Source organism: Megalops cyprinoides, chromosome 20, assembly GCF_013368585.1.
Source record: "Megalops cyprinoides isolate fMegCyp1 chromosome 20, fMegCyp1.pri, whole genome shotgun sequence".
Taxonomy (NCBI): domain Eukaryota; kingdom Metazoa; phylum Chordata; class Actinopteri; order Elopiformes; family Megalopidae; genus Megalops; species Megalops cyprinoides.
In genome coordinates, this window is record NC_050602.1 from 4,527,591 (window position 1) to 4,806,284 (window position 278,694).

Consider the following 278,694-nt stretch of genomic DNA (forward strand, 5'->3'; position numbering starts at 1 on the left):
TTAAGCTTTGACAACTTTTTGTATTTGTATTCAGATGTCCGTTTAGTGCATGAGATTATTCATAATGCTGCTCCTTCATCACTGAAGACCTTTGTTCAGCTCTGTTCTGAGCAAATGAGCAGAGCTTCAAGGTCTGCTTCAAGGGGAGATTGTAGCATCCCTAAACGAGGCTCTGCCTATCCACAGTCCGCCTTTTCTACCAAAGCCATTAAAGAACCTGCACAGACTTCCATATTTTCTCTCGTGAAGTTAAAAAATGGATTTTAAGTGACCAGTCTTGTCAGTATTCATTTGACATTCTGATGACCTAATTTTATAACTTTGGATATATGTATGTAATATTTTGATTTCTATATTCTGTTATGTGTTTATTTCTGTGAAGTCTGTGTCTGCCTGCGTTGGTATGAATAGGATGTTGGCCTATTTGTAGTGGTGATGTTAGGCTTTGTTTTATGTTTTATTGTTTCCTTCACCTGCCCAGGGACTGCAGATGGAAATTAGCTTGTAGCTAAATCTGGTACAAAGCATCTTTTCTCTTTTTTGAGATAAATGTATTTTGTACATGGTCCCTGATAAATTTAATAAATAAATAAATAAAAATAAATGTGCACCAGCTCTTTCTTTAAAACTTAGTGGATATAACCTTAAAACCAGGTTAAGACTACTGTTGTATTTCTTCAAAAGGTAGATATAGACAGTTCAGTTATTTTTTTTTATGATGAAGATTTCTTTGTTTCCCTGACACAAAAGGGGGAATAAATAACAACCAAAAAAAAGCATCGGTATCGGCATCGGCTATCAGCCAAATTGTTATTTTAAATATCGGTATCCGTATCAGCCCAGAATTTCACAATCATCCCTAATCACTAATGTAATTATTTTAAAATAAGTTTTAGAACTGCCATCAGTCAGAAGAATTCTGATTTAATCATTCACAGCCCTGTAACTATAATCAGTGATCGCTGCAATTCAGTCATTAAACTGAATGATATTGTTAACTATAAATCAGCAGGATGATGCTGACATCTTTGAAAATAAGAAAAACCAGGTTTCTTAAATCTTGTTCAGTAGTCTATCACAATTCATGAAGTGTCTTTAAGTGCTTGCATACATTTCACATGTCCTGATCTAATTATGACAAGCTGATAATAATCACTGAAAGATAATTTGGGTAGTGTTACAGTCCTCTTGGAAAGCGTGTTTCTCAATGTTAACCATCACTGACTACTCCTAGCTTATCTGGCCTAATGCCTGGAAGCAAACAGGGTTTAAAGGGCACCTAATAATTGTACTAATTGTAGATTGCATGTCTATACTGCCTTTCAATGATCTCGAAGCACTTTACAGTGGAAGGGGCCAGGTGACTCACCTTAACCACTGCAAATGTAAAGTATCCACCCGGGCCGGTTCAGGGCTTTTGTTTGAAGCTATTCAGTAGTTTGCCTTACAGCCATTAATTGAACCTTTAAACTGACATGAACGATGAAAAAATATCAAGTCTGTGATTATGAAACACACAGATAGAGTTTGGTTGGACATACCAGGTTTAAAGGCCCTTCAGTGCTGTTTTACAGCTGTTTGGTTAGGCCAACCAAATGTTTTCTCAGGGTTTGGCCTCCTCTTAGAGATGCCTGTGGTGCCCAAGTAACCACCCTATTGCAGAAAACACACACATAGGGGACTGAACTGTCTTGGGTAAGACCTGGTTCACAGGATTTGGGAGGAAAGGGTTAGTTCCCTCTGCCAGCCGAGGGGTTCTACCTTGGGAGTCTAGGGGGAAAAGGTGTTGGGTTTCTCAATCTCTCAATGTCCAATGAGACGAGGGACAGAGACCAGGAGGAAAGGCATGGGGAGGAGGGGTTTTCCCCCAGAGGGAGGGGAAGTGGAGGGTCCACCATCACGCAAGAAGCATTTAAACCTGCTGTCTGAAACTTTTATTGTTAAACTCAATGTCACAAAAAGCGCTTCCTGTATGATGATTTATCAGAAAATCTAAAATTAATAATTTTATAAGAAAAAACGTGTCACCTAACATGTTAATACCAATTTTTTTAGTGTTTTACAGCATTTATACTTTAACATCTTAATTGTCTTAAATTTCATGACTGTCTATCACTCTATCACTCTGTCAATCCATCTGTCCATCCCTCTGTGTATACATGTGTATGCGTATGTGTTTTTTCCTACCTCAAGCTGCCTTCTCAGTCCTCCTGGCACGAAATGACTGCATCATTCTAACCTGAATGCCAGCAGTTTCTTCATTTCTCATGTGACAACAAGCGAGTGTAAAAAAAAAAATCCAGTTACGGGGACAGTTGCGACGGTCGCAATTTCCTGGTAATCTAAGTATTTTCATTAGACTTTGGAATTGCTCCTCTGTTCTTTGGAAGCTGCTCGCACGAGATTGTTCGAAAATCTTTTAAAATGCCATTTATGCAGCTCTCTCAATTGTTCTGAATCTTATCACTGTATCTAGCTGGCTCTTTCCAGAGCAGTTCATTTCAATTAAATAAATGAAAAAGTTAAATTTAGAATCAGCAGATACTGCACCATATATTCCATATTTAATAGATATGGGATTTGTTGCACAAGTAGTCATATGATGCAGGAGTCACAACCAGAAAGGTTATACATAAACTTTGTAATGAATAGCTGTTGAATAAATCGTAAATCGCATACTATCATAAATCTGGCTCTAGTCGTTTGCATCATAAACAGTGGCATTATCTAGCCTAGCTGCACAAGGAAGCATAACGGTGGGCTGAACGATGAAACTTTAAAGCTGAAACCTTAATGAATCAAGAACAGCTGACGAAAAGAGCCATTTCGCCTTTCCCAAAGAAGGCAGTTAACAGCCCTGCTATTTATTTCACATATTTGCTCTGACACCAACATCTGTGTGCTGTCTCATGGGTGCCATTCAGTGGTCATTTCTGAGTGTGAACAGGGTATGAGAAGTCAGATATAAGATACGAAATTCAAGCATGCGGCCTGGAAGCATTCCAGGCCAGGCCGGAACGAGTGGGATTGTGGGGCAGACCGGCGAGTGGGAAAGACGGCATTCCCAGACATGTGCTGACCATAAAAGGGCATTCGAGTGAGATCATACTGTGAGCCCCTCCACCCCCAGAAGCCCGGGTCCTGTCAGCACAATCCAGCCGGTCACCGGCACCCCCGCAGCGAGAAAAGCTTTAAAAGGGTTTCCATTCCCTTGAGAGGAAAAGTAGGGAGATCGTAAGTTCTCGTTTGAACGAGGGCAGAGTGGAATTTTGCGGACTATTACTTGTTACGTAATAGTTTCCAGAGTATGTTTCTGCCAGATGCGTCTGTAGACCTGAGGGTACAATGCAAGCTGGAAACCTAACGAATAAATTCTTTCCCATAATATGATTAGATTTACTTAAGTTGTGTATTATGTAACTGTAAATAGTGGCGCCACCCCCCCCCCCCCTTCCCAAAAAAGTTTTTAGTTTTCATACATTTCAGCTATGTCCAATTACAGATCATTTTATATATTACATGTACATTGAAATATTTTATTGACTATCATGAATACAGGCAGCCCTGTGAGCGCATATGAGATTGAGTGTGCTGTTTTGGTTTAATGAGAAGATGACAGATGGGAGGGGATATAACAGACGCATACGTTTAGCTAGCCCTACCGCACACCGTATGTAAATCATCGTTTTCCGCCATATCTTTGGCAGATCACAGATTAAATCCCCATGCTGGGATGTAGACTCAGAGTAAAGTCAGTGCTTGCACTCCGTTTCCAGGGAACTTTGGGTTTAAGTTTCCTTGCCTGGAAAAAATTGCGAGTACGGTCAGAAGTCGAGTAACAGAGATTACAGTCACTATTGAGTGACAAAATGAATTTAGCAGCGTTACCATGTGGCTTTTGGTTGCCGGTGAAGTAAACCCAAGTTTCAGTTTTCATGATGGATTTCTTAGTTGTAGGCCATATTATTCCAAAAAAACATGGCCCTAATTGCATCATCGAACCTGTAATGTGAGTTAGGCCTACTCTCACTCTCTCATTTCTTATTTTAAAACTTGTGCAAATATTGTTGTTATAGCGGAGACAAGCTGTCAATCAGTATTAAAACATCTTGCAGGGGCACATTCTGTGTAGACTAAGGTACTGTAATTGACAGCTGGCCTATGTTGAGAAACAGGGTAACAGGGAATATCGATTGTTTTCATGATGAATATGACAGTCACCTTAAAACGGCAGACCTCTCTCCCCTCCATTTTGTCTGCATATTGTTTTTAAAGTTTGTCACTTGCTTCAAGTAAAGCCAGTTATATTGGGTCAGATTCGACAGACATTTTCAACAGCCTGTTCCCAATGCAAAAATACTGTCCCAGTGCAACTTCTTCGATCCTTCGGCCACCTGAGTTTCACATTAGGAGTCAACATGAGCGTGTTCTTCCTCACACTGGCATTTTAATGCAAAATAACTAGCCTAAAGAGATTGACAGCTGTAGTTGTCTGATGCCAAGAAACACAGCCACGATAATACTATATCTCCTAAGTAACCAAAGATTTTCAACATGCTCTATAGAATAGTTGGATTTGCAGACAGCTACATAAAACATCTGTTCAAATTAAGGATGTATCAAAATGACGTCTGGAGAATCTTTTAGTCTGGGAAAGGGAAGTGTGTGTTTGTCCAATGTCTAAATCTCCTTTGCCCAAGAATTTATCGTGTTGCATCTGGCTGGGGTGAAATGGGCTGGATTTCAGATATAAATAAAACCGAAGCACGTAACCTCCTCACCGTGACACGCCATCGAGTCCCTGACTACTGTACCGGCTTACACAGGGGGCAGTGGTCCACAACGGACCTCTCCCAAGACCCAAAGCGGTACCCCACGTTACGGAATCTAATCTGTGCATGCAGTATGTTGGTCCTCATTACCTGAAATGTCAATAGACATGGTTTATTGTGGGCTCTTTAAGTACGTTACCTTTTTTCATCTTGCAGACGCTTTCATCTAGGCGAAGTGACAAGTTAGGGACCATTCAGCCCATTTCATACAGAGCGTAAACATCAACATTAATTCAGGAATATCCCAGCAGTACGTTCGAAGGACTGTTAATACATTTACAGTGCTTCAATGAAGAATCCTAGCCCGTTTCTTAGTGATTGTGGTCTCGTTTGTGGAATTTGATGGACAGGGAGGGCCCGCAGAGGCCCTTGCATTAAATACAGCTGGAAGAGAGCGTGGAACGCACAGTTGGCAATTGATCTTGAATCCTGTTAGAAGGATACCGACGTATGCTGTAAAGGGCACCCGGGCTGTTCTCTGAAAAATCAGCAGCAGTCAACCCACCAGTTATAATTAAATGTGTATAATTAGTTGTGAATGCTTGTAAAGGGTCAAGAAGTGTATGGAAATGGACATGGACGCATGAAAACAGCGATTTGGTTATGCAGTAACAAACACACAAAGAGCCCTGACAATTTGTAATTTGTGTGTCAAAACAAAAATGTTTGCCTGCCTTTTTGTTTTCTACCTGAAGCACTTACGTATCTTTGAATATTCCTGTGTCCTGGAACAACTGCCAAAAGAGTTGTTGCAGGTTGTAACCATCAGCGCATGTAAGCGCTTTTTTAGCACATACCTTATGCACGTGTGTGTACCTGCTCTTGACAGAGTCTGCATTTATGTCAATACAGCAAGGGGTGCTCCAGCCAGCACAGCGCAAATTGTCACTGCCATAGCCTAGGCAGCTTGGCGAACGGCTGGGGTGTGTGTGTTTATTGTGCTGCCTTCAGTGACAGTTGAAAAAAAAGCACAGAGCTCGCCTTCTGTCGTTTATTATCCAGTGAGGAAAACAGGCAGTCAGGCCTGGGCTGAAAATCCTGCTCGGGACACTGACAGCGAAAGCATGTAAGGAATGTTCCAGCCAGGTTTATGAGTAGAGCCCTTGTAAAAGAGGGTTAGAGTGTGAATGCTTTCCTCGCGGGTTGGGGGGCGATTGGGGGGGGGGGGTGTTGTGAGAGTGTTCAGGAAACACTTTAGGAACTTGTCTCTCTGTGTGGATGTTGCATTTTTCCGGTGGAATGTAATGCCGAAAAGAGAATCGGGTGATGCTTGACTAAGATGTCTAGAGTTTTCTGCCCGGTTCCTTGCCGACTTGGGGGGGGGTGACAGTTTTCGTAATGCACACCAGCCTGTTTGTGTTGTGTGTGATAGTCAAATAGAGGAATAAGGAGTTTCACCACAAAAGTGCAAAATTTGGCATTTGGTGTGAGGTGTTACACCTCTAAGTTTTAGAGGTTTACATTTACTTTGAATGTATGGGAACATTAATTCGGAAAAGAGTCTTAGTTTTGTTCTTAATTCTTAATCATGGCATGATCATGGTCCGAGTGCTGATCTGGGTTTCTACTGCCACCCAATCTCTTTTCAAAAGAAGAATACTACGGCATGTTAATATGCATGCTCTGCTCTCCTGACCTTCGTAGTGGATCAGTTATTATAAGTGAATTTTGACGATCTGCTGATTCAAATTAGCACTATCTTGATGGTGGATAGTGGCAGCTTTCCATGTGTCGAGCCTAACTGTGACTACCCTCTGTCTCTCAGAGTACCAACCTTTGGCTATAGCGTCAGATTTTCACTGTTGGTTTACAGTGACCTCATGTTCCAAGTTGGATCTTCACAAATACATGTGGAATAATGATGCCAGGCTAAGATTCTGTGTGTCCAAACAATGAGTCCTGTCTGATTAAATTATTCATCGCCTCTATAGGCATTATGGGAAAAAGAACATATTTAGTCTGCTAGAGAACAGGGGTGCAGCGGGTAAAGTTAATTCCTCCCCTGAGATAAGATATGCTAGCTTTAACTCTCTGTCACTGTGAAAAAAAGGGCTTCACATTGAAGATCGAATTTGAAAGTCCATGAAACTACGTGACCGGAACATTAACAAATGAAATTTCACGTACGCCGGTCGTCATTCCTGAATAAATGTATTTAGCATCCTTCCTGAGAGACCAGAGACTGCACAAGCTAGACATTGTCCAATTAAATGACTCTTTTCTTGTCAGGTGACGAACGCATGAGCTCCACCGTGCCGATTCCTGTCTGTTTCGCTACGCTGCTGAAGTGACAGATATATCAAAAGAAAATGTCTTTTTTTTCCCTGAAACAGAAAGCCACCTTGTTATATACAATAATCGGCGAGACGGTCTCGCAGGTTTTTGCAAAGGCCAGTGCTTCACAGAATAGGCTGTGATGAATTCAGCAGACACTCTGGCCCGCCGCCACTGTCTGCTGGTTTTCCTGTACACCCCCTCCTGAACCTCAAGCCGCTGCGCGGGTTGAGAGGGAAAGGACGGCGTGCATTATTCTGGTGCAGCGATTTATGCGGTATTAATCGCCTTTTTGCTTTCAGCCCCAGAATGCCTTACAGGAAGTGTCACTCCGGACCCTTAAGGATGGGGGTGGAAGGGATGCTGAAAGTCCCTACTGTCTCTGTCCGTGAGTGTTATTTCAGGTGCTACCCAGTGGCCCGGGAAGGAGTCCCTCCCTGTCCCCCTTTGCAGCGACACCCCACTTTAGGGTCGTTGAGGTGAAGAATGCACTCATTGTTTATGTGGATTTTGCTGAGCCAAGATACATACCAATAAAAGGTCTCACGTATCATCATAGGGTCAGATCTGATATGCATATATATGTATTTATATATACACAGTACTGTATAGTGTAACGTATATCAATGATATGCTTCTTTCATATATACAACAGTATTTATATAGTTTGTCCTGCATGTTTTAGATCTCACCCTGCTCCAACACAGCTGATATAAATGATCAGAGCTCATAACGAGTTGATCATTTGAATCAGCTGTGTTGGAGCAGGGAAAGATCTAAAACATCTATCTTCATGCCATTCTTATCAGACTCTCCCTCTGACATTCCATATAAATATTATTATCTATTATATAGCATATGTGTGCATATGCTATATAATAGAAGGCCAAACCACAGGCAATACTCTATTATTTTTTAATTTATTATTGAAAATGATATTCTAAACCAGGAGAGGATTGGGAAACGCTGGTTTAGAATATCATTTTCAATAATAAATTAAAAAATAATAGAATAATGCATGTGGTTTGCCCTTCTATTATATAGCATATGCACACAGTTGTCTGTGGTAGTTGTATTAATACAGAGCAGTATTGATTGATTTGTTTTTATTTATATGGAATGTCAGAGGGACAGTCTGATAAGAATGGCATGAAGATAGATGTTTTGCGTCAACAGTGACCTTTGAGAGAGCGTTAAAAGCAAAAGTGTTAAGAAACTTGGAAAAAGTAAAAATAATCAGCCTGCAATGGCAGTAGTGTTTCTGTGGACCACCACAGCAAAATGAGACAAGCATGCAAACACACACACACACGTCTGCATCACCATTCAATTGAAAATGACAGTCTCCACAGAATATAAATGACCTGTTTAACTTCAAGCCACTACAAGCCATTGTCAGCTATGATAAAGGTGAAGGTCATATGTTACTTTCAATGAAAGTATATAGACTCAAGGCACAGCTGAAAGCAACAGATTTACCCTATTTCATACATTTGTTGATTTTGTGTATTTATCATAAAAAGTGCAAAAAGTGTTTTCAGTTTAGCAATTTTGTCACCAGACCAAAAGAACTGAGCAGGAAAGAAACATAAATTACACAGTTGCTAGATTTTTTTCCCTGACCAATTTATGAAGCTAGCAGTTAATGTGTTTGTCACAACAGAATGTTCAGCAATCAATGAGACATGAGGAAAACACCGTGGCTTGCCTTTGGAAAACCCCAGGCCCTGGACCTGACCACTCCCATCCACATGACCCTCCTGTTTTAAAGGATCTGTTACATCAGGCCAGTGGCTCTCCATTAGGGGGAACTCGGTGGGCTGTAGGGACAAGCTGTTTAGCATAATCTGGGGCACGATCCCTATGGGACATCCCATTGAGCCTGCATGCGACAAACACAATCAACACTCCAAACAGCTGGATTGATTTTTACATTGATTTGTTTGCAGTTGCCTTCTTTCCTTTCTGAACAGCGGACAGAGGTCAATGGCCCCTGGTTCCAAGATGTCCTTTGGTCTCTCAAACTTTATGTAATATGCTGTGCAGCACACTGATGGTTTCAGCCACCTCCACCTCCTCTCTATCATAACTAACACCCCCCCCTCCCAAAAAAAAGATAAAAAACTTGTGGATTTGAATTCACCACTTGGTGAAGGAAATGACTAACAATGAAGCCGTTGTGCATGCATGCCCCACTTCTCTATACACAACATTGCAGTGTACATTTTGCACATGCAGCTCATAAGTGCTAGAGGAATCTTTGGCTGGGTAGATCATGAGTGTGAGGGACAAGACCGACATGCAAGCAAAACAGAGGTATAGATGCCATTTGTACAGCAAGGGAGGAAAATGCGGCCTGGATCTGTACGTTCGGATGGCACGCTGAAAGAATGCAAAAATGACAGAAGTCGAAGTCCCAACAGAAGTTGGAACAGTGGCGATAATTCCAATGGCATTTGACAGGGAATTCTCAATGGAACAATGGCGGACATTATTTGTGAAATGAAAACAACAAAAAAGGCATGAAAAAAGGGCTCTGGCAGCACGAAAGGGGATTTTCACTTCTTTTAAAACTGTTTTTATAATGGGTTTGAAGCATCTTTCTAAAACTTCTCTCTAACCTTATTTGCACTTACATTTTGGCACTTGTAGTGCAGTGCATTTACTAATGTTTCATTGTTGTCATCAAGAGCTCACTGTGACCACATGGCGCGCTATTGAATCCTGTCAATCAAGCACATTTTAGCCAGAGAAACCAACACACACCGCTCAGAGGACTGGCTGTAACTGTGGGAAGGTCGCTGCGACTGCCCCAGTATTGCGGGTTGTTTATGTTTGTTCAGGATGAGCAGTTAACTGGCAATGAGTTTCCATTGTTGAAAGCTTCCTGTGCACGGTCGCTGTAGTCCCTAGATAGAACTGCTTTAAGGACAGGAAACACATGGAATAAGTGGGAAGTGTTTTTTTCTTCTTCTTTGCCTCACGGTGCCAATAAGGAAAAGGGAAAGACAATAAATCCAAATCCTGCGCTCAACCTTCCGTTATTTTTAGCTCTTATAACTCAACCTTGGTGTAAACTCTGCGCTATTTAAAGCTGTTATGCAAGTAAGTGTAACTTAAAATTGCGGAGGAGCTACTTTTTAAATATTTGATTACAAAACAGCGGGATTTCATTTATAATACTTTACATTTATTCATTTAGCAGACACTTTTATCCAAAGCGACTTACATAGGTTACAGTTTTTTTACAATGTTATCCATTTATACAGCTGGATATTTACTGAGGCAATTGTGGGTTAAGTACCTTGCCCAAGGGTACAGCAGCAGTGTCCTAGCGGGGATCGAACCTACAACCTTTCGGTTATGAGTCCTGCTCCTTAACCACTATGCTACACTGCCGCCCTAGATACACTTTATTCAAAACACAACTGTGGGATTACTGTGGGAAGTCATGATCACATCGCTTTCGTTACAGCAATTTAGTTTAAAGTGTTATTAGCCAGATGTGTTTCTGCATTATCAATCGTGTGTGTGATTTTCGTTAAGTTGTCCCTCACACCTTGAGTAGAAATGATCACCCTGCAATGCTCACCCAGCAATCACCTTTTAAGCGGGGAGGGGCTGCAAGCACCTACACACATGGGTCACATAACCCTCGGCACACCACGGTTGAACGCCCTCTAGAAATTCCGTTTTTATCTTTCTTTTTCTTAAAATCAAGAAGCTGCAGACTCTCGGAGCGCTGGTGAAAGTTGGCGCTCCTCGGAGTCAAGTCAACAGGATGGGGCTCGGTAGACGCAGGCTTCGCTGTGGCAGAGCCCTCGTGTGGTCCCCGCGAGCACGGATCTGAACTTGTGCAAGAAGAATGACACGCTAAATCGGCTGTGTCGTGACATCGCCAGCCCCATACGTAGCACTACATGAGAAAAATCTTCTCATCTTCTTTAAAAGTCACAGTCACGGTTTGATGGCATGGTAATCACACATTCCTCCTGAAGGACACCTTAGTGGTTTTCAAAAACAAAAAGGAAACCCAAGAAATGTCTTTGGTTGGACAAAGCAAGTGTTTACGTAGGCCTATCCATCTTGTGATGGAATGTCATATGCTTTCCGTAGGGTTAAGTTTCTAGTACTTTAAAAAATTCAGTCAAACTAAAAATTCAAGCTCCTACAATGTATAAATGTTGCATAATAGCAATTATAGCTACCTATTGATACTTCTAAAGAGTGTTATAGGTGGACTTCAAAGTCAGTAACCGGGGTTTCAAAGACAGGATAGTTTCCTCTAAACGATCCAAAAATGATAAATAAACCGAAGCCTTGTATTCATGTTGTCATCAAATCACTGGAGATGCACTATTAATCTCTAAAAACGAGCATGCTGACCTAAATCCTGGAAGACGACACACTCATCCCTGCATGGCATCTCAGCAGCTGATTGGCTGCCACCCTTTCATATGGCAAGACCCGGGAGGACATGCGGGTCTGATTCTGAAATGTATCCATTTTTCAATATTTATCCACGTTATCACTAGATCCATGAGATCCAGTCAATGAACAAAAAATACTGCAAAAGTATTCTATAACTATGGACACTATTAGAGCAGTGTCATATTTATATTCATTATAATCAGAAACAAATACAATGGAGGAAATTGTTGTCTTTTTCTGGTCGTGTTGTGCTGTTAAATTATTCTGTTTTAATCACTTTTTTTATTTGTCTCTCAATCTGCTTAGGTCTGTAATAATCCCCTGGAGATGGTGGGGATTTGGGGGGTTCAATCATAGAAAAATTCCACCCCCCACTGAATATAGGTTCTGTTCTTATCATAACCCCAGTGTGCACTATAACTGAGACGTTTATAGCATGACGCCAGTGACCTACTGAGATCCAAGACATCCAAAGAACACGCATGTGGTAACCAGTTTTGTATGAATCAGTCAGTCAATCAGTTGGTCTGTCTCTCTCTCTGTACAGTCATGTTTTTTTTTTTTTTCAGCATTTTGTGGTCTTTGTAAAATGTAAAATCTCTTATTATGGGGGAAGGGGCAGAAGACATCTCATCAAATACAACCTCTGTGTTGGTCTGTTTTCCTGTCATGGCTGTCCTCAACAGATCAGCCTTGATATGGCAGAGGTGAGAGATTTCAACACTCTCCATGCATTTTCACCTAAGGAGCACCTACCCGAAGCGACCAAGTAGCATGCGTAACCTCATTAGCAACGATGCTTGACACAATGTCTTGACAACAGTGCTCTTCACTCGACGACAAAATGAACATTCCAACACATAGCCCCCTTCCAGTGTTGTGCCAGCATTGCATGTTCGCTAGGACATGCGTAGTCATTGAATGACCAGTTCACAACTCCCAAGGAGCTGTAGGTCTACCTTAACGTCTGAAACTCTAAGCGAACATTAAAAACACGTGTGATAGCGGTACACCCCTGGTCGCCCAGGAAGAAGATAGCACATATTTCGTTTTCAAAATAAAATGTTGCCCACATACGGTAAAAACTGGTGGGCATTTAGAGAGAAGGGGAGTCACAACGGAACAAGTATCCATGGTGCATGTTGACGACGCAGCAGTCAGTGCTGTGATATCTTAGTTTGGACTTGAACAAGTAAATCTTCCCTCGTTTAGGTGTTAGACAATTCCTAAATTCTAAAAAGGTGGCTAAAAACCCATGTTACTATCTCTTCGTAAAAGTTTTAGTGAAAGTCGGTGGACGTTAAATAAAGAAAAATATGAGCGCACTGTACTACCACGTTTTTCCTCACACTTAAATATATTTTCCTCTGCATCCTCTTCCCAACCGCGTACAATCATTTTCAATACGACCTCCCATTCAACAAAAGCGAGCGCGTATGCAAAAATAACGCCTCTGATTGGCTCGATTGTGTCCGTCAATCGCCTTGCGACATTTTTTTTTTCTGTCGACACAAAAAGACCTATTGAAACCCAGAACTTTCTTCGCAAACGTAGTGAACTCCCCGAAAAGTCTCCGGGACTGGCGAGCAGGAGATTACACGGATTTAGAACGCACGGTTTGCATAAATCAGCTTGGATCATACCCACTGCTTACTTTTTCATACAAAGAAACTAGAGGGACGAATACAGTATAGCTCGATACTGACATTGTTTTCACATCATTAAACAAAGGAAAATGACTCAGTTTAACAAGGGACCAACCTATGGGTTATCCGCAGAGGTGAAAAGCAAGGTACGAAAACAGTATATTTATGCATTATGTACCTGTTACTTTCGTTTGTAATATATGTCGGGGATACCCGTTTGCGTGATACCTACTCTGAATTTATTGATGTGATCTGGGAGAACGTTAGGGTTGATTTTGGGAAAGTAGCTGTCTGCAGCCGACGCGTGACCGCAAGTCGACTTAACACCAATGGATGCGTGCTTATACGGAAAAAAACCTTTTTGTATTTTGGTAATTAATACAGTCTATTGTGAAAATTTCTGAATTGTTGCCAATATGCACGTGTTGTAGTGGTCATTTGCTGAGTCTCTTTGTTTTACCTTTCGTGAAGTACTCTGTCGCGATGAAACGGGACACAATAGTTCGTCTACCTGGTCTGGAATTAACCCCTGAAATACTGTACAATACTGTGTTGTAAATAGAACAGTGAATTTGATTTGCATCCAGTTAAGTGGAACAACGTTTCGTGATTAGTAAAGTGATGGCAACAGCCAGTATATTGCACGTCCGCTAAGTATGATTAGGCCCGCCGAGTCGGTTAAGTTGAAAAAGCTATCTGAATATATTCGTACGCTTACAAAATAACTGGATAGGTTTGTTCCGTAGGATCCTCATTAGGATAGTGGTGTCTATGCCTGGAACTACAAACGGACCTCAAGCTGACGAGATGATTTTTGTTTTGTATTACGTCACGTACTCAGTTTTCTCAGAAGTGTCTTTGTATGTGTAATTTGTTACTATAGAAATTCAGAGTGCACAAAGAATGTTTAACTGTTGACTTTTGATGGTTATCTGTGCAGCTGGGGTGAACATTTCGTGATAAGCGATTCCATAGTGATTGCAGTTTGTGATGCGATTCCTGCAACCAAAGTACAAATCATAAAACAGTATTTGCTAAGCTTCTATCGCTATTCAGATTGCACTCTTTAAATTGATTTAAACAAGGGGGTGGGTTTTTGTGTATCTAAGAGTGTCTAGTTGTTTTTAAACTATTTTTGCAAGGGGGCTTGCTGAGAACTTCATGGATGTCGAGCCACGGTTATTGTTGCTCAGGTTGGAGGGTGGAGCCTCACATGGGCGGTGTAACAAGCCCCCTTTGATGCAAACCTATTTATGAAAACATTTCACCGAAGGAAATGCTGTGTAAACAGAGCGCCGCCGATAAAGTGCTAGAATAAGTAGTGTGACATTCTTTGTTCTTTATGAGTGTCACAATCACATCAATCACACAGCAAACTTTGATTTATTTATTTATTTTTAAACCACTCAGCCAAAACTAGTAATAAAAAACTGAAGTTTTTTGACGTTTTTTATCGTGCAACGTGGAATCGCAGAAAAGATGCGCTGCACTCTTCCCCCAAAAATCTGATATTTGTTTGCATGTTCACTGGACCACGCGACGTCTTGTTGCGAAAAGCACGGGCCCAAAAGCAAACATGTGGGATGTAAATCGTGGTTCCTTGGTCACAATTCCTTGAGCATTACATCACTAGCTATCTCTAGGAAGCAAGATGGATCTGCAAGTCTCAGATTCGTTTGAGCGTCGTTCAAACGCATTGATTAATACCAGGCCTGCTGTTCTTTTGTGGACTGCAGTTCCTCCAACTTTTTGCTAAACAAAAACATATATAGTAACGTTTTTGTGTTTTACTCTGAAAGTTCTACTTGAATATTATTACAGATAACGTCTGGTGCTTGGATTGATGTTTCCTCCCTTCTCACAAAAAGAGTTTTCATTCATTCAAAAAAAAATGCTCGTCATTCTTTAACACTGACAGCTAAAGAAACACAAAGAGGTCGTTGTCAAACCTACAGTAGCGCAAGGTATGCAACACCGCCAGTCGTTTCTGTTTTGATAGGCTATCATTGCCTGACAAGCGGAAAAAACAGTAAAAATCCGTGCTGTGATTAGACCAGAGTCCGTGCGACTGCCCGCTACTTGTGGCAGAACAGGGGGAAAGAGCTATTTGACTGTTAACAGTAAATGCCAGACCTGCCACGTCTCATTTCTTGGAGCATACGTCTGCTGCTATTGCTCAGAAACGGAGAGCTGTTTTCCCCTAAGATGTCAACCCTGTCTGATTCCAAATGGCATTTTTAAAAACTTTAACAAGAATTACTTGCACTGCATGTTAAATAAAACAAGCAAACAAAGAAATAAAAAAGCACAAGAAGCAATCAATTTACTGCTGAAAAGTGCAAGTAGGAAGGGGTCACTGGCGCTCTTTGTTTTCAGCTTTTAATTACTGATGAATGGAATTGCGTTGCGTTGGCTGTATGGAAGCGGCGGTCACGCGGCCGCGCGCGGTTTTGCGGTCACGATCGCCAGAATCTGAGGCACAAGCGCCACTAAATCCTTCCACGGGTGTCTTTGGTTGAATGTGCAGTTTTGTTTGTTTTGTTTTGTGCAGTTTTGTTTCGCCCTCATTCCTGCTCATTTTCTCTCCTTGGGAAGGGAAGAAATTCTCGGAGGCTGAGCATTTATCAGAGCAGAGCTGAAACCTGAAGCGTGGCTCCTTTTGGTTACATAATGGAGCATCGGGGAAAAAAATATGGGTCCATTGTCTGGTTGAAAAAGATGAATGCCTTGCCGTCTTCCTGCCAAGACCTTGACTCCTCTTGCTTCTGCGCAGTTGTGCCTTGGGGTTTGCACACTGTAAGGGGGATGAGGGGGGGGGCATACGGGCCAAAATCCTCCTCATGCTCCGTCAGGTCATACCTTTCTGTGCAGAAGTAAAATTTTTTGTGGTGGTTTTATTTCACTGGTTTCTCTAGCATCTGAACTGCTGATTGAAAAGGATTTTGCATCCTACTCAAGTACAGCAAGGGCTTTGTGGTAAATATCTGCAAACATCTGTGTTAGGGGGAGAGAGTTTATAAGATTTTTCTCCTCTCCGCACTTCCTTTAGTGTTGTTTTGTTTGGGTTTTTTTCCTTCAAGTGGGGCCTAAGGGAAGTATGAAATGGGGTGTTAAATGAAAATGACTTTTTTCTCTAACGCCAGTCAAATTCGGAATATTTTCCATCAGGGCTGCCAGCTGATTCCATTTACTAGAAGGCTGAGTGATACACCAGGCTTTGGTGGTTTGCGACAGCTTGTGGAAAATATAAAGCCACCCGAGTTCAAGTGGAACAGCCAGTGTCCTTTCTGAGATAACCTACAGACCTAGCTACCGCCCTTCACCTTATCATTACTGTGATGTCATTTCTCCCTTTACAAATTGGAGCCTGAATTAGGGGGTTGGAGAGAGGGGGGTGAACGTCAGTATGGCACTAGATAAAAGTTGCTGTTGCTCATTCACGGAGTGGCATTCACAGCGGTTCTCAACATTCTCAACACTCCATCACAGTGCTGAGGATAGTTTTATTTGTCCCATGATGAATTACCGCATGCTGCAAGTAGCAGTTTTTACAGAGTATGCCTAAAAGGATTATCGGGTTAGTCCGGGTCCTTTTTACGGCTAACACAGCTCCTGAGATTGAATTAAAGCAATCGCCTCCCCCCCGAAAGAGCTGGCCACCCTTTGTGCAGTTGATCGGGCCCACCGATACTGAAGTGCATTGGCCGCAGATGCCTCATGGTCTTGCGTGTAGCTATCCAGTTTCCTTCAGGGTATTGTCACAGTTGTTCATGCAAGTGTTGAGTCCCTGAACCTAGATTTCAACTGTGCCCCTTCAAATAAAGGCGTGGGACGGGCGCCTTGTTCTCTGAGCACAGCATGTTTGTAGGACTTGCTTCTGTGATCAGTGCGTTTGATCTTCCCACCTCTAAATCCACTAAGAACTTCATGCAAAAGTCAGTGGGATCTGCCAGCAGTCTTTCTTTCCCCCCTCTCAGCAAGGCCCTCAGATCGTGACCTGCGGGCACAGAGCCGAGGCTTGATCTCGGTATAAAGCTCTTTTTTGATCCAGTAAAACATGAAAGCGATGATTCAGTCATCCAAATGCGCTGCCCTTTGTTAAAGACTTGTGGCTTCCAGCGTCTTTACGCCTTTAAATTACATAACGTACACCCCCTTGCTCTGCTGCAACCCCCCTCTGTTCTTTTTTGGCTGTGGAGATGATGTCCGGAAGCCAAAGTTAGCGTACGGTGGGGTGTAAAATGTACAGTTTTATTATCACTGGAGCTGTTAGCACCCACAAACTCATTATGGCACATGGTTCATGGTACAGCATGGCGCCATCCAGCTGTGTTTGGAGGAAGGTGATGTGTAAGTGGCCATGTAGCAGAGCTGAAAGTAGTAGATTGTGAGTCCTATGTAAAGCTGGTAGGTAGCAGGTAGCAGAGAGCTATCAGTGGTGATGTCACTTCCTGAAAATTTGCTAGCGTTGTTGCCAATGTAGGTAAGGGAAAATTGCCTGCCTTCAGCCTAACTGGAGATTAGAGAGACTCTTTCCGTGAGAACAGAGGGTTAGATCTCACTTGTGGAGGTACGGAGCTCTTTGAAATGCGCTATAATCAGATGTTGGTCCATGGGGGTTTGACATAAGTGGTTCGTTGAGTGATGGCATGGCTGTCCCAACTTCAGTGTTGTCAGTTCCTTAGCCTTTTCTCTTGGAATATTGGATATTGAGGAAAGAGATACAAAGATTAGAATAGCATTTTTGCGCTTTCCTACTAACACCTTGAATTGACCTGTTTTTGGAGAGTTGCAGAACCTTTCAGAATCTCCCCTTGTCCAGCTCCACCAAGCACTAGCCCTGACACAACCATCACTCAGGTTCCATTTCCATTTACATTTACATTTATTTATTTAGCAGACGCTTTTATCCAAAGCAACGTACAAAAGTGCATACAGTAAGTATAGCGACAGTACGGGGACAGGATGTGTACAGTTCCACAATGAGACAGTTGTTCTCAGCTGAGAGCAAGGTCTGTTTGAGGACACAGTACTATCTGATTTGTACAACTACAGCGTATAGGGCAACTAATGCGATACACCTTCAAACTTCAAACAGCAAGCTTCAACAACTTCAGACAGCGCAATGAGTGTCAGTAAGGGCGGCGACAAGAAACAATTCCAAGTTCAGTTCCCCACTCAGAATTACATTAGCCTAAATGGAAATTAGTGACTGAAGGCTCTGCTTTGCCTCCTGCCACCAGTCAAGATTATGTACACTAGATAATGAAGGCTAAATATTATACGGGGCTCACAAAACTTAATGCAAGATGCTGAGCCAAGTAATGAACTGAATCAAAGCAGTTAGTGGAGATTATATCATGGGAATGGTTTTTCAGCCATACATTTTCCCTAGCCACATTATTGCTTTCACAAACACATGAGTGTACTATTCTGATTATGGCATGGACCAGGCATGGATGTGGAAGGTTACAAATTCCAGGATGGCTGTTGCCGTTGTGCCAAATCAGCCAAATCTATATGGTGAATAACCAGCTGTGCAAATGGAAAAACAGCTTAGCTGAGCTACATTGGTTAAGTCGCAGTGGAAAAAGGGACATCTGTAGAACAGATAAAGTAAACGGGTGACCCCCCCCCATCCTCATTTGTCTCCCATCTTCCGCGTGTGCTCTGCGGACCCGGGGGGGGGGGGGGGGTTGGGGCTTGGCCACCGTTTGCCAAGTCGGGGCCACGGCCTGTTTGCGATTGCTCGTGGGTGGGCGGCCACTTGTTTACAGGGAGAGCCACGGCGCAGTGGAGCGCGATCACCGTGCCCCGGCCATCTGTGTCCCTGGAAACTGTAAAAAGAAGACAGTGCATGCGCAGGGAAAACAAGCGACCCGACCTCAAGCGTCAAGAGAGGGGGAACCCGCACCCGACCACTTCAAAGGCATCGTTGGATCGAACACCTGGCCCGAGCGAGGAGGCTTTTGAAGAACAGAGAACAAACATGGATGTTTGCATGACTAACAGGCACCTCCAACTTCCCTCCCCTTCCCCCCCCATAGGTACCTAACTTGACTTTGGGTAAACCATTTAACGTAAACCGCTCAATGAAGTGACAGAGGAAGCCGCAGATGAAGTTGTCTGCGTCACATGCCGGCCTGGTACTCATTTTAGCTGCGGACTTGGGAGTTAATAACTTCCCAGCTGATTCGTTTTTGCAACGTCGCTTTCAGGAACAAAGCAGCCCTTCTGCAGGGGATGTCAGCTGTGCAGTGAGAGCTAATGTGATTAGGGCTACTGTAAGTGTCCAACTCTGAAAAGTGCGGGCGTGGGGGTGAGAATGGCTCCAGAATTCAGTCAAAACGCTAGATGAATTTCCACACAGGGCCATCGCATGTGCAGAAGTGAAACAGAGTTCACGTTGGGGTGCGAATGTTTATGAAAATGTCGCAGCAGAGTGAGTTTCACGTGACAACGTTGGGTAGAAGAAAAAGAGGCGCTGGTTCTCTGGTGCTAACATGATAACTGAAACAGCTGTTTATTTCATTACGTTGTCACCCTTGTGAGACCATTCGTTTTTGCGGTTCCCACATGCCACGTTTCATGTGAAGGCACACGAGGAGCACAAGGTCTTACATGGTGAAATAACACGTGCAGGGGCATTAACCTTAAGGCAACATGTTGGATAAGAATACAGGGAGATTCCATTGCAGTCAGCGGGCCTGTGTTTCTGAATGAAAGGAAGAAACCGTTTCGGGGATGCATCAGTTTCTTTGGTTCTTCACTCAATTCGATGATCTGGATGTGCAGCGCTTGAAAGGTTTGGAACGAACAAGTGATGCAGAAATATGCATTTCTGAATGCTGTGGTTACTCTGGTGTCTGGAAACACTTGCGTCTTTGTCCTTTTTGAGCTATCCTTCGGGGAAACACTTGTCTCTCCCCAGTCTGAATCGGTGCTTCATGACCCTCTGTCTGAATTGGTGCATTGTGATCTCTGCTGGTCGCCTGTTTCTCATGGAAAGGATAGGACATTGAAGCTTCATGGACACCATAATGGGTGGAGCTACTGGTGGTATCAGACTTTTCCCTCTACAACAATACAGTATGATTTGGTTCATGTAAGTGAGTCATTGATAATGCATGATGGCTCTGAGATTTTGAGATTAAAGAAGCCTCCCTCCCATCACATGTGCCAGAGGTCATGCGAACAAAGTGTCATTGAGCCCTTGCTCTGGAGGGGTGGAAAGACAAAGGGGAAGTTAGTTTTTACTAATATTTTCCACTGAGCTAATAAGCTATACATGAATTGGTCAGTTCCTCCAAAGAGAGAACAATTTAATCTAAGCAAATGTAACAGCATCTGGTATTGTACATGTCATTTGTACTCTGCATAATTATTACCTTAATGCTTTTTCCCTTTCACTTTTTAGCTTAATGTATTATCCTGATAAAGGCCTCCTTTGGTGTTTTATCTGTTTCCAGTTAATGTTATTTATATTTTCACTGGAGTAATGTTAATTTGTTAATGGCTTATTTGTTCTGTAATTGTTTTTAAAAGTGACCAGAAGAACTGTGAGAGACAGTGTTCCACAGCTTTCTGCCTTCCAGCTCTGAATCGGTCATGTTTCCCGCTCACGGACAGCGCAAGCCTGTTTGAAACGTGCTGACGGGGGTTTGTCCAGATCAGGTCAGCCTCACACTTAGCTGCCCTGTTCATTGGCGTTTAACCCCATGCTGCCATTCCAGGATGAGCAGGAAACCGCCTTCCTGAAAGAAGTCACTTCTCTGAGTTCATGGGGCCGGATCCAGGAAGTTCTCCGGCAGCGGTTCAAGGTTCTCTGTTGTTTTAGAAATCACTTTTTTTTTCTTTTTTGGTGTGCGCCTCATTCAAAGACATAGAGACACAGTTCTCTAAAGAACTGAAATAGTGTGGTAGAAAGTGAATTAATCTAAGGATACATGAGTAGTTCCATTGAGTTGAAAATTCGGGTAGAAGGTATCACATATAACATGTGAGAAATTCTCCCTTCTTCCAACCAAACCAAACCGTCAGCACTGAGTTTGCAGCTCAGTCACTGTGTCGCCTGGCTTGTAGTGCAGGCTTGAGTGTTTGTGAGTTTGTTAATTGCAGATGAATAGCTGGATAAATGGATTGAGTAGCTCTTCATTTCCAATAGAGTCCAGCTGGCTGGTGCAAGGATCCAAATTAGCAGGCCAGCAAAGGGAAATTGCTCTGATTTAGTCAAAAAGGGACTTATTCCATCCTCCACCCATACTACAGTCATTGTATCTCCATTAATATTTCCGTACACTATACAGTACAGCCCTAAAGGAAACGTGCAAACCGTAGCCTCTTCTGGTTCAATGAGCAAAAACCTTTTATGTGACTGCATCAAACACTATGCAGACAATTCTGTGGACGCTCTTTTTCAGTTGCTGGGATGTCTTTTAAGGGACTTTTTGAAAAATACGTGGCTGTTGCCCGGTGTTTAAAACATGTTTTGTGTGACGTGCATGGGGGCCAAGGTGCACACGTTGACTGTATCCTCTGTAACCACCTCTAGTTCGCCATGTGTGCATTACACGCACAATCTCCCCCCATTGTCTCAGTTTGTTGAGCACATTGCCCGCAATGGGAGGTTAATTATTCATCAGTGCCAGCTGGGCTGATTGTTGAAGCCTTGTTTGGTATTGGGAGTCATATTTTATTTAGCAGGTTGAGAAGCAGCATCGGTAGGAAGAGCCTCAAGTGGATCATGGGTTCCTTTAACATGCCCTGATACGGCGCGAGACCACAGCCTGGTGATCTTGCCTGGCCATATGTTAGTTCCATGTGTAGCCATTGGGAAGTGCTTGGGGGGGGGCTATGCTTTTGGGATATGTGGCCTGATTTTGGCATGGCCTCCATAGCATCCCCTGTTTCTTCATTGATGTATTTATTCACTTTCTTTGTGGATATGATTTTGACAGTTATCTCCTGAAGAGAAATGCTGACCCTTCCTTTCAGTTTAGGAGTACTTGCTGAGTTTGTTATTGTAAAGCTCCCAGCGAGGGAATCGGGGTGGTTATGACCATCGGGCCACCAGAGCTGGGCCCTCCTGTAAGAAGCCCACAGTTAACCTCTCAGAGAGCACGCTCTGGCATTTGGTGTAATGGAGGGTGAAATACAGGCTCACTGTGGACCTTTTTGTGTCGCTCTCTGACCTCGGGCTGCAGGCATCGATTCTGCCCTGGAACACAGCGGCTGCTTTGCCCTTTTTAAAGACTGCTGCTCATTACGGGAGAATGGGCCCTCTCTCTGCGCACTCGCTCTCAGCCATAAAGAGAGGATTGTTTGCCACAGTCCGCAGGCTTTTTCCAAGTGGCAGCTCTCTCGTTGCTGTCTGTCATTTGCGAGTGTGGGGTGTGATGAACTGGATGGCCCAGTAATGGCAGGGCTTGTCCTCTGAAAGGGCGCAAAGGAGTGTGCAGGTTATCGTCCTTGCAGGCTGTGGGTGGCCGAACGCCTTGGTTAATCCCAGGCATTGTGGTGACAGAGCTGGGCCCGCCTTGGCGTGCCCGATGCTGCCTGTTTGTTTTCTGGCGGTTGCCATGTTTGGCTGGCGAAAAACGCCCCCGTGTTGACAAATGAGTGCCCAACGTGTCCGTGTCATGCGAAATCGCAACAATGGGTGGATTTCAGGGGTTAATTGATGCCAGGTGTTTTCCCTCATTTGTTCCCACCCCCCGCCCTTGCCTGCCGTGTCCTAAAGTGCCTCCTCTCTTTGCCACAGTGGTTCCACCACCTGTGTGCGCACTGCTGTTGCTGTTGTTTGAGTGCTGTTGGCTACTGTTCTACATGTAAACCCTAAATTTGGGGATACATTGGACCCTTTAGAACAGAACTTTACCCTCCAGTTATGTACCCATTTACATAAGAATGCATGAGTCTCAGCACTGTAATTCATGGGAGATAAGAAAAGAAAATAATATAATAAATTCATACTGAGGACAATTCATTTTGGAGATTGTGAAGACAGAAAACACTCATGCAGTTTTGACCACTGAATGTTTTGCTGTTACCCACAAACATTGTAATAGATTATATCTTAATAGGCATCTAGGGTTACTTTGACAAATTCCAGTAGTTTAACCTAGTTAACGTGTGAAATTGTAACAGGAAATGTGAAAGAAAAATATTATGGAGGAAAATCCATTCAGCATTTGAGAAACAGCCCTACAAAAAGAACACACAAAATCAAAGAACCTCTCAAAGCTGTGTGAATGTAGCGTTTGTCCAACCAAACAATTTCCCCGAGTTTATTTTTTCCTTCTCTTCAGAGATCCGTGTGGAAAGCAGATGCTCTCAAACGTTTCCTGTTGCGAGTGGAAAAACCTGCTGTATTTCTCTCTTACTTAGGTGCCAAAAATTGAAAGGTTGGGGAGGGCAAGGACATGCACCGTGATCAGTGCCAGGGTTTTTCCCTGTGCCGGAGTTAAAATGTTACGCTCTGGGTTTTTTGGGTCGTGACCACAAGCCGTTTGCTGAGTAACTCAAGATGGTAATTGCTGTCACAAGTAAAGCTCAGCAGCTGGACTGTAGCCTACAAAGAACTCATCTGGACTAATGTCTTCAATTCTATATCCATTTAGTTGGGCCCATGAATACCTTCATAGGGTTGTATTCGTGTTTGTTTTCCTTGGGAAACCATAGACACTTGTTTCTTGATATTTGCATAAGAACCAGGAAGAGCTTAGTTTTAAACCTCTGTAGATAGTTGTTCAGTTTATGTTTCACTAAAGGGGATTTTGGATGTTTTCAGCACAGTTTCCTGCATGTCTTGTTATACTCTTTGCTCCTCTCCATATGTAGGATACTACAGAGCGGTTTTAAAACCGATTCTTCTGTTGATCAGGACTCCTACAGTCCCTCTTTTTTTTTGTTGCTGTTCATTTAATTCAGACTAAAACACAGTCCATGGCTGGTGGAATAGGATGCACCAGTAGGAAGAGTGAAGGCAGAGTTCAGTCTAACCTCATTGCAACATAACATCCTTAACTTCAAGTAACAGTCTGATCTAGTCATATTTTTTGTGAAAGAAACAACATCATGAGCTTGGGGGCTGCTGAGGACTGTAAATAAATTTGTGTGCCTAAAGGAGAAAGTAAACAAACCAATGTTTTTGTTGTTCAGTGCTACAAAGCCACAGTGCGGCTCAGTCGATTTCCGGCCTGAGGTTTCAGTCCCAGCGGCCATGCTTTCCGGTCTGTGTGTCACATTCCTGCGGCATAGCAGGGAAGATGGTCAGTGTGAACAAATCTAGCGTCAACCTAGATGGAACCTGATCATTTTGGCTGTTGAGTCGCCGGTGATTGCTTTAGCTCTGTGACTCAATAGAAGGCGTGTGAAATGATGGTTGCCACTTCGTCTTCAACTGCATTTTACGCTGAGCCCAACCCAGGAAGACTAAGGGCCCTCTAGTAGAGACATGGACAGCACAGGCTTAGTTACGGCTTCTTTGAGTCTTGTCACATGACACGGGAGACTCAACCATCTCCCCTCCCCAACAAAGGCGCAAAACGGCATTACTTTGTTCTACCTCCTTAGCAGGCCCTCAGCCTCTGCAGTGCGATACCATCTCTGGCCGTCAACTTGCCTGGCTCCACTGAAGCATCATGCTCGGGATATGAGCCTGTCTTGGCAGCAGCCAGAGTGGAAGTATAGGATTATCAAAAGCTTTGTTTAATCGTTATGTCACAGTGCATTACTGTACACCAGTACCAACAAACCTCAGTCCTGGTAGATAGCAGGGCCTGCTGTCTTTGTTTTAGCCAGAGACCTGAGCACCTGATTCAGCCAGATTAAACCACTTGGTACTCAAGAGTATTGGTGGCTTAAAAAAATCTGGAAAAGCATGTAATGGATCATGGCCTGACTGGAATTGAGAATCTTTGCCCGGTATTTTACGGTGCTGATCTAACTAACACAGTGTGCATTAATATACTCGGAGAGTTGTTTTCTTTACTGACTTGTTGCTTCTGGTTTGTCAGGTGGAATGGTGAGATATTTTGGTCTCATGAAAAGGAACAAAGGATTGGGGATCCTGTGGCTCACAATTCCACAATTATCGAGGCAACCCACTGGAAGGCATAGCAAAGAAGTGGAAAATTTTTGAAACTATAAGTCTTAACCCTTTCGCACATACGGTCACACCGGTGTGATTACCCCTTTTGTGCATACGGTCAAATCGGTGTGGTTAAAACACTAGGTTGGAAAAATTCTAGCTAACATTAACTTTGAGGAACCAGTGATTTAATGCTACAAAGTATAGCAAATGCAGCAGTGAAAACTATGAGAAGCTTAGTAATGCTAATGAAAACATAATGAACCATGTAACATAACACGGGTGCTACATAGCATAAAATAAGTCACACTCGAAAGGGTTAAGCACAGTTGTGTTAAATGGTTTTAAACAGTTCTTCCATAGACAGCCTCTGTTTCTCTTGAGAGAATCTTCACAGAGTGCTATCCAGAAAGTGAAGAGGCAAATGAACTGTAATCCAAGACTTGGTTTTGTGCCAGACTCTGATCTTAATCAGCATAATTTCCTGCATGATGAATGTAATTGTCTGCTCCTGTAGACACTGTTCTTTTGTCATTCTCTTGCTGACCCAGTAAAAAAACGCTTTGCATATTTCTCAAATGGCGTGAGGTTTAATATGACTGTATCGTGTTCATTCAACAAAAATATTCTGGGGCACCTGGAATGGTTCTCTGGACAACAATAACCAAGACAAAGTGTTTTTTTGGGCATACAGGGCATGTAACTAAGTGGGCTTACAAAGGTGTTTGATTGCTTGATGTGTCCCATGAAATGCTTCCACTGAGTTTAATGTTAACATCCCTGCTGGCTTTCTATAAGAATTAGCATTTATCTCGGGCTCTGTGTATTTGGACTGCCCTCAGTGTGAAATGATGATGGAAGGTCAAGTAAGGAATTTCACTGAGTTTTACAGAGATGGCCTGAAGGGAGTATTATGGGAAGGGGCAGCTGTAGGAGGCAGCTGGAGGGGGAGTGTTTGCACACGCTGACGGAGGTTGTTTCTCTCTGCAGATTGCGCAGAAGTATGACTCCCAGAAGGAGGAGGAGCTGCGCTTCTGGATTGAGGAGGTGACGGGCATGCCCATCGGGGAGAACTTCCAGAAGGGTCTGAAGGATGGGGTCATCCTTTGCGAGTAAGTTCAGTGTGTAAGTGTCTTCATACTGTACGTGTGTGTGTATATGTGTGTGTGTGTGTGTGTGTGTGTATGTATATTCATACTGTACTTGTGTATGTATGTGTCTTCATACTGTGCGTGCATGTCCAGACTAAATGTATGTATGTATGTGTGTGTGTGTGTATGTGTGTGTGTGTGTGGGCACGTGTGCGCATGTGTGTGTGTGTGTGTGTGTGTGTGTGTGTGTGTGTGTGTGTGTGCGCATGTGTGTGTGTGTCTGCGTGCGTGTGTGCGTGCGTGTGTGTGTGTGCGTGTGTGTGCGTGTGCGTGCGTGTGTGCACGTGCGTGCGTGTGTGCGCGTGCGTGCGTGTGTGTGCGTGCGTGTGTGTGTGTGCGTGTGTGTGTGTGCGCACGTCCCCTGCATTTTCCGTGTCTCCTCTCTGCAGCTGCACTCGACCTCACATTGTCATAACATCTCGTGCACTGCAGTGGTGGAGATAACCAAAAAATCTGTTCTGTTTGTCTGCTTCCGCGGGATCTTCCTGTTTCCTCTACACATTACCATCATGCAGATGACCAGCTGAAGCTCGGTCTTGGCATTTCATAGTAACTTAATTCAGCCGTATTAAATTTGAGTGCTCAAAGTCCAGATGTATATTTTGAGAATAACCAGTTCTGACCAGCTTGGCTTCATGGATGATAACCTGACAGATTCAGGTTAATTACACGCACAGATGTACTCCATTAAGTGCTGAGTACAAGACAGTATGTGTTTATGCCTCTTTATTGAACTGAAATGCAAGTTGAAAAGCATGTGTCTGGTACACTTGACCATCAAGCTTTCATTCATGTCAACATCCATTGTCTGCTGTCATTTTTAATGACTAACCAAGATAACATACAAGGGAGATGAACCGCAAAGTCTGCTTTTAAGAATAAGAGGGAGAATGAAGGAACGGTTATTGAGTTCATAGCCCAAATGGGATGCTAATGTATATGAACTTAAACATGTTTATGGATTCTCAAGTCCAGCGAATCCAGCAGGTCTGTCTGCATAGTGAGAGACTACATTGTCTTACTGAAGGGAATGAGAGTTGCCAACAGTGGCAATTTTTATTTTAGCATTTGCAGAGTTGACCATTTATTTGAGTATTAGTGGCATAAAGGCCAATTATTTAGCAGTTGGCAGTAACAGCAGATATTGTTGCTTTATCAATTATTTTTGTTCATGTTATTTGAATAATAATTGGATTAGTAGGATCTTTGGACTTGAGGCACAGCTGGCTGAGTGACGTGAAATGAATTTTTCAGTTTATATCAAGGACTACATTTTGAGTTGATGGTTTGTATCATTAATGCTGAGAAACGTCCAGCTGAGTATTTTAATAAAATTGTAATACTTCACTTTTTTGTAGGTTAATTAACAAACTACAACCTGGCTCCATAAAGAAGATCAACCATTCCAAGCTCAACTGGCACAAAGTAAGATTTTTCTCTGGATTGTCGTCTGGATTTGTAACTGGCAAAAGGTTAGTATGCTTAACAGCATCTTCCTGCTGGCCAATACTGGAGACTGCAGGAGGAAACATTTCCATTGAAATATAACCAGAGTGTTTGACCGCAGCACACTGCCTAAGGGTTAATTTGTCTGTACTGGGTCAACTGCTTTTGCGTCCAATCCCCCACTTCTCCCGCCAAAGTTCCTTTTCTTTGTTGTTCCCCCACCAGCTGGAGAACCTGGGGAACTTCATCAAAGCCATCCTGGCATACGGCCTGAAGCCCAACGACATCTTTGAAGCGAATGACCTCTTTGAAAATGGGAACATGACGCAGGTCCAGACCACCCTCCTCGCCTTGGCCAGCATGGTACGTTCTCCAGTTCCACAAAACTGCCAGAGGCCCTTCACTCTACAAGTGCTTTGTGTAATGTCTGACTTTCCCCCGTGGACAGGCTGGGCTTGGATGGTCAGGTCCTTGACACACACAAGCTTGGCCATGCAGGTAGACCGTTTCCATTGTGACGCTTTAACAGTGGTCTCGTTTCCACTGGCAGGCGAAGACCAAAGGCATGGACACGAAGGTCGACATCGGTGTGAAATATGCGGACAAGCAGATGCGGCACTTCGATGACGAGAAGATGAAGGCCGGCCAGTGTGTCATCGGCCTGCAGGTGAGAAACCTTCACGGCTGTGGGAATCCATGTAATGTGTGTTGCACTGTCATAGCGGTATCCTGCAAGGCTAGTGAAAGTGTTCATCACGGAAAGACTGTTCCAGAAAGATCTTTTTGCAATTTAACAGTATTTACTTTGTAATATTTAGTATAATCAGCAAGCCATCTGCAGTATTAAGCCAAATGTTTAGCATTAATAAGGAGGTGATTAACAGCATGAAGCACAGTCTAAGCTTTGATTGATGTGCACAAATTTTTTGACAGATTCCAGGTCAATATTCAAACTGCGGACAACTGCATGAATTCAGACAGAACTTTTACTGAGGGTTTATTTCAACTTTTGATGACTTGTAGAATTACTTTTTTATTCCAGTTTTCTTTGTTAGAGTGATGTGCAGTTTTATAGTGGACAAGTAGGTACTCAGAGGTTCATTTCAAAGTTTATCAATAAACTTTGGAGAAAATGTACTTTTTATGTTGGTTCCTTTTTCAGCACACAGGCTCATCCTTCAAAACAATGTAAAATATGGACATGGAATTAATTGTGAAACATGGATCAGCTGGCAGCCCTAAGAATGGAGCTTGATCTGATTGATATGAGAGACTGAGTATGCCGTTTCCTGTTGTATGACTGATCTTGTGAGAATGTCCTCTCTCCTGGACAAAAAGATGGGCACAAACAAGTGTGCAAGCCAGGCTGGGATGACGGCCTACGGGACCAGGAGACACCTCTACGACCCAAAGATGCAAACAGATAAACCGTATGACCAGACCACCATCAGTCTGCAGATGGGAACCAACAAAGGGGCTAGCCAGGTATGCCAACCTGTACAGCAGGTTACATTGCTCCTCTGGTTAGACAAGCTGTTCATCTCAATAAACTGTGTCAGGCACCAAGGACCGATCAGTACTTTCTCTGATGAATTGCATTTTTTGTGCGCATCTAATTGGAAGGAGAAGTGAGATTGAGGTTTTTAGGAAGAATGTCAGGGCATTTGAAAATTAAAACCAAAGGAATGGTCAGATGTAACAAGGACAGACCAAGTCCATGAAACCCCGCCCACACCCCATCAGGCCGATTTGTGGATACTTCCAACATCCAGCTAGCCATTCATCCTTGGTTTCATTTTCTCACAGTGTCGCATGCACTGAGAATACTATGTAGATTGTGACACAGGTTGCCTCCATTAACTGCACCTGCGCTTCCCATCCACAGGCTGGCATGGCTGCCCCAGGCACCAGGAGGGACATCTTCGACCAGAAGGTGGCGCTCCAGCCGGTGGACTCCGCCACCATCTCCCTGCAGATGGGCACCAACAAAGTGGCCTCCCAGAAGGGCATGAGCGTGTACGGTCTGGGCCGGCAGGTGTATGACCCCAAGTACTGCGCCACGCCCACGGAGCCCATTGTCCATGCCAACGGCAGCCAGGGCACGGGCACCAATGGCTCAGAGATCAGCGACAGTGACTATCAGGCCGAGTATCCTGAGGAGTACCAGGGAGACTACAATGACGAGTACGGTGGCCATTACAATGACCAGGGCATCGACTACTAGGTAGCCACCGCAAAGTAAGCAGTGTTAGTCAGAGCAGTGTTAAGAAACAAGTACGTTTTTTTCAGTTGGTATTGTTTTTTATTATTTTTTTTAAATCAACAGAGCAAGTGTTTTGCTATTCTCGCGAGCCTTCCTTTTTTGTAACTGATGCCTAAGAGAGAAATAACTGCCTTATTCGCATTCCTCTCTGGTCCTCTCTCTCAAACAGCAGTATTTTTAAGCGATTGTAGAATGTACCATTCCTGGAATCTGTGTACCTTAGGGTGGAGAACAGTGCTCTATGTCCTTGTATTTTTTTAACTTTTGTGAAATACAGAGCACTGTGAAATGGTGATTCCTTTTGATGCATAGGTCTTGTATGCCTCATTAACTTCCTGTTTTCATTTGAGGACTTTATGCAGTCATTCTCTCATCTTAAAGGCAAGGACACTCAAGTTAATTGGGCCCAGGCCCCAGTTGTGACCTAAGAGTAATGACCCTGCCCACCACCTTTAAATGAATACATGGTTGTTTTTATTTTTTTTTTTTTCATTGTTAGTTTTTGAATTGCTTGGTAGGAAGGAGATGTATGGCTAAGTTTGGTCAAGGGATCAGAATCCTGCATGTTTGTTCTTGGTTTGACCCGAAAGCACTGGAAAGTCATCGTTTTTTTTAAACGTATTTTGATTTTTCTTCATTATGACCAAATTCCTGTTCACGTGTTTTAGTGCATTGGTTCATTGTGAGATTAGGCCCCCTCCTCCTCCTTCTCCCGTTTGTTGAATCATACCCACCCCTCTGCCCCCTGTATTTATTTGCCATGTCTCAATATAAACCCCTTGGTTGTATGATTCTTTTGTATGAATACATTTTATGTTATATAAAATCTTTAATTCCTTGGTCTACAGCCTTTGTGTGGATAGATGCAATTACATTTCAAAACTAATCTGCGTTTCTGTCATGCTTCCCTTCTAACAGAAACCCTCAGTACAATTTTACAGTTTTCCTCCTCATAACATTATAATCAAATTATAATATAACTTTAAATTGAGTTATAATGTAACATACATTGGAACCATTTGTTCCTTAAGATGTGGGCAGGAAACTAGCAAGATGAAACAAAGTATTCCTTATATACTGACAAAAGTGACTTTGAACTGCAAACTGACTACTAGACTTTCATAAACCAATATACAAAAACTGCTACACAGCACAAATCTCATTTGCAAGGCAAGGAAACTGTCCGAACCTGAATTCCCAATTTGTTTGGAGTGAGCAGCAGCTTTTGCTGTAAGCATACTCCCTGGACAGAACCCTGATCTGCTCCTGAGCCATTACCCATGATGCATTTCTCTCAGGGTTGGATGCCTGAGGAAGAGGTGGTGCAGTGCAGCATTCATATTTATTTACTTATTTAGGTCTTCATTATGTCTTGGCTGTGGAATGAACAACAAGCCTCTGGGGTCAGGAGACACAGTGGAACCAGAGAGCTGCAGAAGCGGTTAGCCTCGAGACACAGAGATCCTTTAGCATGAATGTCAGCTTTTTGTGTATGCGGAAAGCGTACGCCTTCTCAGAACGAAGCTGGCGTCAGAAAATGTTTGGGAGCAAGTGGCTTTCCCAATGTATGTGCGGTTTCTGGAAACATTTACGTGACCAATTTGAGCAGGAAAACGGTCAGACAAACAGATTCTCTGGTCATTTTTCACAAGGAAAAAAACTCACTTTCACATATTGTGGTTATGTATAGAAGGAGAGCTGAGAATGTAACTGAATAACTGTTAATCTAAACAGATGACCCGTAACATACATACAGGCATGATAAATCTTCGTTTAGCAGCATACATTTACTGTGAAAGATACAAAAAAGCATAATAATATACATACAGGGTTGAGAAATATATGTTTAGCAACATACATTCTACAGTTAGCAACATAGATTTACTGTGGAAGATTAACTGAAGCATTTTGGATGATTATGGACAAAAAAGTTCACAAAGTTGACAAAGGCCTTGCTTAGAAGGGGAATGATCTCACACTCCTACTGCAGCATAATGGAGAAAATGTAAATCCACTCTAATATTTAATCTGCACTTCTTAACTTCACAAGAATGCAAAAGTATGCCCACGATCAGGCAGTCAGATTCACTGCTTGGGTGTTTGGCTGGGAAAGAAATTCCGTTCTTGTTCTCTGATGGAAATGGTCAGTTGGTTGGAGCCCAGTGTCACTGACTTTGGGAGTTGGATGATGCACATGTGCGAAGCTCTCTGGAAAGGTTTACTGATGATCACTTCACTAGATAGATAGTAGTGGTTTTGTGAAGAGTTTTCAGATGAATGTTTTGAGCCTGTCACTTCCTCAGTGTAACTGTAATACACAGTTCCTTAACTTTCACTTTAGTTGTACTTTATCTCTAAAGTTTCATTTTGTTCTGTTTCTTACGCAACATGTTGAGTCAGAAAGTTTCATACATTCCTGCCAGGCCACTCCACTCAGCAACCTTTGGTCATCTGTCTCTGAAAGGGTCCATCTTTTTGGTCATGGCTGTTCTGTATTCCACTCCCTAGTAGTAGAATGAGCTCCCACAACAGCCAGAACTACCAAATCACTGACACTGAAATCACTTCCACTACAGACTGAAAACTCATAAGTTTAGGCTGCATCTTGTCTTCAACTTACAGTGAAGTCTAAACATTCATGCTATATCCTCAAACACATTTGGTACATCATCAGTCTTCCTGTTGCACCTACTATGGCCCTTAACAGAATATTACCCGTTGCATAATGACACCTACTATCAGATTGAGACACCTGCTCTCAGCCTAAACTTCTTATATGTACTTTTGTAAGTCTCTCTGGATAAGAGTGTTTGCTACATGGCTAAATACAAATGTAAACAAACAAAGGAAAGACAATTTACATCTTAAATGTCTTTCTTAAATTTAGTAAAGAGGGTGTTTAGATAAAACAGGCCTAAATACAGGTGAGAAACAACATCTGTAAGGTGAATTTGGTCAAGCTTGTTTCCTCAGGGACTGGAACAGTTGGTTTGTAAAAGAGGACTCTACTCTGTTAAGATGATCCTTCTTAAATAGTGTGCCATGTTTTTGTGGTCTGACCATAGCAAGCTGTGAAGAGGACCTTGCTGATAAGCAAGGAGCCAATCAGGAGCCCAAAAAATATACCTTAAGATGAAAAGAGGCCTTCATGTTCACAATGCAGGATGCTCACAGCTGTGGGCTCATAAATAATACAACCAATTGGGTCAAACGTGTGTGAACATGAGGGCGAACCTAACCAACAACAGGCGTGGAGTGCTCAGAGAGAGAAAAACTAGCTCCAAGGACAGAGACTGATGTACTGGGGGGGGTGTTCGTGAGAAAAGCACCATGGCTCTCGTTCAAGACCAGTTTTTTCCCCTCCCCGAAGTCCGCTGCCTGGGAATAATCACTGCTTTGTGTGGCAGTGGAATCCGGGTCGAAGACACAGCTCTCCATTAGGGGAAGAGAGTCCAGGAAGGCACGGTTGCCCCGGCAACAGCGGAACCTTTCAGAGGAGGCTGAAAAGCGCAGCAAAACACGCACAAACTTTCAGCCGGCGGTCTCCGCGGATACGAGCCCAGGCCAGTAAACTGACACGCAGCAACAAAACAGCAAGGCTAGAAGGGAAAAAAAAAACAAGTCTCTATTGTGCTCTCATTTTTTTTTGCGTTGTTTTGTTTTATTTCCGGTAAAGTCACTTGATCCTGCTTAATAAAACCAAGCAGAGAGGCATTACAGGCTTGTACACGATATTCAATTTAAATGTAAGTCTACTGACTCGCTGAACCTGTGCAAGTCTGTCACATCAATAAATCACTTCATTTGGGGATGCAAAGCTAATAGGTACACCATTTCCCAGTGGTGAAATGTCCAAGACCATTTGCCATTTTAGGAGGTAAGAAATAACTTCCATCATTGTTTAAAGAAAAGGAAAGAAACAGGTTACTTGGGATTTGAACTACATATGGCTGAAAAGTTGCACTCAGCAGTTTTAAAATGATTCTGAAATGCAAAGAAATCTAACTTAGCAGCAAAACACCCTAAAAAGCCTTTGAGGACTTGTAGATTTTTGAATGTTCTCACAATACCATAAGCTTACATTTTTTAGAAGTGGGAAAAGTTAAACCAGTAAACCTGTTGAAAGCTGAAACATTTGTTCAACCATCCATTCTGTTCAAATTGTTCCACTTTATGAAAGGCTTAACTTTGATTCCTATGTGTTCTGCATTCATCTCATCAAAGGCAATCACATGGTCACTGTCTTACAGATATTGATAACCACAGTACAGTTTTAACCCACAGTAAGTGTGTTAATGTTATCTGAAAGAAGGGACGGTACATTCCCTTAAAAAGCAAACTTAACCCCAATGGAAAAGACAGGTAGGAAAGTAAGGTGGAAATATACAGAGGGAGTGAATGCATATATATTACACATGACAAACAGCAGTATAGGACTTACATTATGCAGTTCAGACAAAGGGGTCTGTGAGTTACATTTGTGTGCTAGCAACTTGAGATATGAAAAAAAAAATACTTATTTCACAACTGCTATTAAGTGGTTTTATACAGTATTTGCCTTTCCAAGCTAAACATATTTATGACATATTTTTGTTTCCCAAGGGAAAGAATGATGCTGGTATTGGATATTCCCTCATTTAGAGTGTTCATGAACCCACACAAGCCACAATTAAACCCTAATTAACAAAATTAATTAACAGAAAACACATCTGTTTTGCACCACTTCAGATTCTTAACTCCATAACATCCAAAAGACTAACATCTTGCCTGCAACAAAGTCCATTTAAACTGTAATGTAAACAAATATTTAAATCTACATTATTTCACCATTCTTGTGGGCATTCTCTTCAAAGACCTTCTACATTTTATAGTATAAGTATGATTGCTATGACAGACCACTATTTTGTTTTTTATTAGTCGAAAATTTATATTTTCCTGTATAGTTATATCGTATTGGCTCTCATAATGGAAATTCATATGGTTTCTGTGTACTGCTTCCACAAAATGTGTCTGCCATGCATAAGTCCCTTTAAAAATTATATTACAATACATAATAAGACAGTATGTTTTCATAGCCACTTACACTGCATAATTCTAAGAATAATAGTTTACCACAAAACAGCTTGAATCATGTTCTTCAAATAACACATCTGCTGGCATCTTGGGTGAGATAATTTGAGTACATTTCTTGAGGAGGAACACACTGTTGTGGTTGTCCTTGCTGTAAATAACAGGAGAGTACTGAAGCTTTGCCAGCGTTGCTATCCGAGGGCTTTGTGCTGGGATTTCCATTGATTCCTTGTGTTTAGGAAAGCTGGCCTTGCTCTCCCTGACACTCCACTGACTAATCAGCCCCAAATGTCCAGCCTTGAGCCCTCTTGACCCATGGCTCTGTGTGTGTGTGTGTGTGTGTCCCAGATCAGGGAAGCTCACTCATGCCTTGAGATGCAGAGCGGGGACATGGACTGGGCCACTGTCACTGCAGGCTGGGGCTCCATGAACTCATTGTGCTACCGGTTCACGGCAACCACTCACTATATATGCCACTACAACTGAGAGAAAGAGGCCAGTGCTGTTAAAACAAAGTCAATGAAAACTGTAAGCCAGGCTGTCACCATCTAGAGGAATAGAGGGGTTGCTTAGGGGCATCATTTTTGAGGTATTCTGGAAAGCTTCATGATGTCTATTTTCAATGAAAAATGTGTCTTCATAGCTGCAGAGCTGCAAATTATTAAGTTACTTGTTCCATTTACCTCCAGTATTAAACACCATTTGCAACAAATCCTCAGCCGTCGTATATTTTCACATTTTCACTGAGTGAAAGCCGTAATTGGAAACACAAGGCGCTTAATAAAATGAATTTGGATCGACTTTTTCCACCCCCCGATTAATATTTCCGAGAGCCAAACCATTGTCAGGGACCCCAATAAATTCCCGTTCCCAATTGGACGCCTTACACTTTGAGGACACGAGCTGCAAACGTTGCATAAGCTTTTCCCCTCGTCTGTTCAACCCACGGCACGCCGACGTGGAGCGCGCTCGGTCGAAAGCAAGAAAAAAGGCAAAAAGGAACGCTTCTCCCCCCGGATGGCGCAGAAGCCTATCCGCACGTCGCGAGTCGGGGCTGCGTCCAAAGACAATAGTGCGGGGGAGGCACCGCTGCGTTTTTTTCTGTTATGGTTTCAACGCAGGAATCTGGACAATCATTCGCAGGAATATGTGTGCTGCGAGTTTTTAAGAAGGCTCGTGAAACTGTCAATCACGTCATTGGGGGCGGGGGGGGGTGGGGGGGTGGTTAGGAGAATGTAGGTTCCGACAGGCGCGCGTGAGGTGGCCGATTCAACCAGACAATGCGCAGCTGATTATGGGGAAATATAACCCCAATATTCTTGCAGAGGTTTGCGTTTGAACTACACAGAGTAGTTTGCTGTGACATTGAACAGCCTATGACCAGGACCAAAAGGCAAACAAAACGTATTTTCAAAAAGTTAAATATTATTTTAAATTATCAAAAAAAATGTATAATAATGAGAAAAAAAACAACAAAATGAGATCAAACAGCATGGACAGATCTTCAAAAGAGCCCTGTTTAAGAGATCTTAAGGGTATCTGGAATGTTTTTCTTTATAGTCAAAGCTAGGCTTTCTGGGAAAAGTCAATAAATATTTGAATATGAACCCCAGGGAAAATGCTTTGTTGGACATAGCAAGCAAAGAGGAAGTCAGTGACCCTGAATGGGCAGACGTATGTGTGGTACATCAGACCAAGCACTTCCTCAGTTTTCTTATACAGTATAACAGACAGCTTAATTGGGTGCATTATCCTATGCACAGTCATTGGTTCTCTTCAGCTGAGCTGTAAACCTACAAGGTTGCTGGTCATAGGGAAGGTCCAGCAGTGCAGTGCCTACTGCCCAAGGCTCCCATTTTACATGAGATCCAACAAAATGAAACCCATTCCTCTAAGTGCACCGAGAGTGAAAATTTAAATGCAAGTTTCAGATGAGTTTCAAATGCTTTCCACTTCATTACATTATTTATTTGTTCAGCAGATACCTATATCTAGCTAACCCTTTATTTTTACAGCTGGATTTTTTGCTAGAATGCCAGGGTATAACAGCTGTGCCCCAACTAGCATTTGAACCTGCACCCTCCTGGTAACAAATCCAGTTTCCCATCTTCCCTGCCACACATACTGTATCCAGATAAAGCGACTGTCAACTGTATAAGTGGATTTGAGAATATATAGTATGTCATATTATATCTGATTACCTTTGTGCATAAACACACACACTCACCCACTCACAAGCAGAAACAGATACATTCAGGTTGTGGCTTAGGAAGGCACTCCGGGGGAGAAAGTTTTGATATTCGTCAAGCATTGTGAATACACAAATATCAAGAAGAGAATATTTTGTTGAGATACAGACTCCCCTTCTACTCTTCCTGTTAGAGGAGTTTGAATGTGGTAGTCCAAATATGTTGCCTAACAAAGTATGAAAGTATTTGATCCCAAATTTTGATTCCAGTATTTATGCCAAAAGCTGACTTCACTGTTGGCCTATACAGTAGGTGTGTGTATGCCAATAGATGTTCAAAGTCCGTAGTTGTCAGTAACACATATTTGCACAGATGTCTGTTCACCGAATGTGAATCCTATATGAATGTGAGTTGTGAATCACAGCCCCAAATCAGAGCCCATCCTCAGTTATTGTGCACCTTCACAGCAGGGGAAGCAACACTTGGAGCCAGTTTAGGAATTCAGTCACCCATCCTGCCATCTTCTCACCAACTTCAAAGGCATCTGATGTGATATTTAAATTTTTGGTAATTTTTGCTGTCAAGTGGGAATGCCCCTAGGCATAAGGACACTGCTAATGAAAGGCCAGAGTTTTGGGTTTTGATGTGTAATACTTAGCTCGCCCAGTGCTTATTGGTAAAGTAGCTTGGACTGGTGTCTTCGCTGCCAGCGTAGGGTTCAGATACAAAACTAGGCCCATAGCACTGGCAGTACACCAAGGTTATTTATAATCCTGTAGAAAAAAAAAACAATCGATTTCTGCCAGGTTGCACGGCACACAGTAAAACATGAACAAGGACTAAACTGAATACACTTAGAGAGTTGATCGAGGAAAGCTACGGAAGAATGAATCAAACATCACAGCTTCAGTTCAACTCACCAAAGAATGTATGTGATCTACGAAGAGTGAGATGATGGGTAACATAAACAAAATGCCTTAAAGGTACAGTATCTGGAATAATTGACTGTTACAAATGGTACTTACGTCTGCTCAACAGTGGAAGTCATTTTTATTCCAGGACATCTACTGTGGAATGCAAGAGGGAGGACGTGAAGGCTGAACTTGGAGAGGATAACATTTTACAGTATATTGTATTCAGCTCCGTCCACAGAAACCTCCCTCACTGGCCAGTGAGAAATCTTTTGATTCCACAAGTGATAAGAACCAAATGTGCACATTTATCATCTTTTGAGGGGTCAGGATGAAAAAAGCCAGGCGTTCTAAATCATGCAATATTAGGCAGTTCTGGGGTCACATTAATGTCCCTTTGATTTATACGGGACCATGTGAAAGGAAGTGCTAATCCGTCCACCACTGCACGCGTGACGCCGTTTCTCTGAAATGCTGTCACAGCCAGAGATTTCAGACCAGGAAAACTGCTGTCAGGGTGGAATATGACAGGTGAATTTGCAATATGAAGGAGACTTGCCAAAACTCCATGTCAGACATAATGTTCCCCAAGAGAATATCAGAGCACAGGACAAATATACAGTAGGCTAGTCAGATCCTCTGCATGTGCCGTTCTTCATACAGAGTCTGCCTGGTACTCTGCCAAGCTATGAACAACCCTTAAATTCTTTGCGACTGCTTCTAATGCTGGCAAACCAATCCATACATTTAAAATTCTCTGACTAAAAATACTTAAATCAATGCATACATCAGTGCTATATTTACCTTTGATTATTTTCTACCTCTGTCTTCTTGTTCTGGTGTAATATCTTCAGCAGTCCCCTTCAATTAATTACATAATTTGACACAAAAGATGAATATAAGAACCAAGGAAACCACAAAGTGTGAAGACTTTTCCTCCCTGATTTTATTGTGTGTGTGTGTGTGTGTGTGCGTGTGTGTGTGTGTGTGTGTGTGTGTGTGTGTAGCTCATTGGTTAATTGTTTAACCACATCCCCCAGGTAATTAAAATGACAGATGGACTGTAAGAGGAGAATAGCAAGGACAGAACTAGGAAGGGATTTATTTGTTTTAAGCATTCTAACTCTGTTTAAGTATGCTTATTTTACCAGTTCATGCCTGCCCTACTTTTAATAAATCATGCATTTTGTGTTCATCTCCATTCCTGGATCCCAGAATGTCTGACTCCACAATGGATCCAGCATAGCTTCAAGCAATTAGAACTCTCTGTGGAGAAAAGTGCTGGCTAATGTCCAGGCAAACTGTTGTTGGGCTAATGGCCATTTACAGGCCCTTTCCTGAAGAGGAATGCTGGATGTGTGAAAATTGTGTAATATTCAGTGGTTTGATTATGGAGCTGCAATGAGGTTGAGGAAAGATGTCGGCTGTTTGTCGCCGGGCATCAAAACAGGATGGACAATGCAAATTTGCTCACAGCACCGGCACGTAAACATCTTATGAGGTGAATCACCAATTCCAGAGAAAAAAAAAAACATAGTCTATGTTTAACTGGAATCTCTCTTGTTTGTCTCACGTAGGAATTACTATTCCTACGGGCTGATTATGTTAGCCTTCTATATATAATGCATTTTATTGACTGAACAGTATTTTAAATGCATCCTTACTTCCGCAAATTATTTCTAATCTGAACTGATTTTGGGTCTAAGAATGTAATTACATGAACGTAGTTATTCAGTGGACTTTCCAGTGGAAATTCTCTCCACAGATCACGTTGGGAAGCTACTCGGATCTGCTCAATCAAACTGCGAAACTATCTCCTTAAATTGGAGTAAAAGTTTTTAAAACAAGTATTACGTTTTTACGATTCTTACACAAACTTTTCCACAGATTTGTGTGACTGCTGAGCCCATAATATGGTTTAAGAATCATAAAACGGTAGTACGTGCTCAAGTCTGTGAACACAGCACACGCGTTAGAAGGAACAGAGGCTTCGGTCTCTGTTCGTCGAGATATACTTCAGTAAAGTATTGCGATCATAAGGTGGCAAAATTCTGCACACGTAACTTTTACATGTTTTTATATGGAAATACAAAAATTGTATTAAGTGGATTTTGAAGGCGGGGGGTACTGCAGCGCAGTTATGCCAAGTATATCCATGCTCGCAACATGCCCTCACTGAATGTGTGAATATCAGAATAGTTTCTGCCCAGCTCTTAGGGCGTCGCGCTCCTTTTTATGTGACGGTATCGATCTCCATTCAAACCCCGCTGCATCCGTTCGGACGTCTGCCGCAGGCTGCGTACATGTAGGAGGATACACACCTTTAATGATGCAATAGCTGCTTCAGCAAAGTCCTGAGATACTGTCATTTCCAAAAAACCGCATACTTCCCTCAGCGCACGGAGCACGCCTACGGCGACGCTAAGTTTAGTTTCATTTGACGGTGACTTTGACATAGAACAAGGGACAGTGACTACGGTGATGTTGGCATGGAAGTCTCAGGTAAAGACATTCTCTAAGGAAAAGTGTGGTTGAAAGCACATACTTCTCAGCTATGATGTCTGTGCATTGATTCGAGATGAAAGGCAAAACAGACGAGCAACTCTCAATCATCTGAGTGTAAATATCAATCTAGGGCAAGAGCAGGCAGATTTTTCAAGAGCAGTCCATCGAGAACTTCACAGAGAGGAATACTATGGTCAGGTTGCAGTGCATGTTTACTCATACCTAAATAAACCTACAGGCTCTGAGTGTGTATCTCTCACCGTGAATGTGTCTGGCAGCTCTGTTATGGTGTGGGGTGTAGTCTCCTGGCATTGTATACGTCCACTAAACCCCCCTGAGGGCAAGGTAAATGCCAATAAATTCAAAGCCATTCTGAGTGATCACCATCTTCCTACGGTAATGCATTTCTTTCCAGATGGGAGTGGTCTCTTCCAGGATGACAATGCCCCCATCCGCAGGCCATGGGTGGTCATTGGATGGTTTGATGAGAACGAAAACATGGTAAAACATATGCCATGACTGCCTCAATCACCAGATCTCAACCTAGTTCAACACTTATGTGAGATTCTGGAGCAGTGGTTGAGACAGCAATTTCCACCACCATCAACAAAACACCAAATGATGGAATTTTTCATGGAAAAAGGGTGTCACATCCCTCCCATAGTATTCCAGATACTTGTAGAATCTATGCGAAGGCACATTGAAGCTGTTCTGGAGGCTCATGGTGGCCTTACATCTGAAGACATGATGTTGTTGTTTCCTTTATTTTGGCAGTTAACTGTACTTGTCTGTTGTTGGTGTTGTTGTTGTTGTTTTTGATACCATTGGTAATGTTTTAATTATAAAAGAATTGTGCAATTGTGCTCAAGAGTAAAGAGCTTCACTGTGTTAAATATATAGGTGTTTCTCATCTGAATTACGGGTAGTAATGCCATCTGAGGCTGTCTAAATGCAATTAGTCATAAAGGTGATCACCATTTCTCTATTCCTCACATTCCTCATTTCCAGATTTTCACACAGTATATAGCAGGTTTGCCAGACAAAGGTAGTGAAAATTAATTATAAAGTTTCATTTTATCAGGGGTTCTTTTCACTTGAGGTGCCTTTAAATGGCTATGGATGCACAAATTCTGCTTGATTGGGATGTATTGATTTTCATTTTTAAAATAATTATAGTTTTGTGATGACTTGAAAAGCTGAGCTGACTGTACAATTATTTTTTTATCAAAGCCTTCCGTTGAAATGGGGTGCTGCATTATTATTTCTCTATATCTGTTCTGGGGGTCTGGGGGTGGGGAGCTTCTCACCTCACAGACAGCCTGCGACCTGTGACCTCAACGTCATAAGTCTGTCAATGTAGTATCTTCAGCTAAAAGCATGTCTGTGAATATGATCAGCATGTTCAGATGGGGATATTGAGAAGGAAAGACACGCAAAGTCAAACCCTAACGAAATATCCCTCTCGCTTACTGACTACTGACATCTAGTGGTTATATGTAAAATTACGGTCAATTTGTCACTTGTGAACTGTGGTATGCTACATTATATTATGTTATTGTCATTTGGCAGACGCTCTGATTCAGAGTGACCTACATAGACTAAAAATTTACCCATTTATACAGCTGAACATTTACTGATGCAATTGTGGCTTAAGTACCTTGCCCAAGGATACAACAGCAGTGCCCCAGTGGGGAATCTAATCAGCATGATAGCCTGATAGACTGATGTAGCACAAAAACACTTATTTGGTTGGGTTAACATGGTATAAAGGAGCAGCTCTTGGGTTGTTCAGTATGTCAACTTACTTGTAAGGTTTTGTTAAGTTCATCCACTGAAAATAATCACATTAACTAAGACTCAAATATTGGCACAACAGCACAGACAAACTAAACCAAAAGGGTTATTTGAAGAAAGAGGAATTCAACAGTATTGATAATCTTAATTCCATTGAAATGAAATTTATCAGCACATTCTTATTGTATCACCAGTTCCAACCACACTTCCCACCCCCATGTTACCCCATCACACCCAGTGCGTGACACAAGGCCTGGAACCTATCAACATACGTGTTTAGGTTTGACTTACAATTGACAAATACATTTTTCCAGTACAAACATACTTTTTTGATTAAGTCTGGTGATCGCTGAAATTGTAAAACTGCACATTAGAAGAAAAATGGCTCATTTAAGTGACCTTTGAGTGTGAAAATCAGACAAGCTTTATAAAGTCCATGATGGGTGAAGCCATTACATGCCACCAGTTGTTAGCTGACCTGAACGAATCAAACCATTTTGCACCCTGCAGTGAAACACTGTGTATAGCTCAAATCAGATACTCACTCATGGTTTAATGATATCTCCACCAATTTTGGGAATCCAAGAAGTTTCCTTTTCTACCACCTCTAGAGATCAGTTCCAACTGAGGAGGTAGCGCCTGTGAAGTGATGTGCCTATGGCACAGACTCTATTGAAGTCAAAATTTCGCACTGAGGAGAATGAAAATTGGGTATTATTATATGACACTGCTGTAATTTCTGTGTTACGGCTGGTTGAAAATTTATTATTAATTATTATATTATTAATTATTGTTTTAACTGATGACAAAAAAGAGAGCTTCATAAGTTTGTCAGCTGACAAGAAATGGCTTACTGATCAGTAACTTACCAGTTACATATTCAGTGCTTTATGCTTTTCGTATGTCAGATCTGTGCCCGAGAGAAATATGGCCCTGTGGTTACAGTGTGACGACTTGTACTAAACACTCTCTGATGGCACGCTTCTGGAAGATGCATGCAGCCTTGGCGTACACATGGCGTGTCAGTAGTGAAGCTGCCTTCAGTATGTGTCATGGCTTCTTTGCATGTGGCTGGGGCTGGCTGGCCAGGAATGTTCCCATCGTTATTGAATTCGGAAAAACTTGAGATTAACGGGGCCGATTTATAGTCTGTGTAATTTCTTGGAGGGGAAAGCTCATACAGTGCGCTAATGATCCAGCATACATGTGTCTTATCTGCCTGGTGTAACATTGCCAACCAATTTAACGAGGGTACTGGCTCTCTGAGATAAGCAGCTTCCATTTATTTAGGAAGGCATTGCACAGTGACCACCAGGGGGCAGGCTCAGGCTGGACATGTTGGGCAAGAGCTGGAACCATTTTAGCAGACTTGTAATCAGAGGAGTAGCTTTTGCGTGGTACATCACCAGACGGTAAAACTTTTGCTGATTCACTGTCATATTTTCCAACCTATTGGCTCGCCTTGCAAAAAACGGCAGGAAAGTGGTCTGTGACTAAATTTTTCAGAAATATGAAGAAATACTTTAGGAAACGTACGTTCATTTTTCCAAAAAGTGTGCCGACTCTTCCGAACCACATGCTTGGAGCATTTGGAGGGTCTGGTTGCAGGGCGGAGCCGGACACTATGGCTGGCGCTTTCACTGTAGGCCTCAAGCCACAGGCTGCTACGCTCCGTTCATGGAAGAGGCTTAAAAGACGGCACTGTGGTCAGAGCAGACCGAACCCTGAACCCTGAATGCAAGTGCTTGCCCACTTGACGCCATGCCGACATGGTCTGAACACAGTGATGACGTCCATGAAACCTGTGGACGGAGCAAGCTGTGGGCTGACAGTGTCTCTGCCCCAAACCTCCAGACATAGTCAGGCCATTTGGAATTGATTGGGCACATTTGCAGATTATTACGCTGGGTGTGCTCTGAACTTTTAAAGGCTGAGAAACAAACAGCATAAGATAATAGCTGGCATTTTGACATATTATCTAATGGTGTTCAATCTAGCATGGAATTTCAGGCATTTAAGAGAGCACAGAATGTTTTGTGGCTTTTAGTTGTCAGGGACAATTGATGGCATCATAGCATGTGTCTAATCCCTTTTCAGAAGTTTTTTTTTTTTTGGCTGCTTGTCTTTCACAATATACAGTAGGTTTTCAACAGTTACAGAACATTTCAACAGTACAAAGTTGGCCATGTTATTTACAGTAGATAAATATTTCATGTAATAAAATAAAAAAACACTTACCAAAACTATTTTTCTGTTTATTTTTAGCACAGGTCCAAAGAACATGTCTTTCATATCAATTCCCATCAGTCAGTCCTGCCTCACTTTCAATTAACCTTTGACCTTTACAATGTTTTAAGCCTATCAAGAGCTCTGTCAGTTTAGCTGTATGACAGTGCTACTTATCGAGACTGCTCTGTTTTTTAGTCTTATCATGTTAATTAAAAATGGTAATGGGATTTCCATATCACTGAATCTCTTTATTGATATCTCGGGATACTTCTTTTTTAAACATAACGTGCTTTCCCCCGTGCAAATCAGCACAAAAAATGCAAATCCAGGCATCATCAGTTTGATCCGTGATTAACAGTCCCGAGGTCCAGAGTCCACAATGGTCAAGTAAGTAAGAGAACTACTTCTCTAAGTGTCTCCCAAGGTTGGCAAAATCTTGAATCACAATGCATCTAAACAACGCCATAGCTGGCTTGCAATGAAGCTGAAGTGGTTTCTGGGCTCCGACCGGTGCCAGGTAGCCTGCAAGTCAGTATCTGTGAGGAAAAAAATATTCCAAGCAACATTCCCACAGCAAATGAGAATGAGCATGTCATGCATATGGCAAAGACTGCACACAGACCAAAGAAGTGAGGCATTGTATCATTAGTGCCTGAATACTGCCTTTTCTGTGATGATACAAGAAGTGGACCACTTTATCATAATAAAATAAGTGTGTTTGGACATCTGAAATAACATTTGAGTGTTTCATTAATGTCCCATTCATTTCCAAGTTTTGTTTGGAATGTGCACGTGTTTGCAATGCTGCACATTATGTAATGTTCTTTGAGATTAAATCAGCATTCATGCATGAGGAAAATAAGACATCGCTGGCCTTCTCGTTCTCCTTATGATCATGGAAACCCACTGTCTTTGGGAACTCAGATCATAAAAATGATCAATTACTTCCCAATTCCATGTATTCGAACACACTCTTCAGTGGGATGGCCATATAAGGAATGAGACGTTTAATGGACGATTCCCACCGCTGGAGTGAAGAATGGCCAGTCAAAAATGAGGAAGGCATGTCAAAAGGGAGTAATAACATTTACATGCATGCCTACTATCAAGGCAACTACCACTTGAAGAGTCAGAACCTGTCTCATGCATAAAAGATAGGTTTCATATACATACAACACCCAAGGAAAGTTTGGTTGAATGTACCAGGCCTTGATACATTTGCCCGGTAAGTGAACTGACCCAAACAATTTTCCCCTTGTTTACAGTCAAATATTTATTAGCTTTTTCCAGTAAACATTACACTCAGTTCAAGCTGTAATTACACGCACATGTTGAACGGGAATGGTTAAGCACACAGCTGATGTCTCTCAGAGACCTGCCCTAGGTCTCTTTCAAGGCCTCGTTCCATGCTGTAATGCAGACCGTGGCAAAGACTGCAGAGATAGGTGTGATGTACAGATTTCTGTGTGAGCACAGGATAGCTCAGGGGCGGACGGCATGAACACCCCACTGAGGGAGGGTGATTGTTCAAGCCTTCAATAAAGGCCAACCACGTAAGATGGTACGCCGTGTGGACATAGTGACGCATTTACGCAGCCGTGACAGGGCAGTTCAGAGAAAAGGCTAAAGATGAAGTGTGGATCTCTTCATTCCATCAGCAGGCACCATTAGGTTGTGATACTTTTGCTTTCACTGTTGTAATGAGTCCCTTCCCTGGCATGACAGTGTGTGTTGTGTTGTACGGACACTGCCTGTTATAATGCATGGGCCTTGGCATTTTCCCAACACAACTTCGGTACATGAACGCCATCACTCTAAGGTTAAGTTTTGCTCAGGCAGTACATTGGAAAAAACTCATATACATCCGTGTTTCATGTTTAAAGCTGCATGGCTGCTTTATGGAAGCACCAACAGTGGGGAATTAAACTTGGGTTGGAAAAATTGGTGCTATTTGGTAAAAACCTCTGGAGCTGCAGCCAGCGGAGCCCTTGGAATGGCAGAGCCTCAGCCAGGCCTGTTCAAATGGACCAGAGACATGGGAAATGGCATTCATGTCAGGCTCCACCACAGAACAGATCGCCTCCGATGTCCACCTCATGGGGAGGGCCGTGGTCTGCCTGGCCAGAAATGGAGGACCTCATGCCATCCGCTTCAGGCACGGACCAAACTCCCTGCTTATCACTAACTCGTTTGGCTGATATGTAGCAGACAGGAGGGGTGCGGTGATGGAGCACAGGATGGTGCTCCATGTGGCGTTGAAAGAGGGAGGCAAGAGCTGGCCTTCCCTCTGCCCCTGGGATGGATCCATCCTCAGATCCCAGCTGGCTGAGCTTTCAGGTGACACAGACATCTCTGGAATGCTGATAACATTTTGCTACCCACTCTCCTCCCCACCCAACACAGACCCCTTTTAGAATGTTCATTTCCCTCTTATATAGTCTTAACAGACTGGGCATATTGAAAACAGCATTATTCTGGCATGAGAAATCTGCTGTTTGTCTACCCTTTGAAGTCATTTCCTTATCTGTTGGCAGTTATCCCGAACAGTCTGCACACAGCAGTGAGTTTTTGTGCAGATGGAAGCACCCAAAGAGCACAGCAAGATACCGAGGACGATTGCGCCAATCACCAAGGGCCCTCACCATTCACTTCCTGGCTGCGTCAGCCACAAAGGTTCCTCCTACCTTTTCCACACGTCTATCAACCTTGTCACGGTGTGTGTTTGAGCAGAAGTACACCCTCTCATATCATTATGCAAGAATACCTCTGGGAATTCTCATATCGGCAGTCCACCTTACAACTAACAGGGAACGTATGTACCAACAGACAGCCGGAGCCTGGAAACAATTTCGGGGCTTCTGGGAAAAGCCAGTTATCTAAAGATGTACCTTGGGGAACATTTTGAGCTGCCTGAGCAATGCATGTACCAGATCATTGACCTACCAGGTGGCTATTATATAAAGGCACTGTACATCCAACCAAACATTTTCCCTGGGGTTTTATTTTGTGACAATATAGCCCCTGTGTCTTCTTCCATGGCGGACATATATAATTCCTATATATATATATATATTCCATGTCAGTTGATATAACATTGCATTACTCTGTGAAAATGCAGGTCTGACACAGGCCTAGTGCACTGTTCTTTGTATGTGAGAGCAGGACCCTAAAGAGATTCACAGCTGGTGGATGAGCTGTGGACGCTCCACACATCCTGGAAGCTCCACAGGGATAACTCCTTAGCTTTATTTAGCTTGCTGCATTTTTGTTTTCCCAAATGGGTCAAATGGAATAATGAACTCTGTCCCCTCATCATACTGTAGCTTCCATCTCCACCAAAAAAATGCTTTCAGTATACAGGAATGGCAAGTTACTCACATGCACAAAGTACTTCTTAGAGACTAGTCCATAGAGACAAAGATATAGGCCAGCTAGTACACTTATCGATATTAAAATGAAGCCAACTTGCACTAAACACTAAACACACAACATTCAACATCACACAAATTGAACATCTATCTAATGGTGTTAGTATGGGTATAGTAGGGACCACCTAATGTTCCTTGTTTTTTAACTGATATCACCACAGTGAGGTTAACATTGCACAAAATTCTGATTCACAGGAACTGTAGCAGGTCTCATTTTGAACAGTAAAGTCAAAGGAAATTTCTGTTGAAACCTCATCATAGGTTATCATAGGAATTATAGGCCAACAGAAGGACCCACCCTGATGTCTTTATTGGTTTGTCAACAAAATCTATCAATATTTGAGTCAAAATTATATATACCATGTTTACCAAAGAATGGCTATTTATCCAACAAGGCTGGATTTACAGTGATTGCCTCCCTTGTTACCTAGGAAGGCTATGTTACAATTCCTTTCATCTCATAAATCACACCCCTGCGCTCCTGACAACAAATTTTGCAGTATGTAGCATTTCTGAATGGAAGACCATTCTACACCAGAGGTCATGTTTTTTATATAGAATTTTGGCCACTGACCAAAGATTCTCCCCCTTTTTTTCCCAATTTGGAATGCCCAGTTCAATCATAGAGATGTCGGTCGTCACTGCACCCCCGCCAACCACCAGGCAAGGCACAAAGAAACACATGCTTTCCTCTGAAACACGTGATGCCCAGCATCACTTCTTTTCACACCACAGTCGCCTTCCTAACCCTGCGCTTCCATTGCAGCGAATTTTGCTTTGTTTTCATTCAGGTTGTATGGGGGCGAAATCAGATTGAATTTTGCCCCCATACAACCTGAATGACAGCGAAGCAAAATTCGCTGCAATGGAAGTGTAGGGTAAGCCTGCACAGAAATGAGTCGGAGAAGCACTCTTCATACACAGCTTTATATAGGCAGTATATATATTGACCAATGGGGGTGCTGGTGTGTGATGAGATGGTCTAATCCAGGCCTACCTACCCACCCTTATCCCTGGCGGAACGAAGCTCTGGGCTCCCGGTCATCATCGGGTCTCAGATGACAGCTGGGACTAAACCTGGGCCATAGAGCTCAATTTGTATTCAAAGCCAATGCCTGAGCTACTTGGTAACTCCCAGGATGTTATTTTGGAAATAAAAATTCAGTATCCCAACCCTACTTCAAGATTTTTCCACCACTAAGTATTATCTTGGTGGATGACAAGTACACTATAATTGACCATTTTTAAAAGCACAAAATAGCTGAGTGACATGCCTTCTTTGCTAACAATTTAACAATTTAAATATTAATTCATAGACAAGATATGTTTGTGTATCTGCGTGTGTGCGTGCGTGAGTGTGCATATTTGAATGAGTGTCTGTGGTGTGTGAATGCAAGCGTTTTTGCATTCACAAAATGTTTTGAAACTAAAGTGGTCTATATGTACACATCGACATTAACCAGAATACAACAGACTGATTCCTCTAAATGCCATCCTTGTTCCCCGTTTTAATGGAAAAGTCCCCACAGGTTTTTTTTTTCTTACGAAATAGCGATTGTTATGTCTGAGCGTGGGGATATTTGCGGCACTTTGAAGTGACCAAAAGCACATGGTAACTGATGAGGAAGTGTGGGGTCTCAGGGTGCCACACAATTACAAAACATTTCCACTCCTATGGTTACAAGACCAAAATAGATACATGTAGCTCTGTTGCAGAAGCCAAAGAATATAGAATTCTGGGTGTCTGGAATCCTCAGGTTATTGATGCCATGGAGCTGTGACAGTCTGGTTGATTCCTGCTACCTATGCCTCACCTACACACAACTCAAGAGACAGCTCTTTTCAATTAGGAACACAGGGACATTCTATTTGAAAAAATTAGGCAGCTGCAAAGTGGGCTAATACGCTGCCTCTTTTTTTTCACTCCGATACAACTTGTTGTATCACTCTGACACAATTTCATTTCAGCGTTACTTTGCTCCTTATTTGTGCGCAACTTGCCCCGCACTCCGAGGGAACGAGAAGTAGAATTCAATTAACTGTTGTTACATTACCACATTATCTCTTAACCCTGAGCTAAACATTTAAGAAAGGCCAACAACAACAAATCTTTAACATTTTTTTATAAATACTGTCAGTGCTTTCAACACCCTCCGTCTGTTCCTGTGTGAGAAAGTTGTAAGCCCTGAGAATGTGCAGTGAGGCTCAGGGAGAGAGAGAGGTGTTTACTCTGGCCTGGTGCGCGGGATTGCTCAGGTCTGTGGGGAGAAAAATGATTTGTGCCGCTGCACTTTCTCCTTGGTATAGTCGCATACTCCGACGGTACGTAACCTGCGCCAGTTAACCCCGTATCCGTGGGACTTGCGGGTGGAGAGTGAGTGGAGCGTGTCTCTGGAGGTGTTTGGGGAGCGGGGGTGGTGGTTGGGGTCGACGAGGATTTCTTGTCTGAGAATGTCCCGTGAACCGTGCCTTTTTTCTAACACGGCGCTTGAGCGCGACCCGCAGGAGCTCATGTGGTTTCCGTGCCTGGTCCCTGATCACACGGTTCTACTGTTAGCGCTCATCCGCCGATATGAACATTCATCAGGTGATTCATGTTTCTTAATCACTTGGGCGTCTGTTTGTTGCCTTTGACCTGGCGCCAGAGAACGATCATTTTCTAGAAGTGGGTGAATATCATTACGACCACGTTTCTTATCTCAAGAACAAGTTGATACGGATCTGGAGCTGCATTCAGCTTTTGAAAAAAAGGTAATAGGTCGATTGGGAAACACAATGAACCAACTATTTAGTACTATGACTGTACGCAATGAATCGGCTGAATAAAATCTAAAGCAACACTGATTTGTAATTTGTTCTTGATCTTCATAAGCATCACATTTAAGAAAAACTATTTTTAAAGTATACCGTGTTTGTTAATTATAATAATTATGCATTTGAATTGTGATTAGATGTCCATTGCCTGTAGCACATGAACTGTAACTCTGCAGTACTGATACAGTCTGAGTCCTGAAAATGAACATCATCATACATACACAACCCATTTGTAGTCTTTGCATAGGAAAACTGGGACTTACTACAAAGCTCTGATGGCAGTTAATTTTGGCATATTTGTTGACTTGATGTCTGCTTCTGTGTAAGAAGCCACATACTCTGGGGGAAGTTTTTTTTAACATTTTTTTTTAACATTTTTTTTAACACATTTTCTATGTTATTTGTTGTTTTTTTTTTTCTGAAATGCAGATAGCTGAATCTGAGAGAATGGTGTGTACATTTCGTTTCTTCAATGGAGATGACAATATTAGTCGACTGCATAATGTGTGCTGAAATATTCTGTCTTGTGTGTGTCCTACTTGGCATAAGGTTACAACTGATCAAAGTCAAGGCAGATCTGAATTCAGCCAGTGTTTCTCCATCCACTGCAAGCTAATGCAATTTCACCGCATTTACTTGCTCCTCTGCTTCTAGGAAATAAGAGGAAGTCGTATGCTGATGAAACAGTGTCTTCTGATTCTGCTTTTCTTGATCCCTGCCCCCCTGTCCACCACAGGCATGTACGCGTCTTGTGGTAATGCTGCATTTCAGGAAGGCTGTATAGTATCACTTCTGGCTTAATGGCCACAGGGTAAGACAGCTTCGAAATTCCATTGAATGGAGACATGATGCCCTCCCTCCCTCCACACACACACAAACACACACACACACACACACACACACACATGCGCACTCAACATCTCCTATCGATGTCCAAAAATGGAAAGAAAATTGCAGACTACATCAGCTTGCATAACAATGTTCATTGTTGCCAGTAATTAGAGCCAGACTGTCACTGATTAGCATTCTAGTGGTAGGATGCTAAGTTCAGGAAAGCAACAAAGGAGGCATCTTAGGCGAAAAAAAAATGTTACCCTTCCCTCTGCTGGGATAAATTACAGTTTCAAATTTACCCAAATACTTTGGCAGATGGAACAGCAGAATGCTTTGATGCACCATTTTTGTCCATCAGTGACATATAACCACACACCACAGGAACTGGGAAACTCTTTCCCTATTATAGAGCTACTACTTAGTGCATTAGGAAGAGAAAGGAAAGGTAGACCTGGAGAGATACCACATAACTTAAATGCTGGGTTATTTTAAAAATCTTTTCTGCCCATGTTATTTCACCACTGCAAATCTTATAACTCCAGTTGCTTTTCCTCAAGGCTTTAGGTAGGTTTTCTGCTAGATATCTGGACACAGATACTGTAATGTTCGGCTGTTTTTTCAACAGGTCTCGTTGAATTGGGCCTTGTGCCCTCGGGACAGCTGCTCTGCTTGCATCTGTGTCTAATTAGCCTTACAAAGCATGGCTGTAGGCAGGCTTGTTACTAACACGGATTTTGTCATCATACACAATCACGACACGGCTCAAGGAGGACAACTGCAAGGGCTACTTATTCATCTTCCTAAAAATAGAGTCACAGGATTATTAATATTCTAACCAAGGTTCTCGACAATGTGAGTCAACAGACGAGGTCAAAATGTGAATGCTTGGGTCATGCTGGATTTGGTGGCCTTGTGGCTGCAGTGTATTCCTTGTGCTTGTGAGTTCCAGCCGTGCCCTACTACTAAAAATGGTACCAACTGTCTCTCTTCTTTGGTACGTAGTGCGCCACCTATTCCCGTCCCCGTCGCCCCGGCCCCTTTAGCCCTAAAACTAAAAATGGTGCCAACTGACTCCCTTCTTTGGTGCCCCTTTCTGCTTTATGTATCCCTCTTTTTGTAATAACCATTTGGATATATTAGGTTGTCAAGGAATATTCCTGTGGTGTACCGTGATGACATATGGCAGGCGTTGATGGCACACGTACAGCCCTGGGCTGCCACAATCCGCAACCCCCCCCCCCCCCCCCCCCCCCCCCACCTTCTGAATCCAGCATCCGCTACTTCCTTCCTGTCTGTGAGAACTTGAGTGGCAGTGAAGTGTCTATCACACAGTGGCTTTACGCTATGACAGAAATAGAGGGGAAAGGTGAAATCTTGGGTTTCATTTTGATCATCCGGTTTCTGTTTCACAGGGAAAGCCACTTAGGGAATTTATCTGTAAAACTGGTCACCGAATGGAAAATATTGAAACACAGTTTTTTTTCAGATATGCTCAGTGGCTTTTTTTAATTGGTAGAATAAAGGCGGATCTGTGGACCCCAGAGGCTCATGGGAGCAGCTATTGTAATAAGAGCCTGGATGAAGAGGGATTATGGGAAGAATATGGGAAGAATATCAGAGCTGTTATTTTCACTGAAGAACCTCCTAATCTCAGAATCCCTCTCACAGTGACAGCACAGTCAACATGGCTGTTGGTGTTACTAATGTGCAAAGACAAATATTTTATCATATTTTATTTTAAATAGACCAAAATATTTGCATATCTGGTACATAGCCCACAATGTACAAAAAAATATATATTATGAAAATGTTAAAATTTAATTTAAATGTAATTTAAGCATTAATTGTCATGAAAATAATTGCAGTAATTTATGCACACATACATGAAAGTGTATTACATATTACATATCTCACATGTAATAATGTATGTTGCATATCTTTGATCAAAATTTGTTTTGTTCTTAGTTTCATATTCATGCAAAAACAGCACATTTAACAGAAGAGAAGCGATGAGCTGCACCGTCTGATTTATTTACACTTAAAATAAAACTAATTTAAGATTTGCAACACTTTACCTGTGTGAAGGGAAGCAGGTGAATTTCTGTACAAAAAGGCTTTATATATCACCATATTGTTTGAGAACAAAATGATGGGGGGACTAACAAGCCACGTATACATATATCAATCATATTTATACACATGAATTGAGAGGAACACCATGAGAATTTTTGTCTCCTGCATGTTGTAACGAAAAGCCACATCCTCGAATGAGGCAGATTCACACTGTGCAGGAACGCAAACGCATCACTTCCTCTCTGCATAACTGTTATGAGCAGACTGGCCATGAGAATGGCTTCCTGTAAACCTCCCCACACTGTTGTGTCTACCACTCCTGCCATCCCAGCTTCTCCACTGCTGAAATATGTGTATTGATATTTACTCTTTGTTCAAATGGGAACCTTAATATCCTTAGTGTTTTTGAGTCATTCTGGCATGGGGAGGGTGTCAAGGAATATTCCTGTGGTGTACCGTGATGACGTATGGCAGGCGTTGACGGCACACGTACAGCCCTGGGCCGCCCCAATCCGCACCTCCCCCACCCCAACCCCCCCGAATCTGGCATCCACTTCCTTCCTGTCTGTGAGAACTCGAGTGGCAATGAGTTGTCTGTCACATAGTGGCATTGCGTGATGACGGAAATAGAGCGAAAGGTGAAATCTTGGGTTTCTTTTTGGTCATCCAGTTTCTGTTTCACAGAAAAAGCCATTTATGCAATTTATTTGTAATAACTGGTCATCGAATGGAAAATATTAAACCGCCCTGACAGGACATTTCTGGGAATGATGGCCACCTGCATTTCTTCTTTTTCAAATTCTTTCTGCAAAGTCAATGTATCCAATAAACATTTGTATACACTTTAGTTGCACATGAATCACCTGAACTTAATAGGTGTTTTCTGTATGAGCAAAGATCAGGAGCATCATAAGTACTAAGGGTGTGTTCATTATGACCACTGTGGGGCTTTGTCTTTAACATTGGTGTAGCAAATTCAAGGAAATATAATATGTCTTTGATCTTTTCAGTTTTTTTCTTAATTTCAATGATCATCAATGTTATGGACAAAAATGTTCTGGACCACTTTGTTTGGCTAGTTACTCAAGGTTAAAGACAACGTACCATGGAATCCCCCCCCCCCCCCCCCCCCCCCTCCAATCTGCCCTCTCCTGGCTCCTGACAAACAAACAACGGATGACCTAGATGGATGGCCGACTGAGCCGATGTCTACTCTCCACAAACGCTTACACACAGAGATTTACAAAGGAGAGAAACGGCTCATGTCTTCGGCCAAGTGGCCTGGAATCCTCCAGAAATCCAAGCGACGCGACTGATATTTTGCAGAACGTCAGAAGAAAATTTAGGGCTTCTCAGAAATGGTATCATGGTTTGGACGGGGTGATGCTGTTGTACCTCAAAGAATGTTTGTCTTTTTAACCGTAATTCTCTCAGTAAGAATTTCTGGCTGAGTTGCATAGTGGTTGATCAGTCAATGTCTTGGGTACAATTATAAACCCATAGCCCATGTGATAATGACATGTAATGCTGTGTTTTCTTACAATGATAACTGCAGTTCATTTTATTATATCTTCAGTGCTGACAAGGTATTATTGCAGTATTGCATTATTGAATTGAACATCTGGATATTCACTTTCTTGTCAATGTCAGTCACTGTTTTGAAGGCCCACAGTACATTTACTGCCCACAGTAAATAATTTAAGATCATTTATTTATGCTGGTATAAAAACACTTCACATATGTTCAAAGCACATTGGCTCCATAATCAAAAAAATCAATCAGAAATTTAGGATAGCATATGAGCTTTAGCTCGTATGACCACCACAAAAGAAGTTCCCTTGTTGGAAATATACAGCTTCTACATTGTTCATATTTAAAAACAAATATTAGTGATTGATCAAAGCTTTTGGTTATTAATCTACCAAACAGATTTCATAAATCCCTCATGTTCAGGTATTATTTAACAACTAAAAAAAAAAAAAAAAAAAACTGTGCAATCATGAGAGATGGATTTGCAGAGACTCCAAAATGTAGCAAGCGCACATGATATGGGTTTACTTTTATGTGACTAACTGTCACATTCTAGATTTGTGTCCCAGGACATCCTTAAGGAAACATTCTTGTGCAAGAGTATTTGTTAAGACATGCTAGAAAAGATTAACAATTACCTAGTCATATAGGCTGGTGTTGCTTTAAGTAGAGGAAATGCACAGAAACCATGCATTCTGCGGCAAGTAGAGGCAGAAAACGGTGCTCTACTTAGGTGATGTGGTGTTTTGCAACCCTGAACCAAATTTTCCATTTTGTCCTTCACTCGTCATTACACAAAAGCCACTTCACCTACCCTCGTAGGTAATAACGTAATTTTTATCTACACACGCTTTGAGTTATTTCTTCCCTTTTTGTGTATTTTGCACAGACTGTGATGTTGACCACAAACCTGTTTACACTGACTGTTTACACTAGAAAAAAATTTAAAACTCCAGACTGACAACTGACAACCATAGCAGCTCCAAGGAAATTGGAGGGTCCTTTGGGGAAAAGTACAGGTTACTGTAGGGAAGCATTACAGCGCTACACTCAATAAAACACATGCAAACCAAAGATATGATTCAGGTTGACATATCAGACAGTCCAAGGGAGTCAAAGATCCCCCAAGCTCATTTACACCCCCCTCCCTCTTATCAAGTCCTCCTCCACCTCTAAATCTATTCCTCCCTCCCTTACTAATGCCCACTGCTATCAAATCCACCAAGACAAGAGCTCATTAATGGCTGTTTGTGTTGAGCATAAGGGGCTGACCCACCATTAGCATGACGTATTACTCCAGAGGTGAGGGGATTCACATGGCTGAGATCCACACTGGGCTTGTCTTCATGAGTCTGTGTGTGTGTGTGTGTGTGTGTGTGTGTGTGTGTATTAGGGGTGGGCAGGGGGGCATTGTTCTAATGTTTGCAGAGAGGTTAAGAAGTTTCCCTGACCATACCATATCCCTATGCATATCCCTATGTAAGTAGAAAAACTGTAGCGTAATTTCATATTCTTCAGAGAATATTAATATTCAGTCTACCCGCAATGGTACTCCATCCTTAAATTTCACCAGCACAGCTACAGACTAGAGGGTTATGTTGTTTTTCTGTACTTGCACATCACAAATGTTGCCACCACTCAAATTTGCAAAACAATATTGTGCAAAAAAATTTTTAAAGCAGCATTTTCATCTTATGGTTTCTCAAAGCAAAGAACAAAACACCATAGTGCTTAGATTGAATGTCCTCCCTTGGCCAGCATGGAGTGGCAGGACTTGGTGCTTACTCTGGTAAGATCCCTGTCCTGTAATGCTGTTTGAGTATCTACCTCTTGTTTCAAGTTTGATTTGTGGGGGTGCATCGCAGGTCAGTGCTACCACTCCACAGCTCTCCTCCAATCGTTTTCCCAGAGGAAATGCAGGGATCGGATTGCACTGGCAGTGGTCAGCGACTTTTTCGGCCCACTTAGTATAACTTCATGTGGTGTGAATCACTCTTCAATTCAGAACACACCCCAAAAACGGTTTTGGAGGAAGACTTTCCTTGGAACGTTTCGGACTTCCCCACTTCTGTGTTTCCACTGACTGCAGCAAATTATGGAACACTTTTCTCTCTTTCTCTCTGAGAAACGCTGCATAGATATCCCCAAAGCTTGCTCTGAAATATAAACTGATTATACTGTTGACATTTTGCAAGAGGCCATTTTCAGCGAGGAACTAAGTGTTGGAGAATTTGGTGAAGCAACTGTCCCGAGGGACGTGGGAGAGGCAGTTGTGGACACATTTCGTCTGCCCCAGAGATTTTCAGAAGAGAAGAGAATGTTCTTGGGAAAGTAGTGGGGGAACTCCTCTTTGGATAGATGTTCCAAATGATTCCCACTAATGTGGGTTTCTTTTGTAGTTACTTTTGCAGACGGGTAGGGGCCATTACCTGTCATATTTTGTATAAAGGACACTACAGTGCAGCGGTTTTGGGTCTCTTTATATTCTGACCTCAAAGTCATCTTAAAATAAATACATAAATAAATAAACAGATTTAAGGAGGGGTTACTTTTTTCTTTACGCGACATTTTTAATGAATTTCAGAAAACGCCTAACTCATAAAGCTGTGAAACAAACAATAAAAAGAAAATCTGTGCTTAAACCCTCGCTCAAAGCTGGAGACAACGCACGCTGCAGTTCGAATGAATAGAGCCCTTTGTCTCATACTTCAACTTGGACTAAACCTCAGCCGTTCCCCTGGCAACGGACTCCTCTGGCCAGGGAGAAGGGAAGGGGCACAGAGGCACGAATGGCTTTATCATTATTATGCTGGTATTAATTCAGCGCCAACTGAGTAAATGTGTAAATACAGAACCGCAGACTGGTAAGATTTCAAGCCAGTCAGGGTGTCACGGAGAGGTAGAGAGACCCTCGGCTGAAGGAGCTCCGTTGCCAACCAGACGATTGTAGGTTTGATTAGCAGATCCGTAGGTGCGATAACGCATATAAAATTGAGCTACATTAAGTGAGACACATGGACAAGGGTATATACCAAGAAAATAACAGCAATGTGTATTATGCTTTGCAGTATTTGGGATGTTTGACATTTAATATCTGAAACGATTGATAGATGCTTTGTAGTATGCATTCCTTGGTCCTAGATTAGCCTATTTATTTTAAGTTCGGAGCTTTGTTTTCACATTTGACGGTATGCAGTCATTTTTAAGTGGAAACAGGCTGAGAAAAGATTTCTGAGGAGGGATTGTAAACCGGCATGGATCTGTCTCTTCTCTCCAAATCGAAGAACTGAATGGCAGTTTCAATCACCTGTCACGTTCACCTGAACTTCTCCACAAATAGATTCCATCTCAGACAGATGACGTACAAAAGTACTCGTCTCTGTCTTCGTTAAGACTGACTGCCTATTCTAAAACAGCAAATTAAACATGTTTGAAGATGACGGAGGAAAAGGATCTGACAAACGGGTCCGTTAAGTGTGGGGAATCACTTGAAACAGACCTCCCCGGGAGCGATTTTTTTTCTTTCTTTCGCGTTCTTTTCGCAGGGGAGCTCTGCTTACCAGAGTACTCCTCTCTCTTCGCCATTCTCACATCCTATTGGTATCACCCTAGCAATGTAGCGTCCCTGCATTTCTTGGCTCGACTCCCGCTAACCTCAGGCTGGAGTTTGTCTTCTGTAGTCACGCTGGTGCTCCCAGTCCTGGCGCAGTGCCATGAGGCGCCTTGCGGGGACCCGGGCAGTGCGGTGCAGAACACGGTAAGTTTTACCCAAACACCTCCACCAGGGAGACTCGCCCCACAACACATCTATATTATTCCTGGAGCTGACCTTGCGAAGAGGCAATATATATTAATTCGGGATAAAACAGGAGATCCAAAACAAAAGGAATGCTTTGTAGAATAATCTATGCTAAAATATACAGCGTACACAATTGAAGTGATCGTTTGTCGCTGCTTTTAATATATGCATTGTATATGCACACCTATAGGAGACAGTCAGAATAATGAAAACACCAGACAATATATGAATATTTGTTAACTAATAATGATCTGGGCCATCCTTTTCCTTCAGTGTTGTTCCACAAACTTCTTATGCGACATTCTTCAAGAAGTCTCCTGTTCTTTGAAAGACAAAGGAGGTGGAACTCTATTCTGCACTCTAACAGAACTTCCTATAAATGTTCAGTGGTGTTTAGATCTGGTGATTGAGGAGGCCATGGAAGGTGATCAACCTCATGCTGGTGTTCATAAAACCACTCCCGAATTCCTTTAGCAGTATGTTTGGGGGAGTTGTCTCCATCGAATATGGGAACATCCTAAAGAATCAATGTTTGCACCAAGGGTGCACCTGGTCACCTAAAAGGGCTTTTTTTATTTCTTGGCCTTGCAGAGGAATAATCAGACGCACTGACTCCCATGACATGGCTCTCCATATCATCAGCAGTTACAAGTAGTCTCCAAATGGCAGCTCTACCAAATATCAGCTTTGTGAAGCTGGCAGTGTTCAGTTTTTGTTGAGATGGGGGTCACAGAGATGTAGATTCACTTATGTGGATATTTCTGAGGCTGTTGTTTTGTGTGTTTAGCAAATATCCTGCTAACTGTTCATTTATACCTGTCAGTGAGCTTTGACTTGTGGCCATTGTTCCCCTTTCCTGGTGCAGTTCCCTAGTTTGGCATATGCTGTCATGATTTCCAACACTGACACATGAGAGAATCTTGCCATTTCTGTGACTGACACACCTGCAATTCAGGCACCAACTACTGTATTTGTCCTCTTTCAGAATCTGTTATACCTCTCTTGTTGTTGCAGAAACTCACAAAATAAAGTGATGACTTCAGTATTTCACAGCAGAAACCCATTGGTAATTAGTATTGACATGAATACAAAACACGTTTAGCTTCCTTTTTAATTGCACTTTAGTCACTTTGAAGACAAGTCCTTTTTCATTTGGTGTTTCCATTGCTTACCCAAAATATTGTCCCTGTCCGTGTAAAATAATGTGTTAACATGGCAATAATTAGTAGAATACAGTATTCCCCTTACCGTTATGTAAACGGCTGAACCAGCCTCCTAGCTAAATAGAGTCCAAAATACCCATATCTAGTAACAATGATGTCATTTACAATTCTATTCAGTTTCGGTAAACATTTATGCATGGGGAATACAGTGTCACGCAAGGTTAAAAATAGATTTCATCAGCCATAAAAAAAACCCTCTGTGATGTTACTCATGTGCTCCTCACATCTGAGCTGCGTTTTTGGTCATTCGCAATCCACTCTGACAAATGATGATTTTGTCCTGGACCACAATTTGGCAATAAAACCTCTCAACGAGCCACTCTGCACTCAGTGATGCGCTCTATTCCGTTTTAACAGCGTCAAGCAGCGTGATTTAATTTTGACCCTGAAAACTTTAACAAAGTGTTACATTTTTCATTTCTTATATGCTGTACTGTTCGCAGGAACCGGCAAACTCCTACTATAAAACAGGTGTGAAAAACGTTTTGTTTAGATTCAGCAATAACCGATTTTAAGCGAAATGTGTGGGCAAACGACATTGGAAGTGAGATTGAAGAGACTGGGCATTCATGCCTTGCAAAGCGATATGCTCCCTCCCGCGAAACGACCACTGAGATAATCCGATTTTATGCGTGGTCTACAGTTCAATATTTTCTGTAGTTTGCGCCTCTCCAGCGCGCTTCCAGCTGTTAACACCTGTTTGCAAAAGCGAGCCAGTTTGAGGGTAGACTGAAATTTGATCTGACTTTTCTTCCATCGCCTCGCATCTGCGCCGAACTAAAAACATGTCCCTCAAACATGTCTCCGCTTTACGCGAGATTGCGCTGCGCCTAGTCTACCATGGCCACTGGGGCAAGGACTTTAATTTGTGACAGTTATGTTACAGTTATGTTATCAGCAATGCCGACTGTGTTCTCTGCAGCCTGAAAATAAGTCCCATTCACGTAGCCTTCCTGTTCAATGCTGTGTTTCTAAGAGGTGTGTTTGTCATTATTATAGGTGAAATTTACATTCGGTTCAAATAAATCTACAGCTCTTACAATTGTTCATTTTACCTTTTTTCTGACATATTCTGTAGTCCAGTTTTACCCATAAGGCACGTTGTCATGGTAGTCTAGGCCATGGGTGATAGATAGGGATCACGCTCTTTATTTTGTTATGAACAGAACAGATGTTAGCAATTCATGCATGCTGTTGGATCGGAACAGCATTCACAGCATTCAAAGCATTGGTGGAATTCAGTCCATTTCTCACACAGTAGCACAGTGGCCACCCTACATGTATGCAAGCCAACCTGCCAGTAGCACTGACCAAGGCAAACGTAGTGATGGAATTAAACAGGGAAAGACAGGTTTACATACACACCCATTTGGAAGGAAAGGTCTGTAATGTACTTTGTATGAGAGGTAAGAAACAATTGAAACATCAAAAAAATATGAAATCCAGTTTGGTTTACTGCAAATGGGAAGTTGTGGTTAAAAAGGGGATAAAAATTGCTAAAGCTGTTTTGTCACATGTCACACGTGACAGGATGAGCGTTGAACATGCCTCTGAAGAATTCACTGATGTAAAATGCAATGCACAACATTGATTCAGAGTGCTAATGAAATGGTGGGAATCCAGTTAGAAATGGAGAATGGATTCATTTTAGCCAGGTGCTCAGATCAGCCCCTTGTCCAGTATCAGAACTGGAATTTGACCTGCCAGGCCTTTAAGCATGAAACCTATAATCTGTGTCTGTTTCCACTGACTTCTAGCAATGAGAACATCACACACACTTAACCCAGTCAAAATGATGCAGAATACAGGATCTTACTGTAGTGACAATGTGACTATGCTGGATTGAGAACAACAAGCACACTATCCAGCATCAACACAAAACATAGGGGTTGTAACATTTTGAAACATGTCCTTGGATAGCTAGCAACCAATTGGATTTGGAATGAACATATCACAAGGATCAGACGAAATCCAAGAGAATATGTGCACTTACGAATGTATGTAAAGTTGGTGATGATATATCGCTGTTGGTTAACTATAGTTGTTTAGACAAGCAAGCAGTGGTTATTACATCTTGCTGCTGACAGGATGGCATATTGAAGACAAGCAGTAGTGATCACCACTGATGTCAGCTGAACCTCTCTTATTACCCCCTCCTCACAAGACAAAACACATTCATGAAACGGAAAATACAACATTCTTACTGAATGAGCTAGCAAGATAGCTACACTTGTCACTCAAACCTGCTAAAGCAGTAAAGAACAGATGCACTGCAGTGTGAATAATCCACTTTATTGCATTTGCTTTCATATTGTGAATGGCTCTGATAAAGATCTCTGGCTCTGATGAGAGCATTAATATATGTGGAACAGTATATTTAAAGTTAAGCACAGGCTTCCCACTGTCTGAAACTTGATCCAAAACACATCTTTTATTCATCTCATGGTCGAGAGTACAATTTTAGTCTGTAAGTGCAGTTTTATTTTCATATCTGTGATTGTATTGTGTACTTGACTGAAATGTAACGGTATGTTTTCTTAGTCTGAGGTGGTTTCTCACTGAAAGAGACAGACCTGGAACTTATAAAATGAGAAGTAATTTGGATTTGGCTGTCACACCAATAACATGTTGTATGAAGCCAGATTGTGCAGCCAACAGAAACCACCCGGCCAGAGCCCCAGCTCATAAGGAGCAACCAAACAGCCCAGTGAATGCATTCACAATCATTGGTTCTGTCCAAATTACTTACATGACTCAAATAATCCTGGGATAAATTCAGTTATTTACATACTGCCTCTCTGTTTACTCATTATTCCAATCCCTTTTAAGGCTAATTTTAATCGTTTAACACTGTGTCTGTTTATGGGATAATGGGATAATGAACAGTCACATTTTGATGTATATACAGTGGGGTCCATAAGTCTGAGACCACATTGAAAATCTCTAATATTTTCACATAAAACTGGAAATAATCAAAAAGGCTGAGGATTCAGTAACTTTTAAAAACACAAGAGATTATGTCATGTAAAATGAAGAAGAAAGATTTAAGATTTTTGTGCACTATTTCTAGGTCAGCAATCAAATTTAAGCAAATTTGGGGCATGGACCAACTTAACTCCTTTGTACAAAAGGTCAGATTTCCTTGAGTTGTATCCTTTCCATTGAAGCATGTGTTCAGATGACACTCAATTGTATTTGATCTACTCATCAGAGGCTTGTTCAAGAAACTCAACTTGCAGCCAGTGTTCACCTGTTATAAATATGGCTGTGTCTCAAGTTTCCAGCAGATCATTGCTTACTAGGTAGCATTGTGATAGTGGGAAAATGGCATCAGAACTGAGGGAAAGTGTCAGAAGTCAAATTGTTATTCTAAGCAAAGAGGGGCTTTCTCAGCGTCAAATCATGGCTAAACTAAAGGTTTCTAAGGGAGCAGTGCATGGAACTCTGAAAGGCTTTGCAGAAAGTGAATCAGTTGCATCCAAAGCATGATCAGGTAGGCCAAAAGTAACCACACCATCAGAAGATCAATACATACATCTTAGTTCCCTGAGAGATAGAAAAGCAACTTCATCACAGATACAGAATTTGCTAAATAAAGAACGCAAGACTCCAATCAGCAAAGGTACTGTCAAAAGAAAGCTGTCTTGTAGTGGTCTCAGAGGACAAGTATCAGTTTCTAAACCACTTCTCAGGAGGGGAAACAAGGCCAAACGCTTGGGGTGGGCTAAGAAATAATAGCATTTCACAGTGGATGACTGGAAAAAGTCCTATTTACTGATGAATCCAAATATGAGATTTATGGCAGTAACAGAAGGGTGTATGTAAGGGGACGAACAGGAGTGAGAATGATACCGCAGTGGACCAAACCGACAGTGAAACATGGTGGTGGGAATGTTCAAGTCTGGGGCTGTTTTGCCTACTCTGGAGTGGAACACCTGCACCGAATTGACAACACCCTGACCAAGGAGAAGTACCATTCCATTCTTCAGAGACATGCTATACCCTCTGGTTTGCATCTATGTGGAGAAGGATTCATACTGCAGCAGCATAATGACCCCAAACACACCTCAAAGCTTTGTAAGAACTACTTGAAGACAAAAGAAGACCAAGAAGTCCTGACTATCATGGACTTTCCTCCACAGTCACCTGACCTCAACCCCATTGAACATTTATGGGGGCACTTGAAGACTGAGAAAGCCAAGCATTCTGTGACATCACCAGAAGCTCTTTGGAAAATTGCCAAATCATGCTGGGATAACATGGGTCATCAGGTTTTGCACAAACTTGTGGAGTCCATGCCAGGTCGAGTGCATGCTGTCATTAAAGCAAAAGGGAGATATACCAAATACTAAGATATTCTGAAATTCATGTACATTTTTTCAAAGATTCAACTTTTCACTCAAATTGTTAAGATGATATTATCATTTGAGTGAAAAATAGTATTACATTCGAAACAAATGCAAAATAGAAGTATTTTGACTAGTGGTCTCAGACTTTTGGACCCCACTGTGTGTCTGTGTTTGTGTGTGTGTGTGTGTGTGTGTGTGTGTGTGTGTGTGTGTGTGTGTGTGTGTGTGCGTGTGTGTGTGTGTGTGTGTGTGTGTGTGTTTGTGTGTGTATTGAGTTAATCGATTCAAGCGTTAAATGGAAAATGTTAGCAAAGTATCTAAGAAGCTAAACTAGAAAGATTGGATGCCCGATGCTAATCCCCGGATGAGTGTATGATCTCAATGTCCAAATATTCCTACTGGATTGGTCTCCGGTCCCTATCTATCTATGGGTTATCAACCTGTGGTTGTCGTCATAACACAGTAGCGATAAACTAAAGTCAAAGCGTGACTGGCAAATCCATTCAGCGTTACTAATAAAACCACTGCATTAAGTTAAACGGATGGAGTCAAACGAGCGGGAGAAGTAATCTAACCACAGAGACCACACGTTGTGTTTAGAGAACGGTTTGGAATACTCGAGAAACTATGACATAATATTAACCCCAGATACTTAAATCTACCTCTGTTTAAGAGCTAAGAGTGGGTCAGCGCTAAACAATGTCTAGTACAGCATGCCCACACATAAACGAAGTAGAGCTCTTAATAGCAGAAAAAAGGACTGTCTGGGTGAGCGTGTAATGAGTCACGCCACAAATTTAGATCCAACAGCGTGAAACTATCAAAGGGTACACATTTTAAATTTTGTATGGAAGCGTTGATTCATGTGGGTTTGCCTAGATCGAGTGCAAGTAGTGGTTTTGTAGAAAAATTTAAGGAGTATCTGAAATTCATTGTTTACACAACTCTGGAATAACCAGAACAGCTGCATTTCTTGGAAAGGGAACCGCGCAGCTATCAAGCAAGTTAAGATTATTATTACTTCAGACTTGTGGTAGATATTTAATATTGAATATAACGCGAGTCTGTTTTCTGACAAACTTCGGGTAATTTGATATAACTTTTAACAATGCTTGTTAAATATTCTAAAGTGCGCATGTATTTCCCGTCAAGCAATTTTGTTTGCCCTTCTCCAGACTTTTTCCGCGACAATTGTGTACTCTTAAGGTTTTGTAGCTATAAGTACTTTAACATGCACGGCCACAAGGCGAATATACTGCGCTACCTCCACATTAGTATGAGTGCATGTAGAAATGACTCGTCTGCACTCTAAGTCTGGGGTAGGATGCCAGTGAGGCAAGTACATTGGTATGCCTCAGTTGTTAACGCGACGAAAGGGACAAGTCAGTTTTTCTCTATTAAAGGTGAGCTCACCACAGACACATCTGGATATGGCGACTCAAACCACGTTTCCATGGTTTTTCAAAATACACAGTTTACTCAAACCCTTTTAATTGTGGGGCATATACTAAACATCAAGTCCTTTTTATGCTTCTTTATACAGAATACATGAAATAGGGAAATACGATAAGCATGATGGAACATTTGTTAAAAATCTTGTTTAATATGCCTGAGTAAATGCTTTCCTACAATCGAATGTATTTAATTTCCAGCACATTTGTACATCATACTACTACAGACTGCTACATTGTCTTTTTCCAATGCATGCCACAACGGGAGAAAAACTGTTTCCATAAAGACCCCGATATCCCTCAAGCGAGACCGCAAGCGGCCATCACCGATGCATGCAATAAAACAGCCTACCAATCAAGCAAAAAAAAAAAAAAACCTGTGGAGTCGTAAACTCTGGCTAACCTCAGTGTATGATTTCGTATTTTATCTTATTTTAAAACTCACTCTGTTATTTTTGTATTGACGAAAACTCATTAGCCTGAGCACGTACAGACTTAATGGCTATCTCTCCAACACATCGTTAACCTATAATTTAGCCTATTGATGACAGTAACAGGACTGGCTGCGGGAAGAATAGGCCTATCAGACAGCTCATTTTTAATGCTCACGGGATTATTTCTGTTCAAAGGTATTCGGTCCCATCTGTTACCCACATACTGATAACTTCGATTATTTAAAAATGATATTCTTTAATATCTGTCCCTTCTCCGAGTATCATTTTGTGATAATTCAACCACATCTTCTTTTCATATTTAACCAGCACCATTACGTAGCCTGTTTTCCACAAAGTTCCTACTGCATTCATTCCTACCTGCATTACTAGGCAACGGATCCACGCTTCAGGGAATTCTATTCAGTGCCGAAGCCTGGAAAAACAATGCTACTGAGGTACCGTTGGTCTCGGGGAGAAGTTTGAGAGTTTTATAAAATCAAGCGGCCTGCTTATTAAAGCCATGTGACATTGTAAAGGAACGTTGCATTGTGTTGGTTAATATCCCAGTTTTTGCTTTCACCAACATTATGTTTTCATGTCTCCCAAAATTGTAATTGGCCTAGGCTAAACTGCATGGCACAAATCATTCCCTCTTTGTAACTGGATGTATGAATTATGATTTAAGAATTCTTTGATATATGTGAAGGAACGGAAACACCCAATAGCAGGTCTTCTTTTTTACCTGACAAACGCTCTCATGGTGGATGAATTTAGAAATTAACACAATCTATTTATACAGAAGGATGTGTATCAAAACAATTGAAATTAAATTGGTAATTTAATCTTAATGTCAAACCCGAATCCCTCCGGTTAGAAGTTTAGTTCTGTGGCGACACTGACAGCCATTCTTTTGTTAGCACATGCATCTGCGATCTAGTAATTAAAAATAATTCAGGGCATGTAAGAGGGCCCCCCGGAAAATCTGCAACGTCGTGCTCTGGTGGTTGCGCGCCCCGCGTTTGGGCAACAGAACAAACCCCCTATGGCATTCCTTTCGTCTTGCTCTATGAATTCCCCGCTTTTCAGAGGTGGCGGTCAGCCGCTTTACCCTAAGGCCGGATGACCATATTTGGTCACTTTAATGGGCTGTCAAATTGCACCGCGGCGTGCTTAGCCAGTGAGGAAACATTCTGCCTAAACATGAGAAAGGGGGCCGGAACAATTGCGCTCCGGTGACTCATGTGCGACTGCAAAAAGCCTTGCAGTGAGCGACATTCCGGCTATATAAATGTGCAGCGGTGGCGACTGACTTTAATTACTTGTCAGGGTGGATGAACATTGTCAAGAGAGCATAACAACAAAACTATACGTTTTAATACCGAGCATCTTACAGGGACCGCTTTGTGCTACTGGATATTTTGTGCTACTGTGCTATATTACGAGTTGATCGGAACAATTTGCATTCTTGTGGGTCAAGATCTACTTTTTCTGGATTAAATCAAGTAGGATGGAAATGAAGGCGTTCATTTGTTTTGGATTGTTTTTTTCTTCAGTATTTCTCTCTGAAGAAGTTTCAGGTCAGTAGCTAACATAATCTTTAAACGCGAGCTAATTTTGCTGTTCAGAAACGTTTTCGCTTCTGACGATGTTTCTCACCTGTCGATGGTTAAGTTATCAGTACCGAAGTGACCGTATTGTTGGTTTAAACATTCATGGATGAGTGCATTGCCCAAACTGCTGAATACCTTTCAAGGCATATGCAAGGAGTTATGTCACAAAGCGAAATTTATTATTCTTGAATTATTTTAGCGTAACATTAATAATTTGCACCAGATATTACAGCCGACAAAAAGATGACCTGAAATATTAAACATTGACCAGATAATATGACAGATCTTACATTAGACTTTGAACGGCGTGTTATTTTTTCGTTGACTGCAACATACGCCTGTATGGGGGCAAAGTAATTGGCACAGCATTCTCCCAAGATAAAATGTTGCGAACTGCCTTTGCCCATAAGAAATAGCTCGGTGCTTTGCAAGTGGATATTTAAAAACTTTATTATCAACTTCCTGTTTCATTAAGTTAAACTTATCATGTACCTTTTTGTTTTGTCTCCAGGTAACGCATACTTTCCAAGGGCGCAGGACGTTACCTGGTCGTCCTATAACTTCAAGACATTACTTACATGGGGACCAAAACCCACCAACTACTCTTACACTGTTGAATTCTCTGGGTGAGTAAAATGATGTCGAAGTGGTTGAATTGCTTTGTGTGTTGGTGCATACTTTAGAAATATTCAGCCTGAAAGTAAAATTTCAGATCAAGACAGTATTAAGGGCTTATGCTCTCCAGAACGCGAGTTGAGAATTTATAGTGAAATGGGGAAATGGGTCTTATTTGTACAGTAGTAGATCTCCCCCTTTGACTACAGTCACGTTGTAATCACCTGAGGACCAGCAGCATACTGTGTTTGACAAGTTCCTGGCGAAGCGCCCAAGAAGTCTGTTTATATTTTATAGCTTGCCCCAGTACAGTCGTTAAGAGCTGATAGATGGGAATCGACTAATGACAAGCCAGGCCTCTACATTCAGAAAAAAGATAATCTGAATGAATGCGTCACAATTTTTAATAAATTAATAGAGGACGTTGATGTGGCTGATTATTAGTCCAGAGTTTATATCAATAAACCAACATCTGGAGGAGGAGTTTCCTACATCTGGAACACTCATTAGCTGCTTCAAATTTTGTTTTGTGAAAACTCAGAACCTGCTTTAACTAATTAAATTGCTGTAGAAGTCAAATTCAAAACCTGACCCAAGTCAACAGGAATCGTTATTGCCATTTTAATATATAGGCATGCTGTAATTTGTACCTTGGTGTGCTAAAGTTCTTGCAGGGAGTTAAGTTGTGTTTGATCCGCATAAGCATGAAAAAGTCTGATGAAACGATGGAATCGTGAGGTAACGATGGGATTTTCCGCACTCCAGAGTCGGCACAGACAGACAGAGGAATCCGCATTGCATCAGGAGCAAGGAGACCGAGTGCGATCTGACTCGCATGCTGACAGACCTGAAGGAGACATACATCGCGGATGTCCTCTCAGAACCTGAGCTGGGCAAGACCTCTGACCTGGTGGAGCAGCCCCACACCAGCTCTGGAAGGTTCTGCCCGTACAAAGACAGTAGGTGTCCAATCCCAGCGTTGCCTTGGTCTACTCAGTACAAGACCTCCCCCCAGTCTGTGGTACCAGTTATAACCAGCATGCTAACGATCTCCCTTTTGCTTTCTCATAGCCGTGATAGGACGCCCTGACTTCAAGATGGAGGTAAATGAAGAGAAGGGCAAGATCACACTCTACATCGAGGACCCTCTCTCTGCCATTTACCAAGGGGACACCTTGCTGAGCATGCGTGACATCTTCAAGAATGATCTGAAATACAGAGTCACCTACAGGAAAGCTGGGAGCACTGGAAAAGTGAGTTTTGATTCTTAGGAACAGAATATAACACAAGTCACTCTTATAGAATTACGTCTGTGCAAGTAAACCAGATAATAGTAGTGCTGTGGTGCTTGTGTGTGTGTATACATATATATTACAGACAATAGTAGATGAAAACCACTGAATAGGACATCATAAGACATGAAGTATGTATTAATTGGGCCTAACAACCGCGGTGCTTTGTGTTTTCAGAAGCTGCAGACGACAGACACAAACCAGATTGAGTTGGATGTGGACCGAGGGGAGAGCTACTGCTTCAATGTGCAGGCCTACATCCCGTCCCGGAGCTCGGGCAAGCAACTTGGGGAAATGAGCCGCCCGCAGTGTTCGCCCAAGAAGAACAAGTCCATTTTCGAAGGTACGTCAGGGATTCGGCAGCCAGGCCCTCCTTGCCGTCCATCCGTCCACAGTGCACTCCACCCTTAACCCAGGGTGAGGGTTTTCTACAAGGGTTATTCATTCATCTCCTTAGATGGTGTCCTCCTAATTCAGTAGCCATTCCACTCCTAATGTTGTGAAAGAAAGTACGGAAAAAGGGTAAAGGAAAGGAAAGAAATTGGAACACTTACTCAGATTAGTTGCCTAAATTTGATGACAAAACTACAGTTTGGTAAGAAAGGATTGAGCCTCTGCTCTTGCATAATTTTCCAGACCAGATCACCTACTCTCTGTGAGAAACAGGCAGCACTGTGGGGATGTAGTCAGGGAACTTGGCTCGTAGCTGAGAGGTTGCAGATTCAAACCCTAAGGTGGGGCACAGCTGTTGTATAGAGCTCCTCAAATATATGTAGAATGAGAGTTGTTCTTCATGAGGATTCTTGAGCACAAACACAGTGTGATATACAAAGGGTGTAGCACAGTCAGAGTCAGTGGGCCATAGGGGACTTATTGTGTTCAATGAGAAGCTTCCAGCTGCAGAAATCCCAGTGCTTCCCTGCATGTGAGCGCAACAACCAAACGACCCGCCCCTCGCCGGTTCCCTTGACACACCCTTCGGCCGCTCCTGCTGCCAACCAAATGAGCAGCCCTCGTCTTGTTCTTCTTCCCCCTGTAGAGTACGGGCTGGGCGTGATTGCTGGCGCCGCCCTCGCCATCACGGTCATCGTCACGGTGGCCATCGCGCTGATCGTGGTCTGCTGCAGACGGGGGAGGAAAGTGACTGAGAAGACAGGCAAAGAGGGCCTGTCCCTGAGCACGGTGTAGGAGAGCGACCGGAGGACAGCGACAGGGGGGAGCGGTCCAACCGTGGTCCAACCACATTCTCTGCCCCCGCCCCATCCAAACACTGGAAATCCTTCCTCATTTGGTTTCTGTGAAACCTGAACTTCGTGCTGTGTTTTATACACACACATCTGCCTACCTGTAGTGACTGTGAGGCATTTTTTAATGGTACTTTTACCAGAGAGCTAAAGAACCACTACTTTTGTTACACTATTTTGTTGTAGAAATTGTAATGTGACTGTATTTTATCATTAAGAAAAAAACATGAAAATGTCAAGGGTTTTCAAACACTAAATCTCATTGAATCATAACGTTAACATCCTGTATTTTTGTTTTGTTTAAATATTTAAGGAGTATTTATATAAGAAGATATTTGTATATTAGGTGTTATTTTATGTAGATATTTATTTTTTAAGAGGTTTATGGTATGTCTAGATTTTATTTTGTTGTATGTAATAATAATATTTTACAATCTAAAGGTACTTAATTTTACAAATAAATTCTGATGATTCATACATTTGCTTTGTCTTTCTTGCATTTCCACACACTCCCTTTTAAATATGCAAACAACTAATGTGTGGCAGAAGCACAGAATGTCCTGAGCCATTCCTCCACTCCTGTTAGACTAGTCCCACTCCTTGCAAAGCACCGAAGCCTTGCCCACTCTCAAAGCTTGCCAAAACATCTGTGCTGTTCACAAAGTAATCCAACTCCACTTCCTCTCTAAGTGGGACGCGAAACGTACTAAACTCTTCAAGTTCATTTATGCAGTGTGTGGGCAGGGTGTCTGTGTCACGGTTCTGCTGAGAATAAAACCATGTCCTGTCGCAATATGGTTTACTGGCGCCCTCTGGTGGTTAACTGGAGTAGGATTTGAATTCAAATGGATTTGGACACTCTAGACGCTGAGGCCTTAAAATTCCAATACCAGATTATTGCAGAGGGAGTATTTCTTTACCGCTCCACCAGCGCTGAGGAATGTTTGGGCAGTGGGCAGGGTGTTGAAAGGATGAAGGGTGGGAGGAATGCCAGGTTAACTCCCATTATGTCCCCCAAAAAGTTCCTCACATTCTTTTCGTCTGAAGATGCAATGCAGCCTTCGGGTCCTAAAATAATATTTTTCTTTGAGGCTTCTGTGGCATTTTTCGTGTGTTTAAGACCATTGAGATTGTTTTCTGTAGCTGAGTGGTTCAGTAGTCTCACTGTTGACTCACTTATGATAACAGAGTGAAAACAGAGTGAAAACAGGACATAAATCACACTGTCTTACGACATAATAGCCTGTGATGTTGAGCTCTGTTATGAGCATTTTCATCCCCAGTCTTTGTAAACGTTTATCAGATATTCCTGAAATGAGCTTCTTTTTGTGTCGTATAAAAAACAACTTTTCAAGCTGTTTTCAAAAGCATAGTCATTCAAAGAATGGTTTAACCATGAAAATTATCATTGTGGCCACAAGATGGCATATGTCTCACTTCAATCCAATAAAATCGGAGGGCACTACGGTTACAACAGTTTATTGAGCCACAATGCACTTTGCTACACTGTCGATTCACACAGATAGCCTTTGTGACATAACACCATATCCTCAAACTTAACTTTAACCCTGTGTGTGTGAGTGTGTGTTGCCACTTTAGGTTAATCTTCTGTCTTCATACTAGTGCATCTTTCATCTTTCTAAGCAGAGGAGAAGAGGTTTGGAACTGGCAAGCGTGACAAATAGGAAATCACAGGTTTTGTGACATTAAATCAAAATGAACGGACATGGATATGTTTAGTGGTTGAAAGACAGATAAACTGGTTAGTAATGACATTTTTTACATTTTACATTTACATTTACATTTATTCACTTGGCAGATGCATCTCAGAAACCCACTCCACAAATATGAGCCCAGGTACCACTTGCTTTTAAAGGAATCTTCAAACAAAAGATGAATACACCAAAAATGTATCAAAGACCACTACGTTCATAGTGCATTTCTATTGAAATTGTATAACAAAAGAAAAATGGATTGTATCAAGTCAGCTGTCTTATAATGATAAATAAATGCACATGTTCAGGTTCATAACACATATGCAGATATTTCACACAAAACGGAGGTATTCACCTTTGTGAGAATCTGAAGTAAATGGTAAAAGAGAGGACTGAAAATTTTATATAGTTAATGTTGATCACTACCACCTCAGTGACAAGGTATTATCAATACAGTAACTCATTTACAAGGCCGTGCCAATGACCTCTCGCTTAAGGAGTTGGCGGCGTTTCAAGACAAGGCTGGCTGAAGCGTGACCTTGACAATGCGGAGAACGCACTGCGAATCGGGTCAGGTCAATGACAATGCTAGTCAAATATAGTCATGTAACAATAGGCGCCATTTATGCTGGGGACACTGGGGACATGTACCCACCACTTTTTGTTGTGGCCCATCCCCACCACTTACTGAATGCTCAAAAATATGTTCTCATGAATCTGTTGCATTTGACTATGTTAATGTCATTGAAATCATCACTGAAACTCATGCCAATGGATCTTCTGATTGGCAGATAGTATATATGAAAAAAGGAACGAATAGTCGAATGTTCGTATTGAACAGCCGAATACGATTCGACTGACAAAATTCTGAGTCGGGAACAGCCCTAGATAGGATAGATAGAGAGGAAGGTAGACTACAGATAAAGCTCGAAGAGATGAGTTTTCAGCTTTCTCTTTAACGCACCCAGGAAGTCTGTTCTACGAATCTCAGCAGGAAGCTCATTCCACCAGTGTGGAGCAAGAAGCCTACTGAGAAGAAGCGGGTCCGAGAGATGCTGCTGTTGTATTAGAGACGGTAGGGTAGAAACTCTAAATTAGCCACCGTGTGATTGCAGATAACATAGGCTCGACAAAAGTGATTCCCTGGATCGTAGAAAACAAGTTGGTTTTCCACTTACTAAAATGTAGCCTATCTGGAATATTGAAATCTTTGTATATGGTAATATACAGATGACGCTCCCACAATGCGGCTTCTGTTTTTCGTGGGTCGCGGTCGGGGGGGGGGGGGAGCTGAGTCGCTAACCCCCGCGATGTGGTAGGGTCAACTGTAAAGCAAGGCGAGACAGCATAAATTAATGCCGTTTTGATGTGTGCAGTAGTATGCATATATTGTGCAGCATGCTTTAAATATGGTTTTAATTTCTGTTAATTTTCTGCATATTAAAATACTCCACATATTTTCTATATATAACACTACATTTCTACTAAGGACCAGGTAAATGTTATTATTATAGATGCATACATGCACCAGTTTGTAAGACTAATATGTTAAGAAATGTCATCTTATGGATATATTTCATGTAAAATCAATACAGATTAGCCCATTTGCTAGCATCCTTGAATGCACTCCAGTGTATTAAGAGCAACTTATAGAATGAAAAGATTATAACAAAACCTTTATTAATTGGACCTCCAGTTACAGAGCAAAACATTTTACCATCAAAATGACATGCACATGGTTAAAAACAACTCTTCAAAATGAATTCTCAGTAGACCACGATTTATCTTAAAATAGCATCAGTATGATTCATTTCCTTAAGTGTTTTTTTTTTTTTTATAAGTAACAATTCATCTTACATTTTAAAGATGGAAGTTCTCTTTTTGAATGTCCATCAATCTGTTACACATGGCTGAACATCTTTTTCACAATGAGAACATTTAAGTACATTTTCCTCATACATTCTCAATCTACAATCTTTTCAGGGTGAGAGCGTCTTTCTGTATGCTTTTGTAGTGTACGATACTTTGAGATTACATCCAGTTTAAGCACAGAAAAACCTATCTGAAAGTTTACATCTGGTTTAAGTCCAGCATTGCTTGGATTCCTCTCCATGTGTCTGACAGAGGCTACTCCCCTTATGATCCAAACTCCACCGTGTCCTCAGTGATGGGTTTGAACTCGTAGCTCCCTCTCCCGTCCATGTGCAGGTAGTACTATACAGAAGAAGGCACCATCCATGTTAGATTTACAGTGCACTCTACATTTACTCTTACCCCAATTCATTTTCACTTGTCCCCCTTCACAGTTCAAACAAGTTCATGTCTCCAATTTCCATCAATGCTTCATTTGCTACAACCTCACCATATGTGTTCTTACCTTGTGGTGTTTCCACAGGGACTTCCTGTGAGAAACCGTGAACAAGGTAATGCCGACCTGGAAAGGAGAGCGCAACATCAGATTAGCCCTGCAACAACTGCACAGCTTCATACATCAATCAAAGGCAAATGCACATTCCAGCACTTTAGCCACAGCAGGTGATCTTTCAAAGCACCTTGGGCCGTTCATTGAGAAAATACGGCGGAGTAAAAGTATCTGGTTGGGCATACCAAGTGCTTCTGAGTGAACTTTGCCAGGTAATCTTGGAGAAGTGATTGCACTTGGTCTGGGTTTGGAATGTACCGCTACACATTTAGCCTGGCGTTCATTTTTAACTGCTTAATGACTTTTCCCAGGACTCGTGGCATTCAAGGTCCTGTTAGATATGAACATTAAATGACGATAGTGACATACTTTTCAAATCCTTTCTCAGGGCACAGGCCTACCTCCTCTGTGTCTAGGTTTAGCATTTGGTCTGTAGGGGGCGCTCACCTTCCTGCAGTGGCTGTAGATGTAGTCCTCCACGTCCACGCTCACAGCACTGGTGCACTCGTCCAGGATGGCAAACTGGGGCTTGTGGTAGAACAACCGCGCCATCTAAACACGCAGATCAGATAAAAGTCCCCCATTATACACAGCAAACAGGAATGGTTGTTGTGCTGGTTCTGTTTAAAAGTATCTGCGATGACTGGTTTCGACCAGTTATGGCATTCCTTACATCGCTGCACTATGGTGCTGCTAAAGCTACTTGGCCCAGAGAGAAGAGTGGCCCCTGCTGGCTCACCAGCACCATAAGCCTGGCATCTTTCATCCTGGTAATATCCATGCCTAGTTTCAACCACCAGGCAGGTTGTGTTACAAGTTACAGTATGGTTGTGGGCAAGATATACACAGTGGCGGCTGGTGAGCTGGAAACAGGGGAGGCTGAAACATTACCTTAAAGGTTGAAAGTAATGATAGATTTAATCTTCCTTGATTAACAATAAAACAAATAATTCACAGAATAATTGACACCAATCGCATAAATGGAATAATGGATTATGCTCGCGACACAGCAGACACAGCACGTGAAATTGTTTAATTAACAAGGATGGCATTTATCGATTTAAATTACATTAAATGCTCATCACACATCACAGATTTTGTGAGGTCTGTGTTCTAAACGTTACTGTTCATTGCACTCAACCTAACCTAAAAGTTTATTCTCAGTAATTTAAATCGATCTAACTAAATTTAGCTCCATTTTGTAATTTGAATTTTGTAACACAAGAAAGCTATAATGTGAAACATTTAAGAGAAAGCTTTGGGATTACTTGCCACTTAATTGTTCAAATTTCCATCCTTGTTAATTAAACAACCTCATGCTGTAGCTTTAACAATAGCGCACAAACTACAGACAATCTGCTGTTTTGCGAGCATAATCATTTACTCCATTTACGCACTGGTGTCTATTCTGTGAATTATTTGTTTTATTGTTAATCAAGGAGGATAAAGGGGAACAGGCTGAAAGTAATGATAGCTTTAAAGGTAATGTTTCAGCCTCCCCTGTTTCCAGCTCACCAGCCGCCACTGGATATACAATTCACTGAAGCTCAGCACAGCAGTGCCCCTATCCCAGTTTCATCAAGGTATTCAAACCTACAACCTTCTGGTTATGTGTCTAGTTCCCTGACTGAAACTCCCAGATATAACTTACAGCCATCCTCTGTTTCTCTCCCCCACTGAGTACGTCCATCCAGTCCTGCACGGTGTCCCACGACCCCTCCCTGTCCAGGATATGTCCCAGCTGGACGTTGTCCAGGTACTCCTTCAGCACCTGTTCCAGTGGACAGAAACACCACGTCAGCACACGGCGCTCACCGGCCCCACTGACCGTGGCTCCTGCACTTTTTCAATGGTCGCAACCGGGCAGTGACCTCATATTAGCTTTAGGGAACAGCATTTCAACTCATTTGATATTGGATTATTCTGTTGCTGTGCGCTGTTATCCTCGAACACTAAATGGAGCACCAGTCATTTCTATGCGGATAAGTACAGGCTGCAGAAAGATTCACGCTGCATTCACGCACACTTTCATGAAAGAAAATTAATTCAAACTCTCTGCCACAAGGGGCAGCACACCTCATCAGAGATCCCCTTCCTCTTCTGGTCCTCATGCGTGTCTGGGTAGATCACCTGATCCCTCAAGGATCCAAGGGTCATGTACGGTCTCTGTAATGAGATTTACCACGTTTAACAGATCATCCACCACCTTTTCAACACCACGGTATGGCATTAACACCTCCAGGCAACATAGATATGAGCTAGTTCTCCAATGTTCAAGTCCCTCACGGTCAGATGTTAAACTCAGAACTATTATTAAAATGACAATCGTACAAACATTATTATAGATGCTGCAGTCCAGGTAACAGACTGAAATACAGTCTAAGAAAGTGACCTGGGTTCAGTATGACCACAGTGCAATTTGTCCTCTTCTTTCTATTAAGGACCACTTCTTTAATGCCTTTTCCTCTTTACACGCCCCTCTTTTTCAGAACTGCCAAATGAACACTCATCTCTCACCGTGACGGCTACTATACCAACACAGAAGCGTGGGCGCAGTGAATGCAATCCTCTGATGCACTCACACACTCACACAACCTTTTCACCCTGCACGCTGACACCGCAAATGGGAGAATGGGCGCGGCTTGGCTGACATCATCCACGCGCCCTGCAGGCACCCGATGAATCACAGGGTGTCTGGGAGCTTGAGAAGCTCTCCCTCTTCTTACGGAAGAGCTGCCATTAATAAAAATGACCACTGCGGCTCGCAATATTGTCTAACGAAGAAACATTACCCCTCGCTAACATTCATTATTCAGAGTTTTAAGAATAAACTTGCTTAGGAGCTTTAAATGCGATTAGAGGAGTTTAAGAATAAATGTGACTCCAGGCCATATGTAACCCCACCCTTTTGACCAGCTGAGTGAAGTCTCTCACCTGGGGAACGTAGAACAGCTTCCCCCTCTCTGGCTTGGTGAGGCATCCACCAAACAGGGGCCAGAGCTGATAAAAAGACACATATATCTTCGAGTTCAGACAACATTCCAGCATTTCGCAACAGCTTTCGAACTTTAGCAAACCGCGTGCAGTCATTTACTTTACACAGACACCACAAATAAGAACACCACCCCCCTACACTAAACTGGACATTGAAAAGGACCTGCGTTTGAAGGAATGTGTCTCAACTAAAAGAAGCCATAGGGTTTCCATTTCATTCTGGCTCAGATTAGATTTAACCTAACCGAAAGGCGTTTTGTTGAGTAAGTAATTTAAGTGGGTGTTAGTTTCTTTGTAAATTTCACACAACAATTTCATTATTTCACCACTTCATTCATGATGCAGCTCAAGTATAGAAAAGTATCCCATGTTTAAATTCAAAGACAGAAAAAGTAAATGTGCATTGCAGCTAAACTGAATCTGCCCCTAATCTGGCCTACTTTAAATAGTCATGTGGTCATATTAGAGAACGCCATACTCACCTCTCCGAGGACTCTGAATAGTGAGCTCTTCCCGCAGCCATTAGGGCCACAGACCAAAACATTAGCCCCAGATGTCACCTGAGGGCAGGAAACGCATTCCATTGTCACATGTGGAGGCCTGCACTTTGAACTTAAACAGCATGTCAGCGTTTTGCCTCCAGAACCTACCTGCAGGAGCACATTTCAGCTTTCCAGTAAGAGAAGAGAATGGAGCACCCGAGGCCAGGAGCAAGAGTGTAACAGCGTGCACTGCTCTCATTAACGAGGGTTTGGATAAACACTCACCTCAAAGGACAGGTCCCTGATCAGAATATCTCCATTAGGCGTGGCTAAGGGTGTGTGTTCAAACCTGCAAGGCACATGTATAAATGTATATAAATAAATGTATACAGTAATTGCAAATATGCAAAAGACTTTCATTATTGACAGTTTGGTAGAACTAATAATATCATTAGAACATTTTTATATGCTGAAAAATTTACATATTCATGTACAGAAAACATACAGATATATCTACTGTAATGTATGAATTTATTAAAATTACTTGATTATGTTGTCTGCATTGATGATTTCTCCACTTCCAGGAACCAGGGTAATACTATCTAAGGCTTCCATTTCTATAAAACAAAAAACAATAATTAGTTATTGATTATCAAATAAAATTTATCAATAATCCCCATAATGTAATGAAATAAGACACTATCTTGCCAACACAGACATTAAACACTGCAGTACTTGTAACTGCATTGCGATATCCTTCAACTGCATAAAATGAAAATGAAATTACATTGCATTTGACTAGCGAACGCTCTTATCCAGAGTGATGTGCATTATTTTTACTCATTATCCATTCATACAGCTGAATAACAGTGCACTTGTAACAGAGGTCCACTAATAAGGAAGACTGCTGTGATTACCTTTGTCTTGAGAGACCATCGTTCGCTCGTATTTGCCAGAGTTCAGCTCTGTAAGGACCTTCATTAACTCTGTGATCCGGGCTGTGAACCTGTGTAAAGAAATTCAGACCCAGTTACTTGACTTTAAAACACTTGCAGATCTAGACAGCACTGACCTCTCTTTGTTAACACCTCACCGATCATTTTAAGTTTTAGTACCCCATGGAATTCTTCACAACTTATTGTTTAACCAGGTTGACTTGCCTATCTTGCATTTGGCATATTATCCATTAATAAGCTTTATATCATTTAAATGTTTTACTAAAGTGATTCAGCCTTGCATCAGTGTGCCCCCCAGGCCTGGAACCCGAAACCTCAAACACTCTGGCACACATACAGTCCTACAGTCCCTAACTGACTGACTGACTTAGTGAGTGAGTGACTGACTGACTGACTCACCAAGTCACTTTAATAAATTCCCTTCATTATGTTTACTGACTGACTGCTGGACAGACTTAGCGAGTGAACGACTGAGTGAGTGAACGTGACTCCAGTGAGCTGGAGCCCAGAGGGCCTAGGTCTGAATTTCCCTCACCCTGATAGCCGGGTCATCTCCCTGCCAGCCAGCACGATCCTGCCCAGGGCCTGGGACATGCTCAGCAGCATGCGCCCACTCTGGTAGTAGTCCTGCAGGGGGAGCCAGAGAGCACAGTGTCATTTAAAGCAGTGTTTCCCAATCCGACTCCTGAAGGCACACTGTCCAGCATATCTTCTACTTATCCTTGCTGCTTGATTAAATCAGGTGTGCTCAGCTAATCAAAACTACCACTGATGAGTTCAGTCAGATAGGCAGAGCAAGGACAGATAGAAGATATGTAGGACAGTGTGCCTCCAAGAGTAGGATTGGGAAACACTGATTTAAAGCATGCTTTGGCCTGCTCTGTATAACAGTCTACTGCTTCCCCGATTAACCGCCTATGAAACATATTGTTAGCCCTTGATGTTGTTTTTCAAAATTTCAAGCTATGCATTTTTCAGAAGAAGGGAAAGACAACTCAAGAGAAAACCGCAAAAGAATGTGTAGCTGGGCCAATTAAGCGCATGTCAACTCAAGATGTGAATGCCAGGCTAGTCCAAACAAGCATTACATCTGCGGTTTATTTCCCCACAACATTTCAATCCAATTATCTCTTTGCAAACGCTGCTAATGGTGAATATGGACACAGAGGACAATGGAGTGATTTGTCTCACCTCCAGAAGTTCTGTGTGCGTGCTGTTCAGGTGGCGGGGGTTGGAGAGGTCCAGGAACGGCCGGCTCACGACCAGGTAGCCCACCACAGTGGCAATGTCTGCAGAGACAAAGAGTGTGATCTGCCATTGCGCAGCCTAATAGCCTGCCCATGGAAATATGTCATACATACAGAGTGCACGTATGTGTGTGTGTGTGCATGCATGTGTCTGTGTGTGAGCTCACTCTCCCCAAATCCCTCACAGAGAGGACGACTGTCGTTGCTCTAGATATGACTGGCGATGTCGGAGCGAGGCTTCATGATATCCAAAATGGGTGGAGCTCTCATACAGAGTTTGATTGAGTAGCAGTAATCAACAACATGAAAAAGCTCTGCCTATTACTGGATTCATGAAGCACTGCTTATATATACACACACAAATAATGTGTTTGTGAAAGGCAATATTATAGTTTTATAATAGTATTCATATATGTGTGTGTGTGTGTGTGTGTGTGTGTGTGTGTGTGTGTGTGTGTGTGTGTGTGTGTGTCCAGTTGAAATGAAATGCTCAGTTGTGTTTACAGTGGAAGTTCTTACACTTGGCAATGACACTGTCCACAAAGCCCATGGAGAAGCGGAAGAATATGAATTTGTGCAAATGATCAACCTGCAAAAAACAAAACAAAAAAACAAACACTCTTAAACAGATGCACTGGAGAAATTATACCTGTAACCCTCATGATACATGAATAATTTTACTATCACAAATCATATTCTTTTAGATTTTTTCCACACAATATACTATACATGTCTTTTCTAAAACCATGTCAAACCTAATTCAAGGAATGGTAGACAGGTAGTGAAAACAGCAGCTGGTCTTGAGATTCCAGCAGAGACGCCAAGTTCTCACCAGCTTCTGGAAGGTTGTATGGATCGTCTGCTTCTCTCTCTTGTTCCCATTATAGAAAGCCACCTCTTCGCTGTGTGGGGGGTAAAAAAATCACAGGAGGTTAGAACTGGATGAGACAATCTCAGCCCTGCAGGAGAGCTTCGGAGAGCGTTTCGGGACCCACCTGTTTGTGATGAGACGGGAGTTGACGAACCTATACTCCCCCTCGTACCTCTGCTCCGTCACTGTCATTTTGCCGATGGGCCGACGTAACCTGGTTAGGAACAGCCCTGAGACCAAAAGGTATGCCATCATGGTTGCAGGGCCCTTAGTTCAAAAAGAGTCCACAAAGAAAGTAGGAAGGTGAGAGATTCTATATCAGCTTAATGCAACATTCATCAGCCATTATAAATCTATTCACTGATCCAAATTCTATTCACTGATGCTTCTCATATTTTAAACGATCGTGCTTTTCATCTCGTTAAACAATCTGCTTTCATTGACTTTCCAGCCTCAGAAATGGAGGATTACCCTTGTATGGCTTCAGTAGCAGGGTGATTTAAGGACCAAAAACTGGACAGATCCTAAAAAGCCCTCACCTGAGCACCTATGGCAGTCGTCAGTTTGAAGATGTACAGGCCAATGTCAAGGAGAGGCTGCAAGAAAGAGATGCTTCAGATTATGTAGTTTAATAGTACATTTACACTTTAGCCATTTAGCGGCCACTCTTATGCAGAACAACTTACGAGACACGAGTACATTTATTACAACCATATATCACACTAAATGTTTAACATTGACTGGCTGTTTTCCTTGCTTTTTTTTTTTTTAAATGCCCTGCACCCAAACCCCCTAGGTATGCACCCTTGTTTTGAATCACCAATTGGGCATCATCATTGCTCACCATGGCAACAAAACTCATGCAAAAGCATGGACCTCTGTGAAGGAGAGCCTTCACCACCTCTCCCTAAGGACTAAATGCTCATTGTAAATTAATTGAGACATTCATTGTCAATTGTGTCAATAATTGGTTAATTATTTGCAGTTGTTGGCAATTTGTAAGGGAACCAGCTGATTGGATAATGAGCCACACCTGACTGACTAAATACAGGTGTGGCTAGAGAGCAGGGAGAGGCTCACTTTGTCTCTGCTACTGTTTATACATGGGTTGGTTTCCTTGGTTGATTTTCAAATAAGTTATTGTTTTTGGTAAGTTTTACTCCTTCTGTTAATTTTGTGTATAGCATCAGCCAGCTCTGTCACACTTGGTGTCAGAAATATTTTCACCAAGGTCAATGGGTTAGTCGAGGGCGGGGCTAACACCATTTATGTGCCCGGGTTCCTACATTTGAGGAGAGGGTGTAGGAGAGTATTGACTCTGTAAGCCAGTGTGAGAAGGAGACACTTGGGGAACAACTGCCCTGTGTTGATTAGTCATTATTGTAAATAGTTAGTTTTTTTGTTTGTCATTGTTGTATAGCCAGCTCTGTCACAGCCTCAGTGAATGCAATCCACAAATACATTCACATGCCCAACAATTTTTCCACGCTTCAAATCTACCAGCACACTACAGAGAGCTGAGCACCCTTTGGAAGATGGGCACAGCTTCATTTAAGTCATCCAGGCACCGTACAGGCACCTGGTAGGTCCCATGGAGCAGAGAGACTAGCAGCCCCTGCTGAGATACCCACACCTGTCCCGGCCAGAACAAAGCTGGTTTGCTCCACTGGCTGATGACACAGCTGGGATTGGACCTGGACCCTAGAGCTCAGCATGCACTCACAGCAAGTGCCTTAAACACAGAGTTGCTCTGGAGCAGACAGACTGGTTTTGATGGAGGCATCGCTCTACCTTGCTGAGATTGGAGTACAGGTCCACCACACTGTTGCAGAACCTCTCCACATCCTGTGTGAGCAGCTGGTCAGCATTGGCAATGCGGTTGTCAAGGTTACCCATTTTGTAGTAGGTGTAGCCTCTGTGGGGGGAGCAGGAAGTCCATGGTGTTTATATTGATATAACTTACTCGTTTTACTGGCAGTTTTTTTTTTTTGCCATACAGATGTCACTCAGAATACATTTTGTAGGTTGAAATTTATATCTTGTTTGGGACAACTGGATATCAGGGTGTTTCTATACCTCATGATATGTATGGGGAGTGACAATTATAAGATCATGGAAAAAAACATATCATATCCCTTCATTCAAGCTATAAAAAGCTATTCAAGCTAGGAAAATGTAGATATAGTGAAAATGTTAATTTTCAAAACTTATCAAATCACTGGTGTAGCCCAGGAACCATTTTCAACTGAGATAAACCACGGTTTAGATATTCATAATCCACTGGCCAGCTCATCGTCATAACAGACAAGACTGAGCAGTGGGTGGTTGGAATCTCCCTCAGACTTACTTCAGGTACTCATCATAGAGGTGCTTTGTGAGCCTGACACGGACACAGAGCTTCAGCTCATTCAAACCCAGCTTCAAGAGGTTGTTGATGACCGATATCTGAAATGAAGGAAGTGGAGAGAATGTGAAATGCTCGGTATGAAGACCTTCCAAACACGATGCCAATTCATTTCATGGCTGTGCTTTCCTGTATTGCTTATCCCACTCAGTTTATAACTTACGGCACCCCACAAAAAAAGCACAAGATGGAAGAACTTGTTAGTGGACATAGCAGCCCCTTGATACAGAATGCCTGAAAATGCACATCAACAGTAATGCAAACAATGGGGGAAAATTCAATGTCACAAAATATTTTAATAAGCTACATTAATGGATACTTGCTAATGTACAAGATAGACAAATAACTAGTCATTACTGTCCCAGCTAATGCACTAGTTCAGGATTCAGATTCTCAAGATTAGGGCTCACATCACAGCACACTTAGCTGTCTTTTATAATGCTGAGGAACTGCTAAGATGAATTCTAAAGGAAATGACATAATTATTTCACTGTTTTCAGCACATCTGGCATGCTGCAAAAAACACCATAAAAACTGCAACAGGGGTGTTAAAGGGTAGACTTACAAACGGCATGGCCTTGATGAAGCTGAACAAGAACTTCTTGAAATCTTTTGTGCTGCGACCAATAATTGCACTGCAAAGCACAACATGCACAAACAATTAACATGGTCAACATGCACAGAAGAGCAGGCAAAGCACACATGACATGCATAATATAAGCCTCTGTGTGTGTGTGTGTGTGTGGGTGTGTTGGGGAGTATGTGGAGGGGCAGTGGGTTAATCGACCAGCAAATTGTGTCCTCGGCAAAGACTAACAGACTAGCGTCTATAACCAAATCAACAACTTGTGTGACACTATAAACATAGATTGCATAGTATCTGAAAACCATGCCATCTTTCTGTTCATTGGAATAACAGAAGAACAGAAATATTCAGGATACCATGAGGCATGGAATGAGATGTGTACATTATTACCAATTTTAGAAGCGAATTGAGAATAACCTCAATCTTAAGTGATCACTAACAATATTTACATGACACTCAGGTAAGACAAGTTATCAGAAAGGCAAGGATATTTTATTTAATGTTTTCACCACCACTAATACAAAGGGTAAATGTGAGGCAATTACCCCAGGTACAACACACCTTTAGAGGGCTTCAAGAAGAGGAAGTTTTATGGGAAAATGCACACATTTTCCTTTGCTATATGAATCCTGAGACCCACACAACAAGTCAACATAATCAATTATGGTATCACTTCCTCCATATTTCTGAAAAGGCAGTGATAACACCTTACCCAGATATCACAGACCCCCTGCTTTGTCTTGGTTTCTAAAGGGTGGCTCCCGGTGGTTTGTGCGCCCCGTGGGCCCCTACCTCTCGATCATGGTGCCGTTCTGGATCATCCACACGTCGCAGTAGGTCCGCGCCACAAGCATGGCTGCAATGAGGATCAGGTAACCTGTCTGTGGGGAGACCGAGCAGCATCAGAGATGTGGGGGGCAGAAAAACCATTCGCCTGGGTGGCACTGCTTGAGATGTAGGAGAAGAAACCCCTGTGTTACAGCATGCACGTAGGCCTAGATTCAATCTTGCCACAGTGCAGTTTGTGGTGGCACACAATTACAACCCTATAATTTATACACTACATATTTTATGAAAATTCAAATGCAAGACAAATTCTAATTCTACAATGACAACTCTTACACTTCAAGGACCTCATGATCAGGTGAAAGTACTAGTCTGGACTGTTGCGTTTTCATGACAAATTTAGACAGAACAATCCAAAAACAGATACATTTGTTTTAAATTGATGAAATCACCCAAACTGAAGGACACCATATTGCTCTGAATTCATTCTACTATCTTTTCTGTCCAAAACAGTTGCCTAGCTCTGTCTGCAACTGCTCCCGCCTTGAATGCAAACAGCCAGTACTGGTTATCCAAATTCCCTCGAAATAGACGCATACCACTGAATGCCTCTCTTGCGCAATTATTGGAAGAACACTCAACTACAGAAAATACTGACTTGTGATAAAAACAGACTACAGAAACAAAGACCCAAGATAACATCAAGATATGTGATAAGCATTGTATCAGAATAGAAGCATTGTATCAGAATAGACTAAACAGTGACAAAATTAGCTTCTACACAACATACTTGAGGGTCTTGAGCCTGATTTCTGTCAGACTTACAGTCTCTAACATTAGTTATTTGAGGTTTCCTTAGCTGAAAATATTTAAACTGTGCTTCTGGTTTTCTTAAAAAGACACAAATATTACGTATTTTTGTCTTCAAAATGATGTGCTTTGTAAACACCAAGATTCACTTCATAAAAATTATACAGGACTAAGAAACTGAATAATGTTGGTAGCATCACTAATTTGCTCCAGAGAGAGGATATGACATTGGGCTGCCACATTTAAGAGGATAACTTACTTCCAAATAAGCCTCTAAATTTTCCATGCTCAAATCAAAAGCTGGAACTGATTCATGGATGTCTTAAATGTCTGTTTTAAAAGGCCCCTAGGGTTGTTCTTTAAGGAAAAACAACACCCAGGGAAAGTTTTTGGTAGGATGCACCAAGCACTAATAAATAAGCCTTAAAAACCACCAGCTTGCTCTGGGCTTAGTCTGCCAAAACACTTTCCCTAGGTACATTATCAAAATTTCTATTAAATAATAATGATCAACTATCAATTGCGACAAACTACCTCGGACTTTTCCCAGAACCACCCTGAATGTGCTTAAATGACAGTGCAGACCCACCTCTTTGCAGAAAGCTCGTGGCACCATGATCCGCATGATTCTACAGATCCGTGCGAAGAAGACCCTGTCCACAGCTGCCCGATCTTTCTTTCCATCCTTCTATACACCGAACATAAAGCATTGGAGGTGCACAGGGGCGTCAAACATTCAGGACATACACTTATAATCAAAGCATGTGAGAGGTGTAGGAAGCTAACCCACATCCCTCACCAGCCCTGCCTGGCTAACCTCACTTCCCAGGTGCATGTCAGGCGAGGAACTCGTTGCTAGCAAGCTGGGCCAATATGCTGAATACTATACTACGCAAGAACGTAGTATGACGCAGGTGATAACCCTGCTCTTATCCCCAGTACTCCCTCTTGGGTGATGCAAGGCTAAAGACGAGATTTAAACATTATTCATGGACAGACTAAGCTCGGAAAAGAGTGGAAAATGCCGGCGGGCCGTTTGGACCTAGTTCTTGCAAGTTCCAATTTAAATAGCAGAACTGGGCCAATGCTGCCATTTCACATCATATGACTTCCTGGTCTTAATTACATGGCAGGATTCGTTCATCAGGTGGGACACTCTCACTGATACGGTTAAGTTTAACATGGTGTTGAGTCGACTTTTCAGTTTTAAAAAGCAAACAAGGGCTTACATTATGGTTCCTTTGAGGTTCTGTGAGACCATTCTTGCTGCGAAGAAAAGAGAAAACGTGTTCTGAATTTCTTTAGCTCAACTAAAGTAAAATGGTAGTCTATCAAGTTCAGGGAAGAGCGTCGATAACCAAGAGCACTTTGATATCACACGCTGTATCTAGCTCGCTGTTGCAACTACAAACTTTGCTCCTTTAGTAGTAGCTCATTGACTGTCTTGTCATAGTTGCACTGATACATGCCATTGGAGATCTTAATCATCAATTAACTATATCTTAGTTTTCTCTGGCACAGACAACCGCATAAAACACAAAAATATACTGTATTTACACTTAGTGTCTACCGTACTGACGAACTGAATTGCTCATATTTCGCATGACGTTAACTGTGTCCACAGTCAGAAGTTCAACCATGTGCCCTGAGTTCCACAGTCCAATCATATCGTTGTCTGAAGGTGCAAGTCATTTTCCGTTGTTCACCAATGAAAATAGATCAGTGAACTCGAAATAAGTGCAATCACTATAGAATGGCATTGGGTAACTTAGTAACATGCTCTATGACTTGTGTGAGATAACAGGCCACGACAGATCCACAGATTCATCTGTCTCCCAGTTGGCATGCTACCCATCCCGTCTGCGTAGAAAGTTGGCTAGGTCGTGTGGACAGAATCGCGTCGATTGAGCTGCAAAGGTTACAGCGAGTCCCTAGTTAGTCATTCCTTTCCAAACGTACGTATCTGTTACATACCCGTTTAACTTCTCTGAACGTCGTCTTTGTTTGATGAGGTACAAAAGCAGCAGTACGCCCCCCGCTATGGAAGAGTTCTTGGCCGTCAAGTACTTGCTGACCGCCGCCATGTTTCCAACACTGTTCCTGTCAACTGGTGGTCAACAAGCATCAAGAAGCATGCCGGTGTTTGGAATGACCCATATACGACTTCCTTTATAGCAGCATTTATTAAAATGACCTTCAATTTGGGGACTCACTAAGCCCTGAGGATTCTATGCAGTGGGCGGTCCGTGGGGCGACGGACCGACTTTTCTGCTCGCCTCATTCACTGATCGCTGGACCCGCCTTTTAAAACGTAGCGGGACCGCCCATGAAACGCAGATGTTGTGGTGATTTCGGATAGGTGATGCTTTACGCCAAGACAGTGATTGCGTATTACACGCCAATGTACGATATTCGAGGTTAAACTAATCGCTTGTAACAGTGATATTATCGATGACCAATATCCAGTTGCATTATACACAGTTAGGTAATGTTATTGATCTCTTTATTCTTTTATTCATTCGTATTGGCTTGCACTAAATCAATCAAAAAGCAACTTGGGGGCAACTCTAACTGTTCACATTTCCAAAATGAATTAAATATCATATTTATTATGCATTTAAATGCTTAAATGATGTATTTTATGAAACTATAACTGGGAGCGCACGCTAAGGTAAGTGAAAGAATTTGCGTTAAGAATAATCAAAAACCTGGGGAACTTTTCTCCCAACTTTCTTTCAGCTACGTTTTTTGGATAGCAGCACCATCTAGTGGATAAAAACAGCCAAACCTGCAACACTATGCGTAGAACTTAATTGATTAATATACAGTAATAGCCGTAGAAAGAGAAGGGAATATGTGGAGGAAGACAGAGAACATGGGGAAAGAGAGGAATGAGTGTTCATTAGAACAGAGAAGTAGAGGAATGTGGACAAAAAGGAGAGTGAGAAGGACAGATAGCAAAATGGGACATGTGAGAGGAGAGGCAGAGACAGTCTTGGCACTAGGAGAAAATACAGAGGGGTGCAATTGCAATCCACGGAGGTGCACAAAAAGTCATAAATGCTATGTAGATATAAGGATATAAGGAGACAGCTGGGGATGCACTGAGATGTGTCTGGGGGTGCCAGGCCTGATTCTCATCATCTCCTTACTGCTCTCTACCCAGGCCTGTCACTATGGGGGTGCCTAGGTGTCCATTGCACCCCCAGACAGATCTCAATGCACCCCCAGTTGTCTCCTCCTCCTATATCTCGATGTCTACATAGTATTTATGACTTCTTGTGTACCCAGATGGATTGCAACTGCACCCCTCTGTATTTCCTGGCACCAGGCCTGATGACAATAGAGCAGCAGAAGAAGGAGGAGTAGGTAGAGCTAAAAAAGGAAGACTGGTATCTGCTAGAGAAGGCCAGGGAAGATCCAACAGCGGGTAGTGGTGAGCTGAATTGAGGCAGACTGTTACCTAACCATCTCACTACATCACACATCACACAACAGCAGTGGTGGTAAATGTGAATATTCATATGTGGGGGTTTTATGCAGGAACAATGCAGAGTTACTTATGAAGTAATTTAATTTCAGATAAACAAGAAAACTGCATTTAAATTGCAATTCAGCTTAAGGTTGTTAGTTTATTTATATATATATTATATATATTATATATTATTATATATATATGTATATATAATAAGATAAATTTTAGCTTCTGAAAGCTGCAGTTAGTTTTGTAAATTGATCCAAAAGGTTCTTAATCAGTCATCGCCCGAGATTGTTCTGTGGCCTTGTTATTCTGCACCACCGCATTGTCATTTTATAGATTAACTTTTCATTGAGGTAAGGAAAATGACTGGCTCACAAATTAGCTTTAATTAGGGTCAAATTTAATTTTAGAGGAAAAACACTTTTTCACCCATCACAGCTGTTACAGAAAGTGTTATGTATTTGACCAAACATGGACTCAGCTGGCCATCCCTCAGGGAAGAAATGGCTTGGTATGGAGAATATTGTCCCTAGCAAGATTAACTAGAAAATACAGGTGTATGATCACATCTTTTCAAATGTGCAAAATGTGTGGTTTATTATTTGTTTTCTGAGGAAGATATACTGAAAATACAATGCAATACCCATGTTCACCACTAGATGAGTTAAAGAGCTATGAGCTATAGGTTACTCATTCAGCCCCCACAATACAAGAGTATTCTGCCTGGTAGTGTAGTTGGCTCTGTTACTCTCCCTGGTAGTGGAGCTGTCTCTCTCTCTCTCTGGAAGTGTAGCGGTGTCTCACTCACTCCAGGTAGATCTTTCTCACTCTTCCTGGCAGTATGGCTGTGTCTCTCACTTTTCCTGACAGTGTAGCTGTCTCTTACTCACCCTGGCAATGTAGCTGTTTCTGTCACTCTGTGTGGGAGTATAGATGTTTTTCTCACTCTTCCTGGTAGTTTAGGTACTCATCAAATAGCCTATTTCATTTATAGCAGCTTGTATGGAACAGTATTTATCAAAAGACGGGATATGAGATTTGCTCATTTTGGTAAAATGTATGTTTTACCTTCCAGTCAAAGTAAAGATAATCCGTTTCTATCTATATAGATAGATATCTAGATAGATAGCAGATACTGATAGATAACAGCAGAACTTGAAAAAACATCTAAATTCTTCCACAAACACCAAATAACACATTATTTTACACAATAAAATCGTGTTTAACTGTTTAAATAGGCCTATACATGTTTGGATTGAACTGTGAAAACAACAGTTTCTGAGATTGACAATTAACACATACTGTACCTCTTTGCAACCTTCCTTAAACAATGTTCACGCATGCTACACCTGTTGAATGGATTCATATAGACAGTGCTTGACAACCCTCTTCCTCTGACAACTAATACTATAATGGCATTACAAAAATGAGTTGTCAACAGCCTTCTCCACAAAGTACATGTCACTTTTTTTCTTTCGGAAGGGTGAAACGGAGAGCTGGCTCCTCGACAACAATAAATTTGCTGCACTCTGAGTGGTTTCATTCACAAACCGCACTCAGCTCGTTCCTGACCTATTGCATGACTGCGCCGCGTCAGTTCATCGGTTTGCAAGACATCTTGACATGTTTTCAGGGCATGCTGCGGTTAAGAAAGAAGTCAACGCGTACATTTTTTTACACCTGTTATTAGAGGGTGGGAGGCAGTCCGGCGGCCAGCCAATCAAAAGTTACATTGTGTATCACATGAAAGAGGAGGAGACTAGTGAACGGAGCGGACCGTGGTCCGAAACTTTGGATGCGGATTAAATAGTCTACGAAAGTAGGTAACTGCAGTCACAGGAAGGATTTAAAGTGCGTTTCGCTGTGGGAGTTATCGAGATAACGAATTCTGCTCTCTGCAAAGTGCAATGAAACAAAATTGTAGCTTGGGTGAGTATCTTTATTTTATCTTTGAGGTAAACATGTTTTGATTTAAACCGACTAGGTCCCACGGAGCCGTCGGACAGGACCGAAGAAGAGGATTTCTCGGCATGCGTGTTGCTCTGAGTTTATGTATCTGCTCACAATTTAAAAACACTTGTGGGGTGAAAAGAAAATCTAAGTTATCTGTGGTATGGCATATCTGTGGGATGCATATCTGTTAATACCTTTATTAGTTTACAACTAATTAAAACGAGATATGCAGCCACATAGCGGTCGGTTAAAATACCGTGGCAAAAGTGTTTAATTCATTTCAGATGTTTGCATAGTTATTTTTAGACGTATCGACCGACGTGGTCAACAGTAATGTTCTGACCTCTGTTTCTCGGCTGTGCATTGGATAGAAAAAGTCGGCTGCTTAGATAAGACTAAATGATACGTGTGCGCGTAGTACACTCTGTAGTATCACAACATGACTGTTGGATACCAAACGCATTGAATCAAAAAGGTACTAAAAAGGCCGCAGTACTCGTAGTCACTAGTTAAAAATAATCGTACACAACATGATGTGATCCACATCAGTTGCATTATCTGTCAGTGTATCCGTTGTCATCGAAATTGGGGTGAGATGGATCAGTGAATTGTTGAATAATGTAAAAATGTTAGCTAGCTGTTTACTTTTAAGAAAGACTATTCGCTCGTCCAGTTCAGATGTGTCGCAGCCACGTCTCAGCTTTTTCATGTTCCCGTGGACACGATCGATCAAATCAGTGGCCTAGGAGTAAATTGTGTGGCTGGTTGATAATCCTGTTTTGGTGGTGAACGTGTGATGTGACATGTGGTCCAGCCAAGGCTCCACAAGACCATGTGGATGCATTCCAGAGACAGATGATGCGCTCCCAGATTTCAACATATGGATCGAGGAAAAAAATACTCAAATGGATTTTTTTGGCGTTGTGTTAGCGCACCTATTAGTTGACCTTTATGCAAGGCTGCATAGCCCTTTATGCGAAGGATTTTTTTCACATGGATGACATATCACTAGGTCATTATTTTATGTAGCAAGAGAACGGACGAAAGCAGTCTACCGTTCTTACAAATGTTCAGCTGTGATTTAATGAACAGTTGCATATACGGAAACATGGCCGACGTTTCGTGTGATTTGCAACATTTTGTACAGTTCTCGTGAAGGTTTGCGAACGACCTCGCAACTGTACATTGTTCAATTGAATGTATTACTTCATAATTTCGGCAGATAGACAAAGTACTCTGGACTGTCCCCGAATGCATATTTAGTAAGCTTCTTTCCACAAAATGCTACAATAGGACACAGTGATTAGGCTACCTACCCGCTCGGCAGGTAGTCATATAAACATAAAGTTTGCTGGTTGAAAGCCCAGACGAGGCACTACTGTTTTATCCTTGCACCAGGTACTTACCAGATTTGCTTCTGGAAACGATCAGATGTGCTGATTAATTACGTATAAACTGTCACCTGTGGAAGTCGCTCTAGATCAGGGCATCTGCTATGCAGTTCCATAATAACGGCAATGAATAATTATATTTTATTTTTCATTTGCTTATCTAAGGACAGGACAGTGTCCTCTACTTAACTAGTTGCGGTCTCCCCTATCACCTCATACGCTGGTCTCTCCTTGGTCTCTTAATGGGGAGGATCGTCTGATTAAAAGATAATGGTGTATCTCTGATGTGAACAAAACGAAAAAAAACGTACGGAGGTCAAAAAAGTTGTATGGTATGACATATGCAGCCATGGAGCGATCGGTTAAAATGTCGTGGAAAACTGTTTAACTTGTCTCAGCTGTTTGCATAGTAAACAGCTGAGAGCAGTTCTGACTGCTGTTTTTCAGCTACATTGGATATAAACAGTTGGCTATTAGGTAAGGCTACATGCTAAGCGAGTGCATACTACTTTAAGCAATAAATTATCACAACAACATGGCTATTAGATATGCGATTCAGATATCCAACACCGTGCACAATGCCATCGGTGGGTTCGACACGCAAGATCTGTTGATATGTTTCTGTACAGAGGGGCGGAGGTAAATTAAGCCGCTTTGGTGTTCCGGTCTGATGTTTAGATTGCAGGCTGCCTGTAATCGTGTTCTTCCACTCTGTGTAATACGACCATAGCAGCCACAGCTTCAGATCTATCTCAAAGTATGCGGTGTCCTAAAACTAAAATTACAGACTGTGGTAGCCCCTTGATAGTGAAACTGATTTTTTTCCCCCGCGATATGTGTTAATGTGTCTTTCACATTGTTTAATGTTGATAGAACGTTCACAAAGCTTTGAAGTTAAAAGGATTTCAGAGGGTTTCAGATGCGATATATCAAATAAATCAATGTATTCTGTCATATGTATTATATCTTTACAGACGAGTATAGTACCCTCTCATTCAGAACAAACCACAAATGAATTGTAGAAGTAATGTGGTTATGGGTGGTTGGTATTTCAAATGAGCGTGGAGTGTATCTGTAAACTGACTGCCAGCTTGCATCAAGGTGGTGATGGTTTTAGTTTGGGAAGGTCATATAAACATAAAGTTTGCTGGTTGAAAGCCCAGACGAGGCACTACTGTTTTATCCGTGCACCAGGTACTTACCAGATTTGCTTCTGGAAACGATCAGATGTGCTGATTAATTACGTATAAACTGTCACCTTTGGAAGTCGCTCTAGATCAGGGCATCTGCTATGCAGTTCCATAATAACGGCAATGAATAATTATATTTTATTTTTCATTTGCTTATCTAAGGACAGGACAGTGTAGTGAAGTAATGATTACAGTGAAGTAATGTGGTTATGGGTGGTTGGTATTTCAAATGAGTGTGGAGTGTATCTGTAAACTGACTGCCAGCTTGCATCAAGGTGGTGGTGGTTTTAGTTTGGGAAGGTATGTGTGTTGGAGAGGAGGGGGGTTCTCCTCTCTGCATTTTTGGTGCTCCCCTTTCTGAAGACCCTCTCATTTCAGGGCGGTCGCTTCTCCGCGGGCTGGAAGGGTGCGGGATCCGGGGGTAGCGGGAGGCCACGCTCGCTCCAGAGCCGGGGGGGGTGCCGGCGTGCGCCCCGCCCTCGGCTGGGATGCTGCGGCCGAGCGGCAGCAGCGGAGGGAACAAGCGTGCCCTGGGCGCGGGGCGCCCCTCCTCCAGCTCGCGCCCCTCCCTCGCCCCGTCCGGGGGTGGCTCAGGGACCTGGGGTGCAGGCCGCACTGCCAAGAGGAGCTCAGTGGGCACTTCGGGGACTGGGCCGGGCGTGGCCGGCGCCTCCGGGGCCGACCCCGAATACATCATGCTGCTGGTCAACGACGTGCGGAAGTTCGCCGATGTGCTGCTGCGGCTCAAGGAGGCCTTCAATGCCAAAGGTGGGTCCGCTGCTCTAATCAGGTTTCAGGAGGGAGGAAATTCTCCACAGCCCCGCTGGCTGGCAAGTGGGGGGCAGCTATTGAGGAAGGCCACTCACACAGGCATGTGGCTCTCTCGGTCTCCAGCGTCCCCTTGGTGCCACCTGACTGTGACTGCCCCCCCCATGTCACCTCAGCCTTGAACACTGGTGAGAACCAGCTGCACTCCTGCTCCTCAGCTTGGAGAATCAGCCCCTTATCTCTGCCTGCACTGATAAACGGTGAAGTTATGGCATGCGATTCACTGACCAGTTGCCGAAACATCCCCAAAAGTCACGTCAATGTACATGTATTTTTTTGTTGTGAGTGAACCGGGCTGCATTTGACCCATGGTGGTCGTAGTTGTAGATCTCCCTTTGACAGGAATGCCTTAATTTCCTAGATTCTCACGCAGTCTTTACAGTGGGAAAGGGGTATATTTTGGCAGGGGGGCTTTGTGTTGTGTGCTCTGATGGCTTGCACAGATGTTTGTAGTAAAACTGCAATTGATTCGCATGAATTCCCTCTGTCTCTCCTCACTTCCTTTAAGGAATCGGACATTAGTTATTTGGTATGTCAGTAACGTAGCTCCAAACGGCCTCTTTAATCATTGCTCTCCAAGACCGGAATAGAACGCCGACTCTGGTGGGGCTTGTTTTGACTGGGATTCTGGGAAAATATAGCTCTTTCATCTGTAATTATCTCCACCCCCCACCCCCCGACCCCCCACCCCACACCCCCCTCCCCTCCAATTACTGTAAGCCCTAATGTACACCAGATGCACATGAGTGGTTTCAGCATCATTTCTATTTTGGTCAAAACATGCATTAAAAAAACAGTACAGGGAACAGTAGGTGTTAATTGAATTGGTAATTGACCTTCACTGTTGGCAATGGCTGCCCTTTCAACAGGTTCATGGAATAAGTAACACAGTCCCACTCTGTGGGAAAAATCAAACCCAGGGAAAGTGTTTGTGTGAACAAACCACGCGTTTAGAAAAGCAGCATCGAAAGAGCTGTTGACTTGTGTGAATGCTGCATTCAACTAAACACTTCCTCAGGGGATATTTGGAATTACTTGCCATTTTCCTACTCAAATTTCAGTCTGTGTCTGCTATAAAGAGCTGCCTTCATGTCTGTGAATTTATTAAGACAACCAGTGTGCTCATTCACAAGCCTCTGTTTGTTTCCAGCCCACTGTGTTCCAGGAGTGTTGATCGGACAGTTTTTCCTGGGGTCGGGGAATAATTTTCCACACTTTCCTCAACTGGCTGAGTTCTTTTGTTTTTTTTGACTCGCCCTGTATAGCTGTCTGGGAACAACAGGGAGGTAATGTTGCTGTCTAAAGAACACATTTCTGATCGGATGCTGGGTAAATTGCTTATTTTTCCTGGTGCTCTCTGAGCTACGCTATGGCCGAACCCCGAACTGTTGGAAACTTGGCCCGTCTGAGGGCCCATGGGCGGACCGGAAGTTTGAATTCATGCAGCAGGATTTGATGTGAAAAACGTGGCGTTCTCCCCTTAATGTTTGCAGGAATTCCTCCGGCTCACCACAGCATGTTTCCATATGTTTTTCTACTTGGTGGTTTACTTTTCTGTTATCTCTGTTTTGAACATTGGGGGTGTAGAACTTATGCATGAGTGCCGTGTGTCTGACTGATTTGCTCTGTCTTTGGAGTGCAAAAATGGCCTCTGCACCCTTTCAAATATTTGTGCTTGATTTATGGCAATGTTTCATCGGGAGGTTTTTGTTGTCACGCTGCGGCTCACATTCCAGCATGACCCACTCTGCCACGTGACATGGCTTCCCTGTTGTCACCTTGGGCCACTCTCTGGAAGAGCAGTCCAGAGTTTACTCTGCAAATGAATGCGCTAACATCCACATCTCACTGGAGTTTAAAATGGCTCTTGTGTGTGTTTTTCAAGTTCTGCTTTTCTTACATTTTCTGTAATAATCTGGACTTACAAGTTAACATTATTGGAAGTTTTTAGGAGTCCAAATAAATTTTAGGAAGTGGACACGATGTAAATGACTCATTAACAAATACATGGTATGTTCAGCAAAATGCTTTCCCTTGGTTTTAATTCTTACAGAACAAAGCTAGATAACTCTCAACATCATTCTTTATGTTCTACATATTCTTTACATTCTTTCACTTGGGGGTTATAAGGAGTAAAAAGGATTAGACTGGGAATTCCCCTTCTTCATTTGTCAAAGGGGAGAACTGAATGGTGATACCCAGGTAGGGGATGTCTGAAGAACCTCTTTTGAATCCCTAACAAATGACTATGGGTGACAGCTGCAGGAAGGATCCAGGAAAAAACAGTACTGTGAGAGAGGCTGAAAGTTTTCCTGGAGGAAACTGAGAGCAGAGTGAAGTCTCAGAGTGCAGGTTAAGACTCAGTACCGTCCCAGAATGCACCTCAAAAAACTCATTCACCTTTCCTAGCAGCGCGGGAGGAGAAAGGAAATGCCTCTTGAGGAACTGGTTGTTGAGACTGTTTTTCAATCTGTCATTAAATCAGTGTTTATTTAGCATGTTGCCTTGGACGGTGCTTTCACGGATGCCACAGAGTACTGGGCAGAACATCTCCTAGAGAAATACATGCAGGATAATAAAAGAGGAAATAACTGGTCTATACTGATAATAAGTGATGCTCTTGCTTTGCATCATGGGAATACCAAACATGATAGTGATTGCCATTTTTGAGAACAGAAGAGAAGACTAGCTTTTATTGCAGGTTGAACTGTGGTTCACTTACAGACTGTCACATTGACAGTCCTCATCCTCAGAAAGAAGCCTTTGTTAAATGCCGGATGATCTCTTAAATCAAATTGAGGACTGAGGAGTCAAGGTAATCATTTGGTATTTATAGAATGTAGGGAAGAAACAAACCTCATGATAGTGCTTGCATGCGGGTTAACTACATTACGGACTGATGAACACTTTCTGTACGTAACTTTTGTCAGGTTGAAAGTATATTAAATCCTCTCCAGTGTATGGCTTGCCTTAGACAATTGCAGTTAGGAAAATGTTGACTTCCCTTTCAATTAATCTGAAAAAGGAAAGCAAAGTATTGCTTGACACCCAATGTAACACTGTTCTTGCTGTATTTGAGCACTTAAGTGATGTTTCATTACTGAGCATTACTGTGTCCTGAACATCCTAGCTGTAGCAAATTTGTCCTGTCCCACAGAGAGTATTTTCACATTATTAGCTTTGTGGCACAGAAATCGGGATAAGTTATTACCCTGTGACTTCCTGGCGTGGGCACATCTCCTATGCTGGCTGACTGAATGCTTCCCATCTGAGAAAAGCAGAAACCTTCCCATCATTCCCTGGGGCATGACTGGGCTAGGTCCAAGAGTAGTCCATCATTTTCCCAAGACCATTGTTTAATGATATCTCTCAAAATGTTGACTGTCGGTACTTTGCGTCAATGATTGATTGGGTTTTGATTTGATAGTTTGCACTGTCTGGGGGTCAAGGTGGTTAAAAATAACATGACATCATCAAATGCAAGGTCATGCTTGCATTTTATTTGATTAGTTTTGGGCCTTTCATTACCCCAGATAGTGTGTGGCTGATTGGGGAAGCTGTTCCTTTGAATGAACGAATGGCAGCAGTAGCACAGCGAGGGAGTCAATAAAGTTAGCAAAGGGCTCAGTAAAGCTATAGTACAGTTGACATGAATTGCCTCAGCAGCTGCATGCATGGACAGAAAATATAAGAAGAAAATATAAGCAGTACAGGACACTGCATAGGGATATATGCAAAGCTGTTAGTTATTGTTAATTTCTATAGGGAAGGAACTTTTTGCATGGTTTAATTCAGTTTGACTTTGGTCACAGCAGAGGAGCATCTCTCTCTCTCTGTACCTCTTTCTCTCCCTCACTCCTCCTTCCCTCCCTCCCCACACTGCAACATAGTTCATTCTTTGCAAAGAGCGGCACACAGATGGTTAGCGTGTGTCAGGCCTCATAAAAATGAAAACCAGCCAAAGCACATAAGGGCTCCATCTTGCTGAAAATACAGGGCGCTGCCGGAACACCCTCTCCCCTTTCCTTTTCGGGTAAATCAGTTACCGAAGCGCGGCGACACCCTCTTCGCGCCCCTGTCCCGAACTGTTTTGCCTGTGCGGGGTCCCAGAAGAGGGTCGGATTCCAGTGAAAACCTGTCTTTGTTTCCTGAACCACGGCTGTGGCGGTATCAGCCCAGCCAAGCAACGACCGCCACACACACATGCTCTTTAAGAAGCTCCGCTCTGCTGGAGCTAAATACAGAGAGGTTAAACACAGGAATTTACAGCAGATCTACTGAAATATACAGCATCATATACAACCACCAGCAGACCTGCATTTGTTACTTCCTAGAATTTTGTTTTATTGCTCAGTAATAGTGAGTTCAGTGTTAGTGAATATAAGTGTTTCAGTATTAGGGTTCTTGTTCAGCTGCCATCACTCCTTCTTTGTCACTGGTTTAGTCCATTTGCTTATTTTTTTGTTTATTATTCTGCAGTTATTTTACAAGGTCCAGTCCAACAGCATTGTAAAAGGTGCTATACCAAATAAACGTTAATTGGATGATGAACTGAACCAGAGTCTCAGCCAAGTCCGCCAGAGAGGTTCTCTTTTACATTCCTGTGAAAGGTGAACACCGAAACTGCCTGATGTGTGGGAGACCAAGGCGCTGTATCAGGAACAGAGAGTGTTCTCCGAGTCCGCTAAAAATATGTGACCCTTGTGTAACACTCACAGATGGGCAGCCCCAGGTTTCAGAGGTCTGCCTTGGTCTAAACCCTGGCCTTAACATTTAACTTGCAGATCTTGACATCTGGTCTCTGGGCTGATCTTCCTTATGTTTGGTTTCCTGAGTCCCTTTGCTGAAATTGAGTTTGCGCTGGATTGTACACTGAATTCGGGGTCCGGCTGCACCGTGGTCTGCAGGGGTTGTGTTGGACCCAAGTTGCCCTGCAGAGGCCCATGGTTGGCCCCAGCCGCGCGACGGGTCTCTGCCGTGTCACGCTTCTCACAAGCACAGAGTGCTTGACCTCTGCTCTGTTTTCCCTGCACCCCCACCTCCCTTGCCCTGGAGGAAACCTACATTAATGATCTCTCTTTCTGGCCTTTCTCCCTGTGACAGTCCAGGCCTGCGTGAGTCTCCTGCCCTTGCTGCTCCAGGCCTGTTACTTCTGTGTTTATTTGAGTGGGGTGGTAGGGCGGATTCGTTTTGGTCTCATTTATTTATTCAGCGAGAACTTGAAGGAACATTCGCGATGTTCACGGCACATGAGGTCTCCAAACGCTGCAGTTAGAATGTAGTTCTTTTAATTTGCCTGTTTTTAAAAGCGCAAGATCGTTTTGCACTTTATTCTGTTTACAGCACTTTTGCCTTGGTGAAGCAGCTGTAAAGCGCATTCTGTCTCTCGGCGGAAGGGAAACCTTTTGGAGAATATCTCGGGCGTATTTTTAACCACTGTAACAATATTGACCTGGGGCTATTAACAACACGGCTAATCGTTTTAATCAGGGTGAAAAAAGACACTTGGTTTCCACAGTAGGGTTTTCTCGCTCCCCTCCCCCTCCAGGCATACTCGGCATTCCTTTGGAACAAACGCTCACTTGTTGCTATAGTGCCTCAGATCAGCGGTCGGTAGGTGTGAGACACTTAATAAAACGCTGAACCAAAGATTTGAAAATTTCATTGTTTTTTGAAGAGGTTTTTCTTTTTTCCTCGGGCGAATGGCAGTTCCTTGACCCGAAGATGTTGTTCTGCGGTTTTTGGCACATTGGCTCGGTTTACAAAAAGAGAGGAAAAAAGCAACTCGAGGGGAAAAAAACCTCGCCACAATCGCTGGTCTCGTAAGGGTGGAGCGTTTTCTCTCGGGGGAACCGCAGCCGCCGCGGGTTCGCAGCTACGGTGCGATTTAGCCTAATTTTCGCAGTTTATCCCGGGCTTTGGGGAGCCATTGAAAATAGGTTAGCCAATAAAGCAGTCATGTTCGTGCGTCAGCGACGGGCCGTTTGTTTTTAATTCCGTTCCACGTGCTTTCAGTCTGACTGAAACCTGATGAATACAGGATCAACAGTCAGGGGAGAAGAAAGCGAGGTCCTGAACTTTGTCGTCCGGGTGTAGCCCCCGTTACGTTACGGGAAGAAAGCCCACTCACTCGAGGTCTAAGCCCCATTCCAGCATAAGCTCGTTTTCCGCTACAAAATAAGCGTCTGTGGTCTGATAGATGACTAAGTGTCGCTGCCAACCTGGAAGCAACGATTAGGTTCGGTGGAGTAATCATTCTGTAGGTGGAGAGATGAGTATTCTTTCTGGCCGGCAATGAATAGAAATGGACATAACGAAAACGCGATAATAACTCCTTTCATAATCATTGCGTTTTTAATACATTGTGACATTATAGGTCACATTTTGCAGTGTAAGCATATAAGTAGAAACAAAAGGTGTCGTTAATTGGATTGTTTTATAATATTAGCTATGCACTTTTACAGTAAATATTACAAATATTCTTGTTTGGAATACGCCTTTTGTTGTGATATAATTTACATGTAGACTTACTACTGGATTTTAAGACAATGTTGCAAGTGATGACATCAGCTGATTTAAAAGGAAGTGTTCATGTTCTTTATGAAATTTGATTGATGCTGCATTTAGGTGTAAGTTCTGGTTGTAACAAACTGTGTTTCTTTGAGGGTTCTGGAACACAGTCACATTTACCCTCTACAGCAAAATGCCGCAAATCATTCAAAGACAGGCTTGCACATAACACATGATTTCGTCACTGTATTGGGGTTCACGAATCCTCCCTTTCCCAAGGTGCAAACAGACCGGGCCTCTCCATAAAGTCAGTGTAGGGTCATATCATCCACACATCCTGGGGTGAGATTGATTCATTCCTGGCAAAAAAGGACCACGTACAGTAACAAGCCAGGGTTAAAGAAACATCTTAGAGCAGCTCGCTGAGTCCATGGTTTTAAGTCTGTTTGCTTTGCTCAGAGCTGCAGTGTTGAATAAACAGAGGAGCGAAGCTCAGGACAGCTCTCAGCTCTTGTTCCTGTTTGACTCTGTTGACTTTTATGTTTAGGATCGTAGAGAGTGGTCCTTAATTTGTCTTACTCACAGTGTAGGTGTGGGTAGAGTTTGCTTACTTTCTTCTTCCAGTATGTATTTGTGCTACACCCAGTATCATAGCTCTGTTTCCTGACCCTTTCATGAATATTGCTTATTATATGTGCCTAAGCTGTATGTGTTATGTATATGTTCATTTATTTGTTATAAAGCATTTTAAATAATAAATATTGCACACAATGCATTAATACAGTGACATTGTCTCAGAGTAATAATATACCATGACCTTTTTTAATGCCCCTGAATATATGTAATTGTACATGTAAATGAAAACTGTACATGTAATAACACAAAATGTATACACAATGGAGAAGTATGTGCTCTGTTCATATCATGACTAAAGTGTGTTTTTCACTTCCAGTGGCTTGATAAAAGATTTTCCCATACAACAGGGAGGGAAACAAAGTCTATTTTTTCCCCTTGTACTGTAGTTTTGTGGGAAACTGGTGCAGCCCGCAGTCCTCTGAGAAAACCTAAGAGTAGCATAGCGATTTGCGGTTGAAAATGGTCTTTGCGAGGGGTCTAAAATTAGGTTCCAGCCCTTTCAATGATGTTAAGCCTTTCTGTGTTTGAAGTCACTGTGAACCACTTAAGATGGTCTGAAGCTCCTTCTATAGGGACCTTCTGGGGACCGCCATGAAAAGACACCCTAAACTCTGAAACTGTGGGGTCTGTCAATGCTCGATGTGGTTGAGTTGGCTCACTCTAGATTTTAGAGTGTTTACATGGACTGAATGCCTTGCTCATGTGATGTTTTATGTGTCTAGACAGCCAGTCATGAAGTTATTCAGTTGTCATTGTGACAGCTTTGAAGTGTGAATATCTGTCTCATTTAAATGAATGTCCACTGTAACCGTGTGTCTCTGGTTTATGTAAGGCCCGTACTGGAATATTTGCTTAGTCAACTTGTTTATCTCAGGCGACTTCAGGGTACTCAAGAGTTTTGCAAGTTTTCATGAGACACATCTGAGTTTTGAACTGGGACACAGACGAAAAAAGTGCCTGGCATGAGGTCAAAGTGATAGTGACCTCCTGGCTGAGTTTCAAAACATGGAGCACACCAGAGTGCACTGCCCCGCCAGCGCTGTTACAGTGAAGGATTCAATGGACTTGCTTCAACCTTCAATCAGTAGCCTCCTGATAAGAAGAAACAGGGCCACAATGACAGATGGCCACTGAGAACGCCACCCCCAGTGTCATAAGAAGCTGAGTGCCAAATGAATAGGCTAGCTGAAAGTTTCAGCAGTTGGTTTTAGATGTAGAGGTCTCCTTTGCATTATAGGGAAAAAAAAAAAACTTATAAACAGCTGTTTTCCCCATTTACAAGTCAAACTGACTCTCTGAGCACTTGAGTATGCGAATGCAGTGGGTGGTACTGTTCTGGGGGGCGGGCCCACATCTTATTTGTAGACTTTAATGGCCTGCCACGCTTAGGTCAGAGATTTGTGAGGGTGTGTTTTTTTTTTTCTTCTTCTTCTTCTCGGTTTGCTAAGGATGTTTTTGTACGGCTGTGGTCACCGGAGCCGCCGGAGTGGTAGATTTACGGTTATGGGCCAGGCCGCTGCTTGGAGGATTGCTCAGAGAGTATAGAGAGGAGAGCAGTCCCAGGGCTGGGGAGAGGCGCTTGGTGGCTGGATTGTATGGCTTTGGCAAATTTATAACCGTGGATAAGCGCTGAAAGGCGCGCAGGAGTTGGAGCCAAAGAAACCGAGCCCACCAGAAGTTTATGCTGTTTTTACAGGGTCCAGCTGAGTGAGGAGGCCTATTTGTACCAACAGTGATATAATAGGCTGACATCATAGCTCCAGGCAGGGTGCTGACCCATCAGAATAGCTCATTCTTCAAGATGTTGTGCTTAACAGCTGTGTAGGTGTTATTTTTGTGAATAAAAAGATAACTGGAGTGTCCGATTCAAGCCAAGAGGCTCGTAAGCGGCTTTTCAAAGTCGGCTGGAAATGGTGGTGGCGTTAACTGTGTGGGGAGGGACCGGTCACTGCGTTCAGGTGTGCAGAGTTGGGTTGCCTTGTCGAGTGGCTTTCCCCAGAGTCTAGCCTCGTGCAGCCAGGTGTACCGGGACCCACAGTTCCTTCTCTGCCGCACCAAATGACAGGCAAGATGACCTCACCCTGCAGACACGTGAGACCTCACAAGGAGAGGTGAACGCTCCACTAATCCCTGCCAGTAAACAGTGCTGTTTACTGAGCCTCTGTGGACAAGACGAGGGCCTTTCACATGGAACAGGCCAAAATTCCACCCGCAGTGCTGGGCCCATTTGGTCAAGGGGGGGAATGACAGTTCGGAGGGGAAACTTGTGCAGGCGAAACATTTGCCCACCTGTTGCAGATCCCATTACTACAGTAAAAAAGCATGAAAACCTTCAGCCACAGTTGGGGCCTCTGACAGTTCGTAGATAAGAGTGTGTGACTGTAAACAAAGAAAAAGCAGTGTGCCATGGTGGTAAGAGACAGGTCTTGTAACGCGGTTACCGGTTTGATTCCCAGGTGGGGCACTGCTCTTGTACCCTTGTCCAAGGTTATTAACCCCTACTACTTCAGTAAACAACCACTTGGATGATATATGGATGACATACAAGTTACATATGTCACTTTTGATAAGTGGGTCTGCTAAAAATTGAATAATAATGATAAGTAATGAATTTGCCTCATTTGTTCTGCTGATGCTTAACATGTATAAGGGTGTTTTCAGACCTATAGTCTGATTGCTTTGGTCGGTCCTCAACAGGGAATAAATTGTTACAATGTTGCATAATGACGTAGGTTCGATTCGGTTTCACATGGCATTATTTCTAAACGGACCAAAATTTGTAAAAGAAGAGCAGACTGCTCCCTCTTTGGTAACTTTGGTGTTTATGTTCCGGAAATAGATTAACACGCCACTTTCCAATTTCACAGTGGAGGGACAACTACGCGGGTTGGTTCGGGCTGCTTTCTCACCAGAGTTCGCCAGATGATGTGGGTTGAGCCCACCTCTCTTTGGGGGTCTCGGGCCGATTATTTTGGTGCGGACCTGAGTGCAATTACTGTGTTCTGACCTACGCAAACGAACCGAACCAAAGAGTCAAATGCACTATGGTTCAATTCAAACAGTCTAAAGGCTGCAGGTGTGAAAGCGCCCTAAGACCCATATGGAAAAGGCAGACACGGTCTCCATATTGAGTCAGAGGTGGTTGGAGAAGAAAAATGCATCATGGGAAATGCCTCTGGCAGGAGAGGGCCGCTGTGGGAACTGCGTGTTCCTGGACTTCATCCGCTAACATGGGCAGATAACAAGGCTTTGTGTCTGCTTGCATCACAGAGGGAAAGGAACACACATTTTCAAAAGCGGTCAAATTGGAATGGAGATCCGTGGAGTAACAGAAATTATGTGTGTGTGTGTCTCTGTGTGCATATATTTATATATATATATATATGTAAAAATTAGTATTGTAAAGATTAGTTATAGATTAACAATGTACGTATTTAATGAAAACCACTTGCTTAGTGTTTGTTCATTTTGGTTTGAGGTTAGGGACAGAGCACACAGTTAAAGTTCCGTGTTGGCGCAGTGGAGATTCCTTCACCTGGTGAGCTGCAGTGCACCAAGTCCTGTGACTGCAGATGTGCGATTAGAGTGCAGCAGAGACAGGCTTAGACAGATCAATTAACCGCCCGCCGCTATCAGCGGAGGAAGTGCCAGTGGCCGCTCGTCAAAGCTCTAAATGAGTGCTTTTAAATTATGCACGGAGAATCTTTATCAGCAAAACAAAGGGCTTCACAGTAGGAGCACAGTAGGTTCCACACACCAGCATACACACACACACACACACACACACACACACACACAAACATTGATTTTAACTAGAGGATGTTGTCTGGTTAAGTGTAAATATTTGTGTTGTATTTTTGTCAAACCCGAATTCACCGGGTGATTGCCGTCACTCCTCCCCAGGATTAAAATGATTTGCCAGCAGTCAATGCCATTTGCTCGAGAGTCTGATGGCTGAGAAGAAATTTAGAAAGAAGAAAACAACTGCTTTTCCCATGATGTGGACATAAAAGAAAACGTAAATGTGCAATATGCCTTCTTACTTCAAGTTTTTTCTTTAAATTGTGATTAAATGGAATCTATTGCATAAGAGGAATTTTTATATTAGTAAAGGCACAACTTACACTCTGTTGCAACCTGTCCACTGTGAGTTTGTTTAGAAAGGTAGCTAGCAGAATGTAATTGCAGAGACTAAGTATATGTGTGACTGTATTCCATTGTAAATGAATGTTTAAAAGAAATGGTTAGCTATTTATAGCTTAAACAACCCCAATAGCTACTGCTTTGCTTTGACACTAACAAAAGTTTGAGCTAATTGGAGCCACCTTAAATTCATAAATGTACAGTAACACCTGGTTGCTGGTAACAGTGGGCTGCTAGCTTGCAGTTAGCTCATAGATCGCTAATGACGTTTGCTTCGGATTGCTTGCTTGGACTAGCCATAGCTCAGTCCACCCATGACTCTTTTTATTATTTTAACTTAATGTGTTCTTGTCCTGTACCTGCCATAGCATCATGGGTGTGTGTGTGTGATTACCTCCTCCATTCGCTGTATCAAGACACTCAGTTATTTCTCATCTGTCAATGGTATTGCAGCTTTGTTGGCAGATTCGACCATACTATTGAGTGTTTACAATTATCTCAAATTATCTCCAGCTTTGTAGCATTGGCTAGTTTCAGTACACCATTTATTATTCTCCACCACTGGAATGCTAGATTTGGACTGCACTGATAAAGTTGAGCTGTGTAGGTCTTACTGATTTGGCACTTTGGCACGTTCAATGGTTGGATCCATCCGTGAATATTTGTGAAACAGAGATGAAGTGCTGTTATGACCTTCACGAAGCCATTTCAGAGGAATCATTGGGAAATATGTGCATACTTTTTTAATGATTTGGAGTAAAAAAAATAGTAAAATATAAATTCTGAATTCTGAAATGCTTATACTCTGTGACAGTATTATACAGTGTTTTTTATAAGTTTCTTTAACACCTGTAGCCAGTTGTAACCGTGACCATCTCAGGGTTAGTGTAAATGTGTACACAGGCAGATTAATTACATAATTGGACATGGCTGTGTGGTGTTTACTCTGTGGGGGTCACTGTTTGCAGAGTGAGTCATGTGAAGCTCTCCTCTGCCCTTGGGGTTTTGTAAAAACCACAAGCACCTGTCAGGCCCTGGGGTTTGAGCAAACAGGCATAGAACAGAACGTCTCATCATCCTGAATGAAGGCGGACACGGCTCCTTACTGTCAGCCATCATCAGAGCAAGAGCGGGAGGGTGTTAGTGGGGTGGGGCGGGGCAGACCAGGGCGCTGTGAGTTTCATGCCGGGTAAACTCAAACATGAACAGACCGTCTGCGAAGTGTGGCGGGGGGCGATATAAAATCTGACCCTGGCGGCATGTTTGGGGGGAGGGGTTTGGGGGGAGGGGGTCGGGGGATCCCGTGAAAAAGAGCAGGGGGGAGGAGGGACGAAGGGATGCAGAGGCGGTCATGGGAACGTGTGAGTTGGGTTGGCTACGGAAAATATCAAGCGCGCCCCTTCATCCTATTGTTGTGACAGCTCTGATCTATCACAGGGCTCCAGTGGGCAGTATTTTTAATGGGTTAAATGAACCTGACCCTCTGTGTCCCAGTATGACATGAAGATGCCTTGGCTCTCCTATCTACCCCACACACGTGATAACTACATCCTGTGGTCAGGTAGACAGTGCACGGCCAAGACAAACCAGAGGAGTTTTTCAACCTGATTGCTGTGGTACTTTTCCATATCTGCAGGTTTTCCACCACGAGCTTGTATGTCGCTGCAGCCAACAACACATTTCCGCAAGAGAGTTTAAAGAATGTAATGCTTGCTTGAATTGGTTGCTCAGACATGAGGACAGATTTCTGAATGGTTTTATGAATGGATGAATGGATGCCACCTGAGGTGGGAGATGGTGGTCGTCAAGCGCAGTTGATCTTCCGTTTATTCATTTACCCTTACCTTGTCCGCAGCTGTTCTGTATTGCAGTCGGATATGCTATCTCTGAGATAAAGTCTCTGGTTTGTCTCTGGGCCTGAATGCACCTGTTATCATGGCATTGTTGTTTATTAATGGCTGTCTGTAAAGGACACCTGTTCTGACCTTTTGAGGGGCCTGCAACATGCTGCTGTATGGCAATGGGAAATTGGTGCTATAAATCACCAAGCACATTTTTATTTTTGGACATTGGTATATCAGCCTAATTAACAGCCTGGAATATTGTCATGCAATTCGGCAGCACTGGATTTTGCCATTCTGACTTCACCACCAGCATAAGGTTTTTGGATGAAAACCAGGTACAATAAAATTATGTTATCTTGTATGGTTTTATCTTGTATCATCACACCGTTCTGTTTATTGTGTCATAGGGATGTCTAATTGGAGCTTGAAAGCACGTTTTTCCAAATACTTCTATAGGATCCCCAAGGACAGTGTTCAGAGAGACACACAAGACACACAGTAGGTCAACATCTTATGAATAAAAGCCTACTTTGTCCATTCCACTTTCCCCAGGTTTCCATTTTTACACAGAACCACCTTTGGTGCATCTAAACAGGTTAAGCCCGTGGAAGACCTGTTTGGTGTTTCCCAACACCAAGCCTGGCATACTCCTTCCACTTCCCCCAGGTTCAGGTTAGCAGGTTAGTGTCTGGTGACCCCACTCCCACCCCACCCTCCAGCCTCCAGCCTGCGGAGAGAGAATGCTGGAGGCACTGAGGGGACGTCGCACCAGCCTCTCCCTGGGCGCGGAGGCCGATCCTCACACGCACTGGCTGCTGGCGACCGGCTGGCGCTCCGTGGGAGTTTCGGAGCTCTGCAAGAGGGAGCATACTTGGAATACCAGCTCGCCAGTATTCCATGCAAACAGAGGATCATGGGAGGGAGGCTGGCTGCCACCGCACCCCCCCACCTCTTCACCCTTCCCTCCCTCTGACAGCTGGCTTAGCAGAGGAATAAAGAACAGATTCTTGATTCCACAATCAGCAGCTTATTAACATTTGCGGGCTGAGGGAGGTGTCCATATGTACACATTTTTTGGCTGGGGCCAAGGGTGTTTGTTGCAATCCATAATTTGTAAAGCTCTTAGAACTGTTCTTGGAAGGGGCGGTGGGGGGGATCTGTAGTTTGGTAGTAAAGGCCTGTGGAATCCAAGCTTGGAATGATTCTTTGATATTCCTGACATAAAAGCCAAACTGAAAGCGAACCCCAGGGGCAGAGCTTTTAACTGGACGCACCTCACCAAGCACACAGTGAATCAGTGACCCTCATGAGGCCGATTGTGTAAGTGCTTGGTTCGTCCAAACAAACGCTTTCCTTGACATTTCCTCTTTTTTGTCACAGAACTATTTCAGAGGCCTCCAAGCTGTTTTCTGTTTGGTGTATTCATCTTAAAGGTGTCTTACATATCAGTTCATATTGTTTTAGTCAGCTGTATTTTATTATACTATCTATGATGTATGGCAGGGTGTATGGGTGGATATAACACAGGCTCACAGGCTTCTTGCAAAAACTGATGATGCTTACAACAGTGTGTTCTCTCTGCTGGCGGCCTGGGTTTTGCCATCAGAATCCCACAGGTGCAGAAATGTCTTTTGGTACCGTGTCACAGCTCAAGTGTCCGCTTTTGTCACCCTGCCAGGGGTGAGCTTGTAATTTATCATCCCTGGCAGCGCTTCCCCAGACGTGGCCGTTTCAGCAGCACGTTAAACACAAGGGCTCCTCTGCGTGACAGAGGTGTCAAAAGACGAACAGCAGGCACTGTAAGTAGCGTTTAATTATCCAGTTAGTTTGTGAGCCACTTACTCCGCTGTTTGAAGTTTGGCTTGTAGTAATGGAAATCTGAAGGCCGGTTTAAGAAAAGTGGGGTTGGTCTTTCCACAAGGCACTGCGAGTCTTCTGTTGTCATTGCTGTCCAAGAATTTGGAAGGAGCGATGCTTGTTAGTTTCCTGATGCAAACTGGTAAACTGCATCCCCGCCAATTCCACCCTATCGTGACCTGATAGGTGTGCTGGGCTCGGAAGGTGGCTTTTAATGGTGGCCTATTGTCCCCAGCCATGGGAAAGGACAAAGCTGTGGCAGCAGGGGTGATTTCGTGGGGGTGGGGGGTTGTCCTGTTCCTTCAGGGGGTCGCATGTAATCCCCTAACAGGACTAGGGGCCACGGGTGAGCACCGCCAGGCTTGCCAGAGCTTCTGGATTTGGCCCAGGAGGTTGTTGCGTCAAAACCTGCGTAGGGTTGTTCAGCATTGGAAGCTGATAGTAAGTCTAACTGCAAGCTCTGAAAGAAACTCACTAGCATATAGTGTTAGCTAGTGCTAATTAGCACTAACTAGCATTAGCTAGCATTACATAGCATTAGTTAGGTGAGTCCCACAAGGGCACCACAGAGTAACTAACTTAATGTAATTTCAATGCGCATTCTGCAGCCATAACTCGCATTTTGGCCAGCTGTCTCCACCTTCATTATGATGGGATTGAGTGGGTTTCCAGGGACTGGAGGGGATGTGAAGTCTCATGCATTGTCATGGCTTTACATTCGCTCTGTGCTTCCATGCTTCGCCTCAGCAGACACTTGCAGGATTCGCAGCCCACCATGGCCTGAGCCCTCCCACCTCACTGGCCATAAGGCTGCAATCTATACAGAAAACATCTACTCAGCAATGGAAGAGACACAGCTCCCACATGGGTGGGGAAAGGAATGCATCTTTTGGAGAGGCGGCCGGGTTACTAAAGCATCCCGAGGAAGGGTTCTACCCGGAGTGGGGGTGGGGGTGGACAAACCCAAGAGCGGAGAGGCAGAAGGGTCAGATTAGTCATGCAATGATTGCATGGGGATGGAATGGCTACCTTTTTTTTGCTGACTTTCTCCTTTTCTTTGCTTTCTTTTTTCACCACATTATAAAGGTTAGATTCTCCTCCCTTAGTTTCGTCCAGATTTCTTGGGTGGTTTGCAAGGTTTTTGGGCTGGAATTTTACTGCGTTTTGTTGTGTAAAAACAAAATTGGGCTCCATCCAAATCTAACAGTACACTTGGTTTCTAATTCGGAAGTCAGCTGTTTTGTTTTTTTTTTTAATTTGAAATGCACTGAACTTTGTTGTTATGTCAGATTTTTTGATTATATAGTAGCAAGGCCTGCTTTTTGGCAGTAGGTGAGACCTGGAAGTGAATACCACAAAACGATTGCAGATGTGCTGTTTGTACAGTGATGCGTTGTGTCCCATGATGAAAATGAGATAAGATCTCACAGATAGGACGGATACCATGGTATGTTCGTCAGTGTGGTATTTTATTGCGTTGTTGCGTGAGCAAATGCCTTAGTGCCAGCTTTGGTTTGGTCGGAATTGAAAGGAGCGTGCCAAATCATGCCCTAGTTTTCTCATTTTTGCTTGCATGAATTGTGCACATCACTGATTCATTGATGACATTCGCACCACATCACTGTTTTAGACCAGAGTCCTGCATTATCTCTAAAAAAAGATCAGCTGTTAAAAACAGAGAAATGCAATAACAGTGAAGCATGTAGATTAAAAAGGAGTTTCTTTTTTTCATTTCTGGAGCCATTCAGGGATGTATCTTTTGAGCACTATTGTTCTGAGAGAGGTGAGGCACCCTAGTGCTCTCTAATGGAGGAGAGTGACGGTCCCCAGCCGGGACCACTCAAAGACACATCAGAGCCCAGTGAGAGTGTGGAAAGGAGAGACCCATACCAAGGGTGCTATCTCCACGGCGAATGATCTCACCGCTCCTCTCACATTATGGGCTAGCTCCTCCTTCCACTCCTGCATAGCTGGAGAGAGGGGGACACAGTGCAGGAATGTGGGGTTTCCATGACGCTAACGAGGTTAAGTGTGTGCTTTTAGGCTGGGGGTCCGGGCTCTTTATCTGATGGGCAGGTCTGGGGATCCATGTTGTCCTGGGACGGCTTGATTTTGACAGGGGGGGAGCTGGTGAGAGAGTGGGGTGGGGTGCTGTTACGTCCCTCAGGCTTGTAGCCCAGAACAAAAACCAGGGGGAGGACTCAGAGTAGACGGAATGCAGCCTTCCTCCCAGGGGTCGGACGGCGGAGTACAGGTCTCAGACCTCCAACCTCTCCGCCCCCTCTCTCTCCCTGGCTTCTTGTCTCCTCCTATCTCCCTCTGTCTCTTCTCTCCTTCTTACATGTTTCTCTCCCTCCATTTCTCAATGTCTTCCCTTCACCCTATCCTGTTTTTCATGTACATGTTACACGTAACAGTAAATTATAAATTGAGTAACTTATACAGTAATGCATAATATAAATACACACACAACAAAGGTACTCAATGTCTCACACTTATGGAACTCTCTCTTTCTCTTGCTTGCTGTCTCTCTCTCCCTTTCCCTCTCTGTCTGATTGATCTGTCGTCTCCCCTCTGAAGTGAGTGAAAGCTCTCAGACAACTCAATTCCTTCATTCATTGTTCGAGTGAAGCCCGTTACTTAGATTTGCGAAGGTAAGAGTCACTATTTGCAAAAGCCCCCCCCCCGGCAACAGAAAGGCAAATAACCTTCTGTAGCCAGCTGTCCCGTCCGCATTTTTGGATTGGTGGTCCGTGTGCCCCTCATAGAGCCGTGTGGTTAAGTAGCGACCTGAGGCAGGCAGCGCCGTTCCCCGCTGAGTCAGAAGACGGCTCTTAATGGCTCGCTAATTTGTCTCTTGGAGAGCAGGAACGGCCGCGCAGTCATTAAAAGCCCGAGCGCCGCGAGAGTGATAACGCGCTGAAAGGGCTCATTATTTTCACCTCTGTTCCGCTCGCTGATGATTTAACCGCCGTTGTCCGCGGCTCGTATCGAAAATGAGTCATGCTTTATAAAAGTGCATTACTCCGACGTTTTTTTTTTCCCCTTTAGAGAGCTGTAAATTTTATCAGAACAATGAAGTTATTGCTACAAGGTAATTTTGACTTTACTCCAACCAATATTTTGGATAGTGGTAAAAGTTTAGCTCGCTTTGTGTTTCATGAAAAAAGTTTTCAGGAGTAGAAGTGATTGAACCTTTATACTCTCTCTCTTTTGTCAGTATAATTCCTCTCTCAATTAGAATGAACGCAGAAATAAATGATGCAGAAGCAGAACTTGTTAGCGGAGAGTTAATTTCAGATTCCTCTTTGTTGGTTTTGTTTTTGTTTTTCAATAACACTTCTTTAATAACTGTAGACATCAAATCCTTCTTTTTCTGAGATAGAAGTGGTTTGGGTGTGAGGTGTGACCTGGCTGTAGAGTATGCTTTACCTGGGCTGTCTGGCTACTCAGAGGGCAGGAAGAGGACACACACACACACACACACACACACACACAGAAACATGTAGAAATGCACAAAGCACAGGCCACCCCCCCCCAACAGCCCCTTCCACTCCATTTCCAAGAAACCCCCCCTCTCACCTCTCTCTGCCCTGGAGCTGGTCCTCTCCCTGCTTGTACCATTAGTCTGCTGCTGATGACAAGCAGTGATTCCTGATTTATAGCCTTACTGACCTTCCAAAGCAGTGATCTTTAAACATTCCATACATACATTTACATTAGCTTAGCAGATGATCCAGCTTAAAGTTTTTTCATGCTTTCCATTTGTATAGCTGTATATTTACAGAGGAAATTTGGGTTAAGTACAGCCAAAGCCAAAGGGTACAACAGCAGTGACCCATCAGAGAGTGGAACTGGCAACCTTTGGGTCAGGAGCCCTGCTCCTTCCCACTCCACCACACAGTCACTGTAGTTGCATACCAACTGCATCTAGCAGGTAAGCAGAACACAGGGTGAGGAAGCGTTTGATCCCGTTCAAAGGAAATGCCTGCTGTGATTATTGCAAATGTATTCATAACAGCACCTAACTGTGCTTTTGTAACCTGTGCAGATAGTTTTCATCTAAGGAAGCACAGATTCAATTGCATTTGTGTAGCAGTTAGTTTCCGTGGCTGATAACCTCTAGGTCAGTGTTCAGAGATGGGTTTTGCTCTGAGTGCTGTGTCTGTGGTGCCAAACTGGCAAAAACGGACGGCTGTGACGGACGTGAGGAGAGTAGGGGGAGGAGGAGAGCGGACACAAGCACATTTCAGTCGTGCTTTACCTCACAGGTCAGGAAAATGGAACGATATCATGGTAAATATGTGAATTACATTAAATCGTGGAGTAACAATTGCTCAGAAGTATAAGCTGGTTACCCAGATGTTTGATGCTCATGGCAAGGGCACTGCTGTTGTGCCTTTGGCCAAGGCCTAACTCGGATTGCCTCAGTAAATATCCACCTGTTTAAATTGACAACATGTAAGACGGTGTGATGCATGCTGCTCTGGATAGGGGCATCCACTTGCACTCTGCCACCCTCATCCCGCCCCTTTCCAGGGTCCATCACACAGGCCCTGGGCCAAAGGCGACTGCATGGTTATTTCAGGGGGAACACCGCAGGCTCGGGGAGTAGGCATCTTAAGAGGGGTCCACAGAGTTTGTTACCATGGATACAAGGTTTGTTAACGCGGATACACATACAAGGTGTGTGACGTGGGTCTGGCGAGAGCTACACAGTTGCAGGGTAAGATCATGCTAGACCTTTGCACGGAGATGACGTGGTTTCGGTGGTGGAACTGGAGGCTGAGGTCTGCAGTCTTTTCGTTATTGTCATTGATGACGATCGTGTGGCTTGCTCGTGGGTTTTCCTCTCACATGCTGATCTGAATACACAGAGCTTCTTGAGATCTTGACAGGGGTACACTGCAGCAGAGCTTGGAACCCTTACAAAGGGGGAACCGGTGTGATGTGGAGTCCACAGGTGTGATTGAGGTTTTGTCTGTAATGGGTTACCTAAGCCTCTGGGAGGAATTATTTAATGCTCTCTTACAATAGACTGTTCCACAGTGAAGCCTTAAGCGGTGCCTTTGGGCATGTCTGATCATGCAAAAGAAATTGCTTTCAGTTGCTAATTACAGTTGCTGTACGTCTCGATGGGTCCAATTCATTGTGGCTTATTAGTCCCTTTAATTTAAATGCGTTTCTCATAAAAATGCTGTTTTAAAAGGGACCTTGGTGGCCCCCATAAGACCCTTTGAGGTCATGAGAAGAGCTTGATTGGTCCTGATTGATCCTGGGCCAGCCCTCTCTCTGGGGCTCACATTTACGCTTTTCGACATTTCACGAAAAATGTGAGATTCAGTTTTGGGTTCCCAGAAGACTCTCATTAAAAGGTAATTAAACTAGGAGGTTATCATGTTCTTTGCTGCCATGTCTACTGTTGGATGGAGAGTCCCCACTCTTCACCGGCCGAAGCCACCGTGCCCCCCCCTATCCACCACACTGCTCCTAGACTGAAACTGATGCCTTTGTAATGTCAGTCCGCTGCTAACATTTCCAGTTTTCCAGCAGTCTCTCGACCGCCTTTTCCCAGGGTCAGGGAATAGTTTTCCAGTTTTCTCCCAGTTGGCAGTGGGTTTTCTGGTTTGCTGATTCCCTCGTGGATGGTGAACCAGGCTCTGTGTTCAGCACTTTGTGAGAATTTCCATCATAACAATATGCTATAACAAATAAAACAATTTTATCGTTGAAATATTTTTAATGTAGGGCTTCTGTATTCAAGATGGCAGTCACATCACTTGTTCAGATGCAGTCTGACATTTTCTGTCTGCACTGTTATTCATGTGATAAAGTATTACAGGCACTTTTGGACCTTCACATTGTAAGCTGCTTTGGAATGGAGTGTCAAATAAGTCAGTAAGAGCAACTGTAAAGGAAACAGGGGTATACGTTTTCACACAGGAGTGTCAAAGTGTTGGAATGGAGTGTCAAATAAGTCAGTAAGAGCAACTGTAAAGGAAACAGGGGTATACGTTTTCACACAGCAGCCCTAGGTGTTCTGTTGAGGGTGATATGGGGCGGAGAGAGGGCACCCTGGGCTGACCGCGCCTGCGTTTCTCGTTGGCAGAGCCCCAGGACTGCCTGCAGCAGGCGGTGCAGGAGCGGCTCGGGGAGCTGCTGCGTGTGCTGAAGGCCGTCATCGGGAAGCACCAGACGCTCAACTCCGTGGACATCCTCAGCGCCGCCGGCACCGTCATCGCCAAGGTCAAAGGTCAGGACCCCCTACTGGCTGACGCTTTGCTGTCATCTAACCATCCGCTGTTTATGGTTTGGTCGATTTTTCCTCTACTGTTTGTGTAGTTTTAACCTCCTCAGTTTTTGCACAAATAATTGTTGATCTTTTCAGTATCTTTTCTGGCCCTTGTATTTTGAAATCCCTTTCACTTTGGATAGTGTGTTTCATGCCATTTGTAGTTTCTTGAGTCAACAAGACAACAACAAATCTCATTTGTTGTTATATGGACTGGCGCGTTACCCACATCATTTCAATTTAGTGGATTTCTGAATTGTTGTGAGATAATAATCAAAAATTCAGCAATAATCTGCTTGGGTAAGCAGGATAAATAATGATCTGGCCTTGCACTGTGTAAATAAGATATTTCTGTGGGTCACTGGATTGATTTTTAAGGATTGTTCACCTTGTGCATAGATGGCATTGTAATTGTCCTGTGCTTCTCATCAGCCTTACAGCATTGATTCACTATTGCCCCTGAGGATGATTGTAAACTTTCCAGTCGGACAGTCAGGAGAAAAACTGTGACTGCTTGAGCTGGCTTTGATTGATGGTCCCGTTAACTGTTGCAGTGGGTATCTAAAATGTTCTTTCACAGAGAGCTCACAGTTTTGTCATCATGGCGATTAAAGATTTTCTTACTAGTTCTGATTGTGGAATTGCTGCGCCTGCTACAATTGACATTTGCTTTGAGGTTGCTTATGTTGTGACACATGCTTGATGCTTGTGATGTGCTGATGGTACTTTTCATGCCACTTCAGACATACTTTGCACATCTGTCTGGATGACTGCCTCGGATAAATCAAATTCCAAAAGAAGATTCAGAAGAATTTTTTGACAGCCCCCACACAATCAATAAACCTGTCCCATCCTCAAGTATAAAGAGCCCACTCACCGCTTCCTTTTAATGACAGCTGTTCATAGTATCCCTCCTCCACCTCCCTCTCCTCCTAATTCTACTCCTGTATATAATGATGTTCATTGCCGGCCCTCGGCAAGTTATGACCCCTTCTTCGGACTCTTAAGGCAAAGAACTGTACCTGTATACTCTCATCAACAGCAGTGCTTTCTTACTGAAATGAAAGAAGAAGCAATCCATTGAAATCTATTGAAATGAAAATGTAATATAATGGTTCGGCGTACATAGTGTTAATGGTGTTTATTGTTATAGTTTCTGTGTATTGGTTACAGAGATCTGTGCCTTGCAAATGCCACAGGTTTCCGTTCCGGTTGGTTTCTCTTGCTCTGCATGGCCGCAGAAGGCCTGTTTATCCTCTGATTGGCACACCGTAAGGGCAGGTATTTATCACAGCCGCTCTCTGCGGGTGCTATTTTAGGCGAGGGGTTGGATCGCAGGTGCACGCACGGTGACCGGCACAGCGGGAGAAGAATCCCGACCTGCTGGTTTCCTTGCCAGAAACCTGAGCCGTCGCGCTGCGCCATGGCACGTCCCCAGCCCCCCCCCCCCGGCCTCAGCACAGGAACACCGAGGGCGCCAGTGATGCGTCTTCTGTGCTGATTGGACAGCACTCCCGTGCTGGTGGTGACAGCCTAGTGGTTGCGCACGGTGTTCCCCGTCAGGAATGAGTGTTCTTCAGCCACGCCGATCGCCGATCGCCGCCTACCTCTGACTCTCCAAATTGGACATCTTCTCGGCGGAAAGCCATGGCACTGGCTTGACGACGGGCAGCAGAGTTTCAGCTACCAAGGAAGAAGTCACCAGGCACCACAAGGCCTGCTTTCAGCAATGCCCTCAGGTGGAGATGGACTCAGACAGGTGCAACAGACCTTGGACACCGCTGGCCAGGATGCCATGATGTGGAGGCCTGCATTCAAGACGGACATCATGTGATGTCACTGATGGACCTGAACTCTTGACTGCTGCTGTAGGTTTCCCTGCTGCCTTTGTCTCAGTCCCCGGGGTTCAATATTGACAGACGAGACACTGGTGAAATGTTAAAACCTGTGGTGTGTTTCAGGACAGGTGGAAGGTTCGTGCCTTAAATGGCCCTGCAGGTCAGCCATAAGTGTCGCAGGTTTAATGTTTAAACCCTCTTGCACCTGTCGGCCACAACTTGCACAAGCAGGCTTTGCTGAGGTCGTGGCAGTGGTGAGCGACACCTCTACAAACACCTCTGATAAATATGGCCAGCGCCGCTCCTGTCCACAAGGGGGCCCCCCATCTCTGGGTCAGGCGGAGACACCAATAGGTTCCCAGGCAATTCGGTGACGGCGGCCCAGTCAAAATGGCCTGGGGCGAAAAGGTCAGAGGGAGAGGGAGACCCGACTCCCGCCCCCTGAGCTTGCCCTGCACGGCTGCTTTTGAGGCACCTCTCGTTTAAAAAGCATGTTCCAGTTACCCGTATCTCAGAACTCGTACTCTCACAGCAGCGTGTGACGTTGGTGGTCTGGCTGGTTTCCAGAATCGGGGAAAAAAAAAGGTATTGAAAGCACTTGAGGGAGATAAGATCAACTTAGTGTTTGAGTCAGTGAGCCTGTACCACAGTTCCTCTACAGATAGATGTGATCTGTAGTTATGAATGTACCAGTGTTATTTACAGGCTTTCTGCCTTAGTTATATAATATAGTTGTCTCCCCTTAATTGTTTCAAGACGGCCATTTTTAGTTCTTTGGGGTGGTAAAGCGCTCGTTCCTTTTTTACGAATGGTCCCTGGAGGTTTTTCTGTTCACTGCTGAGGGCAGGGGGGGGAGATGGGGTTGTCACACAGCCATAAAAGTGTCAAGTTTCAGAAGTTATTGAAATTCTTTTCGCCCCTGGCATGTCTCTGGAGGAGTCGCAGGAATTTGACAGGGCTGGCACGTCCCCCGCGCTCGCGTCACTGACTCCGCGGGCACCTGCCGACAGACGAACTGCAGGTCCCGCTCGCGGGTGAGGCGGACCGGCACGGAGCGGAGGGTTTGAAGCGGAACTCGAAGCAGGCGCTTGTGAAGCAAGGCAAAGATGAGTTGGTTGGAATGTAGCTATCTTTCCATGCTGTTTAACACAGAATTGTTTTGAGTGATCTGTTGTCGAAAATAAACATCTTAACGGGGAGGTCGTGGGAAGGCCACACTGAGGGATTGGCCCAAGATTATGAGCGAACCACAATCTGAGAGGGGCCAACATAGCCCGTTCTCGCCATTGTGTCTTTTTGCATTCTTTCCCCTCTTGAATATTCCTCAGGTTATCCTTGCTGTTTATCCTCCCACCCCCTAGTAATTAACCAAAAAAACCTGACTTTTTTGGAAGGGGGTTACATTGTCTCAGGGGTGTGAGGTCGTCCTGTGAAAACAATGCCCATTTTTGCGGGGTGATGTCGTTTCCACGTTTGGAGCGGGAGCAGCCCCCCCTCCCCACCTCCCCGGTTTTTTCAGCATTGTTGTGGGCAGGCATTGTGTTGTCGGCCACAGGATGTCCTGGGGAAGACGTCACCGCTACGGGGAGAGCAGAGAGCTGCAGCTCCCATTCGGAGGTGGGGAGCCGCTCTGCGGGGGAGTCTCACACCTCTCTCCTGCTTTCGTCCCCCCCCCGCCCTCAGAGGTGTCCGACCTGGGGTGCCCCCCATTCCCGAGATGGTCCCTGTTTGGTCGTTTTCGGAGGCCTGTCTCTTGTATTTTCAGTGGACGCATTGAGAACTTCAAAGAAAAAAAAGACCCAGCCGAAGATGTTTTTGAAAGGCAGCCTTCCTGAGACAGGAAAAGTGTGAATGCGCAGAGGCGTCCACGGAGCTGCCTGAGTGGACGGAGCACCCTTCCAGTCCAGACTGTGGATCGCCTTTGTGAGGGAGAGTGCGTACTTCAGGGTGTTTTTGGAGCCGGAAAGGCACAGATTTGGAGCAGGTAAGCTGCTAGCGGGTGGTGTGTGTGTGGGGGCGGGGGGGTGTGGGTTCATCGAATGGCGGTTCTAATTCAAGGCAGTGCACTTCGAGAACATTTCCTGCAACCGTGCAAGATGCAGACAGGAAGCTATTGGTGAAGCCAAGTCTCTCGCTCGTCACAGAGGCGTCCTCGGGCTTGCCTCGCTCATGCGTCTTCGCTGGACTGCTTCCTGTTTGAGAGGGCCGTACACGTGAAAGAGACCAGGGTGGCCTCCCTGAATCCGAACGATTTAAGTCGTCAGAACCCTGCCCCGCCTCGGCTTGGACGACGCAGCGGACCGCTCAGTTTTGCAGCTCTATCAGTCCGAGGAGGGGGATGAAAAAACAAAACCAATAACAAAAGGAGCAAACTTCCTGAAGCCGAAGTTTTAAGTTTCTTTTTCACTTCTCCTTCCCTCTTGGTTACTGGCAGCTCGGCGCTTTTTCAGAGACAGCCTCCATTGTTGTGGAGAGAGGAAAGGGTGAGGATGCAGGCGGCGCGCTGAGAACGGGGGTCTCCAGCCCACAGTCGGCCCATTTCTTCTGCTCCCGCTCCCCCCCCGTCCCAGGTTGTCTGAGCCCGAGAGGATGTTTGCCGAGGATGCACTGATTGGAGCGTTATTTACACCCGGCGTTTCCCCTCTTCAATCTCGCCCATTCGGGTGTTTATGCTGTCGACAGGAAGCACCTTTTTTTTTTCTTTTTTTTTTGTTTTGTTTTAGCGACTCGTAGCTTGAGCTGAAATGCGAGCCTCTCGATGCAGCGGGTCGATTTAAGGTAACACCCAGCTAATCTTGCGCGGCTGCTTTTGAGTAAACAAACCAGTGCTTGCGGTTGAAATTTTGTTTGCGGCAAATGATGGTGATGCAAAAGTGCTGAAAATGCACATCATTCATTAATGAATGCAGATAGAGGCCTGTGATGCAGCCTTCCACGATGGTGCTTTAGAGTTGGTGAATGTACCATGTTTAACGTGTTTGTTTTGCGCTGCTGCTGTTTGAAAAGCGTGCTGTGCAACGCGGACTTGCTGTGAGTGGCTGTCGCCAGCCGCGGCGCAGGGTTCTCATGCGGTTTCTCACCTCCAAACAGGTGTGAACTTCAAAGAGGTCAACGAGGAAAACAGGCGACACATTTTCGGCGAGATACACAGCTCCATCGACACATTGGCATTCACATTTGGCAATGTGTGAGTAAGCTTGATTGGTGTGGCTGTTTCTGATTTTACCGTAGTCATGAGTGTGTTTAACAACCAAGTAAGTCCCCGCTACGGTAGAGATGATGCAAATTCACTACAATAGGCACTTCCTGTTAGGATTGCCTGTAGAACCCCTTGCAGGTGAAGTGTTATGGGAAAAGCTAATTTAAAGGTTTATGTGTTTTAAATGGTCAGTGTTGGTCCCTCTGGTTTAAGGAACATCCGCCATGCAAGCGGCGTATAAGGTTGTGTTTTTTCTGGCTCGTGATGTGTGCAGTGAATGCATTCACAGTTGTCTTTCTCCTCCCACCAGAGTGTCTGACTTCCTTATGGGAGATGTGGACAGTGAAACAGTGTTGGGGCTCCCCCAGACTCGGAGAAGCAGGGTAAGCCGCTGCTTCTTAGAGTGTATTCCAAACCAAAATCCAGCTGTGAGCGTGTGTGCATGTGTGCGTCTGGATGTGTGGATCTGAGGGGGGCAGCAGTGTGGTCTGGTAAAGTGCACGGCTTGTGATTCAAAAGGTTTAATTCCCAGGTGGGCCAGTGCTGTACTGTTGGTACTTAAGCCAGGGAAATAGCCAGCTGTATAAATGGATGATCATGTGAAAATAGTAAGAGATGTGAGTCACTGTGGCTAAAAGTGTCTGTTAAGCAAATGTACTGTAATGTAATGTCAGAACATTCTGGACTGTAATGGAATGTATTGCTCTGTAATATAGTATATTGTCCTGAACTATTGCATCATACCTGCAATGGCGTTTAAAATGTCTCTCTCTCTTCCCTTTCCAAGTCTTTTGAGAACCTCTCGCTGGAGTCCGGAGGGTCGCTCCCAGAGAAAGATGACCTGCCAGGTGATGTCACCAACCCCTCCTTCCCTGGGCCCCCCTCCCCCCTCACAACCCTGCCCCCCCACCCCACCCCTATTTTTCTTTAGCTCATCTTACTCACCAGGTTGCACGCCTTGCCTGTCAGGGTTTTTTTTACTGCACTGTGGCCAGATGTCACAGCTGTGAGAGGTGTGTCACTGCTGCCCCTGCCAACGTTCCAAGTGCATCCCCCTTCATTATAGAATAATTCCACGCCTTACCAGAGGCAGGTTGGCATCCTCAGCTAAAGCCTCCAGCATGCAGCCTCCAATCATTACTTTACACTGATCTGCCCCCGGTAAAATAGGGCATGGCTCAAACTGCAGCGCACCAGGAGTGCTGTCTCCATCCCTGCAGTGTGACTCAGAGAACAGCAGGGGCTGTCCTCTCAGAAGTTATTGCCAGATTGTTTCTCAGCGACTGTTTAACATGCAGACCCAACTGGAGTCCGAATTTAGTTTTCAGGTTTCTGTAGTAAGGAGTCAGTACGCTTTTCAGACCAAAACCCCAGAAGAAAGCGTTTGGTTAGATGTAGGCTGTACGTGGGAAATCGGTCACCATCACAGGTCTAAAACTGCTTGACATATCCAGCCAAGCACTTTCCCTGGGTTTATTTAGTCATAGAGGGTCCTAGGTCCTGTAAAGTGGTGGGGAAAGGGAGGGCGCACATTGCTTCTCTCTCCGTCAGCCCTCCCCCAGCTCACACACTCCCCTCCTTCCACTCCTCAATTCTCGGGGTCGGCTCGTCTGATTCTTTGGGATCCCTGCTCTGTGCCCCCAGGTCCTACGCGGGCCGAGGATGTCGACTGCGCCCTGTTGACCAGCGACCGTGGCGTGGAGTCTGCCCTGCTCTATGCCAAGGCCTGGTCCAAGTACACCAAAGACCTGCTGGCCTGGGTGGAGAAGCGCCTGAGCCTGGGTGAGCAACTGGCAGCTGCACGCACACATCTCCCCCCATTAGCCAGTCCGTGCCTCGGACATGTCCACACAGTTCCCGGTGACCAATAGTGTGGTGGCATTCTGTTGTAACCTGCTGACCCAGGCAGCCTGCTCTATAGAATGGGTGCTGTGAAGCCGGGCCGGGGAGAGACAGATGACTGTTTTTCTTGTGGTTTATCTCACAGGCCCTTTCTTTCCTGTTCCGTCCCTCGATCATTATGTAACCGCCACCTCTGTTTTGCAGATGTTGAATGCGCAAAAAGCTTCGCAAAAATGGCCGAGTCAGCAAAGACTCTCGCAAGTCAACAGGTAAATATTTAAACACAGCGCAAGATTTTCTTATTAAATGTGCCACCTGCCGTTTTATTAGCTGCCAATATGATATTTATGTTGCTGTGAAAGTGAGCTAAGAAAAGCTAAATGTTCTAATCAAGTTTTATTCAAATTCACCAAAAAAGAAAAAATGTATTGTTATGAAGCAGAAAATGTGCATGTGAACATTACAATGCCTCTGATGTCCTCATGACGTTAAAAGACATTTTTCCCTTCTTTGTCTGCCAAACAGGAGTACATGCCCTTCAGGGAGATCTACATCTCTGCCTTCAAAAATGACATTGAGTACAGCCAGGCCCTGCTTCAGACAGCAGCCGCGCTGCAAACTAACAAATTCATGCAGGTAGGACTGATGGAGGTCTCTCCCCCAAACCCCATCGCCTTTACACAAACGCTCACTCCCCGGTCAGACCCAGGTTAAGTTACTGCAGCTCAGGACAAGCATTGCGTAGGTTGGTTTTTTGAAGTGTACTGTCTGATTATGCACAGTGCAGTTGTATCCGACAGGGAAGTGTAAGGGCGTACTCAACACCAGGCCTGGTCGCCGTGTACCGTGCCCAGGCACGATTGTCTCCCCTCCCCACTCCCCCGCTGGCCTGCACTCACATTGTGCTTAAGGTTCCGGGCACGCTTATGTCATCGCGATGCAATTTTTTTGTGTTGAAGAAAAGCGCTCTTGCACAGCACAATGGAGTTCATGATTGTGCTTATTTGCAGCTTATTTGGAGTCGTTTTGGGCGCGGTGACACACGGCCCTCTCACATGCTTTATAGATTTATTGATTATGCAGTGCAGCAATTTTCAGTCAATTGTGCTGCACGTATAAGAAGATTTTTATGGAGGCAGCTGACGTTTCAGTCATTATGCTAAGGGACAGACCAATATTTTGTGTCAGATTTGTGTCAGATTGCAGTAGCTGAACCACAATAACGCTAGCTAATGTTAACCAGCTAGGGCTACTACTTGTGTGTGCGCTACTGTCATCATTACAACAACAAACATCTTTTATTACTACTTGGATAGTATACTTACAATTCATTTGAGAATATTTGGGTTAATAACGGGTCTGGTTCTCACCTTATTGATGAACATGAATTGTAGTCGGCAAGTAAAGCTCCGAATTCCTCCCTCAACGTCAGCTGCCTCCTTAAAAATCTTCATGTATGTGCAGCACGATTAACTGAAAATAGCTGCGTTGCATAATTGATGCTAACTGGCTGGGGAGCTAACGTTAGTTATCTAGTGATAGATTTGACAAGCATAGCTAATTAGCTAACAGGCTACTTATCTGAGCAATTGTTGAAGACTAGCTGCTTAAACAGTTTGGCTGCTTCATTTGTGATACTCCTGACAACCCTGACAACAGCAATGCTTAAATTGCCACATAAAGTATGGTTAGTTTTATATTGCTTGCTAGTAATCAAGCTAATGTGGGGATCCACAGAGTTATTTTTGGATTATAGATCTACAGAACTAACCAATAAAAGATCATTTTGGAAGTAACCAGCTTGTTATATTTAAGGAAGTCAGCTAGCTAATCAAATGATGGTTTAAAGAATTTATTATGACTGGGCGTGTAACTAACAGATATCCAGCTAACTGTTGCTATAACAAATATATTTCTTGAATGGGACAGTCGCATCATTGACGTCTTGTTCGAGTTCCGTGCTCGGGCACGGTTAGTGATCACACTGATGCATACCGTGCCCGAGTCCAACTGAACTGTTCCCGAGCCCACCTCTTCAAGCGGGCACAGTACGGTACGGAGCGATCACACTAGTCAGACGAACTGGACTTTGGGGGTCAAACGTGCTTGGGCACGGAACGGATCTCTGAGTGCGAGTACACTCTTAGAGTAGAGCTGAACCATGCCAGGATGTTGTTTTGTCTGACAGTGCTGCTGTTGCGCTTCGCAACCATACGGTCTGTACGCAAACAGATGAATAGAGAAGGGAAAATAGGAGATGCAAAAGCGGACTTCCATTTTTAGCCTGCTTAGCGACAGCCAACCCGGTCTAGCCATGAGACTGTGGTTTTTATTAGCTTGTGGGAGAGAAGGGCATTCAGCAAAGGTGTGAATCAGCTAAACAGCACGTTTTTTCTGGTCATGGCGAGGCTGTGTGAGGCTCACATTTGTCTCAGACCTTTATGGTGTTGCGTAAGACTGTTAGCGGTTTTTAGAAATGCACACACGCGCATACATTTGCCTGTGGTTGAGCACAATTATTTAAAACAATACTCAACCACAAAGTTGTGTGCACTGAGCCAAAGAGAGCCTTCCCCTGATATTTTCCCACTCTGTGACCTTTTGTGGAAATCTGGTCACTAAGTTTTTTCTGTGATTTGAGGGCCATAAACAGGGGCACTATGGGATAATGTTCATGGAACCAAGCTTGAAACCATTACAGTCGGGGGTCAGTTCCATTTCAATTCAGTCGATGCAAGAAATTTATTAAAATTTACTGGAATTCAATGCATGACCTAACATTCACTGGGTATCTTCTGTGAAGACTTTAAATGGACTGGATTTCATTTCATTTGCTGAATTGACTGAATTGAAACTGCACTGAGCCCAGCTCCGGCACCCAGAAGGTGGTAAGTTTGAATGTCTGATGTTGCAGCGTTGTCTGGCCCAGTGGACACCCAGCTGTACAAACGGGGCGGCGTGTAAAGCGCTCGCTGGAAAATGGAATCCGCTGTATAAATAAAGGATAAAGGGGGTTTGTTTTCGCTTGTGTTCCCCCAGCCCCTGTTGGCTCGCAAGAACGAGCTGGATAAACTGAGGAAGGAAATGAAGGACCAGTGGCAGCGAGAGCAGAAGAAGATGGTTGGTGAATTACTCTTTCAGTTATGTGCACAGTGCGAGCAACATGGGTGGGTGTGTGTGTGTGTGTGTGTGTGTGTGTGTGTGTGTGTGTGTGTGTGTATGGAGGGGGGGTGGGTGGATGTGTGTGTTTGTCTGTCTGTCTGTCTGCATGTGTGCCCTGTGTATGTATGGGTGTGTGTGTGTGTGTGTGTGTCTGTGTGTGCCCTGTGTATGTGTCTGTGTGTGTCCTGTGTATGTATGGGTGTGTGTATGTGTCTGTCTGTGTGTGTGCTCTGTGTGTATCTGTTTTTCTGTCTCTGTGTGTGCCCTGCGAGTATGCCCTGTGTGTGCGTGTGCCCTGCGTGTATGCCCTGTGTGTGTTCGTGTGCCCTGCGTGTATGCCCTGTGCGTGTGTGCATGTGTGTGTGTGTGTGCCCTGCGTGTATGCTGTGTGTGTGCCCTGCCTGTATGCCCTGTGTGTGTGTGTGTGCCCTGTGTGCGTGCATGTGTGTGACAATGCGCACGGTGGCACGGTGCTAGGGGAACAGGAAGCGGAGTCAGTCGTGACTCAGTCTCGATCTAAACGGCGGCCGTGGCATTTCCTGTGGCACAGCAAGAGGCGGACGGGGCGCTGAGGAAGGCCAGGCTGCTGCAGACGCAGCGTCGTGAGGACTACGAGAAGGCGCGCTGCTCCGCCAGCCGCGTGGAGGAGGAGCAGCTGGGCGCCGGCGGCAAGCAGCTGGAGAAGAAGAGGAGGCTCGAGGAGGAGGCGCTGCAGAAGGTGGGTCCTCCCTCCAGTCGTCTCCCTGATCTCCACAGTCTCTTTGTCTCTATTCGGGAAGCCATGGACTGTGAGCCAGGGCACAGCCTCTGTAGTAACACTGTGCAGGTTAAAGCCAGCCAAAGAAGTGGCATGTTATATACACTACATTTACATTACTTATTCAGAACAACATACACGATGACTACATTTAACAATACATTTACATGGCTTACATCAAGCAGAAGCCCTCATCCAGAGTGACTTACAACATGAGTTTAATGTCACATTTACAATGTTGACATTATACCGACGCTCTTATCCAGAGTGACGTACAAGAGGGGCATGCTTAACAGTACGTTTACATTGTTAACATCAGGTAGATGCTCGTCCGCAAGTCACTCCAGAAGCGAAGCACAAAGGGCATGCAGCAACATAACAAAAAGCACAAAACAAACAGGGAAACCACTATCCACACGCGAGCAAGAGCCAGGCTCAAATGCCCAAAAGACCACCATTGCGCATCTGGTCCACCATACAAGTGCAGCATAATATTCCGGAAAACTTTAGAACATACATGTTAAAACATAATCTTCATGAATGTAACAGGAACAGCTTGAACTCCGCATGTCACCCTGCAAACATGAAAAAATCCGAATCTGTTGTTTTAAATAATTGCGCTCAATCACAGGCCACACACAGACATGCTTAATGCGTAGTTTGTGAAACGTACTTTGACCTTACATGTTGTGTTCCTCACTGTGTGTGAATGAACTGGAATATGTGAAGGTGGTGATAACTGATACGTTTTGGCGTGTATGCTGTGTATTTGAGTTTTAATCAGATCGATCACAGATGTTTTGGATTATATTATCATCGTTTTTATTGTTTTATTATTTTTATTAACTTTTTCATTTCTGTTTTATTCACACCTGTTTTGTGACATGAGCTTACAAATGATGACAGTCCACTGGTATCTCAGCTAATTTATGTTAAACGTCTATATGTATGTACATAGCGAGTCATCTTTGAAGAGCATGCTGTGTCCTCTCTGAATGTTTAATGTTTTGCATCATGTGGAGGGTGTATATCTGCATAAGTGGATAAGACCATTTGCTACCTGACTGAGTGTGAAGGTAAATGCGTGCCGCTGCTACCCCTGATTTAGGCAGAGGAGGCTAACGACCAGTTCAAAGCCTGCATCGCTGACGTCGGGGTGAAGCGCGTGGACCTGGCCAACGCCAAAAGCGAGATCCTGACGCAGATCCGCGAGCTGGTCTTCCAGTGCGACCTCACACTCAAGGCTGTGAGTCTCCACATGTCTGACCCGGGCACAGCGACAAAAGTCACGGGACAAGAACAGTCATGAATAAAACATGTCTTTATTCCAGGAAATGAATAGTGTGTTGGCCTGGTGTTGTGCTCCACTCCTCCTTTAAAGGATTTATAAGCTCTCTCCCTACTGAAGAGGGCTGTCTCAGCCTTGCCTTAATTCTACATTCCAGTTCATCCCAAAGATGTTCTGTTGAGTTGGGGCTGGGGCTCTGTGCTGGCCACTGCAATGTTCCACTGTTCATCTTTAAACCACATTAATCACACCCATATTCACACCCATTTTTCTCCAATGGATTTGTAGTGGATTTTCCTCCAAGGATTGTGTAGTAGTGATTGTGATCCTGTGTATGAGGAAATGAAAAGGGAGAGTGTTCGGTTTGACGCCTCACCCTCGGAGGGAGGCGTCAGTGGTTCTCGCTTCTCGCGTCCAACTGAACACTTTCCCTGGGGTTTATTTTCAGACACTTTATTTATAAAACATAAAATTAATGTTTATGAAACAGAATGATAATGATAGTAGACAATATACTGATAATGGAATTAGAATTACATACGGTAGGTGCTGTATATACATTAATTGTAATGTAACTGTTTATGTTCATTATTTTTTTTTTAATTGTGATTATTGTGAGGATAAGACAAGATAGACATCACCAGATGTGCTTTAATAAAATCTGCCAGAGTTGGGATCAATTCCATTTCAGTTAATTCAGGGAATGAATAGAAACTGCAATTACGAATTGATGAATCCTCATAGGAAATGATGGAAATGAATTTTCAGTTCACTGAATTTCAGATTGTTTCTGGAAGTGACTGAATTTGAAAAGGAATTGACCCCAGCTCTGAAGCCCGCTCTCCAAGCAGAAGAGAATGACTGCGCCTGTTCTCTGTCCCGCAGGTGACGGTGAACTGGTTCCAGCTGCAGCAGGCCCAGGCCGTCTCCCTCCCGCTGAACTACCAGGCACTGTGCGAGAGCGCCAAGCTGTATGAGCCTGGCCAGCGCTACTCCGAGTTCGTCCGGAGCCTGCCCAAAGACAGGAATCGGGGGGAGTCCTTCTCCTTCGACCTGCAGACGCCCCAGACCACAGGGTGAGTCTCACCCTCCCAACTACCCCCCCCCCCCAGCCTTGGACCCTTTAGGCCCGGTTTTGATCGTTGAGGATTGTGAACCGGCACCCCGTGGCTGACCTCTAACGATCGATAGTGTCTCCTGCAGTGTTTAGTTAACATGCATATCTCATGGGAACTTGACAAGTAATTAAAGATCATCCCTGAGGATGTAGTGAGGACACATCAAGGCAGCAGGCCTTATAAAAGCAGTTAATAATCCTATCACATCCAGTAATTCTCCCGGATTTCTCGTAGAACAATCCTGGTTTATCCTGGTCCAATGAAACACTTTCCCTTTGACAAATTTTCTACAAATCTACAACTGTATATTTTTTATGCATAGACCAGATGGTCAGCTCATTGTATGACACATTGAAGATCCTGTCTCTGCCATTGGCGACACTGCAAGCATTGAGATTTGCTGGCTGGTCATGAACATGCTTGAAGGGGTGTGGCCCAAAACAGAATATCCATAACAGCAACATAGGAGTGCAGACAGCGCCGGAACCTCTTGTTACCAGCCAGGACCTCCTAGATGGAGGACGGAAGAAACTTGAGCTGAATATGTGATAACACTAGAGGTGGATCACAGACATTCTAATCTGCTAATGCTTGGTCTGTTCAACTCAATACTTTCCCTGGGTTACATTCTCCAACAGAGTAGCTTTAGATGCTTGTCTGCCTCTGTGACAGGTTGTGAGATATGAGACAGATTTTTTTTTATCATTCAGAAACAGGCCCAGTTTTTGGTTCCTGTTTTGTTGATGTTGAATGTGTATCATTCACTACTGAGTAACTTGATGCTGTTGTGTGGGAATAAACAAACTTCCTTGCTCGTTGGTCTTTTGTTGTGACATGACACCATACAGTAGATGCAGAGAAAAAGATCCCAATAACCCCGCAAAGCATTTATGCCAAGATAAGAAAACAAAAGAGTTTGCGTCAGGAAACTTTCCTGCTTCCTACACGTACACGACAGCACTGAGTGATCTGGGGGCTTAGCTGCTGTTGAGGAGGGAGGGAGAGACGGGGGGAGGGGGGGCACAGAGAAAGAAGGTAGAGGGGGAGAGAGAGAGAAAGTGTAGAGGGAAAAAGAAAGATGGGGGGTAGAGGGGGAGAGAGACAGGGGAGAGGGAAGGGAAGTGGGACCGAGAGAGAAGGAACAGGAAAGAGAGAGTGAGACATGGGAGAGGGAGGGAGGATGGGGGCAGGGGAGAAAGAAACAGATGGCGAAAGGGAGAGAGAGATAGGGAAGAGGGAGAGAGAGAAAGACAGGAGAGAGGGAGGGGGGGAAAGGAGCAAGGGTGAAACAATCGAATGCTGACCTGTAGGCCTTCCTGTGGGAGTGTTTTGGTGTTTGCTGTGTGGGATCTCAGAGCTGCTCTCACTGAAACCTGAAAAGCTCGGAGTTTTCCCTCGACAAATAGCATGTTCCCTGATTTTAATTCGAGTGAGAAATCTGTAAATGGGGACTCTCACATTTGAAATTGGCTGTGTCGTTTGCTGGGAGCCCACGTTGGCGGAACCACTTGGCTTCGTTGTGCAGGGCATAGGGACGGGTAGATCAGCCGGGGTCTCTTTGTCTCTTTTATCACCCTGTGATTCTTCAGGCCCATTTGAGCAGCACCCATCCGCCAATGAGCGTCTTCTCCACCGCAGTGCGCCGTGTGATGTGCATTGTGACTTGTTGTGTGCGAGTGCATGTGAAGATTGCATTCTTCTTATCGTATCGTGCATGAATGCAGAGGTTGTAGCGGTGAGATGAGCCTGTTGTGCAGAATGACATTCCAAACAGGGCTGTATGAATGGAAAAGCATTAAAACTCATCAGGATAAAAACCCACGTGTTGTTTTCATGCATCGGTGCATGTTCTTTTAAAGAGGAGTTTGGCCAAATTTAAAACCCTAAATATAAAGATTGTTTTGGGGGGATCTGTGCCGGTTCACTGACCCAGCAGGGGGTGCGCCTGCCTGTTTTTGCTCCAGGTTCCCATTGCCCAAGAGGTCGATAAGCAGCAGCCATTCCTCCTACGGGAACCTGTCCCAGGCGTCCGTCGCCTCAGTTGACTTCCACAGTGCTGACGAGGTGGAGAGCCCAGTCCATGGCCAGCCAGAGAAGGCTGGAGAGCGGCGGTCCAACAGCAGCACGGACAGCCAAGGTATCAGTCTAAACCAAGCAGTGCCGACAAAGACGTGCTGTACCCAGATCAGTAGCAGTGGTTACTGAACTGAAGTCAAATGAATGCAGGGAAATGATGCTGTCACTGGGCTGTGTTGCTTCTGTATATTCATGTTTTAGATAACTTTGAACAATCTTTTGATGGCATCTGTTAGCTTAAACAATCTCTCTGTTCTCTGAATAAAATGAATCAATGTTTTCACTTAATTAGCAAAGCAATGCATTTTGTATGTGTGTGGGTGTGTTTGTGAGAGAGACATTGTAACAGCATACCACCATGAAATTAGCATGCAGCACGTAATGTTTCCAACAAGCAATTAATTATGCATGCCAGTAAATCCCGAATACTAGACCAAGGGACTGGCTTAAGGTTAATAACCGTAGCTTAAACAGATTTCTCCCCATTTCGTTTCAAGAATGCAAATTGTTCTGCACTAATGAGATCTTGATGTATGACCTGGGCCAGGGCGGCATTTGTGGACTCGAAAGACTTGATCTTTCAAGCTGATTGTGTGACCCGTAGCACCGAGTACTACCGTTTAACACCGGCATTAGTGCCTCGTTAGCATTCAGAGGTAGAGAGTTGAGGAGAGGCTACAGGTGACTTTCTCTTAGGCGGAGCAAGATCCCGGGCCCTGTAAATCGGTCATGCGTGCCCCCTGGAAGCTGGCCACGCTGCCGGATTAGGCCATGGCTTCCCCTGACTCCTGTCATTCCGGGGCCAGCTGTCACTATCCCACAATCCAGTGCATGTTCCCGCTCCTGCAAGTCAGAGGCGCGGTGCGCTAGGTTTCCCACAATCCAGTGTACGTTCCCGCTCCTGTGAACCAGAGGCACGGTGCGCTAGGTTTCCCACAATCCAGTGTACGTTCCCGCTCCCGTGAACCAGAGGCGCAGTATGCTAGGTTTCCCACAATCCAGTGTACGTTCCTGCTCCCGCGAGCCAGAGGCGCAGTACGCTAGGTTTCCCACAATCCAGTGCACGTTCCTGCTCCTGCGAGCCAGAGGCGCAGTACACTAGGTTTCCAGGTCGCTAATTCTTGCCCTGACCCAGCGTGCACAGTGTCTCGAAAGCACAGAGAAAAATCACACTGCCGTCATGACTTTTCTAATGTTTCTCATTAATATGCAGGCATGATGTTTCCAATAAGGAAAAATTAAAATCAACCACTTTGGCCAGGCAGTAAAACAGGCAATAAAGACATTTTTTCTGGATGGTAAAATGTTTGCCCCATTCATTTTTCATTTTATTTAATCTTCCTACTTGTTCTTAAACTTTTTCTTAAAGACACTTTGATCAGCTGTTATTTATTCATGAATTTTGTGTTTGTAGATATTTGTAGATATTTGTATTTGTATATTTTGATGGTTTTTTCACTGTGTGCCAGCAGTTCCGTGCAATTAATCTCAGATAAAATTAGGCTCTGGATGTGATCTCCACAGTAAATCACTTAGCAGACATTTAGCCATTATTTATTATAGTGGCAGACATCCAGCACATTCCCAGGATATTAATCAAAACGTGTTTAAGTGTATGATCTGATTATACATGTGGTAATGCAAGAGCTTTACTTATTGCGACTTGTCAGAAGGGGACCCATGAGTTTGAATTATGGCCTTTAAACACAGCCCTTCATCGGAATGGGGAGAAATAAATGTAGCTATGTTTTACCATTATCTTGCAGACTGAGTGATCACAGTTTTATAGATTTCACTATAGCAATGCCACGACGTCCCATTATGACACAGGAATCATTGATCAGGGCCTAGGGACTCCATTTACTTGGAGCATGTTGGTAGTTGGTGTTTTGGACATACTGAGCACGCATGAAGTGGTCCTTATCAAGGAATGTTTTTAAATGGTTAGTAGGTTCAACCGAGGACTTCCCCTAGGTTTTACTTTCTCACAGAGCAGCCCCTGGTGTCTCCCGCAGCTAACTGAGCCGTCTCTGTTCCCCTCTCTCTCCAGCGCAGAGGAGTCGGGGTCCGCTCCGAGCCTGGGGGACAGGCAGCCAGGGAGGGGGGATGTGCAGCGATTCGGAGAGCGCCGGGGGCAGCAGCGAATCGCGCTCCATGGACTCGCCCACCGCCAGCCCAGGTACGGGTCTTCCGTCCGCTTCCTGTCAGCAGCAACCCTGCCTCTCAGTACCCATCCTTTCATTTATCTGGGACAAAGAAATTCCCCGCTTCCTGCAAATCACCAGTTCCAAAAGGCCATGGGGGCCCGTGGAAAAAGATTTATGGCCCGTTCTGACAGGGGTGCTGGTTTGTTCCTAAAAAGAAGGTGGCGAGGTGACGGGGTTTGTTGTCGCCGTGGGGAAAATCCTGTGAGCGCTGCTGCAGTATGCTGCACAAACATGTGAGAAATGCTCAACCTGACTGCTATTTTTTCCCCTAACAGCTGACTTTTCAATTAAACTGCTTCCTCCTCTGATTCTGCAGAACACTTGAGTGTTATGTGCAAGTTCTCAGTTATGGTATAGTTTCTGTGCCACCTCACTGGTTGCCCTTGAGTAAGTGTTACATATAGCATGGGGGCTTTCTGAATGAGAATCATTCACGCTCTTTTTTGAATGTTTATTCAGTCTGTAAGTGCCATGTGTAGGCCTTGCCCTGTAAGATTAAGCTCTCCTCCCTGCAGGGAGAGAGCGGTCTGAACTCTGGGGTGTGTTTGGCTTAGGGCTGGAATGCTGAGGATATGTCTTGCTTACTCCTACCCATTTATTCACAGTACAAATAGAAGACTTAAGTGGTTTCATGGATATGTGGATTACCCATTATGCAATGCAGTGGAGGTATGAGGAGCGTAGGACTCGGGGCAAAAGTTGCCTTTTAAGTGCTTTTCAAGGACCAGATTCCTCAGCAACATTTCTGAAATTAACGATTACAAGCTAAACAGCCAGACCGGTCCCAGATCATTCGTGCAAGTTCTTTCTGTAGTGAGTGGAAGCACCTACCGGTCTCGACCCCTGCGTGACCCCCCCCCCCACCCCATTACACGGGACACAAGTTCATTCCAAAGCAGAAACCGGGATGCAGAGGAACAATCTCCACCTCTTTTTTGCCCAGGTGACTTCAAGAGGAAGCTCCCCAGGACGCCGTCCACGGGCACCATGTCCTCCGCAGACGACCTGGACGAGCGAGAGCCGCCCTCCCCCTTGGACAACGGTGAGCGAAGAGCTGCGGTCAGGCGGGACGTGACGCATGCAGAGCCGCGCAGATGTTTTTGCGCTCAGCCCAGCTGTGCAGGCAGGGCTGCTGCTGTTCTTGGCAGCAGTTCCAGCGGTCCTCACCCCAAACAGCCACCCCCCCCCCCTCCCCCCCAACAAAAACTTTTCAGCTGGCGGTTCCCTTGTTAGTGTATTTTTCCGTCACTGTTATTTTAGGAACTGTCAGGAGAGTTTCGGCTTTATCTGTTAAACCGATTAAATCCGTCAGCTGTGCGCATTCAGGGGTCATGACAGAAATTAATTTACTCATACTCATTGTGTTGAAAATAGGGAATGACTGCAGTGACAAGCAAAGACATATTACGATTTATGAACCTTTTAAATTTTTTATAGCATTATTTATATTTTTATTTTTATTTCAATTTCATGTCACAATTACTCACAATGCTTTAAAAAGTACAGGAGTATGTGTAAGGTGTGTAGAGTGGATGAAGAAGTTGACTTTGACGGTGTTCCAATCCCCCCCCCCCTCTTGGCTGGCAGACCGTCACAGTGATGTGTGGTGTCCCCCTCCCGGTCCCTCAGGCCTGGGTGAGATTGTGACAGAGATGGCCAGCTCCCCCGGGCCCTTCCGGAACACACAGATGTCCAAGGCGGCGCAGACCCACAGGCTGCGGAAGCTGCGAGCCCCGTCAAAGTGCCGGGAGTGCGACGGCCTGGTGGTGTTTCACGGGGCCGAGTGCGAGGAGGTGAGCGCCAAGCCGCCACTGCCGCCGTCGACTTCTTAAAGGGGACACGAAGGCCGCCCTCTGCATCTCGCTATTATTGTTTAATTACCTTTCATTAGACCACATCAGATGTATCCATACAAGAAGGTAACATTTAAATAGTAGTTGTTCGACCGTCTTTTCCCAGCGTCAGGGAATTTTCCCCTTTTTTTCCACAGTTAGCTTGGGTTTTCTGGAAAATGCACTATGTACAGCACTTTGAGACAATCTTCATTGTAAAAATGCCATTTTTACAAATGAAAATTGATTGATTGATTGAAATATGAACTCTAAAATTTGTTTTCATGCAATTCATATTGACAATGTCATATTTTTCCATATAGGTCAAAATACGTTCCTTATGTTTTATTTGTATGGTTATGTGTATTGTCAGAGGGGTATGTTCAGTGAGCTTAAACTTGAAAGTAGACCCTCAAGGTAATCTTGAAACTGTGCCTTTGTTGCTGGGATTTGGAACAAGGCTATTAAAGTGTCGTGGTTATTGATAGTGTTCGTCTGATCTTTCCTCAGTGCTCTCTAGCGTGTCACAAGAAGTGCCTGGAGACGCTGGCGATTCAGTGCGGCCACAAGAAGCTCCAGGGGAAACTGCACCTGTTCGGGATCGACTTCACCCAGGCAGCCAAAAACAGCCCGGACGGAATTCCCTTCATCATCAAAAAGTGCACCTCGGAGATCGAGAACCGGGCCCTGAACATCAAGGTAGCCTCGCGGAACATTCCGGGATGTGCTCTGAGCACTACTGGCTGAGTGTCAGAAATGTTTTCTGAGGAAGTAATTTTTCTGGTGTAATCTGTTTGAATTTTTCTAATGTGATTTTTTGTTGCCACAGCTAGTATAGTATCTATAAAAAAGCAGTGTTTTGTTTGATTTATTTTTATTGGTACAACCAGCATTGTAACTCACAACAAGAATTTTCTTATGTTTGTTTGTTATGTTTGGCTGTTGTTAAAGGGTATCTACCGCGTGAACGGAGCCAAATCCCGAGTGGAGAAGCTATGCCAGGCCTTTGAAAACGGGAAGGACCTGGTGGAGCTGTCGGACCTTTACCCTCACGACATCAGCAACGTGCTCAAGCTGTACCTGCGACAGGTATACTTCCCGTCTTTGCTTTCTAGAAGCAGATAATGACAATTTGACAAAGCAGTCATTTGCGTGTGAATTCCAATTTCACAAAGGACAACATTCTAATATCTGTCAAAATGTATTGTAAAAAAATGTATTTATCATTACCAATCAAATATGTTAGTTTATCCATGCACGATTTGATATATTGTAAAATAATACAAAAAATATGTGGATATAATATTATTCAGCATATACATACATAAAATGATGTAGCAAATTTACATGGTTAATAAATTTGTACTCCATGGATACTTAGTGGTGCATCAAAAATGTGGGTAAAAAAATCAGAATTCAAATACGTTCAGTGTATGTGGCCATTACCTCCATGTATTTCAGGTCTGAGTCTTTTACACTGCTGTTCACACCTGTTCCAGCTCCCCGAGCCGCTCATCCTGTTCCGTTATTACAACGACTTCATCGGGCTGGCAAAGGAGAGCCGTGGCGCCATCGTGGACGAGGTGGACGCGGCGCGCGGGAGCCCCGCCTCCGAGCAGCCGCCCGTCAGCGTGGAGCTCAACCGCGTCATCCTCAAGATCCGGGACCTGCTGAGGCAGCTGCCCGCCGCGCATTACCGGACCATGCAGTTCCTCATAGGCCACCTGTACAGGTGCGCGAAGCTAGCGGACGCAAAGCCCCCAAACTGCATTACATTACTGCCATTTATCAGATGCTCTTCTATCCAGAGCGACTTGCATAAGTTACATTTTTTTTACGTTACCAATTTTACATCTGAAATAATGAATGAACCGGTTGTTGTAAGGATGAACCTAGAAGAACTTCAAAGCTTATGCCTCAAAGGTGCAAACTGATGATCAAAGATGTTCATTTGTGCTGCATTTACATTACATTACTGGCGTTTTACCAGACGCTCTTATCCAGAGCAACTTACATCAGTTGCAGTTTTTTTACAAAGTTATCCATTTGTATAGCTGAATATTTACTGAGGCAATTCTGGGTTTAGTACCTTGCCCTAGGGTGCAACAGCAGTGCCCCAGTGGGGAACCAGCATCCTTTCTGTGACGAGTCCTGCTCCTTACCACTATGCTACACTGCCACTGCTGTTACCACTATGTAACACACCACAACAGAATAAGGTGTGTTATGTAATGACTTCCACTATCGGATTTTGACCTACCCTTTTTGTATGCTTTTATAAATGACTCTGGATAAAAATGTCTGCTAACTGACTATGGGTAAATATCGATGTAGCATGAATTAGCATCTCTGATCATCAGTTTGCATCTTTGTGGCATAAGCTTTAAAGTGCTTCTAGGGTCATCTTCACAAGGACTGATCAGCAATTTGTCAATCCATTATGTCAGATGTATGCCTGATTCAAGTTTGATGTTAATTTTAGGTTTTCTGTAAAACATCAGTTAAGTAATTCATTAAGTAATCAATCAAGTATTTATTAAACTGATTGGATTTACCAAGCCTGTATAAAGTTATTGGCTGTAATGGAAATGATTTTTAAATGCTTAGTTTGCCCAACCAATTACTTTCCCTGGGGTTTTACACTGTAATAGAACTGCCTTAGCACATTAAACTGAAATATTTTCGAGGGGTATTATCCATGTCTAACTATGCAAGCATTTTGTTGTCTTTCCCAACGTTGCCATGGGAATAACCGTTGCTGTTTGACACACCCCATCCCCCAGAGTGACGGAGAAGGCGGACGAGAACAAAATGACGGCGAGCAACCTGGGCATCATTTTTGGGCCAACGCTGATCAAGCCGCGGCAGACGGAGGCGGAGGTGTCACTGTCTTCGCTGGTGGACTACCCCTACCAGGCCCTGATAGTGGAGCTGCTGATCCGCCACTACAGGAGGATCTTTGACGCACCCCTGAGCCCCACCACCACGGTCGCACCCCCCCTGGGTGGGGATGGCTCTCCCCTGCCGCAGAAGGGCGTGATCGCCCGGCTGACCGCCGAGGAGAAGGAACAGCGGCTGAGCAGGCACTCCAAGTCCCTGGGCGACATCAAGGATGTAAGCGGCACCGGCTCCGCCTGCTCCCTCACTGTCGTATGCCGTGACCCCACCCCCGTTTCTCTTATTTGCCGTGATCCTACCCCCCTCCCTGTTCTCATTTGCTGTGACCCCGCCCCCTTCCACCTCTGTCATTCGCTGTGTCCCTGACCCCTTCCTTGCTCTTGTTCACTGTGACCCCATCCGCCTCTCTCAGGTACCCATAAAGATCCACTCTCTCTTTCTCCCCCTCCTTCCTGTCTTACAGCAGAGCACCAAAGTGTACAAGAGGCACTCGTCCGTGATCCCGTCCATGCACTTGCAGAGCGAGGTGAAGGACGCGAAGGCGAAGCCTGATGGGACGGAGTGTCCACCTGGTTAGTACAGTCGAGTAGTGGTTGGCAAGCTCTGCTTGTAAACAGTAGGCCATGGGTTCAGATCCCAAATTCCTCCTTAAAGGTACTTAAAGCTCATTTGTTTAGAGTGATCAGCAGCCCATCGTACATATTTGTTTTTTGCTGTCAGTGGAATTCGAGGTTTTTTTGGGGGGAAAATTTGACATAATAACAGAAAATGTTAAATTGAATGTACCAAGCACATAAGGAGGTAATCATGACTGGAACACACTATGAAGATAATAGCTCCAAGAGGACAGTATCACTTGAATTTAGCTGCTTAAAGAATCACTTTAGGTGCATAATGTTGATTGTTTCAATGAAATATCCAGTTCAGTAAATGGTAGATGTGTCCCCAATGCTGTCTATGTGAGTTGGTATGGTGGTATGAGATGAAAGCAATAACAAAGGTTATAGCAGTATTTAATATTGGTGTCGTATCATGTTTTGTGCTAAATGACCTCCCCTCTGTTTAAAGCAGCGGTTCACAGTTTGGAGAAAGTCAATGGTCTCCCGCCGTCCGGCCAGCCAACGATGCAGAAATCCACGCTGGTGCTGAACCGGCCCTACATCAGCACGACCAAAGTCCAGCTCCGCCCGCCACGGTCCAAGCTCATCTCACGGCCCATCAGCATGCCCGTGGACCGGCTGCTGAGCCCGGCACAGGTGAGCGAGAGGAACTCACGGAACGCGGCTGAGCGGGAGCGAGAGCAGGAGCGCAACCCTGCCATCGAGGAGGCTGCGGAGCCGGAGGGGCCCCCGGCCCGGCCCGGCGGCCAGCACCGCAACACCTACATCGACACGCAGACGCTGCGGCGCACCTGGGACCGGCAGTACAAGCGCTACGATGTCACGCCAAGGACAGCCATGATCGTGGCCAAGGGGGCGGGTGACTCCGTCAAGCTGCCCGCCCCCGCACCTGCAACGACGCCCCGCGGCCAGGCGGGTGGCGCCGTCAGCACCGTCAGTGTGGTGCTCCCCAGCGCCCCCTACACCGTCTCCGTTCGGGCGCTCCGGAGGGAGGACAACGTCAGCGAGTCCAACCCGCTGCCCCCCACCTTCAGGGCCCCCCGGACCCTGCAGCCCCCGCCCGGGACCTTCTACAAGCCCCCCTCGAGTGGCAGGGCGAAGCTCGCCGCAGCCCCGGCGGCAAAGACGTGCGCCTCGGCAGGCAGCACAGAAGCGGACCCGGGGGCAGAGGAGCCGGCCAACGGCGGGCACGCGGACCCTGAGGCCACGCCCACACCCACGTCCTCACTGTCCCCACCCCAGTCCCCCGGCTGCAGCCCGGAGAACCTCAGCCCCACCGAGGCCAAACCCGTGTACCAGCGGCTTCGGCCCCGGCGCATGCAGGAGTTCGAGCACAGGGAAGCACATTTCGTATGACCAATAATCAGACTCGATTGTTGCAAATATTTTTATACGCATATATCTATATATAAAACTCTTGTGCCATATTGTATATTATTAAAAAAAGGAAAACGATGTTTTACTATGCCTTCGGAAAGAAAAAGAACTTTCAAGAGCTGTGAAAAATTAACCACAGAAGTGTTACACATGTCAATGCATTCCTTGTTGTCTGTTGTGTCATGTCACGGTTTGAGCTGGAAGGAGCATTGGTCAACCCAAATTCACCCTGAATGCACTTATCTTAAAGTGTGTATTTATGAGGTATTTAACACTTTAGTCACTGTTTCATTTCTTAAAATCATAAGATCCATGACCCTATAATATAATGAACACGCGTCACATATCACTGTAACAACTCTTGGAAATAAAGAACTTTTTGTAAATCGCTTCACTGTTTTTCTCTTGCTCACAGGGAAATGAGAAATTTCTGGAAAGCAAGTTTGTGGGCTTCCCTTTATAACTGTGCAATTTCTTTTTACTTGGAAAATACAAAAGTGAAAATGAAGCACTCATGCCAGGAAAAAAACAAACGTACTAAAAATGAACTGTTTCTCACATTCCTGCATTTGTATGCTAAAACGGTTTCATGTGTTATATTTGTGTGTGTTTTCTTTTTTCTCATAACTATTACAATGCACCTACAAGGCCTAAATACCAGAATACAGGACTACTTTGAGTTTTGAGAAGAGCAGGATCTTTTCATACATTTACTGATGTGAGATCTTGTGAGCAATCCCTCGTAACTTTGTAGTACAGATGTGGAAGATACAAGCTGAGTCATTGGCTAATGATTTTTGCCTGTGTACATAACCCTGTCTCTGGGTTAAGCTTAAGTAAGTGCATTGGATCATTTATGTAAACATTATATCTCTGTTTACATTTTATAATTTCTAAGCTCCAAGCTGCCTGTGATGAATGAAGTGTCTTCATTCCCATCAGCAAACAGTTCCTAAGAGTACACACCATTAATAACTTGATGAAGGGTATAATTCACAGCTTAGAATAATTCAAAACTGAAAAAGGTCAAAGGTCAGGGGAATTGTTTTTTTTCTAGTACTTTCTGAACAATCAGGAGTTATGCTCATTTTGTTTGTCTGCAAAATTATCTAGCACAAAAAGCTTGATGTCTGGTTCTGACATCAGCAGTTCATCATGCAATTATGATTTAACGTGACTACCCTAAATGAAGATGGAAGGGGAACTGTGTATTTTACGGTAAAAAAAGAAACAAATTTATTAAAATGTGGTAGAACATTTACTTTACATTTACACCAAGTCAGGTGTCCTCACAAGGCTGTTTTTGAAGAGCTAGGTGCTTACAGTCACCCCTCCCCCTCATGTCTCATTGAACCAATCAAAGTGCTTTTTGATTAGAGACATCCACAGGATACCCAATTAAATTAAAGAATGTTAATACAACACGGGTTTACACCATAAGGATAATGGGAACTTATAGGAGTTTTTGAAAATATTACATATGCCAGTCAATTTGTATCTTATATATTAATATTCTTAGATATCTTAATATTCTGTCTGAACAGAAGAGTCTGAACAGTATGATATGTGCATAATCACTTCATTTTCTCACACGTTGCATTCCAGATACCTTGCAATGACTGAATAATGTTTATCTATAACAGGACTTTCATGTGCAGGGCCATTGATTTGATTCTCTGTTCGTACCTGCAAGGGCCCAGACCCTGTTTAACTTTACTACTGTGCACTTTATCCTGCAATTTGAGTGCTCATTTTATCAGCACTTTCACGATGTATCAAGCTTGTGACCTACCTGAAATTTTCAGAAAACCAAACCCAAAAGTGTGCCCTGGTGTCTGCCCCGCCTTGTTCATATTCCAGTGCAGCGTGTATGCCTTCCTTTCTCAGTCATTGGAAATGGTGGTTCGAAGAGGAAGCTTAAGGGAATGTTTGCTCCTGGTTGAGGGCCACAGAGCATGCTTGGACTCATTCTACCTCCACTGTCAATCATTTTATAGAAGTCTCCTGTTTTTTTTTTTTTTTTTCTTGAAGTCACATCACCTGATGTTCCAGGTGTAAATGGTTATATTGTTGAAGGGTAACTAATCTGTATGGGACCTCAAAAACTATAGCTCCCCAATCTCAGTAACTATGCAGTGTAATCTGCTCCAGGAGAGATGCCCTATATCCATATACAATAAATGATTATTGTAAGGCTTTGGTGTTGTTTGGTAAGGGGCCCACAGTAAGGAATGATCTCATGTCAGTTTGAGACTTAAATTTGACTGTGCATCAAGAGCGATGCTGATGATGGACTGTGATTTCACTGGTAATGTTGGTGCATTACCAGAACACAGGTAATAACGTACATGTATTATATTTATGTACCATCGTCTGAATAATGACAAAAAAATAAAATGATTTATTTGAAAGACATGAAAAGAATATACCTGAGTCCCAGTTTGTCCCAAGAACAATTTGAAGTTAAACTGTAAAATGTATAAAATTGTTGATAAACGTTAATCGGTCATAATATGATGATGTGTCTCACAGAACCTCAGACAGAAGTGATGCCACATTAGCAATTTGTTCCACACATGTCTTGTTCCCTTAATGTAAACAAAATGAAAAAAATGACAAATGATGAATATTCCTTTAGTGTCTTTCAGTGCAAATATTGGCATATTATATTGTGGGACAAATGTTTCTTTCCTTTCATACACGTGTACTGTACATACATTGAGTTATGGATGTGGAAAACAAAAACATAACGTTATCTGCACTGGTGAGCTAAAGGTAATGAATGTATATGTGTGTGTGTGTGTGCCCTTGGGTGTCTCAGCATGGGGGTGAGGTTTTCATGTTTTCTTTGGTTGCTGTGCCCAAGTTAAGTCATGAAAAAGGTTATCATTGTGCTGTTTTGTGTTTAGTTACTTTGTTACTACATGCACTACCTATGAACCCAAACCTGCACTCACCTGTTAACCTGAACCTCTGTATGTTGACACATTCCCTCCTCCAGTTTCTAACTTTTTTTGTTGCTAGCCTCCTACACAGGGAGACAAGACAATGCAGGTGTTTTGGGGTTAATCTTTTCATCTGTGAAGAAAGCATACTCAAGTTCAAATTACAAAATCTTCCCTCTCCCCCCTTCAAAAACACAAAAGTTGGCATAGAGCTGTGAGAACAAAACACTGTGTAAATGATGGTTTTGATTTCAGGCAACAATGACATCACAATACACTAAAATGACCCGATGTCATTTCCCAACCATGATTGTGCATTGTGGGGCCATACATACTACTATTTCATAAGTTTACACTTTCAATGCACGCTTTCCTACATGACTCTCATTATTGTAACTCATAAGGACATGGCTGAGAGAACTAGTTTTTTATGTTTTACATAAGTGACTCTGACTGCATATATGAATATGAATATATATGAGTGTAACAAGTATGTATGTTTATTGTTTATCATGTGTTCATTGGCAAGCGTTATCAGGTGGTGAGGACAAGACACCTTAAATGTATATCAGATGAACAAGAAGAACATAGGCTCAGAGCACAGTAAATACATCAAGTAGAAAAAATAAAATCGTGGAAGAGTTATTTTTTAGCATGTAGCGCGTAACAAGTATCCTTAATGAAGGGGCACACCCATGCCTAGGAACATTTGCATACAGGCTATACATGATCTGTTAGCGCTACATTGCTATTTTGTTAAACGGGTTGCCACACTTCATTCACATCACAGCGGCTTTAACGATTATATTCAGCTGTGACAAGACTTATCACAGCCTCAAGGCCTAATTAATTTTGTCAGGTGTACTCCTGCACTGAGCTGCTCAGGGGTGATTCATCTCCACCAGCCGATAATAAAAAAAATAAAATCATATACACATCTAAAGCATTTAAACTGGCATTTGTGAAACAGTACATTTCTCTCCAGATTTTTACCTGGTAGAGGCATTCACTGCTAACTATTATGCGGGTCCTACACAAAATGTATCGGTGTATTTGTTTTAGCTTGTCAAAGTGGAGTAGAGAGGAGATTAAGGCAATCTGATTAGAAGCGCGACCTGGCTCTGGAAGAAGCCACTGCATTTGCACCGACATGTAGGTCCTAGCGCAACATCTTTTAACTATAAATTTAATTTTCCCAGATGTTGTTGAGAGGTACCACTCTGTTCTGAGGTAAGCGATTTTGCTTCTGTCGGTTTCCTCTTTGGTTCTGTTGATATGTATGGAGCTGCACAGAACACCTTTAGCTGCTTAAATTAGCACAGGATTCGGTGTAGTGCAATGTCTTCAGGTCCTCCTGGCTAATGCAATGCTGTTGTAGTGTTTCTTTGGAGATGTAGTGGGACATTACTTTTATGATATCCTTATTATTTCTCTGGAATTATCAGCCTCATCACCAATCTAAATATAATGCTTTAAATGATAATTATGTTTCTTAACATTAAATTTAAAATTTGTGTTAAAATAGAGATGATAATGTTTTATATTTGCATAATACACTGTATACTGAGGGAAACATTCATTTTTATATTGCTGTCTTATAATGTTGTATTTTACTTTATAATCTAATAGAGCTGTGTCTGTGAAATGTAACCTCTATGTAATGTAAATGTAATCTCTGTGTGTATCACATCATTCTTAAGAATATTTATTGTTATTCAAATAATTCAATTAAATGGAAAATATATATTCTAATATTAAATATATTAAATGGAAAATATTTTCTAGCTTCCTGAGACATGGAGAAATCTGTGTAATGTTTTAGGGGCTGCTTCTCTGTTGTATCTAAGGTCTATCTGAGGTCTGTAGGATGGCCTGGAAAATTCTGTTGAATGGATCATGAAAAGCTTGTTTACGCTAATGGCATAACCCTTGGAGGCTATGGTTATTTGCAGTACATGGCCCTGTGTGTTGTGTTTTCAAACCTTTTGAATTAGCAACAAAAAATCATGAATTCTTAGGATTCAAATGCCAGGACGTGGACCACAGACCCTTGGCTTTTACAAAGCGGACAGAGGACCAGTTATTAGCAGCTAGTGACCATTCAGAAGTGATGGAGTCCTCTTGTGTACAGCACTGTAACTCTGTGGGTATTGGCTGGGACAGTGCTGCTGCGAGGGGGTTGGAATCGCTCTCGAGTTTCCCAGCTGTCTCCTTAGAGGGATATTATTCTTCCTATTCAGATGATCCATTTACCTGTCTGTTTTCATTTCCTCACCAAAACTATTGTACGGGGCCTTAAAGGAAAGCCAGGGTCAACCTTTTAAAAAATGACCAAAGTACGATATTGCAATAACACTCAATATACCTATTGAGCAAAATTTGAGATTTTCTTCCAGAGAACACTGGGGGAAAAGACATAATATCTGAAAACGAAACAAAAGGAAAGTTTCAAAAACAAACTAATTAGATATTTCCAGGAAGAAGTTTCCTATAAGTGCTGTCCAAGGGCCAGTTGTTTTTTGTTTAGCTCATAATGGTTGAGATTAGAGTTACAGGAAACTGTTCCTAGATCAGCACTTTTGTGCAACTGCTACCTCAAGCAAGTGCATTACAATTAATGACGCAAATTGATGACTCATTTGTTCATCCAACCAAACACTTTCTCCTCATAGTGACTCTAAGGTAAGGAGCCTTTTTTCCCCTATGTCGAGCAGGACTGATGGACCTTATCGTTTCTGTGCATTTCCAGGTTAGTGACCCACTGGTGACCCCTTCCCAGGGGTTGAGAGAGGAGCCATGGGCACGGTCAGTCAGATCCGACTGCTGCTGTGGAAGAACTGGACCCTCCGCAAGAGGCAGAAGGTAGAGCCTGCCACCTCCACCTCCCTTTACTGTGGACAGATAAAACCTCACCTTTAATCTGTCAGCTTCTGAGAAGCGAGAATTGGCACTTTGTTGTAGGGTGGTGGGGAGTGGGGGTCAGAGGTCAGAGGGCACGGGGGGGGGGGGTCGTAGAGCTCGACGCTGCTGCCCAAGTGAGGGCACGAAAGCGCATGGGGAGGTGATTACTCCTGACGCCCCTCTCTTGCATGAGACCAAGCGAAGGAAGCAGGGGAGAAGCTGAGAGCAGCATCCCCACGGCCCCCTTTCATTGTCAACGGCTAGTCAGCCATCGCTACGGTTCTGAGGAGCTTTGGATGGGGTCCCTTTGAAGTTGATTTGGGATGTGTGCACACACACGCACACATGCACAGGGATCTCTGCCCTGCTCTTCATTAAGTACCTAACTGCACGCTCTCCTCTGCGTTCTTTTGAGGCCTGGGAATGTTTTTTGAGCCATGTTGTTATTCTGGTTCAACTTCTTAAACATCGTGACTCCAGCTCAGAGATCAAGGGGATGTTTCTCTCATTAGAGACAAAAAAACAGGTCAAAGACCAAATACCGTAAGGGTTAACACACCCCAATGACTTATGCCCTTTTTTATAATGAGGAGTCCCATTTCCATGCTACACCAGCCAGAAATGTCACAGCAGCTTAGCATGTCCTTACTTTGTCTTTTTTGAAGTGGTGTTTTTTAACATTATTCTATGTATAGCCCATAGCAATCAGTGGTTTATAACCACACAGTGATCTTTGAGCATGTCTAACCAGGTAGGGGTCTTTTGGGAAAAGGCAGTGATGTAGGCCTTCGAAAATGAACCACAAGAATGCGATCAGTGGTTTGCCTTGCAGTGACCATCGACCATGTGTTTCTAATCGGGGCTTGAGAGACTCTGAGACTTGAGAGACTTGGCAGAGTTTTTTAAGCTTTCTGGGAAGTTGGTTTTTCAGCATAAGCATAAGGCAGAGTATTAAGGTGGATGTGATGAGCGCTCCCAGTTGGTGGCCCTTACAAAGCCATGTCCAGCCAAAAACTTTCCCTGGGCTTCTCATCCTGCCAAACATTTACATTTACATTTATTTATTTAGCAGACGCTTTTACCCAAAGCGATGCACAAAAGTGCATTCAGTAAGTATAGCGACAGTACGGGGATAGGATGTGTACAGTTCCACAATGAGACAGTAGTTCTCAGCTGAGAGCAAGGTCTGTCTGAAGACACAAACTGTTTGAGGACACAAACAACCAAAGAGGCCTTTTAAGCACATCAGGACAGTATAACACAACAATGCAAATTCAAGACTCAGACGCAAATCTATGCTTCCATTTCTGCCTAATTTACCGCGTGTTAATTTGAATGATTTATAAAAATTTAAGCACTGCTGTGTTTTTATCAAGCCATTCACACTGTGGGTTGTATTCAATTGTTTGTTTCTCCTTATCAGATTCGGTTTGTTGTTGAAATTCTGTGGCCTGTTGTGTTATTCATCGGACTGGTGTGGCTGAGGAAAGCCAACCCGCTCTACCGCCAACATGAGTGTAAGTTCTGATTCCAGTCTTCCATTCTCTTCTTTCATTCTTTTTTGACTCTATGTCACGCTTGCAGATAAACTCCCTTAATATCCCTTATCTCAGCCTGCTTGACAAAATGTACCATGTTCTTAAAACCACCTGTGATGGGCCTCAGGTTAAACGAACCCTCATAATAGCACACCCCTTCAATGGCCCGGCTTGACACATAAAAGCATCATTAATTGTTCTCAAATGGTTATTCTTCCCTTTGTGCTGAGATGTACAGAACATCCATTCTCACATCATTCCTTTACACAGGAGTAACAGAGGTTACAGTAGCGGTGCTCCACCTAAGATTCAAACTTGCAAACCCTCTGGCCGCAAGTTTGGTTCCATTTAGTTTTGTTTACAAAACCAGTGGATGGTAATTAAGGCATGGATGTGTTGTTACATTACAGCTGCTTAGCAAATGCTCGTATCCAGAGCATCATATATAGCTTACAGTTTTTATATGCTTTCCATGTTGATAGATATTTATTGAGACCGTTTGAGTTAAGTGCCATGCCCAAGGGTACAACAGCAGTGCCCAACCGGGGAATTGAACTTGCAACCTTTGGGTTATAAGCCCTGCTTCTTAGCCGCTGTTTCCCCATCAGGTCATTTTCCCAGCAAAGCCATGCCCTCGACCGGGATACTACCATGGATCCAGGGGATCTTCTGCAATGCCAACAACCCCTGCTTCCGAAACCCCACTCCTGGCGAGTCCCCGGGCATCGTCTCCAACTACAACAACTCCATGTAAGCCAGCAAATCAGGGCCCACTTTGCTGCACACTAGGCATTCCTGTTGCCTCTCCATGTACTGCTCCCTCTTCCCTAGCTTCAGGATGCTAGTGTTCACTGAGTGAGGGTGGTGGTTCTTGCAGCCATGTGTCTTGTCTGGGTGGGGGTTGAGTAACAGCACATCCCTACCACTGCACGGATGCTGGCAGATGTACGATTGCTGTCACACCTGTGCGGTCATTTCAACCTCCACAAAGTATGTATGTCAATGGGAAGAGTGCTCAGTGTGTTGCATGGTTTTGTTGTCTGGTACCATTCAAATCAGCTTTCCTTCGCTATTTACGTTAATAATTATGGCATGAATTTCCTAATTATCACACATCTGACCACAATACTGGAAAATAAGTGAGAATACATGATTTGGTGTGCGTGTGTGTGTGTGTGTGTGTGTGTATATCCCCAGATTGGCCCGGTTCTACGTGGACATCCAGGAGTTGCTCTTCAATGACACAGAGTTCCAGCAGGTGGGCCGGATGTGGCATGAGCTTAGCGTCATGAGCAACTTCATGGACACCCTCCGGAACAACCCCGCCCAGATCTCAGGTGGACCAATCAAAAACCACACAGTCTGTGTACACATCACAACATGAAACTCAATAACTACTTAAAGTGCACAGTAGAATTGCACAAAAACTACATTTACTGCACATACACCACAACATGAAACCCAAAATGATATTTAAGATGTCATATGCCTAAATATACATAAAATTCATATGTGTGATTATAGTCATGTGGTGCCTTTTTGATTTATTGATACCCCTAATTAAATAGGAGCAAAAAGCATAATATGGCATAAAATTATGGATTTTTAATGTAATTTTTCTGCTTACAGTAAATGTAAATGCTATAATGTAATATGCTAAACTGTAGTAGCATTAAATGGTCATTAAAGTCACATTGCTCACAAAATACATTTTTATTTTACATAATAAATAATTATATTCCAGAGGAATGACATATCCCAGACACTGTATATTGCAAGAGAGAAATGATAAAATCACCTATATTATAAAATGTATTCATGATATGCACAGTGGATTATTCTGAAGAAATGGATTATACAAATGTGATTATAAGCCACATAATATTACATTTATTTCAATGTATTTCTTTGTGTTTTGTGCTTTACATTTCATCATATATGGATGCCACATCACATTTCATGTGGCCAGTTCTCTCTCCATATGCCATATTAGTGCACGCAGCATCACCAGTGGTGCGTGAAACTCAAAGTGAGCACAATGTGAACGGCTTCACCAACAGGGCGCGTGGGAAGGTCATGTCCCATTTTAGATCAAGCACTCTTTGTTTGGAAACTTCTCTGACCCCTGGTCCCCTACTCGGGACAGTGAGTGATAAAGAGATGTTACACAAGTTCCGTTGGCGCTACCAAGCATTTACTTGGTGCCTGCTTGCTTTTCCCTCAATTCTTTTTTATGTGTGTATTGACTTTTTTTTCCAAAAAACTTCAATTTAAAATACAATGTGCATGATAGCTAGTAACTGTGAGTCAAGTTACTTAATTTTTTAATAGAACGACCTTAGTGCCCTTTGACTGTTAACACAAGCTTTAGAAAGGAAGATACCAGTAATCAGAGTGGCGGCTTCCATGTTTCTCCAAATGTACCCCGTCTAGACGATTGAGACAAAGCCAGTATTTACCAGTACTAAAGCCAGTACTGTACTTTTTAGCTTAGTACAGTTATGGTCCTTTTCTTTCAGTTGCATTCTGTGATTTTGTTTTTTGATCAATTTGGATGCACAGTCTATTTGGATAGACAGTCTTTCTTGTAGCCCCCACATATTGGTATTCCAGCTCTTCTCACACAAATGGGGTAGTTAAAAGAGGTCAGTCAGTCTGTCACTCACATCCCTCCTGTTAGTCACTTCCTGTGGCAGTTCTGACTGTTCATGTTTGCCTTCCCACTCGTCTCATTATCCCTGTCCAGGGAGGGGACTGAAAATTGATAGCATTCTGAAGGAGGACGAGACCCTCACCTCATTCCTGTTGCGGGACGCCAGGCTCCCAGACTCCGTCGTCTATCAGCTGATCAACGCCAGAGTGCGCACGGAGCAGGTAGGCCTCGCAAGGCAGGCCCTGGGAGCTAACTGCAGGTCTCACCCAATGGTGCCCCATCTGCACAGCGGTTGGACATCATGAAATAATATGACAAACTTTATGAAAAGTCACACCAACATCCATCATTTCCTTTGACAGTCACGGACAAATTACACAGGAAGCACAGCAGAGACTTTCGGTAAAACACATTGTGTGCGCCACCTGGATGCAATAGTTGCTCCCCCCATCTGAAACATTAACCTGTATTCAGCATAGCTGTAGTGCAATCTCAAAATTTATTCAAGTCTTACTTTTCTGAATGTCTTGAGATGTTGAAATTTTTGCTTGTTGACGCCACCATTTTTCTTAAATTGTGTGTGCTCCTCGTTAGCTTAGAGGAGCTTTTTTTTGGTTTTCTTTTGTTTCTGTCTCAGCAATGTGTTGTACATGAATCACACTGTGGTGGATAGCTTAGAACCGGTTTCTCTGCTAAACCGCACGGTGTGCGGGAAGACAAAGCTGGCAGAGCCCACGGGGCTTTGGAAAGAAAGCCAGCCCCACTATGGAGGAAACGCCAGAATGGGATAAGTATGGGGGTCGGTTCTCAACCTGCTCCGGTATGTGAAACACAACCCTTTTAGGGTACTAGTCCTCGCTTGTGGCCTACTCCAAACCCCCAGCCATGGCCCCCTCAGGGGAATCTGCTGGCTGGATGATTCAGTGGCAGCTAATTGGAGGTGATCTGTGATTCACCATTATTGGTGCACCCCTGCCTGCTCCCTATAAGGAAGAAGGTGCTCAGGGGGGTTGAGTGGGTCGAGGGGCGGGGCGGTGTGCTTGTATGGGATGGGCCTGGAATGCTAACGGTCCCCGCGCAGCGCATTCAAGTGCATCCCCCACGCACGACAGCCCCAGGAGGGGGGCACGTACGAGGACTTGGAATGCAGGGGCGGGGTCCCAATCTTCCAGGGGTTTTCGCCGGCTCATAGCTTTTTGTGTTGAAACAATTTCATTGTTCTTTGTTTTTTTGTTTTGGTTTGGAATCGAGCCAGGCAGCAGACTCACAAGCAAGCCCTGCGGATTAGCGGTCTGGGGTGCCAAGAGGGAGGTGGTCAAGGCTTAGCCGGAAATCACAAACACTGTCTCCCACAATTGATTTTTCTCTTGAATGATGAGTGCACTCATTACAGACTGAGAGTGAATGGAGAGATTTACAGAGAGGCCTGTCACGTTTTACAGCTATTACTGTTACTACTGCTACTGCAACTAGTAATACTAATACTGATATTAATAAATCCTCTCTCCAATTATGAGTAGTACTTGGAGAGAAAGAGCTTTATCATTATGAGATGTCATTTCTATCTTACAGACTGTGAACCTGTCTGGTGCACACCTACAGTGTGTCAATACCCTTAGTGGTAAACACACAGAGAAATTTCAGTTTGCCAGGCAGTTGCTCTGGTAAAATCATCTGCCCTGTGATTGGCAGATTATTAGTGAGCTTGGCTGTCAGACACAGTCATTGGCCCATGCCAAGGAGCAATCTGATTTTTGACACCAAAGCTCATCGTTGTTGTACACAAACTAACAAATCTCAGTGTTGTGGGTGAATCGGGTAGCTGCTAAGCAAGTGACCTGAAGATGTCTTCAGAAAAGGTTTTGTGAGAGGGTTAGTGACTGCTGATGAGGTTATGTTTCTGTCGTTGTCCATGAACAGCATGTTGGTGATCAAGGTTAGCTCTCCGAGAGAAGTCAAGCCCTTCAAACAGTCCACTAGGCGCTTTGTGGTTAACTTTAGAGAGGAGATGAAAAACTCCAAGTGGACAGGCCATTTTTCACAGCAGTAAGAGGCCCTGGATGGGATAGCTTCTGTTGATGTTGTTATTTTCATTTTGAAATTCTGATCGCTGTGCCCCCTGTTCCCCTTGTGTCGCTCCCAGTTTGCATACGGCGTGCCCGACCTCGCGCTGAAGGACATCGCCTGCAGCCAGGCTCTGCTGGAACGCTTCATCATCTTCCCGAGCCGCCGCGGCCTGTACGCTGTCCGCAACGCCATGTGCGCTCTGTCGCAGGACAAGCTGCAAAAGATCGAGGACAAGCTCTACGCCAATGTGGACTTCTTCAAGCTCTTCCGCCTGGTCAGTCCACCTCTCAAGGGTGCTGTTTGGTTGGGGTGGGGGCAGTAGGATGGTAGATGGAGGCAGACCTGGGTCGAGAGGGTGTAGCGCTCATTGAGCTCAAACCTAAATTTAGCAACCCAAATATAAAGCCCCTTACAGGTGATGAGATGTTGCATTATGTTTAAATAGTCCCATGTGCATTCCTATTTAAATCCCTTGTTGGGTGATTTGTGGTTGGGACCCACATTCACTTACAAACAGGGACCCCCCTTTAACAGATGATCCTCTGCTCTCATTCCATACCCTCCAACACCAGCAAGGCCAACAAACTGGTGGACATGTATTTGTGTGAGTGTGTGTCGTCAACACGTATTATTTTTAAAGGGGTGGGTTTCGCATGACTATATCCAGCGTAGGCAGCAGTGAAACCTCCTAGATGTGCACAGTCTTCTCAAGCATGTTCCTTTTACACATACCGTAACCTAAACTAAAGGTAACCCCATTGGCAGTGACAGCGAAATGGAACCCGTCTGCACGTTCCCTTACCTGTCACTCTGTTTGTCATCACGTTGTGACAGTGCCAAGTGCCTGTGGCTTGGCTTCGCTGCCAATGGCTGCTTTTGAAGAGGACACTTGCGTAACCCAGTCACAGACAAGAGGAGACACTTTACCGGTTGTTGAATGTAATTAAGAGGCTGTTTCCTTGTATTATGTGTGTATGTGTGTGTGTGTATGCACACATAATACAAGGAAAGCACACACACTTAAGCACACTATATATGTATATAGTAGTAGCAGTATCTATGTCTATGTTTACATTACATTGCATTATTGTCATTTAACAGGCACTCTTATCCGGAGGAACTTACATAGGTTACAGTTTTATCAATTTATACAACTGGATATTTAGTGAGGCAATTGTGGGTTTATTACCTTGCCCAAGGATACAGCAGCAGTGTCCCATCAGGGAATCGAACCAGCAACCTTTAGGTTATCAGTTCTGCTCTTTACCACTCTTCACCACCCTGTTGGCCCACAGTATTTATAAAAGCCACATGGATTTTATACATAAATATGTGAACTCTATATATACATATAATAGAGCAGTCAGGGCCAACAGACTTTACCCGTCACCCTGTTCTGAGGCTCTGGGCAGAGAGCCAGTTTGGACGGAGTTCACCCCAGGAGAGTGGGGTGACCAGCTCAGGGCGTTAGCCGCTGAGGCCCGCTCGTCCTATTTTCCTAACGAGATTACAGAAGACACGCCTCCCTGGCCGGGCTAAGACATAAGGAAGCTTCCCATAATAGCCGCTGGTGTCACTGCGAGTAAGACCTCACACTGGGCTGCATTCACAGGCCTCAGCACTGCAGAGCGCCGCGGGTGAGATCAGGAGCGCGGGGTCGACAGGAGGGCTGCGTACGTCATGGAGGGCATACTATAATTACTTTGAAAAAAAGGATTGTTTTCTGCTTGGTGTTTCCTTTATGCCTTGGTGGTTGGATGAGGTGCAGTTGTACGCAGGCAAAATAGGATGTATCGAAGGGCAAAGGACATTTTAAGAATGCATAATGTGAATATCCATTACTCATTAAATGCTCTGTAAAATCATGAAGTGTTTCAGCTAGGGAAAACTGACTTGCTTGACTGCAACTTGGAACGGTTGTGGCAGAAAGAAACATAGCTGGAAGGAGTAGCACCTGCACACTAGAATATGCCCCAAGCGACACCTGGCACTTATTTCAAACCTGCTATTTGTTGTGTCAAATATATATGTCAAAAATAAATGTTGCCTCACAGACAAAGAAATAAAAAAAATCTGAACAAGAAATAGGAAAATCATACCAAAAAACCATTTTCAACTGGCGCTAAGCCCCCCCCCGGACCTAACAATGGTGCATTCCGGCCTCCTTCCCGCTCTTTTGAGACAATCCAATCAACTAAGAGGGAGAGGAATGTCATAGGAAGGATGTGTGCTTTCTGTGCTAGCGTTAGCGCATAGCGTTTCCCCGAGTGCTGCCCATTGTGTTTTGAGGCGGTCGGAAGATTCCGGCTAGTGTGATACAAGTTTACTGAAATTAATAAACGCAAGCATGAAATGATGCAAACCCTCACCAAAAAAAAGGGATCAAGTAACTTGCATTGTAATTGGGTTAACTGTAAGGCTTTCCAGAGAAATGTATGTGAATAGCACCTCCAACTAGATGCTCCAAACAGAGACACTCAAGGTGCTCATTTTCAGGTTGGGGAAAGGGCAGGGTGTTGGTGGCCTTGATATTCATCACCTTGTATGTGTTCTTCAAGCACTGTGTTAATGGTTCTCTAGAGTTGGTTTAAGCTGTGATTTATTCCATCTAGCTGCATCGGACCCTCTCCAGCAACAGTGAGGAATTTGCACAAATGCAGTACCTCTCACTTTGACATTGTCTCACACCCATAGTTATGATTGTTTTTGCCCGTAGGCCCAAGCTTAGATATAGTTCCTTGCGTTTCGTCAAGTATCTGGTAAAATGCTAGATGATCCTGTCGGATGGTGAGCACTGTGACTCTCTGCATGTGCGACGGGCTGTTGCCGTGGTGACCTCCCCCCCTCCCTCATATCCCTTGCGTTCTCTCTCCTCACAGCTGCCGACGGTCTTGGACAACCACTCCACTGGTATCGATCTGCAGTTTTGGGGCCACGTGATCTCTGCCCTGTCAGAGAAGCTGCAAGAGGTACGCCCAAACCCCCAACCCCCCCCCAAACCCCCTCCACCCTACCCCTCGTGTGCACGCCCCGCACCCCAAGCCAGAGTTCCCAGCCCTTTATTTATAGTGTCCAGGAAGCTGTGGCTTCCTCTTCTGCTTTGTGTAAACATAAACTGGGAATAGGGGTCTCGCTGGTGTCTGTTTAGGGGGAAATGAAGCCAGCTCTTTGTGTTCACAAACTCCTGACCCCCCTTGCCTCCCCCCAAAAGCCCCCGTCCCCCTACCAACAAATGATTTGCTGGTTTTTTGGGGCAGGGGGGGTGGGGTGGCTGTACACCCGATGTCAGAGGGCACCGGTGCCTGGCTGTACACCACGTCCCAAGGGAAAGATACTCTTTGGTCGCCCCTTGGGATCGTTTCTGCAGAGGTGATGTCCTAAGGGCGGGGTTCGGAATTCTCGTCTGTCGCCTGGTCAACCGACAAGAAAAAACAGCAAAACATATTGAAGCCGCCTGTTATTTTTGATGAGCAACGGGGGACAGTGTCGAGGACTCATTTCCCAAAAATCCACTTCTGCTATTTTCAGATCACCTCTGTCTCTTGTCTGTCTGGGATGCTGCCAGTCGTACTTGAGAACTGAATACAGGTTGAATGCAAGCTCTCACTGTGCAAAGGGAATGCTTTCCTTATGGAACATACTGCTGTTCAGAACACCATCGACCTATATTTTCATTCTGAGGGTGCCTTCCTCCGTACGCAGTGGCGTGTAAATACTGTACTTATGACGCAGTTAGTTAACCCGACAGGATTTCCCCCCTCACACAGACAAACTGTGCAAAGAGTTCAATGGACCAAGTGTTAGACAGGGGCTGGGCCTGATGGGAAGTGAAGTCCAGAGCTTGTGTAAAGGCATGCCACAACCCCATCATGGACTTGGTGCCAGTGTAAAATACACTGGTGTGGTGAAGATGAGACACACAAATGGCTCCCATCCGCATTCTGGGGACTTTGAGACAAGTAAATTTACAGGTAGACTTTCTCTTACTCATCTGAGTGAGAGGTGGCCCTAATAAAGAAGGGAAACACCCTGAAGAGGAAAACAGGGAGGGAGGGGGCTTTGAAGTTTTTGTTGACAGGATTCAAGAGGCTTCAGTCATTTTTTTGTATATTATACCTTGTAATTTTTTTTACATCCCCTGAAATATAGCCCTTTAAGTCTTAAGGAGCTAAAGCCAGATTATAAAGCTTTTTCTACCAAACACTCTCCCTGGGTTTTTCAAGGTGTTTTATACCTTGAATGTTTTTAAATCCCTTGAAATATAACCCCTTAATCTTTAAAGAGCCTAGGGCAGACCAACCAAGCACTCTCTCTGGGTTTTCTTTACTTAACAAACCTAGGTACCCTTTAGTTGCTCACAAATATCCTGCCCCTGTTTATATTTATTTGTAAAGCTTTGTTGACAGGCTGAGCAGAGTTAGCTCACAGCAAATCATAAGTCTGAAACTCATTGACACAACTTGTGTTTGTACATGTCAGGAAGGACAGCTGTGAATTAAAATCTCAGTAACTGTGATGGCCTGTAACTAAGGAAAAGTGCGAAGGGAAATTCTCCCACAACTGTTGTTTATAGAGATTGCCATGATATCTGTGAAGATGACCCTGAGTCAGGTCTGTAGTGTCTCTGTATTTGGGCATTTGGGTTTTTATTTGGACCAGAAAGAAGTATGCCCCCTCCTGTTCAGATATCCAGGAGCAACCTGGCTTTGGTAGGCCCCCCATCCTTCCAATGGCCTGGTCCAGCTCTAATTCTCTCCTGTCATCTGCTGAAAAGGACTATAAGGCAGCATGGCTGTTAGCATACAATGGGAAATATCTCATTCAGTTACTTTCACTGCAGCCTTGCAGTTTCAGGTGTGGTTTCATCTTGAGTGCTTCCATTCATGAGTGCACACTAAGAATAACACGGACCGACCCCACAAATTCTCTAAGAATTCTCAGAGTGACTCATGCCATTGTGATGTCATGTCAATGGAGTGTCACCCTCCTTGTGGGGTCACGTATCCTGGTCACGCCCTCTGTCTGTTCTGGACTCCAAATGGTGGAAGCTTCTCACAGTGGTCAGGACATCCGAGTCCCTGGCCAACACAGACAGAAGACCCCGCTCCTTAGTCACCACCTTAACTAAGACTTACTTTTAGTTCCCCAGCCAATTACTGTCACACTTAAGTTTTGCTTCCTTGCATGGCAGTTTGTGGTGTCGTAGCATCAATTTCTCCTTTGACACTTCAGCTAACATCATTTGAATTTTGATTGTTGTAACGTTAGCAATAGTCCATATTTCAGTTATGCCCCTGGTTATTATGGTACTGTGTAGCAGGTTTAAGGAGGTAAGTTAACTGAAAACCACTTCTCATAATATGCAATGACCTGGACAAGGTTGGCAAAAGAAATAGAAACACATCAGGCAACAGGTTGATACAGGTGCACACTGCAGATCAACAGGTACAAATAATGGTCAAATATCAGAGCTTTGAATTTATGCCTAAAAACAGGAAGCAATATAAAATGACATATTAATCTGTCTCCGTTGAAGCTCTTTGCAGTAATTGGCTGCTGGGAAGTGGTGCTGGATGTTATGTTTTCTGTAAATGCTGTTCATGTGGCCCTGTCACACTGACGTACCTTTGCTTTGTAAGTGGCCTTGGATAAGAGGCAAATGCTACGTTCAGATTGCAGGCTTTAAAGCATAATTCCAAATTGTTGCTCAGGTCTCTTTTTTTGTCTGACTTTTCATACTCATTTTTGAAAGTGGCCTACATCTGATCAGTGTAAATGGGCCTCCGTCCAGAAATGACCCTCATGCACAAATCGACAACAACAACAGGTGTCACATCTGTCTAGCCAAGCAGAATTACAACAATGAGGGTAAACTGTCACATGCAGGGTGACATGAAAATCACTTGGGCCACGTTAAACATCCTCAGTTCTGATTTGTGTGTCTACACACTCGTTGCATGCAGGTTGTGTGTTTATTTCCACATATTCATGTGGCCCAAATCAGAATTGAAAAGAAGCCACTTCTTGTGTTTTTTCACTGTTCGCGCTGTTCTAAAAACATCTGGTTCACATATGAGGGAAAAATCATAACTGTGCCGCTTATAGCTGCAGTCTAAACGTAGCCTAAAAAGCTAACAGTGAATGTAAATGTGACCCACCCTCCTCTCCCACACAGCTGGCAGAAAGGAGCAGCTCCAAAGACCTCCTTGAGGTGCTGTACCCCATCTTCCAGTCCGGGGGACCCTCCTCCTTCAGCCAGCTGCTGGACACAGTCTCAGGGCTCTTCTGCGGGCACCCCGAAGGCGGAGGCACACGGGTCTTCTCCTTCAACTGGTATGAGGACAACAACTACAAGGTCTTCCTGGGCATCAATGGCACCAAGGGGCGGAGTGACTACGTCTATGATGAGAGCACCAGTGAGTGTGGGCCAGGGGCGCGCCCCCAGGGGAACGTGATTTGGGTAGTTTGGACGATAGTGCTGGTATACTTTATCCCCAGGTTCAGTCACACCACAATGCACTTTGTCAGTATGTTATAGTATTCTGGAATTTACAAAAGATGTTTTTTTCTGCGAGTTATTAACCAGTGGTTCCATATGAAAATGGCATGTATTGTAACATAATGAGAAATATATTATTAAACCCAAGAATATATTATAAATACATTTAAGATATGTTAATGCAAAGCGGAAATATACTGCAATACACCAAAAAGGCAATAATTTACATGTTTTCAATGTATTTATTGAGCTAAAAATATGAAGACAAACCAAATTGCAGAAGCAATTTAAAAAGCAGCCTCCTAACCAGAATAACGAGAGCTTTGAGGGTTGAGTGTTTGCAGACTGGCTTCTATGCTAAGCGCAGAAATGACCGCTCAGCGAGGTCAGCTGCAGTGATGAAAAGCAGATGCTTACCTGTCACTCTCCTCCTCCCTGCGCCAGCCCCCTTCTGCAACGCCCTCATGCAGAACCTGGAGTCCAACCCCGTCACCAAGATCGTGTGGAATTCGGTTAAGCCCCTGCTGATGGGGAAGGTCCTGTATGCGCCAGACTCCCCCGCCGTGAGGCAGATCCTGAGGAAGGTAAGAGCACGCTTGCCGCCGGGTCAACCCTGCCAAAACTATGTTACAGCTTGTATTAGCTTAGCAGACACCCTCATCAGAGGAGGTTACAGTGTCTGTGTCTGGAATGCTCTTTTATGTTGTTATGATTCCTGCTGGAGCCGATGACATACAGCAACCACAGGGGACTTGAACATGTGATCCCCAATGTGTGATCCCCACAACACACCCATCGTCCCACTTACTGTACTGGAGCTTTAGCCTGGGGTTTCCTGCTGAAATGAATCTCTGGGCATTGCAAACTATAACCTTTTCAGACTGGATAGAGTTCCCTGCCTGGAATTTATGTCTTTGGTCATAAAAAGAAACATATTTATTCTCTGCTTTTTATTGACTGCTGGGGTTGCCTGTGGCAACAAACAGTTTGATATGTGCATTACCTTCAAACGTAACTCAGGCCCATTTTAGTGCAGTTTCTGAATTCTTAGTTATTTACACTGATGTAAAACTGATTTTAAGATTATTCATACAAAGTATCTGTCTTCTCCTAACTCACAAATCATTTTGTGTTCCATGAGTGTTAAATTTCTCTAATGGAAGGACTGAGGTCTACGTATACTCTGATAACCAAACGACAGTAGCTTTTCTGAAACCATCCCACAATCTGCTGAATCAGTGGAACGTTTTGCTTTATGGGTAATCCAGCCAGCCATACATCAGGTTACCCATCCCTGTTGCACATCTAAGATCAGGTTTTTTCAGCACATCCCCTTATCTTCTATCTTCCATAGCTTTCATTGGCTATTTATTATTATTATTATTATATTGGCCATGTAGGTAGCACAGTGGGTGTTAAATGGGGCAGTTCAGATGAAGTAAATCGCTAAAGGGAAAAACAGCAGGTCCCCTGTCTGGGGCTTTAAGTGCCGCCCTGTCCTTCATTAAATTATCTTAAAAATAGAGGAGCCTCGGTTATATCCTGACACAGCATTTTAGTCATGGATGGCTGTGGACGTTTTGGGGGAGGTGTGAATGTGCCCAGGGTCAATGGACTCCTTCCGGGATAGGGCACTGTACAGGTTTTCTTGCCATTTACCCATGATTCCCATAGCCTAGGTCATTATGGCCCCAAACCCTTTTCTGGGAAAGATGGGCATGCTCCCCAAGGGGAGCTGGCCTCTGGCTCTTAGTGAAGGCTTAATGATGGCAGCTCAGTGGTGTTATCTTGTTTGGAGCTTTTCTCTGAGATGGATGTTTGGTACAAATAGTTTGGTACTATTTTATGCCTATGTAATCTGTTTGTTTCATTTGTGTTTCACCAATTGTGAATTTGCGATGGCGCCAGCTGGCGCCGCTATGCGTGAAGGATTGGCATACACGGTGCAGCCTAATCATTTTTGCTATGCACCACTGTCCGCATGACTTTTGTGGCCTTGTTCTGTCAGTCCGCAAAAGTGACAAAACATGCCCGCATCTCTCCTTCAGGCAAACACCACCTTCGAGGAGCTGGAGAGGCTGAGGGACATGGGGAAGGCCTGGGAGGAGGTGGGGCCTCAGGTCTGGGACTTCTTTCAGAGCGGAGTCCAGATGAACATGATCCGGGTAAGCCCGTCAGGTCACGCCTAACACCTTGAGCCCCGTATCTGGAGGTACTCCAAAAACTCACTATATTGTTCTGTTCCTTATGTGAGATCAAGATGGACATGCTCTTTTAATGTTGGTGACCTGCCCAAGGGTCAATGACCCTAGGAAAGTTTGCATCAGTGCATTGGTGCATCAGTTTCCTCTGCCTCTTATTTTACATTTATTTTTAGGGTGACCGTAACTGTATATTTACAGTGCACAGTGTTGGGGAAGCTACTTTGAAAGCATAGCTTTGCAAGCTACCAATTACTTCACACTAGGAGAAGTTGAACTACAGCAAAGCTACCCTAGGGAGAAATCTAGTTTGGTTAACTAAAGCTACTTAGAAAAAGTAGTTGAAACTACTTTGTAAAAAAAATGATCACATTGACAACATGCATGTGATTTGAAATTATAACAAAATATAATACAAGCAAAATATAATGAAAGGAAAAAAATGCCACTCAACTGAGTTTATTGCAAAACATGCCTACTTGTTTACTTGTTCACAGGTCATACATAAACCAAATATATACCCCACTATTCATGGGAAAGTGCAAGGAATGTCAGCTTTGGTTTTATATACAATGTCCATCAGTCAGACACCTGCCTTCCAGAAACTAGAGTCCAGGTGGAGGTATTGTACCAAGCAGGATTACTCAGTTAGCCAGGTAACTTCTAAAATAGCATGCAACAACTTCTCTGAACATTTGTTAATAAATAGCAATAATCAATACTTATTGACTAATTGACACCTAATACACTATGTGGACAAAAGTATTCGGATGCCTGACCATTACATTGTAATGACATTGTATTCAAATACATATACTTTAATATGGAGTTGGTCCCCCTTTTGCAGCTATAACAGCTTCCACTCTTCTTGGAAAGCTTTCCACAAGATGTTGGGAGTGTTTCTGTGGGAATTTGTGCCCATTCATTCTGTAGAGCATTTATGAGGTCAGGCACTGATGTTGGACCAGAAGGCCTGGCTTGCAATCTCTGTTCCAGTTCATCCCAAAGGTGCTTGATGGGGTTGAGGTCAGGGCTCTGTGCGGGCCAGTCAAGTTCTTCCACACCGAACTCATCAAACCATGTCTTTATAGTCCTTGCTTTGTGCACTGGGGCACAGTCATGTTGGAATAGAAAAGGGCCTTCCCCAAGTTGGAAGCATAGCATTGTCCAAAATGTCTTGGTATGCTGAAGCAGTAAGATTGCCCTTCACTGGAGATAAGGGGCCTAGCCCAAACCCTGAAAAACAGGTGTGGCAAAATACTTTTGTCCATAAAGTGTATATTCAAGTTTACTTTTACAAATTCAGATTCAAAACATTAAAAACTATAGCAAAATATTTTTCACAGCTGACAATCCAGCTTCCTGGAATACCCCTGAGACCTAAACCTGTTCTAAGCAAAACAGGATGAAAGAAAAAGGGGGCAGAGCTGATCAAAGGGGGTTCAATTACAGTACAGAAGCAATGGTAAAATAAAAATAAAAAATCATTCCTTTCCTTTTTATGCCCCAAAATTGTTTGCAGTTTCAGTAACTACACAAAAATGGCAAAAAAAGTAATTTAACTACTTGAATCACTATGCAAATATGAATGTAGTTGAACTACCAGCAAGCTACTGCAAAGTGTAGTTAAACTACTAGTTTAATTACATGTAGTTCACTACTCACCAACATTGTCAGTACATATGGGAGATGGACAGTCCACATAACCAAAATACGTTTGCAGCTGTAATTTTCACTATATTTTTGATTTCCGAACATATTTTTAAAATAAACTTGAGATTGAGTTGGTTTATTAAATTCCCTGTCGTGGAGTAATGTACAGTATGTTCTTTCAGATCAAAAACAAACTTTAAATTCTTCCCTTCCAGGAGACCATCAAAAACCCCACAGTGAAGGATTTCATCGACCGACGCTTTGAGGACATGGAAATCTCATCCAAGGACATCCTAAACTTCCTTTACAATGGACCGGAAGAGGACCGTGAAAAGGACATGCCCAGCTTTGATTGGAGGAACATCTTCAACCTCACTGACCAGCTCATTCGCATGTTCAACCTGTATGGGGAGGTGAGTGTGTGCAAAGGGCATTACTTTACTTTGGCCCTATTGTTTTAAGAATAGTGGTCATTCCTACACCTTTAACTTTACAACCTATACCTACACATTTTAAATATTGTGGCATTCTTGTCTCATTCGTTCTTTTTGACCCAATCAGTCCTCAAGACCTTTCAGTTATCTGTTGTTCATAATCATTAAAAGGGACATGACTAACGCAACAAAATAAGATAACAGCACATAGTAGCAGTCTTACACATAAACCAGACATGCAAGAGTACCCTAGTTAAGATAATTGTATCCAATAATATGAAAACTCTGTTTTTAGTAACCTTAAATCTAGCTCCAGAAAAGAAACTTTAAAGTGAGTCTAAAGGTCACCTGGTGCCATTTTCGAAGCTGTTGTGAGTACAACCATGCGTCGCTTCACGTCCACGATACGTTCTCTGAAATAGGACGTTAAGTGATTCGGACGTTGTGCGAACACCATACTATATACAGTATACGGTATACTATGTACTGTACCGTACGCCTGGCTGCGCAATCGCTTTATTTCCATGAGACATAAGATACATCGTACACGTGTTGCGTGTGGGAAGCGTTGCATTCACTACGTCCGGTTATGTCCGCTACGTCCTGTTCTGCGATTAGGATTTTTAAACTTTATTAAAACCTTATGGGACGTATATGCGATCGGACGTTGTCCGAATGGACGTTAAGTGGCACATGACTGTAGTTTATCTGACAACTATCTCTGAACATATCTGTCCAATTGGAGCTTGAAGCAGTTTTTACAAATAGGTCAGTAAGTAAAAGAAAATAAAACTCAGCTCAGGGAAAATATGCAGTTGGATACAGAAAGAGCATGCAAACATTATTCAGTTTAACACATTTCTTAAGCTTTATTTTCTTGCCACTTTAGGCACTTTTAATACCCTGGAAGCACCATTATCCTTCAACTGACGTGACAATAAGCAGATTTGTCTTTATCACGACTACATATCTCCACAAAGAGATTGATGTTTATCATGGCTGTTTATCACCCCAGTGGGATTGTTAGAGTGCTTGTCGCGGCTAATTAAACTTTAACCCTTTCGCGCCTACGTTATGGTCACACCGGTGTGCCGTTTAGCGCGTATGCAAAAACCGGTGCGATTAGAACACTAGATTGGAAAAATTCTAGCTATTTTTAGGTTTGAGTAAACAGCGATTTAACGTTAAAATATATAACAAATGCTAACTGAAAACTAAAAGAAGCTTATGCTGGCCCCACACTAGAGGATAATTGGACCGATTCGCCCCTCCCGACAATCGCGGGGGGTTCCCGACTCGAGGCTGGTCTGAACCAATTAACTGCCCAAATTATCCTGTAGTGTGAGGGGTTTACAGACATAATCTTAATGTAACCGACTTGATCACCAACATGTTTAATATTTACGGCTTGAAATCCTGTAGCGTGAAAGGAACAGCGATGGAATATTGACCACAAACCCGCAATAGCCAAAGAGGTCGAGCTGACCGGGTAGCGCCACCAACCCAGCAATTGAGTTAATCTTCGTACAAGCCCAGAGCACAGTAATATTAATATGAAACGGCATCTCCATGGCAGTGGAATGTCAGAGAATATAAAATGACTATATTTCTAATGATCACATGTTTCATTCTCCCCTCCACCTGTGTACAAATAACAATAACGTTAGCTTGTAGCAGTAGCTTGCCCTAGCCCCGTTTGAGTATAAACAATAAAACTTTATTTCCAACTCAACTCGACTTTTTTTCTCCTATTTTTTTCGGCGCAAAACATAGCACGTACAGGTGCGACAACTTGAAGACGACGGTCCGCCTCCATGTTTGTTTTGCTCTGAAGTCACGTTTGATCGCGAGTTTCTGTGAGATCCCCAGTCCCTGGAATCGCCACGAAATCGTTTAACGCCAAGTGTGTGGTCCTGCGTCTTGACTGAATCGTCTGGTGTGTGCATTCTTACCCTACAGTCACACGGACGACACAGGAGCCCTTGTCGCTTATGGGCGTTTCTGGCTTGTGATTACTGGGTTACAGAACTAACCGAAATGTTGCATCATTTGTTTCAGCAACGTGTGTCACGCTGCCTTCACTCCCATTGGTAGTCGCCGTGTCGCATCGCCCAGTATTTGCATAAAATAGACCTCTAGTCTAATTTTAGTCCCGCCTAGTTGGCTATGCAACGGCCGTTTGTCTCTTGTCGCTGTAAATCGCCACTTCTCATTGAAAATGAATGGTAGCCGGTCGCTTTGTCTCCCTCCTGTGTCGTCCGTGTGACTGTAGGGTTACAATTAAAATATTAAAAATCGGTTACGCTTTTAAAATCGGTTAAGATCTGAAAATCCTCTAGCGTGCACCAGGTATTAACATGTAACGTAACATAGCATAAAAAAAAAAAAAAAAACAAAGTGTCGCCAAACATATAATTTGTAGCAATTCGGTGGAACGTATAGCTCTTCCTCCTCCATGATAATCTGTGACACACCCAGACACGCCTCCAATTTGCCCAAGACTTGGCCGAGAGACTTGATGAGAATTTGCCACTGACAGCAGTGGAGATGAGAGAGCACGCTTGAGAAACAGATTAGAGAGAAGGAATCAATCTAAATATAAATTTATTGTTCACATTTCTAAATAATAAAGGCATAGGGCCTCTACTAATAATTATATGTAAATGAATAGGATTTTACCGATGCAAAGATGTTAGAAATAATGCATCCCGAGTTCATCCCAAATTGTATCCTGTGCACCCTTTTTTAATTGGAGCAATTGCATCGTGAGCTTTAATGCGAATCAGTGAATCATACCATCCCTATTATATTTGTAATTACACCTGTGTCCAGGGCAACTTACAGTTTACACCTGTTGCATTTCTATAGATGCATTTACTTGAACCAGATGAGCTTCTCAAAGTGCATCCAAAAGGTTCTCAAAACATCCTGGTTAGAAGTTAATTTCCAAAATGTCTACTCCAGACTGTTGTTTTAATGGTTACATTACATTACATTACATTACATTACAGGCATTTAGCAGACACTCTTATCCAGAGCAAATTACATCAGTTACAGTTTTTTTTAACAGTGTTACCCATTTATACTGCTGGATATTTACTGAGGCGATTGTGGGTTAAGTACCCTGCCCAAGGGTACAGCAGTCTTTTTGGCAACCTTTCTGTTATGCTCCTTAACCACTATACTACACTGCCGCCCTAAAACTTAACTGAAGTGTATTGATGAAAAGTGGCACTGGGGGGGATTCGAGCCTTGGCCTCCATGAACACTGTGACTTATTTAATACAGTGTGTTAGAGCGCTCGGCCACGCTAGCGTGCTTTGTTAATGTAATGGTTGGTTGCGTGTTTTAACGTGACGGTTGGTGTTCTCCGCAGTGTGTAAACCTGGACAAGTTTGTTGGCCTCTTGGATGAAGAGCAGATGACCCATCAGGCCCTGTACCTGTTGGAGGAGAACAAGTTCTGGGCCGGGCTCGTCTTCCTGGACATGTATCCCTGGACCAACAAGCTGCCAACTCACGTCAAGTTCAAGATCCGCATGGACATCGATGCTGTGGAGCGCACCAATAAGATCAAAGACAGGTGTGTTAGAGCCAGGCTAACGCTGCTCACAGATGATCAGGAGAGGTCCAGGGTAGGGGAGTGGGAAGGCAATTTCACAAAATTTGTTGTTTTTGTGTTGTTTTTTTTTTTAATAACTTGTCTGTTGTTATGTGGGTGTCACTGTAATAGCCATGCTCAGTTCATTGAGTCTTAATCAAAGCATCTTCACCTCATCATTACCATGCACACTTCATTATCTTTCCTCTGTTCCCTCAAATCAACTGAACTGAATTAACAATTGACAGAGATAATTTAAATGCAGCGAGAGGGAACTGTGTCAAACTCTAGTCTTGAATAATGGGATTGCAGGGGAGCGGAGGGAGGAGGGGGTGGCTTGTCTGAGGTGTTTATCTCCTTAGCAGGTAATAATCCACTCATAGGTGGAAGGTGTTTGTTCTCTCAAGGGCAGTAAGAGGAACGTCTGTGGATACACAAACTGCTTCCTCTTCCTTGTTCCTCACCACTGGGGGAAGGAAGTAAGTTCAGCAGCAGGCTTGGTTCCCTGTTTTGAAAGGCTGCAGGGTGATTTGAATGGAAAGCCCTTAACAGTATTTAAGTGGATTCCTAAACTGAAATGAGAAGAATGCAGCTGGACGTGATCTCATTTTAGACCACCTGTCAACTCATGCTGCCTGAAGGTCTGGCCCAGTGGATGTTCACGGTGTCCATCACCAAAGCTTTGAATTCAGCAAAAACATTCCAACGTCATCCTTGTATATGAAATATCATAATGTCAGTGTTGTATTGGCAGCCTGTCAAACTGGTCTCACTGAGGTTGGCAAATCTGATGAGGCAGAAAAAACAATGGAAGCAGCGCTCTCCCTTTTACAAATAGACTCATCCTGTGTAAATAGGCTGAACTGGGCACTTTCCGTTTGAAGGGGACCATTCATGACCACCCTCCCACACACACCCACACACACACACACACATCTGTAACCCTGCTGTCCCTCCCCAGGTACTGGGACCCCGGGCCCCGGGCTGACCCCATGGAGGACCACCGCTACATATGGGGAGGCTTCGCCTACCTGCAGGACATGGTGGAGCACGGCTTCATCAGGGCGCAGACGGGCGTGGACTGGCCGATGGGCGTATACGTGCAGCAGATGCCTTACCCCTGTTATGTGGATGACCTGTGAGTGACACCCAGGCTAATGCAGCTAATGTGTTTTTAATGTGGTTTAAACATGTTGCTAATGTCTTATTAAAGATATTGCTAATGTGTTTTAATGGGGAACCCATCTGTAATAATGACTCTGCACCTCATACATCATCCTTCAGTAATGACGTGTGCTCGCCATTTGTATCTATTACCATACTGACAATATACAAGGCAGCTTGTACATTCTAGGACTAGGTGTCAGTTGAATAGAAGAGTCTGAATGATTTTGTGTTGGTATCTTAATCAGTCACTTGGACGGATGTTAAACTGGATGTTTAACAATACACTGGATGTTACAGTCACACAGACTGTTCAATCTATGAATTCCATGTTCTGTATCTGTACAATCAGTTTCAACCTCGATTGAACATAATTGGGGTTAAAAAAGTAGTATGTAGTATGATTATTATTATGTACTTAAACCAGGGGTGTCCAAACCTCTTCTGGAGGGCCACTTGTCCTGCATGTTTTAGATCTCTCCCTGCTCCAACACAGCTGATTCAAATGATCAACTCGTTATGAAATCCTGAAGCTGCTGAATAACAAACTGATCATTTGAATCAGCTGTGTTGGAGCAGGGAGAGATCTAAAACATGCAGGACAAGTGGCCCTCCAGGAGAGGTTTGGACACCCCTGACTTAAACAAATGCACCCACATTTCAAATTGGGAGAGTTGACCTTCGCCACTCATCTGTACTTTATTCAGCAGAAAACACAGACACAAATAGTCCATAAACCTCAGTTATGTGCCTTTATGTGCCTGTATGTGCCAGCAGATCAAAGCCAGTTTCATCTGAAGCCAGTTCCTCTTTTTCATCACCTGACCCTGCTCTGAGCTGCTTTGGTCTCTGCCCTCCTCTCTCACTTCTCCCTCCCTGACTCACTCTGCCCCTGGGAGGACTCTGAGACCACATTGCAGGGCTAAAAGTCAGAAAATAAATCTGCCAGCACTTCCCTATAAAAGCCTAGCTCCATAGCCTTATATGGCTCAGCCAGCTGAGTAGCTAACCACCTATAGGGCACACAGGGTAATTTTGTAACAAATCAACAGATTTAACAGTCACGAACCTGGTGAGGACTGTTTTGGGATGTAGATTTTCAGTCACATATAAAGCATGTTGGGTTGTTTTTTGCTCCGTGCAAAGACCACAATGGCATCTGTTAAGTCCAGCTATTCTATATGTCATGTCTGAGGCAATCAGAGGCAAGCCCATTTGGGAAGAGAACAGCAATTCCCCTGAGGTTTTGATGTAAGATTCAGTTTTTAATCAGATCTCAAGTTCAGATTTTTAAGCACTATGGGCTACTGTTTCCATAAAAATTGTCAGACTAAGCTGTTCTTTATTTGCAAATGAATATATTTACAAAGTGAAACATGAAAATCTAAACAAAATCGAATCACAAGACTTCTGGCACTATAAGTCAAAATTGTGTAAACAAATGATATAAGATGTTTAAATCCTCTCAGTCAGATTCAACATCTAGAGAATCAAAAGTTTTTTCTCATGAGAATGAAAGTAATTTATGCAGCCTGAGAATCTGGGTCACATTCCACCACATTGGATCTGTACCAAGTCGGTGCATATCTTCCGATCTACATGATACGTGGATGGGCTAAAGGGCTAATAATGAGGAATCATTGAATAGGATGAACGGAGGGGTTAGCGGATCAGTGGTATCCGGACAGATTTCTCTCTAAAAGCTGTAGCTGGCCTTTGACCCCTGACCTCTGCCCTCCTGTGTCTCTCTCTCGAGCACAGCTTTATGATCACGCTGAACCGCTGCTTCCCCATCTTCATGGTGCTGGCCTGGGTGTACTCGGTCTCCATGACGGTGAAGAGCATCGTGCTGGAGAAGGAGATGAGGCTGAAGGAGACCCTGAAGGCTATGGGCGTAGCCAACGGCGTCATCTGGTACACCTGGTTCATCGACAGCTTCCTGATGATGACTGCCAGCACTGCGCTGCTCACCACCATCATCATGGTAAACGGCTGCCTCGGAGGGGTGCTGCAGGGGGTCTCTCATGTCTCATCGGAGACACACTGAAATTTCACTGTCTCACTATGGTACACAAACATTGTCTACTGTTTTTATCAGGACACACTGAAACTCCATTCTCCCACTATGACACACAAACAATATCTACTGTCTAATTGCAGTATACTGAAACTACAGTGTCCAATCGCAGTGCATGAACAATGTCTACTGTCCAGCTGGAATAAACTGAAACACCACTGTAAAGTCACAGCACACAAACAGTATCTAGTCTCCAATCAGAATACACTGAAACTTGTCTCATGGCAGAACACAAACAATATCTACTAAGTGGAACATACTGATGCTCCGTTGTCCAATCACAGCCCACAAACAGTAACTTCTGTCCAATCAGGACACTGAAAATCTACCGCCTTGTGTTGGTCCACCAACAGTCTCTGTTGTCTTGAAGGAACACACTGAAACTCTACCGTTCTATCCGTGTATGTGGTGTGGTGTAGTGGTAAGAGCTCATAAGAGCTCATAACCCAAAAGTTGCTGGCTCGACCCCCCTGATGGGGCACTGCTGTCATACCCTTGGGGAATGTACTTAATCCAAATTGCCTCAGTAACTACCCAGCCCTGTAATTGGATAACACGTAAAAATGTAATCCATGTAAATCGCTCTGGATTAGAACCCCTGCTAAGAAACTGTAATGAGTGAATGATACTGATCAAGGTATGCTAATACTCCACTGTCTCACAAACACTTTGCCATCTCATTACAGAACAATGTGTTATACACACTGTGATACAATAACTCTGATACCTCACAGGAACACTTTCACATTCTCTAACAACACACTGCAAACACTCAAAGTGACCCCTTGTGGATATTAATGGGACTTTTTTAAGATACACACTCACACCGGATGTCTTCACCAGCATAGTTTTTCAAAGTGTTATTTCTTACAGATACATACCCATACAGATAATTATTTCCATTAATCACAATGAATATCCCCGTTTTTTCAGCTTCTGTCTTCTGAAAATGAACTGGACATTAATCGCACAGATCTAGTCTCCAAACACAGCAAAATCCACCTGACCTGGAAACATCAATCACGGTGAATTAATGACAGTTAATTTCTCTGTGGTTGCTTTTCAGTCAGGGAAGGTGCTGAACTACAGTGATCCCATGATCCTCTTCCTGTTCCTGATGACATTCACCGTGGCAACCATCATGCAGTGCTTCCTGATGAGTGTGTTTTTCAACAAGGCCAACCTGGCAGCTGCCTGCAGTGGGATCATCTACTTCACTCTGTACCTGCCACACATCCTCTGCTTTGCTTGGCAGGAGCGCATCACCAAGAACATGAAGATCGCGGCAGTACGTCACCCTACACCTTCCCCAGGGAAACAGCTCCAAGGGATATGGTTCCATTTATGCAGATGGGCCTCCGAGTACAGTGTTTGAGTTGTAAAAGTTTATAAAAAATGACTGATTTCTAATTGATGCAGACTGAGATAAGGGGAAGGGTGTCTCACCCATGTGCAAGGTGTTTTTAGTAGTTTTAGGATTGTGCTCTGTGATGACTTCCTGTTGTTGTTGTTGTTGCAGAGCCTGCTGTCCCCGGTGGCTTTTGGCTTTGGGACGGAGTACCTGTCAAGGTATGAGGAGCAGGGCCTGGGACTCCAGTGGGACAACATCAGGACCAGCCCCCTGGAGGGGGACCAGTACTCCTTCTTCATGTCCATTCGCATGATGGCATTAGACAGCGTCCTCTACGCCGTCCTTGCATGGTACCTCGACAATGTATTCCCAGGTGGGACACCTTCAAAATCCTTCATATAATTCCATTTTGAATCTTTGCATGGGCACCTAGTGCTGTTCTGGTTGTTGTAATGTAGGCAATGTAAGTGGAACTTAAAATTCATCTGAACATTTGTGAACTTCTATATGTTGAAAATATACCCCAAGGAAATAATTTATTGGACACTTATTGAACTGATTGTTTGACAAGTATGTAATATAGTACAAGACTCACTGACGAATGTTGCATCCAACCAAGCACCCTCCCTGGGTTTTAATGTGTCCAGAGATGCACTCTCACTGTGCTTGAAAGGGCTCCACAGCTCAAGCTATGAAAACATGCAGGCCTTGTCTGCAGTCTGTTACCTCAGGATTTTACACTGATATTTATGATGTGCTGTAAGAATGTTATCAGTCTGACCACTTTACTGCCTCTCTCTCCCATGCTCCCCACAGGCCAATACGGCATTGGTCGACCATTCTACTTCCCCCTCCAGCCCTCTTACTGGCGTGGACCGGAGCCCTCGGCAACACAACCGGCTGGTACGGGTCAGCACTTACATTAGACTGATACTTTTATACTATTTCTGAACTCTGGAAATGTCCATTCTTATAACTATAAGGTTGTGGGTTCAAATCTCACATGGGGCACTGATGTTGCATGCAAAGTGCTTGAACTGAGATGCCTTCAGAACTGAGTATCTTCATTAAGCCTCTGATTGTGAAAGTGGATGGAGTATACACTGGAGAGTATGACAGATCAGCCTGGATTTTATTCATGACCACACACACTAATGTGAAGTATGTAAAATAAGTAAGCTGTAAGTTTAAGTGGATATGACAGCTATCTGGTGAATCGGCCATGTCCTTTGTGCCTTATAGTATGTGTCTGTTTTTCACAAAGCCCCAGAAAAACCAGATGCCACAAACCCAGAGAAGCAGGAGGATGCTCAGAGCATGAAGCCGCCAGAGACGCCCGAGACGAAGGAGTCCAATGAGTCGGACAAGAAGGCTTGCAAGCACCAGGACAGGCGGGAGAAAAAGGAGAAGGAGAAGGAGGAGCAGCTGAAGAAGATGGAGGAAGGAACTAAGAACCAGGAAGAGACAGGACTGCCAGCACGTAAGCCAAGGCTGGAAAAAAAAAAGAATCTAGCCATCAAAATGGCACAATAAAAGCGCTTCTCACTGAATTGTCCAAGTACCACTGCCCCTTGTTACAAATTTGTTTGTCAAATGAGAACAGAGGTGGAATTTCAGATAACGTTTTTTTTTTTCCCAAATGTAAGTTGAAAATTAACGTTGGAAGGAAGCAGTGGCATTTGTCTGAGTGCACCGCCCACTGGCCTCCAAGCACCCTGGGAACTTTCTGTCCTTGAGTGTGTTTGCAATGCCACTTTTAGCTCCGTCTGCTCTAGCTCACTCTGTTCTTTGTGTTAGTTAATATGTGTTGAAAGCGCTCGGTCCGTTGTGAAAAAGCAGCATTCCTGTCCACTGATTTAATGCAGCACAGCTGCTGGCCTTATTCTGTGTTTAAAAATGCAGAAGTTGCTAGCTGTGCATTATTAGAAAACATCTTCTTCTGTCAGGGTTGGTCCTAATACTACAGGATTATTCCTGTAGTGTGTTCAGTCTGAACCATATCTCTGCTGTTACCTATTGGTTCTTGATCTTCTCATTCTCTATTCCCTCTATTCCCTTAATGTGTTTGGCACTATCTTGGTCTGTTTTATGTGTTCATATATTTATTTAACTCTTATTTAACTAACTCTTGAGGTAAAAAAAAAAAAAAAAAATCTTTTTTTCAAGGGAGCCCTGTCCAAGACAGCATCTTTACAGTGAGCACAAAAAGTGAAAACAAAAATTAACAATACAGCAATATGCCAATATACACACTCACACATACAGACAGAGCCAAATTAATCAAGCGATTACACAAGAAATCAAAGCTACAGTCAAAATTACACTCTTCTACAATGTTTTTGACGAAGGATTTAAAGTTCCTCTGTTTGTATTGTGTGTTGTTATTTAGGTCTGTTTACTGTTATATCTGCTACATGGGATGGTGAGCATGGCCAGCACTGACAGAATGTGTGTGAGTGTGACCCTAAATGTGACGCTGTGTGTCAGTGTCAGTATTTTTGTACTAACAGTGTGTTTATGTGTGTGTGTAACTCCAGGCGGCCTCCTCTTGGAACCCGAGCCAGAAGGGCTGACCCCAGGTGTGGCCGTGAAGGACCTGGTGAAGATATTCAAGAGTGGCTCCCGCCCGGCTGTGGATGGCCTGACCATCACCTTCTACGAGGGGCAGATCACCTCTTTCCTGGGACACAACGGAGCTGGAAAGACCACCACCATGTTCGTCACGCTCCCTCGCAACCGCTCCCACCCTCACCCCCATCCACTCACACACTCGCCAATCCCACCACTGTGTACAGTGCTGGGTGTTTATGTCAGTGAGTTCCCACAATGCCATGCTCTCTTTCCAGGTCCATCCTCACAGGGCTGTTCCCGCCCACCTCAGGCACTGCCCACATCTATGGGAAGGACATCCTGACAGAGATGGACTCCATCCGCCAGTCTCTGGGCATGTGTCCCCAGCACAACATCCTGTTCCAACAGTGAGTACTGGCCCAGCCCACCACAGGGTCTGAGAGCTAATAATAACCTTAGTAATTATCGTTGTCATCATCATCACCATCACCATCATCATCTTCATCATTCAGAAGCAAAAGCCTAATGATAATTGTGATCACTCATAATCACAAGTGGTATCATAACCATAAACTTTCATAGGGGTGTTTTAGTCTTTATCTCTTGATAATGGGTGGATGAATGATTATGGATGGATTATTTTGTGATTGCCATATGGTGTAGTCAAGGTGCTGCTTTACCATTTTTTATAGACTAAGTACACACTAATAGAAACTGATCTGCTGAGTGAGCGGCTAATGCAGTCATAATATTTCACCACTAGAGGTCACCATCGCGAAATGATGCTTGTCTTTTTTTGTGTTTTAATTTATTAGTCTATATTAAAGTTGTGTGCTGTGATGCCCTGGAGATGTATTCCTGCCAATAGATGCCGCTGCTACTGCTGCTGAGTAAACACATATCTGCATATGGATCGATAAGTTTATTTTCACACTCAGTATACCTGTACACCCTATAGATTCAACTAAATCAGTTTTCTGACTTGCTGATTGGATCAAGATAGCTGAAGGCAAAACAACAGTCTCAGAGGTCTGGTTACACACGTGGGACATTACTTGTTTTGAACCAGACCGTTTGGTTAATGACTTTCTCGACTTTACCGACTTTCTCCCCGAATCTCGGCACACTTTAACATCAGCCTCCTCCCTGCAGCCTAACCGTGGAGGAGCACATCCTGTTCTACTCCCTGCTGAAGGGGAGGTCCCAGGCCGAAGCCCTGCAGGAGGTTGAGGACATGCTGGAGGACCTGGGCCTGCCGCACAAAAGGCGCGAGGAGTCGCAGAACTTGTCGGGTGAGTCCTCTACCGGTCGCCGCCGGGCAAATCACCCCGTCTGTCTGCGGCCTAAAAATAGATCAGAAACGCACTTTTGTAAATATGTCAATAGTGGGTCTGCTTGATTCATCCCCTTTTGTGATTTTGTTTGTTTTAAAGGTTGGAAGTGAGGAAGGTTAAATCACCCACATTAGGGGCACTCAATGCTTGGTTTGTCTGACTGAACATTTTCCCTGGGGTTCATAGCCGAATAAATTCCAGATATTAATGAATACAAGCTCATTTTAGCTGTACCTGTTAAACTGGTTCTCTGATTTCAGGGAAGGTCCTTTTAAGAGAACAGCCTGAGGTGTCATATAATTTATTTTGACAAGCTTGTTCTGAACCTACTACTCTCAATGTTCAGGGGGCATGCAGAGGAAGCTGTCTGTTGCCATGGCATTTGTGGGTGGCGCAAAAGTGGTCATCCTGGACGAGCCTACCTCTGGGGTTGATCCCTATTCCAGGCGCTCGATCTGGGACCTGCTGCTGAAATATCGCTCAGGTGAGCTCAACCCCACCTGCTGGGGACTGTGGAGCATTGAAAGAAAAGGCAAAACATTTTCTTGCACCCTAAATCCAAAAATCTGTCTCTTGATCACTTCACAATTAATATTGTTACAATATTGAAGAAATTTGCTTTAGGCACACTGCAGTTTTATAAGGGTAAAATCAAACTATGACAGGACATAGACAGTCCAGCATGTCCAGCAGTCTTTTGGCGGTCAAAGCTGGAGAGGACATGCTTTCAGGACATCAGACCTGCAGCATTCTATTTGTAATGGAAAAAAAACACACAACAGTTACCTCCTTAAACTTTCTGGGCCAGTGGCAAAAGTACATGAAACATTGTGGGAGTATTTGATCTATTTGCCCTCTGCTGTGTATTGCACCACTGTATCTTGTGGTTTGCATTTGTACCACATTGTATGTTTACATGCATTATGGTGAAAGTGTCCCTAAGGGGATGACAAAGCCTATATTGTTACAACCCCTCAGGGTTGGGTAATGCTGAGACCTCAGCCCTCTGTCTCCCTCCTTCCTCTCTCCTTTAGGCCGGACAGTCATCCTCTCCACGCACCACATGGACGAGGCCGACCTCCTGGGCGACCGCGTGGCCATCATCTCCAAAGGCCGGCTGCACTGCTGCGGCTCGCCCCTCTTCCTGAAGACCTGCTTCGGCGCCGGCTTCTACCTGACGCTCGTGCGCCGCATGAGGGAGTTGCGGCCGCGCCAGAGGAAGGAGGTGACCCGTCTGATCGTCCTCTGGCACACCCCCCAGCGTGTCCCCTCCCTGCCCCCTGAGTCCCTTTCGAAAAGTAGCTCTGCACCAGGGCTGCTCTACTGGGGTACACCCTGCTCCAGGGCAGGCTTTCATTCCATCCAGGGACCAACCCACCTGATTCACAGTGGGCGGGTCAAATGTATTCTGTCAATCACAGACTGGCCTGAACCAATCAAAACACTGTGCCCTCAGCAGTAAAAACATTCATGAGACAGATGCTGCAATGCCTTACACTGACCTGTCTGAAAGTTTGCAAACACTACTGGGAAAAAGAACAAGTAGTTTGGCTTCAATATGTTAAATGTTGCTTTGAGGAAAATTAGCGACATCTGAGGTGGCTTTCATTCCAAATTTCAGTCAGTCATAAAAGCTCAAGGTTCTTTGATAGCCTGTTACAGCTCTGCCTTTTGAAGACTCGCTCTTCCATCACTAATGACATGGCTAATCCTCATGGCTAAAAGAGCTTTGCTTCTCTGTCCACCTCCGAGGGCACTAAGAGTGCAAAGAGGACCTCCAGGACCACATCCCAGCAGACATCACCTCTGCTAGCTCTGAGGCATCCCTCTGTGTGTCTAATTGCAAACTCAGACCTAGATCAGCTGTGAATAGCATGTGCTGTGTTTTGCTCCAGCCTATTCCCTAGGCTTAACTAGTCCAAATGAAAAAAATTATCCAACTGCCTTCACACCTGCAAATTCCCAAGTGTGCACTGAAGTAAAGTACATTTTGTTTTAGTGGAAAAGCGTAATCATTGAGTTGTGATGCATCCGACATTTCTACATTGAAAAACAGATTACTAAACAAATGACTGGGCTAATTAAGAGTGTGTACATATACTGTTAGAGGCTGACCAGTCAAGGCTCCATGCAAACATGTATAAGTGAACATGGCTTTGGTAATTAAAGAGTGGAGACAAAAGTAAACAAAACGATACTTACAGACACACACACACACACACACCTCAGTGTGTCATTACCTGTGTTTTCTATCCTAGGCCTCAGCTTAAGGGCATATTTCCACTGGTGGATTGCATTACTTTTAGTTATTTAGCAGATATCCAGAGACACTTATAAAACACATACAAAAAGATTAGATGAAAGCAGATACCAAATCATCAGCACTTCTAAATCCTGTGTAACCAGAGCCACAGTAAGCTATTAACAAAATGCAGTGTAACTGCAGGGCAGTTGTATTATTGTGCCACTACACAATTGTAGCTTATCTTTTACAAACTAACAAACTACGCCACTCCAATTTGAAGGGTGGGAGATCCCAAAGGCTTCACAAGGTTAACTCCCCTCTCAGGGTATTCAATCAAATGAAGGACACAGAGGCTGGGGTACAAAATATAACGTTCTATCTTTATTATATAAAATGACTTAGATTCAAAATTATCCTAAGCACGGTTGACAGGATAATCATAGGCAGTCAGAGGTGGTGCAGGATGGACCCATTACACCTGGTGGTCTCCCATAGATCAGGGCAGATTTAACTTAAGATGAAAACGACTCAAAGTAGTCTAGGCTCTGGGGTGGTGCAACACTACACGCAATAATAAGGTTCACACACCACACAGTAAGGCCAATTACCAAAAAAAAAAGGTCTCATATGTACCACCAATTAGAAGAGATAAGCACAGCACATATCAGATCACTCCACTCCAAACCATAGAGGGAAGCAACACCCCAGCAGTATCAGAACCACTTAAGTCACTGAAACCCTCCACAACGGGGCCAACTCAATGCCTGAGTATGGGGTAGGCAAAGGCAAAAAAAGAAAACACACACACACAATAAACTAGTACACCAATAATCTTTACATACCTCAGCAGCCTTAGATTCCACCTTTCCTAAGAGCAGGATAATCATGCTACTATCGGATGCCCTTAAAAACACACATAAGATACCTGTAAATCCTAAAGTCCATTGCACAATATGACATGCTACTAGAACTATCATTTTAAAACTATCTATATATATATATATATATATATATATATATGTTTAAATACCTCGTCTTAGTAGGCAAGCCCTGGTGTTTAACATGAGAGGCCCAACTCTTAGTTTAAGAAGCTCTCTACGACAGGACCACACAATAAATACACTAACTCCCGTCTGAATACGCTACAAGCTAGAATAACTACATAGAATCTACCTGTGTGATGTTGGTCCAGGCATGATATGGACTATTATTGTTTGTGCTGCAGGCTACGCTGTCACAGGACACACTGCTAAAATACACACAATGTGTTAAATTCCTAGAATGTGCTGTAATATAATACTGACTAGAGATCGTATGAAGTGGCTTCAAGTTACCTTTTTTCTGGAGTTCACAGTAAGATTCTACATAACAAAAAATTACAATAAATATCCAAATCATCTAACTGAGCATTAAAACCCTGCAATAACTGAAAGTTCCCTGCGCTGTTATTCCCCAGGCATTAAATCATAGACATCAATACCAAGGTCATAACAGCTGTTACAATAACAGATATTAAATTAGGATTCTGGTCTGACCATTATACAAGAAACACAAAAAAGGAAAAATGTCTTAAATACCGTCAGTCTGAGTTCATCCGACACGCCAGCAGAAGGAAAACGGGAACAAAAGATAACTCCAGGTGTTCTCACGAGACTCTCATTCTTACCTGTTACCTGAGAGGGAATAGCCCCGCCCCCTACTACCAGCTCGGACCCATCACATTATGATACATAGCTTTTGAATTGGATGAATAAAACACCATAGCCATTAAACACACCATTCACCTTTTGCCATTTCAACCCCCTGCAAAATTAGTCTTTATTAGCACACTTCTATTTCCAAATTATGAATGGCATTTTATATATAATGATGCACTTAGCCGGCAATCCGCTTTGACTCCCATGATCCCTTTAAAGAGTTTGGGCTACATGCTAATTTTGTATGCCTATTTTCATACAAAAATAGGCATACAAATTTTTTTTTTTTGATGAACATCATGGGCTCCTCTCTGTTGGCTCAAACTGAGATACAATAAGTCACCTTTTCGCAAGCTACTGTGTGATGTTGTTATCACCTGTGGGTTGGTGTGTCATAGCCTTTCGAGGACACGTCTTTCTGAAGACCATGTTCTTGTTTCTGGGGTCCCCCTGCAGAATGAGTGTGACTGTGCGTCAGAGTGCTCCTGTAACTGCTCCACTTGCACCCGGCACAAAGAGGAGAGCCTGAACCCTCCCCAGCCTGTGGAGCGTGCCATAGACGGTAAGACAGAGAAAGGCCTCTGATGCATCAGTCATAGGCCACGCCTCTGAAAGGACACAGGTCATCAGCAGACATGCAGCTGTATCTTATTGGAGTTTGACAGATGTTCAAAGTTTTCTGGAACTGACAGTGAATTTTCCGTGAACCCCAGGGAAAGCGTTCAATTGGGCAACCCCAATACACTGTTTTATAAGTGGCTCGGCCAACTAAGTGCTTTCCCAGGGTTTTACTTCCAGCATTGAACGAGTAGCTAAAAAATGCACATATGAAGCCATCAGTATTTTTAATTTTTAGAGCAGGTGGATTTCCTGGATACCTGGATTAGAGCAGGTGGATTACCTGGATACCTGGATTCAGCACCATTGAGATGTGGTCCCTCCCAAAAGCATGCCCAGTGTAAACAGTTTGATATTGTTCAATATTGTTTTTGGAAACAATCTTGGAGTGTTCTTTTGAGGCCTCATAACATTGTGCAGTGACACAATTCCGTATATGGTGTGGGTCAGCTATTGAGGTCAAAGGTGAGGTGCTCACTGACTCCCCACCCCCCTTTCTAGGCGATTTGGAGAACATCACCAACTTGATCCACCACCACGTGCCAGAGGCCAGGCTCCTAGAGATGATTGGCCAGGAGGTGACCTACCTGCTGCCCAACAAGGACTTCAAGTTCCGTGCCTATGCCAGCCTGTTCAGGGAGCTGGAGGAGACACTGGGAGACCTGGGCCTCAGCAGCTTTGGGGTTTCGGACACCTCCCTGGAAGAGGTATGGGGACAAGGCCTACTATGACGTCATTACCCAGGAGAGCCAATGGGATTCTGTTCCATGCCCTGTAGTTCCAGAGCTTTACCGTATTTCACTTGAAGTTCTATGACTTATGAAAGAGGCAGAATTTTACCCAAAAGAAAGAACAGTGGTCTGTTGATCTTTGGGTTGCAGCTTCAGATCTACCATGGGCCATCATTATAATCTTTCACAAGACTTTAAGAAATACCTTAATTCCTGCAGTAGAATCCCAAAGGCCTGAATAGGTAGAGAATGTGCAAGATACTAAACTAATCCTTTTGTGTAGCTCTGGGCGTGAAAATGAATCAGTCCAAAAATGCATTCATTTTGATGAGGACGTTCAGCAGTGAATCCCAATACTCAGTGTACTCTTCTCACAGACTATTGTTGTGTAACTACAGAATTTACTTTCTGTGACATGCACCTCATTCTTTTTCACTGGTCTTTGCTGTGCTTGGCTAACACCGGAGGCCTGCCCAGAAAGCAGTGTGTCCTTTTCTTTTCTAAAGCTGTATTTAGAGTGAGTAGGTTTCATGAACAGGACTGTGTGTCTAGGCCCCTCTGAAAGCTGAGGAAATGAGGGAACTCTCTGTCTCCTCAGATCTTTCTGAAGGTTACAGCTGAAGGAGAGGCTGAAGTGAATGGAAACGCCATCATAGGTGAGCACCAACCTCCCCCTCTGACACCCACCCAAAGTTTCCCCCTTTTTCCTGCTCAGGGGTCTTAATCCCAGTGCACAAACTTGTCTTTTTTTGTAAATCTTTCTCAGATTTTTAGACAGACTTCTGCCTGTGTCTCATAATTTTGACTGTTTAGCTCATGTACGTCGTTCATATGCTTTTTTTCATCCCGTTGTCATACGTTTGATGTTTCAAGCTCTCTCGTGTTCATCTCCCTTGTGTTGCGCTCCTCTGTGTATTATGCTTTGCAATGCTGACAGCGCTGCGTGGTGCATGGGACAGCATCAATGTACACACCTGCTGCCCCTGTGGTTAGCATGTTGCTCCATGCCTGACCTTGCCACGTTTGCCGTGTTTCCTGTGCAACGTGCTCTCCCCCTTTCTGTTGTTTCTGACTGACCCGCTGTCCCCTCCCTGCTGCTTCTGACTCACCTGCGCCTGTCTGTGTCAGTTGTGCTGTGTCTCGTCAACCCCACCATTTAGAGCAGAGGACGCTGACACAGAGGAGAGCTCATAACTGTTCGATAGGAGAGAACAATACCACAGATAATACTGAAGTACCTGCATGTGAAGAGGAACAGAATGTTACTATGCCTAAGGTTTTATAATAATAATAGCAAAAATAGCTGCGAGGAAATCTGGTAGATTGATTAGGCCAACAGCTAACTGAGCCAAAAGGGAATGAGATTTGCTCGTTTACACGTTAATGGTAAACTAGTTTTGATTGGCGTGTGGCAGCCATATTGTTTCAGCCAATCTCCTTAAAAAACTGCTTTCAAAGTTTCCAGCAAAAGGCCTCATCCTTGAACTATGAAACTATAGGAAAAGCCATATCCAATAACTATGACAATTTCCATTAAATTGTTTTTTGTATGGAAACATTTTGCCTTCTGCACCGATGTCTATATCTGACAGCGGTGTGGAGCACTGATTAGAGCAACAGACTCTCAGCCAAATGGTAAATGTAGAAGCACTCAACATCATACCGCTTAATGACTGGGCAGAGATAACAGCATAAGAATTATGGTAAACAAATGTAATATTAGAATGAGGACATAGGTTTGCAGCTGTCAGTTTCTGAGAGACAAATAAAGTGTTATTCTGAAGGAATTTCCTTAACATGATTTCAAACCCTAATGGAAGGGTTACAGTAGAGTCCCATTACAGTAGAGTACAATTACAGTTCAGTCAGTTAAGATGCACATGTGAATTACCTTTAAAAATGACTAATGACATGCATTTGCCATGTAAGCGAAGTTATTCTACCATAATATCCAGAGCCTGGATACCATGTGCTTTCCTCTTATTCTGGCTTGTGCCTCTCCCGATCCAAAGATATCTTGAGACTTCTGCATTCTCACTTGTTTGCCTTCCTCCGCCCAGTGGTTCAACTTGGTACTGCAGGCTGGCCAGATCTTTCTTGCACGACTTTAGTGGCGTATATCGCTGAGGTTTGATTGGCTCAGCAGCTTTGCTGCTTTTATGGGCCTTCAGTTCCTTGCTGTATCTTGAAGTGTGCCTGTTTCTCTGTGGCTGCCACACAGAGAGCAACGGGATCAAGCAGGCCAATGGTCAGGGGAACCCCGCGGGCTTAGACAGCGGCGCTGGGAGAGGGTCCAGACAGGTGAAGGGCACGAGCCTGGTCTTCAAGCAGTTCTTCGCCCTGCTGATCAAGAGGTTTCACCATGCCACACGCAGCCACAAAGACTTCCTTGCTCAGGTACGCAGCGGAAGCGAAGTTGTGGTCAACGATGTGGGATTCCAAACACGGTGCTGTTAGTTTGAATCCCGGCCTGGGGAACTGCTTTTGTACCCCTGAGCAAATCATTTAACCTAAGCTACTCCAGTAGGTGTCCAGCATAAAGTGATTATACATAAAAATGTAAGCTACATTAGATAAATCAGTGAAAAAAATAGCCAATGTACCATGTTTACAGGGGTCCACAAAGGGGTTCTTGTATCCCAAACAATGCATTTAATCCAAGATGCTCTAGTAAGTATCCAGCATAAAAATGTACTAAGCAAAAATATAAGAAGATTCATTCACCAAGCCAAGAAAAAATGCAGGACAATTCTGATCAAGGAAGGTGAACAGCAATTACCTGCCGACATCTGAACGGTCATGCTGGTCTTGTATTACTCCTCTCCCTGAAGAGCTGGCAGTGTTGTAATGAGCAGTATCCCGTCTCCTCCTACATCTCCGCTGGGATCAAAGCCCCCTCTCAACAGTCCCACTGTGTACCCCTAGATCGTCCTGCCGGCCATGTTTGTCCTGGTGGCCCTGTTCTTCACCCTGATCGTGCCGCCCTTCGGCGAGTACCCCAGCCTCACCCTCAGCCCCTGGATGTATGGCCAGCAGTTCACCTTCTTCAGGTGAGGGAAGCTGACAGCACGGTGCAGGTCCCACATAGGAGGGATTTGGCCCCTGTGGCGTTTGGCTGGGGTTTTAGGCAGCTTAAATGAGTCCTGGGGCCTAGCCTCCGATGGCTTGAGAGTCCCTCGTGTGTTTGTGCCATTGGTAAGAGGCAGAATTGCAGGGCCTGTTTAAAAAGTAGTTGTAATAAGCATTGTTTCAATTGCAAATTCTCCCTCTATGTGTCTGCAATTTTCTCTGTAATGTCTAAATATTTTTTTATGTCTGAAGTTTGTTTTGGTTTTTTTTCCACAATGGCTTTCAGCAATGAGCGACCGTCCCATGAGGATATGAACCATTTCGCAGATGTTCTTCTGAACAGGCCTGGGTTTGGAACACGATGTATGCTGGATCAGCCTCTGGAGTGAGTGGTGTCGGGGGAACGTGTGAGGGGTGGGGTAACAGGCATGCATCTCTAAATAGCACTAGTATTTTCAGAAAGAACACAGGACCCTTGAGTCATAAACAGGTTCGATATTTACTCTGTGTTTTTAGCTGTATACTTCTTGAATATTATCCTCGAGAGCCTAGCTGTGTTTTACTTTTAACATTTTGGAATGCACTTGTCTCTGTCATAATGTTACCATCAGATCTTAACCCTGGGTCCACAAAACATTCATATTTTGATACCTGTTATATGCATTTGTTTTTGTCATGGGTTTCTAAACTGTTTTCGTGAAATACTTTGTCACTGAGGACAATAAATCTGAGCAGCGTCTGCAGCCAGCCAGTGCACCTAAACACTTTGTTAGAATGAGAGGCTATCCCGCAATCCACTAGGGTGTGACTGACATTGTGGTTGTCCTGTGGTCGCCACAGGAACCTCCCCTGCCACAACATCACCACGGACTGGGGGGTGCCACCTGTGCCCCGTGTGGTGCAGAACATCCTTTTGAGTCCTGAGTGGACCCCTCAGAGCCCGTCTCCCAGGTGCCAGTGTAGCACAGAGAAGAGGCTGACCATGCTCCCCGTCTGCCCCCTGGGAGCCGGAGGCCTGCCCCCACCGCAGGTTAGCACCCTGGCCCCCGTCCTAGCCTGCCTGCCTGTCTGTCCACTCGCTTCTGTCTGTCCATGCGCTTGCCCATTCATTCATTCATCTGTCTGTTCACCTGTCTGTCCACCAAACAGCCTGTCTGTCTGACTGTCCACCTCTGTCTGTCTCTCTCTGTGACTGTTTCTGTCTGCCTGTCTTCCTTCCATAGGTCTGTCCTTCCATCACTGTCTTCCTTTCCTTCCAGCTGTCTGTCCTACCACTGCCTCTCTGTCTCTCTGACCATCTGTCTGTCCAACTGAGTGTTTGTTTGTCTGTCCAGCCTTGTACTGTTTCCTGGTTAACTCTGCCTGCTGCTAGACCTGCATATGTGGTTTACACAGTTGTTACTGTTATTGGTTTCCATTTTAGTTTGGATGTTGGGGTTAAATGTACTGCAGTAGATAACTGCAATGGCTTTCTATGCTGTGCCGGGGGAGGTTGCTTTATGTGAATGTGTGTGTGTATGTCTCCCTAGTGGACATTTATAGCCAGATGGCTTTGTAGTGATTGTAGGTTGAAGAAGGAATTTGAGATTGTTTGAGTGTATGGTACAAGTAAGATCTATGACCTATGACATCGTAAGAAATGGCCGGCACTCTTCCACGTGACTGGAATTTTATTTATTTAATAATTTACCCCAAAGATATTTAAAAACTCTTGCTGTAACTGTGCAGAACATGACTGTTGTAAGTGTTTTTGGTGTGTATGTGTGTTCTGCAGAGGATTCAGCCCACAGGGGATGTGATTTTGGACCTTAGCGGCCGGAACATATCAGATTACTTGGTCAAAACCTACCCCAGTCTCATCAGGACCAGGTAAGTCCACCCTAAGCCCTGCCCCTTTCCAGCAGTGGCCCCTCCTACAAGTCGTGGCGTAAACAAGCATTCATGCACATGTATTTCAGATTAATCATCAGACACGCTATCTCTATGACACACAATTCAATGAATAATTCAATTAATTAATTTAAAAAAACAAATTGAATCTAGACCTGAATTTGAAACTGAAACACTTACTCCCATTTAGTTAACATCATCCTACAATTGTGTGCTTTCAGCTAATTTATTATAAAATGGATGATAATGTTTATTGTTTAAGCTTTTTATCTCACATTGTAATTTTTTTTTTTTTTCCAGCTTAAAGAGCAAGTACTGGGTGAATGAACAAAGGTACATTTTTCCTTTTTTGGTATGATTTGTGCTGCTGTGTAATGGTTATCAATAAATACTGCATGATCAATTGTGTGAGTAACTTAATTAGAATATATGCACTGCATGTATTGTAACTAAAAATACATTTTAGAGTTCAATTTCATATAATTAACATAAAGAGGTAGAAATTATGCATGTGGGAGTTCCCCTTCAATCTATGTATAGCTGCCCTCTAGCGGCCATTTATTGACAGTGTTCTTCAAATTGATTTTCCTTGAGACATTTGCATTGAATACCCGTGTCTTTTCCAGGTATGGGGGTATCTCTGTTGGAGGGCAGCTTCCAGTCCTCGACGTGGACCCTAAAACCATCCAGGATGTCCTCACCCAGCTGGGACGCATGTTGAATGTCACAGGGGTATGTGTCCAACACCATTCTGTTACAGGGATTGCCTGGAACATTCTATTGGGTGTCACTTCACAAAGGCAGACCAGAAAGATTCCATGAGAGCACACATATATAGCTGACTTTGCATGTATTTTCAGTGGAGTTCATGTAAGGTTATCATGTAAGGCCAACTAGCAATCACTTTTCAGATAATAGCTACGCCAGTTCCCTTAAATCTGGCGATAAGTTTAATGTATGAACACATATTTAAATGCCATGCAGTAGGTATACGGAGATAGTTATTGTTGGTTAGTCTCAGTGAAACCACTTACAAGAAACAACACTTCATGGAACACTTTCTTTTTTTTCCATGATCAGCAACCATGTGGTCTATGTGCATTACCAGTGTGTACTAGTGTGGAAGACTAATGGTGTCTCTTATGTCCTTACAGTGAACTTACTCTAGTGCATTATTAATTAATTTCAGTAATAACATCTTGGATCCCTATCACATAGCCACACGTTCTTCCTTTTTTATTTTTTTTGGTCCATAAACATTACAATCCTCTCTTCTTTTTCCAGGGTAGTTATTCTAAGCTTGCTCTCAGGGAAATAGGAACGTTTTTGAAATACATGGAAAGTGAATATAATGTCAAGGTAAGCGCTAATGCTCATTGTCACCTTCTATTTTAAGGGCCTGCTTGGCCTGATAAAAAACACCTAATGCAATACTGGGTATTATATTTGATTTGCTTAGAAGACTACTAAATAGAGACGCAGCAGGTAAACATGTAAGGACTGAGATATTAATCATATAATGAAAAAGGTTTTTGTTCTTTTGAAAAAAGATGTGTTCTGAATTCATGTTATGTTTTAGCATTACTTTTAAACTGAAGTACTGTTTAGGCAAATGATACAAAAGCAAAGTGTTGTATATTTACTACCTGCCTGCTAGATATGTATTATTTTCTGACAGTTTAAATAAGGCCATAGGATTAAGTGTGATCATGTACCTTATAGCTACTTATTGAGTTTCGGTTCTCTGGACCAGTTTACATTTTTGCATGTCTGTGTGGCCATCAACCTGACATAGGAAATGACCCATACAGGAAGTGACCTATTGCACTCTCCGCACCCCACCTCTCCCTTTCAGGTGTGGTACAACAACAAGGGCTGGCACGCCATGGTGTCCTTCCTGAACGTGGCCAACAACGCAATCCTCAGGGCCAACCTGCCGGCCCACGCTGACCCGGCCGCGTACGGCATCACCGCCATCAACCACCCCCTCAACCTGACCAAGGAGCAGCTCTCGGAGGTCACCGTGTGAGTGTGCAAACCCTCCACATTTCCTTAGAGCACACCTTTATGGGCCTAAAATCATTCCAGACTTTGGTTTGGAAACACTAACATTGGCATCATGTCATAACTACGCTTTCTTATTTTCTGTGATTTTTGTGGAAACTACAAACTTAAATATTTTGCTGAGTTCATTTCTCGGTTTAAAATGATAAGTCAATCTTCTGTCACTATCATTTCACTGCATATGACAGGTGTTTGACTACACTTATTTTTACAATGTCTGCTGTCAGAACACAAAACAAGTGTCACCCCCAGTTGTGAATCTAAATTTCATATGGAAAAAGGATGTTGTATTTTAGATCACAATAGCCAACAATATTACTGTTATTTCCATTCTTTAACGTCAATTTCTGGGAGTGCAGTCTACCCATTTCTATTGCAGGAAATCATACGCTGTACAGAATGTCTTCACGTATCTTTAGCAGGACCAGATTTAAAAAAAAAATCATAGCTCAGTCAGTTATACATTTAATGGAAGTATAACCATAAACGACAGCTGCAAAAACATGGAAGAAAAACATTTCAGACTGATTTTTATAGTATTCTATTTATCTTGCAGTAATGAGTTTGGGTACTGAGAGTAGAATAGAGTGATAGACTCTACTCTATGATTATGCAGTAAGTATATAACTTCCAATTGGTGGTTGTTTCCCTCTGCTGTCTGTCCATGCATATTTCATTAAATCTCATGGCTGCACTTTCTCCAACTCATTATCTGCAGTTTACCTCATAATTAGTTAATACATATATTCTGGGGCTTCAGATTTGCTTCAAAAGTGAGAAAGTCCTTTATGAGTCTTTTGATGGTCATGTCCCTGACCACGTCAGTGAACATGTTCATGCATCCGAATACTTTTACAAAATGCACCTCTCTCTTCCCCGTCCCCCAGGCTGACCACGTCGGTGGACGCAGTGGTGGCTATCTGCGTGATCTTCGCCATGTCCTTCATCCCCGCCAGCTTTGTGCTCTACCTGATCCAGGAGAGGGTCACAAAGGCCAAGCATTTGCAGTTCGTCAGCGGCGTCAGCCCCCTGGTCTATTGGGTCACCAACTTCTTCTGGGATATGGTCAGCGCCCCTCACCCTGTACCCCCTCCACTCCTTGCTTGCCGGACCTGTGTTCCCTGCTTCTGACGCTGTTGCTTACATGTTCCTCTCCCTCTCTGTCCCTTCAGCTGAACTACTCTATCAGCACAGCCATGGTCGTGGGGATCTTCATGGGCTTCGATAAGAAGTGCTACACGTCGCCCACCAACCTCCCTGCTCTCATCGCCCTGCTGCTGCTGTATGGGTGAGCCACCGCAACGCTGGGGTCCCTGTGCACTTCGTTTGTTAATTTAGGACTTTAATTTAGGCACGCAGATGTTGGGCGAGGTTAGATGTGCAGGGTGCTGTCTGCAGAAAGTACAGATCCGATATATCAAGCTTCTACGTTTTCAAATCCACAATCATCTATGTAAGTTTGTCAGTGCATAAGAGGTTTATATGTTTGACATTTCAAGCTTCAAAGTTTTCCAATGCCCCATCAATGGCTTAAGTTTTAAATTGTTTTTTTTAAAAAGTCAATTCAGACATTTATCGTATATAGTAGGCTCTAGGCGGAAGTCATTTTAAGGGCTGATCTAGGAGCAGTTTAGCCTATAATGGTTAAAGTTGGTGTTGTGGTTAAGGAATCTAGACTGTTCACTATAAAGAGTGTTTTTATGTTACCACCTCATAAAAATGTTCAATTGAATGCTAAGCTCTTGATTGCACTAACTATTTAAAGGGCACCTTAGGCTGTTCTATGGAAAGTAATCTCCCATCTCTTAATATGTTTTTTGCTGGAACTTATGGAGACGAATTCAAGGAAAAGTTAGTTGCTGGAAATGAACTTCAGGCACAAGCAGTTCCACCAAGCATTGCACTCTATCTGGGACAGGCTCCCAGTAAAAGCGCTGAGCTTTCTCGCTGCTGTGCTAAGGTGTAAGGTGCATTTTGGGCAGTGTGTACCCTGAGCTGTCACACTCTGTCACTGTCAGCACAGGGGCATGGCGTTATCGTATTTACAGCGTGTGACCCCTGGTAGCCCTGCTGCAGGAAAACTGGAGGAACTCACCATCACTTGTCAAAGACCTTCGTTTAGAACATTCTTTAAAGAGCAGCTATGGGCTCTCGCCTCAGATGCAGGCTGTACTGCATGGCGTGTGGGTTTGATCGCAGCTGTGTCATCGGGTGGGAATGGCTTCGTTCTGCCAGGAGCAGAGGTGGGAATGTCGGCAGGGGTTGCTCCTCTCAGCACTTTCAAGCAGGCTGTGATAAGTCAGGCAACTATGAGCTGCTTAGATGACGTAGGCATGATGCCAGTGAGCGCTGTATTGCGTTGTGTGACATGTAATGTTAAAACAGTCCCAGGCTGAGTGCGAGTGTATTGGAGGACTGCATTTTTCTAGCCTCAGCACTCCTGCCTGTGTGCACAGGTTGTCCTGGTGAGATGAGCCTAATGCACAATTGGCAATTCCGAAATAAGGTTGTATAATAGGGAAAAAAAAGAGCACCCGGGACTCTTCTCTGAAATGAATGAAACTCTGGGAAAATGTGTGGTTGGACGTACCACACACTTATCAGTTGGTCCTAGAAAGCCCATTTGCCAAGTACTTTGTGCTTCCAACTAAATCCTTTCTCTGGGGTTTTCACATACTTATGAAGTTTGTATCAGAAAACTGCAATCAGATTATGCATGTTAAATGATGATGTTACAGCAGACAACTGATATATTTTTGACAATGGCCCAAGGCATAGCCCAGAATAGGCACAGTTGATCTTTTAAAGAGGTGCCCAAGGATTGGATACCTGCCTCTGTTGCAAACGGCTCATGGGTCACGGGTGGGCAAGGGTAAAGGAATGTCCTTTTCGGCTGTTGGCAGGTGGTCAGTGACGCCCATGATGTACCCAATGTCCTACATCTTCAGCGTCCCCAGCACGGCCTACGTGTCCCTGTCCTGCATCAACCTGTTCATCGGCATCAACAGCAGCGCCATCACCTTCATCCTTGAGCTCTTTGAAAACAACCGAGTAAGGGAGGCATCTTGCCCAGCGCAGATTTTTCATCAGAATTGTTAGCCCTCTGCTTAGCAGATGCTAAGGGCAATCCAGATGCTACGTCCACAGAGTACAGATGCTATCCATCAGCAAATAAATTAAGTATCTGCTTAACATTTACTTAAGAAACTGAGGACAAATGCATTGCCACAAAGTGTAAGGGCAATGCCCAGCCCAGGATTCAAAGCGTCAAGCATCTGACAGTACACTGCTGCATAATAATCTTTAGCTTTATCTGTTGCTTTAATGCTTAAGAACATGCTTGTAATGTAATCTGCAGGATCAAGGTAGCTTTTGTCACATATGGTTAGTAAGAGGAATTTGACAATAAATTGGACAGATTTCACAAAGCCAAAATGCTTCACATTTGTCAAAATGCGTTGACTCAGATTACATTGTGAAAATATGGGGTTGATTTTGGTTGCATTGATTTCTCTGTTATTTTCCTTGAATCCTGCTCTTTGGTGTTTCAGGCTCTCCTCAGGTTTAACGAGGTGCTGAAGAAAATGCTACTGGTATTTCCTCATTTCTGCTTGGGGCGCGGGTTGATCGACATGGCCATGAACCAGGCAGTGACAGATGTCTATGCCCGATTTGGTGAGCACTGACCTCCACAGAAAAGACTTGTGATTGGCTGAAAGCAACCCTGGCCTTCCTTTTGGAGGCGCATTTTGCTGACCACTGCACTGTCCACAGTTGAGAACACTTCATAATTGCTGCATAAGTTGTGTTCTAAAACGGTTCCTGTTGTCTTTTAGGGGAACAGCACAGCATGGATCCCTTTAAATGGGACTTTGTGGGGAAGAACATTGTTTTCATGGCCGTTGAAGGCTTTGTGTATTTTATTTTGACCATCCTGATCCAGTACCGCTTTTTCCTCAATCACTGGTGAGTGACATGACCCAATCAGTCATTTTAACTGGTCCAAGAGGATTCCGTTTAGAAACATGACATTTACCAAGTGAGGGAAAAGGGAGGCCTCATAAATCCAAAAATGCAAGGTGTTATCTTGTGCTATCGATAGCTTACAGATTTGACCCACTCAGAATGTATTGTTCATTCATTGGAGAAAGTGAGTGACAGCACTAGGCAACAGGGTTCACAAAACCTCACTCTGTCATGTCGTATGTTTATTGTAGTGAGCAGCTGCCTGAATGTACCACTCGCGTATGTTGACACAGTACACAGCACCATGGTGACCATTCCTGGAGATTAACACTCCTGAGAGTCTTAGGGATGCCGTTGGACCAGCAATATACTGGTCCCTGGAAACAAGAAATTTCCATTCAATCAGTGGCACCAATTAAATAATTAAGAGCTGAATTGGAGTGAAGGTTGTCATCCACTACTGGCAGCACAGCACCTGTGCACAGGCAAGAACACAAAACAAATTTTTCCTTTTCATTTCTTTTCTTTCTCCAGGGTAGGGGATCCCCCGAGGACGGACTTGAAAGACGAGGACGAGGATGTCGCTCAGGAGAGGGAGCGGATGTATAACGGAGGAAGCAAAGACGACATCCTGCAGATCCGGGACCTGTCAAAGGTGAGGCCCACTGCCTCCTATTCACTGTTCCTTCTGAGAGATATTGGCGGTTGCCTCACGCTTATGTCTCTCTCTCTCTCTCTCTCTCTCTCTCTCTCTCTCCTTTCCCTGGACAGACGTACGTGGGCAAGAAGCGGCCGGCGGTGGACAGGATATGTGTGGGCGTGCCGGCAGGGGAAGTATGTGCAAACCTGCTTTAGGGACGTGCAGTTTGGATGATCTGACACTCCAATATGACAAGAAACTCAATCCAATAATCAATTAGACAAAAGTTCTCACAACGCCAAGCAACGTAACATCACAGACTGCTTGTTGGCTCTTTTAACCAAACATTTTTCAACAGAATTACATTGGATTACATTGTTGAATATCCTAAATGGAACTTGAAAAACATTCACTGTAACAGTAATCACCGTACTCTTGTAACAGAGGTAGGCCAGCAGCAGCTTTTGCAGATCTCTCTGCATTTCTGCCACACAACTTGGTAATATACAATCGGCTCACCTAGCGAAAGACAAAGGGAACCGATCATACCCGTGTTGCACTAGGGAACCATGTCACCTTCTGTAGAGGATGCTCATGTATGCACTCAAGCTACTGAGCATCGCTGGCCTCTGATTTCTCACCCGACACCACTGCCCACTGGAGTGTGTCCCAGGTGCTGACCATCTCTCTCCTGACAGTGCTTCGGCCTCCTGGGAGTGAACGGTGCCGGAAAGACGACCACCTTCAAGATGCTGACTGGAGACACAGATGTCACCTCAGGGGAGGCCTCTGTCGCCGGTTACAGGTACACGACCACGAATGCGGATGACAATCACCATGTCTGCTAGATTTTCAGAATGCAAACCTGTGAACCACATGTAATAATGTTGCTGTTTGATCAAATGTGTTCTGTTATCTGGTGTATTTCTATATGATATGCAGTCCAGTTCAGAGTTCTCAGGATCTTGCTTAACTGGCAGTGGAATGTTGCACACATTGTGTATCATAATATTTGTGTAGCTGGGCCTGAAATCCACAGGTTGCAAGATCGATTTTGGGGTGGCCACTATGGTCATACTGTTAAACAGGGTATTTGACCTGAATTGCTTCAGTGAATATCCAGCTGTTTAAATTGATAATATTTCTAAATCATTTTATTCTATTAATGGTGTCTGCTAAAAAGATAATAACTATATTTTATGAGTATACTTCTGAATTTTAATTCATTAGTAAATTTGACCTTGTATATGGTTTTATATTGCATAGCATTTTTGTAGCAGTTGGAATTGGGGTAATCCCATCACTTTTCTTACAATGTCACCTCCCCTCCAGCATTCTCACCAACATCCTGGATGTGCATCAGAATATGGGGTACTGCCCCCAGTTTGACGCCATTGATGACTTGCTGACTGGCCGTGAGCACCTCCACCTCTACGCCCGCCTCCGCGGGGTTCCTGAATCGGAGATCAGCAGGGTGAGTGGGACACCCTGGGGCATGCCGACACTGCATGTAAAGCATGCACTCTGTGCTGTATGTGGTTAAAAAGAATCCCCTCACAGCACAGTTATGACCTCACCGTCTGCTGCTGGACAGAAGACCCTAACTTCCACTTGCTTTTATCCCTTTAAAGGGGACCACAGGCTGAAATCTAAAATTATCAGCAGTTCTTCTAATCATTTAGTTAATAAGCATGTCTAATTGAAACTTACAGGAATTTTCTAAAAAACCTAAAATAATTCATCAAGTATTTAAAAAAAAACACCAGTGAAGGTATTCTGTTCACCATATGTGTGAATGACCTTTGTATGACTCCATTATTAACATCTGGTATTCTACATGAAAACAAACCTTTTACAACTCAGTGTCTCATTCTAAGCGCTGTCCACGTGATCATTTAGAGTAATCAATTACTACTGATTAATACTAAATGCTTATAATTAATGCTATTACTAATAATGCAATAAGGTGATATTTCAATGAATTGCCACTAGGGGGAGCATGAGTTCGAGATGCTTTGTCCGTCCCGCTGACAGACTGCGCTGCTCCTCTGTGTCCACTAGGTGGCAGAGTGGGGCATTCAGAAACTGGGCCTATCCGAGTACGCCGAGCGCTGCGCTGGGACTTACAGCGGTGGCAACAAGCGGAAGCTCTCCACAGCCATCGCCATGATAGGCTGCCCAGCTCTCGTTTTGCTGGTAGGTGGCGCCGTCACAGCGCTATATGTTTGTTTTGTAACCCTTGCTTTCAATGGCACAGGAATTGGCCAGCGGTCGCTGGCTCCAGATGGGTTAGCGTATGGAATCTGTCAGCCTTTCTGTGGGTTATTTTTTTGGGTCGTTTTAACCGAAGCCGCTCTTGGCAGGAAATGGCAGCATTCCTCTTGGCAGCTTCCTGAGAAATTGCGCCAATGAAGAACACGCTTAAAACAGCCAAGTCTTAATTGCGCTGTGTCTACTGACTGCCTAATTCTTTCGAAAGCTGCATGAGTTCACCCAAAAGTTCAATGACAACACGGAACTTCTAAAGTCAACCGTGTGTGCTTGCATTCGAGTGAATGAGGGCTTGTGGGTGGACGTGCATGTGTTTTTTGTTGGTGTATATGCCTTGGCTGTGTGTTTATATATAGTATGTGCATGTGCTCATGCATGAGTACATGCGTGTCTGTATGCATGTGTACGCATATGCATGTGTATACATTTCTTTACATGCTTGTGTACACTTGTGTATGTGTGCCACCTCTTAGGATGAGCCCACCACCGGCATGGACCCGCACTCCCGGCGTTTCCTGTGGAATGCCATCATGAGTGTCATTCAGGATGGGAGGGCTGTGGTTCTGACCTCACACAGGTGTGTCCCATACATCAGCCCCCCCCCCCCCCCCACCCAATTTATTTGTCAATAATCATTAATGGTTATTAATCCGGTAGTGTATGAGTAGTATAAGTTCAAACATTTTGCAGTCACCTCACAAAAGCAGTGGACGCTTTGTCTGAGGGAAAAAAAACAAAAACATTTCTTTGTTTTAAAGATGTAAATACCTTTTGATATGTTTTGTAATAAATACTTTACGTTTTTTGGTTGCACAGTTTTTACCATATGTCTGTTTGGGAGAAATAACACATATTATACATGTACAACAATGAAAAATGCTGCTGGGTGATTTCATCAGTGCTTGATAAGTGGACGTCAGTTTGAGATATTTTGGACAAGTGAGATACCTGCAAGCATGTTAATTCAGAGGATGCAGTCTGGGTGTGTGCATGTGCATGTGTGTGTCTGTGTGTGTGTGTGCACACGTGTGTGTATGTGTGTGTGTGTGTGTGTGTGTGTGTGTGTGTGTGTGTATGTGTGCACACATGTGTATGTGTATGTGTGTGTGTGTGTCCCTGTGCCATTCTAAACATGTTCTCCCTGGTGCCTGCCTCTTTCCAGCATGGAGGAGTGTGAGGCACTCTGTACCCGCCTGGTCATCATGGTCAATGGAACCTTCAAATGTTTGGGAACCATCCAGCACCTGAAATACAAGTAGGTTCACGTTTCCAAACAGAAGGGGATCCGTGTCTGTCAGTCATGAGCTGCGAGACATCACTGCACAGGATTTTCACTGAATTGAAGACCTTGTTGTGGGGGTCTGAAGGAGATGATGTACTGATGTAATTTTCCTGTGTGAAAATACTGTTTGAGCTAATGTTCCAGCTTTGGGTGCTGTAAATGGTACCTAAGTCCCAATTTCACATTTACCAGTCAAGGACTCTCAGGTCTCAGGTTTCAATACTGAAGGCCCTCTCGACTTTTGAGGAGCTTGCGGCCCACATCATGACAATCTGAGCCCTCTGAGTGTAATTGGACTTGGACGTTAACTCAGTGCAATTCATGCTGCTCAATCCATTGTTTGTTGTTAATTTTGAATAACAAATTCAATGAAGTCTTACATTTTTAGTTTCCTACACAGTATTACTAGTGAACCTGTGTGAACCCTGAAATGGGTGGAGCCAGTGACACCCACTTGAGCCAATCGCATTGTGTTAACATGGAGGGCACAACCTCTTGCTCGGCTCATGCAAGCCGGTGGTTGGCAGCGGTGCCCACCTCAGGTCTCGCTCAGCCTCGCTCCCCTGTCTCCCCGCCCCCTGACCACTCCATGTTCTGCTGGTCCGCAGGTTCGGCGACGGCTACGTGGTCACCATGAAGGTCAAGCCGGCTAAGCCTGGCGCAGCCCCGGACCTGAATCCGGCCGAGGCGTTCATGGAAAGCAGCTTCCCTGGCTGCGTGCAGCGGGAGAAGCATTACAACACGCTGCAGTACGAGATCGCCTCCTCCTCGCTTGCACGCATCTTCCAGCTGCTGGTGGCCAACAAGGAGAGGCTCAACATCGAGGACTACTCCGTCACCCAGACTACGCTCGACCAGGTAACAAACAGTCTGCCACGCATTGTATCAGAGCGAGCTGTGGGCACACATATGAGATAAATCCCCTGTAAAATATTGATATACACCAAAATGTAGATACTCTTAATGTTACATGCTACTGCTGCAGTTGTTTTCACACTTTCGTGTATATATTAAATTATATATACATTTACATCTTATCTTTCATCCGCAGTGCATCTGTGTGAGTCTGTGTGTATTTATGTGTATGCATTTTATATTGTTATTGCTATTGTTAGTGCTATTTGTCATAGTGTACAATTGCAAATATATCCAGATGTAGTATAAATATATTCCACAGTATAAGTTTAAAACTGTCACTGGAAAGTGATGTATTTTGAAGTATGTTGTTAATTTTGAAACAAATGTATATTTCTGCATCAGTATGTATTTGTGATCATATGATACTGGGACATATTTTCTGTTGCAGTCGCTTAGGAATTTGTTTTAGTAAGCAGGAGGTCCCACTGACGCACCGTAAGGATTCACAGCTTGTAACTCGCCTCTCTGTCCGTTACCCAGGTGTTTGTGAACTTCGCCAAGCAGCAGTCGGGAGAGGACGACGACTTGGTGCTGCACCCCCGGGCGGCGGGGGCACGGAGAGAATTGAAGGTCGTACCGCTGGAAGATAAAAAGAAAAAACCCTAAACTGACCGCTGGTGAAAAAAATCTAAACTGTTGCCAACGGACAAGGGGACTAAATCGACCGCTGGTGACATGGTCGATTTGTGCCGTAAACGTGTGGGGACAAAACCGCAAAATTACGTCAGCAGTCGATTCAGAACATGATACAGGTGGAGGTACTGTATAACTGCAGTGTGCTTTGTCCTGCATGATTTTCGGTGCATATCCAACAAACTTACGATGTGTAAGCAACTTCAAAAGTAACGCTTGCTGAAATTCATTTTTACCACAAAGGATGAAGCATATTACCCCAGTTTCTTTAAAAAAGGCTTTTACTTCACATACTGAGGATGGTGATCTCCAGGATGTTCCCCCTTTTATCAGAAACCAAAATTACATTTATCAATAAACCCAGATGACCATCTCATTGTCTGCTATATTGGAATTGAGATATTTAATGGTCTTGTTTATCTATCACCCTATCATAGAAATATACAGTATGTGCATGGTACTGAAATGTGTGATTAGAAATGATGGGCACTTTAGTGGGTTATTAATGGCATGGCTGATTGTCTCTACCACAAGATGGTGACCTTTAACTATACCTGAAAGGGAGAAAAAAGCAATGAGTTTAAGACAGATGTTCTCTTTGTCCGAATGTGCACGTTTTGCTGATACAAAAATACATGTGCAGACAAAAAGTACCTTTGCCTTAAATTCATGTGAGGTTTTTGTTTACTTTCTTTTTATGTCAGGCTTAACATGCTGGAAGGTAAAATCTGTCCGTAAGGCAGTTTGTGAATGTGTGAAACATGGACAATTTATCGCTTTGTGTATGTATGCAAGCATTATGTATGTATATTATTTTTTAGGTGTTTGCTGGAGTCTTATGTGTTTTTCATATTACATTCATTTTCATACCACCTTTTCTTATAATACAATTCAACAATCCATGATGTATTGCTATGCTCCTCTGAATTCTGGGAAGATAAGCAAGCTGAATGTGCTACTCTGCTTTCATTAGACGTGTGAAGTGAGGAAAACTATGTGCAATATAACTGGTGTTGTTGCTCTCCTTTGAAGTCTATGCCACAAAGCGCACATTTCAGAAACAGAGTATTACAGTGTTACTGGACATTCATTGCACCTGCTATATGTTCAAGAGCAATAAAGCTATACATTCAGCCAAATAAACTGTGGTGTGGTGGTTTCAAAGGTACTTAAAGCATTTTCTCCATTATGGCTTCATGTGGTGTGACAGGCAAAGCTGCTCTCACTAGCTATGGTTCTCTGTACAGAGAAGTTACTGTTTCAGTATATGTGTGACGGAGTGCCGCTACAATATGCTTGTTCATCATGCAACTCATCTCACTCATGGAAATGTTTTACAACATGACATCAGAAATGATCAAGAAATTGAGAGTTCTTAGCCTAACTTTCTTGCACAGCTTATTTCGACTGTGAGGTCATTGGTTTTAATGTATCTGCTCTCTTTACTCAGATGTTTGGAGAGGAGGTGAAACCATCAGTCTCTCCAAGTCTGGATCAGTTACGACTCTGAAAATCTGTGGGAGATGGACCACCCAGAAGAGTGAGAAGGCTAACAAATTGCGTGGAAGGAACATACAGTAACCCTGCACTGTAGCGTTGTAACATGCGGAGAAGCATTTGGAGCTCTCTACTTTTGTGACTACTATCTTAAATGCATGTTGGCACAAACCCTTTCATCATTTTAAAAACTGTTTTTAGCATTCTGTGCGTAGCATTGAAAATATGTATACAACACAGTACTCAGCCTTCATCTTGCAGCAGAGGGCTTTGAATACACTGTCTGCAGCTCTGAGAGGCTCAGACATCAAGTATAGCACATTAGGGGTGGAGCCGATGGCTCATTTCAGAGGGGGCGAGGACCTGTAGTGGGCCCTTATAAAGCCTATTATAGGCTGTATGGGGATGAAATTTATGGAGACGGGAGGGCGGAGCGGAGAGAAATTCGGATTACAATGAGGAGTGCTATTTCAGCACACACCTCACCTCAGCACACACCCATTTTTAAATTCCGCAGCTCTGTCAGCAGTGGCGGTGATGGGAAATAAAACAAGACAGCCGGCGATCGCCTAGTTTCTACTTTGGGACTCGAACAGAGGGCGTAATTTTTCTGTTTGTACACTTACACAAGGATACTGGACAGCGAATAAAGTTCTCTGTTGTACTATTGTACCTCTGCTCATTCAAAATAAATATCGCGGTGAGAAACTTAGCTAGGGTCGGTCAAAACCATTACGCCTGTTTTATTTTTTGTGGCAATCAAGACACAGAAACAAACTTTATTCAAAATATTAAACTAAACAACAAAAATGCATGTTCAGTCAGGCAGATTGGGCCCAAGGTGGGTAGCCGCACCCTCTCCCCACCCCCCCAACCCCCCCCGGTCGCTCCGCTACTGTAGCACATGCATGAAAGGTTTTCACCCGCACTGGGGCATATGAAGTCTGGTGCATTATGTTCCTGCCTATATCTTTCCTGAGGCGGCACATGAGCAGGTAGAAACTATTTCAGCTCCTGTGTCTGATTTCTGAAGATGATTAAAGCTTCATGTCTCTGTAAAATCCTCTGCTTCAAAACAAAGCTTGCTTTATTCTTATGTTTGATCCCAATGCCTCTCACAGTACATTTGCAGCACACAACATAATGTGTTGCTACACGTTATCAAATGATGTATGGCCCTTAAAAACATGTTAGCAGATTATTTTGAAAATTTTCTGGGGGTTTATTCTGAGAATGTTCTATATATTTCATAATAAGTAGTTAATAAACAAGGAGTTAATATTTACAGGACGGTTATTTGGTACCCCAGTGGAAATGAATATGCTAATAGTATCCTTTGATTGTGCTTACCATCAGTTTGTTCACAGTTATAAACAGTTCACAAGGCTCTTGTGAAGAATTATTGCATTTTTCTTTTCTAGATAAGTAAATGCTTTTACAGTTCATTGTTAGAATTTTCTTTAGTTTTTTTCCCATTATAAGTAACAAGTTTAAGCGCAAACTATCACACTGAAAAAGAACGCTGGGAATTTTTCATTATTTACCGAGTAAATGGTCTATTTACTGAATAGGTAAAGGCAATTTAATTTTTCTGTAACATTTTACCATATCAGTTTAAACTATATAGTGCCAAAGGCATTGAAAACTTGCTGTATTTTCAAAGCTGACATCACACAAACCAGGGGATTCCCAAATTTTGAATACTGCACTAAAATGTTCAAAAGCCACTTTTAGTGTGTTAGTTAGACATTTAAAAATGCAATTGCTAAGGACAATACACATCACTAGCATTAGCAGTGCATGGTTTACAATGCAAATATCTAATGCACTTGAATAAAAAAAATAAAATACTTAACTACAAGGCAGTAAAATAAATCATAAGTGCGCATTCTGCACAGATCACAAAAGCACATTTATGTGGTGGTGTGTATCAGCCGTTGGAACAGTCAGCTTGCCACACAGCAGCTCAAACAAACAGTTATGGGATGCAGGCAGAGAAATCTGTTTAATCACATGGTCCGATGGAGCCTGCCCTTGCTATCATCAGAGTCAATGACGCACTGTGCTTACTCTGCCAGCTTGCAGTTCATACAACACGCTCATGGATGAGTGTGACGCGGTGTGTAGGAAGGGAGTATGGTGGCTACAATGCTGTGGAGTGGAATCCCAGGTGAGAAGCTGCCATTGTACCTTTGAGCATGGCACTTCACCAGAATAGCTTTGGGGAAAAAACACCACATAAATCATGTAAGATATATAAATTTCCCCAGGTAATGGTGCCCACTATGCAAATATTTGCAGCGAGGCATGATTTCTGCAGGGTCCTGGCACATCTTTAGAGCAGACTCATAACCAAGCACTTCTGATGTCGGCACCATCTGGTTTAACACAACCTGAGTTTAAATTTTAATTTTGGTCCCGTAGAAAAGCCCAGGAGGAGCATAGCAGACAGGGGTTGCCAGCAAAGGGGGTTGCCAGGTTGAACTCCCCTCCAACCCCCCCAATTTGCAGCCCATCTGCCAACTCAGAAGCTCAGTGAAGGGGATCCTGTCAGCCTCAAAATCCTCTGATTAAACAGCGGTTCCATGGCAACCCATGATCAGAGGTGGAGCAAGGTCAGAGCCCGCCATGTGTCTGCAGACAGATATGAGCCAAAGCAGGAAAACTTATCTGGCTTTCTGACAGTGATGGGTAAGGATCTCAATGTTTTTTCTCTTTTACGCAGATCTTCCCTGGTAATTATATGCATATCCTTTATTTTTTACCCAGCTTTACATAGTAATTATGTACACAATACCGGTCAAAACTTTGGACACACCAACTCATAGAAGAGGTTTTCTTTATTTTTACTATTTTCCACATTTTAGAATAACAGTAAAGACATAAAAACTAGCTTCAGTTTCAATGGTGGCACTGGCCTCATTTGTGTGCCTAGACACATGGCTCAGGGTAGTCCAATTATTTTGGACACACAGAAATGTACCTTATCTTATCAATTATCATTTATTACGTTGATTGTATATATTACCAATTTTATATTAATTAAGTGGCAGAATTGCTTATCGTTTCAGATGTAAGATTAGGCTCACTGCTGTCTACCTTAATTGAGGACCAAGCTTTGAAGTGGTCCTAATAAGCGGATTTTCAAATATTTCATCATCTCTCATGGCTTTTATCTCTGAAAGGGAATACACTAGACAATTAAAAACTGAGTTTAATAATTTATGCTGAAACTATTAATGGGAAAAACCCAAGCACAACGTCTACTGGAATTAATAAAATGTAAAACACTCTTCAAAAAATGTTCAGCTACACTGAACTTGACAGATGGATTGTAAAATGCATATATGTAAAATAATGAGTGTGCTTTTTTGCACTCTGATCTACCAGTGTTTATGGCAGTGGCACAGGCAGAATAAATTACTAAAATCGAGTATAAACACAGGGCACCGACAGCTGAATGGGCTGTTACCATGGGAGCCTGTTAGATCACAGCCATCAGAGCTATTGGTAAGATAGAATTGTGTTTCATTGTGGACAGTGAGATATCGCTGTCCAGCAGTTCATTTTGTGAACTACCTTCTCCTTGCTCTGCTGTATATAAAGTGAATGAGCAGTAGCTATATTACAGTTGTTTTCCAGTGTGTCAATACTAATGAAATCATTGGCTTTCTTGATCAGTTTTTTTTTGCTTTATTTGCTACTCAGCTGGGTTTGTTGTTAGTGTTTAATAGAGCATTCGGTATATGCCCCCAGGTCAGTGATTTTTAAATCGTATACTAACCATGCCCATCCAGGGCTAGCCTATGCCGATGCGCAGAAAAGCACACATTTGGTGGACAGAGTTTACACTCAATCGAAATCAGTCAGCCCCTGTACATGAGCTGAGCAACCCGCTTAGAACTGACATCAAACCTGGCAAAAACAAACACAAAAACAAGACACACATGCCCAAGACAACCAAAGCAGCTGTGTTGGACAAGGACATTTTAGTATGTTTTTACTGATTGGTTTAACATTGGCTCCTTCACTAACAACAGTGTGTTCAGTGGAAGCTGCAATTACATTTACATACTCCAAGAATTACCAAAAACAATTTAAAGCAAAAAAAAGTGTACTTTTATCTTCACAAATGTGTACATTTTTTCAGTTATATCTGCTTTTTATTTATTTATTCTTTTAATAAATCTGTATTCCTTAGCAGCCCACCAATGGTCTACGGATTACGCTTTGAGAACTGCGCGTCTCAACCAATCAGCTGCAGTGAGAACTCTGGAGCCAAAGCTTTCCAGACGGCACTGACACAAAATGCTACTTTCATTGTATAAATCAACATTTTACGCATGAAAAATGCTGCCTAGGGTTAGGCTTACACATCTGCCGAAAAGACTGGCAACAAACATTCATTGCTCTGAAGTGTTACACCTCAGCTGAGTATTGGTAAACTCAATTTGTACGTTCTGTGAGGAGAGTGGCAAGGAAGCTAAAATTTGGCAGATGTTTCGGGCTTCAGGTTGTTGGCAGCACTTTGGCTAACTTCATTCTTGACTTAAAAATTTCCTCTGATTGGAACGATGTTAACATTGTACACTTTATCCAGTGAATGTAACTGGGTTTAAATTCATTACTCAAAGTGAAAGACGGGCTATGCTATGGAACGATTGATTGATCTATCAGAATGGGATATGTTTAGGCATAGAAGTCTATAATGAAAGGCATCATTCACAATGAAAGGTGGAATCACCAGTGGCACAGCTTGGCTCAACCAGCTTTTTGGCTTTCGTGCCAGCAATCTAGTGCTACCTTAAATCCACCCTGGCATCCTGCCTTCATCCAAACCCCCATCACCAGTAAGTAAAGACCCATCGCCTTCAATCTAGAGACAGTGAAACTCTTCAGAATGAGTGCTCTTCAGCCAAATTAGCTTACTGTGAACCCCTTCGACAGGAAAATGAAGTTGGCCTTGCTTTAACCCCGGGTGCGGATGGCATACAACAGAATAATGTCAGAAAGATAACAAGTGAAAACTTGTGAGTAGAAACATATCATTCACATGAATTCTCAATCACCCTTGCAGTGCAACAGCATATATATCAAAACTGGAAATGATGAATTCACCTCCAATGTTTGAAACAGGTATTTAGACACTTCACAAATGACACTCAGTAAGGGTCTATGATTATGTTTTAAGTTATGTCACTCCAAACTCCTGTCATTGGTCCAAATGAAACTGAAAACAAGATGTGACACTGAAACCTTTCTGTTCTTAAGAAAATGTATGTTTGTAAAAGTAAAGAAAAAAATGAATTTTAGATTAAAAAAACACACTTGTAGTTGAAAAAATTGTGCATCTTAATATGAATAATCTTCTTTGTACTTTTCGCAGAAAAAAACCTGTGTATTGCCAACAGGCAAAATTAATAATTCAAATTGTGATATATGTGGTGTATGATGATGATGATGATGATTATTATTATTATTATTATTATTAGTGGTAGTAGTAGTAGTAGTATTAGTATTATTATATACCACCTCTCTTTGTATCACCTATCTTTCCTTAAAGATAACCTTTCTGTTCAGTGATGAGCCTTGTGTCTGTTGCTTTGCCTCTTTTTAATTACAGTTGACAGCAGACAAACTGTCACAGTTTATGGGACGACTGCAAGACATAATGCAGGCAGCTGTTCCAAATGCATGCACAGACACACACACACACACACACACACAGGTCAGTCTTTTTCTGGCAGCTTTATAAAGTAATGGTTCAGCAGCCATCATTAATGGGTACTAATCAACAGTATTTTGATGAATGTGTAATAAAGCTGTAGCAGACTGACATTTTCCTAACAGCCCATCTCACGTCCTGAGATGTTTTATACTTCCAGCCCTGCTGAGAGCAGTTCACTGGCCTTTGGTTCCTTCTGGCCACAGAAGGGTTCACAGTGCTGAGAAGGCTTTATAATCTGAGCCCTGACACCAGCAAAGCACAACGCATTCATCATCATTGCACCGATACAGACAGCAAACACGGGCCAGATGTGATGTTAGCTGGATGCGAAACAAGCAAGGCTGGCTCTGGCTTCAGGGTAATGCTGCTTACTTCCTGCTCATGCTACAGTTGTGGTGTCGCTGAGCAAGTTATTCAGCATCTGCCACAGACCTTTGCTCACTGAGTTTGTGCGGCTGCATGGTTACTCTTAATCATCATTACTTCTTTTGGCAACTGCAAAGTTTATATGTAAATCCTTTCCTTTGGTGTCACACATTTGAAAATGGCAGTTGACTTCCTCTGAAAGTTTCACAACTAACTGAACAATTAAAGGAATGCTCTTACGTTACATGAGTGATAATACAATACAACTACAAACAATTTCTTCTACTGACCACTGCACATACTTATCACACTGCATTGTTCATTTTTATGCATTCATTTGTATCAATTCTGATGGATGCAGCTTTTAGAAGTTGTAAATTTATTTACCTAGGAATCTACCAAAGCAATTCAGGTTAAGAATGTTGCTTGAGGTGCAACTGCCTTGAATTCAAACCTGAAACCCTGGGCACAATTCACTAACCGTTACAGCAAGCCTCACTCACAAACGATCTTTAAACACCTCTGTGTCAATTAGAACTGTCAGGAGTTTCTCCGTCACGGCACGGTTGCCTTGATGAGTTGGAGAGCTCCGACCCTGCGAAAGTGCATGCCTGGGAGGTGGATCCCCCGGTTGAGAGGGAGGTGACACCATGAAACGGCAACTGTGTGCACAAGTCCCTGGCACGAGGTGGAGAGGGAAGTGGGCGGACCGGCTGCCGAACCGTTTCCCTCAACGAGACCCCGTAGAGCTGGCCTCACGGAGTGACGCGGAGGGCTTGTCTTTTTGGGTTCTGTTTTTTTTTATTATTATTTTGGGATGCAGACGAGGCCCGGCATGGTGGCGCGGGCCGAGCTACGTCCCCCTCTTATATTTCCTTTTTGTTCTGTGTGTGTGGAGCCTCTCCCGCGGCGGTAGGACTTCCCCCTGGTGTGGAAAAGAGTAGACCTCTCTCTCCCTGTGCCTGGGTGGGGAGGGCGCCAGATCACGGAGTGTACTGCAGTGGGGCAGAACACTATTGTGTGGTGCGTGGGGTTGTTGTGTGTGGTTGCGTACCTGCTCACTTGGGTCCCGGGAGGGGAGGACGAGAGAGGATAGCAGGGTGGGGGGAGAACAGCTGTGGGTGGAAACATAATAGCATCTTTTTGCTTTTATGAATTTTGTGTGCACCTTTTTCTTTCCCATTATTTGCAAAATAAACATGTTATCCTACTCACCTTGTCCTGGTGTTCTTGTGGTGGGTGGATCCCCAGGAGGGAATGAACCGGTTGGGGCGGGGCTGGGCATTCTCTCCACTCCCGACAGAACCTCTTAACCAAACAGGCCTCACTCAGAAACAGTAGGAGTCAAGATGTACATCCTCTTAGCATCTTCCTGTATACTGCACAAACATTCATTTTGTCCCATAATTGGACAATTGCAGGTGATCGATATCCATGTAGGCTTTCCCCCGAGCTGCTCTGCTGGGGTATTCATTGGAATTAGCCCTAGCTTTGATCTGCAATCGGCCTCTTGCACAGGGGCCGTAGGCCATAATCTGCCTGGAAAGCTCTCATACCTGCAGAGCTCAGCAGAACTGTCCCCGCCTGAGTGGCCCCCTTTTTACTAGACAGCGTAATAACCTCCTAATGCACTCCTGAGATTTGCTGAACACACAACAATACACCCATACACAAACACGTGCCCGTGCAGATATTTATTATTTTGAGAAGCTTCTTCGCAAGAAGTAAACATTGTGTGTTTGTGAAAAATGGGGGCACCATGAGTATAGTTTTAATAAGATGAAAAATATAAACGTGTACTGAATCATGGACATTCTTGATGTAAGAAATTTCTCATGAGACAATTTTTGGCAGAAAAAAGTACATCATTGTGAAGGATATGTATTCTATGGGACATATTTTGTATGATCTGCATTATAAATGTACTTTATGCTCAGCACACTCATTTTTCAAAATTGCCTTCAGATGATTATGAATTGGTATAATAACTTTGGCAGGGAATTGGACAGTTGTAGAGAGTTTCCTACCTCAACTCTTATTATCAAGACTAATGATACTTCTGTGATTACAATGGTTACAGTGGCTCGAGGGTAACATTTTATCCTGCATGAATAGGCATTCTAAACCAACCGACAGAGTTTAGAACTGGAACTTCTACGTTAAAAGGACTTCGGAGATCCAGAGACTACTGTATATGGCTTATCACAGCACTGTATCTACTGCAGTGCTGACTACAATAAAAGCTCTATGGAGTTTTGCTTGTTTTAATTGTTAGCTTGTTGTTAGGTCTGACCTCGTGAAAAAAAAAAATCAGTTTTGGGGGCAGACGTTGCTCATGAATTGAAAAAGGCTGAAATGTGTACTCGTTCTGATAATAGGATAAAGGCCTTTGTAAAGACAGCAAAAAACTGAGAGACAAAGCTGAAAAAAGTGACAAACACCTTGACTGGTTAGTCAGTCAGTGGTTGCACTGTCCAACCCTTCCAGATATTCAAGAATATTGAGCACATTATTTGTATTGTGGGTCATTTAAAAATGTGCCTTGAAACAGGTGTCTTGAAACATTTCCTTTTCATTAGTAAGTACAGCAAGTACCTAAATAACGTACAAAATCTAAAACGGATTGCACTTCATGTGTTTTGACAACCTCCAATATTTCAACAATGTTTCAGCAACCATTTTCTTCAGTTAGCCTCAGGCTAACGTTTAGTGTCATGAGCAGCAATTGCTAAACTGACAGTGACCTGTTATTTTGACAGGAACGTATAACATTCAATAAGGAGTGAGTCATAACTCATTTCATCGGCGTATACAAACTGATGAATCGCATCAGTGAGCTCCTGACTTTGCCTCAAAGAAAGCTGATCTGCTCATGGTTTTGAGTGACTTCTCTCCTCCGCTTGCTTGAATTCTGTCACGAATTTCCCTCAGTGAATGAGAGCCAGTCTCCTCTACGCTGTAACGGCATTAACGGGCCCTGCTCGCTCAGAGAGGTTCAGCATGGGGTGAGCGATGGGACGGAGCCAGTGGAGCTCCCAGCACGAGAACTGAGCCCGCCCATTGTAGGCTGTGGTCCAAATTATGTATAGGGATTTGCTGCAGGCTGCTGAGGAAAGTGATGTGAGCGAAACGGCAGCACTTAGCTCCAATTATCAGCGTTCCTTTGGAGGGCTGCCATTATGGTGTCAGAAAAGTGCCAGAAGTATTCCTTCTGATGATAGCTGTGTCATTAACCCTTTTTTGTCATTGTCAACACATTACCTTCATTGAAGTTTGTCTCAGGGGACGATGGATTCCTTGAAACTGAAGACAAATAAAACATCTGCTGTATAAAATGGCCATAGATAATTGAACATAATTTTAGACAGAACTGATTTGGTAAGTGTATAATTAATAACATTTTACTTATATATAATCTCATAGTCAAATGTGAATAGGCACACCAAGTGTGCTGCCAAGTAAAATATGTGACAAGCATTTTTTTTTTTTTTGCGTGCACTGTTATATTCCATTATCTTAATTTAGATCTTACGTAAAATGATGAGGTAAGGAAGGACACACTAATTAGCCCTCCCAAAAATTAGTCCTTGGAGTTCCAGATTCTCAGGGGTCAAGTCCCAACTGAGATTACAAGAGAATGCACACGTACGAAAAAAAAAAAAAAAAATCAATTCAGTCTGTAGCTGCCCCGTTTCTTAGTGCTTTGACCTTGTATTTCTCTAATTACGTGATCTGTGTAGTAAGTTGCATTTGACTTGTTCTAGGTGGCCTTGATAAACATACAACCACCGTGAACTTCTCTCATCTCATTTTTTTCATCCACTGTTTCCTTTGCCTGTGCAGAGAAATTTTAACCACAGTGGTGTTGACACACCCCTTTCGTTATGACAAGCCCCCTCATTTTTGACACACCCCCTAGCTCTGCCCTGCATAACCAGATACTTGTCCACAATGGCATCGGTCCTGCTTCTAGTGAACATCAAGGGATTCCTGTCGTGCATTATTTTCCCTATAAGGGAAGAAAGGTCCGGTACAACTTGACACACAAGTCCCAACACAGGTGTGGCTAGAGCACCCCCTCCTGGAGGTGGGAGAGGAGGGTATGGGAGGCTCCAGAGGCCGACACTGGCCTTTAAAAAGATTAAGTCATGAACACTGAAAGCTTAAATGTGGAGATCCTTCTCTGGGTTACAGGGATCCAGTGAGGTGAAAGGGAAAGTACTGCAAGCTACATCATCTATAAGAACATTCCATATAAACATAGTACAGCAATGCTAGTTTCTGCATACCCAACTGGTTCTGTATTATGTGTATCTTGGCTTCCCTTAGTTTATAGGCTATCTAGTCAGAGTAGCACAACTTAACTTAGGGTAGACTTAGGCAGGGCTTGAAAAGTGTTATGCTCACACTCACTGGTTTGGGAGTGTTGTTAGCCTGGTCTGACACAGTTGCTCATTCAACTTGAATGGATACATTCTGTTCTTTTGTGCTGGAAGTCACTCTGGATAAAAGCATGTTCTAAATGAATGTAATGTAATGTAATCTTTGTGGGAAATATTGTATTTAATGTGAGCTGAAGAGTGGTATTATCTGTATGTGAATTGATCCGTGGTCTGTGCAGTTGTGCCTACTGTGTGTGAGGTCCAAGTACTTGGTGTTCTATGATAAACATAAAGCAAGAATGGTTAGAGTTTTACTCTGTGAAAGCATCCAATTGTGTGGAGCAAGAGATAGATGTTGGAGCACAGTATGGCAAACCATCTGAAAGGATAGAACATACCTTGTAATTGGCTTGGTTTAAAAAGTTTTTTTTTTTTAATAATTAGTGCTGAATACATGCAAGTTTTCCCGTAACATCTTGCACTTGGTTGTTTTTTTCTGGTTATTTTGTTACCTTATTCCCCTGTTTACATCCTTGTGATATTAATTTTGAGGAGGGCATCATATCTAGATGTAAATACACAGTGGCTGTGATCCCTTTGGGAGACCAAAATGAATAGAATAAATGAAGACAAAGAAACTTTGTCCATTCCACTCTCCCAATGCCCTCCGTTCGAGTCCCGAAGCACGAGCTCGGCGACACAGCTAGCAACCTCCCAGAGTGAGAAACGTAGCTATATTTAACCCCCCTCCTCACATCACTGGTGCTTTACAAGCATTGCAAATAGCAGTTTTGTTATCTGTTTGTTATCTGTTTCAGATCTGTTTCGAAATACTTCCATACAGCTGACATGTTGAAGCTTGTTTGCTGGCGCTCATAATCAGAGGTGGACACCCCGGCTTCAGAAAGTAAAAGTCTTGCCACATAGTTCTAGCCATTCATTACACCAGCTGAATTTAATTAGCACAACTCTTCAGCCAGGTAGAGGAGCTAATTAGTGAAATCACCTTGTTTAGTGAATGGCTAGAACAAATGTGTGGCAGGACTTTTACCTTCTGAAGCCGGGGTGTCCACCTCTGCTCATAATAAACATTTAGAGTCATCGCGTGCGCATAGTTAACGCCTCACCTTATCAGCCAGGCACACCGGCAGAAATTTTCATATCTGCCAATGCTGATAATTAACTTCTTAATTTTTTTATCGGCCAACACCGATGTTGTGCCGATATCATCGTGCATTCCTACCCTCAAACCTTTGTCTTAAACTATAATGAGTACATTGAAAGTTAGTCCTGTTTAACTGGAATGTGTATGATTAGGCCCATGTCTGTCATTCTTTAGGCAAATAATGGCATCACTCACATACAATAAAATCTCAACAGCACGCAAGCCTGAGGGTGTCTCATGCCCCTCTGACAAGGCGTATTGATCTGATTACGGCCAAGGTCCCCTTTAATCAAAATATTAAGCTGCTGTAGGAGCACAGAGATTGTTCCTGAACTCCCAGAGAGTTTGGCGGGCTCTATTGACTTTCCTATCGGGTGATATGGTCTCTGCAGCTCGGAGGATGGCAAAGAATTGCAATCTAAAGGTCTTCACCTTCTCCTAAAAATCTATAACTGCCTGGGCCCAAAGTGGGAGTGTACCGATGGGGTATCTGGATGAAGAACAGGAGCAGCCCCCCTATCTCCTGAGGCAATCTGGGGAACGCGGAGGGAGCAAATGACATGGCCGTCGTCAGAAAGTTCTGTGTCTGGTAACACAGCAGTGCTCATGAAATTCTTTGAACTTCAGCTTCGCCACAGCTCACTGAGTTGACATGGCTGCTAAACAACCAATCTGCATTTTTTACAAAGATGTCTGCCATTTTTTAATGCTCTTTAAAAAAAGTCAAACCAAAAGCACTCTGATCCACATATACGCTCAAACAATCCATGCTGGTATCACCATTTTAGATTAATTAATCTTATGTATGAAATAAATGGTTACGTCAATCAAAACATTCAGCCAACCCCTGGAAGACTCACATAATAGTGAAATATAGAAAAACCTTGTTAATATCCCCTCTGTTCATGTACCAAAATTATTTATATTGTGTTTTTTATATAATTTTTTAAAATATCCAGTTAAACAGCCTATTGCAACACTTTGCAAGAATCCACATTGAATATTTTATTTGACATATTTTGATTGATTTGAAAAGGCCAGTTGCTCTGTGTGCACTTTTGACTCACAATGGATATGAGGTCTTAACATCACTAGGAAGATATCACAGGCAATGAATAATATGTGTGAAACAATCAAAAACATCTTCATGACATGTGATTCATTTAAAGGGGAGTACTAATAACATAATAACTTGTGAAGCTTTCCTTCCTGTTATCTGCTAAACACTGTTTTCACAAATTTCACAGACCTTTTAAGGAAAACTCTTCATCAGAATTAATTTCAAGCTGCAGTTAAGTTCTCAATAATGATCAAATAATAACGCAAAGGCCTCACAATTTTTAAAATGACTGGTATTTTTCCAGTAAAAAGCACTAGGTTTGCCTTAATATCTTCAGTTGGTGCTTGAAGAGACGTGGACAGTCATAATGTTCAGCTGTCCTGGCTTTTGGCCACAAGGGGGCAATAGCATCACCTGACGTTCCACAGTAATAATACAGCATGAGAAAGGAGAGCATAATCTGGTCAAATGCACCGTGTTCAAGTGGGTTGCAATTCAGAGATAAAAATGATCAATTATCAAATTGCTTTTGTCAAACCATCCGGCTAATTATACGACCATTGCAGTCTCCAAAGTACATCGTGATGCAACAAAAAAAACAAAATGTAACACAAAAACTGCATAAACATATGTACACACATGTGCATGCACATACATATCCTCAGAGAGAGTAAAACATACATATACACTGATGAGCCAAAACATTATGACTACTCACAGGTGATCCAAATAACATTGATCATCTCCAAACAAGGGCACATGTCAATGTCTGGGTAGATTAGATGGTAAGCAAACAATCAGTTCTCATAGTCAACTTGTTGGATGCAGGAGAAATGGGCAGGAGTAAAGACCTGAGCGACTTTGACAAGGTCCAAATTGTTATGACCAGACGGCTGGGTCAGAGCATCTCTGAAACGGCAAGGATCCCATTCAGCAGTAATGAGTACCTACTGACAGTGGACTGAGGAGGGACAAAGCCCAAACTGGCGACAGGGTGTTGGGCGCCTAAGGTTCATTGATGCACGAGGGCAACGAAGGCTATCCCATCTAGTCCAAACCGACAGAAGGCCTACTGTGGCACAAGTCACAGAAAATTTTAATGATGGCTACGGGAGGAATGTGTCACAACACACAGTGCATAGCACCCTGCTGCGTATGGGGCCGTGTAGTCGCAGACTGGTCAGAGTACTCATGATGACCCCTGTCCACCTTTGAATGCGCCTGCAATGGGCACGCAAGCGTCAGAACTGGACCTTGGAGCAATGGAAGAAGGTTGCCTGGTCTGATGAGTCCCATTTTCTTTTAAATCATGTGGATGGCCATATACGTGTGCTCTGTTTACCTGGGGAACTGATGGCACCAGGATGCACTGTGGGAAGAAGACAAGCCAGTGGAGGGAGTGTGATGCTCTGGGCAATGTTCTGCTGGGAAACCCTGGGTCCGGCCATTCATGTGGACGTCAATTTGACACATGCCAACTACCTGAACATCGTTGCAGACCAGGTATACCCCTTCATGGCAATGGTATTCCCTGATGGCAGTGGCCTCTTTCAGCAGGATAATGTGCCCTGCCACACTGCACACATTGTTTGGGAATGGTTTGAGGAACATGAAGAAGTGTTCAAGGTGTTATCCTGGCCTCCAAATTCTTCAGATCTCAATCCAATTGAGTATCTGTGGGATGTGCTGGAATGACAAGTCTGATCCACGGCATCTCCACCTCGCAACTTACAGGACTTGAAGGATCTGCTGCTAATGTTTTGGTGCCAGATACCACAGGACGCCTTCAGGGGTCCTGTAAAGTCTGTGCCTCAGGGGGTTGGCGCTGTTTTGGTGGCACACAGAGGACCAACAGAATATTAGGCAGGTGGTCATAATGTTTTGGGTCATCAGTGTATGCACGTAGATAGATAGATAGATAGAGAGAGAGAGAGAGAGAGAGAGAGAGAGAAACAGAGAGATGGGGGGGGGGAGAAAGAGAGAGAGAGCATTTAACTATCAAACGTTTAACTACCAATTACCAATGCCTAACGTAACAACCAAATACCAATCAGTACACATACTAATGTGATGACCATGGTTTGTTTGGATTGAAAAAGACTACAATTTGTGACCCTTTTAATCCTGTTTCTTGTGCAGGTTCATCAAGCGCATCCGACTGCATTCTCCAAACAGAGGGGAAATTCATGTTCTTAGTTACCTGACGCCTGTCCAAAGGAGGTGGCAGAAGAGGCTGCCAATTGATTCAGTCCACACCACAAAAAAAAAGCAGAGCTTTACATGGCAGCAGTTCAAGCAGGGAAATCAAAGGCGTCCTTCTCCTTCCCGTCCAGAATTTCAAGGGGCCACACGAGGGATCTCTTCAGAGCAACAGAGGCGTGATACATGGTTCCTTTCGCGACATATTGATCAAAGTTGCGGCGCTGTCGTTATCTCTTGATCTATTCTTGGCTCCGTAGTACTCAGCCGCCATCATTTACTTTTTACGAGTGCGCTGGAGGTGCTTTGAAATTTTAACGAACTTCTCCTGCTGGAGTACTTTGTATTTAGCCTCCTTGAAAGCCAGCAGTTCAAGTGGGCTCTGAGGACAGTTTGTGGGGGTGGGGAGTATTGTGGAAACCGAGCTACATTTTTACGAGCTGTTGCCGATGTTTATTACCTCCTTCTGATGCCTCCACCGAAAAACACAAACAGGAAGTGCTGACATTGAAAGACTTAGCGCTTCCAGAACTTCCCTCAATGCCACAACAAATGAAATCATTTAATATCTTAATCAATGTTAATGGACTTGCGCTCGCGTTGTTACAAACTGCTGTGTTCTCTTCCTGCGGGAGAGCCCAACTGGCTAATTACAGCTGAGTTTATACCACTGAGCTCAACGTCTGAACTGGAATGGCAAGATTTAAACCCTCGCTGAGGTCAATGCAGTCGGCCCTACCTAACTATTTGTTTCTGAGCAGCACAGAGAAACACTGCCATTTTAAAGCCAAAAACGCACTCAATGTAATAAAACGTGACAGTTTTTCTTCTCTCCCCCTCTCTCTCTCTATAATCCAGTCCACAGCTGACGGCAAAGAAGTTATAGAGGTACAAAAAAGTGGCCTCAGATGTATTTGTAGTGGTGTGTCCATGGGGTGTCGGTTTGCATCAGTTTATTTTTTCTCTGTTTGCATCAGCACTAGTGTTGAGGCCTCAGGGGGCTGCATACACAAGGTAGACGTTTCTTACAGTGAAGATGTCTGTCCAGAACCTCATGTCAACACAAACGAGTTAGCATGCTAATGTGACATCTATAGGCCCTGTTGGAAACATTTCATTTCATTTCTGGCTTTGTTTGGGTAATAGTTTGTCACTATTCCTCAAATAAATTAAATGAATATATGGAGACAAAGGTATATAGGTGCCTAACACATGCAATGCTTTTAAAAAGACAGCTATCAGCTTCATATCAACACCAGAAGGAATCAAACTACAACATCCAACAAAGCAGCATCTTAATTTTTGCAATATTGCAAACATATATGTTCTGCTATCAGTGCAAAACATTAGCAATAAAGAGCTATTCTTATATGAGTCACATCTGGTATTCAGCACTCACAGCTGCCATATATCACATCTCAGTGTGCTTGAATGACAAGCCTATGATGCCGACCGTGTCGTATTTTAGTGTGCCTGCATTAATTTGTTAACACTATAGCCATGCCTCTGTGAGACCAGTCAATGCTTTTATGTAAAGTACAGTAGCAATATGTTGACCTGCTGGCCTTATCTATTGACTGGGTATTGACCTGTGGATGGTCTGTTTTGCTGAGTAATGGAAGTGCCTGTATACTGTATGTTTCCTGGCAAATACATCAGCGCCTGAATGACAGAGATTAGCGTGCTCTGCCTCTGTGCAGGGACAGACGCAGAGTTCTGTGACAGCCCAGAAACGTGCCCCTTGATTCATCGACTGAGTCGTGATAACACAGCGCCGGGCAGCAGGAGGTTTTTCCCCCAAAAGCCTGCAGCTATAAACATGCTTCGAAAGCGGAGGAAACGTCCGGACGTGCTGGCAGAGTGTTTATTCTCAATGTCCTGTATTCAAAGATAAAAGGGGGAAAAAATACAACGTACTCCCACCAGTGAAAGCGATATCTTTATGGAATGCTTGCACATGTGTGAATGAAGCCAAGGAAATGAAATATGAGATGCTTCCCACAGGCAGCTGAATGCTGAATAAACATTAAACAAACACATATCAAATGTATGATGCATAAATATACAGCAAAAAAGATAAAGGTATTATTCATTGTGAATCCTGACATTCATAAGCCCAGCGAGACTGCAGTGTAGAGTGTAGTCACGGTAAGGCAGTGATCATATTATGCATGGGAGGGATAGCTGAAGTGTGATTCCCAGGCCTGCACACATGGTCTTGTGTAAGGTGTATTTTGTTATGTAATCTTTTATAGCAGCAAAACTAGGCAGTTTTAAAAAGATGGCTTCAACTAGATTTTATCCCTTAAAGAAAATGAACTTGGGCTGGTGTTTCAGTTTGACCCCTGTCACCAAATGAAGACTGACTCCCATTGTGAAGTAACTACAGCACAGTTAAAAAGGAGTCTACATATGTGTTTAATATTAATGTCAGTACTAATGAACAGATTGTATTTTCTATGAAGGAAAATTTAAAGTCAAAAAACAAATTTAAAGTTTTAACATGGGAGTTTGTAAAGCCAATACAAGACATCTAACAGATCTTGAAAGAGATCAAATAGTTGTTGCCTCAGTTGCAGGTGTGTCGGTTACAGAAATTGTAAGGACATTTAATGTGTCGGGGGAACAGAATCAAAAATAATAATGGATAAAATGCATCAAGAAAATCAAAGCTGATTTCAAATCAAAGCTCACTGAGAGGCATAAGTGGACACTTAACAGGATAATTATGAAAAACAGAAAACAACTGTTAATTATGGTGGTGGATCTGTTGTAGTATGGACAGCCATCTTGCACGAGTCATGGGGTCCAATTATTAAAGTGCTGGGTAGAATTACAGCCAAGAAATACAAAGCCATTTTAGGTGACCAGGTACACCCTGTGGTGCAAACACTTTTTCTTCAAGATGTTCCCTTATTCAGAGATAATGCCCCCCAGCTTGGAAGGTGGTGTTTGCCTTATTTTCATGTTTTGTCTCCTAACTTAGTGGATTTTCAGAAGACATTTTTGGCCTGATGTCTCTTTCTTAAGGGGATGAAGAAACAGACTTGATGTCTGTTTTCAGCAGGTAAACATTGGCCTGAAAATAGGAAATGATCTGCTTTTTAATGCAGAGGTCCCATTGAAAAACAGTGAATCCCGGTGTAACTGAAATTTTTTGAAAAAGCCAAGTGTGGACGTCCCTTTAAAGCTAGTGTTCCTGAAGTTAAGCAGAGTAAGGATAAGCCTTGAGGCACCATGGAGACTGAACTCCTCCCCTAAGGCTGCTTCAGACCAGAGCAATGACACGCTCTTTGAACTGACCTTTACAATTTTCCTACATTTTCAGCTCAAAAAACAGTGCAGCTGCTGTGTCAACACAAAAAACTTTGCGATTAATCTCTGGCGAATCATAATTTAGTGGAACAATGCAGACATTTCCCCCGTAGCACACAGACCGCTCATGCTAAGGACAAGCAGACAGTAATAACTATGCAGGGAGGGATGAAATGTTTTCAGGCGGAAGGTATCAGGTTATGAATGCAATTACAGTGGGAAATGGCGGCAGTGTGAATTTTAGTCAGACACAGTTTTTATTTCAGTGCAGGTAATTTGTAGATGGTTCTAAGAATTGGACTGCAGTGTGTGTGGAAAAGGGAAAAAATGTTGCCAATGAGCTTGTCAGACTTATAGTGAAGTTGGTGATAAGAATGTAGACACAGGGTTCCCATGGTCCTTGAAAAACCTTGAAGATATTTTCATCTTGGAAAATCGAGGAACAAACAGTTAAATTCCGCTGTCCTTGAAAGGTCACTGAAAATAACCCAAGTCCCCCTCCCTTCCAAAGGGACATCCTTACTTTTTTGTGACAGTGAGCAAAATGTGTCAGTGTGCTGATACCGCAGACTATCAGTCCCTCTGTCTTGTACAGTAAGCCTTCTACCAAAAGTCAGCAGTGACAGATATTCATTGCCAGGAGCAACGGCGAATTCATGTCTGCGCAGACACAAAGCACTTTAAAAGCAGCGCGTCTCAGGAAAAGAAAAATCAAAGTAACCCAATTTCAAAGGCATTGGAGCAATAAAAAATGAATCCTTGAAAATTTTATGCTGATCCTTAAAAGTCAGCTGATTTTGGTGGGAGCTCTGCGCAAGTTAAATTACATGCAGAGAGTTAAACGACTGTGAAATGTGAAGAGTGACCTTGTGCCATGTTGACCTTATACATGTTGTGACAGAGTACCCCTTGTAAAGATGTGGGCCAGCTGCAATTATTATACAACCAAGGAGCTCTGGCTGACCACAGCCTTTCTCCTGGAGTGGTATGAACAAGTATGATCAATTTGAAGAGAGACTCTTACATCTGTTTCTGTGGTAGGGATGGGCATTTCTGTTAATCTGACATTCACGTATTCTGAGGCTCCCAAGACTGAATATTTAAATGTATTAAACCCATTGATTCTGCTTCTCCAAGCACTGCATACAGTCCCTGACAGTAGAGAGATTTATACTTGCTTTTGTCTCTTCACTTTTAAAAATGTCAATGTGTAATATCAATTGTTGTTTTATGCAGGGTTCCTAGGTCCTCTTTCTTGGATATTACAAAGAAAGGCTGAAACCAAATTTTCATTGGTTTTTGTGATTCTTCAATTGTTTTAATAATCACCCAAGCTATTGATTGATGACCCCGTGGCCAGCGTTCAAATCATGGGATATTCGGCCTCATCCTCGATTGTCTGGTGAAGTCTCCCACTTCAGGTCATGCCAGGCGCTGTAAGCCAGGATGAGTGACGCGGCAGAATCGATGGTTTCCTGGCGCAGGTGTGGTGGAAAGAGACCCGGTGCCTGGATTGTATTGTAACTCGATCCAATAGGGAAGCAGCTACACAGCAACATCGGGGCCTCCCTTGCGAGCCGACCTTGGCGTCACCCTGATCTGGTATTCGCGAGACAGAATCACTGCCCGAGCCGCAAGAACATGGCCCCCCATTGTTTGGAAGCATATGCCGTGGTGGTGTACGGGGGGGGGTGTTACGGGGAGCAGCTGAGAGACGGCCTGTTTCATTATTCATCAATGAGTAGTTAAACATTAAACACTGGGGGGAGTTATCGCCACAGAAGTGTGGCATAGCAGCTGCGGTCCAATTACAGCGATTGCGAGAAGGGCCTGGCCTGTGAGGGAAGGGGAAGGTTAAGGGGAACGAACTTCCATCATCAGCCAGAAGCCACGGGACAGGACCGAGGCATCGTCCTCTGTCCCATTTCCATGGCGTTCTCTCCCAGGGAGGGAGAGGAAGTCACCTAGCCATGTTCAGGCAGCCTAACCCTGACAACCCATCATTGGCCACCAACCGCACAGAAAAGTGGTGTGGTGCTGAAAAAGGCCAGAATGCACCCTTTTCACCTTGAATCCCAGCAGGCAGCCCGATCCCCAGCAGGTAGAAATTAGTGCACAGTAGACCCTTTCCAAAGGCTTGGATGGGGCCTTTTAGCACAGCTCAACTTTCCACAGTGATATCTGCTTTTATGTTCTTTGTGACAAGTGGCGACCAGACTTCTGTTAACCATTTGTGTTGTGGTTCTGAAAAAGCAGATCAATAATGTATATTGTCTATTTATGGTTAGCCTACTATATTGAATAACTACGATCACTAGCTCAACAGATGTGCATATTGTGGTTTTGTGCAGTAGAAGTAACTCAACTGTGCATTTTCTTCAGCATTTACAGGAAAATAACTATGAATAATTACACTGCATTAACAGCTGTTAAATAAAGTTGAGAAAACAGGATATAAACCCTGGGAAACATTTGGAGATTTAATTTGACAGATAAAATGTTAGATTACACCGAAACAATGCATAATATGAAGCAGAGCTGAATAAGTGTAAACACATTTTTCAAGTAATGTGGCATGAAGCCATTTTCATTTTGCCCTGCTTAATGTATTGCCATATGACTGGGGGGAACCCAAGAAACTTTCTGCCGAGGCAAAGCTAATATTTCTCACCACCTCTGCGATTTTCCCTGAAAAAACAGAGTCATGAAGAGCAAAAGGAGTTGCCGGGGGTCAGAGACATGAAAACAGTCTCATACACACACACATACGCGCACATACACACACACACACACACACACACACACACACACACACACACCACACACACACCACACTCCACACACACACACAAATACGCGCACCACACACACACACATACACACACACACACACACACACACACACATACACGCACACACACAGACTGCATCCTCCATCCATGCTGCATCAGTGGAGGGAATAAACAACACTAATCATCTCCAGATACTGCCAGCCTAGCATTCTCCTCCTCATTGTCCTTCTCGACGCTGAGGAAAAAAAGAAAAAAAAAATTAGCAAGTTTTATTTTCAATTTTTTCCCCACCTCACAAAGAAAAACTACCTGGGAAGCATCTCAGCTCTATCCTGTGGCATTGATGAGGAGGAAAAAAGCTGAAGAACACCACAGCTGTTGTCAGTCAGCTCCAGAGCCGCGTCAAGGAGGTGCCCAGTGCGCGCTACAATATGCCTCAGCGCCGTCATTCAATTTGGGCTTTGCCTCGGCGGGCACCTGTCCTGTCGGTGATGGCAGGTGACGGTGTACCAGCCCCCCTGCCTGGGAGCTGTCACTCACCGCGCCCGCCAGAAGCTCGCCCCCCGCTGCCCCGCGAGGTCCTCGGCAGGCAGGGCACTGTGCGAGGCCAGGCTAATCAATGTCAAGTCACATCGGGCAAGGTCCAATAACAAGCTCGTTTGCATGCATATCCAGCGGCTTAATGAGGGCTAAACCATTAAAAAAAAAAAAAAAAACAGAACGAGGCCTTAGTCAAAAACAAGGCGTCAGTTCCAGACATCTATCTCTCACCTTTTCATCTTTAAACTTCACTTTCAAACCACAGTATAGATTATGTACATCACACCAACACAGGGGTTGGAGATTGTAATTGCTGTGATATGCTGGTATATAATGATAATATGTTGTAATGGTATGTTACACTTAATTGACTTAGAATTAAGAAACACTTGGAGGTCACAGGTTTGCTGTGGATTAGTAGAGGGGGCTAATGTCACATGTTCAGCTAAAAATGGAATAGTTCTTCTCAGCTATGGGCTCAGCGTGAAATTGACAGGCAGTACTCATGTGGTGGAAAACCGGAGCAGAAAAGAAAATGTGATTTATCAAGATGATTGGCACACAGTGGAGCTGAATCATTTGGTTCAGTTACCTCTGTAGTAGTTCGTATCAGCTAATTAGCCAAGCTACTGACATATTTTAAAGTTAAAGTTTTTAAGCATGTTCTACCCTACTACAGCCAGTCTGGCCACAAAACAGCCTTAAAATAACAAACAATGTAAAACAAAACATTGAATGCTTTGGTTAACTAACAATTTACATAAGACATCGCTTGATGTCAGGGGGTGTAATGCTTCAATTTATGCATTTATCATTTATACTGTACTGGCTGCCAATACAATCTGTAAACCTATAGGGGTCACTCTTTTTTCCCTCTAGATAAAGTAAATCCAATACTCCATTGCAGTGATGGGGACACTGCGCTGTAGGAATCATCATCTTCTGAGGTCTTACTCCACTGTGGTAATTACTATGGAATTTTTTAAGACTAAAGGTGTTTACTCTAATATTCTTGTCAAATTCCTTGTGCAGCATTCTAGCTAGGTACGTCACGGATTATAAACTTGCCTGCTGCAGATGCAAAAGCATTACAAAGGATCCAGTCAGCTCAATGCATCCAGAGGTTTGGAAACAAAGAAATGCCATTCTTCTCTTGTGAGGGTGCATCTCAGTGTCTGTCTTACTTTCTCTGTTCCGATCTTGCAGTACCCTAGAAGATTTGGCATTTGGGAGCAGGAGCAGATGCTTACATATTCCACCTTATGAGGGTGGTATGATGGCAGGCAAACTCTCTACAGAGCTGCTGTCTCTTGGAATTCTGAATCAAGAAAATAACTGGATACAGGTGTGGAGAAGTGTGTCTATGGCCAATGTTGTCTAATCCGAAGTCGAGTTGCTGGAGAGTTTCTTGTCATTGTTGGTTGTAGTTGCTGTGAGACCATTTAAAATGCATCTGTAAAACTGTGGTAAAATGGTAAGAGAACCAATGACCATGTCATGTTACTGGATTACATGGGGGTAAATAAGTCATAAATAAAGTCTCTCCATCATGCCTGAATGGGTCAAGCACAGTCCTATATATAATGTACGTATAATATATACAGACATTAGTATCTGCACAGGCATTGTGTCATTTAGGCAGGCAGTGACCTAAGGGCACTCATTTGGTATCATTCTGAAACTGCCCTGTGTAGCATCCAATGACACACTATTTTATTACACACTATTATCTAGATGAGGAGATCACAAGGCGAGCCCCCACAGTGTGTGGGTTAGGCTTCCCTCTCTCTTGTGACCAATCAGGACGCAAGTATGCAAAACAGTTGCTGTATGTGAATGATGGGAATGCGGAGAGGCCCCTCAGGCCACTCAGTCTGCTTACGCTCTGCGCTCACGCGCAACACACCTGCAACACACTCCAGTACTACGTCTAATGAATTTCAGCGGGGCTTATTCAAATTGGGGGGATGTGGTTTGTTTGTTAGGTTTTGCCAGACACAAGCACCTGAATCCCTTAACAAGGCAGACTGCAGCATTTATCTTCTGTGGCTTTGGCTCCAACGCCCCGCCCAACACAGCAGTCCTGGAAGCCTTTGCCAAATTTGGCAAGATGAGTGCCATTTTTCAGCCTTCTGCCTGTCTGTGGACAACTGGTGGTCTGCTGACAACAGAAGCACTACAATCAGTGATGTTGGCAAGAACAAATCCTTTCGCTAATTTGGTAAACTGGGAGCAAATTATCACTCAGCCATGAGCTCGGTTTGTTTTTTGAAGATGCAACTTTGAAAACATAACTTTTTTTGAATGAAAATGAAATTTGGGCCCCCGTTGCTACTCATGAGAATGGTCTCCTCTTCGCGCCAGCGGTCCTCACATTCGTACGCCAATCAGCAACATAACAGTGTTGACACCATAAAGCACTACTGTTGACCCTATTTCTGTCTTGTCTTTTACTGTGACTGATAAGTCTTGTTACATTTCCTTATCACCTCTCCCCTGTGTGTCACATTGGCATAATTAATTACAATAAAAAAAAGCGAAAAATAAAATGGATGACGATGAGTGCTTTTACAGAGGACAGGTAAGTCGTGAATTGCAAGTACTGTAGATGTGGTTGCCGTAATGGGGGATGCTGTACTCAAAACACATTTGCGCTCTGGTCCTGCAGCTCACTGGCTTTCATCCGACATGGCAGCTTTGTGACAAGTATCATTTTGAGAGCTCACTCACTGCAACACCACTTTGTGAATAATTGCCAGCAGAGGGATTATGAAATCTTTAGTGAGATGTGGCAGGCTGGCACACAGGCCCATTCTCTTAGCTAGGGGCATTTCTGAAAGACGAAAATGCTACTTACATCCATTGGGGTGGATGGCATTTTTTTGTTGTTTAATTGCCATTCACCTTTGTTTGGATTAAGAACAGCTGTTTATGAAGACCCTGTCAAGCCTACAGCCAGTGGAAGCTATGGTGGCCCTGTAAGCTATTTTCTTCTTGGTATGGGATGTGATTCGACACATAATCCTCCCAGTAGCTTGCACATGTACAACAGGTGGTTCTGTAATTAGGAAAATTTGCTATGCAAAGAGTCCCTAAATGGTTATTAAAACAGCTGAGAGTGAGTAGCCAGCATCACCTCAGATTTCATCTCATTCACTTTCCATTGTTTATGGAGCTGCATTCTATAAAAAAATGAAAAAAATGAAAAAAATCCTCAGGGTAAGTGCTTAGCAACCATTTTTCAGGATTATTCAGGCATTTAGTATTCAGTTCCGTAACATCATATTTTTGGGAGGCTGCATATGTTCCTGTCTCTATATTGTCACACTGTAATAAATATCTCAGCATGGATGCCCATGCCTTAACAGCGTGAATTATGGTTCTGTCATATTTCCTTGGGCAGGATGACTGTGTGTGATTATGTCCTTCTTAATTTGCTTGCTTTTTGCAATGATGGCTTACTCTCACTGTGGCAGCACAGCACATTATTTACTTCATCTTATTTCACTGAAGCAAGAAGTGAGTGTAGCAGATGTCAGGGTTTGCGCACACAAAGGAGTGTGGCCATTTGTAAAGCATCCTGATGCAACGCCTGCAAATGTAAATGTTGCCGGTGTCCCAAGAGCATTAATTTACTCCAGGATACTCATTTCTAGGGATAAGAGGTGAGGATGTGTGCATCTCTTTATTCTCCCCACAACTCCAACAACATGACTGAGCTGTCATCTATGATTTCAGATTGATTTAAGGAAAGAATAAGGAAGAGTAAGGAAACAAAAAGACACCACGCAAGTATTTCTGATTATAAATCAATGCACCGTCCTCTGGGACGGAAATCTAGCAATATCTGCATTATTGATATTTGCATGTTAAGCACCGATCCCTACCGGGAAGCTGTCAGAAATGACCTTGACGTTTCTTCAATCTAATTGCAGTGTATACCTTAACTTACAGCGATGAGTTTAACAATATCTTATGTGGTTTTTGTGGCAGTTTCAGTGAATTCTGACCTTCTAATACTTTAACAGAAAAAAAATGTGCGAAATAATTAATAAAAGGTAATTAAAACATAATAAAAGTTAATGACAAACCACAATGTGACTACTTTGAATGGAGAGCCCGGACAGATGCAAGATAGTCATGATTTTCTAAAAAAAAAGTCTTATTTTTGGAGGGGGAAGAGAAATCACACTCATTGCAGACTGGATAGATTCCAAAGCTAAACACCTAGATTTACGGGCTCAATTTAATCTGAACTTCTCTGATACATTGAATGTAAATACTGGCCAAGGGAATTCATTTATTCTAAGAGGGGATGTGGCCCTTTTAAGTGTGCGTAATTTATAGAAGGAGTGGCTACTTTTATTATCAATAGTATCATTACTGCGGCTGCATCACCTACATCTATGAGAGTGACAAGCTGAGGTGCTGAAACACTTCGTGTAGTTTTAGTTATTCAGTTCTTTTTTGAAAACTTGAAAAGGAAAAAATCCAACAAACTGGCCCATAGTGTGAATTTTTATTTTGACACAGTGTAATGGATATTGATATATTTTTCTTATTTGGCAGTCTTTTGAGTGGATGTCTACAGGGTGATGGGAGAGAAGGGGAGAATTTAGAGTTACAAGATGGGAGCTTACTTAATTCTCTCTTTTTTATAGACCTGGGTAGTGTTGAGATTAGCATTGACAATACTTGACTCTGAATCCTGCATTGTGACCCTCCTTATACTCATCATTTCTTAAACCAAATGCATACCCATGGCATTACAATAGCAGTATAGTTCTAATGTAGCACAATGACTGTGTGAGGTTTGTTATGTGTATCATGAAAAGTTGCATTGATCACATTTACATACAGCCATGTGTATGAGTCTGGGCATTAGTAGGAAATGGATAAAAATACATTATATGGACAAAAGTATTCGGACGCTTAACCATTACATTGTAATGACATTGTATTCAAATACATATACTTTAATATGGAGTTGGTCCCCCTTTTGCAGCTATAACAGCTTCCACTCTTCTTGGAAGGCTTTCCACAAGATTTTGGAGTGTTTCTGTGGGAATTTGTGCCCATTCATTCTGTAGAGCATTTATGAGGTCAGGCACTGATGTTGGACGAGAAGGCCTGGCTCGCAATCTCCTTTCCAGTTCATCCCAAAGGTGCTCAATGGGGTTGAGGTCAGGGCTCTGTGCAGGCCAGTCAAGTTCTTCCACACCCAGCTCATCAAACCATGTCTTTATAGTCCTTGCTTTGTGCACTGGGGCACAGTCATGTTGGAATAGAAAAGGGCCTTCCCCAAACTGTTGCCATAAAGTTGGAAGCATAGCATTGTCCAAAATGTCTTGGTATGCTGAAGCATTAAGATTGCCCTTCACTGGAGATAAGGGGCCTAGCCCAAACCCTGAAAAACAGGTGTGGCCAAATACTTTTGTCCATATAGTGTATATTAGATATAACTTTGGTGGTAGGACACAACTCACCAAACAATAGATTTACATTTTTACTGATTTCTTTTACAGGAGCTTACACTTTGGACAGCTATAGTATCAGGTATCTCTCTATCTCTGAGAAGCTTTCCAGTTTTCCAGAATGTTATTCCAAGCTGTAAGAAGAGACTTCCCGTATGTAGAGCTTAAAGTAGTAGTAGTGTGTATCTTTGTGCACATCTTAAATAATGGGATTCTGTAAAGGGACTGTGGGTAGACAGTTGGCAGTGGCTCAGAAAGCTTGCTTCCATTGGCATCTGGAGGCAGAGAGTATACACACACACATATTTTTTACAGGCATGCAAATGAGCAGACGTCACCAAAAATGAAATGGATCACCTCGTGACTTTGATTTATCCCGCTTTGCTGGATCAAATAAATCATGTTAACGTTTCCCCGGCCCATCTTTTAATGTATTGAGTGAGTTTTGCTTAGTCATCTTTCTTAAAACTGACGATGGTTAATTTTTCAGCTGGGTATGGATGTGGAGAAGCTGACATTTGGTTGTACAGCTAGATAACTAATAGTATTCTCTCACATACAATCTGTTAAAAAAATTAATGCAGTGTTCTCCGCATGGAAGACTCTCATTTGTCCAGGACAATTTGATTCCGAGCAGTGGTCTTAAAAACAGAACTCCAGTTATAGGCATGATATGGATGTTTATATTTAATTGGCATTTGTCTCTGCAATGAGAGATCCTTAGAAAAACTTAAAACAAACTTAAGTAAAATATTGAAATATTCACTAGTTTTTATAAAATCCTTTATGTGATAAAATTAAAATAATGTGCATTGGTATTTATCATTTTAATGTGACTGTGAGAAGTTACTGATGTTTTATTCCTTCTGCAATTATGTAGCCATAGTTAAATTAAAGTATAAAATAATAATTTCATTCACATTAATTATTTTTGAGTGTGTCTGTGATAATTGCCTGTGTGTGTCTTGCCTGCTCTCATGCATTTTCATGGTGTGTTTTCACTCACTAAGTTTCCATTGGTCAACATTTCTTCCATTGGTCTTCAGAATTGAGACACAGCACATTTCATCTACATTTCAAGTGTCCTTATAGCCCATGTCAGCTGGCATCCAAACAATTAACAGACCTGCACAACTTTTTTTTCCTCAAAGTATTTCACACACCTTGGTAATAACTGCACCTAGCATTGGGTAAGAACTTTGTTTTTCACAAATACTGAACCATTGTATGCCAATACCTGTTGAAAGTTACCCCAAATTGATTTGTATAATAGTTTGCTTATTTCTGTGTTCACTTCACTATATGTAGCTGATTCTTTGTGCCTTTGTGTATGCATTGTGTATGCATATATTACAAATTATGACATCAATGTAGTAATGCTGATGGTTTGATTCACTTGTAATTTTAGTTGTACTTGTAAACTAAAAGTAATTTAAAATATATTTGTTTGTATTTGCATGTTTAGCAGGCATTTTATTTACATTACATTACATTATGTGCAATAAGCAGACAGTCTTATCCAGCACAATAGAACATAAGTGTATCTATTCAAGTTAAATGAGCAACAGTATCAGACCAGGCTAACAACACTCCCAGAGCCAGCGAGTGTGAGCATAACAGCATTCAAGCCCTACCACAAGTTAACTTGTGCAATCTGAGTAGGCGATGGAAGCCAAGTATACTACAATACAACAGTCAGTAGAACATAAAATCCAGAATTTACATCACAATACTACACATGAAATAAAGATCAAATACTAGAGGTAGCAGGTGTTAGGGGCGGGGACTGAGCTGGAACCGAGATGCAGTCTGAAGAGGTAGGTCTTAAGTCTGTGCTGGAAGATGGCCAGTGATTCCACTGTCCTAACCTTCGTGGGGAGTTCATTCCATCTCTGAAGGACCAGTACAGGCAGGGCTCATGTCTGAGAGGAGTGGCCCTGTCAGAACACGACAGTCAGTTGCCCTGTAGGTGCAGAGCACAGTGATCTTGATGGAACATTGGCTTTGAACACCAATCATAGGTATGAGGGGGCTGTCCTATTCACTGTCCTGTATGCCAGCACCAAGGTTTTGAGCTTTGAACTCTTAAACGAGTGCTACTAATGATGCTAAAGCCTTTTTTTGGGCAAAGCAATGAGTACATATGAGTACTAATTAACTAACTAACTTACTATACAAGAGCAGTACCTCAGTATAAATTCACTCAGAAAAGCAGAGCTAAGTATTCTGGTTTTTGAATAATAAAGAAAAGGTTTAAAGGTTTAATATGGAATCTGGGACCGGCAATCAGAAAAGAGTGCTGGGGTGTAGTGAACACAGTCCTCTTACACACTCACACACTACAGTGACCTAGGTGCCAATTGGATGGCACTAACATCAACTGAGCAACCTGTAGATGTCACAGAGTGGTGAGACAAGCAACCACAGCTGACATACACACCTCTCTCCGGCGGGGCTGGTTCAGTTTGTTCTGCCACTGTGGGCTCCTGGTCATCATTGGCTGATGACGTAGCTGAATCTAACTCAGACTATGTGAACCTCAGCATGTGCTCAAAGCAAGCACATGAACCACTGAGCTACTTAGCTTCATATATCAATTTCAGTGTACTCTTTGTCATGTCATGACACCCATTCCATATGTATTGCTCCTAATACATACCTTTCAAATGATTATGCAGGTTCTATGATGACTGAATTAACTAGCTATTAATTTTTACCTCAGAAGGTTTTGTGGCATGCAGTTGACTCATTAAATGCAGTAATGGACAGGGGAGTATTGAAAAATGCGACACAAATGGAAATTTATACTGAAGCTGCACTTTATAGGGACGAGTTTGTATTGCCACAATATTTGCAACAGTGACCTCTCATAACATTATTCTAATGCCTCAACCACTGTTGGATCAATGATCACCTAATCAAAAAAAAGGAAAAAAAATCAGCCAAAAATTGAGCAGGGTATTATTGTTTCCCAAAGGCAAAACAAAACATAGCAATAATTTAAATTTGATAGATTAGAATGTACACTTTGATTATAATGTAAGTGTACAATGCAGTCAATCAAAATTGTAATTTGTGGGTTTTTTGTATTACCTCATCAGAACTTATCAGAACCAAAATACGAAAGCCCACTATTCACTGGAGTATGACAGCCAACTCCTGTGCAAATTTTCTTATAATTACATGTTAGATATTGCATATGTTTTGTGATCCCAAAGGGAGTTTTGAGGGAATTGAGTTAATGTGTTGTGAAGTCAGTCAAGTCAAGTCAGGTTGCATGTGAGGGAGATGCTACAATTTGATCATAGAAATTTAATCCTCTCACCCAATCACAGTGGAGGAAGACTATAAAAGACAAGACTGATGTCACTCCTTCCACATACCTGCCATACATTGCACAAGTTCTCATGGTTGCTGGCTTTTGAGTTGAGTTAAAAGCTATACAAATAATAAAATATGGTAATCATCATTAAAAGCAAAAAACAATAACAACTGTATCACCTGAGCCAGTTTTTATCTCCCAGTGAAATTGCTGATCTGTCTCCCTCATCTTTAAGGGATACTGCAGTGAATGTAACCTTTTATTTATATGTGGTGGTTCCAGGGTTTGGTTTCATATAGAGAAATACTACAAATGTTTAAAACCAAAACTTGCCTACTTGTTTTGATTTTATTTCTCATAGTACATTATCTCAATTGCATCTTTTTTTTTTTTTTTTTTTTTTTGCAAAATCCTTTTGGTAGCCTCGTCTGCCCAGCGCTTCCTGAGAAATTATCTTTTAATCTTGTAATCTCCTTCCGTGATATACCACCAGAACGCTCTCATGTTATTTGTGGTGTCTAAAGAAGTGCAGAAATCAAGCAGGACTTGGTGACACCATCAGATTGATATTTTGAAATTCATATCTGTCACGACACTCTTTTTAACATGCCAATACTTTCATCATAAAATGTTTTCTCAAACATCTTAAGCATTACAGTGGTTTTTCAGAGGAGAAACCTGTCTTTATACTAAGTAGAAAGGCCTCTCTCCAATATATTAAAAATAAGCTGTTTTGAAAAGTGAGGTGAAATATACAGGAACACATTGCGATATTTACAGTGGAACTGTGGGAAAAAAAGATCAGTTAAATTTGTGGAAATTTAAATTGGACTTGATATGTCACAAAAATCCTTCTGAAAAATGGAATAAAACTGAGTCCAGCGGAATACCTTTGGCATTAGGAAAAAAAAGAAAGACCCGCAAAGTAAGTAAATCTTATTAATTTACATAAACGGCTTTGCTAGAATTTAAGACAACGGAATACAATTTAATTGGCTTTATAGCCCTTAAGCCCCTAGAAAGCTCTTGATAAAAAACAATCCAAAGCAAACTTTTCCCCTGATCTCCTTTGAAATTCACTTTGTGTCTCAGAGAGCAGTGTAATTCATGCAGTCAAAGGGCATCACATCAAATGTGACAGGACTGCAGTGCTTTTCCTGTAACAAAAACAGAAGGGATCTACTATTCAGCAGGGGAAAGCTGTTTTTCAGGGCAGGTCTATATCCAAAGGAAACATGCCTTTTTTTACTGTTGATTTAATTTTGATTTTGTATATGAGCAAATGTTAAGAAAAATACTCCCCATGTCAGTTCATTTCTAAGATCTTTCAAAGCAGTTGGTTATTTTTGTATTTGAGCATGTTCTGACTGCCAAAATATCACACCAAAATAAGTATGGGAATCTTATTTCATGCAATTCACTGCAAAATAATCACATTAATCAAGATCATGTCAAGTGCTAAATTGTGAAAGATACAATATCTCTGAAACTCAGATAGAACTAAACTAACTAAAAAATCATAATTTGATGTTTTGTCACCTTTAAAACACTATGTATTCTCCTTCCCACCTTGATGCAAGTGTAGGGATGAATTATGTTTTCTGTAACTAAAGCTTGTCCTCAGTGTATTTATTTCATACACAGAGTATGTGCAAATTACATTAACTTAGCAGGCACTCTTATCCAGAGCAACTTACATAGTTTACCATTTTTATATGTTATCCATTTGCACAGGTGGATATTTATTGAGGCAATTCATGTTAAACATCTTGCCCAAGAGTACAACAGCAGTTTATCATCTGGGAATCAAACTGGCAATGTTTTGGATATAATCCCCACTCCTTACCACCGTGCTACAATGACCTCATCTTTAAAAGAATGGAATGGTTTATCTCATGGGGCTTCCAGATCCCAGCCTATCCAGTTTATATAATGATCTGCACAGGTTTTGTCCTCATGTTACTCAGAGATATTGCCTCTGTTTTGGAATGCTGAGTTCAGTTTTGCACTGGGAATAGGGGGTTCCAACCATTTTAGATGTAAGTTTTATTTTTTTGTATCTGTGTGTCCACCAGTTCTTACACAGTTTAATGAAAGACAGAATGCAACCTGAAATATTACACAGGTGCTTTGAATGAGCCAAGGTCAACTTCCAGAGTTGTTTTAAAACTCTGGCTCCTCAGTCTAAATGCATCTTAGATAATTTCTGCTGATATGATAGCACAGAGTGAAAAATTGTATTTCACATCTACACTATGGACTAAGACAAACCTAAATTCTTGGATCTTTCTTAGTGTTACTGAACTGTTACTGTTATACAGATAAAATACACTGTGTTAAAGCCTCCAGGATGATAAATGGATATGCAATATGAATAAAATCTATCAAAGGCTTGCAATTTCATTTTGGTTGTATTGCTTGAGGTGTCACACAGTAGTCTATGGTTGCAGATCTCTTCTTATCAAGCTATGGATCTGTAGTCAAGAAAATATTCTTATCAAACAGATGAACAAAGTGAGTGCAAGGCAATAATTTCTTGCCATATAAATCAACCTACCTAAGAGAAAAATCCATAACATGGTCCATCCTTCCTTGTTACCATGGTAGCACCTTGCTTGAATGTTTTGGGAAGACTCAGCTGGAGATGAGCTTCAGTGCACTGTGTTGATAGATAGTTGTCTTTGAAAAATTAGATGGATTGTCTTGTTGCACAAAAATATATATAGATGCTTTTGCTCAAGCTGGAATTCAAGTAAGGCACTTCAAATAGAGCTTTTTGGCTGTAAAAGCAAATGTAGAAAAAAAATTGATGCTGCCATTCAAATTGTTTTTTTTTTCTTTGACATTTGGTACACCCTGGATGTTAAACTGACCGATTGAATGAGGCTGTTATCTGTAACATTACTGTGCTATTGCTGCAAGAGAGAACGTAATCTTCCTCCCCAAAAAACTCAAATGTTTGCATGCAATTTGATGGTACAATATTTCTGTAAAAAAAAGAAACATGACAGTGTTTCAAGGCTGTGCCTCTTCAGACAGGATCTCTGTTGACACCATGGAACCCAAATGAAAGTACAAGCCATTCCCCAGCGCTCTATTGCAAAGCACAGTTGAATTTTAAATGGCCCCTTTCTCCTGAGAGAAATCACCTTGGACTGCGAACACAGGCCCAGTGCGAAATGATGTTTGGCAGATTCGATTCCTCCAACTCGGGAAGCGTCTGCGCCTAGGGAGGCGTTCTTCCCGGAGGAACTCACCGGGCCTGGCGTTAAGGCTGAATTTGTTTTCCGAATATTCTGTTCCCTCCTCCGTTTCTTTGTGGTTCTTCAACAGGTGTTTGGCAGCTTTAAACAGCAGTATCTCTGTGTCTTGTGCCTCCCCTCTCTCCTCCACTCCAGACTGAGTTTTCCCCAGGTCTTCTCACAGCTCTTTCACCTTACAGTTTATTTCCATCTCCCCTCTGGCATCTGCCCTAAACACTTGAAATTCCCCTTGGAACTGTCTTATTTTTTTAGTTACCTTGTCTTTTATGTAAGACTTTTTCCTGGCCATTGTTTTAGGCTGTAACAGTGTGGTGCAGCTGCATTGTCTCTTGGCTTCCTTGCTCCACATATCTGTTGCGTTGCTGGGAACACAAATCACACCCTGATGATGTTATATGTAACTCTTTACATGGTTTAATAAACTATCACTGACTGTTAAATGCATAAAAGAACTTTGGGGTTGAGGAGTACTATCTTTACATGACCTCATCACTCACATCACCAGAGCGCTGAAGTTAGAGTGCTCATTGTGTGCCTAAATGTCCTACTGCCTCTGGTATGTAGGGCAGAGTGAGAGTCCTCACATGCCCGCTCAAGCGCAGTACGTCTGTCACGATTCCTGTTTCCGCCATTCCCGTGCATTCCCCTGCCCTTCTTCGCATGCCCCGCTATGTACTGCCATGCTACAAGCACAAAATAGCTGTTGCGTTTTCTGGTCTCTGGTTGGCACCTCGTCAGTGTTGACCTGTTGTGTTCAGACAACAAAAAAATGCTCAGCCCTAGTCAATATCGCACCTTATAGACATTCATTGTAAGGGTAGGATTCATCATATTAGTATTCCACCTCTATACATAGTTTGCTGTTAATAATAGTTAATACAATTACTTTACGATATGTTAGATGTGTGGGTTTTGTGGCACCTTGAAATGCCAGCAGTAAAACAGTGCACAAATGTAAATAAAACAGTATATGCTAAAGTACCATAAAATCTCAAATGTTAAAACATTCAATAGAAATGTTATGTAATATTTAACACTGAATGCTGATACATACCTCTCATATGTATTATTGGGATCTTGAAATATTACTATGACTTAGGGATCTGCCTGATCTGTTTTCCCCATTACCTTACATAAAAAACAGACATCTAGTAAATGTTACATAAATGTCTATCCATTGTACTGAAATCAGGGCCAGTGTGGTTTTGTCAAAACTGTGCAAGTTGTGAGAAGGGAATCAAATCGATAGGCCTCCTGTATGTGTCCTGACACCAGATCCCTTGACAGATAAAAAGAGCCAACTCTGACAGTAAAAAAGGCTACAGATCATTTTCAGACAAAATACAACCACTGCCATGTCAATAGTCATCTTCAAAAGAGAGGAAGAATCAATACCAAACACCTTCTTTGGAAGAGATACTACCAATTTAGTACATCTGGATACAACCATGGTTACAATGTGAAAGGACTTTTTTTTTTAACTTGCACCATAACAACAGCGGAAAATCATGGTTGAAAAAAATCAGTTAGGAATAGCATTTTCCAGCTTTTCACAGTACATTCTAAACTCTCAGGGCTTAAATCTCCCATTTGGAGGAAAATAGAGTAGAGCACAGTCAGCCTGTGAAACATAGAACTTGATGCGTATGAAAAGATGTGTGCGAGACCAGGTGTATTCAAAACCTTGTTGACTAAGATGTGACAATTCTAACACCCGCCAACACTGGCAGGAATGAAATGAGAGAAAATAAAAGAAAGGAAAGAGAAGACAACACAACATCTCACACCACCTCTCTCTGTTCTCAAATATTTACTGTGCTTGTATAAAGTTAAATGGCTTCAATTAGTATATGTTTGATGCAGTCATTTAAAGTCAATAGTACTACAATAGTACTACAGTACTACATCATTTTCACATGTGTGTGTGTGTGTGTGTGTGTCGGGGGGTATTTTTTACATTAAAATGTATATTCCGAAGTACAAGATAAATATAAACATTGCAATGGTCATATAAACACAAAATAGTACATATAATACAAATACATATACATGATACCTATTCAATAAAGAAATAATACCTTTATAGTTCACCATATTTTATGAAAATAGTGCGTTGATACTTACAGGCGCATGGGATGTCAGAGCAATGAACACTGTTGTTTTTGTCAGTTTCTCAGAACGGACTGGACAGGATAGTCAGGTTCAAAAATAGAAAACTAGTTTTGGCGTGATGGTAGCTGTTCACAAAGGCAGTGAGGCAGTTCACTTTTAAAAACAAAAAAATGGCGCAGATAACAAATAACAGTAATCAACATTTCTTATTATAATACAAAATTATTCTTCCTACATACCTGCAGCAGTATCTGTATTGTGTGGTTGTGCCTCTGTGTGTGTGTGTGTGTGTGTGTGTGTGTGTGTGTGTGTGTGTGTGTGTGTGTGTGTGTGTGTGCGTGTGTGTGTGTGTGTGTGTGTGTGTGTACAAGTGTAGGGTAATATTTTGGGACTGAGGGGCTAATGCTAACTTTGAGTTTCATCAGAATACTGGGTCAAAAATTCTGAACAGTGATATAACCTATTTTCAGTTGTGACTGACATTCACTAAAGCCTTCAAACGGAGGATAATCAATGCTGTGGTGTGGCTCATTGCATAAATGTTGAAATGGTCTGCACTGCAGTACCTGTCTGCATTTGGTACCCAAAATATTCAGAATCCTTTCAGCATCCTAGACTGTGACCCAAACTGCCCCCTACACCCACTTTCGCTAACTTCCCTCGTTTGGAAACGCAGCTTCCACCATATGGAGCATGTCTCCCCAGTTCTGTAGGAGCTGTCCCCTTCAATGGAGTCTCCATGAGTGCTGTCTTTGCAGTGAGGGGGCAAAGCTGATGACCTACAATAGGCCCGGCGCTATGGGGGTGCTTAGGGGTGCACTGCACCCCCAGACAGACCTCAGTGTATATATATATCTATATATAATCTAATATCTAATGTATATATATATATTTATATCCCACTGTCTACATAGGATTTATGACTTTTTGTGCACCCCCGTGGATTGCAGTTGCACCCCACTGTATTTTTTCCTGGTGCTAAGCCTGACCTACAAGTCTTTTCAGGGACAGCTCAAACCATTGATCAGCAGTCAGCGGCTTAAACGTGCAGAGAAATCAAAAAGAACAAACATGGCAGGCACTCATTTGTGTAAATTAAAGCAGAAAATACTGGCAACCTGTATGTATAAAGTATGACATGTAGTAATTAATCATCCAGGGGTACTGTGGTGCATAAACGACTCCTTATGGAAATGAAGTAGCTGCTTAGCTGGACTACCATACTATGTACATAACTGTATAAGCAGCTCTTATAGTGAGGTACTTTGTGATTTATCTAGCTGCCTTAGATAAACCAAAAAATGGTACAGCAATTTTCTGGATAAATTTGGTTAAATCACAGCTAGCCTGCTCACTAACTGGTTATTTATCTGGCTACCTAACAATGTAATAATTAGCTAGATGGCTAAAATTACCAGCTATATAACTTATAGTAAGGAGCTGGCTATGATAGCTAGCTGTGGATAACACAGCAATCAGAACTATTCTTGCTAGCAATAGATGGTAATAGGTGTTGGCTTGCAGGGAAATTGCCCATTATTACTTGCTTAGTTGAATATTTTTCCCTCTTGAAATGCCTGTAGGGACTAAACGTGTAAAGCTACTGATCAGTGCATTTCCCCTTGAAAACTTTTCTCAAATAATTATTTGTTGCTAGATCTTGAAAAAAAGAAAAAAAAAGTATATCCCAAAGTGACCATTTCACACCTCCTACCTCCCCTCTTACTATTCACCTGGCTGAGTCACTGGCCTACTTGGTGGTGTCCGAAAATGTTCACATTGAGGGGGCCTCCACTGATGAAGAAAAGGGAGAGGGGGTGATTTGAGACGCAACATGACTCATTCTTCTCACAGCACCCTGTCCAATAGAATCATTCTTCACTCAGCACTCTGTACAATAGAATCATCCCTCACACAGCACCCTATTCTGTAGAGTAATTCCTCATATAGCTCCCTGCCCAATAGAACCATACCTCACACAGCACCCTTTCCAGCTGGTCTGGGCTACTGAGTGTACCGTTTGCAGAGGGAGGTGTAAATATTGAGTGTTGTAGATAATGTTAACACAACATTAGTCTCAGAGTGCTTCAGGATCCCATAAGTAACACCTTTACTGTTCATTACTTTCGAACATTGGCTCTGTCAGTCCTCCCTATAATAAAATGATTGTTCATACAGTGAGAAGCAGCTGGATTTGTATGTGTACTTCTATATGTGTAATAGCTGCAACAAATACAACTCAGGGGCCATTAGCAGTGGCCCAAAGCTTTTTAATTACACTCTAAAGAGACCCTCCCTACTAAAACAGTTCAAAAAATTAAGGGATCGTAACCAAATATACCACATATACCACAATAAATGCAGACAGAATTTTGAACATTCATGCAGAAAAGCTGTTGACAGCCTCTGTCTAATACAGCTAATTGCAATAAATAAGGCATACTTGTTTTCACACCGTTTGGTAGAGAGTATGGGAGGAGTAAGGGAACTATTCAATCATCCTGCTGTGCACTTAACCCTTAACTTTGATTAACACATCTAGACAAATCTTAGTAAAATCTTTTTCCTGTCTTATAACATTGTGCTAGTAATGTAAAAAGTCACACTTAGATGCATCTCTCAAATTTTAAGTATGAACCTCAAAGCAGGAGAACTTCATAGCCCCCTAAATATATTTATTATCTCTTCATAGCTTTATCCTATCGGGACCAACGTTCAGTTCGTCTTTCAAAACAAGCACATGAAAGGCCTGATTTCAAGGACCTGCAATTTAAATGCTTCCTGCTTTGGAAGAAAAAACAATGAGTACAAAAGTCTTTCACCACAAAAAACATGAGGGTACTCCGCCAGAAAGGGTTCCCCTTTAAGAGTCATCGTCGGTTTTGATGATGTGGAAAAGCGTGACGTTGAACAGAACCTGGTGCCCATTGTTCCAGGCATAAAGGGCCCTGTCCCTGGCGTTGTAGTCGAGCATGGACATGTGAAAGTACTGGTTGTGGAAAGGGATGTCCGTGTATTCATACGTGGACGTCTTGGTGGAGTAGGCGTAGTAGACTTTGGCCCCGGTCAGGTGCGAATTGGTGATATAGAGCGTCCCGCAGATCATGAAAGATTCTCCGGCGTTCCTCTTGGAGTACTCCGTGTTCCAGGTCTTAAGGACCTCCAGGGTCTGGGGATCCAGTTGGCTGATGACGATGTTGCCAGCATTCTGGTTGGTGGCATACACGGCCCACAGGCCCAGCTCGTCGGCCATGAGGTCGATGTCCGAGAAGCCCCCCCAGGTGTAGGGGTAGACATTGTGGAAGCCGGCGTACTCCAGCGCCCGCTGGGCCAGGATCCGGCCCGTCTCGAAGCCGTACTTGACGATGATGTTGCTCTGGTACTTGTTGTAGTACAGCGAGCCATTGTAGACCACGTGGTTGGTCCCAGCCCACTTGAAGGGCAGGTTGTAGGTCCGTGACTCCACCCCGGACACGAAGTCGCCCATCGACTTATACTCACGGACGATCTTGTTGTTGGTATAGCTGTCCATGTACCACACCTGCAGGAAAAATACCAAAAGCTACGCTCATACGCCCAGACTCCTGATTAAGGAAGCCTTCAGCAATTTTACCCTAAGCCACACAAACACATTGATCCAATTAACTCTAACAGCACACAAGAAAAAAAAAAACAATGCGAGTCTTGACTGTGCACTTCTCTGCACTGTATGAATGACAGTCCTGCCGCATCATTCAGGTTTATCCTTTGTATTTGCTTAGCAAGTCCACTGCCTTTGGGAGCAAAAGAAAACAAAGGGATTAATTATTCACAAGGAGAAAGCAGTCTCTGACTGGCAAGACTTACCCTGTTGTTTCGCGGAGATGCCTGAGGATCAGTCATCCATGCCCCGAATCTGGTTCCAGATGTCTTTATTGTTATAGGCCCAGTGATTTTCATTAATTTTCCACATGCTGTTAATAAAGAAACTCTGATAAGATTCCTAAAGCCAATTTCATGCCTCTGCCACCCGGCAGTTTCACTGTGCTGTGTGTATTAAAACAGCAGTGCTACAGTAAACTTCAGTAGAGCATTCATTTTGCAGAAGTGCTTGAACAGAGTCAGACAGAGCCTGCTCCCCCTGCTGGTCACCCAAGGAATTACCCTGAGTGTAATTTTTTGTACATATTTGAACTGTGAAGAATTCCAAGCACCAATCAGATAATACATATCAAAAATAAGTCCAGAGATCAGGGACATATTTTCAGGAGCTTCCCCATTAAATTAGCCTTTAAAACTACCAATTTCCTGTGTAAAGAGCTAAAAGTAATGTTTGGATGGGCAATAATGGTGCTTGATTTTTTTAAACAGCAATGCACTACTTCAACTTCTTCAGCAGAGTCCAATATGACAGAATGGTGACATAGGGGCTCCCAAATTTCTTGTGACAGAGGGCCAATATGGTGAGCTTACATTGGATCGATGTTCAGGAAAGAAAAAATAGAGCTCAAAAAACTAAATGAAGCTCAAAACCATACATTTTTATTTACCATGAATTCAGAAGGTGCACTCTCACTGAGACAAAGTAACATAAAGTAAACTCTTAAACCCATCACAGTAAAAATTGCCTCATCTTTTTGTTTCTTACCTTGACCTGAAACCAACTACCTTTGCTTTTTAACATTTTGTAACAGCACACTTTTGAAATTTTGTAACATGAATCATTACATATTTCAGAATGCACTTCTGCAAAGATCTAAGTTTCAAACAAGTTAGTAGACTTCAACATTGAGAAGCTTAAACATGAATTCTTCTCTTGTAACATGTGCAAGGGTTTGAGAGATCCAGTCCCAACACCACAATGTGGCTACATAAATATATAAAACAGAAATCTGTTGTCTACCTAATACTAGTGTATGACTGAAGCCAGAGAAACAGCTGACATATTCTGATTGCTAGGTTGCCAGTATTTTTTCATAGGTCCATAAAGGGTGAGAGTATTTTAAAGGAACCAGGAGTCATTTTTAACTGAATGTCAGCTTTAGAGCACTGGTTCTGAGGAACAACACACAATGTTCTTGGGGAGCTACATTTGGCATGCAGCCCACACTTTGGGATCCTTGGTCTGAAATACTAACAACAAAATCTGCTCCCCCTATTGGCCAACAGAGGAATTACCACAATACTGGTGGATTGTTCTGTATTATTTTACTACAAGGAAGCCTCCTACTGTACATTACATTATTTGTATTATTTGCGTAGCTGACTCCCTTGTCCAGGGTGACTTACATAGCTTACATTTTACATACTCTCCTTTTAAAGTTACCCTTCTACTGATAATTAGTGGACCAACTCTTGCTAAGTACCTTGTTCAGTGACACAATAGCAGTGCACTGTCTGGGAACTGAACCTTTGGGTTACAAGCCCCGCGTCCTTAGCACTTTGTCATGCTGCGGTTCTGCTGTGTGCTGCATTAAAGCCTCCAGCCGTGCGGAGCAGGGGGGAGGACGAACAGCGACTCACTCAGCTTGCTCATGCAGCTCCTAAGCCTGCCCTCCAGGCTGAGCACCCTCTGGTGCAGCTCCTCGTAATCATAGGCGCCGATCTCCTCCTGGATCCCGATCAGAGCCGCTGACAGGTTGCGGATCTCCTCCTTGAACTGGGAGATGAGCCTGGCGTCCGTCTTGTACTGCTCCAGGACGGGGATCAGAGGCTGCAGCTCGTCCATCTTCTCCTTGAGCTCCTGCAGCGCGGCCGCGGGAAGACAAGGCAGCTGAATGCCCCGTCCAGCGCTCTGAATTTTTTTCTTTTTCGCACTCATACATCACATTGCAGGGGCACAACGTTTTTCTTCGATGAGATGCACCAGCTTGATGCATGGGAAATCTATCTTCCCTTTTGAAATTTGCAGAGCCTTTATATTTGTTGAATCAATGCCTCTGGCAAAGAATCAGTTTTGAGGTCTCTCATAACTCTCTGGTGCCGTCTGGATATCTAAAGCAATGGGACTGCATTCTGCCCTCCTGCCAGTAGATGGCCATTTGGCTGTGAACCAATGACAGTTTGTGCAGGTCACTCTGTATTATTTCTTGTGTGAATAGTATCAGATTGACAGGCAGAGAAGGGTCAGGCCCTTGTAGTGTCAGTCATTGGATGTTAGCATCATTTCATTTCATTCATAAACACTCATTGCAAGGGAAATCAAAGAAAGCTCTTACCTGAAAGTTTCTGGTCATTATTGTTTTCCTGTCAGCCTCGATTTGCCTGAACTTTGACCTCAGCCCTTTCATCTGGCTTTCCATTTTCATGACGTACTGAAAATCCCTCTGTGTTCGTAAATTCAGTACTTCTATGGACTGGGACATGTTCTGCACCTACGGAACATACAATATCGTTAGGTCAAGTTATTGATGGGCCACCCAAATGAAAACGCCACATTTTTCTTCCTTTGTGACCTAAATTCCACCAGTCCATCCATTTTCTTATCCGAATTCACAGTTGCTTCCAGCACTACTTACCTGTCCTTATCTGTCCAAATGAGGTGCAAAGCTTTGTGCTTTACAGGTAAACAAACGTGACGTTCAGCATTCGGCAGCCTTCTCAAAAGCATGCAGATGGCAAGAAGTTCAGTGGCACATCAAATCAGCTGCACATTAATCCCGTTAAGGGTTTACACACACAAGAATTAACCTGATTAAGTTCTCGTCGTTCAATTAAACGACAGCTAATGATTTCAGCTGTTGGTTCAATCTCTCATGCACATTAGCAAGTAGTTTTTTTTTTTTTTGCATAAATCAACTGGTCAAGCCCCACCCCCATCCTCATTCATGAAGGCCGGGCTATTGTACAGACTGAATATCCACAAACTGCATTTATCTTGGGGCTTTGCTCTGTTCTGCAAATGCATTCAGGAGCGCAGCGACAGAAAGCCTCTGCGATAGCGGACACAAAGGAGCTCTTTATCAGCAGTTAATGCACTGCGTTCTCCGCTCGCGTGGCTCACCATGAACCTATATATCCCTCAGGTCCAGGGTCTGGGACACTGTCCCCTTTCCTCTGCAGAGCACTATTGTGCTGGCACACGGTGGGTACTGGAGCAGAGGTCCTATGGAGCTCCAGGCTCAGCATCTATAGGAGGGGAATCCTGGGACGGCTTTATTGAAGGCCCCTCGGGTGAGATTGTGCATTAGTGCAGCCCTTTTCATTGCCGCTAGTCGCACCAAGGTTTTCATTGAATAGAGCAATGCTGCTGTCGTGTGCAGCTGCACGTTGGTTTGTGAACTTTAAAAAAAGCTCCTAGTAATTTATACACACTTACCCATTTATCCTGTGGATTTGTTTTTCACAGTGAAATGAAATCAGATCACTGCGTTTCACTGCACTTGTGACATGAAAGCAAAGCAACCCAAACTGTTCATTAAAAATCCAAGAGCTTGTACACACTGTGTGTGTGTACATGAGAGTAGATGCACAAGTGTGTGTGTGTGTGTGTGTGTGTGTGTGTGTGTGTGTGTGCGCGTGTGTGTACACATGAGGGTGTATGCACCGGTGTGCGTGTGAATGTGTGTGTGTATACACACGGGCGTATTTGCAGAGTGTGTGTGTACCTTCTCCAGAAGCTGGCGTAGCTGCCTGCCCTTGGCATCTCTGGAGCAGAGGCTCCGTTCAGGGGCCACCACAGTGCAGATACAGCGGCCATCAGCGTCCTGGGCTGAACTGTACACCTGCCAGCCCTCCTTAGGACCAATGGTCTGTGGAGAGGAACAGGCACTCATCAGGCATCCATACATACACACAGACACACACACACACACACAAAACAAAATGCACGCACAGACACACACACGCACGCAAACACACACTCACAAACCAACATGCACACACAGACACACACACATACACCCACACAAACTAACATGCACAAAGAGAGACACACAGACACATCCACACAAACTAACATGGATGCACAGACACACACAAACACACACACACACACACACACACAGACACACACACACACACACACACACACACACACACAGAAGACATACACAAACACACACACCAAAATGCACAAACCTATGTATATATGCGTACAGACACACACAGAAACAGAAATTCATATACCCAAGTGTAAGCATCAACATCAACAGACACATACATCAACACACATGAACCCCCCCCCCCCCCCCCCCCCCCAACACACACACATACAAACACACATCACCTCTGACCCCAAACACACACCATACACCTGCACCCCCCTGTATTTTCTCCTGGCGCGGAGCCTACACCTGCCACATTATCCTAATCATCCTGCACACACACTGCAAACGAAACACACAGACATACACACGCATATCGACAAAAACATCAATGCTAGACATAAAGGTGAGGTAACATAAGTCAGATCAGAGATAGAAGTAATTTCATACTATTTTTTATGAATAATCGTCTTCACAATGGGACAGCCTTTGCTATGGCAGTACTTCTCCCTTAAACGATAAGAGATCTCCTGGACGTCTGCAGTCATTCATCCCACAAAAAGGTTTGACTGCAGCAATAATACTAAAACTACCCGCTCAGATTTCAATTTTCTTAATGCCTTTGTTTCAGAGGATAAGAAACGCAGGGCAGCTCGTAATAAAAGATACTGCGGCCCGGCGGTAGAACGTCCCGGCTCCCTGGGGCTCATTTCAGTAAATGGTGTTTTCGGGGCGTGATTAACGACCTGCCCTCGCGACGCCTCGCGACACGCTCAGCATGGCCCCGCACTGTATCCTCCTCCATCACGCTCGAAGAGGGACCAGGGAGCCCACTGCCACCCAAGCAGCCTGAATAAGTGACAGCATACACACTTTTAAGTTTCTATTTTCATATTAAAGTAGTCAAAACAAGAAGAGGCGAAGAAAAAATATATATTTTCGACAGAGGTGGATTGCGCTCTTGTCCCACATGGCCAGGAACAGATCAAACGAAATTAATTTCTGAAGGATTCGCCCTCAGAGTTGTCGCATGTTGTGTTTATTTTGATCTTTCATGAATGAGTCTCTCACTTGAAACATTCGAGATGCGTCCGTTTCCACCCAATGTGCATAGCTAAATCCTTTCTTCAGACTATCGTCGTGTGTCATTATTTTTATTGTTTGGTGTTCCAAATAGATTACTAAAAAAAATCATGATTATGAAAGTTACTGTACATTGACATCAATCTGGAGGCTTTGAAAGGTCATTTCAGCCCACGTGTTACACAGGAGAGTTAAAATTTCACGTTAATACCACCAACATGAAAAGGGAACTAAAACGAGAGGAGAATACAGAATACAGACTGGACACAAATAACACATAAACAGAGTGGAGGTTAATTGGGAAAAATAACTGAAGAGATCCAATTTGCAGCAATGCTTTAAGTGTCAAACTCCAAACTATCAGTGTTCCACATTCCTGGGACGCACCTGTTGGTTTTACCATTGGGTAAACACTTTGGGCACAAAGAAGCGTTCCATAGTAGCCGGTATAAATCATTCTCGAGTAGCATAAAGATCTGACTTTAATTCATCGGTCTGATTGCGGTCGCTGACAGAGAAAGCACGTATCAGTGTTGTTGCTTGCCTTTTCCGTTAATCTGCGGAATCCGCGCAGTTGCTCCCTTTTTACTTCCAAACTTTCTAAGCGTCTGCGCCTGTGATATTTCACCTATTAACGGTTTAGCAAGAGGCTTACGAAGTTCTGCATTACTGCCATGTGCACTCAAGCGTACCTTTGAGGAGCACATTATCTCATCAAGCGAGCGCATACTCGGGACTCTGAATGAAAATGACTTATGAAATACATCCCACCCGCGCACGCACTGAGGAGTTGGTCTCGGAAGCAAATGGAATGGTTCGGAGTCATTAAAGTGTCAATTATCTTTTGGTTCGTTTTATTACACCGCTTTATTGGCACATGTTTCAGGTAAAATAAATGTTGACCGTTGCAGCAAAGCACTCACTTGTCTGGAAAGAGGAATGGCTCCTTTGAAAAACCACGGGTGGCTCATGGTAAAAATGCTACTAACAATACACACTTACATGCATACATAGCTGGCCACACTGAGTATACTAAAATTATGGATCTGTTTGGGAAACATACGTTTAGGGCATTTTGCATTAACACTTTATATCACCTAATCTCAGCAAGTATAGTTCGATTTGAAAAAGAGCGAGGCCAATAAACACAACCTTAAAAGTATTCCCATCATAATAAGCCTCTCTCCGCTGTCATATTTTCGGCGCCGGTCATGTCGGCTGTTGCTCTGGGCAACCTAAACCAGGCGCGCAGTGTACGCTGTGCATGGGGCTTTGCTTAGCAGAGTCATCTTTAACTCCACCAACGCGTGCATGTTTTTCAGGTGCTTTTCAGCACTATTTCATTATGCAAACAGGGCCGTGGGGCAAACAAAAGAGCGAGCTAAGCGAACTGCTAAGCGTTTTTCAGACTCGTTTTCGCTTGTTAGTGATTCTGACATCCATGCAGACAATTATTGCTCCAACTTGGGTGTAGTAACATGGTTTAAAATGTGCTTCTGTCATTAGTGTGCTCGAATACACATGCTCCCCCAACCAATGTGAACGCCAGTGTTTCGGTATCAGAGGAGATACAATGATGCTGGCGGAAAATGCCAGTATATGCAATGTGCACTCATATCAAAATTACTTGTCAGTGTTCCCATTATTGATAGCACTATCATGAACGACAGCTACCCGTGCGTGGTACAGCTACCTTTGTAAGGTTTCCAGGCTTAACACGATGTAATATGGATGAGATGAGGACCTTTTTCCAGAAAATAGAATTATTGTATTTTTAAATTTTAAATCCACAGCTGTTCATTAGTAAATGCTCGTCTTTTCATCTTTTTTTTTTTTTGCTTGGCAGCAAATTCAGATCAAAGACTCCCTTGCAGTGAATGTAAAATATTGCTGTGCCAAACAAATTAACAGCGGGCCCTTCTTGCTTATTTCCCACTGCAGCATTTGCTTAGCTTCCATGTGTACATTGATACGATGGGGGCATTGCAAATACTGTCTGCATTTTACAGACCTACCGCATAGAAAGTAATAGTAGCTTGACAAATGGACAAAAAAAATTTGTGATTCCCCAAGATATGCATTGTGACCTAGCCTTCCCAATCATTAACATCAACCAGATACTTAAGCAGGGATAGAACAAAACACAACTTTTTTAGTTATTTTAAACTTTTCCCTTAACCCCAGCCTAAAGTCTACAGGTCCACTGGCTGAATTTAAGAATTAATGAAAGGGACATGTAAACAATTAACAACAATAACTATTTAACAGTGTATTATGGGAGATGTATTTCTCAGCACTCTGCTGCCATTTTTTTTATTTATTGTCAAGTTGCAGTGCAGTCTACTTTCTAAGACATCCATATCACTTGTAGACATTAAGTGTTGTCACATTAAATCATTTGAATTCAATACCCCATATCAACCCTGCATTCAGTTAGCAGATGTGCTGGACCCTGCAGAGGCTAAATGCATTTAGCAGAGTCTTCTCATTGTGTAGGTGATTCATAGTGAATGTATATTATATTATTTAAACTCATTTTTATTTGTTATCCCATGGTCTATTGAACTATATCATTATTTCTTTGGAATAAATGAGTAAACAGAGAATATTTATGCACCATTTCTATATATCATACTTCAAGAGAAATGGCAGCATATGAACTGTTGGCCTTGTCAGTCTTTGTTCATTGGTAGGATAGATTTTGAGCAATGTCAACAGCATCACAAAAAGATTTGCCACAACCAATGTTTTCCACAACTAATTTTCTGTGTTTGCATTTGAATGTTGTGAGTTTTTGCCAAGGATGGTACAGTCTTAGATCTTTGGGAAAAATGGCCTGTTAAATGAATAATGCATGATAATATTCTGCTGTGATCAGAGCTGCAGTCATCATTTTTTGGAGGCTGGACTGGGTTATTATTATTTATCCTCTGTGCCAAGGCCCAGCGTTAATAGTTTTCCAGTGTTTATTGTTTCGTGGCTCTGATTCAGCAATGCTCAGAAATCAATGTGTCTGTTGCAAATAGGGCCTCACAATTCCCTCTAATTATTGCAGAATGCAGAGACTGATGTCGTGTGATGCCTGAGAACAACATAGAGGATGACAGAGGAGGTGAATGAAAGTGGCACATAGGATGTAGGTGTGCAAATTGATCATTAACCATTTTATTTATTTGTTTATTGCTGAACACATAGAAGTATTTGGCGCTCAAAATAATGTTTTTACTTGTGTAAAACCAGTCACAAAGTTTCTGAAAAGTAGCCGCCCAAGGACTGTTTTAAGTGGATACACAAAGGATGTGTAGCATGTCTAACCACTAGTTCCCAGGTCTTCCTGGGTGATTGGATTTTCTCCGATTCAAAATATAATCCCTTTTACGCGCACAGTGACACCTGCAGGTATTTAGCGGGACTGCAACGGCACTCTTAATGTTGCACTCTGAATGTGGCAGTAATGCAACCTAGCCAATAAACATGAGCATACTGGAAGACAGTTGTGTCGAAGGCTGCTCTGACCCTACAACGTAGTTATCCAACTCTTATGATGTCTAATCGGATCGCAATAACACCACGTTATTTCCTATTACATTTACCACGACCTTTCCTTCTCTTAGCAATCTGCATTGCAATCAATCTGCAATCTCATATTTTAAGGCTTTAATTATAGCCCACAAACACAGCTGTCCGATTTCCACATGTGATATTTGGTCGTAGATGGGTGGCATCTTAAGTCCATACTCGTGATATGCCAACAGCGAGGGTCACGGACAGGTGAACGTCCTAATTAAATTGGGAAAGAGACTGACTCAATAAAATGAGCCCAGTCAAATTAGCCTCAGGGCTTTTTTTGTGTAAGAGGGGTCATTGTTAATACTGAATGGGTGCAAAAAAGTCACAACTAAGAAGAAGAAAACAAGGTTTCAGTTGCACAGTGACCGCAATCAGTCAACAGAACAAAAAGCAAAATTTTAGTAGGCTACAGTATTTTTACTTCTATTTTGCTCGTTTCGTTTGCCGTTGGCGTCTGTACCTGTTTGGTTTTTGAACAGTGCACTTTTTTGATATAGAGATGCCTGGCGAATGGCATTGCAGCCAAGACATAGCACAGTATTTCACTGACAGAATGAAATGGCAAGCAACAATCTCTTCATTCAAGGCTGCGATATGTTCTACAGCCGGGATAACAGGGTTGTTTCATTCAGAAGTGAGAGGCAGACACGACGCTTTCGGCAACTGCTGAACCTCGCCTAAGAGATTCTGCACCGACTCTCGTCTGTGAAATTCAGACACCAAGTCTGAAACATGAAGTACGAAGGTATACAATATTTTTCACGGAATTCGGTGACTTGGATGCCAACTTACTTCAAGAACGAACACGGAAAAGGGCAAGTTCTAAAGCATATGCTACTTTATCCTTTATTTCCAGAATTTATGCGAATCACCATACCACGCAACGTAGTAACGACTTATGACCAACAATGCAAATAAACACACAGTGGTATTTATGAGACAAATTGCATTATTGTCATTGCTACAAATTAATACTGATGACGCTCGTTCTGATATTTTCAAAGCACTTTCTTTTAGTCTTAACATGCAATATGATTGTATCTACACGTAGAAAATATGCCCCCGAGCAATGTCCTTTCAGCACCACCACACGGACAGTTCCACAGCACGAGGAAACATGCTTGTGTTCCGTGGACTCTAAAGCAAAACGTTCACACATCAGCCACCACATACATCACACATTCTTCAAATTATTTATATCAAGACAATGTACGTATTTCCCTTTGGTGCAGGCTTACAGTGCATTTATGTCACAGCACCACTGTGCGATTGTGTCAGTTTATAATTACTGACTGAGAAATGAACAAGCCAACTTGCTTGTGCGTTCAGAAAATTACTCCTGCAAACATTACCAATCATTTGCAGGTATGTGTGCACCACAAATACAATATCTGAAAGTGATAATATCGTTCCAGGTCACGTATTCATACATTCTCATGCAATTTCGACCCTTCATTATGTTATGCTTTCGTTATTGTTGTTTTCCTTAAGTTCAAAAGCTTAATCAATGAAAATAGCTGTTATGGCAATATCGACGAAGCAGTTTAAAGACGAGTTATGAAATTATATTGGTTCCTTTCCAGTGTTTATCCACATGTCTAATTTTATATGAAAAATACTGCGTCACAAACGGGCACTTTCAAACAATACATAGTAGACGAAGGGGTGTGTAACAGATTCGTGCGTGTGCAAGTGTACTATTAATCATTGCAGTCCCTATAGTTTTGGCGTGGATGTAAAATTCACGTATTGCATAGCTTCCATACCCTCGTCATTACTCACTGCCAGGATAGGGTGACACAATTCACAGGGCTTCTGGAAAGCAAATAATTTTAAATTCAGGCATGCACAGCTTTCTCAAAGGCAATTCGCTTTTAGATGCAAATCTTTTAAAATTCCAAATACTTCAGGTAAAATACGATATACAATACCGCTTACATTAAGTTTGTAACTTACACTTTGTCCAGGATCATTCACTTTAATGGCATTAACCGAGTTATGCTGTAAAATGACTGACTGAATGAATGAATGTATGAACTAATGTATGAACGCCGGTAAATGTTGAATAGCAACCATCGACGTCTGCCTGTCCATGTATTTTTTTAGATTCCGTGGTCCAGTTCCCATTACATGTGTATATATACTTATATATCACGATTCGTGTTTTTCTACCAATAAAGAATTCACAGTCTTTGCTCGGTTTTGCCACTTTTCCAGTTATCTCATCTTCAACGCTAAACACGCTCAAACAGTGATGTCAGTATTCCATGCCGAGAAGAAGACTGTGGAAACTCACCATAGACGGGTAGTATCCAAACAGCATCAGAAGGAGCACGGGATCCAGAACGCAATACAGTGCCCGCATTCTGTTCGGCGGCAGTTGCCTTTTACTGACTCACTCACGCACAGTGCTCACTGCGGGACCTTGTAAGCTTTACTACTGGAAAACGACCGGCAGTTAAAGTCCCCCCAAAAGAAAAACAGAAATAGATCCACTTTCATTACAGCTCCGAGGTGTTCCGCCGCGCAAGCAATGCAGAACGCGCCGCGCGGCACTCTCCACAGAAAAGTTTGAGCCGATGGACAGAAATCGGCGGCTGCTAAGGAGGTGTTGAGACCCGCACGACGGAAGTGACATCATTTGGTGGTTCTCATAGGTGTTCGGAAAGAATCGGTGTTCATAGTGTTTATCAATAACACAGCGATCCTGCTGCATTACATACACCAATGTACAGTATGCATGCGCACGCACCCATACACGTATTGAGCATACCACACATATGCATATACTGACAAACATACGCAACAGACCACATACTAAATATATCATATATAGTATGTGAGGTTGACTATAACCTGCATGTGTATGGTTTGTGCGTCCACTAATTGTAAGGGAGATTGTCCACACGTCTGTACTGACTAATTTCTTAGGTCAAGCTAAAAATAACAATAGTGATAATAATTACTGAAAGAATAACAAACATTATTGTTGTTATTACTATTAATATATATATATATATATATATATATATATATATATATATATATATATATATATATAATATATTCTGGCTAAAATTCTATTTACTAAAAGAAATGTACAAAAGTTAAGACACAACGTACAAACTGGCTTGCAAAATTCTAAAATAAATATACATTTTCAGGGGTTTACATGCAGGTCTGAATGATAGATATTTATTAAGATATGCAGCGGTCCTGCAGGACGAGAGGGTTAGGGAGCTTCACGGTCACCAGCGGCAGTCAGCAGTGCGCTATTGTCACGGATGAAATTAGAGTAAATAGCCATGCGATAAAAGAGAAGAGTATCACTGAGAGTATCTGGACTGTTTGTTCGGCAACCTCCAGAGATCATCTGTGATGTCAGTATAGCATTTTGAACTGATGCCTGGTAAACCAAGTGCATACTGGTCTACACTCCGTACACGCATTAGGATATTTACACTAGAGGCTAAGTGTATTTACAAAAGTATTGCTGTGATCTTATGTGCTTTGCTATACTCCGTTTCCAGACCAAAAAGAAAAGAAGACAGCGATAGGAAAGGCCATTCATTCAATAAAGTACACAGATTGCTGCAATTGAAATGGCCAAAAGAAAGATATATGAATGAAAGTTATTCAAAGGAATGTCACTGCTGATAGTAAAGTGGACCAGAGCATTGATACAACCAGTACTATGGAAACTGAACAAGGTTTTAACAGACATATTCCCATATTTTTCCAATACAAACTCTATTAAACACAACATTCTGTATCTTGCTGAAAGAAGGTCAAATGTTACCAGGATAGTGGGGTAACATTACATTCTGTATATTATATATCTACTCAGAAGAATATATAATAATATATATATAAACTCAGAAGGTTCAGAAGAAAGTCATAAATAATACAGTTAACACTGCTTTTTCAAATGTTTGAAAACCATAATTAGAAATTAGAACTGTAATAAACTCAGATATGATATTCATGTAATCTCATATTTGATTGGCAGGTGTACCATCATTCAAAGGTACTCTTTGGTGGCTCATAGCTTCTACCTACACTGTATAGAGAGTTAAGCCCTTGTTGGTGTCCTACATAAGTAACCAAAATGACCTAGAGGTCTGCAACCTTACGAACAGTTACCTTTGTACCAATGAAGTACATCAAATCACATATGATTTGGATAGACTTTATCAGATCACATATTAAATGTTTATATTTTCTTCCTGATCGTCTTCTTGATCTAATTGTTAGGGAAATACCCACATGTATTTCTCTGCCAATTACATTATTACATATCCTCCAGTGGCACAACTTATTGGCATTTGTCTCTTCTGACTAGATAGCTTAAACTCTATCATATTCAGCCAATAACAAAGTCTGTTCATTGTAGCCAATTGGCAACATTATATGACATAAAGGCTGAAAAACTCACCTTCAGATGATATGATGAAACAATATTCTTTTCAGATAATAAGATTAAAAAAGATAATATGGTCAAATTGTTTGGTGCATGTTTCATTTTTATATCAGTCTTGGCAGATGCAATTTTGCAAGTGTTTATTAATTCATTTTCAGAGACTGTATGCTTTGCACAATTGAGTAACTTGGCATTTTTGCATTAACCGACTACCGGGTGTTTCTCTGTGTGAGCATGTACAGTTTGTCAGGTTGTTCAGAGGTAGCAGGAAATGATGCTACACTAGCAGTTATCATATGGCTCCTGTAATATGCCTACCTATATACAGTATGCAATTTGCTCTGGAGGCATAGCTGCACAAACATATTAAAATATTCTTTAATAACATCGCCATTCAATTAATCTGAACAAAATATGCACAGAACAAAAGAGTGTTCTGTGTATGTGCATTTTCAAGCTCAAGACATCATGGTTAACATTTAGAGGAGAAATTGTCTGCCATTACTGTAACCCCTGTGTTCAGTCAACATGTGGTCACAACTTTAACTCACAATTCAATGCAAGTATTACATGTTTTCTTCAAAAACACACTTTTACTAGCTTAGCAATAGTAAGTTTCAAACACACACAGCCAGGTGAGGTCCTGTTGGTGGTTTCCAAGCCAAACAAAAATACTGCTATAGCCACATCACAGGCAACATTCACACTTTGATTTTGCGGAAATTCATATGTACTGAACCAAAATTATAGAAAAAAAAGTTAGTTTTCACAAAACAGCTGCATTTTTATTTGCATGTCGTTTATTGATGAACACTGACTGAATCCATATAATACTGATTGAATTTAATCATTTATTTGCCAAAAGGAGAATTAAGAGATAATTAAGGGGAGAATTAATTGTGTTTCATACCCTGCAGCCTCCAGAGGGGGCGCTGTGTCCCACAGAGAAGGCTGAGTGTGGTGATGAGATTTGTAGCTGATGAAGAAGTGGAGCTGAGCGTTTTTGATGTAAGCACTTTGTGAGAAGGCCAAACACAAAAAAAAAAAAAAAAAAAAAAACAGAGGACCTGAGCTGTATGTGCTGTTTCTATACAAATAGCAGCAAATGGGATTGATTATTTCTTCTGTCTGGTATGTCTCCAGTCAGGGTTTTCTCTTTTCCATAAAGTCTGGATCCTCATTATCGATGTCTCTGTGCTCAAAACTTAAAGAGTTTATCGGTTTTCCCCTTCTCTTTTTTCTGTCCTTTTCAAATCTGCAATAGCAAGACATATTCTATATCTGCCAGGAGGAGATGGAGGGAGAGCCGGTCTCTTTTTACAAATAACTTGCAGCCTTTAGAGTTGTGAATCACTTATTTTGCTTTCACATTTGTCATTGCTAAACGCTAAATAAGGTGTTTGTGAATCAATCTTCAGTGTCTGTCACGAATGAGCATTTAAGTCGATTTAATGGCAATGCTCCTCCATTCCTGATAGCATGCTTTTTTTAGAAGTATTCGGAAAATTCCATCTGGTAGCTTGGAGAAAGTGAGAAGATGTAACAGTGTGAAGGTATACAGTGAAACCTTCTGTGGGTGCACAGACAGCATTGCCCCCCATCAGTAACATGCTGCTAGTGTATGGATTTAAAATGGACAGCTGTTGTGTATACTGTGTGTGCCAGATGCTGATGTGATTACAGTCTTAAAATGTAGCCTGCGGATAGATCCAGGGCATTGTGAAAGGAAAGAAGGAAGTCCTTCACTTTTGATACATGAAGTTGTTACTGTTCCTTAGTGGAAAGCAGTTACTCATTCCTATTTTATGATTTTGCATTGAACATATAGTGCGGCCCTGGTCATGGATTTGTTGCCCCCTATTGCTCTGACATGATGCAGTGTTGTGAATCCTTTCTTAGTGGAGCTAACTCTTTTAAGTGTGATGTCTTCCTTTACCAATTTACCCACCAATCACATCCCAGGATTTCTTGGCAAAAAATGTCAATTTAGGGTTGGTAGATACACAATAAGGGGCTTGAAAGACCACATTCTCTTAAGATAGCAAAATGACAGGGCCAAGTCACATATGAAATGTAACAAACACTGGGTAAAACTGCTTCAGAACAATGCATAGTTAACTTGTGTGTTATAACTTGGCCTCTATTAGACATTAATAACAGACTATTTTTACTAATATTTGTTTGCTCATTTTTAGGGTACATGTGCTTTACAGTAGTAAGTGAGTGAGTGAGTTAAAATTGCATGTTAAAATTATTTTTATTGAGATGAAATATTTATGATAAACAACTGCCTACAATCAAAAAAAACATGCATTTCCAATAAATGGCCAGGCAGAAAGTGTATTCCTCAGTAATGGAAATGGAGTAAAACAACTAATTTAATGAGACCTCTGAAGGGTCACTGTGAGCAAAGCAGATGGCATACTCCTGTGTTAATGGACTTCTTATGATCACCTACCATACATTCTGATGAGAGTGATCTGTACCCCTGAATCAAGTTTTAAAGCTGCCGTTTATTAAATGCAAATGAGGGAGAATGTAGATGAGCTCCACTGAGCATTCAAATCAGTGCATGCCTACAAAATGCAGCAGAGGTCTTCTACTCAGAAACTGAACCTGTTTTCTTTTTCCCTCCACTGGTGCTTGGCCATCGTAAACAGCAGACTCCAACGATGCGTTTGACCCCTTCACAGGCTATGCTAACCGCACATCAGACGATGCACGCTTCAGAGAACACCTTATAGCCCTTTCAGACATACCTTTAAGACACAACTTTTATCCACTTTTCTAGAACTGTCCTTCCTCTGGAATATAAATGCAGCTTGATAAACAGTGTTATGCTGGTGCACGTCAAGACATTAGATGCGTGATATCTCTTTTGTGCCGGATAAGCAAAGCAAACAAACAGGAAGCGAAGCGAGCTGACATTTTGAGGCTTGATTTCCCTGGGATATTAGAGAGGGAGCCAGAAATATAGTAGGTATTCAAATAAGCCTGGCGGAGGTCATCCAGGGGGATTTACATCTCCGAACTGTGTTTTACATGGCGTCCGCCTGGTAATAGGATTTAAAAGTAGGGGGCTGTATTCATGAGCGAGGTGAGCGGTGTCCAACTCAGCTGGAGCTCACGTCGTAATGAGCTATTCACAAAAGGCAACTTTTGAATGTGATCCACGTAATTACACGACTGTCCTAAGCAATATCAAAAGGCGAAAGCCCGCAGTCCAAAGCAATGAGTCCCTCATTGATGCTTTCCATTTCAAAGCAACGCTCGACCTTTGAGTATGGTAAACCTTTTAGCCTTATGACCTGCTTTTTTCTGCCCATTTTTTAGTGCTTCCTTCCAGAACCCAATGGTTTATTCAGCCAGGACTGGCACACCATTCTCCTTTGAAGATAAGTGTAAACAAATGCACTTGTAGATCATTCAGGAACAGCCTGAAAGTCTGATCCTTTGTGTCATGATTTCATACTGTCAAAAAACCAGACCCCATCAACAGGCATAACAGAATTGGGATTTCAGGTACAACATTTTCCTCGGCAACCTCATTTGAACAAAGAATTCAGATACAACTTCTCAAACCACACAACTAATAGTCAGACTTGGACTGTATTGCCCCTTCTTATCTGCTGCTTCTCAGTCTTAATTTTCTTATGATATTAATATCAGCGCAAATCTTACAGAGCCAGTTATAATAGTTTTTACCGTTGGTTTATCTTGCCTCACTATCATATTCAGCCAATAGCAACATATCTGCAACCCATTGCAAACCGTTGTGGGTATTGCTAATTACAGGTGTGCATTTGAAGAACATAATATCCCATTGAAGGATTTGCCCTTTCACCAAGCCAACAACAATCTGTTGATCAGATAGCATTGTTTTCAGACAGAAATAACAAGCCTAAACTGCACTGCTTTCAATTGTCTCCAATGTATTAAAGCCTTCCTATTGTCTTAATGTAGTAAGACAAAAAAGTTTAGCTGCTCCAACTATTGATGTTAAAATTATGCAAATCCACAAAGAATTGTGTCATGTTAAGTCATACACATAAAATATATCCTATTCCAGATTAATGCTAAAAATGTAAAGTATAGCGAAAAGGTTATTTTTGCAAATGACATATGTGGAATATGTATGTATGATTTGTACCTGTGAGTAACCTGGCAATGTTTGTATGCTGGAAAGGTTGTTTTGGTTGATGCTGTTCATCACTCCAAACAACATTATTTCTTTCACAATTGACAAAACAATTTAAAGCGTGTCAAAGGTGATTCAGGGGATATAAAATCCAGAATGTGTAGTTGGACATTCCCATGCATTTATAAATGCAGTCTAGCCAGGGTCATAAACAAGGTGCCTACTTGGAGGAGCCAATTAAATACTTTCATTGGAGTTCATCTCCATCAGTGTCCTTTTTCCTGAACACTTCACATTAAGGTGAAAGCTTCTGTTAAATAAAAATCAAAAAAGGTTTACCAGGCAATAGTTTGGAAAACTGCCCTGAGTGCCATTTAAGCATTGGAGCTAGTAATACAATCTAGATTAACTGATGGTCAGTTTTCATGAGCTCTGATGCAATGTGAAAGTCGAAACCTCAGTGGAACTGCGATTCTGGATGCCATTTCAGAACGTGTCAGAGCCAATTTGAAGGAACTCGGGTCCAGTAACTACAAATACCACAGGTCTTTATCTATTGCAATACTTCCAAGAGGCACAGGGCCAAAAGAATCCACAATCCAGTGATGAAAACACTGACAGATTGACAGAGGCCATTACAAGATATGCTTTTTCATATTTAATCATACAAATAACTAAGGAAAAAGAAAGGCCTCCTTTAAAATCCCTTAACATGTAAATATACGCTCACCTTGCATAGTTGTGCTGACACATATCGTATTTTGCTGTTCTTATTTTCTCAAGATCTACTGTACATGTGTGCCACCAAACCTCAGCTGTGAAGCTATTTCCTTCCCAGTGCTTCAGGATGTCAGCAGCACAGATTATCCATGTGTCCCTAGAGGTCTTCTTGGCATCAGAGAGAAGCTGATATACACGCTGCAGCACCTGAGATGCATTTGTGTCATTTGTAAGAGCATTGTGTTATCGCCACTCCCGCTCGTATGTTGTGAGCATGAACATTTCTCCCACAAAGATTAGCACCTCAAAGGAGATTACCCATTCATAGATTTTATCTGTTTGCTCAACAGACGTTATTACATTCACACTTAGTAACGCCAGCATTTTAGCCATTATCTATTCATGTGATTGGATATTTACTGAATTGATTCAATAAAGATATCTTGTTTAAGGATGCAATATCAACACAACTTTGTATTTAGTTTAGTGTCACAAGAGGTGTGATGCTAAATAAGCTACACAATTATTTAACATGCAAAACAATGGAATGCCAAAAGGGGAGGGATATGGCAGTAAAGAGTAGGAAATGGAAGGCATTGGCATGGCTATTTTACACAAAGCTTCCACTAAATGACGTTAAATGTTAAAGAGGTTAAAGGTGTTGCCTCACTGTGGTAATTAAAGATCCTGTTGTGCTTATTGAAAGAGAAGAGTATTAACCTCCAGTCTCCTGGTCAAGGTCCCAAGCTGGCTCTCTACAACTGGCCAGCTAATCACCCCTCCCCATCAGCTGATTGGCCACACAAGCCCTTGCATGCCCCACCCACTTTGACTTATCAGGTCAACATGGCAAATGGGGAATGAGTTTTCAGGTTACCGGCCAAATAAAGGTTTTTTTTTTTAAAAAAAAAAAAGATTGTCTGTGAAGGTTCTGGAAGGGAATGGTGGTGAAAAGCGATTGTTGGGGAAAGAAATTGGTCAGCACCGGTTTGCCCTGAGTGCATCTGCCATTCGCCTTAACAAGGACACCAAGGACTTACCTGATCTTGTTCACCGTCAAAGTTCCCAGAGAACTGGGCGAGGATATGAACTTCCCCACCTCTCGGGAGTAGTTGCTCGGCAACCTCCTCAGTCAGAGCATAGTTCATCCGAGATGTCTTTTTTTTTTCCAAATGCCTTTTCACAGTTTCAGTCGGAATGAATAGCATTTGTTTCCGCTTAGAATCTTTGCCACCAGCTAATTACAGTTATTTTTTTTCCCCAGAGCTTTTATGCTTTTATGATTGATAGTTTGCAGGTATAGATGCAAGGGCAACAGTTGATGGTTTTTTGTGTTTTGTTTTCTGATTCATTGGTGTTTTCATCAAACTTGGATGGTTAGATGAAATGCCATTAGAATTATAAACAGATTGCTATTGCATCACCTCATGGCTGTTGCAGTTTCACTTTATTATTTTCTTCACTGTTATCGTTTTAGTCTGACTGAACTGGTGATTGTCACAACTTGATGTATGCAACTGCCGTATTAAATGTTTCATTTGAAAATTATTCCTTCTTTTCTGGGATGCAGTTGTGTGATAAAATGAGTATTTTTGTGAAGTTTTCATTTGTTTTATGAATGATTAATCTGTTTTCTATTTACTGACTTTAGATGGTTTCAGCCTGTTATCACAGAGCCATTTGTATTAATTTAATCTCAATTTTGGATGCACTATTGGTTTAAATGTCATATGACATTTAGTTGAGAGTATTGCCTTGCCTTCATAAAATGACTCACACATACATACCATTGGAGGAGTCTCTGTATTTAATCACACTGGTGCTATGTGGTACCAAGACATTACAATAACCCGCTTTGAAATTAGAAAATGATAAAATTAAGTAACAATTCAGTTCTGATAAATGATCAATGAGGAATTTCACAATTTGTTCTTTGAATTTGAAAGAGGGTGATATACAAGCTATCCATATATCAAACCTAAGTAATTGCAAAGTAAACCACTGCACCCCCTGTGGAATGTCTATTTATAAGAGTTGTGCACACCTGCTGGATGTCACCTGCAGTGTAACCCTCAACAGTCTACTTTTTACAGTCCGTAGAGAACAGCCCCGAGAGCTGCTGTTTTTTGGATTTAACAGTCAGGTAATTATCTGTGTTAGCTCTGGTGTCAGAACAACCCACCTGAGTCTTCAGAGCAGGTGATTTGCAATCAATGTGTGCCCAGTTTGTATTTTTGTTATGTAAACCGTTAAGATAGTTTAGAGTTTCCCAAATGTGCACTTTGAAAGCAGTGCTTCCCCCTGCAGGCGCTTGTTGCAAATGGTCTCTCATGGACATCCCCGCCTCCTCAAGCCCCAAAAATGTAGATTGCTTTGAAACTGTACAACAGGGAGAGACTGGCAGTAAGCTACCCTGCAGAAACAGTGGAAAGTCTCATACCAGGGAAATTCGGCACAGACAGAGAAGAGAGTGTTATGTATAACCCTGGCAGCTTATTCACTCCTTCTACAGTTGCTTGCTTTCACCTGTCTTTATGGTAGCTTTTTGTGAGTCATGTGAGTAAAGTTTCTTCTTTTGTTGTGAAACATCAGCTTTGCATTATTTGCCTTCAAGACAACATTATTGCAATTTCAAATGCAATGTGTTGTAATACTTATAAACTAATAGACTAATTCCTAAACTTGTTTTGCCAATGTATACATGAAAAGGAAGTGAGGAGATACATTATCAGATTACAAATATTTTACAAATGGAATTACATATTGTATTGTACCTGCAACAATACTATACTATTAGGATATCCTTGTTTAAAAAATTTACAAGATTTTTGAGATAACGATGATTTTAACAATAATGTCTCCTTTGGTCCACTGGTGAGATTTGGAGATTTGATGCATGAGACACAAAAAGCTGGGAAGGGATCATTTTCCTTTTCAAATCCTGTTACGCTAGGGACATCACACTCCTTGAGCACATCTTTGGTATTGGCAGGCGCATTGCTCTCCATGGAGGTCCCACTCAAGACTACAGCACTTTAGATTCTTTAGTTTTTTAGAAAAAAAATTACACGTTTTCATGTGAACTTGGTACCTTTCTACAAACATATGGAAGCTCAGGCTTTGAGAGGTGGGAGCATGGTCACAACAGATTTTGAGGAATCCTGCAGCCGGAGCAGATGTTCTTGTGAAGTTTTTTTACAAACGCCAGGTGGTCCAGCCCGAGGGACTGGGCAGAGCACCTCTGAGGCGTCAGCTCCCACACTCTTTGCACGTTCCACACTTATGTAACACCACCTTCTGAATCAGGAGGGAAAAAGGATGTGTAAGTTTCCGTTTGACATTCTTGGCTTGAATCAGGCATGGTGCAGGTGCATTAGTATCAATGTTTATATTTTTGTTTACAGATATCTTGCCAAAATATGGTATCACTTTGGAAAAAATGAAACCTAGGGAAAAGATTTGGTTGGATGTACCATGCATCAACCCAGCAGCCTCATCAAAGATAGGTTTGTCCAATCAACCACCCTGCTGTTCACCCTCTAATACATACTGAATAAAGGGAGTCTTCTAAAGTACTGATTCCAGCCTTGCACTGATATGCAAATGCAAGGTTATATGTGTGGGATGAGGCAGTCAAAAATATCCTCTGTGCATTTTAATCCCTGCTGTTTCAAACGTTCTCGGCACTCAAACATCATTTTGCTTAAAGGACGAAATGCTCAGCGTACTGTGCAGTGCATGACTTCAGTTCTTTAAAAATCCTATGTGCAAACGGTTATTTATGTTGCAAAGGTTTATGTCAAATGGGCGATATATACCACACAAATACAAACTTAAAAGGAATCAAGTAGTTCCCCTATGGCTTGGATTTTGAAATCAATGATTTCCAAGGTGTTATCAAATCATGCTGTGTGTTGGTTGTATAATATAAAGAGGAACTCACATTAGGGAGTAAAAATATCTGTGAAATGTCTGTATCCACTTTGATTTATTTCTCAGAGCGGAACCTCAGTGCCTCTCCTTCAGTTCCGCTCCTTTTTCCTCTTTGTATTTAGTTTCTCTGCGATGTCAGGCCTTCACAGGTCTTTTCACACAGGTTTTTTTATTGGTTTACACAGTACAATAGAGGATGTAGTCAGAAAAGTCCAAAATGCACAAATCGTTTTCACAAGGTGGCCTCCACGCTCCTGCACAATGCTGGCTCTTCTGAAAGAGGTCAGTCCTGTTTCCGTTGGCAAAAAGCAGCTGCCTGACTTACCCATGTAGCTTCTCCCTAATGGTGCATTTGTTTGTGTTAGCTTTGTAAGCTTTTGGGAAAGGTTACGCTCCTCATCAGTACAGGCTCATCTTAAAAAGATCAAAATCTTTTTCCACCATCACGACCAGGACACGAGTCACTTTAATCAATTATTTTTTGTGTTTTGCTTTCTGATAGAGCCGTTTTTTGAATCAATAATCTCCCTGGAAATGCTGAGGTAAAAGCACTAAGCAAATTTAGAGAAGTGCAGTGTTTTTGGAGAAAATCCAGGCCTCATAAAAGCAGCATATTGGGTACTGTGACTGAGGCTGTGCTGGTCCTACATGAGAAAAAGTGCACTTCACAAAACACAGTCTCCCTTGATCTTGTGTATAAATGATCACACAAAAAAATCTAGGCCCAGATTCAACATAACCACAGGGTGTTTCATCCTTCACTTTGAATGACAAATTCAGTTATTCTGCAAATTCCTTTATAAGATTTCAAAAAGTGCCAATCAGTTAGGATTTTCATTGCAAAGTTGAAACAAAGTGCACTGTGTGTAGAGCAAACCTCTTTAGAACCCTTTAAAAAAACATAAACTCTAAAAAAATGTCCAAACTTGCAGACTTATTAAATGTTCATATTTACGTCACTGTCTTTGCTGTGCTTAAAGACATTTCTGATGTCATTTGTTTGTTATGATCTACTAACCTGTTCCACATGTGCATGTGTGCTGTACAAAATTTTTTTGTCCATCCAAGCTCTGCAAATACCAATACATGATAAGTATGGAGTAAGAGGTGGCATTACCGATTTGTAAGAACAGCTCCTTTATTAATGTTCATGCTCAAATATTGAATCATGGCAAAATTACTGAAGAGATTCCCTGCATGTCTGGCTCATAAATATATAAGCTCTGTTGAATTACATTTTCTACTCAGACCACGAGGACTAAATTAACACATGGATGTGCTGTCGATTTTTATATTTTCCTCCCTGCTCAGAAAATAAGCAGAGCAGAATGTTAGGGTAGAGTTCTAATCACATGCGTTCAAGTTGATTTGGCGAGCCGGGGTCCCCTGGCACCCCAGCAGCCATTAAAGCCCAGTCACATCCCCCTGTCCAGCCTGGCTCACAGCCACGGCCCATAACCTGCCACAGCTCGGATCAAGGGGTGTTCACCGCAGTGCGTGGGGCTCTGGAGACAGTGCTGAAGAATAGGCTTCTCCCTGCTGCCAAAACACCGCAGATTCGATAAACAGTACTTATGAGCCAGCATTGTTTGCACGTATTGACGGCGAGGCGCTGTTTGAAATGCGACCTGGGAGGAGGCCGAACGGGAAGGGAGTGCATTGGACCCAGAGAGGAGGAACCTCAAGGCTCCATCCTGGACCAGTTTGCTTCTGTGTTTAGAAGAAAAGTGAAAAGCTTTCCCACTCATGGGGTGGCGAGGGCTGGGATTTTGTTATTGAAGAGGAGCGTGAATAAACAGGCTGAGAGGAAGCCGGTATGTCAGCTATTACACTCAGACCATTACTCATCTTCACCACTTGTCCATCCATCTGCGAGCCCCTGAGGAATGTCTATTTATAAGAATTGTGCACAAGTTTTTTGTCACTTTATTATTATTACCAGCTTTAGAGACACTGAGCAAAAAAGTTTACTTTCACTGGATGCTGGATATGACTATCTGCAAACAAAGTTATCAAAAAAAGAAGAGCCCATCAGGAGTGAATATAAGCCAATAGGATCATGCTGTACCATGGAAAAAGATATTACCAATATGTTGCCCCTGAAAATGCATTGTAAGAATGATACAAGAAGTAATAACTTTTCTATGAATTCACAGCTGACATGATGTGACTGTACAAAATCAGCCATCAAGGAAAATGTTGTTTTCCAAATGCAATCCATTATTTAGGTCTACTGTAGCAAATCAGATAACAGACAAATACCAAATACTGGTGACGGGGGTGCATGATCCTACTTAGAACATACTTTCACCACTGCTTGCTGTTTACATGTTTATCATTCCAGAATGCCCAGAAACATAGAGAACATGCAGGAAACAAATAAAATTGGAAACTCTTCATCCCTACCTCTTGCGAATTCTATCCACAAAAAGTGACTTTTGAAGGGCAGTCTGACTTTCAGCTCAGGCAACACTGAAAGGGAGCTTCAGTGACTGACAGATAAAATGCTCAAAACACAGAGTGCTACAGTTGTATCGGCTGTTTGATGTTACACTTGGCAGTGTAGCTCGTAAAATGATCTGATTGTATCAGAATGATAATACAAAAATAATCTATTTCAGACAAAGGGGTACCGATCTCCCTGAATGCTGAAAGCTTAAAGTGTATATTTGTTTCATGGCATTCAGTTCTTTCCTTCAAATCAATGAATCACAACTTTTTGGGATTCAGCTGAATTTCTCATGTGTGCATAACCAGTGTACCCCTCCATACTCATCAATGAAAATATGTTCTGCAGCCTTTAAAGTGGGAGAGTAGTTGCCATCTTAAATTTGTAGGCAAAGGCAAAGCAAGCTAGAAAAACACTTTCTTTCTTTAAGCTCTACACATTAATTAGGGTTTACACAGAAATTCCCTCCCAGGAGCCAATATTAATAAAGTCTGATCGTTTAGCGAACAGACTGCTCAGCACACTCTTCACAGTCCCGTAATGATTTAATTTAATGACTTCAATGACGGAGCTGGAATCACCGCTACCCATTTAGAGTTTGATTTACAGTTAAGTGGCTGGGGTCTTTAATAATTGATCCAGGGGACGATAATTGCTCAGAGTGGGGCCATACAAACACAACATTACCAGTGTATTAATAATTCAGGCAATCAATTCTGCAGTCATTCATGGGACAATGTGCACCTCCTGCTAGCCCTCCAAATTACAGTGCCATTGTGAAACAGAGACTGTTAGCATAGCACTTTGGCCTATTGTATAAAACATATTACTCATCACTTTTCTCCTGTTAATTACATCCACAAGCAACCACGAAAGTTCATAACCCATATTCTCTGGCCCTAGTTTCATAATCTTGTTTTCTACTTTAAACACATTTATGTTGCTAGTAGAGTATGTTTCCAGAACAGATTTATTTCAAATGGCTTGTGTTGCAGCCACTAAAAGTAACTACGTACCGCTAAAAGTATTTTAACTGAGCTGAGCTGAAGTGATCCCTTAAAACTTGTGACAACAGAAAATAAGTAAGTAAGTAAGTAAGTAAGTAAATAAATAATGCAAACATCACTATTGTGTCTTCATGATTTTTTTTATCCATACAGACAGGAGGATGAAGGAGGATGGCAGAATTATGAAAAAAAGAAAAATGGCTCTTCAGACTTGTAAGTTGTCATGTCCAGGTTACGAACTAACAGAGGCCGAGACATGCAGCAATGGATTTGGTGGGCCTTAAAGTCCATTTCATGTTGAGAAACAAATCCAGCTTCAATGTTCTCTATCTTAAAAGTTCACTGCCAATACAGTTCCACTCCATTCTCAGTGGAATTACAGGCCATTTCAGTGCTATTCTTCTACGTCGTACCAACTGTCTGAGCAAATACAACCCAGGAAAACCGACAGTAATATGGACTCTTATAAAAGGTGAAGCATTTCCTGTATCCATGATACCAGGTGTTAACTTCAGTAAAGAAAATGATTGTGCTGGATCTTTTATAACCTGATTCTCAAAGATTTCAAGTACAGATGGAACATGTACTGTCCAAGCAGGAAGCCAGACTCCAGCCCTCAGAAACCACATGGTAGAACCATGTGAAGAGATGCAATTAGTTTGCCAGGCTAAAGACCCAAGCCCCACAACAGGGAACCAATCATATTGCATTCTTGTCTAAAGGGGATTGATGTCACCTTCTGTGGCTTACTCATATAGTATGCCATTATTTTTTTTTTAAGGGTTCTAAAGAAGTTTGGTCTACACACATATGTAATACGATGCAAACATACCACAGTCATCTGTGATATTTACTATAGGATTCTACTAAATTCTTGGTTAAGTTCAGCTTTGATTTATAATGATTTGATTTTTATGTTGTTGTTTGTTTTGCTTCATCATTGCTCTCTGCTGCCACCCTGTCTTGGTGTCGAGCTGCGCATTGAAAATGCAGCGTGGCTCATCATTCCAACAATGCTTAGCGCCCAATCACGCACGCCCGATTTACAACAGGTGATTAAGATGGATTTACAGAATAATTCCACAAAGATCTGTTTGTAATTAATATGAATGGCACAACATAAAGCCTTCGGAGCCGTAACTGTGAAGCATAATGATACACATCAATCTCCATCTCACAATAAACAATGCCTCATCAGCCTGAGTAGTCAGAGATACATATTAATCACTGCGGAGCCGGTCCGTACTTGTCGGCGGGTTTGAATTACGCACGGCCAAGTCTGCGGGCGCAATGTTTGTTTTCTTTGATGAAAGAACTCCTTTCAACTCGGTTTCACACATATTACAACCAATTAGGTACGTTAGATGCGTTCTCATGTTACTGAGATTTGCAAACCCACCTCCCAAGCACAGACCTCTAATAGCTTGATTTGATTCCTTATCATTATAAAAGCATTTTATTAATTGCATTGTGCTAGTTTAGTATCTGCGTAGGATTCTTTGTTATCGAGCTAAATGGTTGCAATTTCAGCTCAAGGCAAGTTATGCAGCAAACCAGTAAGTTCTGTTGATCTTCAAGAGTATGTTGATGACATAAAGTATAATTATTTATTTCAATAGGGAGAATGTTTCATATTTTATGCATGTGTCTGTGTTGGAGTTTGAATTACGTCCTGTGTCACACCCTTTATTCATGATTAGTTATAGTTGCAGTCACTTGTAGTTATAGTCACTGCCTATATGGTTACTGTTACAAATGTAAGTTTCAGTGTGATCTTGAGTAATTTAATTTCTGTTTTACCACTTTGCCACTGTTCAGACCTGACCTTTACCATCGCGTGTGAGTTCTCAGCTCTAACAGTTGGCTCACATTGGTATCATGAGACCAGGATAGATGGATAGATACATTAATGATAAGACTAAGTTAGACTGATCCACTAACTCTACCAGAGAATCTGTTGACTTACATGCAGATTTACATAAGGCAGTCTGCCATTTCAAAAAAGATATCAAAGCGTCAGCCTCGCCACAGTGTTTGTATGATTCACCGCACTGTTCATCGACTGACTCAGTCCTGAATGTCAACTGTGAGATTTATTTGATGATGTTGCTGGTGGGTCACGCCTTAGTGTAACGACAGCAGTGAGTGAAACATGCTAGCCACAATGTTAGTCAAATGCAGGGTGTTGTTGCTCACTAAAACTGCGCAATGACCCACATTCAGTCACTCCATACACCTCTAAGGTTGGTTACATGTTAATAACTACCAGTCCAGTGACTATATGCATTCTCTTGGGCCTTTAAGGGTGGACACAAAGACTATGTAATGTTTGTGTAAAGCAACTTTGTCACACTGTTAAGAAGGTCTGAAATCGTCTGCTTGCCTAAGGCCCTCTGACCGTTTGGCCCAAACAGTCTACAGTATTGCTGACTGTGTGATTTTGCCACCAGGCTCAAAGCCATTTAAGGCAGTGTGACATTTATTTTGTCAGGCCTCTGAATGTCAGATTTTTTATTTTCCCAGTTGTAAAAATCAACATTGCAGTTTATGCATAAATCATTTTAGAGTGCCATTGTGCAATAACATAACAAATATATAAATAATATATATACTATATTATGATAAAATAAAATAATATTCATGCCCACCCACCTGATCCCTCCCCCCAGCTCTGATCCCAGGAAAGACTTCGGTACCTAAGGCACTTTTCCAAAGGTATTCTCAATAACTTTTTCTTCTCCAAAGAGTTGGCAGCACCAGTTGCCTGTATTGTCTTCAGATCTTCCCATTCTTTGTAGTTGGACGGTGTAGACGTTTTTGATTCAAACGAGTCTGTTTTTATCTCTTTTTAGATATGCTGAAGAAGGACTAAAGGTCATTCTTTAGTCTTGATGTTAGAGTGTGATATTGATCCTGACTGCCCCTCTGCTCAAAGTCACAGGGGTGGGGGGCGGGATGACATGCTAAGGCGCCAATTCAGCTTGTTTGGATTAGCCCCCCACCCAGCTGAGGCGAACAGGACGAGGTTAAGTCTGTGCAGGGACCCTTCAGGCTTCTCACAGGTTTCCACAGGTGTATTTTTTTCCAGAATGCCGGAGGGTTCATGCCACGCCCCACCCAACCTGCCTCTCTGATCGGTTTTTCATAAAGATACCCTTGAAGTCTCCTGTAATAGTTTGAAAGACAAACATCTGATGCAGTGCACTTTCGTCTGGGGATAGAATGACTCAGAGGGAGAAAGGAATGCACAATGCCTCCACTGAAATATTTATACAGTAGTGCCTAGAAGTGCTAATGAACACAAGAGAGAGACAGAGGGAAAAAAAAAAAAAAAGCAGCATAAAAGGGTCTAAATGATGTCTAAGCGGTCTGTCCAAGTAATGATCCACACTCTGAATTTAATTTATTTCCATATAATATCCCTATCTGTCTCTCTATCTATCTATCTTTCTATATATCTATCTCTCTGTGTGTATGTTTATCTGTCTGCATGTCCCTTTTTTTGCTTTACTCTCTCCCTGTCAAGTGTATGTGTTTCTGTGTATGCAGGTGTGTGTGTATTAAGCATGGAAAGGCAAAGAAGGTTAATGAACATCACGGCGCCATGGAGCATTATCTGAACGCTAATGAAGCTCGTGCTTGTGCTGTATCCCATGTGTTCCCCTCACTCTCTCACTCTCTCATTTAATGTGTGGACACCTTTGAAAGGTCAGTGTACTTTTGAATAATGAGGTCATTACAATGCAGTTGCTTCCTTGAGAGCTTCAGAGTCCCTTTGATGTAATTTCACCCTCAAACTCCAGCGGCTTGAAAGAGGGCTTTATTGTTCTTAATATGGCAACGTGGTGATTTTAAGGGTCCGATGCGAGATGATCACAGAAAAAACCCTGATTCTCCTACCCATCAATATCAGTGCTTTTATCACCATTCTCTGATTGTGTGTGAGGACATTAAAGAGCTCTTAGTGTTGAGCTCTGAAAGTAAGTAAATCCCGGTAAAGTGTTTAGTTGGATGCATTGAACAGTAAGAATTGCAGCCATCTCATTTAGCCTGTGATTGGTACATCAAACCAACCAACCAATGCTCGCCTGGTTGTTTATGCAAAGCTGGTGCTGGGACCCAGTAATGTTCATAAAAGTCTGTAAATCACCACAAAGGAATAAGCTAAGCCAAAACACGCAGCAAATAGTGTCCGCTATTCACAAAACTACAAACGGCAAGGAAAGTGTGTTGATGTGACAGAAATGAATGTGCCTTACAGACTTGCAACCACGGATTTCAATAAGCATAAAACAAACAAAAAAGTGGAAGAAGAGAAACCTGAGGGACTTAACTGCAGTGGAATCATCACAGACACTTCTTCAGCAATCAATGAGAGAAAAAAAACCCTTCTCTTTACCATAGACTTTGTAAGCAATTTAGGTAGAGCTTTTGTTTGTAATGAAATAACATCCCAAAAGCGTTTTAGTCCATGGGATTGCTTCCTTTGAGAGTTGGCATTCAGAAGGCATGCATTTTAGCTCACACTGTTGTCTCATGTTATTTTTGGTGAAGACTATTTTCTTTTTAAAAAACAGCTCAACAGTTGTTTGATTCATGAATTACCATGGTGTAAAAATTTCATCATAACTCCATAATCCCTTGGAAACCTTTTTGACTTTTGATCCACTGTTTGTAACGTGGCCACTGCTGGTAGGCTTATACACTTTTATATCATTGTAAAACCAGTATACTCCACAACTGAATGCTCTCTCTCACCAGTGGCATGGTTTATTTGGCTCATGGGCCCGCCTGTCATCACTTAGTGTTTAGTGTTGGCAATGACATGTCTGTCATCATTTAAGCCAAGTTGCTTTGCTTTCTCTATGATTTGGAGAGAAACATATTCTATGTAAGTGGAAATTCAGATAGCACTCACCCTTTATTTGGACTAATGCAGTATTTCCTTTATAAAAACTGGTTTGTGACTTCATGGTATATAGTGTTGATGTTGACCATATTCAAAACAATGGTTTCTTGTTGATTTGTGCTGTTTTGGACCACTGGCATCATGTTGGCTATATAGCACCTCTGCAATGTGCAGACAATAAGCCTTATCAGTGTACATTTTATTCATTTATTTTATGAATTGAGCATGAAAGTGGTAGTGGTAAGTGATGTAATATAATCCCCGCCCCCAGATTTACTATATTTCCAGCTTGATCTGTATAAACCAAGTCATTAAGTGAAGGACAAACTAATACTTTGATTATCAGCTGGGTTTCCAGTAGAGCTGAAAAATTCTTGCCACTCATACTGTTTAAAATGCCAATGATACACTCTGCTGTTTTCCAGGCTTCCCCCAGCCTTACTGAGCAAAAAGAAGTGCATTTTTATATGAGAACCAGCTAATCCCAATAAATATGTCATTCAAGCTGGGACTTGCACAAATCTTTGAACTTTGCATTTCAAACAGCACTAGGAAGTATCCATGATCTGATTTTTTGGCTTTAATGAATGGAAATTTAGAGAGTCATGGTTTAAATAATGGTCTCCTAAGAGTGGAGCTGAATATATAGCAATGAACCAGCTACTAATGTAGGAAAAATATTTCATCAGAACTCACTTAGCGGTGATTGCAAATGTTGTTCAAAGGGCATTTGAAAAGTGCACCTCATAAATCACATCTTAAAGGCAAAGACATTATTAAAAATATCAAGAAATGTTATCGAGAAATTAAATGTAATTAATTTTTCAAAAATTAAAAAAAAAGCTAACAGTCAGTTTGACAGACATCTGTTTTCGAATCATAAATTCCACAAATGTCAAATCTAGTACTTCAAACAGACCATATTTAGGTCCTCTCTGAATGATTTCCTCTGAGAGTTATCATTTTCTCTTTGCCTATTACTCCACATCACTTTTGGTGATACCATATTTTTAGCAATATGACAGTTGCTTAATGCTGCTTAGCTTCACTGGTGCTTCAACTATAATGATCTTGAAATCTGCATCATGAATGGAGGAAGCAAGGGGCAGGTGGACCTGCAGGACAGCAGTGCTCAAGCTGACAAGTATTCTTTTTCAGTGCATTTATTGAATGTTGAATCTCACCACCTAGTATAATGAGTGTGGACTGCTTCCCACAACATGGTGCACTGTCTAAGGAATACATATGTAAATCCATGTTCTCGGGGGAGTTATAGAAATCAGGTGTTGCCAGTATTCCCAGTATTCAAGTTAGCACCACATTTTTACCCATTGGATTCCTGTATGTACATGTGAAAGTCCTCTTAATGACAGATTTTTCATCATTTCTGTGCTAATTACTTCAAGTTTCGGTTTAATCAATGTGTCAAACCTGTTGATACTAAACTGTCAAAGATGAATCTTCTGCTGGCAATCAGAACTAAAGCAGAGGATCTTGGAACAGTTTAAGGTTGATGAAGACTTTCAGAATAATATGTTCTGGCTACCCATCACGCTTGAAAGAAACAGTATTCAGTATTCTATGTTTTCGATAATTTCTATTGAATCTGAGAAACGAGAAACGGCATTGCTAATTTCCTGAAGAATTAGCACAGGTGATGCAATCAAACCAAAAACAATTCACTGAAGAAGCCATATGACTGACCCTGCAGACTCCTGAGGGGAGACGTGAGAGTGTCCATGAGTGGAAGGTCACTTTGGATAATGCGAAGCGTCCATCTATCATAATGACCAATAGCCCCAAAACATTCACCCAAAACAAACAAGAACCATCAATCTCCCACGGCAAGTCCTTGAACTGAGTCCTCCGTGTTACATACCCTTTCCAGAGCAACTTTAAATTGGGCCCTTTTGTCTACTGCCATGACAATAGGAGTACACCTTTGTGAAGCTGTGCCTGACTAGCTTATTGGCTGCTCTGCAGGTTGATAGTATGATTGGTTCACCTTGTTTCCTTGTAACAATACTGTAAGTGCTACTGTTAATATCTGATGTGGTTCTGCTTTGAATGCCTTGCAGAACGTCCTTGCTGGGGTCATTAATAGTCATTGCTGTCTAGCGGCACTGGCCATTAAGCATGATTCAGTCCTTCTGGAGATGCCTGCCTCAGAGGTGGGATCAAGGGTTTCTTCTAACCTGCTAATGAATTAATGTTAATGTATCTTAGACTTAACACCTCAAAAGTCTTTAGCCTGGGTTTGTTCTTCTAAATTTGTAAATAATGCCATTTGTTAAACACCATTAATAGAAAACACAGACTTTTTATTCTGATAAACAGGGAATGGAGTGTTAGATGGATATCTGGCTGTATTTGATGATAAATATATTACTAAGAAAATCTGTAATTAATCATTATGATGACAGATAGTGGACACGTCTGTTATTATGACATCCATAACAAATGTTCATATTCTGGACTGGAGCACTGACAGAAACTTTGTGTTTGTGAAAAATATGTGACTGAAATATATTAATTACATATAACAAATCAAAGTCAAAAGGTGGGTAGAGACCAAGAGTGCTGGAATGACACATCACAACAAAAGCATATAGTACAGTGTCGGTTTTTCTCAGTAGGGAGATGTCAGTAGGTAATAGGGCTATCATGGCTTGAGAAGAAGGAGGCTATTTACTTTTTTTAAGTGTTACATTTTTGAGCATGAATCACTCCACTTAACACATTGATCTCAGATGGGCCACTGGACCGAGGCAACAAGAAGTCTCTGTTGGCGATAACAAATGAACACAGAAGTGGGAGGGGGGTTTAATTGTGTACTCAGTCCTTTTTCATCAACCTGCGTTGTCCGAGTCTGCACCTTGATATCCGAGTAGTGGCGTGACGTGCTTAGGTTCTCAGTGTGAACAAAACGCACCTTTCCGCAAAGTGTGCCGTGACGGAAAGTCCCTGGAAAAGATTACCTAGCCATGCAGGGTGAGCTGTGGGTGTTCGTCAGTGGATGGCTTGGCCAATTACTCACTTCTGACTGACCGGGAACAAGCACAGTGCGCCGCAAACGCATCTCGTAATTTCATAATTTCATAATTTTGCTTCCCGGCATACACAACATGTTACCTTCTGTTACCTAGTGACGTGTTAAAAATCAAGTTGATGCAGCCTATTGTACAGAGCCTACGGAATGTCACAGAGAGTACAGAGTGCATAATCAGATTCTGTGGAAGAGGCTTCAAATTCAGAGCGGCCATGAAGAAAGTGGTCCCCTGGAATTCAAATCAAAAGAGAGACGGCCGCATCAAAAGGAGTTTTTCAGACTTGTCAAAAGACTCAACCGAACCATGAAGAGTTTTCTTTTTTATCTCTGAGAAAAGTTAAACAAGTTTAGATTTCTTTGTTTGTTGTTCAAAGTGAGGCGCCATATGTCATTTTTCATAATGGGGAGTCTAAGAGCAAGGCCTGCCCGAAGCCATCTTTCCTGCAGAGCTTACATCGTATGACTTCGGAGTGCTCACCCTCATTTATCCTTTCCTGAAGAATAGGACCGAACTGCTTTGGACTTTGTGCAGACTGCTGAACGGACATAAAACTTACACTTGCTAAATGGGGTTGCCAGTTGAATTCAGTGAACACGTTTATTCTCAGTGATATGTAATAGAACACTGCCAAGTTTCTTTTTACTTTCTCATACAAAAATGTATATTCTGAGAAACTTAGATAATTCAGTATATTTAAATATGTAAATTATTGCCTTTCTGGTATATTGCAAAATATTTTTGATTAGGATTAAGTCTCACTCCACTGGCTCCCTGTAGCTGCCCGCATCATGTTCAAGGCCTCGATGCTCGTGTACAGGATGACCAACAAAACTGCACCTAAGTACCTGAAATCACTGCTGCAACCCTATGTTCCCTCCTGACTGCTACGCTCTGCCACCGAATGGCACCTGGCGGTCCCGTCATATTGTGATGTTAAATCACTATCCAGGACTTTCTCTGCTGTTTTCCCCCGGTGGTGGAATAAACTTCCACACCTCATCCATTCTGCTCATCCGAGTCCTTCTCTGTCTTCAAGAAACATCTGAAGATACAGCTCTTCCACTCTCACCTGAGCACCTGAATGACTTCCCCCCTATCACCTACTAAACTAAAAAAAGATGTAATGGTTTGGCTGTAATAGTTTAACGTAATGGTTTGGTTGTAATGGTTTAACGCAATTGTTTGGTTCAAATGGTTTAACGCACTTGCTAGCTTTACCTGCTGCTAGGTACCTCGCCTAGCCAACCTTTAGAACTTTGTCATGCAGTACTTCTAATATTGTTGACTCTGTATGGTTTTTTGCTTGTGTTGTATTGTACCTCACTTGTAAGTCGCTTTGGATAAAAGTGTCTGCCAAATGAATAAATGTAATGTAAATGTAATGGCCTGAACAACTTAATTTTCAGTGTATTACAATATATTTCATTTCCATCTTTGTCTTGTTTCTACTGGGCTGTCAAAGTGAACATGTCATGTTTTTTCTTTTCCTTACCGCTCAGTATCAGTTGGGAAGAGGGGTCCCAATCTGACATCCAGCTTTTACCGGTCTCTAAACAGATGCAGTAAACCACCTTGCAAGTGCTCAGATGACACTTTAAAAAGGGGACTCTGATCTGTCAGTGATTATGATTTGGAATATTTTAGTCATTGTGAAATTTCACACCATTGATGCAAAAGTTTTTTGTTTGGTTGGTTTTGAGCTAATACAGTAGACATGGAAATCATTGTTATTCCTATGTTAAGAAATGAATAAATACTTTAGGATTTCTATCTGTTGGGATGTAAGGCAGGATGTAAGGCAGGGAGTGTAGCCTCCAGAGGCAGTAGTGAGGTGTGCAGCATTGCGCTTGTAGCAACACACACAATCACTATGTTGCACAACTGAAGCATACAAAGAACAAGAAGAAGGGATAACACCTTTGATAATAATTTACTGAATGGACTGAATGGGGAAAAATAGAACAAACCAAAAACCAAAAGCAAAATGACACAATTGTTACTTTGTGGAAACCAATAATACAGGCAATTTAGACAAAAGCCAATGAAACTTGGTAATTAGAGTTGTCTTTGCAGTGGAGGACATGCATTAAGTAGTATATTTACCGTAGTGAAATGTAATGACTGTGTCATAAACTCATGAATCTACAGTGACTCTTTTGACATAAAAGAGGCAGAGGATTTGCATGTGAAATCTTTCAAGCTGTCTTCAGTGAAGACGGCAATGTATAAAACACTGAGGCACTTTTTCAAAATGCTTTAAATGCTTTAAAAAAGATAATTGCTTTTGTCAAGAAACGCTTCATGATTTTCAGAATAACCACAACACCCGTTGTCCTCCGCTTTGATGGATTTAAGTGTTACTTTTTTGTATCTCACACAGCAAGAGTTTCCTGCAAATAATGAGAATTGTTGTTGAAAAATGTAATGGTTTTTTAAATTGGTCTCTCAAAGGACAAAGCATATCGTACCGATTATAGAGGTCAAAGTGCACTTTCTAGGTCAAAGTGCACATGCGTACATCCAGGTTTAGATATGCCTACTTAATGATCTAATTACATTGTGTATAATTAAAACAACATAGAAAGAACATTTAAACTGTCATAGAATAAAAATGATCTTGTCAAAGTGGGCATTCTCAAGCAATCTCTCCTGTATATTCACAGTGCACATATGGTAGAGGAACAGTATGGACCATTGAAGATATCTTTAAAATCTAGATCTGTGGTTGGAAAGACACTGTGTTATTCAACTGTAGCATGATTATGAGTAGTAATAATTGCTGGCTGTGTGTTCCACTTGGTGTACGAAACTCTCCATTTTCAAATCTGGAGAGTCGTCACAGCAAAAGTCCATGTTCTTTGGCTGACTCAGCTAGCACAGCAGTTATGACTGGATCCCATCACTCATCGATTTATTTTGAAGTTCACCAAGCTGCTCATAAATACGTACACGTGAGAGGTTGTCCACAGACAAGTGTCCAGTCCTACACTTTATGTCACTTTGCATCACTCCCCTCCTCCCTTCCTGGTGACAAACAAAACTGAATCATCAGGCCACGCAGAGGGTAAGCTTAGGGAGGGCAACATTCACCTCAGTATGTTCCGTAGTGTTCACCAGACATTACCCAGAATCCTCTTATTTCTGGTAGGGGAGGGTATGTTAAGCAAAACATGCATGCTAATACGTTAGATCCTCCAAGCACAATCTACCTCGGCTTTGTTAGAACTGGCTTGACCGGTCCTCCATACCAATCATGGCTTACTTTTGGAGCGATGAATAGGAGGCTGCCGCGGTCCGATGCCCGGCCATATATTTTTCGTTCCCGCTGTGAGTAGGTCACGTCCCACGGTAGATGAGGCCCCGAGGTGATTGGATTCCCTCCCGCCGCTGTTCAGGAACAATAACTCGGAGCTGTCGTGCTGGGCTTCAGGGAGGATGATGCCAAAGGGCAGAGCTAACAGATTTACGGGGAACATTCTCGTTCACGAACGGAGCAGTGCGCAGCCAGCTGACATGATGCAATTTGCAACTCCTCTTTTTTGCTATTGTGTGTGTATGTGTGAGAGAGAGACAGACAGAGAGAGAGAGAGAGAGAGAAAGAGAGAATTTTACCTCTTTACCTCTTACCACTGTAGATAACGGACAATCATGACATGTCTGTGATGTGGAAATTATGGAGAGTACTGTGCATGTCTGGATAACTCTGAAAACCGAAGTAAAGCTGAAACTTGAAGTACACAGGCTTATCTCTTTATACAATTATTTTGAAGTTTGTCATGGATTAAAACAAACAAACAAAAACTTATAATAAAATAAACAATACATGTAAAGCATGTAACTTTAAAAGGCAAAGACGTGTTGCTAGTACAATTAAGAATTCAAGCTATTGTTACTTTTTTAACCTTCATAACAATGTTCGGTAATAAAAAAGTAACAGCTGCTTGAATTGTGGTCATCAGAGGTAAGGGCAAACCTCAGAGCAGGATGACAGGGCACAGATTACATTTTACGTGTTCCAATTGCTTGTCTCTGATTTATGTCACTCCCATAAATTCACATCATGACACGTGACCAGGATTAGAATTGTCCATATACTCTAACCTTGTGCCAAAAAAGCACTTTGACTTTCACCTCTGCCTCTGTAACGAACAGCCATTCTATGCGTTGATGCAAGTCTGACATGGTGCGGAAACGACGGCGTGGCTCTATTGAACAGGGTAACTGGAAGAGACGGCGCGTTTCTGGTGTGAGAGCTGCACAGAAACTACGTCGGTGAAGAACAAGACGCAGTGGAATCGGGCGAATGGGTCAAGCGGACAACTTTGCACAAGTTCCGGCGACATACACTCCACGGTATTCTTAACCTCAAGGAATAACTTGAACCACAAATTACGGTCTTCTTGCAGGGCCCAGCGATAAAGCTGCCAGCACTCACTGAAATACGCCCGGGGACCCATAAATGACCAAGTCTCCACAGTGCATGTCACCCACTTCCCGGTTACAGCAGAGCCATAAACAACAGAGATGACATACGTGCCACACACAAAACACATTGGCTAACGCCACCTAAACTCTTTGTGACCTTTGGATCGCTTTATAGTTCCTTTGTCTAGCTTTTTGTGGTTTTGACAGCAAATGCGCAAAATACAAAGTGAGCTGTATGTTATATAATCCCACACATCTGACATACAAAAAGAATAGATTCATTATAAAATTCTGAGTAAGGCATTCTGAACAATACTGTTTTTTTCCTATTTGAATATCTGAAATATTTTGTTAAGCGTAAGTTGGTAACTGGTTCTGACACTTTTTTCATGAAACAGAAAGGTTTTTCCTTGTAGAGCTTTCAGTTACAATGACCCATGCAAATTTTCTCTTTCAACATACAGTCCCTGAGTGCTCATTAAATGCACTTCTACTCCATTTGTAATTATTGTAGTTGTGAATGTTGCTGACATTTACAGAAATGTGCTATTATGGCTATCAATTTTCATTTCTAATTGTAGGTTAAAGAATGTGGAATAGGAAAGTTTTCAATTGATATTATTAAAATGCTAAGATTTTTACCTGAAGAAATTGAAGAAATTCCATGTGACACACCAAAATGTATTCTGTAACCATTTACTTTGTAAAGCTTACTTACCGTCACTTATGATCTCTATTGTTTAAATACACCGAATGAAATGTACATTGAATCAGTAAAAAGATCAAAATTCTATTACAGAACATTATTTTTAGACATGAGTGACAAATGAATATAAAATAAGGTGATATATTGATGCAGACTTTATCCAATTAATTTTAATATTAAGCAAATGACCAAACATTTATTTCAAGTCTTACACATAGAGAAAATTATTACACAGAATTGCTCAGTTTAAAAAAAAAAAAAAGGCTGGACCACGTTCAGGTTTTGACCAAGACCATGACACCTAAGGCAGATGGAGAGACCAACATCGATTTAATTAATGCAAACAGATCTCGAACAAGAAAGACCTGGGTCACATACAGAAACTGAAGGCAGCAGTCTCCTAATCTGTCGCAGAATCACATGACCTAGACATATTATGTCATTCATATTCCTATTCCGAAGCGCAAGACAAAATGCTGGGCAAAAAAGGGCAGATAAATATGCGTAAGGTGACTTTAAATATGTACGAATATGCACTGTTTTTTAATTTTTTTTTTTACAAAAAAGCAAGTAAACAATGCACACATTCGATTGGTTGGTTGTTTAGAATCCAGTTTTAATATTTTAAATGAATCATAGAAAGCACATGAAAACATTTTCTCAGTTTAGTTACAAAAGTGGGTTATCTAAAAGGGCTAATCATTGCATTCACAAAAAATGGCTAACAAATAAGTATTTTTCCTTAAAAAATTCCCCACCCCAAATATATAAACTTAATTGTTTAATCACGGTATATACAGGGCATAACATTCTTGCATCTTAACAATTATCGAGAAAGACTGAGGTATACCACCAGGAAAAAAAAAATCCAGCTGACATGAAACATTCTCACAGCATTACCAAAACATTGTACTGACATTACTGCATTACCCAGATGGCGTTGCTACCTCATG

The 278,694-nt window shown here is 42.8% G+C and overlaps 6 protein-coding genes across 8 annotated transcripts; 4 read left to right on the top strand and 2 right to left on the bottom strand.

The window, feature by feature from the left end:
* Positions 1 to 13,096: 13,096 nt before the first annotated feature.
* On the top strand, positions 13,097 to 30,901 carry LOC118795617 (calponin-3-like). The gene is made up of 7 exons (XM_036554237.1): positions 13,097 to 13,329; positions 26,265 to 26,386; positions 27,784 to 27,850; positions 28,097 to 28,234; positions 28,422 to 28,538; positions 29,210 to 29,356; positions 29,757 to 30,901. Exons 1-7 carry the CDS (start codon positions 13,273 to 13,275, stop codon positions 30,093 to 30,095), a joined length of 987 nt encoding a protein of 328 aa, XP_036410130.1. The 5' UTR covers positions 13,097 to 13,272; the 3' UTR covers positions 30,096 to 30,901.
* A 37,128-nt stretch (positions 30,902 to 68,029) lies between these two features.
* Positions 68,030 to 71,681, top strand: LOC118795734 (tissue factor-like). Its single transcript, XM_036554433.1, has 6 exons — positions 68,030 to 68,344; positions 68,889 to 69,003; positions 69,758 to 69,951; positions 70,064 to 70,245; positions 70,462 to 70,627; positions 71,324 to 71,681. Exons 1-6 carry the CDS (start codon positions 68,275 to 68,277, stop codon positions 71,470 to 71,472), a joined length of 876 nt encoding a protein of 291 aa, XP_036410326.1. The 5' UTR covers positions 68,030 to 68,274; the 3' UTR covers positions 71,473 to 71,681.
* A 3,394-nt stretch (positions 71,682 to 75,075) lies between these two features.
* On the bottom strand, positions 75,076 to 89,064 carry LOC118795642 (ATP-binding cassette sub-family D member 3-like). The gene is made up of 23 exons (XM_036554271.1): positions 88,776 to 89,064; positions 88,031 to 88,067; positions 87,391 to 87,489; positions 85,998 to 86,086; positions 85,185 to 85,254; positions 84,563 to 84,660; positions 84,007 to 84,130; positions 82,755 to 82,811; positions 82,340 to 82,482; positions 82,177 to 82,246; positions 81,864 to 81,933; positions 81,289 to 81,386; positions 80,633 to 80,724; positions 80,059 to 80,147; positions 79,686 to 79,758; positions 79,427 to 79,490; positions 79,142 to 79,219; positions 78,600 to 78,665; positions 77,742 to 77,831; positions 77,317 to 77,436; positions 76,113 to 76,217; positions 75,621 to 75,677; positions 75,076 to 75,457 (listed from the first exon to the last, which is right to left on the bottom strand). Exons 1-23 carry the CDS (start codon positions 88,883 to 88,885, stop codon positions 75,380 to 75,382), a joined length of 1,977 nt encoding a protein of 658 aa, XP_036410164.1. The 5' UTR covers positions 88,886 to 89,064; the 3' UTR covers positions 75,076 to 75,379.
* Positions 89,065 to 92,071: 3,007 nt separating this feature from the next.
* LOC118795508 (rho GTPase-activating protein 29-like) lies at positions 92,072 to 143,242 on the top strand. 3 transcript variants are annotated; one of them, XM_036554038.1, is made up of 23 exons: positions 92,072 to 92,211; positions 95,195 to 95,584; positions 116,744 to 116,887; positions 121,855 to 121,951; positions 122,274 to 122,346; positions 122,751 to 122,811; positions 123,608 to 123,745; positions 124,010 to 124,074; positions 124,331 to 124,441; positions 126,845 to 126,925; positions 127,518 to 127,685; positions 128,833 to 128,970; positions 129,898 to 130,088; positions 132,095 to 132,267; positions 134,257 to 134,385; positions 135,357 to 135,455; positions 136,001 to 136,206; positions 136,756 to 136,944; positions 137,197 to 137,334; positions 137,745 to 137,977; positions 139,029 to 139,359; positions 139,607 to 139,715; positions 140,212 to 143,242. In XM_036554038.1, exons 2-23 carry the CDS (start codon positions 95,305 to 95,307, stop codon positions 141,117 to 141,119), a joined length of 4,062 nt encoding a protein of 1,353 aa, XP_036409931.1. In that variant the 5' UTR covers positions 92,072 to 92,211; positions 95,195 to 95,304; the 3' UTR covers positions 141,120 to 143,242. The 3 variants fall into 3 exon arrangements, with proteins under 3 accessions (XP_036409931.1, XP_036409932.1, XP_036409933.1); XM_036554039.1 differs by having other exon boundaries at positions 136,043 to 136,206; XM_036554040.1 differs by having other exon boundaries at positions 136,043 to 136,206; positions 139,610 to 139,715.
* Positions 143,243 to 146,881: 3,639 nt separating this feature from the next.
* Positions 146,882 to 198,125, top strand: LOC118796042 (retinal-specific phospholipid-transporting ATPase ABCA4-like). Its single transcript, XM_036554872.1, has 50 exons — positions 146,882 to 146,947; positions 148,410 to 148,503; positions 149,133 to 149,274; positions 149,722 to 149,861; positions 151,271 to 151,398; positions 153,321 to 153,518; positions 156,124 to 156,213; positions 159,420 to 159,660; positions 160,188 to 160,327; positions 161,792 to 161,908; positions 163,813 to 164,010; positions 167,408 to 167,613; positions 168,593 to 168,769; positions 170,557 to 170,779; positions 171,939 to 172,160; positions 172,392 to 172,596; positions 173,040 to 173,126; positions 173,488 to 173,703; positions 174,761 to 174,938; positions 175,070 to 175,201; positions 175,947 to 176,086; positions 176,475 to 176,612; positions 177,163 to 177,353; positions 180,527 to 180,632; positions 181,190 to 181,395; positions 182,018 to 182,075; positions 182,194 to 182,207; positions 183,661 to 183,816; positions 184,345 to 184,469; positions 184,775 to 184,873; positions 185,329 to 185,518; positions 186,263 to 186,357; positions 186,679 to 186,711; positions 187,005 to 187,110; positions 187,663 to 187,737; positions 188,234 to 188,403; positions 189,330 to 189,507; positions 189,615 to 189,730; positions 191,346 to 191,493; positions 191,994 to 192,117; positions 192,279 to 192,408; positions 192,943 to 193,063; positions 193,180 to 193,242; positions 193,747 to 193,853; positions 194,381 to 194,522; positions 195,110 to 195,244; positions 195,793 to 195,896; positions 196,482 to 196,574; positions 197,210 to 197,459; positions 198,000 to 198,125. The coding sequence occupies exons 1-50, from the start codon at positions 146,882 to 146,884 to the stop codon at positions 198,123 to 198,125; spliced, it is 6,939 nt and encodes a 2,312-aa protein (XP_036410765.1).
* A 40,099-nt stretch (positions 198,126 to 238,224) lies between these two features.
* On the bottom strand, positions 238,225 to 250,532 carry LOC118795619 (noelin-3-like). Its single transcript, XM_036554241.1, has 6 exons — positions 250,281 to 250,532; positions 242,954 to 243,097; positions 241,565 to 241,720; positions 240,870 to 241,089; positions 239,214 to 239,320; positions 238,225 to 238,908 (listed from the first exon to the last, which is right to left on the bottom strand). The coding sequence occupies exons 1-6, from the start codon at positions 250,347 to 250,349 to the stop codon at positions 238,231 to 238,233; spliced, it is 1,374 nt and encodes a 457-aa protein (XP_036410134.1). The 5' UTR covers positions 250,350 to 250,532; the 3' UTR covers positions 238,225 to 238,230.
* Positions 250,533 to 278,694: the final 28,162 nt, after the last annotated feature.

Excerpts from the sequence above, each read along its gene's own strand:
- LOC118796042 (XM_036554872.1), top strand. The coding sequence starts at position 146,882 with ATGGGCACGGTCAGTCAGATCCGACTGCTGCTGTGGAAGAACTGGACC. Across the intron at positions 174,939-175,069 it reads GCTGGAAAGACCACCACCAT|GTCCATCCTCACAGGGCTGT; the intron begins GTTCGTCACGCT and ends CTCTCTTTCCAG. Across the intron at positions 189,508-189,614 it reads CCAACTTCTTCTGGGATATG|CTGAACTACTCTATCAGCAC; the intron begins GTCAGCGCCCCT and ends CTGTCCCTTCAG.
- LOC118795642 (XM_036554271.1), bottom strand. The coding sequence starts at position 88,885 with ATGGCGGCGGTCAGCAAGTACTTGACGGCCAAGAACTCTTCCATAGCG. Across the intron at positions 84,661-85,184 it reads TCATCAAGGCCATGCCGTTT|ATATCGGTCATCAACAACCT; the intron begins GTAAGTCTACCC and ends CCTTCATTTCAG. Across the intron at positions 81,387-81,863 it reads GGACAGTGTCATTGCCAAGT|ACATTGCCACTGTGGTGGGC; the intron begins GTAAGAACTTCC and ends TTGTCTCTGCAG.
- LOC118795617 (XM_036554237.1), top strand. The coding sequence starts at position 13,273 with ATGACTCAGTTTAACAAGGGACCAACCTATGGGTTATCCGCAGAGGTG. Across the intron at positions 28,235-28,421 it reads TCCTCGCCTTGGCCAGCATG|GCGAAGACCAAAGGCATGGA; the intron begins GTACGTTCTCCA and ends TTCCACTGGCAG. Across the intron at positions 29,357-29,756 it reads CCAACAAAGGGGCTAGCCAG|GCTGGCATGGCTGCCCCAGG; the intron begins GTATGCCAACCT and ends TCCCATCCACAG.
- LOC118795619 (XM_036554241.1), bottom strand. The coding sequence starts at position 250,349 with ATGCGGGCACTGTATTGCGTTCTGGATCCCGTGCTCCTTCTGATGCTG. Across the intron at positions 243,098-250,280 it reads TTGGATACTACCCGTCTATG|ACCATTGGTCCTAAGGAGGG; the intron begins GTGAGTTTCCAC and ends TCCTCTCCACAG. Across the intron at positions 241,090-241,564 it reads TAATGACCAGAAACTTTCAG|GAGCTCAAGGAGAAGATGGA; the intron begins GTAAGAGCTTTC and ends GCCGCGCTGCAG.
- LOC118795734 (XM_036554433.1), top strand. The coding sequence starts at position 68,275 with ATGGAAATGAAGGCGTTCATTTGTTTTGGATTGTTTTTTTCTTCAGTA. Across the intron at positions 69,952-70,063 it reads GTTCTGCCCGTACAAAGACA|CCGTGATAGGACGCCCTGAC; the intron begins GTAGGTGTCCAA and ends GCTTTCTCATAG. Across the intron at positions 70,246-70,461 it reads AAGCTGGGAGCACTGGAAAA|AAGCTGCAGACGACAGACAC; the intron begins GTGAGTTTTGAT and ends TTGTGTTTTCAG.
- LOC118795508 (XM_036554038.1), top strand. The coding sequence starts at position 95,305 with ATGCTGCGGCCGAGCGGCAGCAGCGGAGGGAACAAGCGTGCCCTGGGC. Across the intron at positions 132,268-134,256 it reads CAGCAGCACGGACAGCCAAG|CGCAGAGGAGTCGGGGTCCG; the intron begins GTATCAGTCTAA and ends CTCTCTCTCCAG. Across the intron at positions 139,360-139,606 it reads CCCTGGGCGACATCAAGGAT|CAGAGCACCAAAGTGTACAA; the intron begins GTAAGCGGCACC and ends CCTGTCTTACAG.